Source organism: Monodelphis domestica, chromosome 1 (genome assembly GCF_027887165.1).
Source record: "Monodelphis domestica isolate mMonDom1 chromosome 1, mMonDom1.pri, whole genome shotgun sequence".
NCBI classification, from domain to species: Eukaryota; Metazoa; Chordata; class Mammalia; order Didelphimorphia; family Didelphidae; genus Monodelphis; species Monodelphis domestica.
The window spans coordinates 573,688,181-573,976,538 of NC_077227.1; the positions used below are offsets into that span (position 1 = coordinate 573,688,181).

The 288,358-nt window shown below is 37.3% G+C and overlaps 1 protein-coding gene across 1 annotated transcript; it reads right to left on the reverse strand.

The window, feature by feature from the left end:
* Positions 1–40,653: 40,653 nt before the first annotated feature.
* TACR1 (tachykinin receptor 1) lies at positions 40,654–233,577 on the reverse strand. The gene is made up of 5 exons (XM_001372606.4): positions 232,499–233,577; positions 123,711–123,905; positions 52,461–52,611; positions 51,414–51,610; positions 40,654–47,893 (listed from the first exon to the last, which is right to left on the reverse strand). The coding sequence occupies exons 1-5, from the start codon at positions 232,891–232,893 to the stop codon at positions 47,602–47,604; spliced, it is 1,230 nt and encodes a 409-aa protein (XP_001372643.1). The 5' UTR covers positions 232,894–233,577; the 3' UTR covers positions 40,654–47,601.
* Between the last annotated feature and the right edge of the window lie 54,781 nt (positions 233,578–288,358).

Here is a 288,358-nt window from a genome sequence, read left to right on the forward strand (position 1 = left end):
CAGGGGAGACAATGATCATTTAATAGTAATGCTGCTGCTGCCACCTGATGAATGAATATCCTATATCTTCATTCCCTTGACCAATGCAGAATGCTAGCACTTAAAAACCTAACTGTATTTTTTCAACTTTTAAGGGTTTTTAATAGACCAATGAGATCCACCATGGTGTTGGAACCATTCTGACCCACATAGTGTCTACAGACCCTTTTCTTTAGTCAAGTGTATTGTATATTTGAAGCTACAGGGAAAATAAAATCAATTCCTTTAAAGTCAAGCTCTCACAGAAGTAAAAGAAAAGGTGTAGAGATATTTTTGAATAAACAATCCTGATAAAAGTGGATAGATGCACAGGAGGAGTCCCTAATAAAAGAACATATGGTAGCAAGAAGTGCTAAATCTGTTCCCAAGGACATAATGTTCCCAGAGACACAATGATGAGAAAGGGAAGGATCCGAGTGTCATGGTATTTCATTCCTGTGAGAGGCTGGCAAGGGAAAACAAGAAGGATGTTGCTATGACAACTTATAAACCCATGGATCCAGTAGTGATATGCCATAGACCTGATGAAGTCAGGCTTCCTGAGATGGAGGAAGGAAGAGAGGAAGGGAGGTTTCTGTCCATAAAGAGACTAAAGTATGAATGATCTACCTAAAAAACTATGGCTATTGAGGTATTTCTTTTCTTGACAAATTTAACATGCTTCACTTGAATGTAAAATAAATAAATAATTTCATGAATCCACTAAACAAATCAATAGAATATAAACAAATAAGGATCAGGGATAGCGAGTATTCATTTCTTCTGCTATCTTTCCCACACTCCTCCTCTCTACCATCCCCAATCTGGAATGTTTTGTTTCCTGCTGATCTAAGTCTTTCTTCAAAGTACAACTCAAACCCCACTTTTTCCAGTAAGCTTTCCTGATTGCATTAGTCTGCTTCTTTTTCTATATACCTACAGCATTTATAATCCTCATGTTATAAGTCCATAACCAAGTATACTTTATGGGAATATATAAAGTTAAAGTTAGAAGAGATCTTAGAAATCATTTAGTCCAATTCCCTCATTTTTCAGGTCAAAGGATCATAGATTTAGAGCTGGAAAGGGCCTTAGCAATAATATAGTTCAATCTTCTAATTTATAGATGAAAAAAATTGAGAATCACAGGGTTTAATCAACTTGCCCCAAGTCATACAGATAATAAGTAGTAGAGTCAATATTTGAAACCAAATTCTCTGACTCAAAATCCATTGTCTTTTCCCCCACTATATTACATTGTATTTTTTTTTAGCTTGAACCCCCTCCCAGAATCTTTGGGAGTGGTGGGTAATGCTTGAACCTTACTCTTATTTGAACTAGTTCAAAAAGGGAAGAATATTTATATATACTTAGTTGGATATAGAAATTCAATTTACCTAACTGGGAAATAGGAGCATTAGGAGTTCAGAGAAGGGGAGGGGGCTGATAAAAGAAGGGTAGATTAAGGGAGACAGTGGTCAGAAGCAAAACAGACTTTTGAGAAGGAGACATGGTCAAAAAAAAAGAGTAAGATAAATAGAAGAAAATGGAATGGAAGGAGATAGAAGAGAATGAGATGGAACAGTCATAACTGTGAATGTGAATGAAATGAACTCATCCATAACAGGAAAAAAGGTAACAGAATGAATTTGAAGCTAGAAGCCAATAATCTATTATTTACAAGAAATACATTTGAAACAGAAAGACATACAGAGAGTTAAAATATGAAATAGAAGATAAAAGTAAAGCAAAGATACCCATTTTATCATCATTATTATTTGATATTGTACTAGAAATGTAGCAACAAGACAAGAAAAAGAAATTGAAGAAATATGAACATATTTGTTCATATGAATGAAGAAATATATGAACATAATTATAAAACTTTTTCACACAAATAAAGACATCTAAACAACTGGAGAAATATTAATTGCTCATTGGTAGGCTGAGCCAATATAATAAAAAATATGACCTAAATTAAGTAACCTATTTAGTGTCATACCAATCAAACTGCCAAAGAGTTATTTTTATAGAATTAGAAAAATAATAAAATTAACCTGGAGGAATAAAAAATTTTAAGGGAGCTAATGAAAAAAAAAAGTGAAGTAAGGTGGCCTAGCAGTACCAGATTTTGAACTGTATTCCAAAGCATAATCACCAAAACAATCTGGTTCTACATAAGAAATGGAGTGGTGCATTGGTGGAGTGAATTAGATACACAATATATAGAAGTAAGTGATCACAGTAACCTGGTATTTGATAAATTCAATGGTCTAAATTACTGGGTCAAGAACTATTTGCCAAAAATGCTAGAAAAATTAGAAAGCATTTTGGTGGAAACTAGACATTGACCAACATTATATACCATGTACCAAGATAAACTCAATATGGGTACCTAAAGGGTGATATAAGCAAATAAGGGAATATAGAAAAAAACTATTAGATCTAGGGATAAAGGAAGAATTCATGATCAAATAAGAGATAGAGAGGATCAAGAGAAGTAAATTACCTAAATTTACCTAAAATTAACTAAAATTAAAAAGGTTTTGCACAAACAAACCCAATTCAGCTAAAATTAGGAAGTAGAAAATTGGGTGGGAGGAGAAATTATAGTAAGTTTCCCTGAAATTGATCCATTTTTCAAATATATAGGAAACTGAGCCAAATTTATAAAAAGAAGTCATTCCCCAGTTGATAAATATGAACAAGCAGTTTTCAGAAGAAGACATCAAAGCTATCAATAGATACATGAAAAATTCTCTATGGCACTGATAATTAGGGAAATACAAATCAAAACAAACTGAATTAACATCTTGCATCCATCAGATTGGCTAAGATGACAGAAAAGGAAAATGACAAATGCCTGAGAAGAAATGAAAGAATCGGTGCACTAATGCACTGTTGGTGCAGTTATGAACAGATTCAACCCATTCTGGAGAGCAATTTGGTCAAAGAATTGGAAACTGAGGAGGGTGATCTGACCTCAGACACTTCTTATCTATATTACCCTGGGTAAGTCACCTAATTCCCATTGCTTAGTCCTTACTACTCTTCTGTCTTGGAACCAATACTGACTCTAAGACAAAAGGTAAGGATTTAAAAAAAAAAAGTAGTAGAACCGAATCCTTTCTGGGCTTTGCATATCTTCTCCCTAAAGAGTCATTTAATTTCTTTGGCTACTACCCTCTCCTCTCTGACATCATTCTCTCTGGAAAAGTAATCAGTCACACCCTGTTAAGACACTAAGACACAGCTCTCTTTTAATTTAGGTTGCTATAATGGCCCTCATGTTCATGTAGTCCCTTTCTCTGCTATATTATATAGCTGATATCAAATGAAGAGTTATTAATATAATTGCAATATTTCAGAGCCCTCAGTTAAGAATTAATTCCTGACATTTAGACCAAGGTTTGATTCTCTACTCTAATTTAAAATTTTGTGTTTTTCCAGGTAAGACTGGCTTCCTTCCTTTTCTCAGCCCAGACTAAGTATACAAGTCTTTTGACTGATCCTGGGTTTTTTTAAATAGATAAAGCAAAATCGTGATATAGGAAATGTCTAGATAAGAGAAATGAGAAGAGTATGTATCAGTAGTTTGTTACTGGACAGGAACTGAGAGAGTGAGTTTGGGGAAAAGTAAACCTTTTGAAGTTTCTCTTAGTCTTTGAAGAGGTATACATAATTGGGGACATTAGAGCTTTAGTAAGAGTTCTGTGTTTTAAGTTCCCTTGGAACCCCAGTCAGTAACCCAGCTTGATCTCTCTCTTCTCAGTTAAAGCTCAGCCTTCCCTCTCTCTCTTTCTCTGTCTGCCTTTCTCCCTTCTTTCCCTCTCCAGTCCACTGCAAAATAAACTGGAGCACACTAGTCATCTAGAATCATATACTACATGATAATTAGAATTATCATTAAAATACATCAGCTCTTAATAGAGCAAGGATGATTAAACCAACATCCCAGGGAGTTACTTTAGAGTGCTCTTCACAAACATGCTTCAATGATACATGCAATAGACTCAAGGAAACCTTCAGACTTAAATATCTCCGTAGTCTAAATTGTGCTCAGAGCTGAGAAGGAATGCTTATTCTTCTAAACTACAGATCCCAGAATGCCAATCAGTTTTGAAACTTTTGAAATGGCTTATATCAGAGAAATCATTTAACCTCTGTACAATGGTGGGACTGGCAGAAATGATTATTTAGGACACTTTCATCTTTAAATCTGCATACCTAGAATCTAGACAGTGATCTGTGTTAATCAAATTCAATAAGTAATTATTAGGTACCTACTATGTGGAAGGCAACTGATGGTCCCGAGTTTACAAAGATGAAAACTGACATTATCCTTGATCTTATGAGCTAATAAATGGAGGCAACTCATTTTACCCTTTCCCCTTACTTGTATTATGCAAATTTTAGATCTATTTAAAGGTGTATTATAGTTTCCCTAGTATTGCTCCATTTTTGTCTTTTATTCATAATACTCAGCATGATACCTATATGTATATATATATATGTGTACACACACAATTTTGTTTTTACATGACATCCAATTTTCCCCACATCTCACCACATACTGAAACTTTTTTTTTAAAAAATGAAAACATTTCAAGAAAGCTATTGATGCTGAATTCAAGCTGTCATACTGCAGAAAGAATGCTGCTGGATCTAGATTACATTTCTGTTTCTGTCACTTCCTCTATATGTGACCTTGGGCAGGTCACTCAAACCTCTGGGCCTATTTGCTTTTCTTCATGTAACCTGCTCAGATGTACAAGGAAGGGAGTTAGGCTCAGTGACCTCTAAGATCCCTTCCAAACTTCCATCTGTGAATGCCTTTGATAGTGTACATCTGGAGCTGCTCATTATTCATGTGATGAGAGGAGAATAGTGACAACTCATTTGTGAGAGTCTCCTTTTTTGGAGTGAAGGGCTAAAGTAGCTGATTAGGAATTCCCTCTACTTATGGTTATCCTTTTTACATCTCAGTTGCCTTAGAGTTCCAGAGTCCCAATCAGGAGTGAAACTACTGTGATAATCTCCAGAGTGATGCTTCCTTCTCCCCTAGAGCGTAGATTTTATGCATTGGTCTCTGCAGGAGAGACAGAAGTATTTGCCTTTCTCTTTTCGGGTAGAATGATTTAAAATTGGAAGGCAGCATGGTACAAGGAAAAATCAATAGTTTAGCATTAGAGAACCTGAGTTCCAATCCAATTACCCTGGGAAGTAGGGTATTTTTGGTACCTACTTCCTAGCTTTGTGATCATAGAGAAGTCACCTTATCTGTATCTCTATTTCCCAATATGTACAATAAGTCTGGATGATGGGTCCCTTCTAGTATTGAATTCCAGTCATTTTACCCTTATGGGATTTTGTTGGCTCATCTTCAAAATTATGATCTATTTCAGATATCATAGAATCAGTCTTCCATTTGGAAGGGATCTCAGTGGCTATCTAGATCAACATATCCTTGGACAAAAATCTCTTTTATATCATATCCAATAACTAGTCACTCAGGTTTTTCTCAAAGGAAAGAACCCACTACTCCAGAGGTAGCCCACTCCACTTTTTGATAGGGAGGAGCCAGAAATGATATGGGAAGGTCTAGAATGAGACAGAAGCTGAGGCATGGTTTTAAAGTCCAGAAAGAGCTGGAAGGAGAATGAGTGGAAATAGAAAGGGTGGCCAGGGAGGTTGTACCATTCAGTGGGAGCTTGTATTTTGCCTAGGGTCATGTCATTAGTGTCAGAGGTAAGATTTGAATTCTGTCTTGCTTCTACCTTGTCATTCACTCTGTCTATTTTAGATCATAATGTGGACAGTACCAAGTATTTCTGACCACCCATCCATATTGTATGGCCTGGTTCTCTTCAAGCTTGAACTTTGAACCAAAATTAGGAATGCCACCAGTGTCTATGGAACAGAGCAGAAATATCCCCATAAGAGAAATTGTACCTAGAATATAGCCCAATACTTTACAGAAATGTGATTGGAAAGAAAATGTTTGAAGAGCTTTGTAATGTGTTTCAAAAAGGGCAGCCATTATTAAGCTTATGTATATATAAATACATATACATATACATGTCTATACACTCTCTGTAGAAAACAAGTGCAGTACATATATGATAAACATGTGTATATATGTGTAGTGTGTATATGTGTATCACACACACAGGAGGTATAGTAAAATCGGTTCCCCCAGTGGCTGTTCCTATGCCAATGAAATCACAAATCTCCAGTTCCTCTCAACATGTTATTTATGTAAACTAACTAAATATGTATGTACTGCTCTGATATACACACATAAAATGTAAGTGGATATAGATGTTTCTATATAACATTTAAATTTGAAGAATTGATTGAGGGCACTAAGAGGTGAAGTGACTGACCTAAGGTCACACAGCCAAATTGGGGGAGAGGCCAACCTTGAAAACAGGTTTTCCTAACTCCATGCCTGACTTTCTATTTGTTATAACATATTCCTTCTCTATACAACATTAAGAACTTTAAACAATTTTAGCCAGTGAAGAGTTCATAGTTTTATACACCCTCATAAATCTAAAAATGATTTGCAAATAATGCAAAGAAAACGCCTTCCATTTTTAGAGAGAATGTTTAGTTTGGAGTAAATACAGTTACCAGATGCCTTAGTATGGCTGGTTTTCCATGACCTCTATCAGGTTGACAGGCATGCATAGAAACGGTGGAAGCAAGGCTGATGCTATTGCACAATGACGGCCAGATACTGAAAAGTACAATTCAATGCTTTGTGAATTATATATCTAAACTCAGTTGGGGGATTTCATAAAATCATCTGTGTTATTAAGCACTTTGTCATTAACTTGCAGGCTTCTCTGAAAAACAAATATTGATAGAAAAGAAAGAAATAAGGGAGGGAGGGAGGAAAGAAGGAAGGAAAGAAAGGAGGAAGAAAAGAAGGAAGGAAAGAAAGAAGGAAGTAAGGAAAGAAAGAAGTAAGGAAAGAAAGATGGAAATAAGGGAAGAAAGAAGGAAGGAAAGAAAGAAGGAAGGAAGGAAAGAAGGAAGTAAAGAAAGAAGGAAGGAAGTAAAGGAAGAAGGAAGGAAGGAAGTAAAAGAAGAAGGAAGGAAAGAAAGAAGGAAGAAAGAAGGAAAGAAGGAAGAAAAAAATTTGTAACCCTGTGGTCTCATTCATTTTGCAAAGGAGATTTGGGGCAGAGAAATCTATGGGCTGGGATTTTCCAACCTGTTCAACCCCAATTTTTTCCCTCTCTCTCCACCTTCATCTTTATTTATCCTGGGCTTATGAGATGGCTATCTTTTCATCTCCAGTATAGGTTCTAGACTGGAGCAGAAGAAAAGCAAGGAGGCAGGAGACAAATATATGAACTATAGGAAATTCCATTACAGAAAGTCTCAATAAAGGCTCTTGCCATCTGAGGTTATCTCCCATAAGCCTCTTAGTAACAACAACAAACTTTTTTTTAACACTCATGTGTTCAGACCTATGCTTTGTAATGGGGGCGATAACATGGTTCCTGCTGTCATGCATCTCATAGTTTAGTAAAAGAATGAGGCATAAATTAATGTAGAAAATTCTAATCCATAACATTACAAAATAAGTGTATTATAAAGATACAAAATAAAACCAAGTTCATAGTAATAAAAGAGAAAATTTAAAAAATAAAATGCTATATAGGATGAGAAGGGGAAGGTCATTTTCCTCTGAAAGATCACAGAAAGCCTTATGGAGAAGGTATAGTTTTTGAATTGGGATTTAGAGGACGGGGAAGGAGTTCAAGAGAATTTTTCTTAGCATGAGAAACAGTGTATTAGTGGATACAAAAGAATCCCGTTCAGGCCAAACATGTGGGGCAGGCGATAGCTCAGCAGAAGCACCATGCTTGAAAGATAGAGCAGAGGGGCTTCTATAAATATTGTTCTGCACTGTTGACCTTCTAGAGAAGTGGTATTTTTCTCTTCTCCTTGCATACCACCCTAAACTCTGGCTTTATATTTAGCAATCCATGTCCTGGGCATAACTTATGTGCTCTTTTGAAAAGTCATTTTCTTCTCTGGGCAACATTCCAGCCCAAAGGCTACAAAGTCATATCCAGTGTGGTTAACACCTATCTAGTCTGAGTTCCTGATAGACTAGAGGCTTTCTCCAGTCCCTTCTAGCACTCGGTCTCATCTGATTTCTCAAGGGAATTTCAAAATGGCAGGCAGAGACTTTGAAGCCTCTGCCCTTAACTTAATTCATAAAAGTCTGGCTCACCAAGAATGCCAGATGGAGAGGGAGGAGATCTCTCCAATCAATCAGTGTCTTTAGTGACCATGAGTTTTATGTCTAGCCAGGCACTGCAAGAATACAAAGAATCAGACCCAATCTCTATCTCCATGGGAATTGCTAATGTTCCAGGGAAAATGAGGCAGCATGTGGGCTTTTATTCCAACTCTGACATAGAGTAGTTTGGTGACCTTGGATAAGTCCTTTAATTTATGTTGGCCTTGGTTTCCTCATCTATAATATGAGGATAATAATAAATCTACTATGTACTGCATGTGTTTATTTTCAATTATTACATTTTACTCTCCCCCTAATTATTATTATATGTAAAAATGGCCAGACTAGATAGTCTGATGATGATCTCCTCCCTCCTTTTTCTTTTTTCTCCCCCTTCATAAAGGTATGACATATTAACTTCTCTTCCCTCCCCACACCCCATTAGAGACCTATTTCAATGACTAATTTGTGGCCAGAAGTAGTTTTTATTAAGACTTAAGAAAATTAATAATTCAAAGCAGCATATTCAGGTTGTTAGACATCAACAAAACTTTTTGCTTCTGGTGTCCAGATCTTTTTCTGGACCTCTGTGTCTGCTTATGTAGCTCCTTCTGGAGAGGCACAATGATGTTTTCTGATATGGCAGTTTCCATTGATCCTGGTCTTGGTTTAGTGGCAAGGGAACATTCACTGAGGGAGTAGTGTTGTTGTTGTTGTTGTTGCTTTGCCTATAAATAGGCTGAAGACATGAAGAAGTATTGTTTATGAACATCAACCAGATAAAAAATTCATGGTTTCCCTAATAGAGGAAAAGTAAGAGAGGTAGAAGATGGAAGGAAGGTCTTTCTACTCTCCAATGTATCAGGGAGATACTGTACTATAAAGGAGAGGAGACAGAACGTGGATCCAGAAAAACTCATGTTCAAATGCTACCTCTGACACTTATTATATGTGTGACTTTGGACAAGTCGCTTAACCAATCATAACCTCAATTCTTTAATTTGTGAAATGTGGATAGTAATATCTGTTGCACTTATCTCAGAATTTTTTGAAGATCAAGTGACAATGCACATAAAGTACTTTTATAACTTAAAATGCTTATAAATCAAATATAAATTGCCTAGATGAACAAAGAGGAAATAGAATACTTAAATAATATCATCTCAGAAAAAAGAAATTGAACAAGTCATCAATGACTTAACCGAGAAAAAATCTCCAGGGTCATACAGATTCACAAGTGAATTCTAACAAACATTTAAAGACCAATCAATGTCAATTCTATGTTAACTATTTGGCAAAATAAGCAAAGAAGGAGTTCTATGAAATTCTTTTTATGACAAAAAATATGGGGCTGATACCCAAGCAAAGAAGACCAAAAAAAAAAGAGAAAGAAATTACAGACCAATTTCCTTAATAAATATTGAAGGGAAAATCTCAAATAAAATATAATAAAGAGACTACAGCAATATATTGCAAGGATTATTCACTATGACCAGGTGGGATTTATACCAGGAATGCAGGACTGGTTTAATATTAGGAAAACTATCAGCATAATTAGCCATGTCAGTAAGCAAACTAACAGAAATCACAGGATTATCTCAACAGATGTAGAAAAAGATGTCAAAAAAATTTTTGACAAAATACAAAAATCACCCATAGTTATTAAAAACACTAGAAAACATAGGAATAAATGGGTCTTTCCCTAAAAGAATAACAAGTATCTATCTAAAACCATCAGCAAATATCATCTGCTATAGGGATATTAGGAACCTTCCCAATAAGATCAGGAGTGAAGCAAGGATGCCCATTATCACCATTATTATTTAATATTGTAATGCTAGCTTTTGCAGTAAATAGAAGAAAAATAAATTGAAAAAAAGTAGGCAACGAGGAAACAAAACTATTTCTCTTTTTGCAGATGATATGATGGGATACTTAGAAAATCAACTTAAAAACTAGTTGAAATAATTAATAACTTTAGAAAAATTTCAAGATACAGAATAAACCCACAAAATGCTTATAAATCATTACATATACATCATTTACATATGCATCATTACATATGTATCATCACCAAAAGGATAGAAGAAAAGATTCAGGATGAAAATAAGGATAAAAGTATAATGAAGGGAAGTGGAATTTAAATCATGATCACAAGTATCAAAAGGTTGGAAAGTAAAAAAACGTGATTCAAAGAAGGAAAAGAAGAAACTTCTATATTTTTATATTGGAGCTATTCTATAGTACATTTTCTTCCTTTCCAAAATGGACGGGACCAGACCTTCTGAGCGGAAAGTGACTCTATGGAAAGATGAGGAGATTCTCAAGTGCTACCAAGAGTAAGAACATCTCTTTTTAGTCCCAAGGATGAGAGAAGTGTGGGACTGAATGAATTCACAGAATCATAGTATAATGCATTGTTGCTTTTATGTTTTTTTTTTTTTTGGAGTGGATTTAAGCCTGCTCAGAGTTCAAAAAGAAAATGTTACTCTGAGAGGCCCTTGCTGAGGGTTGATCTGATTCAGTTCTGAGACAAGGAGTCAATAAGTTTTGAATGTGAGAAGTTTGGAACACCAGAATTTTCATATGGTTTTGATTTTTAACAATATGATCTATCTGATTAAAGATAGAAAATGAGAATTTGATTATTAATCACAGGCCAAGGCTGATTTGTTCATAGAGAGGATTCAGAGTTTGAATCCAGAAGAATAAAATATTTCATAACTGTATCTGCTAAATTTGAAGATGGAAGTGATGGGTACTATAGTTACACTTGAAGAGTATGTCTGACTGATCAGAAAAGCAGATGAAGAGCTGCTGTAAGCAGAGCACAGAGAAGTAATTCATCAACTAGTTTAACTGAAACGTCCTTTCCAGTTAGGTGCTATTTAAGCAGTGTGGAGCAACTCAACTTAGCAACGGAAGCATCTATCCAACATAGATGTTGTGTTAATCAAAAAACTTTTATAGACAGTTCTGAGACAGAAACAGGATGCTGATGTTTATCATTTCAGAGTTGTGAATTGCCTTAACAATATGGGCATTTACTCATGTGTCTCCTTGGCAATTTTCTATTAGTCCACTCTCTCCCACTGATATGTTCACTATCAAGAGTATGACCCAGGTTTATGTGTGTAATGTGTATTTGTTATTTATGAAGTTGCTTTAATATAAAAATAGCATGATACATTTAAAATCTAAAAGTGACATTATTGTGAATGGTTGGTTATAAGAATAGAAATGCATTGCTGGGGCTTGAGAGCTAGAGAAGTAAGTAGCAGGAATATATTTCTCCTCTGCCAGGTTATCTCCAGCACCCTGAAAGAATTTGGCTGTAACCATATGGTAGTGGGCTTTCTCTGGGAACCTTGACCTGCTAGTGTGAGGAGAAGTGGCAGTTAGCAAGCGAACTCAAAGAATGAGTAGGTGTCTACATGTCTTGGTGAGAGGTATAACGTATTAATCATTTATTATTATATACAAGGTATTATTATATTATATTACATTTATTATATATAAGGTGTTATTGTTTGGATGGCTACTCACTTCTATTGTAAAACTTCAAAGATAGAAGAGACTTCAGAAGTAACATATCAATTAAGCCACAAGCATCTACTAAGCACTGTGCTAAGCTCTGGTGATACAAAGAAGAAAGACATCCTCTAACACATCCCTGATAGTCAGGGATCTCAGAGGAGAAGGTAAAGAGGGAGAACACTTCTATCATGGGGGATAGGTAACACAAAGGCAAGGGAATAGGAGTTCCAAGACTACTCAAGTAATGAAGCTTTTCTATAATATCCCTTCTCCCAAACCATTCATTTAAACTTCTACTAGAAGACCTTCGATGAGAGAGAATTTGCTAACACTCAAGTCCCCATATTCACTTTTTGAATAGCTCCCATTCTTAGATGAAACACTGTCCTTATTTTGAGCAGAAACTTACTTCCCTAAAATTTATATTCACCTGTATTCATTCTGCTCTCTAGAGGCAAGAAGAAAGTTCACTGCCTTTGGAATCACAAGGCCTAGGTTCAAATCTTGCCTCTGTCTTTTATGACCATGCATAAGTCACTTAACCTTTATGGATCTCAGTTTCATCATCTGTAAAATAAAGTGATCAGATGAGATCACTTACAAGTTCTCATCCAGCCTTAGTGCTATGATAAACTCAAGAATCTGAAGACAACAATTGTAACTTCTCTAGGGCTTCTCCAAGCTAAGCTTCTTCAGTTCCTATTTGTGTATAACATTGTTTCCAGTCCTTACTACCATTTTTGCCCTCCTCTAGACATGTACAGCATTGTTCATGTTCTTTTCTAGAATGTGGCTCCCAGAACTATACATAGTACTCCAGATAGCTCTTTACCAGGAAAGAATGTGACAAAAATTATTCTCTCCCTTTGTTTAGAGGCTATCTTTCTGTTAATGTAGCCTAAGATTGCACTAGATCTTTTGACTGTGGCACCCTACATTCAAGTCTCCCAGACAGCTCTGAAATTCTCCATGAAATCAATGAGGGAAATGGAGAACTGGAAACTCTTGTTCTTTGGGTTTAGATGAGGCAAGGGATACACAAAACAATAGACAGGGGGCAATACTAGTCAGATGAAATACTTTTTCAGACAAAAAAATAATGGAAGGGTAGCTGGGTAGGACCTGCTTAGAAATTGATGTGGCTGGGCTCAGGAAGAGGCCAACAGTGCCTACTGTACTATTATTAACTTATAGATTTTTGAAGCCTTCTAGTAATTGGAGGGGAATTAATCATTAAATAACCTAAGTATTGATTAGAACAATTTTAGTCTCTCAGATATGTCTCTGAGGTGCAGATTAATGGGCATTAAAGAATGGCATTCGATTTAATTGTTGTCCATTTAGGGATTTATCCACTCAGTTGTCAATGAAAAATTGGATGCCATTCAATTGGCCACCGTCTTTATCTTATGCTTAAAAAAAACCAAAACTCTTACCTTCCATCTTGGAATCAATACTGTGTATTGATTCTAAGGCAGAGGAGTGGTAAGGGCTAAGCAATGGAGGTAAATGAATTGCCAAGGGTTAGACAGCTAGGAAGTGTCTGAGGCCAGATTTGAACCCAGGGCCTCCTGTCTCTGGACCTGTCTCTCAATCCCCTGAGCCACCCTACTGCCCCTATTTTATGCTTTTGATGAGCACTTTACCAGATTGATTAATTCTGAACATCATCCTGGTGCAGTATTCTTCCTGGTTATTATGCAACATTTTCTCTTTGCAAAAGTGTAATCTCATAATGTAATCTATGGCTACTTCCAGCAACCTCAAAGCAGTATCTTGTTAAAAGTGCATCTTAGATTGCACATACCTTACACTGGGAAAGAATTAATTAATTTAGTGGTCTGAAATGATAAGCATTAGATATATTATTGTATAGAGTGAATGACATCATTGATGAAGAAACTCAAGGAGCTGACTCTTCTTTCCTTTGCCTTGGATTCATTTATAGGGTTTCCTTCTGTCTCTTAATGAATTCATTCCTGGTTCTACCCATTATTACTGAAATATGGAACCATAGCTAGAATGCTCCATAACCTTTTTGACAATGCTAGGAGCAAGAGAAATCAAAAGGTAAAAGACAGTTAGCTCAGAATGCCCTTCAATGAACACTGGCTATTTGGATATCTGCAACAATATATTTGAAGTGTGGCATAGTGGATAGGAGGTTGGACATGGAGTCAGAACAACCTGGACTCAATCTTACCTTTGATAATTAGCTATGTGATCATGGGGAAGTCATAGTATTTTTTGAGCTTCATATTCCTTATCTTTAAAATTAACATAATGCCTGTAGAAGACTTATTATGAGGCTAAAAATGGGATGTATATGAAGCAATATTTAAAGCACTATATAAATTCGAGTTATTATAATTGATTATCAATTATTTATGAGCTTAGATGAGATCAGATTTTGTATATCACCTTTACTCCTGTCGCTATGAGTTGGCCAAGTAAAGGCAATAGATCTGGTTGCTTCTTTCTTTTTTTTTTTAAACCCTTACCTTCCGTCTTGGAGTCAATACTGTGTATTGGCTCCAAGGCAGAAGAGTGGTAAAGGCTAGGCAATGGGGGTCAAGTGACTTGCCCAGGGTCACACAACTGGGAAGTGTCTGAGGCCAGATTTGAACCTAGGACCTCCCGTCTCTAGGCCTGGCTCTCAATCCACTGAGCCACCCAGCTGCCCCCAATCTGGTTGCTTCTTAAGAATCTTCTTTACCTATATGTGGTTTCCTGGAAGTTTCATCATATCATTAGGTTTTTCTACCAGCACCAGTGATGTAGCCCACACAATGAGTCACACATGTCATGCCAAAACACTTTATTTGATCATATTTACAAACTGTTCAATACTTCACCCTCCTTTTCTCCTCCTTTATTTAGAGCAAAAGAGTCTGCACTAAAGTCCTCTTCTGATGTGTCACTTTAGCATGATAATGACCCCTGGGTTTTCAAAGACTGCCAAAAGTCTTGGCAGGCACTATTAAACTGGAAGGACTTCAAGTATCAACCTATAGATAAGAATTTGGTTGCCATGTGAAGAGCAGTCCAAGTTCAGAGATTTATTAGGGGGTTGGCAATTGAATGATACATGTTTTGGAAGAATGAAGACAATATATGAAGGCATTGAAAGGTGGGGATATGTTGTTAAATGGAGAACCCATACTTGTAAATAAACATCCCTCAAGTGAATTCTTATTTTTAGAAAGATTTGGTGCAATGTTGATTGAAGGGCATTCTGAACTGTTTTTGAATTTCTCTTGCTCCTGGCATTTTAAAGGATGTTGTGTAGCATTCCAGTCATGGTTCCATATTTTTTTTTAACCCTTACCTTCCACTTTAGAATTACTACTTTGTATTGGTTCCAAGGCAGAAGATCAGTAAGGACTGGGCCATGGGGGTTAAGTGACTTGCCCAGGGTCACACAGCTAGGAAGTGTCTGAGGCCAGATTTGAACCTAGGACTTCCCATCTCTAGGGCTGGCTCTCAATTCACTGAGCTATCCAGCTTCCCCCTCCATATTTCAATAATAATGGGTACAAAAAGGAATTCATTCATTGAGAGACATAAGGAAATTCTATATATGGCATTTACAGAAAAGGAAAAAAGAGTCAACTTCTTGAGTTTCTTTATCAGTGATATCATTCATTCTGTCCAATAAACTTTCTGCTATCCAAAAAAAAAAATTGGTGCAGAGATGCAGATAATTCCCCACTTATAAATTCCTACTATCCCAGAAAAGACAAAGGAGTCAGTTGACAATGTAATGAAATTAGGTTGCTATAATGGAATATAATGCAAGGCTTGAGTAGAGATTCCCGGTGATGGTGGAAGATGACTCACCAATTCTTTCCCAAGAAACATTTTCAGCATCCCTATTAGAGAATATCCTCTGTACTTAATACACCCTCAACTCTCAGTCCCACTGGCAGTTTGGGGTGCCCCACCACCACCACCCAAGAGCAGTTGACTATCTTTCTTCTCAGGGAATTAAGGGCAACCCTGAAGCATAATAGCTTATAATATTTTTACTCATGAGTTCTCATCTAGTGTGTTCCTCCCAATATTGAATAACTATGTGACATCGATTAGCTTTTCCAAAAGGATATTTATTGAGGTTTAGCAAAGATAGAAATTATAAAGTATCCCCCCAAAGTAAAACTGCCTCCTCACCAGAGTCAGCTTTTGATGCTACCATCTCTGGAGGGCTCTGATATTGATTCCTGGTTCTAAATAGAACTTTGTGGGTTTTTCAAACCTTTGGAATTTCACAAGGTTGAGACTTGGTACATCCCATTTCTGGATACTCAATTCACCTAAAATTAGGGAAAAATAAACACAATGAACAAAGGCACCATTTGTTTGGGGAAACAGTGATTGGGTAGGGAAATAATATATCTATAGCCTCAATTATGGATGGAATAACTAGGTGGTGCAGTAGAACAAGCACCCTGCCTGGATTCAAGAAACTCTTCCTGAGTCTAAATCTGGCCCCAGATACTTATTAGTTGTGTAACCCTGGGCAAGAGTCTTAACCCTGTTTGCTTGCCTTAGTTTTATCATCTGTAAAATGAGCTAGAAAAGGAAATGGCAAACCACTCTAGTATATTTGTCATGAAAACTCCAGATGGGTTCACAAAAAGTTGGACATGCTATAAAACAACTAAACAACAGTCACTAACTCTCTCCCATTATACCCAACTGTGGGCACAAGGCAGCTTTTCTAGTTTGAGTCCAATGCAAAAAGAAAAGAGTCGAAGGGAAGCAGCTATTGATTCTTTTGCACCAGAACTCATTTCCAGTCTGTCATTAGACCCTTGGGTTATGGATCTCCATGCCTTTACACTGGATGCTGCTACATTTATGCTCTGCCTCTTAGTTTCCCTGGCTTCTTTCCACACATATCAAACCCCACCTTCTAAGGCAGGCAGTTTTCCCAGTGTCTCCTCCCCTGGTTGCTAGTGTCCTTCCCCACTGAAATTACCTTCCATCAAGTATGTGTATATTTTATACATGTCTAGTTATTCCTATTGGTCTCCTCTGTTACATAGTAAGCTCTTTTTTGTATCCCAGCACTTAGCATAGTACCTGACACTAGTAAATTCTCAAATGCTTATTGACTTTTTTTTTTTAAACCCTTACCTTCCATCTTGGGGTCAGTACTGTGTGTTGGCTCCAAGGCAGAAGAGTGGTAAAGGCTAGGCAATGGGGGTCAAGTGATTTGCCCAGGGTCACACAGCTGGGAAGTGTCTGAGGCCAGATTTGAACCTAGGACCTCCTGTCTCTAGGTCTGGCTCTCAATCCACTGAGCTATCCAGCTTCCCCAACTTATTGACTTTTACAAGCTGTCATGGCAGTTTAGCATAAAGAGTGATAAAAGTTAGAGTCCCCCCCCCCCAAAAAAAGGCCCCAGATACTTGAGAAATGATTATAAATACTCATCCTTTAACATGTAAACATTATTATTATTATTATTGTAAACAGGGGTGGGGCAAAACCCCTTTCAGGCTTTGATTGATCACATGTTCTTATGAAAGGGCCACAAATGCAATTAAGCAAGGAGCTGAGAGCGAATGACCTTGTCCCCTTGGCTTGGCCATCATCTCTCTGTCTTTCTGTCTCTGTCCCTTTGTCTCTGTCTCTCATCTATATGGTAGAATGGAAAAGATAAGCAATTAAAAATTTGGTAATCACAAACTCTCAGAGATTTGAAAGGGTAATTTTCAGTAGAAGAACCAATACTTGCTTTTTTAGCCTAGGATTCAGGAATTAAACATGTGAAGTATGTAGAATAATAATTACCTTCCACTCGAATAAGATTTGGCCCAATGTCAGAATTTCTTTCTGAGGAGATGATTGGTCTCATCTCCCACTCTCCCTGACTGACAGAAGACAGGGGAGGCTTTTTGCTGCTTCCAGGGTAGACGGAGGAGGTGGTGGTTTTCTGCCGGTCATAGTCAGTGTTATTTATATTATTTAATTTTTTTCCTTTTTGAACTGAGATAGAAAAAACTTACATATAGGCTTCAAGTGAATAGAGTATAGCAGCCTCCTGGGTCACTGAGGAAGAAATAACTAAGAATTTCAGCTGGCAATTGTGAGGACTACAGTGGAGCACCATCTGGAGGAGACCAGCAGAGTGGTGCCAAGCTAAGCAGCCTCTAGCAGATATGATCAGCAGGTCTGGTGAGACTAGTGCAGTGGCACCATCAGAAGAGATAAGTGGCCTTGGTGCATCTGAGGCTTGAGGTGTCCTTGTATCATGCCTCATCCATATTCCCTGTCTGTGTGCTCCTCTGTGTAGGTACCCTAGCCACATCTGTCCTCTATTTGCCAATCTCTCAGTATGTTTTCCTTTTGTAGATCCTCCTTTGAATTAATACTGTGTATATTTTTTGGAGATTGTTTCAAATTAATAGAGGGAACTGCTTTATTAGTTTTTAAAAGAAAAATCCTAAGTCCATCCATTAAATGCCATTTCTTTGTACTAATTGTATTCTCAGGTTTAAATGTAAACACATTGGTTGGGGTTATGTGAAGTACAGTATTAGAGGATGTATAAGATAGGATCATTGATTGTGAGGTGGTAGATCATCTAGTCCAACCCTCTTCCCCTCATCTCACACTATAGATGAGATTAAATGACTTGCCCAAGGTCATACAGGTAGTAAATAACAGAGCTGGGTTTTGAAATGAGGTTTTATGATTCCAAATCCATTGTACCATACTGCCTCCTCCTCTCTATCAATAGACTTCTTAAAATTAGAGTGGCTGCCTGCTAGGAGTTGGGAGAGGGATGGACTCCCAAGATGTTGCATATACTTGATTACAGTACTCCAGGAATCCCTTTGGATGCTCCTTCCTTCTCTACAGAACTCAACTGATGCATAATCTTAGCATAGTGGTTCACAGGGGATCATAATTTCCTCAGGGAATTCTTACTTTTCCTTTGTTCCTAAGCTAGAAGCCAAAGGGGAGGGCAGCAGAATGCAAGTGGAGAAGAGGGGGAATATAATTTTCTAAAGCATAATTGTTTGTCTTGGCATGTCACCCATGCCTTCAGCTCCACTGGGCTTTAATTAGAAAGCATATAATAAGTTGGGAATGTTGTTTGGAATTAAACTAGAAAATAGCTGGAGGGTGACAGAGAGTCAGCCCAGAGAGTAAGAGGAGGGCCAGGATCAGTGACTTGAATAGAAAATAACAATAAAATTCAATGCCAATCGTAAGACGTTGTTTCTATAGTCTTTTCAGACTTGCATAGTGCTCATATTCCTATAATCCTGTGAGGTGGCAGGATCATCCTTCTTTTGCTGCCATCTAAAATGACTCAGGTGTTTTAGAAAAGGTCACAAAGCCAATAAGAGACAGCGCTAGAATTCTGACTTTGGTGTTTTGGATCTAACATCAAACATTAATTTATTCTGTGTACTTTCTCTCTGTCTTCCAGTCTGTGTCCTTGCCCCTTCTCTTAATCCCTTCTTCCTTTTGGCAGTTATATGGCACAGTGGCTAGAGCACTAGATTTTGAGTTAGTAAGAACTGAGTTTGAAACCTGTCTGAGACACTTACTGTATAACCCTAGATAAGTCATCAAAGGTCTCTCAGTCTCAAGTAGCCATTTATTAAATGGCTACCATGTGCTAGGCATTGTGTTAAGTCCAGGGGATACAAGGAAAGGGAAAAGACAATTCCTGCCCTCAAGAAGCTAATGATCTAATGGGGGAAGACAATATGCAATTATGTACAAGAGAGGGATGTTGTGGAAAGGAAAACTGAATCAAGCTCTGGACTTTCTGCCACTGACGTGGAACAAACAGCAGTTGGAAGGTTAGAGTGAAATTGATGAACAGTGATTGACAGTTGTTGGGTGGAGGGGCAACTTGGAAGGTGACGGTTGCTCTTGAAAGGACTCTCTCTTTTTTCCTGGCCCTTGGACTCTCCCTGTCTCTGGATAGAAGTATCTTTATTCCTGGATTTTCCCAACTGTGTGCTTTATCTGGATTCCTGTGATCATGTCATTGAACAAAAGTATTTAAGGGGAGTGGTTTGAACTGTAAGCAGGTCTTTAGGACTGTCAGCCTGAAGAGACAGGCCCAACCAGCTCTTAAGGTCAGAACCTTTTCTTACTCTTGCTGTCTTCTGCTAAAGACTTTGAACTTAATAAAGCTACCATAGATATAGCATAGACAGGAATAAAAGAAACCCTCCACAAGTCTGTGAGACCTAGCCTCAGCTCAAAAGCTGAGACTGAAACCCAATCTAGGGAAATCTCAGTTCCCTCTTCCCTGATGTCTTCCCAATCCAAACTTGTTATTAAATTCATCTTGAGTTAAATAACCCACCGTCAGATAAGAGGACTATCATTTCAGGGAGACATAGAGAGAGCTGAACCTAAGGACAGCCATAATTCAACCATAAACAGTCCTTATTAGACACCTGCTGGGTGACCTTGGTGGGGGAGGGAGGCTTGTCCCTCGGGGGGGGTCCATGCTTACCTACTATGGGGTATCTTTAACATCAATCAATAGAGAAGATGTCCCCTCAGATTATCATAGGCGACCCATTTCTCTGGAACCCTGTTTTTCAAAAACAGTCTCTCAGCAGGGGGTATCTCTCTCCTTTTACCTCATCAGCATCCATATTCCCTCTATCCCTTCAACTCCTCCATTCTCTGTTACAAAACCTTCCTTATTCCCTGTACTTCTTCACTCCTTACAATCCCTTTAACTATTACAATGTATACAGGATAAATTGGAGATAGTCTCAAAGGGAAGGCACTGAGATGAAAGAGAAATGAGGAGAAATATCTTACCAAAAGTAGGTCTTTAGCTGACACTTGAGGGATGCTGGGGAGCTAGGAGGTAGAGATGGAGAGGCAGTGTATTCTAGGAAGGGGGAATGGTCAATGAAAATGTTTAAAGTCTGGAGATGACATGTCTTATGGGGGGAACAGCAATGAAGACAGTAATGCTGGAATGTGTCAAGTATGTGGAGAAGTATAAATTGTCACACAAAAAAAGAGTCTTCATCCACCAATGAAAGTGGGACATTTGACACTTTGAAAAAGAAAAAAAGAAATGTGAGTTGTCAGATGCCTGGAAAGATAGGAAGGGGTCAGGCTATAAAGAACTTTAAAAGCTAACAGAGGATTTTATATTTGAATTTGGAGGTGATAGGGAGCCTCAGGGGTTTATTGAATGGGAGAGGTATATATGATATGGTCGGACCTGCACTTTAGGAAGATCACTTTGACAGCTGAATGGAAGATAGACTGGAGTGAAGTGGGACTTAGTTCACAGAGACCAACCAGCAAACTATTGAGACCAACCAGCAAACTATTGCAACATATAGACATGAGATGATGAGGGCCAGTACCCATGAGATGACATTGTCAGAGGAGCGGAGGTGTATGCAAGAGTTATTACAAAGGTGGAAATGACAGGTCTTAACTTCTAATTGGATATGCAGGAAGGAGGTTAGAGAGGGTTAGGAGTGGAGAACAGCACCTAGGTTGTGATGATGTGGGAGAACACACCCAAGTTTGTAGTAAGGTCTTGCCCCAAGAATGGGAAACTCAAACTCCATTCAATCCAGAAAAGAATTGTATCTGAAGAAGTAGTTTTTGGTGGCATAATAGCCTAATAGCTGGTGGACTAGTCTGATGGATAAGCCCATGGGCTAGTAGAGTCACCTCTTTGGGGCTGAGAGTATGGAGTGGCAGTTCTGCTGTAGAGTAGCAGCCTCCATTATAAAATGTCAGCTTCCACTGTAGAGTAGCAACTTCTTCTGTGGAGAGGCAGCTTCCACAGAGGAGTTGTAGCTTTCGGCACCCTGTTGATTGAGGTTAGCATATTTATTGGAGTCTGGTAGCTTAGTATCTCCCTTTACAAACTCAGGTGGAGGCATGTTTTGGAGTTTGTTGCTATAGGGAATAAGAAGTATGCGCAAAATTGCGGGATTCTTCTGGAATGCAAGATTCCCCAGTGCTCAGGTTTCATGTTCCTCCATTGTCCACCATGTTGTCATTTGTCAGTGTGGGAGCAGTTTTAATGCCTTTCTAATGTGGGAACCTGGGGTGGGATGCAGAACATTGAAGGACCACTATAGGTAATTATTATTTTTTGAATATTTATTTGTATATTTTTTAAGTACTTTTCCTTGGTTACATGATTCTTGTTGTATTCCTCCCTTCTTCCCTCCCCCCTCCCAGAGTTGACAAGCAATTCCACTGGGTTATACATGTATTATCACTCAATACCTATTTCCATATTATTCATTTTTGTAATAGATTAATCTTTTAAAACCCAGACCCCAAACTATGTAGGTAATTATTTCTAAGAACAATATAAGCAATGAACAAAACAGAGTAGGTACAAAACTGATGCTTAATATAGAATGTTACAGATCTACTACACAGAGTGGATAATTGAACAATCTATAATTCACACTTGACTAATGCTGAACTTACAACTTTCATAGTTTATGTTTAACCAGTTCTAAGGAGTGAGAAATGCAAGATTTCAGAGTATGAGGGTCCTGTTCCTACTACTGCCCCTTAATGTCCACTGTCAGTCCACATCAGTGAGCCTGGGTGATTGGGAAGATGATAATATCTTGGATAGTAAGAGGGAAGGTAGGAAAAGAGGAAGCTTTGGGGACAAAGATAACGAGTTCAGTTTTAGATGAACTATCTAGTTCCAGACATCTAATAGGAAGTTGGAGATTTAAATCTGGAGCAAAGGAGAGAGATCAGGGCTGGACAAGTATATATGAAAGTCCATCTACATAGAGATGATAATTGAATCTGTGGGACCTGATGAGACATCACCTGAAAAAGTGTGGAGGGAGAAGAGAAGTGGCTCCAGGAGAGAACTTTGGGGAATTCCTGGGATTATCAGATATATCATAGATGAAAATCCAGGGAAAGAGACTGAGAAAGAATAATTAGAGAGGCAGGAAGAAAAAGAAAGCAATTTTATAAAAACCTAGAGTAAAAAGAATGTTACAGAGAAGGCAACTGACAGTATAAAAGCTGCAAAGACGTTAAAAAGGATAAGGATTGGGGTCAGGGTGAGCAGTTAGGTGGCTCAGTGGATTAAGAGTCAAGCCTAAGGATAAGAATCCTGGATTCAAATCTGATCTCAGACACTTCCAAGTTATGTGATCCTGGGCAAGTCACTTAACCCCCAATATCTAACTTTCCATTCTTTTTTAAAAGAAGGATGAGGATGAGAAAAGGTCATTAGATTTTATAATTGAGATCATTAGAGACTTTGAAGTCTGTTTCCTTGCTTCTTTGCTTCCTCCGTCTATCCTTCCTTCCTTCGTTCCTTCGTTGCTTCCTTTGTTCCTTCATTGCTTCGTTCGTTCGTTCGTTCGTTCGTTCGTTCGTTCGTTCCTTCCTTCCTTCCTTCCTTCCTTCCTTCCTTCTTTTGTTTCTTTCCTTCCAATGATAAGGACCACAGTTTCCTAAGGTGGACTATTCTACTTTTGGACAGTTCTAATAGTTAGGATGTTTTTCTTTACATCAAATCAATTCCTCTACCCATGTCTGTAACCTTTGAAACCAAGCAGAATAAGTGTAACCCCTCTTTCAGGGGAGACATGACTTCAAGTGCTTTTGCTGCTATTATGTGTCCTCTAAGCCTTCTCTTCTCCAGGCCAATTGTCAGCCGTTCCTTCAACAGATCTTCTTTTGACCTAGTCTGATTGAGTGTTTAATAGCCTCAGGTATTTTTTTCCATACCCTTTTCCTGAATCTCTGAAATCTAGCCAGCTTTCAGCAGTGGGGCCCCAGCAGAACTCACCCAGCTGTCTACAGAACACATGTTGAGTCTTTGGGAAAACTGAAGGAGGAAGGCAGACCCATTCTTTTCCTTCTAGCTGTGATTCCAGAAGTCAAGCAAGTACATAGCTTGTTTTGTGATGCTGTCAAGAATGCATCCTGCCATTGTTCCATCTGTATGGCTGACACATCAGGGAGGTGTAGGGCATAGTATTTACAAGCAAGTATTCCCACCTACTCCCTTCCTGCCAGCATCTCCTAATTCCATGGAAATAAAGATTGTTTTCTCACCAACATGCTTGTTGCCTGGTATATAGGGGCACAACAACCACAACAAAACTAAATCAGATAAGGGGTAATAGGGGTAGGATCTGGGATCTTCACTTGGACCACTGAATATGTAACTATAAAATACTTTAAAACTTTGAGTTTTCCTGTTATATTAAGAATGAATCTTTATATATCCACTTAGAATGGCTTTGAATCCTACTTTTGTCATTAATTAGCCATGCCACCTTAAATAAGTTTCTTAGACCTTCTTGAGTCTGTTTTCTTATTTGTAAAATGAAGTTAATACTATTTCGATGGTTTGAAAAGACTGTTTGGAAGATGAATTAGACTTTTGGGGAACAAAGTTGTCAAGAGTTGTTGTTGTTTAGTCATTTTAGTTGTGCCCAACTCTTTGAGATGTAATTTGTGTGTTTTTTGGGCAAAGACACTGAAGTGGTTTGCCATTTCCTTCTCCAGCTCATTTTACAGTTGAGGAAATTGAGGCAAACAGGATTAAGTGACTTGCCTAGAACTACAAAGAGTACACACACACACACACACACACACACACACACACACACACACACACACACACACACAGGAAAGATGCTGGGACCAGAAAACCAGCTGCTTTTGGGGACTGATTTTTGGGTAGCACCTTCCCTCTTCCTCACTAAGCTGGACAACTTTAATGGAGTCAGTCCTGACCTGACCAGAGGATGAGTCAACCCCTCCCAGCCTTCCTCTCTGATTTGAAAATCCTCCATCCTATTACATAAACTTTGAGATAGTTCTTCTGTAATCCAAATTATCTAATTTATTTCTTAAAAAGAAGGGCGGGAGGGTAGAGGGACACAGGGAGATCCCTGCTAACTATTTCCTATGGTCACTTTTTGATGATGGTATCAAAACTGCCTTTCAAGGAATATAGTTCCCCTAAGGGAAATTGTAATCCAGGGTGATCTTCAATTTAGGGCAAGTCACTTTCATTCAGCTCAGCCAGGCAAAAGGGTATTAGAAAGAAAATTCTCCTAACCAGCTCTTTCCCAGAGTCTTAGATAAGAGATTGAACAGAAACTCCCTCTGGACAACAGTTTCTCCTTTTGAATCTTCAATGGAACTCTCCCTTCCCCTGCTGGTTCCTGAATGTTCCATTGCCCCTCCAGACACATTTTCTTTAACCTTTGCAGGTCTCCCTTGTTCTTGGCAAATTCCTTGTTTATGATACACACACACACACACACACACACACACACATTTACACACACACACATATATTAATGCTTAATATATGTTAATGTTTCATATGATTTTAATAAAATGATGTAAATTACATAGAGTTTAATCTGTAATGGGACTGAGTTTGCCTCTTGAAAGTTAACCCTCTTAAAGAGTGGAATGGACTGTTTCAGGAGATAATGAATATTTGTTATGGAGTGGAATATGTTCTTCTTTGTTCTGTTCTTCACAATCTCTCTTATCTTTGTGACTTCCTTTAGGTAGAATCTCATGCCTGGAATGCACTTCCCAACTCACCTCTGCCTCTTAGAATTCTGACCTTTCTTCAAGAGCATTTTAGGAGGGACTTATACCAGGCTTTTCCTGATTTACCCAACCTATAGTGCCTCTCCTCCCCTTCAATTAGCTTGTTGCTACTATTTTTTTTTTTAAACTTTATCTTCTGTCTTAGAGGCAATACTAAGTACTGTTTTTAAGGCAGAAGAGCAAGGACACAATGAAGGTCAAGTGACTTGCCTAGGGTCATACAGCCAGGAAATGTCTGAGGCTAGATTTGAACCTAGGACTTCAATCTCTAGGCTTGACTCTCTACCCACTGATCCACTAGCCACCCTACTTCAGTTAGCTTGAACCAACTTTGCCTATGTTTTACATATAATTTACTTCTCTCTATACCCTGAATGTAAGTTTCTTTACCTCCAGGATGGTTTCTTTTGTATTCTCAGTGCCTAGCACAGTGTACAGAATAGTTTAAGTTTTTAATTAATGCTTGTGAGTTGAGTTTAGGTGGAAGTTAGACTAATTGTCTCTGAGATGTTTTCTATTTTTGAGATTCTGTAAATCTAAGATGTGAATTACATACAGTGGAAAGAGCATCTTCTCACTCTGAAGTCAGAGGATGTGGCTTCCAATCCTAACTGTGATGTTTGATTATGAACTGTTTGGTCATGGGGAGGTCATGTGACCTTTCTGGGCCTCAGTTTCCTTATATGTAAAATAAAATGAGAGAGTAGGAAGAGATGGGTCCTGAGGTTCCTTCTAGCTGTTATGGGAATTAAAAAAAAATTTTTTTTTATTGTCTGGGACTCAGGACCATTCTTCTTTCATTTTTTTGGTTAAGTAAGAGTCTGCTTCAGTATTAATCTCACTTGAAAAAAGGCTGACACAGAGGCTCAGCAGACTGAGAGACTGGAGGTCTTGGGTTCAAATGTGACCACAGATGCTTCTTAGTTGTGTAACCCTGGGCAAGTACTTTAACCCCAATTGCCTAGTTCTTACCACTTTTCTGCCTTGGAACCAATACACAGTATTGATTTTAAGACAGAAGGTATGGGTTAAAAAAAAAGGCTGTCTCATGGAATATAGAAATTACTTAAGAGTCTTGGATATTCCTTAGATAAGAAGCCAGTAGACTCCTTAGTAACATGAAAACTTGTCTCCTTGGTTAGCCTAATTGTGAATCTTCTAAATATAGTTCCATCTGTAATGGGATTTAGTTTGCCCATTGTTTGATATGTTTCTTTCCTCAGGGGATATAGGAGATTATGACTCTATTTAACAAGTTTGCTTAATTTTATGACATTGAAGGAAGTATGGGATTATGGATCTATCTTCTCTGTAATTTTTATGGCCTAAGAGGAATGTAGAAGATTGTAATACATAATTGAATTATATCTCTTACTGTGAGAATTTTTCCTATAAAAAACTCTGTTAGAATCCTAATGATCAGGTTTTCTGTGAGGCCTGAACCTATGCTTGAGAATAATAATAATACACGTAAATTTTTACTTATATAATTTCTGCATTATAGTATATATTAAACACATCATTATTAAATATATATATAAATTTCATCTAAGTATATATAAATTATACATACACCTACATATGTGGCAGCAATTTCCCACCACATGAACTCAGAGAAGATATATTTCTCTCATAATGCAACTCTAGATCTACAATCTGGGTTCTAATCTGCCTTTGACAATAACTGGCTACAATGACTTGTTAAGTGACTCGATTTCTCTGATTCTTAGTTTCTTCAGCTATAAAATGGAGATAATTCCCAAAGAATTTACCTCACATAGTTCTTGTTAGAATAAATTAGATAATGTATCCATAACCTAAATCCAGAAGGCCACTGGCATGAGACTCTTTCCTTATTAGTGGAGATCAATGCCCTACACCTGTATGAGGGGAGGGCTGGATTTGGAGAGAAGGGGAGAGGAAAACTAGGGTCTCTTTGGATTCTCTTCAAGCGTCTCCAATCTCTTTACTTTCTTTGAACCTCTTTGGACTCTGAAGTTGCTTCTAGTTCCAGTTTCAAGTGAGAAGATAAATGATGTTAACCTTACTTCAAGCTGCTGAAGGGAGTATCAGTCTCTGAGAAAGGAGCTGACATGAGAGGAACTAGCAATCCTCCATTATGTCCTTATGGTCAGTTTGCTCACTTGAGAATATGGGAAATTATTCCTTGAATGAGATCTGTGACTCTCTGATCATTCAGTCTATATTGTCTGGTATATATTTTCCTTTGTGATTTTTCTGATTTCTGTTTTTGCTCGTGATGGATTTCTTTGCTAGTTGCTTTTTTGCATGTCATTGTGTATGAGCAATAATGCAGAAGGAAGAAAACAAAATTGAGTTGAGTTTCATCTTCCTAGCTTAAGGTCCTTTCTCCCACATCTGCAGGACATGGCAAGGAACACATGATAGATTAGCCTCCTTTTAGAGGCTAACTGGTGAAGTTGCTTTACTTGAGTGTGAATGATTGGGGTTGTAAATTGCATTCCAGATCAGCTGGCTCTTGTGACTAGATTATAACTCTTAGGAACCAGCCAATGGTGAATGAAAGGAGGGACTGATTCTCTTTAATAAAAGGGAGCCTGGGTGCTCCCATTCCTTGTACTGTCTTGAACACCTGTAAAACTGGCAAATGAACTGGGAGAGCCTTTGCCACATAAGGCTAAGATCAAGATTATTTTGAGTAGGTGGTGGTTCCTCTCACTGTGGAGCTGGGATTTGGTGGGAAGGGAGCCAAAGCTTGGATATGGAGCTTGGGTTTCTCCTTTCCCCATTAATGAACAGCAATTCAAAGTTTAGCTTGAACCTGATGACTAATAATATTTAAGGGATCAGATAGATGTAATTCTAGTCTGATACCCCCTCTTTGAGGAGAACAGAGTAGCCTCTGTCTTCCACATCCTGCTCACCCTCTTGGGAGGAATGAAAGTCTCCTTTGGAGAAGCATGGGGGGAGAAGAGGCTGGAGATGTCTATTCTGCCTTCCTTCGAGCTACACAATGACACTCCCATGTTACATAAGGCAAACAATCTTGTTGCAAATATAAAATTCTTTTTACGACCATAGGGTTCAATATGGAAGATGTTAATTATAGCAATGGATGCTATTCTTATATGTGAAGTACATAATTTAATTTCTTACACATTGACAAGCCTCATTAGTTTAATTTGTATGAGTCTAAAAAAACCATCTGAAAGCCAGAATGCCTTATTAACCTGGCTCCTACACAAGCCTGAGGCAGTTTTGGGGAGAGACAACCCCCACACTGTTTATTTGCTTGGAGAGAGACTTGACTTCTGATTACTGAGAGAAAGCTGTTTGTGATGTTGCACTTGCTAATGGTTCTTATTTGTGTCAGCTTCCAACATTTTATGGAGAGATATGTGGGCAAAGGCATCTCTAGGAAGGTGGTGGAAAGAGGCTTAAAATGGCCCACTCTACCCTTACTAGTTGTGGACAAGAAGAGGATGCCCCATCCTATGATCAATGTTTCTTGTTTGACATTTCTCTTCAGTTTGAGGTTCTTTGCTTCCTGATTTGTTCTGAGCTCTCTCTAAAGAGTTCATTTACATTAATATCTTCTTAGGGTTATTTAAATCTGTAGCATGGATCTTCTCTAATTTCTCTTTGTTGTTTTGTTTGAATAAATGGGTTTGTTCACTCTTAGTGTGAGCATCTTTTGTGTTATTAGAATTTGATAGAGGAGATGTTAAGCTAATAAGGTAAACTGAGGGTTACTCTAAATCTTTTTTCTTTTCTTTTTACTTTAAAATTCTTACAGTCTATCTTAGAATCAATACTGCACATTGATTCCAAGGCAGAAAAGTGGTAAGTGCTATGCAATGGGGGTTAGGTGACTTGCTCAGGGTCACACAGTTAGGAATTGTCCAAGATCAAATTTGAACTCAAGACCTCCTATGTCTAAGCCTGGCTCTCAATCCACTGAGTCATCTAGCTACCTCCTACTCTCAGTCTAAATGTCAAACAGGGAGTCAGCTTTCTTTATGAACCCCAAGTCAGACTCCTATACTGGAGACATAGGAAGAGTGACAGATATTATTCTAGCCTGATACAGCTCTTGGAGACTGGAGGAGATATTGCTCAGCCTTGGCTGTTCTAACCATACCTGTCCCTCCCCACAGCTTTTTTGTTGGAGATCCAGACCTGGACTTTCTCTTCTGGGAAGAAGGAGGTAAGATGTCAAACCATATGTATTTATGGAACCAAAGAAAAGCATCTATAAATTTAGTCAGCCACCTACACAGATAATCATGTCTTTTAAAATAAGATGTACAAAAACGAAAGAAAAGTTAATCTTAGAGCTAGACCTATGGCTTTATTTTACAAATGGAGAAACTGAACAAGGAGAGTTGATTTACCCAAGATCACACAAGTAGGAAGTGGCATAACCAAAACTAGAATTCAAATATATTGATCTTTGGGCCAGGACTCTTTTCTCAAGATATACACTCTCTAGACATGGATATCTTTTGTTATGTTGTCAGAGATCAAATGGTTGAATGCCTGTCTTTGGCTGTCAGCTTCATAAAGCATCTCCTTTTTTCCTTAAAAATCATCAGCATTCAAAGTAGAAACAACAACAACACAAGAAGTGGTCATTTTAAAAGTCAAATGAAATAGGAAGCATGGCGTAATAGAATGAAATTCTAACATGTCAGAAACTTGCCCCATTATCCTATGGTTCCTCTTCTATCTCACATAAATGGTCACTTAGTGATAATTTAAGGCGAGAAGACCTGAGCTTGAGTCATTTTATTGTGTGTGATATTAGTCAAGTCAGTTAACCTCTTTGAATCTCCTTTTCCTCATTTGTAAAATGGGAATATTATCTATATTACCTACAAGGTTATGAGCTTCAAATAAGACAAGAGATGCGAATGCTCTTGGTAACATGGCAAGTTCTACACAGGGGAAAAGTATTAATGTTAAGATGGGATTCTGTAGTTACCCATATATATACCAGAGCTCATTTCCTTTCAAAAGGAGGGCAGCTCATTTTTAAAATTTGTTTTAATGAAGATATCCTTTAAAAAGTGTAGAGATCAACAAAAGTAAAAATTATTCTGGGTCTGATTCTTGGCAATAAAGAAATGGTTCCTGAGGGCAGACTGGAGAGGAATATGGGGAACAAATTACTGCTTCATGTTAGGATTTGTGTTAGAGACTAGAGGAAAGTCAGGCATAGTCTGGCATGCCTCCTAGATTTTGGGAGACCAGATTTTAAAGGGTTCAGAGGAAGAATATATAATAACCTATGAGCCAAAATTATTTACGTCAGCCCAGGATCCATGGAAAGTATTCAAGAACAGAATTCTCAAGACCCCCCAAAAAATAATTCTGAAAATAAAAAGGGAGGGTAAGTGAGTTGTCCAGGATCACAGAGCTAGGATATGTCTGAGGTCATAGTTGAATCCAAGACTTCTGTCTCTTTGTCTAAGTAAACTAATTCAGCTTTATGGTCCATGTATCAATCATCTTAATATTTTTTAAGACACTTATAGAAATGGAAGGGGGCAGTTAGGTGAATATAGTGTTGGGTCTGAAGGCAGGAAGACTCATCTTCCTGGGTTTCAAATCTGGCCTTAGATACTTACTAGTTGTGTGACCCTGGGCAAGTTACTGAATCTGTTTGTCTCAGTTTCTTTATCTGTAAAATGAGCTGGAGAAGAAAATGGCAAACTGCTCTAGTATCTTTGCCAAGGAAACCCCAAATGAGATCACAAGGAAATAAGGGTAGGTAATGGATGATGAAGATATGAGTATGGCATGGTCCTGTAAGAATGGTGCCAGGGGAAATAGGGCTCAGAATGAAGCTGAAAGGCTCATGGAGAAAGTTAAGGAAAAAAAACCCTTTAAAAAAGCTGTATTGGGGAAAGAGGATGAAAAAGAAAGCATAGACCACCATTCAGGAGAAATGGGATGGTTATAATTTATGATAGAGTTAAGATGCAATTGCTAAATTCTTATTCTATTTAATTTCTGTGAAAGAGAAAGATTTCTTGACTGGAAAGGTCAGAGTCAAAATGACTGAGGGAATTGACACTCCAGATAAGTAAGGAATTGTCTAGAAAAACTCAACTGCCCTTGATGAATTGAAGCAATCTGGCTCAGATGAACTATCACCGTTAGACACTGGCATGAGTGAATGCTGAGTCACTGTGAGCAATCTGTGGAAAAACTGTGGGGAACAGAAGAGCTACTAAAAGATGGGAAAAGGGTCAATGTCGTGGTTTTAAAAAAAAATAAGAGAAGAGAATGGAATTTGTAAACTGATGAATTTGACCTTAATTCCCAGCCCAATTCTAGAATACTCTTCAATAAATGTCTGCTGATTATCTAGAAAAGGAAACAATAATCCCAAAAATTTACAAGGCTTCATCATTAACATGTCATTCTAGACTACATTAATTTCTCCCCTTTCCCAAAGTAATAAAAATGGCAGATCAGGGGACTACCATAGGTATAGTTTACCTACATTTTGACAAATTTCTCATTTTGTTCTTGGGGGGGGAGGGGAAAGATGGAGAGCCATAGACTAGTAGACAATAGTCCAATTAGATGTATTTGGAACAGATTGAACAACCAGATTCAAGCGATAGTTATTGATAGTTTGTTGTCAATTTGGAAAGAGATTAGCAACGAAATGTTTCAAGCAGGGTTCTATACTTGATCCTGTTCTATATGACACTTTTAAACACTTTGACACTTGCAGCCCTTTATACTTGTCTCAGTGAATGTTAAGCTGTTTACTTGCATATCTAAAATCTGGAGACCAACTTGGAAGAGTTTCAAGATGTCCCAAATGCCACTCAGAGTTTTAATGAGAACTTTGTGATATGTTTTTTTTTTTGCCATTTGCTATTCTTGCATTTCCTGATCTGCAATGTCTCACGTTCACTGTTCTTTTGAACTACAGTTCTAGAGATAAAGGTCATCTCTTTGTGAGGGATGAGCTTTAATACTCTTGAACTCAGAAAAAAACTTGCCAATAAGAACATTTCCCAAATGTCAGCAAGGCTCTAAGAGCAGGTCCAAAACAATTTCAAAGTCAGATATAAAGGTAAGCCAGACTCTCTATGTTACCCCCCCCCCCCCTTAGTTTTCTTCCTCTTCCCCCCTCAAATAATGATACTATTCAGAAATACTGAAGCATATATTTAGGAATACAGAGGAAAAAAATGAATGGCTTTCCTCTAATCATGACCCTGAAATCCTGGGGAAATGAGAAAATTAATGGGATATGACTAATTTCTGTCAGAGATGGAACTGCTTTTCATATAACAAATGAAAGCTGAAAGGCCATTTTTGTATTTTTTAATACCAATAAGTAAGTTGAGAACTCAGGTACAATGTAGCACCAAGAAATGAGAACTGATCTATAGACCTGAAATGAGATACAAACTTCTAAGAAGCACCTGGAAGATAGCACCATCATTTCTTGTTCCTGGGGCCTGAGCTGGCTATAAAACTACCCTTCAATAAATCTCAGTAAGATACATAAATATTCAGCTTAGGTGGTCTTTATTTTGACTTCTCGTGTTAGTTATTTTTAGGGGTATATGAGATGTTTAAGGAAGATGTGTCTCATGTGTGAGGTCTTGCTGAACTGTTTTCAGGGCTGCTTTTTTCCTTTGATATCCATCTGCCACCCAGCTTTTGCTTGTGGCTCCAAGAAGCTATAACATGCCCTGTGGCCACACCCTGGTAAACTGTCTTGGCTGGCAGGCTAAACTGGGTTGAGGGTAATCCATATGCCTTGAATCACTTGGTAAGTGACAGTGGGGATCTACATTAGGCATGTGAAAAACCCCCTGAGGAAAGGTTGGATAAAAATATTTTGTTCCAATGGCCATGAAGGCAGTGGAAACAGGTGCTGTGGTGTGCCTAGAGCTTGGTTAGACAGTAAAGAAGTCAAGGCCATCCACTGTATTCTGAACCATCACCAGGCATCTTGACTTGTCTTATCACTGGATTTTGATGTCTCTGGAAGAGAGAGAGAGGCTGATGACTTGGTGTAATTCTGTTTCTCTTCCTCTTCGGGAAGGACAATAACAAAACCAAACAACATAACAACAATTTTAACTTCTTGTTTTCCAAAAAATCATCCATTTAGAGGGCATTTTCTCTTAAATGGTAGGAAAATGAACAAGAAAGTTTGACTACATCCTGGGAATCCCTAAACCTTTGTGAACCCTTAAACTAAATCGAATGACTTGAATAAAGGCAAAGAGAGCAGATGTATAAAATTTTCTGAGGACCCCAAATTGCAGAATAGTTTGATGACTGTAAGTAAGTATTCAGTCTTGATAAGTTAGAATACTGAATCAAATCTAAAAAGGTTTAGTAGAGGTAAATTTGAAGACTTACATTTGATTACCACAAATTAACTTTACAAATACAAGATGACAGAACTTCTTCATCAGTTTGCCTGAAGAAGTAGGCGTTTTAAACAACTGAAAATTTCATGAGCTCAGCAGCATCAACTTTGAGAGGCACGATGACCAGGACGAGGTATAATACTAATGGATCTTGCACTTGTTAGCTTACCTCTGATGTATTAAGTTTTGGGTGCCACATATGCAGAATATGACCATTGAGACAGTGGAAAGCCTTAAATTAATTCCTTATAAAGATCTTGTAATAATAGGATTCATAATAAACTTGTATTTGTGCATTCTTTTAAAATATCCTCCTAATATGGCAGGAATTAAGGTAGCCAATACAGATATTATCTCCATTTTATAACAGAGGAGACTAAGACATAGAGAGTTAAAGTGATTAGTTCAACATCACATTAAGCATCATTACTGATAAGCAAACTCAGGTCTTCTGACTCTAGGCTGGTGCTCTTTCTACAGAACTATTCAGGACAAGATTATGACTTCCCAAAAGTCTGGGCACTCATGATTTAGAGGGAACTATGACACTTCCCAATTAGATAAATTCCTCACCTGCCCAACATTCATTACTTCCAGTATGGAACAATAATTTACTTACCATGGGATCAAACCTGCTCTGAGACTACAGATGCTATATAGATTAGGAGCATCAAGGCAACATTTATGGAATAGAAAGCAATCTGGTGGGTCCCCAAAGGCAGGGCAGAGAGGAGGCTCTGGACTTAATGGCTGGGCACTCAATCTCATTATATCTCACAGAAATTAATATCTTCCTGCCCAATGAAGGCATTGACTGATATCAGGAAGTTCTTTTTTTCTCATATATCCTAGGTTAGGGATGTGGAATTTTGGAGACAGTGGATACCTTAGAAATCTAGTTCAATTGCCTCAGTTTACAGGCCAAAAGAGAGGAAACAACTTGTCCAAGGTCACAACACTACTAAGTGAAAGAACCTGAACTGGAATTCAAGTCTTCTGACTGCAAGTCCAATATCATTTCTACTATACCACCATATTCTCTCTTCCCTAATTTTATGCTAGTCTGAACAATGCTTTCCACTTAGGCTTTGATGCTAAGTTAAATAGTAAGTGGGAAATTCTAGACTGTTGACCAATATGTGAACTTGCACTGACTATTGGGATGGAGCTAAGAGAAATAGCCTAGAAAGGAATGGCCCTGCAAATAGCTACTCAGAAATGTCAGGGGAAAAAACCAAGCATTCTAACCCAGATGGGACAGGGTTCAGTAGGGCTTGACAGCTATGGAATTTGTTTACAAATTTGGTGGGATTCCAGCTTTGACTTCTGACTTTGTAAGTTTATCTTGAAAAAGAGGCAAAAGAGGAAGGAGGAAATTTTAGTGCTCCTAGTTATTAAGGGTGAAAGGAAGGCATTTAATCTGGGCAATGAACAGTTTATTAGTCCCATGAAGTAGCTAAGGGCTACTTTGTCTACCAGTTACCCAAGTTACTTATCTATATCATCATTACCTTTCCCCTCCACCCACCCCCTTTTAGAATATAGCATAATGTAGGGGCTGGAATACTGGATTTAGAATCAGATCTAGATTTGAATCCCAGATTTTACTTTTTTTTTTTACTTTTACTGGATTTTACTTTCCCAATCTGTAAAATGAGGGTTGCTCATTTTATGAGTTGTTAGGCAGCTGGGTGGCCCAGTGGATAGAACACTCCTGGAGTCAGAAAGACTTGATTTCAAATCTGTTCCTAGAACTTTACTAGCTGTGTATCCTTGGGAAAGTCATTTAACCTCTATTTGCCTTAGTTTTGAAAACTATAAAATGGGTTTAATAATGTCACTTATCTCCTGGGGATATTGTGAGGCTAAAATGAAATAAAAATTGTAAAGCATTTAGCTTAGTACTTGGTACTCAGTAGGTACATAATAAATCCATATTCTTCTGTCATTAAGTAAGCATTTAGCTGATGTGCCATTCTACAAGAGACTAGCTTTCAGATATTACTAATTCCTGAAATATGCAATAATATTACCCTAAATTCTCATTCCTTTCAGAGGAATTCAGGTTTTTAGAGGGACTCCTGGAAACTTTTAAGGTCCTCCTCTGATACCTCATCATGGCATGAAAGTGTACTTGAGTTTGGGGAAGTAGACAAGCTTTGGCAGGTCTGACTGAGTTGGAAAGGTTTCACTTTGTCTAGAGACAGACTGGGTTTACTCTCTCTAAGGACTAGCCTACATCAGTGTGGAAAGGCTCGTCTCCAGAATGCTGGTTGCAATGGGATGAATGTTGGTTGGCCACTGGAGTTCAAGAAGACCTCCTGAGGCATGGAAGAATGGTCCACACCTCCTTGATTTTGAAGATCCTGGATCCTTAAATTATTGACATAAATGTGTCTATTGAAGATGAAGAAAACCTTTAAGAGCTAAGGGAATGAATCCTTCATGGTGAAGAGTGTTAGATATGTAGTACAAATGGGAAAAGTAGATTCAGACCAGCATACCTCAGATTCATGCCTGGAATCATGAACTATGCATTGCAAATATTTTTTGGAATGACAAATTAAAAAAACATGGTGCTATTTCCATTGCTTTTGAAAGGTTACCTTGATCTTAGAGAAGACCAGAATAATCTATTTTTAAAAATGCTTTCTTGTAAAGCTGGGGAAATGCTAATTAGGGGCCTGCTTTGTGATTACTATCCCTACCCTGGACATTAAGACTTAAAAGAAAAGATGTGTATGGAAGCATCTAGGTGGATTGAGAGCCAGATCTAGAGATGAAAGATCCTGGATTCAACTCTGGCCTTAGATCTTTCCTAGTTGTGTGACCCTGGGCAAGTCAATTAACCCCAATTGCCTATCCTTTACTATTTTTCTGCCTTAGAACCAATTACACAGTATTGATTCTGAGACAGAAGATGAAGGTTAAAAAAAAAGATATATGTGCATTGGTGTATATATATATATGTATATATATATACATATACATATACATATATATGTATACATATAAACATCTACATATAGAGATGAGAGAGGAAGAGACAAAGAGGAGAGAGAGAGATAGAGATAGAGAGAGAGAGAGAGAGAGAGAGGTAAGAGTCAAAAGTCAGAGCTAGGCTAAGGGCAGTGAGGTCCCCAACCTCAACCTTATTATATCTTAGGGAAGCTAATATCTTTTCTGTTCTTCTCATGGTAGCCTTTTCCCCACTCCCTCAGTTTTGAGGGGGACACAAATTGCTGTTCTTCCCATTCCACTCCTTTCTTTCCCAGTAGATAAGGCAAATCTCACTCTAGACTCGTATAGTGATATTAAAAGAGACATCAAGGGAAACTTCATGGACACTCATTGGATTTAGAACTCTTAGAACTGGAAGAACTCTCAGAGACCATTTAGTCATTTTACAGATGAGGAAACAGGTCCAGAACAGGAACATGGCTTGCCCAGAATCATCCAGGAAGTTGGCCATATAATTCAAACCAAGATTCTCTCCAAATTTAGTAGGATTGAAGGACAGAGAACATGACTGATACTTTCAAAGGAACACTGAAGGTGCTCATGACTAAGCACAGGAACTGCTATAGGTTTATAACCCAACTGAACTTCACAGAAGCTACTCAGAATCCTTTATATTCTACTTCTCTAGGAGCCACAAGGAACCATTTTATCCAAGAATCGAATCCAGATCCTCTGTCTCCAAATTCAGTATTGTCAAGGGGATAGACTAGTAATCAAGGTAGGCCTGGGAAAGAATTCATACAGGCACAAGAGTGTCTTGTCTCATAATGGATCTGGTTGTTTGAAGGCAGCTGTTTAAACTGATTATTTGCTTCCTTCATCACCTTTGTATGGTAGGGACTATAATAACATTCAAAATCCTGATTACTAGTTATTTGGGAACTCAGATGGACTGGAGTAGAGAGGAGAAAATAAGGAGAAAAAGTTGATCAAGAGCAATTATAGTTTTAGCTGATAATAAGCATTTATATAGCATTTTAAGAGAAAAGGGAGGAAATAAAATTAATCTAGGGCTTACTATGTGCTGAGTACTTTATAAATATCTCTTTTGATCCTCAAATCCTTGGAGGTTTTAATACCCTATTTTACAATTGAGGAAACCAAGGCAGACTGAGATGAAGTGATTTGCCTAGTGTCACATTGCCAGGAAATGTCTGAGGCAAAATTTGAACTCAGATCTTTTTGACTCCAGATTCACGGTTCACTGTGCCACCTTGCTGCCTTTAAGTTTTGTAAAGTGTTTTGCATATTTATTTGAACTATACAGTAACCTCATCCTGTGAGGTTAACATCATTATTATCATTTTACAATTGAAGAAAGGAAGATTCAGAGAAGTTAAGGCTCTGGTCCAAGGTCACAAAGACAATAAGCCTCAGGACTTCCTGAATTCAAATCCAACACACTCTATCAAATGCACAATTTTGCTGCCTACAAAGATAAAGGAAAGGAGGGAGGCAGAACTCAAAAAGCACAATGGTAACTTTAAGGTTTATGATATACATATTTTAAAAGAGATGGCAGGTGACATAGTAAGGATTTGGAAGCTAGGTGCTTTGGGGATAAGACTGGGGAGGGGCGTGGTACAGAGAAGACCCCAAACAATTATGCCTTGTAGCTCCTGGAAAGGAGAGGGTAAAGGATCCTGAGTAGCTTCTGAGAAGTTGAGTTGGGTTATAAGCCTACAGCAGAAGTTGTTCTCATGACGAGGTTGAGTTAAGAGTATCTTAAGTGCTCTTTTAGAGGTGTCAGCCTCTGTATTACCCCATGTCCCTGGTCCTCTGGGCTATGACTGAAGGGGGTTGTGGCTTAAATATGGGTTGGAGGGCTAACAGGGTACTCTTTCCTGATAGGACTAATTCCTTGAAGGAGGAAAGAGGCCTGAGAGGTATCTGTGTGAGGGAAAGTGGCAGCATTGCCTTCTTTCCCTTTTCCCATATGATAGTCATATGATTGTGGGCTCATTGGACATGAATGTTCTTCAAGTCTTCATTTTTTAAGTATCATTGGGTGGAACTACAGGCTTCTCTGATTACTCTTCTCTAAGGTCGATTATATACAAAAAAGCAGGAGAGAGCAAGACTTTTTTTTTGTAGAGTATTTTACTTCTTTTTTTTTTTGTATTTAACTTATATACGTGTGATGTAAGTACAAAGGGGCATGGCATCCCCATGATCTGGAAAATCCATGTAAATTTTTTTGGTTCTCCCTTCATATCAGAGGAGAAGTCTTAAATATTTTCTTTTTCTTTTATGGGTGTTCACAGTATTTTATTGTAAAATGTGGGTTAAGTATATGGCCTATATGTTGGTCAATGCTAACATTTCTAGATTTTGTTATCTATAGGCTTTTTCATTCTTTTTGCAAACTTTAGCTTTTTACTTCTTTTAGCTTTAAAAAAATTGTATATGGGGCAGCTTGGGTAGCGCAGTGGATTGAGAGCCAGGCCTAGAGATGGGAGGGCCTAGGTTTAAATCTGGCCGTAGACACTTCCCAGCTGTGTGACCCTGGGCAAGTCATTTGACTCCCATTGACTAGCCCTTACCACTCTTCTGCCTTGGAGCCAATACACAGTATTGATTCCAACACAGAAGGTAAGGGTTTTTTAAAAATTGTATATATTTATGATATAAAAGATAAGCTATATTGATATTATATAATACTAAACATGTATTTTATGCATTTCTGTGTTTCTAAATTTTTCTGTGTTGTCTATTGACCTTCAAATATCACCTGTGACTTTTGCAAAACTCCCCTCGAATTCTCATTTATTTTTTTATGCTATCAAATCTGGCCTCAGACACTCCCTAACTGCGTGACCAAGTCATTTGACCCCCATTGCCTAGCCCTTACCACTAGAACCAATATACAGTGTTGATTCTAAGATGGAAGGTAAGGGTTTAAAAAAAAAGATTTCTTATGATGACTTGCAATATATCAAAACTGAGATGGCCAATCATAATGTGGAAGCGATTATAGGTATTATCATATTGTAGTATAGGTATTGTCATGTTCATTTTACAGAAGGAAACTGAGGCCCAGAGCAGTGAAGGGATTCACCATGAGTAAAACTGTGTGTTTCTGAGCTATGACTCAAACCTAGGTCTTCTAACTCCCAAGATCAGCCCTCTTTTCACTCCTATTTTCTTTTTTTCTTTTTTAAAACCCTTACCTTCCATCTTGGAGTCAATACTGCCCCAAGGCAGAAGAGTGGTAAGGGCTAGGCAATGGGGGTCAAGTGACTTGCCCAGGGTCACACAGCTGGGAAGTGTCTGAGGGCAGGTTTGAACCTACGACCTCCCATTTCTAGGCCTGGCTCTCAATCCACTGAGCTACCCAGCTGCCCCCTTGCACTCCTATTTTCAATGAGAAGTAAAGTAAGGTTTTTTAGTGGAGGGTTAACCAATCCTTCTCCCCCAACCTCCTTAACCAATCTGAATTTCTGAGAGGATTGGGGAGTCTCTTGGCCATGAGTTCAGTCATGGAGATGACAGAGTGGTAACACAGAAGTGAGGACAACCCCTGAAAAATAGAAGATCTCTTTCTAGGTAATATACAATCTTTTTATCAATTCTCAGTGGTTTGGATGATGCTGGGAAAGATTCTTATGATGTGTTTCTTTTTTGCCAACCTTTCCTCTTTGGGTGATGACTTATGGAGTCTGAATTACCTCCAGTGGAAGCTGATCTTAAAAAAAAAAAAAAAAACTTTCATCTACCCAACAGAGACAGAATATTTGTTGTACCTGGCATCTTCTAGCTATCCAGAGCCTACAGAAAGACTGGCTGCTTTGGCTTCTTCAGCAATTGAAACACATTCCATACTCATGAAATATCCATTTATTTATGAAAATATGTTTAGCCTTAAGAGGAAACAGAATCAACACTTCATTTTTTTTTACACATACATTGCTGTTTTGTTGCTGTGGTAAGGAAGTTCTCCTACAATATTTATAGAAACTGACAAGACTAGAAAAAGAGAGAGAGCACACCACAAAATCCATCACACTGGGGGTATATTCAAAAAGATCACATATACTTCAATTTTTTCAGATTTGTGATTTCATCCACATTAAGACCCTCCTCACTGATATATTACAACTCCTCTAAGCTTTAGTGAGTATTCTTTGTAAGATGCTCTAGCTGAAAAAAAAAATTCACCTGGTATCCACCTCATGACAAGTGGCTGTGAGTATGTCAGGTTAATCCTCAAATAACAGAATTAGAATCCATCCTCGGTTCCTTCTTAAAGGCTTTCCCTCTTGGTGGCACCTTTTAGAGCTTGTTTTCCATTGGCAATGCCTTCCAGAACTCAGGATTAGCTCAAAATTGAAATGAGGCATCCAAGGATGACTGAGCAAATTATTTGGCTCAATTTAAATTTTGAATGTTCAGCAGCTGTGGCTGGAAGTGATCCTAATCATTCTTGTTTAGAGCCTCAGACCATGAAATAGGAGACTTCGTTATCTTAAACAACACAATTAAAAGCAAATTTGCTTTTCCAGGCAATTCTTTAATGGGTAAGCACAGGGTCCTTTTCCACTGGGGACTTGGTTTGAGTTGAAAAAAGAAAATTTTGCATATAATACATATTAAGAGACCAGAGACTGCAAAGGTTCTTGCAAAAGTTGCCTCAACTGGAGATTTCAAATCCCAATTATAATAGCTGAAAAGGATCTTAAAGATCATTCAGTCAAACATTCTCATTTTCGTAGGAGGAAGCTGAGTTCTGGAGAGGTGATGAGTTTTACAAGGTTATATGATAGTGCTAAGCATCAAACCCAGATCTCCTAATGACTTGTGGAGGGTTCTTTCAATTATACTTTCTTGCGTTGATTTTTTGTATGACCAAGGCTACATCTCCTATAGATTTTTGCTAGAGCTCAGAAGCTGCTTTGTCAAAGTCCAATACACGAGTTTAATCAAATATATTTGAGTTCCAATGTCAGTACATGGAATTTATATTCAGCATCTTGGATGAAATCAGCTTTACAAGGACCTTTGTCCATTGAGCCTGCTAGATCAAATCACTTTATCAAAGACTGAGGCATGGTATTAAGTTATCTCATGATAGTAAGGAGTCCTGGTACTAGAGATCTCAGGATCAGCAGATATAGTTTTTTGGTGACCTTCAGCTCATTATTAACATTTTAACTAGGAATCATGGAAGCACATTCAGTTCAGGAGTCATTGAAATTTCCAGAGGTCTACACAAATCACCTCAACTCTGGGAATATGCCCAGTACTTGAAACCACAGTGGCAAAAACACTCTGAAGGGTTAACATATTTTGGTGTACGATAAGTTCAAGTGAGGTCCCCTTAGTCAGGGAGTTCTTAAAATATTTTATTTTAACTTTGATAGTCTGATGAAGTACATGGACCTCGTTTCAAAATAATATTTTCAGCTCAAAATATATTGGTTTATAACAAAAACCAAAGTTTAGGGCAACTAAAGATGTAATTCCTCCCCCTCCCCACTTATATCAAGTTCATGAACCCCCTGAACTATAAGATACAAAGGAGTCAACAGAAGTCAGGTTAAGGATCTTATCTTATCACATGATCCTTCACTAAAAAAACAAAACAAAACCTTATTTAGATCTAAAGGACAGGTCCCTTGCTCTAAGAGCAATCCTTATCTATTTAGAACAAATCTCTGAAGTAGATTTATAACTCTGGAATTTGTGATGGTCTTGGGGCTAGAAGGAGCCTTGCAGAGAGGCTACAATTACTTATAGTCATCTAGAAATTGCTAACTTCCTTTTTCTCTCTAGGAATATTTCAATAAAGCCTGTCTTAGCAAATCCAACTACAACTGTACTTCCTTGTGCTAGATAGACTGAAGGAACTCTTTGAATTTAGGACCAAGACATTAGGAGAACCCAGTTAAGCCACAGAAGTGAAAACAGCTAAATTGTATTACAAGTAAATGCTGTACCATACAGATATTTTTACCTGAATAGTAGAGTACTGCCTTCATGATGCATGCATTTAAAGAGAAGGAAAGGCAGTAACTATTGTTTTCTTTTGCTGAGTTATCAGCTGATAACTTAGTAACTAGCTGAAGGGATAAAATACAACCTTTTCTAGAAGTTTTCCTCATTTGGAAACTCTCTGTTCTTTCTTCTTAACATTATTTGTCATGAATAAAGCCCAACCTTAGTGAGCTGGAACAGGTAGGGTTAATTATTAAATTGCTACATGAAATCTATTTGATCCTATCAATAAATGAAAAGTTGCTTTGAATTTCCACAAATACATTTGAATGCATTTTCTTCCTCAAAGTTCTACTTTGATGCCTCATTGTGGTATGTAGGGAATCTTAGATTCTTGAAAGCTGAAAGTGCAATGAGAATTCTGATAGGTTCTGTCAAGCTACTAATGCTTTATGTATTGTTTAAGACACATGTGTTTTAGGTATAATCGAATGTAATGGACTTCTCCATTAGTGGCGGTGTAATGTCCCTGAACAATCTGCAGGGATCTAGGAGAAAAAACACTATCCATAAGCAGAGGACAAATTGTGGGAGTAGAAACACTGAGGAAAAGCAACTGCCTGACTACAGCGGTTGAGGAGAGACTCTAAACGAACACTCGAATGCAAATACTAACAACATGGCAATGGGCTCGAATCAAGAACACATGTGATACCCAGTGGAATCACGCATCAGCTATGGGGGGTGGGGAGGGAGGAAAAGAAAATGATCTTTGTCTTTAATGAATAATGCTTGGAAATGATCAAATAAAATATTATTTTAAAAAAAGACACATGTGTTTTATGTCTGAGGATTGATCAGTCTAAGGCTTCATGTATTGGTTAGAGCATGTGTCTGATGCCAAAGGATTGACTGGTCTGGGTAGGTGTAGAGTTGGATAGCCTCATTACTAGAGGAGTGGTCACATGATGATGATGATGATGATGATGACTATTTTAATACAGCAACTCATAAAGAGGTCTACTAAAGCATGGAGTGGCCAGTGGAGGATATCCACCAACTATCCACAAAACCATAGACCCATTGATATATTTAAGTATGTTTAAATTTTACTCCTCAGACTCCCAGACTAACAGGATGATGGATGATCAAAGTGGTTAAAGGGTTTGCCCAAAATTATGTGAACAAGTGTGAAAGCTGTTATTTGACCCCTGACTTTTACATTCCAATTCAACAGAGCTTTCCATCACACCCCTCCTGGGTTTTCTCATGTATCTCCCTAGCTTTAAACTTTAGGCTAAGTGGGCAGGATTTTTGTTTGTTACTGTTTGTGTGTGATCTGCATTATATAACAATCCAGTATAGAAGACTCTCTCCACTGGAGGGGATGGAGTCCCCAATGATTTGTTTCTAATATATGGTACTTTGGAAAACTGCCCACTCTCTCTGTAGGCAGCCTACAGGGAGCAGCAATGGTTGTAGTCAGTAAGAAGTAAAGAGCAGAAACAAAAATTGAAGAGAACAAGAAAGCAGGTTCATGGTAAGCACATTTGATATCGCTTATAGCCAGATTTTTCTACGCCATATTTTCCAGTAGCAAAACTAGATAAAAATCCTGGTCCTGAATGGTGCCTACTAAGTACCACTTCCTCAAAGCTTCCTGCCTTGGGCTTCAACCTATACAAAGGCTGAGAACTTTTCGTTATTATATGACTAATTTGTTTTATTAAAATGTTTTTGAAATGTTGGAAAAAATTTCTGGAATAATTTCTGTGTTAAAAGGCAGAGGGATAAGATTACATCATACTGAAGGTAACAGAAAAGTAGTAGCAAAATACCACTGGGATGTCTTAAGAATCTTTTACTCCCTGATGCTTCTTCAAGGTGTGTGTATATGTGTGGCAATTTAGATGGGAAAATGGAGGCCTTGAGTGCTTAAGTGACTTGTCCAAGGTAACAGGCAATAATAGTTGTTAGGACTTGAACTCAGGTCTTCTGATTTCTAGTTTCATTTTTTCCCTGCTGTACCATGCTACTATTATGTTAGGGCTATCAAAATCTACTAATGACTCTGAGGGTCCCAGAAGACCCAAGATTAACACATGTGAGTATTTGCCTTCCTATGTCAAACTCTTTACCATTACCAATGTAAACTATTCATCCATGAGATGATTACCTAGAAAGAAATATCACCATGTTGCTTTTCCTGGTCAGAGCTTCTTCTACCCTACCCCAAATATCTTCAGCATGAAATCCTAGGAATTGAATGGAATTTGGGTAGGAATGTTTTAGAGACATCACATTTATAGTTCTCAAAAGCCAAAACAAGAAAGAAAGTTTCATCATGACTCTCTTGGGTCGATTGATTATCTCAAAGGGATAGAACAACATTCATCATGAAAGCCATCACAATTGCCAGGAGATGGCTGGCAGATTGGTTGACCCAAGGAAGCTAATTTCAATAAGTCTCTGAACATAGGGTGATTCATTTGGTACATCTCAGTGGCAAGCAGGAGAATATCACTAGCATAGCCAATTGCTTTATAAATGCTTGGTCTTTCTCAGAAAGTCTTAGTGATTGAGGAAGTTCCACATGGATTCACATGCAAACTGAATTCCCCAGGAAACACATAACCGGTGGGAGCAGGATCCAGATGTCTTTTCTCTCCCTGGCTGCTAGTAGGGAGAGGCCATGGAGCCTTTGGCAGTGTGGGGAAAGCCTGCTGCATGCTAGAGTTAGGAGTAGACCTGGGAGGTCCATGACAAAAGTTTGGCTTCCTAAAAGCAACTAACATTAAGAGATTGAGCTTCATAAATGACAGTTTTCATTGGAGAGATGACCACCAGGTCCCTGGGAGGGGAATGCAGTAAACAGCTTGGAGGATGAATTCAGGAAGCATATCCAATGTGCCTATTTACATATGGCTCCTCGTAAGAGCCACTTTTCCAGAGAAGGAAACCCACGTTGCTTATTAGTTACTGGATTTTCCCATATTTTTCTCTTCTTCTTGAGAACTCCATTTCAAATAAGAATTCTTTTTTTTTTAATGGAATCATCATCATAAAATCATACATGCCAGGGTTAGAAGAGACTGTTGAGCACAGAGTATCCACCAGCCTCACATTTCTTTGTCCTTCATATTGATGAACATAGTCAAGGCATCAGGAGGCATGGACAAATTGGCTTTAATGGGGTTGGAGCCCAGAATGCTAATTCTCATGGACTCTAAGACGCCTGCTTTACTCCAAGACATCTTTGCTCCTAGGTAACTATTTCCATGTTCCCATTTCCCTCAAGTTACTGACCTTTAACTTCACTAAGAGGTCCACACACTGTACTGTACCATATGTACACTGATTTCTAAACTTGTTGTGCTCCTTCCAAAGAGTGTTAAATGAACCTTAAGCTGCCTGACTTTGGTTTCTGGCATCTACTGCTATTTATACTCTGGCTTATTGAGTTATCTCTGGGCATATGTTAAGATTTGTTTGGACCATACCTTTATTAAGTTGGGAATGACCCTCAACTATGGACCCTTAAACATCTCTTCCTAATTATGGAGGAGAAAACTGAGGCCCACAGTGGCATAACAATTTGATCTATGTCACATAATTTATCAAATATTTTTGGTCAGGGAGAACCCCTGAATCATAAAGTCATGGAATGTGAGAACTAGAGGGATGTTGGAAGATAGAATATGGAATATCAGATGTGGAATGTCTCTTAGAATATGGAATATTCTGGAAATGGAATAGAATTTCAGTGCTGGAAAAGATCAGACAAACCAACTAATTCTAACTTCTTTTTGCTTTATAGGAGAGAAAGCTAAAATGTTCAGAGAGATGAAAAGATTTGTCAAAAGCGTCACAGTTTATCAGGTATTTTTGAGCAGGTTTGGTCACTGGGTCACAAAGTCATAGAATGTGAAAATTGGTGATAACTTAGAACACATAAGGTAGGACATGGATTGGATTTTATAGATCTACTAATTCAACTCTCTTTCATTTTACAGAGGAATATATTGAAGTCAAGAGAGAAGTGACCTGCCTGAGATTACTTGGTCAATTTATGGTAGTCTGGTTTTTTGACTCTTGGTTCCTAACAGATAATTGGATTGTGCTCATGGTTAAATCCTGCTGAAACTAATTGAGGGCAGCCACAAAGAAGAGACATCATGGAAGAATCCGATGATGTCACTGCAAAGCTGACTGAATTTGTTGAATGGCTGGGATATTAGGAACTGCTTGTAGACATTCATCTTCTCTAATATTTAAGATCATCTTCTCTGGCATCTCGAATATTCCTTTTCCTGCTCCCCTCTCTGAGTAAAGAGCAGCATGGGAATGGTTGCTATCTGGGAGGACAAGTTCATGTGATAAATGAGACCACACATGGAGTGGTTGATCATTTCTTCCTGCCACCTGTGTTTTCTTCACTTTGTTCATTAGCTCCCTTACAGAATCTTACATCTGCAAAGATGTTACAGAATATTTCATCCAACTTTCTTATTGAATGGTCCAGGGAACTGGGGCTCACAGAGATAACATGAGGTGTCCAAGATCATGTAACACATAAGTGGCAGAAGCTAGACTAGAGCTAAGCTTCCCAGATCCAGTGATCTTTCACCTTTTCACACTATTACTTTCCACAGGCCCTATCCTGGGGAATGTTTGATTGCCTCTAGATCATAAATGTCATGCCCGTCTGAAATGAAATAATAATTAAAAAAAAAAAGACGGTGACATGGATGCACCTTGGTGAATGGCTCATGAAGGCCTGGTGTGAAGGTGGAAGGCAGCACTTCCTGGCTAGCTGCCCCACTGGAACCAGGTTTAGGAGATAGTGTTGGAATAGCAGCTGAAGCTTTCAGACATGGTCTTGGAATCACTTCGTGAGGAACCATTGGAAGTGAGATCAAGGGATAAGCGTTTGGCTTTGGAGCCATCTTCTAACTCATCCTCATTGACCCCAACGACTGAAGAGACAGTGGTCTCAATTCTGTTGACTTTATACATGCTGCCTTGGGTTTGCAGATAGCGGGTAGACTTCATTTCAAGACCCTCATATTCTGTAGCATTTATGAATGGACAACACCGGAAGGCATGCTTAAAGCCAATGCGAAACCTGCCAAGGTAATAAACTCAATTCAATTAAATAAATATTTACAAATCATCCTTTATAACAATGTTATTAGATTAGTCTCCTTACAAAACAAACAAAAAAATTCATTCTAGCCCTCAAAAAATTTACATTCTATTAGGGAGCCACAGCATGGTATACAAAATTATAGGAAGTAATAATGCTAAGTAATTTTAAGAGGTAAAAAATACTAACAATTGGATAGGGAAGAGATCAGGAGAGGCTCATGTAGGAGATACCTCTTAAGGCATTCTTTGGAAGAAGGTAGAGTTCTTCCAGTAGCAGGTGAGGAAGAAATGCATTTGAACTGAAAGGAACCCCTTTGCAAAGACATGGATGTAGAAAGTATAGCATTGTGGATTAATTAGTGGATTAAATAGCTAGTGGATTAATTAGATCAGATAGTAAAAGAAGGGAAGTAATATTAAATAAAAATTTCAAAGGAAGGTAGAAGCCAGATTGTGGACATCTTTGAATGCCTAGCTAAGGAATTTATATTTTATACTGGAGACAAGAAGAATTGATTGAAAAATATTGAGTGGGGTGGGTAACAAGTCAGATAATAAGCAGATAGGGTGGTCACACCAAGACTGTTATTTTGATTCTATGATCTCATGACCTTCTGTTGAGATATCCTCTAAAATCTCTTCCAGACCTAAATTTATTATGTGTGATTCTAAATTTACCTTTCTATGAGCTCAGATGAACAAGTAAGCTATTCAGAATTAGGTAATTTGTTTTATTCTCTCCTACTTCCTTCACAATAGAGTATATTTGAAAAGCAAATTGGTTGGGTCTTTGTGCATATTTAAATTCCAGGTCCCAGAGCAGACCTTCTAAATTAACTTCATAGTCACTCGAATTGTACACCCAGGCATTTCCTCTGGCTACATACCCCAATGTCTGGAATGCTCTCTTTCCTCTGTGCTACCTGCTGACCATCCTGGCCTCTTTAAGTCCCAACTAAAACCTTATCTTTTACTGGAAGCCTTTCCCAATCCCTCTTCATTCCAGTGCCTTTCCTGTTGCATGTATATAGCTTGCTTGATATAGATTTGTTTGCATGGCTCCCCCTCTCCCATTATATGATAAGATCCTTGAGGCCAGGGACTGACTTTTGCCTCTTTTTATATGCCCAGTGCTTAGCACAGTGCCCAGCACATGGTAGGTGCTTAATAAGTATAGATTGATAGATTGATTGATGGACTCACTTGCTTTTCTGGACTCAGAAGAACTGTAGGCTTTTTTTGGAGTTCAGGACAATAGGGGAAGTTGGTGATAGAAAAAAAAACAGTTATGGAGTTAAAGACTGAAGCAGGAATGGGGAGATGGTACATGGGGCCATTTATCCTTCAGGAAGTTCCTTCATCATATCTAAAGGGGAGCATGATGTCATGGCACACAGCTCAAGCAACATTGGAAAATAGTTACTTTGATTTAGATGGAGTAGGGACTTAAGCTTAAATAAGTAGTTACTCCTGAAACAGACAAAAATATATAAGTTGAAAATGTCAAAATAATAATGAGTTGTAGAATGGGATTGTGAATAGAAGGCTGCTAGCTTTGGAGTCAGAAGGACCTGGGCTCAAGTCCTTCCCCTAACACATACTGGCTGTATGATGCTGGGTGTAGTTCAGTGCCCCGGGCAACTGTCTGAAGCAGTCAGTCACAGAAGAGTTTCTGCCCTGCATCCACAGAGGGATTTTCTATTTTAGAAATTGCCTGCTTTGTTAAAATCACGAATCTAGAGCAGGAAAAATTGTTCATATTTTCATTGCATTGCTTTCTTTGTATCCTGTGAGGCAGACAGTACAAGGTAAATTATTATCGTTCTGCTTTTGCACTGCTCCAATACCAGGCAGTTTTTCTTAACATCCGTCTCCAGTCTATCTCCTTGTCATTTCCACTTATTGTTCCTAATTCGGTTGTGTAGGGCCAGGCAGAACAAATCTAATACTTATTTTATAGTATTGTCTTTTCAATAAAAGGCTCATTGCACATATCTAATCATGTTATTCCTCTACTCAAGAGACTTCAGTGGCTCCTGGTTGCCTCAAGGATAAAATATGAACTTTTCTGCTTGGTATTCAAAGTCCTTCACAATCTGGCTTTAATTGATTCTTCCAGGTTGCTCTCATATCACTCCCCTTTATGCAGTAGCAATTTTAGCCAAATAGGCAAACTTTTGGTTTCCTATTATGACATCCCATCTTCTCTCTCTGTCTTTGCATGGGTTGTCCCTTCTTCCTGGATTGATTTCCCTTTTTAACTCCACCTCTTAGAATCTTTGGTTCCCTTAAGGGCTAAGTTTAGTTTTAAAAGAAGCCTTTTATCTTCCTCCCAAGTTTTATTGCTCCCCTCTAGAATTAGCTTGTGTTTATTTTTAACATATTTGCTATTTACTTATCTATGCACATCTTTCTGTTCCTGGTAGACTAAGATCTGGAGGACAGAAACGGTTTTGTTTTTGTTCTTGTACTTAGCAAATTTACCTCAGTTTCTTCATATATAAAGTGAGCTGGAGAAGAAAATGTCATACTTCCCTAGTATCTTTGCCAAGAGAGTCTCAAATGAGGTCTCAGACTCAGATATGACTCATTGACTAAACAATAACAACAAATTTGGAATAAAGTTGACATTTAATAAAAGCTTGCTGAATGGTCAGTGGGGTGATTCAATAGATTGAGAGCCAAGGTCATAGAAGAGAGGTCCTGAGTTCAAATCTAGCCGCAGACACTTCCTAGCTGTGTGATCCTGGTTAAAGCACTTAACCCCCACCACCTAGCCCTTAATATTCTTCTGCCTTGGCACCAATACACAATATTGATTCTAAGAAAGAAGGTAAAGCTTTTTTTTTTTTTAAAAGCTTGCTGAATGGAATTGAAGAATTTTCCTCTAAGCCATCATTTCCCTCTAAACTTTCTCTTCTCTAGGTTAAATAGCCCAGGTCTCTGACTCCCAGTCCAGTGTTTTAGACATTTTTTTAAGCCCTTACCTTCTATCTTGGAATTAATACTGCATATTAGTTCCAAGGGAGAAGAGCAGTAATGACTAGGCAATGGGGGTTAAGTGCCTTGCCCAGGTTCATACAGTTAGGAAGTGACTAAGGCTAGATTTGAACCCCAAATCCCCACCTCTTGACCTGGCTCTCAATCCAACTAGCTGCCCCCCTATTTTAGACATTGAAGATAACTTTTTAAGTCCTTGGTCTCAACAGGGAGGGTAAATCTAGTGGCAAATGGCAAAAGAAGCACCAGTGAAGGCAGAATAGCAGTGAAAAGAAGAGGAAAAAGAAAGGGAATCTAGGCAAAGAGGAGGGAAAGAAGTAAGTGTGGTAAAGATCCACCAATAAATGTCTCTGGGGGCATGGGGATTCCAGAGCACCAAGGGCTGAAGACTCAGCTTTAGAATCAAAGTCTTTCCCCTTCTTTCAGTCCCCTTTACATTGGCCCAATGCAGAGTGGGACAGGGAGGAATAACAGAACAGGGAAATCAGAGTTCCTACCTGTCATTGAGGCAGCAGTAAATGATGGGGTTGTACATTGTGGAACTCATGGCCAACCACATGATGGCCAGGTAGACTTGTTGGATGAACTTCTCCATATAAAGGTCTGGGTTGATGTAGGGCAGCAGAAAGAAGATGTGGAAGGGCAGCCAGCAGATGGCGAATGTGCAGACCACCACAATCATCATCTTGACCACCTACCAAGAAGATGACAATGCATGAAATTATCATGGGAAAATTCCCTTTCCTTACTGCCACTTCCTTTCTTCTTCTGTAGCTTTCCTTCCATTGATCCTGCGAAAACTCCTGCATGGCATAATGATGAACACTGACTTTGTATACATTTGCCTTGTTTCTCACATGGTCATGCTCTTCCCTTAAGCTACTTGTAGCTTCAAGTCTCATCCTTTCTCTCCTCTCCCTTAACTCCACTCCAAACCATTCTTCATGCTGCTGCTTAAGTGACTTTTTGCCCAAAGAATAGTTTTGACCATATTACCCAATAATCTCCATTGGCTCCTTATTATCTCTACAATTAAATAGAAAGATCTTTGCTAGGCACTTGAAGCTCTGTACAGGTAGCAAGGCCTTTTCCTACCTTTCTACATGTTGGATCTCTCCACAAATATAAGAACCAAACAGCATTGGCTGTATTGGTATTCCTTCCATGTGACATGCCACCCACCGCCCATCTTTGTGACTTTGTAAAGGCAGTTCCTTTTCCTGGAATACTTTCCCTCTCAACTTCTGGCCTTTAGAATACGTGGCTTCTTCAAAGACCCAGGCAAATTTCAGCTCCTTCAAGAGACCTTTCCCAGGCCTCCCAGTGACTAAAGTCATCTTCTCTAAATTTACTTTCTAGCTACTCTATTTAATTTGCATATATTGATTTATATGTGTTGTGTTCCCCATTATAATGTAAGCATTTGAAGACAGAGAGCTTGGCAAAATTCCTAGCATGTAGTAAACACCTAATTAATTGGTTGATTGATTTTTAGCTGCCTGGGCTAACCCATATGGACCTTGCTTAGTGTCATAGGAACTTACCTTGCGCTTGGCAGACACTTGCTCATGATAGCGGTCAGAGGAGTCCCCAGGAATCTCACTCGCCCAGAGGGTGATGCCCACCATGGTGTATGCATAACCAATCACCAACAGAGGGAGGAAGTAGATCAATACAGTCACACAGATGTGGTACCTGCAGTGAGGCAGATGGTAATGCGAGTGAAAAGGTGGTTTGGGAAATCTGAGAGGGAAAGTTGAAGTCCAGAGACTGAGAATTAGTGGTTCCTTCCCTGGGAATTTAGTATTTCTTAATAGGCTTGGATTTTCAAGGTATGCTCTACAGAGGTTGATGATGTACTTGGCACAGTATCTGTCATTCAGGCAGGTGACACCAGGTGAGAGGTAGGAGCCTGGGCTTGGCTCACTTTACCTAGCCATTAGTTCTTTTTTTATTTTCCCTACATGTATGGGAAATTGAATACATATTAATTAGCCTATTACTTTTTTGTTGTATGATAACTCTTTTTTAAAGGAAATTCCCAACACAACACTTTGACTACCTCTGAGTAGCCCTTAGTCCTAACCAATAGTAGGACAAAACCTGGGATGCCTCTCCATAGTACAGAGATGATCCTCTTTAAATAAAATTAAAAAGGATACTGAAACAAGTATAAGCTGCTATCTCCACTTTTGTTACTATTATACTTGTATGAACTTGGCCATACCTAACCTGATTTTCCTTTTTTTTTTCCTACAAGAAAAACCTCTGCTTTTTCTCATTTTCAATGCTTTGGAGTTTAATGAAGCCATTAAACTCTTAGGCAATCAACAGCTTCCTGCCAAGATGACCCTACTGCCGGCATCCAAAGCCTTTGCTGGGTTTTCTCTTGGAGTTAAGTTGGATTTGTTTATATTGTGGCTTCTTCACACTGGTGCTCTGGTTTCTTTCCTTAAAGGAAGATGTTTAGCTCATCTTTGAGAAGGTGTTGATTGTATTTTGGATACTTCTGTCCCTACCTCCAACACTGATATTTTAAGAAAATATTTTTCCTCTTCTTTCAAATCATAGAGTAGGGAAATCATGTTATGTATTTGTGCCTCTAATCTAGGTCTAAGACTGTAATACTTTCCTATTTGGGTAAAAAGTTACTTTAGCAATCAAATTCAATCTAAACACACACACACACACACACATTCCTCCCTTAAAAAAGACTCCCTTAAGGGCAGCTGGGTGGCTCAGTGGATTAAGAGCCAGGCATAGAGATAGGAGGTCCTGAGTTCAAATGTGGCTTCAGATACTTCCTAGAGGTGTGACTCTGGGCAAGTCACTTAACCCCCCATTGCCTAGCTCTTACTGCTCTTCTGTCTTAGAATCAATAAATAGTATTGATTCCAAGACAAAGAATAGGGGGTTTTATTTTTTTTTAAAAGATCGATTTATTGAATCTTATAACTGTAAAACATTTTTAGGCTCATGCTGTATATTTAAAAACATGTCTCTTATTATTACCATCATTAATAACATGATTTCTATATATCACTTTGTAAGGTTTATATATCATTTTATATACATTAAAACATTTGATCTGTATAGCAATTCCATGAGGTAAGTGTTGTTATCATCCCCATGTTGCAGATAAGGAAACTGAGGCTCAGACAACCTGAGTGACTTGCCCATAGTCAAATAGCTAGGAAATGCACTATATGAGTTGGAATTTGAACATGCCTTTTTGATTTGAAGTCCAGGACTCTGGCCACCCTGCCAGGATTCTGCAAAGCAGACCATCACAACTAAATCCTAATTTTACCAAAATGCAAATCACATTCTCCAAACCTTTCAAGTCTCATATCATGTCTCACCTCTTCTGCAACTCTAGCCAATACTAACTTCTTCCTTTCCTAATGGTAGAGAACACTTACTAATTATGCTCTATGCATTGTTCCTTGATCATAGTGCATCTAGCACTTTCTTACAGGTTCTCCCATCCTATTTTCTGATCGAAATGTACAACTTCATAGGTCCAGTCCCCGCCCCCTGAAGCCCCCCGAAACCCCCCGACTCCAGGATGTGGAATATAGGTAAGAGTTCATTTGAAGAAGACCTTGGAGTTTTAGTGAACCACAAGTTAAACTTGAATCCACAATATCATATAGAAGCCAAACAAAGGTAATAGGATCTTGCTGGGGGGAAGGAGGGAATAGTATTACGAAAAATGTAGAGTCTTAACAATAGTAGGCACTTCATAAATGTTTGTTACCTTGAATTGGAGAAATGTTTATAATGTACCCAATGACAATCCCTCTGTACTCTGCTTGGATCAGACACAACTGGAGTAGGATGCTCAGCTCTATAAGGCCATGGCTTGGAAGGCCTTTCACAGACTTCAGCACCAGGGTGATGAGGGAATCTAAAGTTATGTGTTAGGAGCATCAGTGTAAGTTATTGGGGTTATTTAACCTGGAGAAGAGAAGGCTTGGAGTGTGTGTGTGTGTGTGTGTGTGTGTGTGTGTGTGTGTGTGTCTAAGTGTGTGTGTATGTGTGTGTCTAAGTGTGTGAGTGTGTATGTGTGTGTGAATGAGTGTGAGTGTGTGTGTGTGTGAAAATGGATATGATAGATTGTGTGTGAGTGAGAGCGTGAATGGGTATGTGGGTATGTGTGTGAGTGTATGTGTGAGTATATGAATGAGTGTGAGTGAGTGTGTGTGAGTGCACATGTGTGTGAGAGAGATGCTGGTGATGGTGGAGGAGTGGGCTATGATAACTTTATTCAAGTATCTGAAGGGAAGTCATGTAGCAAAGAGCTATATGTGATGAATTCTGTTTGACTTCAGAAGGAAGAAGTAGGAGCACTGGGTGCAAATGACATACAGACAGATTTTAATTTAATACAAGGAAAGATGTCCATCCAATTATAGAACTATCCAGAAGTAGAGGAAGGTGCCTCAGGAGGTAGTGAATTTATCAGTGGAGATCTCTAAGCGAAGGATAGATGATTATTGAATACATATCTAAGTCTGTGTATAAAGCATTGTTTTAAAAGCACTAGAGGAGATTCAGACTTTAGCTGCCTGCTGACCTTCTCTATTCTTATCACCATTTTTCTTGCTGGGGTTATTGTCCACAGTCATTCAGGCAGGGTTCAGTTCAGAGGAAACCCTGGGATCTTTAAGGCTGTGCCAAAAATGTCTGAGCTCCATCAGGTTCTACCAAACTAGAAAAGCTTCAAGCCGGGGGATGCTTAGAAATTTTGGAATCTCAGACAAGCAGCACTGCAAGGTCCCAGAAACTGACCTCATAAATCATGATGTGAAAATAATACCAGGAATACCAAAGACAGAGTCAGTTGAGCTAGGGAGGGAATTAGGCTTAATAGTGTCTCACAGATGGGGGCCATTAACAGTAGTGGTCTGGTAGCTTCCTCGTGTGGCATGTTTTTCTTGATAATCAGCTGCAAAGTTCAGTTGTTGCCCTTGACGGTAGTGTGTTTGTTAAATTGCCCCTACCATCTAAACTTATGTCTCCGGCTTTAAACCAGGCCCTTTATGTCTCTTGTGTCCATCCTTGGAGGACCAGTTTGACTATGTATGGAGAAGCACATCATTGGAAGGTTGGCAAAAGATGATTTTTTTTTTACAGCAGGCAGCTAATACAGTTGTCTCAAAAGGTGAGCTAACAAACATTTAGTAAGTACTTATTATGTGCCAAGTACTATGTTAAACACTAAAGATACAAAAAAAAAGAAAGAAAGAAAAGAAAAAATACAGTCTCTGCCCTTCAGAAGCAAGAATTCTACTGGAATCTACAGCCATAGATTTAAAGCTGGAAATGGCCTCAAAAATCTATCTATTACAATCTCCTTATTTTTTAGTTTGGTGGTGAAGTAAATAGAGCATTGGGACCAGAAGTCAGGAAGACCTATGTTGGCATCTTGCCTCAAAAGACCTTAGGCAAGTCACTTAGCCTCTCTGGGCTTTGGTTTCTTCATTTGTAAAATGGGCATAACACCTGCCTCAGAGTTGTAGTAAGAATCAAATGATACAAAATATGTAAAGCACATTGTAAACCTCTAAGTACTATAAAAATGCTCATTTTGGTTATTGATGGGAAAACTGAGACTGGAGGTCACACAAGCAATGTTTCTTTTTCTTTTTTTCCCCTAAACCCATAACATTCTATCTTAGTATCATTTCTAAGACAGAAAAGTAGTAAGGGCTAGGCAACTGGGATTAAGTGACTTGGCAAGGGGCACATAGTTTAGAAAGTGCTGGAGGCTATATTCGAACCCTCATCCTTCTGACTTCAGGTCTGGCACTCTATCCATTGTGCTACCTAATTTCCCTCAGGCAATATTTCAAAGGAAGAATTTGAACCCACCTCTTCGGACCCCAGAGTTTGTGTTTTCCACCCTGTATCAAACCAGCTTAGGTCATAGAAGAGTTGTGAGCCACATTAATGGTGGGGTATGCACACCAAAGAAATCTCAGCTCTTTTTTGGGATGGTATATGCCATAATAATGATGATACTAATAAATAAAATAGTAATAAGTTATATATTGAAATAAGGTCATTTATAGAAACCACAAGTGAATGTGAGATTCTTTTTTGTCCCTCTTCATTCTAAACTTCCAAGGCAGTAGTATATTGTCTTCTTAAGTACAGTAGAAACAATTTTATTGTAGGCAGAGGAATAATATTGATATCAATCAACGAGCATTAGTGTCTGCTCTATATAGGATATTGTGCTAGATTCTGAGCATACAAATACAGTCCAAGTTCCTCCTCTCAAGGAGCTTCGCTTCCAAAAGGAATTTTTACATTCTAACCACATAGTAGGGGCTGTTAAGTGGGACTCCACATAGCAGAGGTTTTCTTATATCATTCTTACCTGCTTATTTAAAGCAGCTCGAAGCCTCTTCTCTTCCCTAATAATTCTCTGTTAGCCTAGTTCAAATACTAATTGGGCTTACTGATTAACAATTAGATGCTAATTGGAAAAAGGGGTCTTCAGTGGATAGTTGCAATGGTCAACTTTGGGTTGTTTAACATCCTTATCAGTGACTTAGATAAAGGCATATATGATGTGATTCTCAAATTTGCAGATGACATGAAGCTGGGAAGGATTGTTAATATACTGAGAGACAGTAGCAGGATTCATAAAGACCTTGACAATCTATATATTTAGATATTCATTTTCTTGATATTCTTTTAGATCTTCTAGTTTTCTAGATATTAAGCTTTTTGGAGGCAGGGTCCCTATTATTTTTCATCTTACATCCCTAAAGCTTAGCTCAGGTCCTTAATAAATGCCTGTTCACAGAATTGTAGAACCTCAGAGGTAGAAGGGACTTTCTACCAGCATTGGTGAATCTTGTAGAGATCAAGTGCCCAAACTATACCTTCAAGCTGCCTGTGAGTCCCTGCATTACCCTGGAGAGTAGAAAGGGAAGTGCTCGAATTGGGCTTGCAAAAATATCCTCAGGCATGGTGGAGAGGGGGAGAACAGAGGAGCCCTCTCCTGCCAATGCAGTGACCTAGGACATTAATCCAACTTGCACTTGAATAAGAATATCCACTATAACATATCCATCATGAGGTCCTCCAGTTTTTGCTTGAAAACCTTCACTACCTCCTAAAGCAGCCCATTTCACTTTTGGATAGAACAGCTGCCTTATGAGGCTGGGACATGAAAATCATTTAACTTGCAAACATTAGGAATGGGAGCCATCATCCCAAAGTTGGCTGATGAGTCAATAAGTAAGGTGACAGAATCAGGATTATCTAATTGTTAGGAAGATTTTTCTTATATGAAACCTAATTTTGCCTCTTTGCCACTTTTATCCATTGATCCTAGCTCTTCTCTTGGGTACCAACTTGAACAAATTTAATACTTTTTCTTAGAGCCAGACTTTGAAATGCTTGAACACAGTTATGTGTCCCCCCTCCCCACTTTCTTATTCAAGAGACATCTTCTTTTCTTTGGACTGAATATCTTCAATTTCTTCAACTAATCCCCTTGTGGCATGAATTCACTGGACTCTACCATTCTAGTTGCCCTTTGAGGGATTTTGTCTGGTTTATTATTATGTTCTTCCTAAAATTCAGCAAAGAGAATTCTCTTGGTGTAGCATGACCAGGGCAGAGAATAGTGAGATTTTCACTTTATTAGTCCCAGACCCCATACTTAATACTATTTAAGATCACCATAGCTGTTTTGGCTGCTGTGTTATGTTATTGACTCACACTGAGATTAAAGTCCCTAAACAAACTGCCATCTAGCCTCTGGTGAAGCTGCTCATTTGAAGCTAGGTTTAAAGAGTTATATTTATTTCTATTAAACTTCATCTTAATTTATGACAAGATCAAGAATTTTTTTGATTCTTGGTTGTCTTCCAGTGTGCCAGCTATCTTCCCATGCTAGTGGCATCTGCAGTCTTATTCTGTTATCTATGTTTTAATCCTTCATAACAATATTAAACAAGAGAAAGACTAAAGTCACTAGAGTATTATAATGGAGAGCTCCTGGTGTGGTAGAGTGGAAGAACCCTGGACTTGGCATCAGAAGACCCTACTTTATTACTATTTACCTATGTGACCTTGAACAACTTCTTGTTGGCCTCTTTAAACCTGAATTTTCTTATCCTCAAAATGAAAAAAAGTTGGACCTAATGGTCTCTTGGGTCCCTTCAAATTTTAAATATATGATCCTATAATTTTAATTTTGGTATTGAAACATTACTGACAAATTGTTGTGTTTAGAAAATAACAAATTCCAGATCGACTTTATTTTTCTATTACATCCCTTACATCCCTCAATATTTTTAGAATATCAGAATATTTTGAAACTTTGCCAAAAAATTGTTAAAATCTAGGTAAACTCTACTATAATGTTCCCCTTACCCACTGAATTGGATTGATCTGAAAACCCGAAGCATGAGCTTACTCTTGTTCTCAGCTTCCTCATGTATAAACTTGAAATATCGTAAACAGTTCTGGTTGCTATCACAAAGACAGAGCAGCCCTGAGAAGGATAACCAAAATGATTAAGGTTTGAAGCAACTGCCTTATGGGGCCAACCTATAAAAATCATTCATTCTAGAAACACGAAGACTGGGAGCCTTTGTCTCAAGGAAGGCTAGAGAACCAATATATTAAATGAAAGTCAGGATTCTGAAGGATCTCAACAACCTGGAATAACTAGTCAAAACCCAGAAAATGGAATGTTACAGGGAGGAAGATAAAATATGACACTTGGACTAAACAAAAATTAACTGCACCAGGACATGGGTGAAGGTTGAGGTGGAGCCTAGGGAGGAGGTATTTTATAAAGCAGACAAGCAAATTTTATATGAAAAAGACCAGGAAATTCCAGAATAGGCTGGACTAGTTCAACAATGAGTTCTTTTCCCACTATAAGATTCTTTGATTTTGTCCTTTGGGAAGATAATTTTAGCAGCTGTTTGAAAGGTAGACTAGAGAGGAAAGAAATTGGAGGCAATAAGGGAGACCAATTAGAACATGAAATAGAAGGATAGAGAGAGAATGAGAGGTAGAACTAGGGCTCAAAAGGAAGGTGAATTTTATGGCTTAATCTCTCCATTCTCTAACACTCCCACACTCCCAGTAAGCAGCTCATATGGTTTGGCACAGGAACAGGATAGGTGTGCTGAATGCTGCAATTGGGGCTCTAAATCCTGTCCTCTCCTGTTCCTTTAATGTCCTAATGCTCACTAATCCAGGGATTTGTTCTTCATTACTTGTCCTACCTTCATTGTTCAAGCATCAGAAATTCTAATTTCTGAAATGCATTTGGCATTAAAGCCAATCTGGGAGGCTTATGAGTAGAGGAACTTTTTGAGAGCTGCTAATGTATAATACAGAATAGGTACCAAAAGCACAGGGACTGGGCTTATCAAACCCTTCCTCATGACCAGAAAAGGCATAGAATGATTGACAGGAAAGTGATGAATTTCCACATTCCCAGTGGGTCATTTTCATCACATTCTCTTACACCTTTCTCTTGACATTTTATAGAACCCTTCTTGAGCTTTTCTGAGTTTGGCCTCTGGTGTTGGTTAATCAATCACTAACCACTTATTAAGCATCATTTGTATGCAATAATCTATAGTGATGCTGAACATAAAAGAACAAAAACAATATATTTTTGCCCTCAAGGAGTTTTCATTCTAAAGAAGGAGATAACATGTACATATATAAGCATGTCCAAAATATGATAAAAACAAATTCAAAAGAATTTTTTGGTGGATTTGGGTGGAGGGGAGGTATCAGAAGAGATCCAGAAATGCCTCTTGCAAAATGTAAGTTTTAAAAAAAACAAGGGATTCTAAGAGTCAGAAGAAAGGAGTGCAATTAAAGAGAACTATTCCTCTTGTTAGTAAAAGCCATATATATATATATATATATATATATATATACATAGATATATATACAATATACTGGTAATTGATTTTAATTCTCAGTATTGTCTGAAAGGATATGTGGGATTTCTATAGGCAGACACGGGGCATTGCATTGGGGTGAGGGCAGCCAGGAAGTAGCAAATGGTTTATAGCCTACTTTTAGAAAGTGCAGAGAAACTCTTGGGTCATGATCCTAAAGATGACAAGAAAGACATTTTCTCCGATCCTCACAACGTCTCAAAACCCTTCAACATAAAAATTGCGTGTAATTCAATGAACAATGAATAGTATAGTGGACTAATTGTTTTTGAGTTTACTCAGAATACCCTTTGTCATCAGTCGCCATTCTCAGCTTCAGAGCTTTACAAGCAGACCCTTGAGCTTGCAACAGGATTCAGCTCTACATTCCCCATTGCCATGAAAAACCAAAAGACAGAGACTCACTTAATCTGGGACAGTAAAACAATAGTATTCTGTGCTAAAATAAAATTCAACCAGATAATTGAGGTACAGAGAGAACTGGGGGCAAGACACAGGATGTATGTGCGGCAGACCACTAGACCTGAGCGAAAGAAATCAGCATTCAAGTGAACCAATTCTGTGTATTTTTCTCTATGAGTCACTTAAGGCAGAGATTGAAGCTAGTAAACTGTGAATTACCCAATATGAGCAGGAGACCGAGATAGCTTTGAGGTTTAACCCCAGAGAAAACTATACTCAAAGGGAAAGGAGTTAGAAAGTGAGCAAGAAGGGCTTATCGAGGAAAAAAAGTCTAAAATGATCAAAGATCTTAGGAAGAAGAAAACTCAGTTAAAGACATTAGCAGGTAATCAAATAAACCAAAAAGAAAAACATTAATAATAAATGAATATGTAATATGTAGATCAGGTAAAAGAATTCAGGCATCTGTGAATAAATTTTGTAAGCAAAGAAAAATGAATCAATACTTGATGAGGCATAAGAACCTGTGGATTCCCAAGAGAACATGAAACCATAGCAGAATGTTTCTAAATATTTAAAAAGAGAAATAAAAATCATCAAAACAGAATTTATGGCCTACTATAGCAGAAATAATTGGCAGAATAGGAAAACTTGAATCCACAGTGACAAATCTCACCAAAGAAGCAAGAAGCTAACTGAGTAGGATTGCAAATGCAGAGAAGTGAAGGACAATCCCAGAGAAGAGAAGCCAAAAGCAATTACATTCAAAGGAAACATGGTCTCTATGAAACAAAACATATTATTATTAAATATGGGCTGCTTAGAGATGACTTAAAGATTATAGGTATAACAGAAAATAGACAGTCAATGAAACCACCCCCCCTGAAAACCATATTGTAAGAAATAATATAAAAAAACTACCAAGAACTTTCAAACACAGAAAACAAAGTATCAATTGAACAAATCTATAAAATACTTCTCTAGAAATAAATCTTATGCTGCAAACTGCAAGACATGGTGATTAAAATGAACAATTCCACTGAAAAACAACAAATTTTAATGATCAGGAAAAACAGATTCAAATATAAAAGAAAGGAAATTTGAATAACATGATAATATTCTGTTTTCGCCCAAGATGGAGGGAATAGCAAAGGAACTCAATATAAAACCTATGGTGTCCTACCCTATTAATCTGAGCCTGACCATTAAATGGGAAAAAAAGAAAGAAAAAAAGGACATTCATTACAAAAGAGGTTTCAAGATATATTCCTAGAAAAAGCAGACCTAGAGAAATTTACTTTCCAATCACCTCAGACCCCAAATATATAAGAAAGACAAGCAAACACAGTGACTAAAAACAATGATAACAATATAACAAAAGAAAGACCATTAAGAAATTACTTTTCAAGAAGACAAGGGTGAAAACAGAAATCAAGTAGAAATGCTGGTGGAAAAAGTTTTGAAACATCATGGACTAAACCTCACTGTGTCTTGCCTAAAGCGAAGCAATGTTTATCATGGCACTAAATTAAAGAATGAGAAGGCACATAAATGGGGGAGAAGAAGAAGAAGATAGAGGGGAATAAGTGATGTGGCCTAATTGAGTCAAAGCCTAACAACAAAGGGAAAGGGAAAATTACAAAATAAGAGAGCCTACAAGAATGGGTAAGGATGCAAAGAGAGATATTGAAAAGGGTGAGATGGAAGGGGGAATCTTGTTCCAAAGGTGGAAAGTGTTGATAAATAATACTGCAGTGGGAGAAAAGAGATATTATATAAAGGCAGATTGAAACTTTTCAATGGTTATAATCTTCAAGGATTTGGCATTTAGAGACAATCTTTTATCTTGCCACAGAAAAAGGGTAATCAGAGTCCTGGGGTGTCAGCTGTCAATCAAGTTATTTGAGGGTAGAGGATGGGATAAGAGAAATGGAGCCCAGATCAGGAGAGTCAAAAGACAGACTTACAGGCAGACCAAAGTCCTTGTGCTGATCAGTGACAAAGTTTAATGATTTAGGGTACACATACTTATAGAGAAAATGATGTAGACTAAGGGGTTAGGTAAACCTTTTGCAGAGACAATGGTTAGTGATGACTTGTAAGATAGAGACAATGGATGTAGGTTCCTTAATGGTTCTAAACAGAGTTTCTCCAAGCCATGTTGCCCATATTCTGGGTTCCTCCTCTTTTCCTTAGCTCTTTACTAATTATCTTCCTCCATCTCTTTCTGTCTCTAGATCCTGTTTTCTTTCCCTATTGAACTATAAGTAAGTTTCTTATGGTCTGGGACTATTCTGCTTACTTATTTATTTTATTTTAGCATCCTCAGCTGATAAACACACTTCCTGGCATACATTCTTGTTGTTTGTCTTTTGTTTTTGAAGAGAACCAATGGCATTTTGGCATGACATCTTTCTTGAATTAGATTTAAGTGAGGCAGAGTTGCACAAAATCATCAGCCTTTCTCTTTTCCAGAGTCATCGAAGTCCAGTGGCAAGACAAAAGTCAGAATGACTGGTGATGGCCTCGGCTTCAGTGGATGATCTTGGAATCTTCAATGTCTGACCAAGCTCTAAGTGCTCTACAATGCTTCAGACTCCTTCATGGCCACTGGAACAAATTACTATGATCTCTTCATTCTTGCTTGGAGTAGACATCCCACCAACTCACTGATGAGTTTGAGGACTGATGGTTACCCTCAACCTAGTCTTTACGCTGTTATAGATTGAAATTTAGCATTTCCAAATTCTGAGCCTATTCTTTTTTTTTAAACCCTTATATTCTGTCTTAGAATCAATACTGTGCATTTGTTCCAAGGCAGAAGACTGGAAAGGGGTAGGCAATGGGGGTCAAGTGACTTGCCCAGGGTCACACAGCTGGGAAGTGTCTGAGGCTAGATTTGAACCTAGACTTCCCATCTCTAGATCTGACTCTCAATCCACTGACCTACCCAGCTACCCCACCTGAGCCTATTCTTGATGTAGCATCCCAAGCATATTCACATCTATGAATCATAAATAACTGTATGGCTACTGTGTCTCCAAGCACAAGGTTTTACCAATAAGGTTTGTGAATGTAACCTTGAAATGGCCATGTGGCCCTTGCCTAGGGCAGACTCATTAACATGATCGGAGCCACAATTGCCTGGGAAAGCGGGAAAGCATGGTTTGTAATCTACACGCCCAAAAAGGTGTTATACTCTTACCTCACCATCCAATCCGCATTGTCCATGCTTTGTTACTGCGTGCCTGAGAATACTTCCCAAAACCGACTAAGGCAATAAATATAGAGGCGGCTACTATGAATATTCCTCTTGGATCTTCAATCATATCTAGCAATCTCTCTGTCTCTCTCCTCTTTAAACTTTCTCCTTCCCCGAGGCTGTAACCCATCTCGGCTTATATTCCTTATCTCAATCTCCTCATCCACCTCTTTATACTCATATTTTCCTACCCAGGGAAATATCATAGGTTTGCCTGCCCTATTCAAACACTGACTTGTCAGTGTCTTTCATTCTCCACCCTGGTTCTCGGTTCCCTATCTCTCCTCGGGTCCCATCACAAAGGTGAGCTCCTTCCCTTGTGGGACCCTGCTGGTCAGGGAAGTCCATTAGGGACACCCCACACTTGATTCAATAGATCATCTAGAAATTCATGCACTAGCCTCTCAGTGCTGCCCTGATGTTGCTATTATTCATTCCTGGTTGACAACCTCATAGTTGGGAGGGATCTCAGAATGGAAGAATTTATTTATTGAACACAAAGGGAAGAAAAGATAAAGTGTGATAATAGAGAATAGTGGATCAAGTTAGTGTTTTTTTCTTTTTTTTTGGAAAGGGGAGACATGGGCATGTTTGTAGGTTATAGCGAAAGAGCCAGTAGATAGAGAAACATTGAAAATAAATGACAGTGGGGAATACAGAGCAAGCAGTTTGTTGGAGGAGATGAGATGGAATGGGATCACTTGTGTAGATTAAGGAATTAAGCCACCTCTTCTTGTGAGACAGGAGTGAACAAGAAAATGGCAGAAGGTATCTGAGTGAGATGAGATGAGGAAAAGGAAAGAAGAGGGACTTCATTGTGAATGAACTCATTTTCCCCCCATGTAAAATGTAAGGCAAAGTGGAAAGACCTCCAGGAATTGATGTAGAACAAAATGAGCAGAACCAGGAGAACATTGTACACAGAGACTGATACTGACTGAATCGAATGTAATGGACTTCTCTACTAGCAGCAATGCAATGATCCAGGACAATCCTGAGGTAATTATGAGAAAGAACACTATCCACATCCAGAGAAAGAACTGTGGGAGTAGATATGCAGAAGAAAAACACAGGATTGATCACGTGGTTCTATGGGGATATGATTAGGGTTTTGGTGTTAAAATTTCAAATATGAATAATATGGAAATAGGCTTAGAACAATGATACATGTATAACCCAGTGGAATTGCTTGACAGCTCTGGAAGGGAGGAGGAAAGAGAGGAGGGAAAGAACATGAATCATGTAACAATGGAAAAATATTTCTAAATGTATAAATAAAATTAAAAATAAAAAAAGAAGAAAACTGAGCAATAGGTAAAAGTTATAAGAAGGCAGATTTCAGTTCAATAAAAGGAATTATTTCCTAAATAATTATTAAAAAATATGAAGCAAAGTTCTTAGTTGAGAGGGTGGGGGGAAGGGAGGCCACAAGGAGTTTGTGGAGGGAAGAAAAGGTTTGGAAGAGCAACTGTATAGTGGATTGATGAGTGAAGCATAGTAGGATTTCCTAGTTGTAGTGAAGGCTCTGTTGAGGTGTGTAACATAAATTTATAAGAGAACCACTCAGAGGCTATTATTAGTGTGGAGCTATCAGAACCAGGCAAGAGGCAAAGGATAAAGGAAAATGTTCTAGGAAATTTAAACCCATGATGATATTGTAACTACATATGCCAAGGTAACTTCTGTTGTCCCATTTCTATTGGTATTGGGGGGAAATTCTTCTTATGATTCTGGGGCAAGAACTTTTCCCATAAGGTTCAGTAGCTAAGGAGAGCAGAGTTCAGCTTTTCTTTATAAAGGTCAACTCAATTAACACTTTAACCTATAAAATTATTTTAAAATGTTAGAGAAAAAGGAAATTGGAAATAATGCACTACAATCAAAGAGAGGGCATAAACTTAATTATATCAGTACCTAGAAATGAAAAGAAGAGACTAAAATAGGATCTGGCAATACATTTGGTAAAATGATACTATAGTTTGATGAGGCAGCAAAAACATTAGATGTGGAATCAGAGGGAGTTATAGAATCTCAAAGTAGGGAAGAATCCACAGATGTTATTTAGTTCAGTATGAATCCCCCTCTATCACATCCTGGACAAATGTTTATACAAATTTTGTCTAAAGATCTCTAGTAGTAGGGAACTCACTACCTGACAGAGCAGTGCTTCCTCCTCCCTTTGAACTTGGGGGGCTGGTCTAGTTAGGAATTTCTTATTTTTATTGAGTCATTGTAATCATAATTTTCACACTGCATCCTAATGGGCTCTTCAACCCATTGTTCTCTAGAGTCTTTTGCACTTTTGTGAAAGAGGTTTCAAATCCTCTCTCTCTTTACCACCAGATTAACCCTCTATTACACTTTGGAACCAAATCCATATCTATAGCTCAAGGGTTCCATTTCATTTTCTCCCTACCCATAGCTGATTTAAGAGAGCAGTATAAAATCATTTTATATTCTCACTTTTTAATGGGAATTCTTAACCTGGGAGTCCATGCATTTGAAAATATTTTGATAACTTTATAATTATTCTATGTATTTTATTTTATACAATTAAAAACAATATTATGAGAAGGGTTCCATAGGTTTCAGCAGCCATTCTCATCTCCCACCAAAAGATTAAGTACCCATACTTTGTAAAATCCTCATAGTCATTCAATCTCTGATTGAAGACTGGAAGAATTCCATTGATTCTAAAAGAATCCATTCTACTTTTGATTGGTTCTAATTAGGAAGATTTTCCTTTTAAAAAAATCTATTACCTTACCACTTCCTCCCATCATTCTAAGTTTTTCCCTCTAAGGTCAAGCAGAAGAATTCAGATTCCAAACTCTTAAAAAAATTTTTTTTATAACCTTTGCCTTCTGCCTTAGAATAAATAAATCCAAGGCAGAAGAGCAGTAAAGGCTGGACAATTGGGGTTAAATGACTTGCCAAGAGTCACAGAAGTAAGAAGTATCTGTGGCCAGATTTGAACCTGGGTGTTTCTGACTTCAGGACAGGCTCTCAATCATATCCCTTCTTTAGGCTGAACATTCCTAGTTTATTCTTCTGATACACAAATTCAAATTTGAGTCTTCTTGCCATCCTAGTCATACTTCTTGAAACATTTTTCATCTTTTCATTTCTCAGTAATTATCATCACTAAGATGTGGCAAAATGCAATAAAAATGTGATGTAAGCCCAGATCTGTTCAGAGTAGAGGTAGACTCTATAGTTTATCAATCCTTACCAATCTTTGTGGACACAATTTTCATGGTCTTCCTGAATTGCTTTTTGGTATGGCTTCTTATTGATTCAATCTCTTCCCCATCCCCCCAACACATACAGGGGTTTCCATTTGCTTTATACAAAGATAGTGTCTTTTCTTTAATCTTTGTCTACTTTATTTCTTTTCAACATTAACCTTTTACAATGCCTCTTAGAGAAATCTTGACTTATTTCCTAAACAGGAAATGGCTCATTTCCTTTTCAAATGGTTCAGAGAATTGCACTCTAAGAGATGGGCCAGGATAAAAATCTGCTATTTCCATCCATACATCCATCTAAGCACATTGGAACAGATATGTCCCTGCCCCACCCCCTGGCCTTGCTGCTCTTAGGCTTCTTCACTTCTGTAGTTCCTGAGGAAGAGAGTTGTTAAAGATGCCCACATAAATATGTCAAAACTAAGGAAGAAATATAGGAAAGGTCTATGAAATCTCAACCCTAAAAATCATTCTAAGAATGCCTAGAAGTATTCTCAGAGGGATGCTTCAGTGTTTTATTTACTTTAAGGAATGGATATATAATAATATTAACACTATTAATATTTGCACTGACATTGCTATTATGTACTTTACATCCATGATATAATCATCACAGTCATTCTAGGAGGTAGGTAGCGTACTTATTAATTTTCCTATTGTACAAATGGATAAACTGAAATGGAGAGATTAAGTGATTTGGCTCAAGACATATAACTTGTAATTGGTATAGCCAGGACTTGAACGCAGGGTTTTCTGATCTTGAGCCTAAATGTGTTTAATTAACCAATTAACCAATAAGCTTTTATTAAGTGCCCTGGCATCTCCCATGTCTGACCAACCCTCTTAAGTGCTCCACAGTGCCTGCTTTAGCCTTCATGGTCATCGGAATGCATTATTCTCATCCTCCCATTCTGCCGGGGGAAGTCTTCACATGCCTGGGATAGACATCCTCCTAACTCACTGATGAGATAGTTTTACTGGGGTGTGACCACTGCACACACTACATCTTCTTGTAACCACAGATGAGAGCTGGATGAAAGGTAGATGAGAAGCCATAAAAAGGGCTTGGCACACTCTCACATTAGAAGTGCCTTGTCCTCCCTGAGTAACCCTAAATCTCTTGTCTATAATACACGAGGGTTGGACAAGATGATCTCTCTGAGCTCTGTTTCTTCTGTGTAGGGACACATTACTAAACTTAGGTAGGTATAAGAATATCTACTCACCAAACTTCTGAGAAAACATCCCATATTTTGACATCACATGACTCCACCCACATCTACTGTTTCTTCTATTCTTCTATTTCTCTTCCTCCTTCTCCTTTTTACCTTCTGTCTTAGAATCAGTAGATTCCAAGGTAGAAGAGTGGTAAGGGGTAGGCAATTGGGATTAGGTGACTTGACTAGAGCCATACAGAAGTATCTGAGGAAAGAGTTGAACTCAGGACCTCCCATCTCCAGATGTATACTCTATTCATTGAGTCACCTACTGTCCCTGTTTACTCTTCTAATGAATGGCAGGACTTGTTCAGGAAATATGAATAGCTTTCAGTAGATTAGAGTGTCAAGTTATAAAAAAGGCCTGAGAGGCTAAATGAGATCATCTAGAAAGAGATTGAAGAGGGAAGAAAAGTGTGCCAAAGACAGATTGTGGATTGTTAAGTAAAGAATTTTTCACTTTCCTAGGTAACTAACAGGAAAGTATTTTAAAAGTCTATAGAGGAGGAATGGTATCACCAAAAGGTTACTTTAGCAGGTGTGAAGTTATAGATTAGAGGAGAGAGAGAATAGATGTAGAAAGACTTGTTAGTAGGTTATTATTATAGTTTAGGTATGATGGGCATTTGAGTGTAGTTTTGATGGGAACAGAGTAGGTTAAATCATAAGAATGTAATCAGTGGTACTTGGTAGAATGCAATAACAGCAGTAATGTACAATGATCAACTGTGAATGAATTAACTGTCATCAGTAATGCAAGGAGCCAGAACAAATCCAAGAGACTCATGATGAAAAAGGCTATCTAATGTCATAAAAGGAAGTGATGGAGTTTAAAGGCAGATTAAAGTATACTATTGTTCACTTTATTTCCTCCATGAATTTTTCTGTAGTGTGATATATCTTCTTTTACAACATGAACACAGAAATATATATTGTATGATAACATATATTCAACCTGTATTTTATTACTTGCTGTCTTGAGGAGAGGCATGGGATAGAAGGAAGAAGGACTGCAAAATGTCAGGAAAAATTATTAACTATTTTTTAACATGTAAAACATTCTTTTAAATAATAAGGAAATGGAAAGAATCAAAGATAATTTCAGGCTTGTAAACATGAGAGACATGGTGAATAGTAAGACCACTGACAGACAGTAAATGAAGACTGAAGGAGAAAGGAAAATGGGCTAATTTGGGGACTCAGTGAGTTTGAGGTGTCAATGGGATAACAAGGTGCAGATGCCCTACATTGTAGAGTTGTTGTTAGAAAAACACTTGATAAACTTTAGAGCCCTTATAGGTAAATGAACTGCTATAGTTGTGTTTTGTACAATTCAAGATGTAGGACTGGCTCAGAAGAGAGATCATAGCTAGAGTTATAAGTTTAGCTATGATCAGCTGCATAGAAGTGATAGTTGTAGCCATGGGAATGAATGAGATCATCTAGAAAGAGTTTGAAGAAGGAAGAAAAGTGTGCCAAAGACAGATTTTTTTTTTTTTGAGCATGATATCCCTCTTAAGAAAGAAGGGAAAGAAGGAAACAAACATTTATTAATGTATAAAAGTCTGTTCCTCCTGCATTTGGGGTCCAGTCATAATCTGAGGAAGTAAGCTGGTCCTGATTTGTTAGGCATTTGGAATACATGATGATATGCTAAGAAAACTGAACTTTCATTTCCTCAGTCATTTCATCTTTTGTTTACTACATCACTAAGTGGCAGGCACTCTGCTAAGCACTTTACAAATATAGTCAGTTCTGCTGTAAAGCTTGTTTTGAAAATGTGAATTTGTCCAATTGATATATTAGGGACCCATCTGAGCATAACTCAAATTTCAGATTTGATTATATGTGATTTTGTCCGCAAGAAAAGAGCTAGCAGGAAGCTGCAACACTTCACCATCACTCACAAGCTGCAACCCTCTAATCCCTATTTCCATGAGCAAATTTCAGGCCTTTTTCAAGGTAAAGTGCCATATTTATTGTGCTCCCCCCCCCCCGCCCCCCCCCCCACGTGTTGTAGGAGCTGTGGGAGGAAGAGGGCTGATCCCACACCTACAACACCTTTCTCTTCTCCTTACTTTCTGCCATCTTACTAAGTTGTGGTCAACTCAACCTGAATTATAACAAAAATAATTATATTGCCTCACTTGAGCTGCAAAAGTTAAAATAGTCTCTTGTAATAAAAGTATTATATTTTATGAGATTTATTAAGATTATTAGAAATCAAGGATACAAAATAATAAACCCACGTGCCTAGGACTGATAAGCCCATTCACATCTTACTCACTACATCTTGCCATCTCTGAGTAGAGAAAGAGAGAGACCAAAGTAGGCGTTATAGCCAGTTTAAATACAAATTGTGATCTCGCCCAGGTGGGAACTCGGTGAGATTATAGGGAATTCTGGAAGTACCAAGGACTTCTGGGGATTGAAGTATGGGATTCAAATCTCCATTTTACAGATCCTCAAAACAGGTAGATGATGTTTTATCTCCTTTTCTAATTAAGAAAATTGAGGCAAAAAAAGGTTAAATGACTTGGCCAGTGTCACATAGTGAATACGTGTGTGGAGCTGGATTTGAACCCATCTTCCTGACTCCAGACCCAGTACTCTATCTACTGTACTATTTAGATACTTTTAAAGGAGTTGAAAAGAAAACCAAGAGTCAGTAGATGCAGAAAAGAGACAGGTAGACACCTGGCTTAATTTCTCCCACTGACTGTCCTGTCCCTCCTTTTCTCATCCATAGCTATCAACTCACTTCAGATAAGTTATTTAATTTTTAACTCTGGGTGATGTTCTGTCCATGCTTGGCTGATGATTCTCCTGTCTATAGAATCTAGACTTATTCATGTGATTAAAAACTCTGGATGCTCTTTTTCAGCCCAGATAGGACATTTTATTTAGTCCCACTCATGATGCTTCTCTTTCCTCATTATACTAAAAAGGATGAAGGAATCTCTGTACCAGGCAGAAAGAATAACTCTAAAGGAAGATAACTACCTGACTTTTGCAACATCTGGATCTCTCCAGCCTCAAGAGCCCAGAGAGAAAGGAGATGCTTTCAAGGAAGACTGTTGAAGCTACAATTTCTTCTTTCATTGACCAAGTCAAAGAATCATTGGGAAGAGTTCCATCTATGAATGCAGAGAAGATGGGTTCAAATTCTTGTTTTTCTACTTACTACCTTTGTGACCTTGGGCAAGAGCTTTCTGCTCTCTGGGTTGTTTTTTTTTTTAACAAAATTTTTTTTTCCAATTTCTGACAATTCTTTTGTCAGAAATTTTTGTCTTTTGTCCCATTCATCATTTCTTACAGAATAATAGTATTCCATCACTATCTTATACGGATAGGATTTTTTAATCATGAGTCCTTTGGGGTTATTGTGGAACTTTGTTTTGCTGATAATAGTTTAGTCCTTTGTAGTTTATCATCATACACTCTCTCAGTCACATTTGTAAAATAAAGGAGTTAGACCAAGTGACTTCCAAATTCCCTTCTATTTCTAAATCCTATGATACTAACAATTTATGGTAGAACACAGTTCCCTAGTGGGAATTACTTTGTGACAGAGTTTCAAGACTTTTGAGGATCTCATTGTAAGCTGGACACAACAAATTGACAAATCCTCTAATGCAGGTAGGCTTGGTGTTGATACAGGTCAGCTTTTGGGGGGGGGGATTATTTAAAAATCTCACTTGTAACAAAGTATCCAGAATGAGCAAGTGTAGAGACAAACTTTTCAAAGTGGCCACATCTCTTGCAGCCCTCATCCAGCCGAGCAATTGTAACCTGTAAGCATTCTGTATTGGAAAGGCTCCTGGATTTGGAATCAGAAGACTTGGGTTTAAATCCTACTTCAGCTATTTGCTAGCTATGTAACGTTGAGAAAGTCAATCCCTCTGTACCTCAGTTTCTTCATCTATGAAATGAATTGAGTGAGTTGTATTAGATCTCTCAGGTCCATCTAATTCTAAAATCCAGATCTGCTTAGTTCCTCACCCAGAGGATCCATATTCAGGTTCTGTATACTTAAGAAGTCTCCTGTAGAAGAGGCAACATAGAATAGCCCAAAGGGCACTGGAGTAGGAGCCAAGAAGACCTAAGTTCAAATTTTGACTCAGACACTTTGCTGTGTGGTCTTGGAGAAATCATTTATCCTCTGTGCTTTAGTTTCCCCATCTATAAAACAAAGGAGTTGGATTTTATGGCCTCCAAGGTCCTTTTTAGCTCTAAATCTATGATTTTATAATCTTAAACAATGCATGTAGATAGATAAGACTAGACCTTGCCTTGTCCTTTGTTGACGTAAACAGAATATGTACAAACAAGCTATACACAGGAAGAATGGGATGCATTCAACAGAGGAAAGGCACTAGATCTGGAAAGGCTTTTTGTAAATGATAGGATTTTATGTGGGCCTTGAAGGAAGTTAAGGAAGCTAGGAGGCAGAGCGGAAGAGACAGAGTTCCAGAGATGGGCAACAGCCAGTGAAAATGCAGAGATGGGAGAGAGATTGTCTCCCAATCTATCAAGGAACAGTTTGGAGGCTGGTGTCATTGGGTTGCAGAATATGTGGGGCTAGGGTATAAGAAGTCTTGGAAAGATAGAAGTGGGCCAGACTAAATATCTCTTGTTCTTCCAACTGATCCAGGTATGACATAGACTATGTGTCCAATAATCTACCAGATTGAGAATGCCTCTGTTCATCTAAACTGCTTGATTTTTAACTCTCAGTTTGAAAGGTTCTGTCAATGGTAGTGTAGAACTCAACCTGCCTACCTCCTCCTGTACTCCCCCCCCCCCCCCAAAAAAAAATAGCACAAAAGAGTTAAGAACTTCAGGCTTGGATGATCTCTAAAGTTCTTCTCAAAGCCAAGTAAGTACATGGAGTTTGTGAGCATGCACAGTACAGGTGCAGGGAACTCTGGCCAACAAGCTCTCAGGCTGAGATTTACCAATGCTTACAGAACCATGCCCAAAGGAACTTGGCCAAATGATTATCAACCCAGTTTTCTCCCCACATGCCCAGAAAGGCACATCGCCAAGCACCCCCAGTTAGAAAGGGGAGTCTAGGTTAGCATCACTTAAACTTTTATAGCTTTGTTTCCCAAAGATGTGAAAACATTTCCCAGCTATGAGTCAAATCCTGTTACAATCTCCAAAGGAGTCTTTCCATTGTTTCCTTTTACTGGAATTCTGTTATGTTGATGGTTGTTCAGAAGGAGTTGGTCCAGTGGCATGGACAACTCTGAAAATCAGAGCAGAGTGTGTCGGGGCTGATGGGAAGAAGTGCTTTGCGAGCCTTTAAGTGGTACAAAGGTGACAGGTATGGATTGTTATTCTTGTTATTTTCCTCCCTCTCTTAAAGGCCCCACAGAAGCATGGAGGGAGAAGACTGTAGGGCAAATATATCATTGGGAATTTATGGAGTCAGAAGGCCTGGGTTTGGCTCCTGATGCCACTTGCCAGCTGTGAGATCTTGGGTAATAAAAGAATATAACAACTATTTGTCAAGTTTCAATTCTTAGATTTTTATGGGTCTCAACTTTCTCATCTATCACATATGAGGTTCTGGCTAGGTTATTTCAAATGTTCCTGCCCACTAAAGAAATCCTATGATTTTTCTAAAAACCAAATATGATCAGGAAATCTTAAATTCTCGGTAAACTGTCAACTTTCTTACCACCACCACCATTAGTTATTATCCTGAAAGACTTAATAAGCTACAACCACTTCAGTATAGGTCCAGTGACCACCTGGTTGTCTATTATCTATGGCCCAACTTGATTATATTCTAAAGGATTGTTATTTTTTTTTCTTGCAAAAAAGTCCCCCAAACCCTTTTCCTGGGTACTAAATATCAATTTTAAGGCAAAAGAGAGGGAAGGAAGGGTTAGGGGAGGAGGGTTAAGTGAGTTGCTCAGGGTCACATAATTAAGAAGTCTCTGAGGATAGATTGGGACCCAGGGCCTCCTATCTCCTGGCTGAAGCACCTAGCTGTCCCTTAAAAGGGCCATTATTTGAACTGGGATAATTCTGAAGGATTTATTATGAATGCCATCCACCTCCAAAGAAAGAACTGTTAGAGTCAGATACAGACCAATACTTTCTTTCATGTTAGTTTATTTACAGTTTTATTTTGGCATTTTGGTTTTATATGAATATTCTCTTATACTAATGAATAGTATGGAAGTATGTGTTCCATGATAATGCATGTATAATCCAGATCAAATTGCTTACCATTTCCAAGCTGGGGGAGGGGAGGGAGGGAAGGAGACAATTTGGAGCTTATAATTTCGCAAAATGTATGTTGAAAGCTGTTATTATATATAATAGGGAAAATAAGATATCTTTGAATTAAATAAATAAACCCCAAAAGGGTCATTATGAGGATACTGGCCCAAAGTGGGTTTGGGGGGAGTTTTTTTGGCTCCTCTGAACTCACAAGGACCTTTTTCTCAGACCTAGAGTTGTGCTTTCTGTCAGGGGAAGGAGAACTTATAGTATTAATATTTAGATTTCCATTATAATTATTTTAGTAGTAATGGAATTTGAGCTCATCGATGTGAATGATTGAATCCCAGTTATTTTTATAGCATCTTGTGGTGAAGAGGATAGGTACTTCCACTGTTCTTTTGTATCTGGAAATGATAAAGCATCTAGAGATCATGTTGATCATGGTCATTTCTGGTTAGACTATGAATAGAGCATTGATTTACTCATTTTTCAACTCTCCTCTTTGGATTATTTTCTCTTCCTTGTTCACTAAGTAAGGAAGAAGGATGGAAAAATACAAGTCAAAGAGCAGGGAAACATGATTTTTTCCAATTAACAAAGGCATCTGGCACCAAAATCAATTCCAGTAGCAGAGGGCAGGTGGTCACTGGAAAGCCACCAGCTTGATCTAGGCTTTTCAGAGCCTCAGTTGGCAGTGACCCTGGCTGGCTCTCCCTCTCTTAAAACAGTGTGAAATGAAGCCCAGCTGTAGAAGCCCATAGTCTGACAAGTGCTACTAAAGCAAGAAAATGGATGTTATAGCTTGTGTCCCTCCCCTGATCATGTTGCAGTATCAGCCTAGTGGAGGGTGAAAAACGCCAGCAGTCACCATACAGAAGCACCATTTTACACAACCTCTTCCTCAGCGCTCTGAACATTTTACCTCGTGATCGATCCAGTATGGACCTCACAGCCCGAATCTCTCCGCTTTGGGCAGAGATTGGTTTTCTTGTCTATCTTAAACGGCTTGCTTTTCAGCTCTTGCTAGACTCCTTGCTCCCTACTCAGCTTGACTTTTTCCTTTTATGTTTGCTCAGCTCCTGATTCAGTTTCTCTTCCTTCACTCTGAGACAGGAACTGGCTTCCTCACCTGGGAGCTTGCTCCTCACTAACGCTGTCTGTCTACTCTACACTCTGTGCGGTGCGACAGAAGCTGTGCTCTCCTTCAAGAGCTCTATCCATTCTTGCCATCTCCTGACTTGAACCTCTAGTACATAATGAATCACAATCGAGAAATACTTTTCAAAAGATAAATTGTACTTTGTGTTCTTTTGTTAAGAGGTTTCTAAGCACCTACGAGACAATTAGGCTGAAAGCAGTGGGGGCCGCCAGCCTATACTTTCCATTAACAAATTGAGTAATGCAATTTATTTGTCTTACAAGTAATTATCACGTGGCCCAAATTAACCAACTTGAACACTTTATAAGTAAGCTAAAGTTAGCTAACAAGCAGAGAGAGATACTGGAATTTGGGGCGTCTTAGCGATGAATTAAGGTAAATAACAGGAAAAAGGCTAGATGACCGCGACTGGGGAACAAAATAGAGGACAAATAATACTGATAAATAAATAACACGGATACTCATTTCTATAGTAATTTCAGATTTTTAAAAGGACTTTCCTTATACTAGTCACAGGAAATAATGAAAAATTAATATTATCGTTATCTAAACTTGAGAAACCGAGTCTCACAGAAGTTTAGGGACCTACCCACAGTAACATAGCAAAGAGATGTGTGATAAGAGTTTGAACCCCAAATCTCCTGAATCCTCAAGTCTAGTGTTCAGTATGTCCTATGCCGCACTGCTTCTGAAAGGAAATGAATGGAAGCGGGAGGAACCAAAGGAGAGAAGAGAGGAGACTGAAGAAAAATGGAAGAGAAGGTGGAGGAGGGCTCTAGAGGGGGCTGCTGTTTGAGTTGTGAATAATTAGTGGTGATGAAGAATCTAGAGAACAAGGGAGAATTCCGGGAGCTGCCCGTCCTCTAGAAGGAAGGAATCATAGAAATGGTAGGGAGGTTGGTCAGGCTGCCTAAGCTATACTGGGACAATATTACCTCAATCTCCTTGATAGATAATTATCTATGTGCTTAGCCCTTCTAGCTCTTCTGCCCTAGAGCAGATACTGAGTGTCAACTGTAAGAAAGAGGTGAGTTTTTGTTGTTGTTTTTAAAGAACTGGTGGCAGCCAGGGGGAAGAATACGCTGTTATTTATTTATTTTTTAATGCTTATCTTCTGATTTAGATCCAAGACAGAACAGCCAGGACTAGACAATTGAGGTTAAGAGACTTGCTCAGTTAGGAAGTGTCTGAGGTGAGATTTTAACCCAGATCCTCCTGACTCCAGGTTTGGTACACATTCCCTTGTAATACCTAATCTCACCTTTCTCCAGCATTCTTGGAAAACGTGACAATCCATAGAAAGCTGAGACAAAGGCTTGGCTGGACTTACCAGAAAGCATCTACCATGAGGGAAATGGTGCACAGTCAAGGTGAAATGTAAGAGGGGGTACTCTGCAGATCCACGAATGATCGTATATTTAGTGACGTTTAAATATAAATCCCCTGAGAATAACAGGAGTTATTCTGCTCCTTGTTTGTCTCTCTATGAATGCACACTTGTGATTCATATTTAGCACAACAAGCATAAAGTAGCTATTATAGGCTGATGGCACAACAGTGCTAGGCACTGTGCTAATTACTAGAGACATAAAGAAAAAAGTTTAAAAATAGGCACTGCCATCAAATGGAGGAAATAATGGATAAACAACTAGTATATACAAGACATAAACAGAGAAGATGGAAGCTAAAATGGGACAGGTAGTGGCCAGGAGGAAAGGAATCTCATAGAATGTGGGATTAATTAATTATAATATAGTATAGTATGTATAATATAGCATAATAATAATATAATAATAAGATTAACTAGTTAACTAATCTTAAAGGCAGCCTGGGAAAGGGAGAGAGCAAAACACTACTAGGAATAGAGAACAGTTATTGCCAGAGATGGGAGCTGGAGTATTTCAAGAACTGTAGGTGGGTCAGTGCATCTGGATCTTAGAGTGCTTGGAGGAGAATAAAATGCAAAAAGACGAAGAAGGTAGGAAGTGGCTAAGTTAAAAAAAAACTAACAACTTCGTATGTTTTTTCTTTTTTTTTTTTTTCAAAGAGAGGTGTTTGGGGGACAGTTCAGCAGATTGAGAGCCAAGTCTGGGTTCAAATCTGGCCTCAGACACTTCCCAGCTGTGTGACCCTGGGCAAGTCACTTGATCCCCATTGCCTAGCCCTTACCACTCTTCTGCCTTGGAGCCAATACACAGGATTGATTCTAAGATGGAAAGTAGGGGTTAAAAAAAAAAGAAGAATTTATATTTGATCCTAATGGTAATAGGGAAGCACCATAAGTGATTTGGGGGAAGAGATGACATAGTCAAATCTATAATAAAAAAAAAATTATCCTGTCAGTTTACTAGAGGATGGATTAGGAGGGAAAGAGAGGAAAGGCTATCAATTAGAAGGCTATTGCAATAGTCAAGAGATGATGAGGTCTTGAATTAGCAGCACAACTATGTGCATAGAGAAGAAGATCTATATCTATACCTATATATAAAAGATATGAAGAGGGAAACAAGATTTATAAGTGGATTGGATATATGGGGTAATTAAGGATGAGAAATCAAGAATGAGATTAAAGTTATGGTCCTGAGTAGGAATTAAATATATCTTCCATACTGATTCATATTGTACACAGGTTTTTACTTCTTTCTTTGTGGATTTCCTAGTCAATTGACCTTATTATCTCTAGATGATGTGTAATTAAAATTTGAACCCTAGAACTACTATTCCCAGCATCCCATGTTTCTTCTTGCCTTCTGTGTTAACATAGAGAGGATATAAATTTTGGGTAGTCCTGCCCCTCACTCTCTCTTCTCGTGATTGCTGGCTGAAGCAGGCTTTTTGGGAGAGGCAAGAAAACTTATTCACATGGTCTTATTTTGTTAGATAATTACCTTTTTATTCCTTTACTTCAAGTGATTAGTAGTAAACTTTATAAAATATAATTATTATAAATCTTTGTAAGGGGTAGAAAATGTGAGAGGTTTTTATAAAAGGTTGGACTGGATTATTTAAGAATAGGGTCAGCAGGAATTTAATTAATTCCAAAGAGATTTATTTTAACAAATTATTTATAAAATTTAGAAAGAGTGAAAGTAAGAAAAATCAGAGAGAGGATAGGGTAAGATATCTAGGCTACACACTAAGTATTTTGCTCCGGCCCTGAATCAACCCAGGCAGGGCTAATTAGCCCTTAGTTGGAGGGACCTCAGCCTTGAGCCAAGGACCTGGGCATGCAGGGAGCCTCTCTCAAGAGGGTAGGTCTGTCCTGAGGCTAATCCCTTCAGAAAATGCAAGGAAAGGGAGTCAGCTTTTCACTCACCATATATCAGTTCAAAGGGAAGCAGTCTGAGATCTCAAGCCTGAGCTCCTCCAAAGTCAAGTTGAAGACTGAGGAGAGCCCTCACAGGAAGTTCTTGGCATTTTTGAAGATCGTTCCTTTTCGTCACTTCCTGTGACTTTCTTCCATTTGATGTGTACCAATTACAGCTAAAACTTTTGCTTAGGACTGCCCAGGGGGCAGTCAGTCGATTCTGATTTGTCACCCACTATCGCACATGTGGGTCACAGACCTCCCCCACTCAATTGTGACTGGGATGTATAGGCTTTTGGTGATTAAATCTAAACATGGGCAGGGAAGCATTAATTTAATCTTCACAATCAGGGAAGAGTTAATTTCATTTTCACCTCATGCTAATTAAGTGGTACAAAGGATAGAGTACTGGGCTGAAAGTCAGGAATACATGAGATCAAATCCATCTACAGATACTTACTAGCAGAGCAAGATAGAGGATTAGATAGTTTCTCTGATCACTATGACCTCTCAAAACTCTCCAAAACACAAATTATGCACCAAAAATAAAAGCAGCCTTTGTGTTCGTCATGGTCTAAGACACCTAGAATCCAAAAGAAAGGGAAAAAACCCCAACAACCCATGAAGAGACTCATCAACTGTGAACTTACTCAGCACCTCTCCTCTACTTCCTACACTACTCACATTGAGGTTGCATTAGCAGACCCAAGAAAACAATATACACTCATAACAAAACTCACCCTGCCCCCCCATAATATGTTCCTCCTCCCTCTTTCTAGAATGGTAGAGACCTCAGCTCTAGGTTGTGGAAGTTTGTCCCTAGCCTAGATAGACAGACAGTTGTAGCCCCTCAAGAGAAAAAGCCTGCTGGGGGCCATAACCCCATAGCACTAATGCTGCAAAGCTCTGAACTATCAGTCCTGGGTCATAAAAATTAAGGAACAGGGCACCAGGACAGGACACTGTGTATGTTGGCATGAGCAGGGGGAGATGTGCAGAGCACAGCATTTAGCTAGACTAGTTCTGGCCACCTAAAAGTCATTCAAGATGAGACCTCAGCTAGTGAACCATGAATTGCCCCACATGGGAAGAAGGTTGTTACCTTCTTTGAGATTTAGTCCCCTGAGGAAGTCAGAATCACAAGGGGAGGAGTCAAAAAGTGAGCAATAAAAAGGAAAAAAAGATTGAAATGACCACATTCTATTAAGCTGTAAGATGGGGATAATACTAGCACCTACCTCACAGGGTTGTTGTGACAATAAAATGATATAATATTCGTAAAGGGCTTAGAATGCTGCTTCATATATAGTAGACACCCTAGAAATGCTACGTCCCTCTTTTCCTTCCTCTATCTCTCTCCTTGTCAGTTTATCCTTCACACAGTTGGCAAAATGATTTCCCTAAAGAAGAGGTTTGATCATTCCCTTCAGTGTTCAAGAACTTTCACTAGTTTACTGTTTGCTCTGGGACAAAATACAAATTACACAATTGACTTAAAAAAGCAATAAGTGAAAAAACCTTCACAGTCTGACTCCATTTGGACTCTTTAGGTTTATTTCACTTTATTCCCTATTCTTGCTCTATGTCATAACAAAACTGGTCCACTAGCTTTCACAAAACTCTTTATTCCATCTTCTTTCTCCAGGATTTCGAACATGTGGCCACTGTATGCCTGGAATGGACACTTCTCTTAGAATTACTTGTTTCCTTCAAGGTTTAATTCATGTACTTACTTCCGTGGGTTTGTTCCTCATCCTATCCAGATTAATTTATGTTTACTTATCTTTGTAAATTTTGTTGTTGTTATTTAGGCCTTTCAGTTGAGTTTGATTCTTTGAGACCCCAATTAGATTTTCATTGGCAAGGATACTGGAATAATTTGCCATTTCCTTCTCCTCTTCATTTTACAGATTAGGAAACTGAGGCAAAGAGTTGAGTGAATTGCAACTATTAAGTTTCTGAACCCTAATTTGAATTCAAGAAGATGAGACTTCCTGAGTTCAGGCTGGCACTCTATTTCTGTATCCTCCTTGAAGGCAGGAAATGTTTTTCATTTTGTATTTTGTATAAGGAGGCAGCATTCTCCTATGGTGGATATAAAGCCTGCTTTGGAGTTAAGAAAGAACTGGGTTCAAATCTTGCTTCTAACACACAGTGATTAAATGAACCTGAGCAATTAGCTTATCCTGCATGTCCTAGGCAAAATAAATGCCAAATATTCATTGGTAAGGGAATCCTCTTCACCAGACATCTCCCTACATAATAATAATAGCTAGTACCTATGTAATACATTGAAGTTTGCAAGATCAAACTTTATTTTATTTTTTATCTCATTTAATTCTCACAACCACCCTATAAGGTAGATGCTGTTATCATCCCTATTTTACAGATAAGGAAATTGAGGCTTAGAGAGGTGATGTGTGTGGGGTCACTAAGACACTAAGTGTCCAAGATTTTATACAAATGCAGAATTTCTCAGTTGTAAGTCTAAGATTCCATCTGCTAAGCCACCTTGCTCTCTCTAACATGAATTAAGTCATAGATTATTCTCCTCTCTGTCTAACATAATAATAACAAAATCAATCCTTAGCATACTTCTTTTGGGGGAAGGTAGAGATAGGACACAGATTTCATTTTTGTGGGGAACTCCTAGTATGGAAAATCTCTTTACCAGGACAGATTGGTAACTCATCTATACTGTATAGTTTTATAGAGTTGCTTGGAGAGTTAGAAAGATAATAGGCTAAACACATCAGAGAGTAGGAATCAGGACAAAATCTTCCTGACTCCAAGGCTAGGTTGGGATTCATTATGCCCTGATGCTTCTCCTATACAGTAGTTACTTAATAAATGCTTGTTCGATTCATCTGAATTTAAAAACTGGTGAGGATTTTGGTGGATTACAAAATTACAATGAATATTCATCATAGGTAATAGCCTAAAAAGGCAACTTGCTCTTGGGCAGTTTTGGCAGCCTGTCCTGAGTGATGAAAATGATTATTTCTCTCTTCTTTGCCCATGTCCAAAGACTTGTGCAATGCTGTGGTCAGATTTAGGAATCAATTTAAAGGAGGATAAGGACCAACTCTGGGTAGTTAGGTGGCCCAATGGATAGAATTCTGGGCCTGGAGTTAGGAGGAGTTGAGTTCAAATCCAGCCTCAGACACTTCCTAGCTACATGACTCTGGGAAAGTCATTTTACTTTGCCTCAGTTTTCTCATCTGTTAAATGAGCTGGAGAAGAAAATGGCAAACCACTCCAGGATCTTTGCAAAGAAAACCCCAAATTTGGTCATAAAGAGTTGTATATAATTAAACAATAATAATCAAGCTCAGAAAACAACTAGAGCCTGGTGACCAGATAGTCAAGGGATTGGAAACAATATTACATGAGAATCATTTGATGGAAATCAGAATGCTTAGTTTGAAGAAGAGAAGATTTTGGTGAAGGTAGCATGATTGCTGTCTTCCAATTTTTGAGGGATTTCACATATAAAAGAGGTCAGATTTCTCCTGGTCTCCAAAGAAAGAATAACTAGCAATGGATGGTAGTTGCAGAGGGTTTTGGTTTCATTCAAGGATAACTATCAGACAGTTAGAGCTGTCCAAATTGGAACTGACTATCTTGAAAGGTAATGAATTCCCAATCCTTGATGGTATTCAGGTAAGGTTGAAAGAGGAGAGATACAAAGTGTATTCCTTTTCTGCTCAAGTAGTAGTTGGTTCAGAGAACCATCCAAACTGAAAGAGCCTATATCGAAAGGTAATGAGTTTCCCATCCCCAAAGGTATTCAGGTGAAGTTGAAGGATGAAAGAAACAAAGTGTATTCCTTTCCTGCTCAGGTAATGATTGGTTCACATAATCTCTGAAGTTATGAATATTAGAGATTCTGACTGCCTCAGGATACCTGGATTCTATTCCCAGCTCTGCCACTAACATGTTATGTGACCTAAGGAAAGCAACTTATGTTTCATTAGTTGTCAAGTATGGGTAAAAATATCCACCCTGCCTACTTCATGGAATGATTCTAAGGACCAGTGTATACTAGTTTTTTTGCCCTTGATAATTCCATGGAAGAAGATAGTTCCTTTAAAGGAGGCAGCACTAGTTTAGCAATTTTGTAGTTTCTATTGCAAACAGGATTGAATTTTTCAATTCAAACCCACCTTATCCCTAAATAAGGAGCAGCACTCCCAGTCACTTCCACATCTTCCATAAAGCTTGATTCTGCCTTCTTTCCTTTGCATTCCTTTGTTTATCTTTCCACCTTTGCCTGAATCCTTCTCTTATGGCACAGTAACGTTTCATTCTCGTCATAGGCTACCATGATTTCCACAGCTGTTTTCTGAATGATAGACATCTACCTTACTTCCAGTTATTTGCTGCTAAAAATATTTTTTTACAGATATATCTGGTATAGAGTTTGGGATGAAGACAATGATTCTTGTCTCCAATCCCCAGGGTATGGTGAGGAATAAAATACAGATAGGCTACCAAGAGAAGAAAATTTAATTATAAGTAGGTCCAGAGGATGGAGGGAAGGCCAATGGGAAGCAATGGGCTCTGACCTTCAGTTTCTTTGCTTTCTCTTCTTACAAATGAAAAAAGCTCACCAGGAGCAGTTTTCTTCCTCTCTTGCCTTTTGCTCTTCTCCCTTATCTTTTCCGACAGCCACATTAGAGACTCAACTGGGCCTCAGTGTGATATTGAATAGCAACCCTCTAATTCTATCTTATTCTTAGAAATGTTGGTGTATCAGTGTCTTTGCAGTGATTGTTAAGAATCATAGTCTCAGTTTGGAGTAGTAGTAGTAGTCTCTTGGTAACCGAGGATGGCGATTGTCTTTGTGCGTTTTCATCTATGATAGATAAGTGTGCACAAAGACACTTGTGCGTGAAGGAGATTTAAGTGGAAGTCGATGCACAGAGACAGTCCCACTCTCTCGGCGTTGGAAGCCTGGGTCCAGTGGCACGAAAAATCGTTATACCTGGAGACTTCCTCAGCTGCATTGGATGGCCGTGTTGTCTTTTGTGCTCCAACTCGCCTTAAGCACTCCACAGTGCCTTGCTGCATCGCCCTCTCAGCCGTTGAACCTTCTTATTGGTTTGGAGTAGTTATTTTTTAATGGATTTGTAAGTTTGTACTGAACTGGAAATTCTCCCAAGTCCATATGTCTATAGATTACCATTAAGTATCTCTATTTCTCTTCTTATCTAATGCAAAATTGTCTTTTCCATGGTGGAGTTTTATGGAACCCAACATCCTCTTCTTGTTCAGTTGTTTGAAAAGATATCAAGATATATTGTCTGAGAAGATGGGGGGGGGTAAGTTATCCCCATTTCCTTCACACATCAGTACTCTTAATAAACTCAGTGGAGAACATGGGCCTAAAATCTTAAAAGAGAACAGTGTTGCTAATTTCCATCTGCTATCAGTTTGCCTGAAGTCTTCTTAGCTGAGTTCTATTAAACTGGAGGTCATACCACAATCCCATTCTTCAAAATTGTTAGAAGATTCACTTGTACTTAGTAGGGGAGCAGAGCCTGGTTGATGGGCTTTATGGTGTGATAATCTGGTTTTGAAATTTGTGCTGGATTCCTCTAGTCAAAGGCTTTGGTCCCTATGAAGAATGTTTTCTAAGTAAAAAGGTAGATTCCTTAGAAGTCACTCCCTTCTATATAGCGTCATTGACCTTCTATGGGGGGAAAACATCAATGAAAGGCTATATCCAACTAAAGAGAAATATAATTTACTTTTTTAAGCATGAAATTAGATGGAATATAATCATATGAGGCCAAGGACTGTTCTATTTCCCCATATATATTTCCAGCACCTAATTTTCAAAATTAAAGATGAGAAAAACAATTACAGATATTTATATAGCATATTGCAGTTTCTAAAGTATTTTATGTATCTTGTTTGATTTCACAATAACCCTGTGAGGTAAATAGTGAAAATATTATTAACCCTTTCTGGCTCTAGATCTATGATCTTAATTGTAACTAAAAATATGGACAATCTACTGGATAGGAAAGAATCAGGCTCTCCAAGCCACAGAGTCCTGAAAAATGGGGCCACCCCTTTTTTCAAAGAGAAATAGATTACTTATATGTGTGTGATTTCAGAGATTGCTCTCTCATTGGTTCAATCCAGCACCTGAAATTCCATTATCAGAGAACAGAGTATTCCTTTGGGCATTGACTTAAGTTAAAATTCAGATATACCTAAGAGGTATTATGCCATTAAAAGTCTTTTACATGTTGGTGTTAATTTGTTAAATCCTTTATTTATTGATAGCTGAGGATAAAAAAAGGTGATTTTTCGATAAGGAGAATTCTCTGGAGAGGGAGGGAAGCTGCATTGGGGTCTGCAAGTCATCAGACAGAATGGGGATCAGGGCCTCCAGAAAAGTGATGAGAGGTAGAGACTCACAATGGCAGGGAATGGATGTATGGAAGAAGAAATGAAGTCAAAATGTAAGATTACATTTTTAAAAACTTTGGAGTGAAAAATAGAATAATGGACAATATTGCTCAGCAACAGTGAGAAAGGAATATTTTTATTTAATTATTTAGGATCATGGAGAATTGAGTATTTAAAGATAAACAAGAACTCTATAGAGAGGGAGACATCAATTGAATCCAGAATTAGTATTTGTAATTGATAGAGCAGGATGTTGTGGGGAATAAAAGATGGAGTCAAAGGCATGAGCAGAGTGTTCTCTTGATTCCACTTTTTTCCCTGTACCCCTCCACATTCATAGAACCACAGATATTGAACTAGAAGAGATCTTAGAAACCCCAGAGTTCTCTCCTTCCCTCCTTTTAAGATTGAGGTGACTTAAGTGTTGTTTATCCTTTGTTTTTGAAGAGGACCAGCGATATCATGGAGTGATGCCTTCGCTTGCATATGAATTGAATATAAGTGAGACAGAGTTCTAGAAAGTCATCAGCCACATTCTCTCTTCTAGAGTTGATGAAGTTCAATGGCAAGATAAAATTCAGGAATGACAATGGCTTGGAGTATAGTGGATGATCTTGTCATCTTCAATGTCTGACTAAATTCTAAGTGCTCCTCAGTGCCTCCTTTAGCTGCTTTCATGGCCATTGGAACAAATTGTTCTCATCCACCAGGGAAGTCTTCACATGCTTGGACTAGACACCCCACTTACTCACTGAAGGGTTCAAGACCTGTTGGTTTAGCTTATCTGCTGAAGTGGTTTTACTGGGATTTGGCCACTGTGCAAGCTACAGCTTCTTGGTATCATAGGTGAGAATTTGATGACAGTTGGACAAAAAGGTGGATGAGCAGCCTGAAAAAGGATTGGCAAGCCCTTATACCAAAGGTGCTAGTCCTCCCTAAATACCCCATATACTTCAAATGACTTGTAGAGGAGTCCCCAAACTAGGAAACATATGAGGCAGTCTCTTGGTCCCAGGTCACCATGCTATTCTGTATTTCCTTTCCTCTATTGCAACCTTCCTCTAATCACCTTTTCCCTCTTCTCTATTTACTCTCACTCTAGATTTAGCTCACCACCCTCTCGTTATTAATGCTGCATAGATTACAGATAGTGAGGAAAAGAAAAAAATAATTGTTATGACAGTGCTAATGACTGAGAAAGCTTAATGCTAGCCCTAGAAAGAATCAGAGACATTCATGTGTTAGAGGGAAGAATAGCCATGGAGAAGGGTGAAGAAAATTATGAAGACGTTTGATATAGAAAGAAGGAAAATTTGAGAGAGTTCCTAATGGTTGGCTTTGAGTTCGGTAAAGCAGGATCATACACTCTGATTTGGAAAAGGGCTTAGAAGGCATCAATTTTATCTGATATGAATGTATATCTAACATATCTCTGACCCATACTAATTCAGCCTTTGCTTGAATTGAATATCTCTAGGGATGAGGAGCTCTTTGCTTCTTGTGGGAGCCTATTCCATTTTACACAGCTACAATTGTTGGGATTTTCCCTCTTGGAATGAGCTCAAATCTGTTTCCCAATTAACTTCCACTTCTTGTTCCTAGTTTTACCCCCTTCAGCCACATAAAACAACTTTCTTTGCTATTTTTTGCACTCATTATCCTATTTCTTAACTCCCTATGTCTGGAATGTATATTCATAACCTCCTCCCCTCCCTCTCTTAGAATCAAAGATCCATTCTAGGAACATGTTCTACATGAGGTCTTTCTTGATATATCCGGCTCCTAGAACATTCACCTCTTCCTCACCCTAATGTGTTGGATTTATTTTGAATATTCTTAAATGCACAATTTTTGGCTCTCTCATAGGAATGGAATGGAATAAGTATTTGTGATTATGTGCAAGGTATTGTGCCAAGTGCTTTATAAACATTTTCTCATTTAATCCTCACAACAACCTTGGAGGTAAGTGCTATTATTATCCCCATTTTCAGCTGAATAGAATATAAGCTCCTTGAAGGCAGAGAGCTCCATTTTTTCCCTTTGTATCCCCAGCACTTCGAATAGTGTCTAACACATAGCATATGTGCCATAAATGCTTACTGATTGAGTCAATCTCATTTCTACACAACAGTCATCTAGTATAATAGATTAGAAATGTAATTTGCACTGCCCCTCAATTTTTCTCAGCCCATTCCACATCCCCAATTCTTTCAAGCAATCTTTTATAAAGTCTCTGGGCTCTGCACCATCCTGATTGTGATCCAGCTTGTTAATGTTCTAGCTAACATATAGCCTCCAGGATTTCACACGATACTCCAGATGGTGTCTGAGTGTAGTAGGACTCTTTATGTCCTTTATTCTAGACACTATGCTTTCATTAAGTGAGTGTCCAGGCCATCTGTTGACAAGGACGGGATTAAAGACGTGGCAGAAGGACTGAACAGAGCAGGAAAGCCTTCAGTTTCATCATCTATAAACTGTGGGAGCTGGACCGCATAGTCTCTGAAGTCCTTCTTTCTCCCTCCTCCATCCTTTTCATCTCCAACATTTCAAGTATTTAGGAAATGTTTCTGCTTCTAGACTAGATAGAGGTGGGGGACAGCCCCAAGGAGGGATTGCAGAAGCTGAGAAATATGACCTTTAGAGCTGTATTAAATTATTAAATTGCTTTCCTTCCCTGCCACATGCAGAAAGAACCCTTTTGAAACTTTCTTTGAACTGCATGTGTCATCTTGTTAGAGTTCTCAGTGCACAACTCTTCAGAACAACTGCTTTCAGTGTTAATTAAGAGGTCACCGTCTAGGGAGGGTAGTGCCAGTGGTCTCTGGTGGTGGGTAGGAGTGAGTCAGAGACCCTGTACTTGTGAAGTAATAAGGTTACCAGTTTTGAAGATTGCAAATAAATCTCCCCAAAGCAGCCTTACTAGGCTTGTTATCACAGAGAACACTGAGTATTGGATGGTAGGATAGCGAGAGGATCATAGAGATACAACAGCAATGTCTATACGGTTGAATTCTGAAGGAGAAGGAAAGTTGTCTAAGGGAAAGGAAGTGGGTTTAGGGCAGGCTTCAAGGAGGAGATGGCATTTAAGTTGGGCTTTAGTAATTTTATAAAGTGAAGAAGATGAAGGAAGGCATTCCAGGGATAGGTAACAGCTTGGACAAAGGCAAGGAGATGTGAAATTTTAGGATGTGTTTTGGAGGTAGGAAGGAGTCTATTTGATTTGAGCATGTTGTGTGTGTTGGGAAATAATGTCCAAGACTTTCTTGACTACCCTTGGTATACTACCCTTGGCTACCCTTCGTAGCCTTGGAGCAGTAGTGGAGAAATCAGTATAGAAGAAGGGGTGCAGCTCCCCAAGGATGATGAAGTCAGGGGTGGTAGATTAGCAGGAAAGGAATTCTAGAGTGGTAGGATCATTGTGAACAGACACAGAAGATATCTTAGAAATCATCTACTCGAAATCCTTTTCTAGAAGAAGAAAAAAAGCCTGGAAACAATAAGTGATTTGTTCCAGTTCACAGTTATTAGAATTTGAACCCAGGTCTGCCTTTTGTGATGACACCTTTGCAATCTCACATAACTTAGCACTATGTCTTACACCGTGTAGGTACTTAATAAATGGCTTTTGAATAAATGGATAGATGGATGGATAGACAATACAAGAAGAAAATAAAGAAGCAATGAGCAAAAAGATTCACTGATAAATGCTCACATTAACAGTACTATCTGCCTCTTTGATAAACACATGAAAACTCCTAGTTCAATGGGAATTACCCAGTAACCAGACTCGTTCCATCACATTTAAGAAATAGCACTTATCCTAAGGCTTTGGGCATAGCGCATTTTGGACGTATGAAATTCACATCAGAAATTCACAAATAAAATGTGGTCCCTCGCTGGAAGAAAACGAATAAACAAAACAAGCTAAGAAAGAACATCTTCTCCGCAGGCTTCTGCTGATGCATGATATTGCATCATTCAAGATTACTTCTTTTGGGTAAACAGACGTATCTTGGACTAAAGTGCCTGGCAAGGCTAAAACCTCAAATTGTTTTGGGGCCCCAACAGCTAAGACAATCATTAGCTTATTAGATTTCTTTGCTTCATGACATACCTAAGAAGCAATTGGTAGAAGATGCCAAGAGACAGATTTTGGCCCAATATAAGGAAACACTTAACAATTAGAACTGTCCAAACTCCCTTGGCATCAAGTTCCCCCTAGCTGGAGGTATCATCTGGATTAGATCTGGAAGGAACACTGGAGGTCATTAATTCCCTTCATTTTATAGATGAGGAAAATGGGTCCCATAGAAATGCAGTGACTTGTCCAAGGTCACAGAGGAAGTGAGCAGAAGGACCAAGATTCAAACCTGGTTTCTCTTACCCTAGAATTCTTTTGCTTGTACAACTGTGCCTTATATCTCTAAGCTGAGGCTGGATAAGTTGGATGACTATTTGTTGGGGACTAAGTTATTTTTTCAGTCTCTTTTAATTCTGAAATTCCATGAGTTGTGAAGGGGAAGAAAGAAAAATGATGAGTTCTTTGAATGGTAGACTATGGTTATAATCACATGAAGTAGGGGCAGCTAGGTAGCACAGCAAATAGAGAGCAAAGCCTGGAGATAGGAGGACTTGGGTTCAAATCCAACCTCAGATACTTTCTAGCTATATAACCCTGGGTAAGTCACTTAACTTCAATGGTCTATTCCTTCCTGCTCATCTGTCTTAGAATTCATACTAAGACAGAAGGTGAGCTTAAAAATAATAGTCACATGGGAGAAAGGAAATTGGGTGCATCTGAGAGGAATGAAAAAATACAGAAAGGCGCCATCTGTGAGGGTGTTACAGTAATATTGTACCTTTAGGAATCTAGTCATAGTGTATTGAAGCACTTTGAGGTCAGGGGCTAGCTTTCTTTTTCCTCACCTTTATATACCGAGTACTTAGCATAGTGCCTGGCACATAGTAAATGTTTCATAAATGCTCATTGACTTGACGAGGACAGCATGCCAATGGTGGTGCCCGAAGTATTAGGATCCTATTTCAGAAGGGGAGTCCAACGGTATCTCCATGGTTCCATAGAGATAACCACAAAATTAGCAGAGTGTACACAGCAAGATGGGGGCCAGCGGTAAAAAAACCAAACTGAGCCACTCTAAGAATCATCAGCAACCAGCAGTTGAAATAAGTATGGAGGTTCTAAGTCAATGAATTGTTTGAGGACTCTTTGAGGACTGTGGTGGGCTTGGGGGTTACCTGCCAGTCAGATTGGGGAAAAGAAAAAAGGGAAGGAGAAACCTGAGGAAGTGGAAACACAAGCCTGGGCACTGTGGAGTCCACAGGACTTGTTTCCTCAACAGGTCCTGCTCTCATTTTGACTTTTCACTCAGCTGTACTTTTGGATGCCAGGACAAGTGCTCCTGAGCCACAGAGCCCCCCCGGGCACTGCAGAGCCGTTCTTTTTGGTTGGTTGGTGCTTGGTACATGGCCTCCTCATTTCATTTCCAGATAGATTGCATGTTGCCTTTTGCTAGAGGACAGGGTGCAGCCAACAAGCTTCATTATATTCATTAGGGTGATCAGTCGAGCTAGTGGTGGCTGGGAGGAAGTCCTCATTCTCCAGGCTGGTGTCAAGTTGTTACATGTCCATTACTTACACGTCAGGATATGAATATTGGGAAGATGCTAATTCTTATTGTAATTAAAAACTGAAGTACAATTAGGACTTTCTAATTAAGTCAGAATAAATATTTATAGGAGCATCACGGCACAGTTCATAAGGCACGAAGAGTATTTGTAATTAGGAAAGGGAAAAAAATGCCATTTTCTCATTTCCTTCTGGGGAGAGATGTTGGATCCCCAAAGATGACGTTATGCTTTTTGCCACTAGAATATTTTGCCACTTTCTATATCAAAGACAAATAGTTGGTGGATAAAATAGAACACGGGAGTCAGTCAGGTGGAACTAAATTCAAATCCTGCTTCATACACTTACTACCTATGCCACTCTGGGCAGGTCATTCATTTAACCTCTGTATGCCTCAGTTACTGCATCTGAAAAATGGGTATAACAAAAGTATCTACTTTACAGGGCTGTTGGTAAGATCAAATGAGATAATACATGTAAAATACTCTTGAAACCCTTAAAGTACTAGATAAATGCTATTTTTATTATTATCCATATTATTAAAATAATGATGAGGATGCAGATGATTTCCTCCTATGTCTTTGGAACTTATTGACAAAGGTAATTTAGCCATGCTTTCTGGCACAGAAGGAATCCTGTGATCGTTTAAATTTTCCAGGTCAACTCAGGGTGGAAAGGATGCAAGGACTCAGTGAAGGCTGAGAAACAGTTTAGCTAATTTGCAGAGTCAGAGCTACAAGATTAATGTGAAGATACCATGTGTGTGTGTGTATGTGTGTGTGTGTGTGAGAGAGAGATAGACAGACAGACAGAGACAGTCAGACAGAGAGAGTTCACTATGGTAATGAATTAAATTGTCTTCTGAGACATAGAAAGGTGGTGATCTTCATTTATTAATTAAATTTTCATCTATTATCACTTTTAATACTGAAGATGTGAACAATGAAGCTGATGGGAGACAACCACAAAAAATATTGCACATATTGGACAGCAGTAGGAGAGGATTAATGAGAAAAAAGCCCAGAAGAGGAGTCTGGGGTCACAGAAGACAATGAACATTATTTATTGCAGTCTTCTGCTCTAGGTTGCCCTGTGACACTTGTGGCCACTTCCTATGGATATGAATTTAGAGATATTAAAACCATTCATCTGAAGGATCCTGGTTCATTACCAGGAAATTGGCCACCAGACAATGACTTTTTTTTCCCTCTAGCACATAAACTTATGGAAACCTTTTCCTAAAGTGAAGAAGGGTTGCAATCTACTTTGGTGGAGGGAGCACCCAAACTAATAAAGTCAAAGATACTTGATGTATCAATAGATGTTAGCGGCTGCTAGATGTGCACTAGATAACATGCTGGATTTGGAGTCAGGAAGACCTGAATTAAATCCTGCCTCATATATGTAGTGGTGTGACTCAGGGCAGGTCATTTAACCTCTCTTAGCTTCAGTTTCCTTATCTGTTAAACAGTGGTAAAAATAATCAACCTCACAAGACTGTGGTGAGGCTCAAATTCTACACACTTTGCAAACCTTAAATACAGCATAAATGTTAACTATAATGAGGTTAGAAAATGACCATTTCTTTTTTTAAGGTCTCACAGAAGCACTTGCTCATTCAGACATTGGCTCCTAAAATTCACTGTCCCAAGTGTCTGGGAATCTGTTGAGTTACTCCAGGACAAATGTAGAACACTGGATGATCTGGGGATTAGAACTGCAGCCTGGTCTAGTGGAAGGAGCACAGGAGACCGGGATCTGATCCAGCAGGGAGCACAGTGCCTAGCACAGGGTAGGCGCTTGATGAATGTTTGTTGATTCATTCATTGAGCCATCATCCCAGCATCTCTGTGACCTGGGGAAATCCTCACCTCCTGGGCGCCCACTAAGAATCAATGAGCTATTTCGTTTGAGGGTAGTTTGGAAAGTTAAACAGCTTCTACAAATATTAGGCATTGTTGTTGCTGTGATGATGATAATGACGATGATGTCCTGAAATAGCTATTAGCAATTAGCATGTTTATTAAATGCTGGGAAATTGCCTTGGTTGGTGAAAGGTAAAAAATCACTGAAAAACTGGCTGATAAAGTTGGAATTCTGTTGGGGTGCTTCTCCCAAATCAACTGGCAAATGCTTATTATTCAAAGTCAATAAGCAAAATTTCCTTAAAAAAAAAAAACCCAAACTGGTAGACCCTGTGAAAATGTCCATAGTATAGATACTCTCAAGGCTATCAGGGAAATTATTTTTAAGCTGTTTCTACCAACACTATAAGCTTTCAGGTTTGTAAGGTGTTTTATATATACAGAGAGTAAGTTGATTCATACAACAACTTTGTGAGAGTACCATGATAATTCCATTTTAGAGAGGAGGAAACTAATGCTCAGATCTGTTAAGTGACTTGCCTAGGGTCATACTTGTACTAAGTGCTGAGGAATGATTTGAATATTATTGTTGTTCAGTCATTCAGCCATATCTGGCTCTGTGACTCTGTGGATCTATTGTCCATGAGGTTTTCTTGGCAAAGATATTGAAGTGGTTTGCCATTTCCTTGTCTAATGAACTAAGGCAAACAGAAGTTGAGTGACTTACCCAGGGTCACACAGCTAGTAAGTATATAAGGTGAGATTTGAATTCAGGTCTTCCTAGTTCCAGGACCAGCATTCTATCTATTGATGCACCTAGCTGCCTTCTGATTTGAATCTAGGTCTTCTTGATTTCTGGACAAAACTATAGCATATGCCATGCTGTTTAAAATCATGGAAGTAGGAATGAATATAGACTATTGATGAGATAGTAAGAAAATTAATCTAAAGCCCAGGGTTTGTATCTTCTCATTACATTCAATCTATTACCCTTCCTTTCTCTAACAGATGCAAAAAAACCCACCTCATTTTATAAGTGAAGAAAATAAAGTTTAGCCTTCAAATGCCACCTTAAGTCCTACCTCTTTTCTGAAGGGCTATCATTCCCAAAATTATCTTGCTTAGGTATGTCTCTCCATTCTTCAAAATATTCTGTGGCTCCCTTTTATTCATAGGAAAAAAACCCTATGATTTCTCACACAAAAAGTTAGCATATATCTAGATTTCAGGCTCAGCTCAGACACTTACTAGTTCTGTGATTCCCCCCCAAAAGTCACTTAACTTCCCTGAGACCCAGTTTCTTTATCAGCAAAATAAAAGGGTTTTTCTAGATTGCCTCTAAGACAGGGGTTCCTCACCTTTTTTGCAAAATAGACCCCTTGAGGAAGTCTGGTGAAGCCTATGGCTCTCTTCTCAGAAAAATATTCTTATAATTCTGAAGGACTTAAGGTGAAAAATTCCATCTACTTCCAGAGAAAGAACCGATGGAATCTGGATAAAGATAAAAATATGCTGTTTTTCCATCTTTTTCTTTTTCTTTTTGGTATGTGTCTTCTCCCATGTGACCAATAAGGAAATACATTTTGCATGATATCACATATTTAACCAATATAAAATTGCTCATCTGGTGGGGGGACAATAGAGAGGACGGAGAAAATTTTGCATTCAAAATTATTGAAAACTCATGTTAAAATTGTTTTTATATGTAATTGGGAAAAATAAAATATGGAAAGATTTTTAAAAGATAGAAAAATGTTCTTAAATGCAGAATATACAGACTTCCAAAGGAACTCAAAGGTAAGTGAAAATAAAGATGCAGTCCCCACCCATCCTTGCCCAGGCCAAGTTCACAGACTTCCTGAAATCTGTCCACAGACCCTAAGTTAGGAACCTCTGCTTAATATTTCATCCAGCTCAAAAGCATAGTATCATTCAGATCTGGAAGGATCCTCAGAGTCCAGTGAGTCTAACCCCTCCATTTTATAGATGAGATGACTGGAAACAAAGGCAAATAAAAACAAATTGCCCAGCTAATAAGTATCCAAGTCCAGAGCTCTGTCCACTTCAGTAGAAATGGAGACAATAAAATTTAGAATTGGGTAAAGATCTAGGAATCGGGATCCTATTAGATCTACCATCCAACCCTCAAAGAGGTACATAACTTGCTTTGCATTTGTACAAAGAATATCTGGAATTTGGAATATTTGGAAGGCATAGTGAATGGAGTTTTGCAAACAACTATTTACTGCATTCACTGTCTATTGCTATCTGGCTGGGTTGGCATCAAAACTGAGGAATTCCAGGTATAAATCAAAATTATAGCTAATTTAAGTCCTTGTGCTAAACTATCATGACCAATTCAACCCAATTGTGAATCCATAAAATGATACTGAATTTCATCTACTTTTGTCCAAAAGTTTTTCTTTTGGACCTTCAAATTGTCAACAACTTCCCAAACGAGTCATTTGTAACTTAATAATACACTAGGAGAATGTTTTTCATCCCCTATTCCCAGTTGAACTCTCATTAATTTCTACTCAATTCCTCATCTGTCCTTTTTTCCCACTGGCCTTTGCATCTTAAAAATGACCAGTTTAAACATCCTGAAGAATGTATGGACTAACAAAAACTGGACACAGGTACAATTGGCTTCATTATTTTAATTGCTTGACTTCTGTCTGCAAAAGTGGCTAAGGAGTCCTAGATAATGCCTTCTATGATGCAGGATGGGGTGAGGGGGAAGAGTTGGCGACACTTGTGGATAAATTCTATTAAAAAGGTTTTGATTTGTGTGTCTCTGTCAATATGTCCATTTTGGAAAACAAGTCCATAAAAACAAAGAAAAAATAATAGTTAAGGAGCCACAAAAAAGTTAGTTTAAATAATTACTATATTTAAGTTTTAAAAATTACTAGGAAATGTTTACAATTGTCTTCTGAAGTGTTTCCAAGTCTCACTAAATAATATTGGACAGTCATCTTCACCTAGCCGTTAAGGTGCCTGTTTTTGTTAGCTGCCACCCTGTACTAGGTGGGCTCTCTTTTTAAGCTCCAGTCTTTAGGGTGTAGTTCCCTACTCTCTTGATTTCCACAAAGTAGGGAGCGATCAAATCATTAATATACCCTCAGGCCCATTTTCTTGCCTACAATAGTAACTACAGTAAAAAAGCTTAAATACTGAGGAGCCCTTGGGAACAAGTTGTTCTCTATAGTCACATTTTTTTTTTTGGTAGCAGAGGTTAATGCAGGGACTTTTAAAATTGTTTTTGATGGACGCTTTCTGAAATGTACTATTTTTGCCTCTCTAAACAGAATATGATGATCATAATTTAATCTCTTCTTGATGACTCAGACTCTTTGCTATAAATAGCAGTCCATGACACATCATAGGAACTTTAAAATATTTTCTGAATTTGTTGATTGTATTAGTAATTGTGATGTGATCATGGAAAAGTCATTTTTTCTCTTTTGAGTCTTAGTTTTTTCATCTGTAAAATTAGGGAGTCTAATTTGATGCTCTTATAAATCTTTTTTTGTGTCCTGGCTCTCTTTGGCAGACTAGTATAACCAGTTCTCTTCTCAGAATCAAGTTTTTAAATTCATAAAATCAAATAAACAGGATTACAAAGAATATTAATTATATTGAAATATAAAAATATTAAAAGTATTAATATTAAATATTAATATTAAAAATATTAAAGTATTAAAAACAGTTCAAAGACTGAAGTTGAAGAAATGCTCTAAAGAATCTTTCTGCTTTAAATCATTGTTCTTTGAACTTACTTCTTCACACAATGATTTATGGAAACTAGAGATGACACCCTTTATGTTGCTATTAAAATAGTGATGATGATGACGATGATGTCCTAGAAAAAATAGCTGCTGCTGTGGATGGAGATTACAAGATAGGTCTGAAGTAATCAATCCAGTATTAGCCAAAGAACTTGATTTTTAGAAGAAGTCCCTAGTGTCAATAAACCGTTTGCTCATTTCCCACTTTTTTCAAAGTTAGAGTGAAGTTTTTGTAGTTAAATGACCTCCTGGACCCTGGGATGTGGCTTATTTTATTCCAAATCATTTAATAACTCACAAGCTGAAACAGCCTATCACTGTCTTTTAATTTTCCAAGTTTACAAAACATTTGTATGGCTTGCGCCTCACTAGAATAATATACCTCAGAGATCAGCTTAACAACTAGCAGCCAGTCTTCTATCTCCCTTGTATTGCTTGTTCCTAAAGGTGTGAAGGAGTATCTTTCAAGGTTTTAAATGTTTGTGCATTTGAGGATTAAATAGGATATTGGGGTTGAAATATCCTTTATTGTTGTTTAGTCATTTCATTTGTGTGTAACTCCTCACTATCCCTTTTTTTGGGGGATTTTCTTGGCAGAGATACTGGAGTGTTTTGTCATTTCCTTCTCTGGTTCATTTGGCAGATGAGAAAATTGAGGCAAAGTTAAGTGACTTACTTAGGGTTACACAGCTAGTAAGTGTCTGAATTCAGTTTTGAACTTAGGAAGATGAGCCTTCATGACTAGAGACTTGGCACACTATCCACTGTGCCACCTAGCTGCTCCTGAGTTACCCTACCAGATTACTGGAGAGGGGTGATTGGAAGAAAAGGTATTTCTTTAAAACTTAAAAAAATTATTCATTAGAAGAATATGATGCCTCCAGAGATATGACACTATTTTCTCCAAGTCCTTATCTATTACATTTTCATTCAATTCAATTCTACTCTATCCAGCTCCACATTTATTAAATGTCTATTCTATTAATCATACTGTACACTTTGAATAGAACATTAGTATGAACAATGTCAAAAATTGAATATTTAACATAGCAGTGGAATTGAAAATTCTTGGTAATGCCTGAGAAATTGATTAACTTTCATGTGAAATCTCTTTTTAAGGAGCATTTCATGTCCTGAATAATGAAACAGCTTATAGTTTAAAGTGAGATAACAGTGGTAGGAAAAGGGGATGCTAAAAACACCCAGTTTACTATTGGAGTGGGGACTGATTTATTCAAAAGTTACTAATTTGGGGACCAGATAAGATTTCAATCCCATCTCTGCTACTTATTGCCTGAAAGATTTTAGACAGCTCCTTGGGCAATTGGTTGTTGGATATCTTCACATGTAGACTAGCTACCATTTAAAACTTGACATGGTCTAAACGGAACTTGTTTTAATTTAGTCATTTCAGTTGTATATAACTTTTTATGACCCCATTTGGGGTTTTCTTGACAAAGATGCTGGAGTGGTTTGCCCTTTCCTTCTCTAGCTCATTTTTACAGAAGAGAAGACTGAGGTAAACAGGGTTAAGTGACTTTCTTTGCCCAGGGTCATGCAGCTATTAAATGTCTGAATCTGAATTTGAACTTGGATCTTTCTGACTCTAGGTCCACTGCTCTATCCACTGAAGCCATCTCCCTTAAAAAAAAAAAATCCCTCATCATAACTTGTTTCTTGCTGCTGATTTTGCTATTAACCTACTAGCCACAAAAGCTTAAAACTCTCCAGTCGTCTTTGGCTCTTTTCTCCCCTTTATCTAGATTGCCCTCCCCCATTCCCTACCTCTTACCCCAACAAGTTCTCTAGATCATACCTCTATAACACTTTTAATTGCCCTCTTTTCTCTTATTCTGTCCAGGCTAACATCACCTCTTGCCTTAACTCTTTTAACAGCATTTTTAACAGTTTCTCTGCCTCCATTCTCTCCCATTTCCAATTCATCTTCCACACAACTTACCAAAATAATCTTCCTAAGGCCATGTCACTCCACTGCACAAAACATTCCAGTGGCCCCCTATTGTCAGTAGTATTAAATAGAATCACTTCAGATGGGCATTTAAGACCATCCACAGTATCATTCAGCCTGCTTTTCTAGCTATTTTTCACATCATTTCCCTTTAAACCCTCTGTTCTGGGCCAACCAGACTACTCCAGACAAACTGGAAACTTGTTCCCTGAACTTGATTTGTGATTTTCTTCCTCTTTGTGTTGGTATAGGTTGTGCTTCCCTGCCTGGAATTCTCTCCCTTTTTATCTCCATTTTCCAGAAACTTAACTTTTCCATCAGAGGCTTTCTCTAGGAAGCCTGCCCTCAGCTGAAAGTATTTGCTCTTTTCTCAAAATTTCTTTCCCTAACTTATCTTATACTTATGCGTGTTCATGATGCTTCCATCCTCCCCTGCACCTGCCACTCCTCTCCTCTTCCTGGTAAGTTACTTGAGGGAAGACACTATGATAGTTTTATGTTTTTATTCTCATCACCCTCTAAGCCCCAGACTCTCATCTTCCAATTACTTCCGATATAACCCAACCTGGGTGTCTCACCGGTTCCCCAAATTCATTGTGCCCCAAACTAAATTTGTTATTTTCCCCAAAAAACGTATTCTCTTCTTTCAACTTTCCTGTTTCTGGCCATGGCACTGCCATTTACCTAATCTCTCATTTTTAAACTTATGTGTGATTTTTGACCCTTTCCTCTTCCTCATCTCTCATGTTCAATCAGTTCCCAAATTCTGTCAATTCTACCTCTGGGAAGTTTCTGAAAACTTTCTCCTCCTCTTTGCCACCACTTTACTATAGTGAAATAATCTCCTAACAAGTCTTCAAGGTTTGATACTATTTCCGTTCTCCACTAATGTCTTTCATGTCACTGTTAGTCTGATCTTATTTATACATAGGTTTGGCTAAATAGCTTCTCTGATTAAAACTCAATAGTGACTCCCTACTATCTATCAAGTAAGTACAAATTTTTTGTGTGACTTTCAAGGACCTCTTTAACCTAATACCCACCTCTTTTCTAATATTATAACTTTCAATGCATCGTTTATTCCGACAAAGCTGAATTTCCCTCGGTCCTCAAAATATCCTTTTTACTTTTATCTTTATGCCTTCATTCAGAACTTTTACCTTTGTGTCTTTATATGTCTAGAACATCACTTCTTTGACTATTGAGTAATCTTATCCATCCTCAAAGTTTAATTAGAATGCCAGCTTCTCTCTGATACTGTCCCCGATCTCCTTGGTTGGAAGGCAATTTCTTCCTTAGACTTTCTTCTTCACCTCTCTAATGCATTCATAATGTATTCAATGTGTATTAGAACTATCTACGTTGGTATAATTTTCTTTAATATAATGGATTGTAAGTTCCTGGAGAATTTTCCTCCAATGCTACATTTTGATTTGCTATTATTATTTCTCAATTAACATGCAATTTGACTTGGTAAAAAAAAAAAACCCAACCCTCTCTATAATGAAAGAGAAATTAGACAAAAATTAGTTTGTTGATTTGTTTATAACAAAAATCAGGTAAGTGGCCCCAGGGTGGAGGGTAAAGATGGGAAAAACAAAGCATCAACCAAAAATGTGGGGTGCTCCAGACTTCAGCCCTGATACTTGCTAAGATTTAATCACTTAATCAGCTTCCTCAATTTTTTTGACAAATTCTTTGCATAAACATAAAAGGAAGGAAGGAATTTATAACAACAAAAGGTTTTTTTCAGACAACATTTCTAGATGAATTATGGCTTACATTGGGAGGGACTGGTAGCTGCTACAAATCTGAGCTGTCATTTTTATATTCCAGAATTGTTTCCGCAGTTATTCAAAAGGAGATCATAATTAATTATCCTGGGCCTTTGATTAATTAAAAGTCACATTTCATGAAAGTTCCTTCTGCTCCCAAAGCCCCTTCCTCTGGTTGCAGAACCTGAATTTTAAAGAAGGATCTAGGCCAGCCAGGTTCACTCTTTCATTCCTCTCCAGGCTTTGCTTCTGACTTTCTATACTTTTTTCCACCATGCCTCTCTCCCTCCCTCCCGCACTTTAGCTTTCTTTTATGCATCATATTATTTAATTTAGCATATAAGTTTCTCAAAGGAAGGAATTGTCTTTATTGTTTATTCTATTCTTATTCTCAGTATTTAGCACAGTTCCTGGCAAATACTAAATCCTTAATAAATGCTTATTGACTTGGACTCAATTTAACACTAGACAGGAGTTCTAGGACCATTAACTCATGGTCTAGTGCTTTCTCTCATGCTATGTTGTAGGGGTTTGACTCTATCCTAATCTGCCCAGGCATTTGCCATTCTCAGTTCTGCTTCAACACCTTTACTCACTGAATTATGGAATTTATAGGAGTCCTCTGAGGTCTCAAATCTGGACAATACTGAAATAGATGAGAAGAGCTTAGAAGTCATTGTGAAGGATGCCATTGTCATTGACCTCATGATATGACATTATTATTCCTCTGTCTCTTGGTATACTATTTACTTTAGACCTCAAGAAGTTTACAGCACAGTCAAATGCATGGTACTTTTTTTTTTAAATCAAGACACATAAAGGAAGATACTCAGGTAGATGATCTCCCTACTGCACCATTTTGTCATAAAGAAGGCTCACCTGATTCTCTTGGTTTCTCTTTCTAAAACACAGAACACCATTATTATGTTATAATGGGCTAGTGTCAATACCAACCTAAATGCCCAATATCTAGTTTCCATTTGTGACTTATTATATAGAGTAACTGCTGCTTTAATTAAGGCTACAACAGTGGCTTTTCCTTTCCTTGTGTACTTATCTGTTATGTCAACTCCCCAGTTTTGAAAACAGAACATTAGAACTGGAAAGGACCATAGAATAGGTATAATGACAGGAGCTACAAGAAGTCTCAGAACAAAGAACATCTACTGTTGGATACAAAGGGATCTTGGAATTTAGAACATAGAATATCTGAGCAGAACAAGATCTGAAAACATGGTCCTTAGTTTATCAGATTTGTAAGGGGCTTTAAAATTCACTCCAATCAAATGTAAGAAACATTTATTTAGTATATAGGAAGTACAAGCACTGAATTAGATGCTAGAATAAAAAAAACAAAATGAGAAATAATCCCTAATTTTAAAGAGCTTGAAGTCTAGATGAAGGATGAGTGATGAGTGATGAAAGTAGGGAGAACATACAACATAAAAATAGCTTAACTTTCTGTGTGATAGGGCATCTAGATGGTTCAGGTATTGGACCTGGAGTCAGGAAGACTCATCTTCATGAGTTCAAATATGGCCTCAGACACTTATTACCTGTGTCACCTGGGGCAGGTTACTTAATCATGTTTGCCTCACTTTCTTCAGCTATAAAATGAGTCAGAAAAGGAAATAGCAAACTACTCCAATATCTTTGCCAACAGAACCTGAAATGGAGTCACAAAGAGTCAGATATGACTAAAAAATGACTGAACAACAATAAAAATGTCTGATGATTTGGGGAGAGAAAACTCAAATAATTAAGATAACCAAGATAAGATTCCTGTAAATGATTAATTTACTATTTTAACAACATTATTAAATGCCTACTGCATTCCAGGCACTGAGGATGCAAAGGAAATAAATTTAAAAAATGCTTGGTCTCAAGAAGTTTACATTCTATTGAGGAGAAAGACTTGAGCTAAATCTTAAAGAAAGCTGGGAATCTAAGAGGCATAAGTAAAGAGGGAGAGCACTCCAGACATGTGGACAAAGTGTACAAAGGAACATAATCAGGATACGAGATGCTAAGTTTATAGAACACTAAGTAGGCAGTTTGTAAGGAACACAGAGTGCATGAAGGTAAGGAATGCACAATAACCTCAGAAAGGTAGTCTAAAGCCAGAATGTAGATGGATTTAAATGCCATTAGAGTAGTTTGTATTTTTTTTGAGACAATCGGGAGTCATTAAATCTTTTTTGAACAGAGGGATGAAATGCTTTTGTGCTTTAAGAATATTATTTGGAGATAATAGATGGAGAGTGGATTGAAGAAGAGGGAGGTAAAAGGTGATGAGGGCCTTGAATTAGAGTAGCCATTTTCTAAGTTGACAGAAAGGGACATATGCCAAAATATTGTGTACATAAAAAGTAATAAGATTTGACACCTGATTGATGAAAGGAATGAGGGAAAGTAAACAATCTAGGAAGACTCCAAAGTTTTAACTTGTTTGCCCTGAAAGGGTAATAGTGATTCCCTCAAGAGAAACAGAGAAATTTAGAGAAAAGACAAATTTAGGATGTAAAATGAGTTCTATTTTGAAGTTGAGTTTTAGTTGTCTATCACATCCAATTGGAGCCACTCAATAAGTGAGGCAAGACTGGCACTCAAGATAGAGACTCTCCTGGATGTATACAATCAATATAGTAATTAAAAGCAGAGAGATGATAATTGGGTTCACTGGAACTAAATAGGAATGGATCTTATCAGTGCTAGAAGAGACTTTAGAATGTGGAAATCTGAGTAAGAAAAGCATACTATTTAAAAATTTGGATTTAAAATGAAATTATGAAGAGTAAAATGAGCAGAACCAAGAGAACATTATATACAACAACAGAAATATTGTTTGAACAATGACTTTGCATGTCCACCTCCAGAAAAAGAACTGATAAATAGAAACAAGCAATACATAGTTTTATATATACATATATATCTTTTTGTCAAATGATCCCTTCTCTAGGCCAGGAAGGAAAGAAAGGAAAGGAGATACCTGGGAATTTTAATTCAACAAACAAACAAATTAATTTTTTTAAAAAGGAAAAGCAAAAAAAAATTATAAGGAAAATCTTCCAAAATTTTATTGCCCCAAGGGCCCAAGACAGCATGACAGTGTTTGGAGTGCTGGACTTGAGAGTTGGTAGAACCTGCTTTAAATCCTACCTTGAAGACTTATTGATTGCATTGATAGGCAAATCACTTAACTTGTTTGTAATTCAGTTTTATCTAGAAAATGATAGACTAGATTCCTTGGCCCCTAAGTTGCCTTCCAGATCTAAATCTATGGCTCTTCCATCTTTCTGTTCCTTTCCTGTCCCCTTTCTCATTCTCTATTGCTGTCCCTAAATGGAAGTAGATTGGGCCAAAATCTGGAGGAGTGGTCAAGTTCTTTCTTTTCCCCACCCAAGCCCTTACTGTTCCTCCAAAAACTGCTTTGTTCATCTCTAAAAATAAAATGTTACTTTATTGGCTCAATGTGGTTGCAGAATTATATCTTTTCACACTTGCTTGGCATTGGTATGACAGGACACCCACTCCAACAGTGTGAAAACAATCAGCCACCTGGAATCTGAGTGTCTCTGATGTTTAAAATTATAAGAGACTGGAAAGGTGGCAAATTGGTTTAAAGAATCAACAATGCAGCTCTGAGCGTGCCTTTCTAATAGGAAGCTGTCTCTCACAATGGAATTTTTCTCACCCAGGGAGTTGGGCTAGGAACAATTCACACTATGGTTTCCCCACCCTCAAACATTTCTGTTGAGGCAAAATCAGATGATAATCAGTCATTAAGCATTCATTAAGCATGCACGATGTTTGGCATCATGGTAAGCACTGGTGATACAAAAAAAGGGCAAAAACACAGTCTCCACCTTCAAGATGTCCACATTCTAGCAGGAGAAATAACAGGTGAAACAACTGTGTACAATGTACATCGAAGGCAGCCTTCAAGAAATGAAGTACAAAACAAGCAAACGTAGGAAAGCAAATAGCCAATGGTATGAGGAGGAACAACCTCAATCTCTTTGTTTCTTTTCATGGTGGCAACTACACTTGAGCAAGGTCATTTAATAGAAACCTAGTGTTCACCCTGCCTCCAAATCCCCACTTAAATGCCTCACTTAAGACAGTGTGGCACAATGGAAAAAGTCCTGGACCTAGAATCAAGAGATCTGGGTTGGAATCCCACCATAGATATTCACTAGCATTTTTCTGACTACGGGCAAGTCACTTTACCATATAGATTCTCCAATTGCTTATCTATAAAATGGCGACATATATTACAGCCTTAGAGGATTGTTGTAAACCTTATAAGGGTTTAATGCCCTGAACACCTTAAAGGACCTTAGAAATCTGAGTTATACTTTCTACGTCATAGAGCTGACCCTGTGTATTCAAAGACTGTGCAGACTTCATGCAAGTTCTTATAGATCCTACTTCTACGCTCATGGAACATAAAAGATAGTAAGAAAATGTCATCATATATCTAGGGATACATTATCTTTTTTTGATAATTTGTATTCATACACTCATTGATCCAGACTCATGGAATATGAATGTTGGAAGGGACCTCACAGCTCTGCTAGTCCAAAGTATATACAAATTTTCCTCTTCATCTCTTGACTAGTTAGCGATCTTCTGCCTGAAAAGGAGATTACTATCTCCCAAGACAATCCATTGCATTTTAGATGATTCTAATTGCCTAGAAGTTTTTCCTCATGTCAATCCTAAATTTATCTTCCAGTAACTTCCATTTATTTCTTTTTCTTTTTTTAAACCATTACTTCTGTCTTAGAATCAATATTGCCTGTTGGTTCCAAGGCAGAAGAGAGGTAAGGGCTAGGCAATGAGGCTTAAGTGACTTGCCCAGAGTCACACAGCTAGGAAATATCTGAGACCACATTTGAACCCAGGACCCCTAGGACTGGCTCTCAATCCACCTAGCTTCCCCCTATTCCCATTTATTTCTACTAGTTCTGCCTTCTAGTAAGGCTTTTGGAGATACGCCTCAACATTTCATGATGTTCTGATAATATCTGTTTCCTTTTCATGGCACTTTGGCTGACTCTTGCCTATTATCTGGGTCAGATTATTGTCATTAGAAACCACAATCTTGAGTTGGTTTTGTAGCTGACAGAATGTAGGGCTTTGTACTAACAAGCCTGTAAGGCCCATGGGTGGTCTTTGATAGGTTTCAGCCAAATCCCTAATGAATCTCAGCTACCACAAGGAAAGGTAGCAATGACACCTTTGGGGAGAGTGGGAGTAATGCTACCCCAGCTCAGGCTAAAGATCAAATTGATAACAAAGTAGAGTCACAGGACTTCTTATCTTATGACATTTTCATGTAGAGAAGCAGCATAAAGTAAGGGATGGAGTATTGGATTCATACTCAGGAAGACTTGGGTTCAAATCTCCCTTCAGACCTTTATTAGCTATCTGACCATGAGCAAGTCTCTTAAGATCCATGAGCCTCACTTTTTTTACCTGCAAAATGGGGATAATGCTACCTATTTTAGAGGGTTGTTCTAAGGATCAAATTAAATAATGCATATAAAGTGTTTTGCTCACAAGTGGTTTAAAAAACAAGTTAAGAATTCTGGTCAATATCCATGGAGAATAAAATGAATTTTTTTTTATTTGACTTGCATTGAGTGTATGAGATTTGCATTTCTGTCACAGCAAAATGACTCCTCTATAGGTTTTAAGTATAAACTATAATTTCTCCTAGATAAGAAGGTGAAGAGATTCAAGAAACACTTTTCCATAGCCCAGGTTATCAGGGACAATGAAATAGTCCTAAAAATAATGGCAGTAGAACTTCAATGGGGAAAGAAAGGATTTGAAGAGGCAAAAGAGAAATTAGACCATTGCTTAGAAGTTTGCAAGTAGAAAAACATTACATAGAGAAAGAAGGTTATAGAAAAAGACAGTCTTATAGTTGGATCTAAAAGCAGGCTGAAAGCTCTTCCTGACAATTAGAGAATTTGAGAGGAAGCAGCTGCCTGTCTTCCAAGAAATGATAACATTAAGCTACAGAAACTCTTAGATTGCATCATAAGAAATGATGAGATTAATTTTTAAAAATTTGGAAAGAACTACATGAGATAATGAAAAGTAAAATAAATAGAATAAAGAGAACATTATATACAGCTTCAGATTTAATATTTGAAGATTAACTTGTGAATGTTCCCCTCCAGAGAATGAACTAAAAAATGGAAACATGAAAATTATTTGCCAGATAATGATGCTGTCTATGGTGTGGGGAGAAGAGAAAGGGACTGATATACCTAGAAATAAATACTATTAATTAAAAAAAAGAAGCTCCCAGATGAGGGATTATCCATTTAGGATCAGAGGAAGAAAAGAAAAGCAGGATAGGGTTACTTTCTGCTCTGGGGTGCTGAGGGGTGCAACTCTTTGTTGATTTGATAATAATAATAATAAATAGATCTTTTGTCTTTGTAGGGGTATGTACCTAAGACATCACAGAGAATTTCCAAAATCTTGTTGAAACAGATGATTATTACTTCTGGTTCAGATAGGGAAAAATGATACTGCCTAAAAGCACCTAGGAAATGTGACTAAAGATTAGAGGGTCTTAGGTGAGAGAGTTAAACCTATGTGAAAGGAGCTTCCAATGCTTTTTTGTATCATAATCCTCTTTGACAGTCTGGTGAAGCCTCTGATCTTCTCAGAATAATATTTGTAAATGCATGAAATAAATATCATAGGAATAAAATCCAATCACATTAAAACATATTTTTTAAGTTTTAAAAATTGTTTAAAAATTCATATATACTAGGGTAGGAACTCCTGCAAAAGGAGCACAGATAAATCATGTTTTTTCTCATGAAATAAAGGCAGATATAAGAGAAAATTCAATTTGAGAAGTGAACATCTGGCCAAGGAGATAGTGTCTGAGAATTAGATTTGGATTTCTGAATCATTTCTTGAAATGCAGGCATGATAAACTCCTAGTAAGGGATGGACTGGAACTAAGAGATGCTGATAAATACATATTTCTCTCATGTCTTGCAAATCTAATCAAAAGGTCTTTAAAAGAAAAAGGATTGGGAAGGAAAAAAAACCTAAAGAAATCCACCAAATTAAATGCCATGGAGAGTGGATACAATGATGGAAGAACAATAGCAATGGAGACGCTCAGAAATACATAGGACACAACATCCAAGGAAGGAGTCAGTTATAAAACTGATGAATTTCAAGGTCTGTATACAAATGTCTAGAGTTCAGGTAAAAAGAACTAAACATCCTAAGGTAAGGATGCAACTTGGACTCAGTGGCCCCCTGGAAAGATTAACTTGCCCCCCTCCCCCAAATTCTTACAGCTCTGACTAGAAGGAACCTCAGTGACTCTCTACAATCTGGACTGACAGTGACTCTTAGTGACATTCGTTACTCTCCATTCCCAGAAATACCTTCATTCAGGTTATCAGTAGGTGTTTCATAGTGACTAATCTCTCTTATCTTCAATTTTTCCCCCTCTTCAGGCTTCTACAAACATGGCACTATTAACCTATCCTTTAAAAAAAATCATCATTTTATCCAATCAACCCTGGTAGTTCTCTTCCTACATCTTTTTACTTATTCTTGGATAACCTCTTTGAAAAATTATCCACAGTAGGTATCTCCACTTCCTCTCCTCTCCATTCACTCTTATCTAAACTCTCTGCAATATAGCTTCTGACCTCAACATTTAATTGATATTTCTCTATTCAACAGTATCAACAAGGTCTTAATTGCCAAAAATCTCAGTCTTCAACCTTCTTGACTTCTCTGACACAACCAATTAATTGCCTTCTCGTCCTAGATCCTCTCTTCTTCCTAGGCTTTTGTGGAACTACCCTTTCTGGGTGCTCCTTCTTTCTGTCTGACCATTCCTTCACAATCCATATCTAGTCCACTATTTGTGGGTATCCTCTCAGGCTTAGCCCTAGTCCTTTTCTCTTTTTGCTATCTCACACACATAGAATCACTTCTGATGGGTTCAATTATGTCTTTCTCTCTTTCCTGAGCTATATTTCTTTATCACTGGTTATGGTTGTTGTCCTTCATACTCAAGATATCACTTGTGATATCTTTTTTGACTTGTGCACAAACTGGACTTAAGACAGGCAGAGTTGCACAAAGTCATCTGCCTTCTTCTCTTTTCCAGAGTTCTCAAAGTCTACTGGCAAAACAAAAGTCAAGACAACTGGTGATGGCTTGGGATGCAGTGGATGATCTTGGCTTTGATTTTAATCAATCTCCATGGTGCTCCATGGTGCCTGATTCTGCCACCTTCATGACTGCTGGGACAAATTATTCTTATCCACTCCTTCTGCTAGAAGTCTTCACATGCCTGGGATAGATACCTCCCTAACTCGCAATGGGCTTGAGACCTGTTGGTTACTCTCAGCCTGGGTTTTTCTGCTTGCAAAGATGGTTTACTGGAGTGTGGCCACTGCATATGTTATATTTTCTTGGAGAAGTAGGTAAGAGTTAGGTGTCAGGTAGACACCAAAGGAGAAAAGCAGCCCTGAAAAAGGTCTCAGTAAGTCCTCACACCAGAGGTGTTAGTCTTCCTTGAACACCCTGTACACCCCTGTATCACTAACTGCCTATTGGATATCTTGAACTGGGTATTCTGGAGGCATCTCAAACTCAATATGTCTAAAGTTTTAGGAAATTATTGTCTTTTGTCCAAACCCTCTACTCTTCCAAACTCCCCTATCACTGTTAAGAGAACTGCCTTCCTTGTGGCAGCTAGGTGGCTCAGTGGATAGAAAGCCAGGCCTGGAGATAAGAGGTCCTGGGTTCAGCTCTGATCTTAGATACATCCTAGCTGTGTAACCTGAGCAAGTCACTTAACCCTTATTGCCTTCTCCTTACTGCTCTTCTGCCTTGGTTCCAGTTATGTAGTATTGATTCTAAGACAGAAAGTCAGGGTTTAAAAAAGAAAAAAAGAGACCTCTTGCCCTTGCAGTCACTCAGGATCTCAACTTCAGTGTCAAAATTAATCTATCCTTCAATCCTCACCTGCATATAGTTTTATATTTTTGACCTTTCCTACCTGCCGTGTATACATCCCTGCTTCTAGCCCTTATCATTTCTCTTCTAGACTATGATAATAAGCTTCTAACTGGTTTTCCTGCCAAAAGTCTTTTCCCACTCCAATCTATCTTCCACTCAGCTGTCAAAGTGATTTCTCTAAAGTAAATGTCTGACCTTGTCACTCTGCCTTTCCCCCAAATCACCTCCAATCATTATCAAATACAGTTTTCTGTTTGGCACTAAAAGCTCAACCTAACATGGTCCTTTCTTTTAGTCTTTTTAGTCTTCTTAGCCTTTATTTCCTTCCATATGTTTATGCTATAACTACCCCAGTCCTTTTGATTTTCTTCCAAAATGGACCTCCATCTTCCATCACCTTGTCTTTGCATTGGCTGTATGTACCCCATGCCTGGAATGCTCTGCTCCATTATCTTTACTACTTAGTTTCCCTTTTTTCCCTCCCATTTCTTAGCTCAGATTTTACTTTCTAGGAGACCTTTTGCAGTCTTCTCAGTTGCTAATGCCTTCTCCTTTGAGATTATCTTCTATTTTATATATATCTTATACATACCTAGTTATATTCATGTTTCCTCCATTAGAATGCACACTCTTTGAGTGTAAGGACTTTCACTTCCTTATTTGTAGAAAACGTACCACTCCATGTAGCCCAGGATCCTGTGGCTGCCATAACACATTATTGTCTCAACTTGATTTCATGGTCCAATAAACTCTCTAGATTGTTTTAAGAAGAACTGCTATCTGGCCACCCTTCTCCATATTTTAAGTGCAAAGCTAACTTTTGGAACCTATGTAGAAGACCTTACATTTTTTTAAATGTTCTAGCGAAAATATTTTGGATCATGACTGTCATCTAATAAGAATGTCTTCTATGGCTGTTTCTAAGTCAAATACAAAATTATTAAATTGTATATGACCAGGCACAGATTTTTGGGGTATGCCATTATATATCTCTTACAATTGACATAACAATGAATGACTATTCTTTAGGTTGGGCCATTTAATAAGTAGATAGTACATAAGAGAATATGTAAGATATATAAAGTGATAGTATATAAGAGATTTAGTATATATCTTTTCATTCTGACCATGAGAATATTATTGTTGATAGTCAAACTACATAGACAGAATTCCCCTGATTTGTCAGTCTAGCTATTAAAAAATTATTAGATTGGTATCTAATTGGATTTGTAGAAACTCTCCTATTTTTGTGGTTATTGTTTTCTTATCCCTTTGTAATATTTTGAAACTGCCCAGAACCCAAATCAAGTTAATTGGTTTATATGTACTCCATTCTCTTCCCTCTTTTGAAAATTAAGACACTCCCTTTTTTGACTTTAGCAACACTTCTCTTGTTCCCCCAAATCTTTAAAAGATTACTGATCACTATCCCTTTTATGATGGGTATCTATTTCATATGTGCCGTATTTTGTTCTGTCTTTTTCATTTCAAAGATTTCTCTTTGGTAGAGAAAATAAGCCAACTAGAAACCAAGCTCTGTCTTTTTTTCAGTCATGTATTATTACTATCTCATTTACACCAGTCAATGAACTCTTCTTCTTTCCTGCCCTCAATATAACTAAAAATGTTTTTTTTTTATATCTTAGCTTTTTTAATGTCAATTTCAGTTTATTCCAAGCTTTATTACCTTTGATATTATTCAAGCAGGATCATATCATGCTTTTTATATTCATCTTGTTATCTGTCTTCTATCTTGGGCCTCTTAAAAACTTTAGATGGTTCATGAATTTCTTATACATCTTCCTTTTGTCTCTTTAGGCATTTCCCCCTTTCCTCTGTATGGGAAGCTTTTTCTTTCTCCCTGTAGAATTTCATTTTTGAGAATTTTTGTTCCATCCCATGGAATTTTAAGCCACAAGATCTTACTAATAGGTTCCAGTTTGATCATTTTCATGAAACTCTAGTCTTTTTTAAACAAAATCTTTACTTTCTGTATTAGTAACTACTTTAAGACAGAAGGTACTAGGCAAATGAGTTGCAATGATTTGCCCAGGTCACACATCTAGGAAGTATCTGAGGGCAGATATGAACCCTTGGCCTTCCTATCTGGTAGATACTCTCCTATATATACTTTCTTTTCATTTTTGTTTTGCTTTCAACTTTACTAAATAGATTTCTTTACTCTTTGCTATGTGTGTTCCTTGTAGAATTGGTATTTGGTGGGCAGGAAGACAAGCCTTGGATATAAGGTTTGAGTCCTCTTTCTCCATTAGTTTCTTCCTTCCTTCCTTCCTTCCTTCCTTCCTTCCTTCCTTCCTTCCTTCCTTCCTTCCTTCCTTCCTTCCTTCCTTCCTTCCTCCCTGCCTCCCTCTCTCCTCCCTCTCTTTCTTTCTTTCTTTCTTTCTTTCTTTCTTTCTTTCTTTCTTTCTTTCTTTCTTTCTTTCTTTCTTTCTTTCTTTCTTTCTTTCTTTCTTTCTTTCTTTCTTTCTTTCTTTCTTTCTTCCTTCCTTCCTTCCTTCCTTCCTTCCTTCCTTCCTTCCTTCCTTCCTTCCTTCCTTCCTTCCTTCCTTCCTTCTTTCTTTCTTTCTTTCTTTCTTTCTTTCTTTCTTTCTTTCTTTCTTTCTTTCTTTCTTTCTTTCTTTCTTTCTTTCTTTCTTTCTTTCTTTCTTTCTTTCTTTCTTTCTTTCTTTCTTTCTTTCTTTCTTTCTTTCTTTCTTTCTTTCTTTCTTTCTTTCTTTCTTTCTCTCTCTCTATAACTTTTTATATCTTAAAACATTATATGAATGTTAGCTATTATTTCATTGAAGCATTTGACAAATTTTCTTAAGATTGTCGGTGGACAATTCCCAGGAAAAGAGTTATCATGAGAAGTAAAAAGGTCATCAGACAATAGCTGGAAGGGTATTTGTCATAAATGCTTTATATAAACTTTATTACTTGAGCTTCCTGAACTCATTTACACTTTTGTAAATAAAAAAATTTAAGATTACTCTTTTCTGGGGGAAAAGCTACATTGGAGAAGTAATTATTGAATGCAGAAAACCAAATGTAAATTGTCCATATGCTAAGATTAAAGGGCCCTTAGCATTTGGGGCCCCATCCTGAGTATCTTCCTGGTAGGGGTTGAAATTCTTCCTTTATGGATAAATTACTTTGGGTTAAGAAATTTCTTCTCCAGGCACGCTATTATAAAATGCAAATCCCTTGAGGATGATAAAGTATTAACTCCTCAGCATTTCTCAGGGGGAATTGATGGAAGGAGTGAAAATGGAAACCTGATCTGAGATTCAGATAGCATAAGAGCTTTGGGTACCTCAGAGTTTGGGGAAAATTGATGAGGAGAAAGGAGAAGGGAAAGACAAAGGGTATGTGGAAGGGTCTTTTCTCATTTTGCCCTTTTGTCCAGGGGGCTGGTTTTGAAAAATAGTCTAGTGCTGGCTTTTCTAACCACCATGTATTCATCTTAAATTTCTTCTCATATATGTGAAATAAAAGAAAAATCCCCTTTCCATTTCCTAATGGCTTCTTTATAATAGTAAATTCTGCAAATACCAGGAATTATAAGGTAGGTTGACTCTAAGGGACCAGGAAGCTTTGTCTGCTGAAAGCTCTAGGCTTAGAGCTCTTAGTCTGATTTTCTCCATTAGTAAAAGTAGGAAGTGACCAGGGTCAAGGCTCCTACTAATCCTGAGCACAGAATTCTATAAAGGATCAAGGTTATCCCAGTTAAAGGAAATGGAGGAGGCAGATGGAGTAGATATGCAAGCATCTGGAGAAGTCACACCCTCAAAGGTTTTACCCATTTTATGCCATTAAAATGTCTTCCTGTGTGAGGAAGTTGTTTGGCCCTCTTGTGCCACTTTCAGTAATATATACCTTTGGCTTTACCATCAGCATCCCTATCACCCTCAGTGTGGAGTGGACTTCTGGAACTGAGTAAACTTAAGCCAGAGATCGGAGAAAGACCTATTATTAGCTTGAAAGGCTATAAAGCTCCAAGTCTCTGAGTTTCAATATCTGTAGTAGTCTGTCATTTGCTTTGTTTCTGACAGAAATATCAACCTTGCTAGAATGCTACAGAGCACACATTCATTTGTAAAATTAAGTATAATTAAAATCAATGTTTTCAGAATAGAGGAATTTTTTTGGTCAGTTTCATGGCATCTCCCTTGCTGAAGAATTTGACACTGCTGACTCCTCTCCTCCTTGAAAACCCTTTTCTCCTTTGCCTGTGCTTTGAGGATGTATGAAGGAGCCTGGGACACAGGACTTCCTCCTTTTTGACCTGGATCCTAGACTCTCTAGGTCATACTTTCTCCTATTCTTGCCTTTTGTAAAGTTGACTTATCAGGAATTCAGAGGATTATATATATATGATTATATATATATATATCTGTATATAAGAAGATGGTGATTGAGGATCAAGCTTGAATAATCTAATCACCTGTCTTCCTTAACACATCTCTTTCCATACCCTGCCATTCTGCTAGGATTAATTCTTCAAGGATTAGCAGGCTTTTAACCCCTTATAGTTTCCCCATCCCAATAACTTGGAACCACTGGTTGCTGAAAAAAAATCTCCAAACTCAGCAGGTTGCTCTTTTATTCCAATGTACCTCAACCCTCCCACTCCACTCAATATCCCATTCTAAGACTGTCTACTCCTTCTATTATGTCCTTTGGGAAGCCTGCTTCACACTTAACAAACTTTCTTTCATTTTGTATTTTTCTCTCTCACACCTTCCATTTTCTGGTTCATTCCTGATGACTCTACTTTCCTGGGTACCCTTCCCAATATTGGATAGATTTTCTCTCATGCCCTGGGCTCACCAGGCATTCTAGACAGTAAGATACTCTCTGCTTCTTTCTCTGAAACCATTGCTAAGCAACCTTTCCTCCTTTGAGGTTTATGCCATCCAAATTTATCACCTAATCCAGATTATCTACTGATATTATCTACTGATATATCTACTGGTCATTATCTACTGATCTCTACTGCTTCTTAATCCCTCTCTCACCAACATTTTATTTTATTCAATGAATTTAGTACCTTGATCTCAGTTCTCTCTTTATCCCAATTCCTTCCCTTATTCTAGGGCACTTTAATATACATTTTGATATTCTCAATACTCTATTTTCCTAGTTCTTCAATCTTCTCAACTTTCTGATTTGATCCTCAGCTCCATGTCAGGTACACACAGAGAGAGTTAGACCCTTGATTTTGATATTACCACAAAGGGTTTCCCTTCTATATCCACGAACTACAAAATCCCCTTATTTTATAAAACTCTTTTATCATTCCATCTTTCTCTATACTTCATGACCTTATAACCTTTAATCCTGTTCTTTGCCTTTACCATGTCCTCTAATACCTCCATCCCTCAGGACTGTTTAGGACAATACTTCTGTACAGGCCACAGTCTCTTCACTTCCCAATTTCAACCCTTTGGTGAATCAGTTCAACTTTAGACTATATTTTGCCCTCAAATCTCCTTGTCCTTTCATTGATTATACCCACTTAAACTGCAATCTTGGATTATTCCCATCTGTTGCTTTTACTTTTATTTATGTGCTGCCAAACCAAGATGGAGAAATCATGAAACCATACTGACTGGGTCCACTATAATTATATTACTTAATCTCAGCTGGGCTTTCATTGAATCAAGCCAAGCCTTCTGTTTCTCCCTATTTTGTTCTCTAGCCCCTTTGCCGCAATAACTGTTTTAAATCTTTTGATCTTTCCTCAAGCCTTCTATAGTGCAACCAAGCCCCCCAACCTCTTAGTTTAGAATATTTTTCATACTTTTCTGAAAAAGCTGAGGTTATTTGCTGAGAATTCCATCTTTTAACCTTCTTATTTCATGTCCTGCTGATACTACCTCCCTTTTCTCCATTTCCTTTAATTCAGTGTTGAAGAGATGCCTTATCCCTATGCCAAGGCCAACCATTTAACTCTTTATGGACCCCTGATCACATCCCCTTCAGTCTTCTCCAGATATTGCCTTTTTGTCTCTAACTTTAAATTTTTCCCATTTCTTAACATCTTTCCTGACGACTAAGAACTTATTCAAATCTCTCTCATCCTTAAAAAAATCTCCTTACTTAAAACTCCTCTGTCCATCCCCATTATCATTTTATTCCTCTACCTTCTCAGAAAAATTGAAAAAGTCACCTATATTCAGTGTTTCCAATTTCCTCTCATTTTCCTCTACATTTTCTGCTATCTGTCTTCTGACATTTTTATGTGAAACTGCTCTTTAACATGATCAATAGTTTTTAAATTGCCAAATTTTATGGTCTTTTCTCCTTCCTCATGCTTTTTGACTTCTCTATAGCATTTGACTCTGATGATAACTTTTTCTTTCAGGTAAACTCTCCTTTTTGGGTTCAAGTGACATTGTACTCTCTTGTTTCTCTCAATCTATCTGACAAGTCTTTTGCTGACCTTCTGCATCATGCACGCTAATTTTGAGTGCTCCTCCTCCAAGGCTTTGTACTCCACTTTTCTGTATATATATTTTCTGTATATAATTGCTCATTTGGTGATAAAATCAGGTCCAAGGGGGTTTAATCATCATCTCTATCTATTCTCTCTCTCTCTCTCTCTCTCTCTCTCTCTCTCTCTCTCTCTCTCTCTCTCTCTCTCTCTCCTCATATAATTCCCAAATCTATATATCCAGTTTCTCTTTAGAGCCTGAATTTCACACCACAAACTGCATATTTGACATTTTGAACTGGATGTTCCATAGGTTGACTTAAAGTCAACATATTCAAAACATTTACTCCCATATCTACTCATCTTCCACATTTTCCTATTACTGTTGAGGGTATATTCCCAGTAACTTGAGTTTAGAACGTCCATATTATTCTCAATTCCTCATTCTTATTTATCCCCTATCTCTAATCAGTCGACTAATTTTGCTATTTCTATCTTCACAATATCTTTCCTGTATGATGCCTTCTCTTTATTTATGTAGCCACATACCATAGCTCAGGACTTCAACTCCCTTTGCCTGGACTGTTGCAGTAGCCTTCTAATTGTCTTAATTGTCTCTGCATTCCAATCCATTCTCCACACAGTTGCCAAAATGATTTTCTTAAACTGACCACATCGCCCTCCATTTCACTTAATAAAGCACAATGAAACTGTTTTCTCCAGGATCAAATACAAAGTCTGTTTTACATTTAGAATTTTCCAGAATCTGGTCCAGTCCATTCTTGTTTTTTCACTCTTTACCCCCTTCCAAACATCTATGATCCACTCTTACTGGCCAACTTCCCATTCTTCACATATGATATTCCATTTCCTATCACCATGCCTTAGATACATGCCTTAGTCAGTTTTCCATGCCTCCTTGCTTCTGTCTGACTTCTAAAGCTTAGATACTATCTTTTTAGGAGGTCTTTACTGCTCCTCCCAGCTCCTGGTGCCTTTACCTCTAAGATAATCTTCCATTGTTTCTGTTTCTAGCTTGTTATTTAGGTTGCTCCTCCATTGGAATGTGAGTTTCTTGGGGGCAAGGACTATTTTTACATTTCTTTGTATTGCCAGTAATAAAGAATAAAAAGAAAGTGAAAAAAGGAGCAATTCAGCAGGACTAAGCATTATATGAATTGGATTTGACAATATATGCAATGTTTCATCACATTTCCCCTCATCTTTGCAAAGAAGAAAGGGAGTTACATTTCTCATCCTTTTTAGGGCCAGATTTGGTCTTTTTAATTGCAAAGAATGAATTTTCTCTTCCTCTCATCCCTTTTCCTACTATTTAGGTGAAATCAGGGGAAGATCCCAGTCTCCTAGACTGGGGCACTGCTCATAAAATTGAATATAAACTCTAGCCTATTCCAGTAAGATACATAATCTAGCAAGTGTTGGCAAACCTATAGCATGCATTCCAGAGGGGGCTGCTCCCCTTCCCATCTCCACACACCCCTGAGGACATTTTTCTCATCTCTATCCCTCTGCCCAGTAGCCCAATGGGAGCACTTCCTCCCTCTGTCTCAGGTAAGGGGGTGGCTTGCATGTGGCCTGTGGGCTGTAATTTGGGCAATCATTCTCTAAGGTCTCTAAAAGGTTCACCATCAATGATATAGACACTTGCTAAAATATATGCGTGATTGAGGGCTCCTCATTGGTCCCTATGTGCACTGATGGTTTAGGCTATGTCAACAAAAATTGGTGTGACCAAGCCAGGAACAGGTAACAGTTGGACTTGGAGTCAAGGAAGACATGGATTCAAATCCAACCGGACACTTACTAGCTGTATGATCTGGAGAAAAACACCTCTCAGCCCAAATGAGGATGAAAATAGTGCCTACCTTACAGGAGTTCTAGGAATATTAAATGAGAGAATTCATGTAGAGTACTTTGCAAACCTTAAAATGCTATATAAATGCTAGTTATCTTAAGGTCCCTTCCAGCACTCTAAGTTTCCTTGATCCTATGCAGGGGATATCTTGATAAATAGTTAACAACTAGCTCTCTGGGGGTTAAAATGCACTCATGATACGTTATGTGCAATATTAATATTTTTTCCATTACTTTCTTAAGTATAACAATAAACAAAACATTAGGCCAAGTTGAGACTTGTAGCATTTGACAAGGTGTAAATAAATACTTACCAGGAAAAGTTAAGTTAGCTCTCTCACAAAGTGGCTTGAACTGACCCTAGCACATACCTGAACCTATGCCGCTACCCCATAAAAATGTATTCATTCCGGGGGAAGCGATGCAGTGCAGTGGATAGAGAGTGAGGCTCGAAGGGAAGAGGACTTGGGTTCAAATTTGACCTCACACACTTCTTACCTGTGTAACATGGAACAAGTCATTTAACTGATTGCCCAGCCCTTGATGCTCTCCTTATCTTACAAGTGATAAGAAGACAAATATGTTTGTTTGTTTTTGCTTTTTAAAGCATCCATTCAATAAGAATTAAGTGCCAGCTAACCACAAGGCTTTGAACATATGCAGCAGGGTACCACACGGTCCTTTGGGAGAGGTTGGTTGGGGGAAGGAATAAAGCGAAGAATTCCCCTGGGTTGCTTTTTCTCTTTCCACCATTCATTGCACTTCATTAATCACATTCCCTGGCTTTTGCCTGCCTCTGGAAGCCACTGCAGGCTGGTAATGAGTTCATTTGTGGGCAGCAGGTTTTGTCATGTTCTGTGTATCCTGCGTGGAAGGATCTGCTCTCTTAGCGGCATGGATAGGTATGCACGTTCACAGTGCCTTTCTTTCCTGCGCAATTGTTTTTAATCAGTCACCGTGATGGCACTGGGGACTCTGGGCAACAGTCATACAGAGAGTGGGTGCTGGAGAGAAATTCAGTTGCCACCATACAAATAAATCATCCATCCTGAAAGTGCAAATGGGCTGCTTTTTGTGGAGGGGCGGTCTAGAGCAGTGTGGAAAGCCAGCTTTTCAATAGTCAGAAAAACAGTAAGAAAGAATCTCCTGGTTTGGATTTAATATATAACAAAAGAAATCAGATTTTTATTCACAGGTTAGGCTTGAAAGACATCCCCTGATGTCTGACTGCTGCTCCTGTCTGAGAACATGAGTCCTAGCTCAGGGGCATTCCTTAGACGGTGCATTTGTTCACCTGATTGATTTATTTATGTACTGGTATAATTTAGCAGGGAAGATTTAGAACTCTGAGTCCAGAACCTTGACTTACGATCTTGCCTTTGGCACTAGTCTTGCGTTCATAGCCAAATCTGCATGGCTCTGAGCTTGCTTTCCTTTATGTGTAATGTGAATAATAAGACCTATACCATTATCTACCTAACACTCTGGTTGTGAGGAAAATGCTTTAGATACATTAAAGAACTATGGAAATGTAATTATTATGAATATAAATATATAAATTTAGATTATAGTAATATTATATTATCTTTATCATGATTTTATATAATCATCCATCTTAATATTAATCATATGTTTTGATATATTAACATAATATATAAATAAATATATGAATACATAATTATAAATATAAATTAAATCATCATTATTGATACTGCCTATTCCCTCTCTTCCCTCTTTCATTTTTTAATTTTACTTGTTAAGGGTAAGACAGGTATAGATATAGTTCAGAATCTTCTTTGCAATTTATATTCTTAAAGATTTACCAGGGGCACTAAGAGGTTAATGATGTGTCCATGTTTACACAGTTAATATGTGTCAAAAACAAGACTTTAACCCAGATATCACTCATTCCAAGGTCAGTCCCAATCCTCTATGTCAGAAGTATCAAATGTTCACAACTGAAACCAGATGAAAATGGAGTTTGGAAATATTTAATAAAATAAACAAAAATATAATAGAACCTAATAATGTTAATATTATATATTAAAAGTCAATGTGTGGCTGTAGGAAGTCTTACATATGGATCAGTGGCCCTATTTTAATTTTAATTTTATACTAATGGTTTATTCCATGTCTATCATCAATTTCTTTCATATTTATACATTTCATCTATTTCTATCTTTATCAATATCATCTGTATCTATGTCTATGTCTACATTTATGTCTATCTATTTATGTATGTATATCTGCTTCTCTTTATCATCTATGTCTACTTATATCCATATCTATGTCTATGCTTTTATATAATGTAGTTTAATAATGAAATATAACTAATAATAATTTTCTCTATCTTCAGGGTATTAAAGTATAACCTATAGAATGAAAGGACAGCTGGTGGTATAGTGATTAGAGCACCAGGCCTGGTTTCAGGAAGATCTGAGTTCAAATCAGGCCTCAGATACTTGCTAGCTATGTGACCTTGGGCAAGTCCCTTTTCTCTTGTTTGTCTCAGTTTCCCCATCTGTAAAATGTATAGGAGAAATAAATGGCAAAATACTCTAATATCTTTGCCAAGAAAACCCAAATAGGGTCATGAAGAGTCAGACAGGACTGAAATGATTGAACAACAAAAAAGGCTAGACCCTATATTTAAGGAGTATGCCCAAGTTGTAAGAGGAAGAAATTAAACTATCTATAGATATAAGAAAAAATTCTCCAAATCACTACTGATTAGAGAAACGAAAATTAAAATAACTCTGCAGCACCATCTCACACTTATCAGATAGACTTATAAGAGTAAAAAAAAAAGGATAAATGCTGGAGGAGATGTGGGAAAATGGGGCATTAATACTTTGTTGGTGGAACTGTAAACTGATACAACCATTCTGGAGAGCAATATGGAACCATATCCAAAGGGCCATAAAACTATGCATACATACCCTTTGGCCCAGCAATATGGCTACTGGATCTGTATTCCAGAGAGATCAGAGATAAGGGAAAAAGACCAACTCTACAAAAATATTTTGTAGCAGCTCTTTTTGTAGGGACAATGAATTGGAAATTGAGGGGGTATCTGTCAATTGAAGAATGGCTGAACAAGTCATAGTACATGGTTGTAATGGAATACTGTTGTGGCACAAGAAATGAGAAACAGGATGAGTTCAGAAAAACTTCTATAAAAGACTTCTATTAACCGATGCAAAGTGAAGTCAGCAGAATCAACAATAGACACAGTAACAGAAACATTGTTCAATGATCAACTGTGAAGACAGCGAATCAAGTTTCTAAGATAACCACAAGACAATCATGATGAAAAATGCTGTCCACAGCCAAAGAAGGAATGTTGGAGTCTGAGAGCAGATCAGTGCAGGCTATCTTTTGTTTTATTTCCTTAATGAGTTTTTCTGTTCTATGTGTGATATGTCTTCTACCATGGTAGGAGCAATATGGAAGTGCTGGTGTAACCTGTGTCAGACAGTTTACTTTCTTTTGTTAAGGGTAAAGGGGGGGACTCTGAATCATAGAATGTCAGAAAACAATTGCTCAAAATTGTTCCAACATGTAATTGAAAAAAAAAAAAAGAAGACTATCCAGGGCAGCCATGTCTTTGTTTCTAAGTATACTGTATTCCAGACTTCTCCATCATATTGCTGGCTGAATACCTTCCTCCTCACCCCTTTACTTTCCTTTTATAAGATTTCTTTTCCATTCGAATTTAAACTTAAGGACAGGACCAGGTTGGATTCTTGCCTCAATATCGGTTCCCATCACTTAGCACATTGCCTGGCACATAACAAACACTTAATAAATGCTTGCTGATGGATTAACTGATTTCAAAGATATGGATGTTCCCCCCCCAATGCATGTTAGCTTTTCTTTGAGTGCCTGTTCTGTGAGAATCTGGTCCATATGCTCTCTTATCTGCCTCATTTCTCTTGACATCACAAAAATATTGGTAGAATACTTAGGTTGTTCATTTGTAATCCTTAACTCTCTCTAAGTAACTAACCCACCTTCCCTTATATAAATTTCTCTGATGATCTTTTACTTCTGTATTTCTTGAAAGTTCTTCATTAGTCATATATTTTTGCTTGCTCATCAACATCATCTACCTCCCGTAGTTGCCCCGAATGTGATATTCATTGACAATTCTTTAGACTATTCTGCTCTAGGAAGGTATCAGAACCATATAACTTGGGTAGAATGCTGGTATTTAAAGCACAGACTTTTGTTTCTGGGAAAAACTTAGGGTCATTAAAGGAGTTTTACAGTATCCTGAAAGAAATTCAGCTTGCTCTACTTCTCGTTAGTTCTGGGGCTAGTTTGGGTAGACTGTGGTAGGCAGTATACATGGATATTGTGTAGGGTCTAGACTCTATCTAAGACATTGAGAATAAAAATAGTTTACATGTGAATTGTTTTGTATATGTCACCTTATTTGACCTTCATGATGAATCTGGAGGTTTTTTTTTCTTTTTTAATCCTTTACTTTCTCTCTTAGTAATGATTCTAAGACAGAAGGGCAAGGGCTAGGAAAATGGGGTTAAGTGATTTTCTCAGGGCCACACAGCAAGGAAGCATCTGAGATCAGATTTGAACTCATATCCTCCCTACTCCAGGTCTTTCATTCTCTCCACTGAACCAGCTAGCTGCCCAGAACCCAACATTTTAAGGGGTTGAAATGACTTGCTTATTATGGTCACAAAGATCACACAGTCACGATTTTTATATAGTCTGGGGAAATCTGAAGTCAGCAACCTCTTTGGTATTCCCTGCAGACATTTTGGACAGAAAAAATAAGAGCACTGAGGGAATGGGAATAATGTTCAATACTATGCCATGCAGATATAATATATAGAATCACAGTGAAACTCACACCAAAGAATGCCAGAACTGGTAGGAACTGATTTGATAAACCAGTTTGACTTTTTCATTTTGCAGATGGAAAAGGTAGAAGTAAATTTAGTTCAGTTTACTTCATTGCTAGAGGACAGGGCTCAAGGATAACCTTAGGGACAGATGGAATAGAGAAATCTATCTCTCTGTGGATCACTGCACCAGGCATTTAATCAATTCTGTTTGATAATTATTATGGAAGAAACGAAGAGCAAAGGAAAAGGAGAAATGAGGAGAACCTAGAAAGAAACACGCTTCACAGCACTTCCCAATGTGGAAGCTGTGCTACTCACACTTTCTCATAAGCCCTGCTGGGATGCTCTGGCCATTCGATCATGCACACCACTCGGTTGGGCATGATTTCTGTGGTGGAGTAGTACCCCTGGGGGAAGGCAAGCAGCAGAGCCAGGGACCAGATGACACAGATGACCACTTTGGTGGCAGTAGCCGACAGCCGAGGCTGGAGGGGGTGGATAATTGCCATGTACCTGCAAATTAGAAGGAAGAAGACAAGGCTTGGTTAACAAAGATAAATTTGCTCATCCCATCTTCTGAAGACATAGGGATACAAAATCCAAATTTTCTTTTTGGGGGGGTTTGTTTTAAAGAATGTCAACTTTCACAGATACCGCCCTCCTCTTCCCCAATCCTAGATCCGGTATTCTTCTGTCAAGAATAGTGACAGGTGTCCCTACTTTATAAAACAAACTGTGAAATAAATTTGCCAGGATTTACAGGTCTAACAGCACATTCTCTGGCCATATTATCATGTCTCTACAGAAGCAGTAAGATGAACAATGGACTTCAAATGAAGATGCTAAAACCTGTGCAGAACCTAAGCTTAAATGGAGAGATATTTTACCCACAGGCCTGATAGTATTCCACATAAAATTTTAAGGGACAGACAATTTTCTGACCAAATTGACTGATGGCAGTGTCTTCAATTGTCACAGCACATTAATTGTCCAAACATAGATACTGTGTTGTGCTTTTTAGAGAGTTTGACATCATTACAAAGGTCTGTAGTTAAATGAGGTATTGTTAAGCTAGAAACCAGGGGGGAAATTACATGTTTTAGAGAGAACAGTGAAAGGTTTCTTCTATTTGCTTGGGTAAATTTTATTAATCTATTTAAAAGTGTTTTCCCTTTCTGTGAATCCATGTAAAGGAACTTAATAAGATTTCTGTTATGCATTTCAAGAACAGTTTGATAGCTACATAAACTTCCCAAACTTCTTGTTCCTTCCTCCCTATCATTTGATTCTTTTTCTCCAAGGTTATATACAAATTTTATTTTGCTCTACCTTTTGAGAGATTCTCACTGTTTAGACTCGACTTGAAATATGCAATAGGTTTTGTTATATGTAATCAACAAAGGAAATGTGTATTGGCCATGCAGTTAGCAAAATATTCTGAATTCTTTTTTCAACAATTGTAATTACTACCTAATGTAAAAAATAGACTCAAATACAGGACTACAATCCCCACAAGCCTTTGCTCCACATCCCCAAAATGCTTTGTAATCTCACGGGAATTCTGAGGTGGGCCAAGATCGAGGAAGGATTTAAGCTGGTGGCAAAGGTTTTTGACTCTCTTTTGGACTTCCATTTTGGAGCAGAGGCGTCTCTTCCATGATGTGAGGTTATTTTGTCTAAGCCTCTGGCCTAGGCACATGTTTCTTACTTGTATATTCTTTAATCCTTAATCCTTAATAAACCTCTAAAAAATATAATACTCCTTGCAGAGAGAAACTAATTTCTACCTGCCTCAGTCTCCCTATATTCCTAAATTTTAATCTTTACACTATAAAACTCTGAGCTTGGCTAAAGATGAAAAAAAAAGGCATCCTCCTTGCCCTCGGGGAGTTTATAGTCTATAAAGTAGGAGTGGCTGCCTATATGGATCAGTACAATAGAAGATAATGTGACGAAGGTGAAAGAGAGATGAAGATAAAGTGCTCTTGGAGAATTCGAGGAGGGAGAAAATAATTTCAGCTGGTTGGAAGTAGTGGTTATGGTTAGAGAAGGTTAGTACACAGTAGGTGCATAATAAATGTACTATCTCTGTTGCACAAGCAATCTTGCACGTTAGGATGAAGATGGTCAAGAACCCTTCCAAACTAGACAAGCAGTAGTCTAGCAGTCAACTATCTAGCCCCACTCCAAAACATTGATATGTACCGCGCTTAGTGAATCCCCTTCGTATAGTTTTCCAACTCTGACAATGCCTCAGGTTGAGCCTCATGAAAATTCTAATTTCATTGATTTATTGTTCAATGGGGGAAATTTAACTAAGTTACTTCTCAGCATAGGAAAAGTGCTAGAACTTGTGAGTAGTACAAAGTTTCTCTTTTCTATTGAGATGGGATGCTAATACTTCCAATGCCTCACGCTTGGGGTTTTATAAGGACCAAATGAGCTAATATTTGTAAAACTCATACAAATATGGGCTATTGTGATTATCTGAAAGGCAGTTCCTGCCTTCTGGGTGCCCACAGCCTAGTGGGGGAGGTAAGATGCAGGCATAAATAATTCTTCGACAAGGTAGTTTATCTTCCCACCAGTGAATGAACAATCCAGACAAGAAATGCTTTAGGGAGTCCCAGGAAGGAGATATCACAGATTACATGTAGATTATAAAAGTGACACCAAGGGAAGATGGAGCGGTCCCAGGGATTTCAATTGTCCCGATGTCTACTGATAATTTTATCCTGCTAAAAGGCAGAAGAGCTGATGAATTCCTGACTTGTCTTTGTGCTTCCTGGAAGGATGAGGAGGCAAAGAGAAGAAGTTGCTTCTCTGGATCTAACGTTGATGGACACGGATTGCTGAATTGGAATCAATTGGAACTTTAAGAGAAAATGCCCATATGATCTTGGAGGGTACCCAGGGCAGTCAGAAATGGGACCTTGATATAAATTGTCAGTCTGCCTTCCTTCCTCTGGATTTCTCCAGCTTTCACCATTGGTGACACTTCTTCCCCACATATTGGTCTCATTCTATCACTTCTCAGCTTCAGACTAATCCTGCCCCCAAGCTGGGGAAATATGAGAAATCCTTAGTCAGGAGCTCCCATCATCCAATTCGTCTCTCTGCTTGCCTCACTAGCATTCTTAGCACAGTCTGTTGTTATTCAATTGTTTCAATCATGTCTGACTTTTTGTGACCCCATTTTGGGGATTTCTTGGTAAAGATACTTGAGTGGTTTGCCATTTCCCTCCCCAGTTCATTTTAAAGATGAGAAACTGAAACAAACAGGGTTAAGTGACTTGTTCTGTCATCCAGCTAGTAATTGTCTGAGGTCAGATTTGAACTGAGGAAGAGGAGGAGTCTTTCTGACCTCAGGTTTGGCACTATATCTGCCATGCCACTTCACTGTCCAAACACAGTATGCTGAAATACTAAACAAACCCCATATTTTTAGCCTGAAAATTCAGACAACAGAGTACCTTGACTGCCAGACTGAGAGATTTAGCATTATTTAATAGGTAACTGGGAGCCAGAAAAACTTTGGGGACAAGAAAGTAAGTTCCATGCCCAAATAGTATTTTAGAAAGATTAACCTGGTGGAACCAAAATATATTAATCTGAAATGTATTGAGGAAATCCCTTCTTCTAATCATCTGCACATGTCCTCTATTGAAACTCACAGATTTCTGAAATTCCAGGATTAGATAGTCATTCCTTTGCAACTTTGAGGGGAAGGTTTTTGTTTTGAAGTTTTTATTAAAATGCAAATATTCAAGAAAAAGTTCATAATTCATAAATTTTATCTCAAATGCTACAGGCTTTCTGCTCCAGCCCCATCGTGTAAATGTAGATATGTAATTATCTTCCAACTTTCCTCACTTTCTACCTGAGAAAGAAGAGCCCTTTGGAAAGAGACACAGGCTAGGTTCCTCAAAAAGAGGCAAGGGCAATGGCTACTGGAACAAACAAGAGAAGGATCACAGGGGAGATGGAAGGGAAGAGAAAATAAAGACAAGCATTTTCTACTTCATTGTTTTGTTGAATGCTATCCAGAACCATCTTTTTTTTTTTATGTATAAATTGAGGGTGATTTTTTTTTCCATGTTAAAATTTATTAGATGTAGTCCAGGACCAGTGAAAGGAAATACTCCCAAGGGTAAAGTTTGAGGTCTGTATAGCTAAAAAACCAGTCATAGAGAGAAGCTATTAGTTATTAGAATGGACTTTAATCTCTTGCAAGAGTGGTGCCGATACATTCTCTGGCTTATTGAGGGTTTTTGGAGAGCACACAGGGGATGATGTGGGAGCTATTTTGCCCCTTAATATTATTTGAAGCATAAGAACCTGATTTGTTTCAAACTTGGAGGCAGCTCCCTTTAAACAAATTCCTCTTTATCAATCTAAGCCTTCTAACCCATCCCTAATCCCCATGCCCAGTTGGACATTATGCCCTGTCTGATTACATGTGGCCAAGAGTTTAAAAATGATTGTAGCCCAAAATGGAGCCAGAATTCTGAGTAGTGATGGAGTAAGTGGGGCAGGGAGCCAGCTTTCATCTTCATGGCAAAAGTATGTAATGTAGGATAGCATTTCACTCTGCTTCCTGCTTTTTCAAATGTAGGAGCCATTTAAGTGACAAATGCCCATTTTAGTTGTATTATCCAAACGTAGGCAGAGAGAATGGCAATGGATATTTTTAAAATATAAGATATTTTATAGATTTTATCGATCTTTCTCCTATCCCATTTCTGCCCCCTTCTCCTGTCTGGCCGCAGTCCTCTTGAAATATTTTGTGGTGGAGAGGTAATTTTTGATTCCCAAGGGTTCTGTCAGAAGAGTTCAAGGTTTGGTAGGTCCTACCTAGTGGGAAAGACTCCCATGTATAGGCACCATAATGACCCATATATCTGTGGTTCCAGAGCCATTTACCTCATTGTACAGTCTCATCACAAAGAAAGAGTAGTCAGGTTATTTTTTCTGTTGTAGGAGCTCAAGAAGACCATCTACAAAGAACTAGAGGGGTTGTAAATAACATTAACAGAGGGATTACAGATACAGAGACAATCAGATATATTGCAATTATTATATTTTTCAGGTATTTAAAAAATGACAATCTTAGATTCAAATCTGGCTTCAGACACTTGCTAGCTGGGTGACCCTGGGCAAGTCACTTAACTCCCATTGCCTTGCTCTTATTGCTCTTTTGCCTTGGAACCAATAAATAGTATTGATTCTAAGATAGAAGGTAGGGGTTTAAAAACAAAACAAAACAACCCTTATGTTTATTTAGATTTGGGCGCATCTTTTTGTAAAAAATTTACTCATACCTTCCATCTCAGAACCAATAGTATATATTGGGTTTAAGGCAAAAAGAGCAGTAAGGGGTAGGTAATGGGGGTTAAGTAACCTACTTAAGGTCACCCAGCTAGGAAGGGTCTGAGATCAGATTTGAACCTGGGACCTCCCATCTCCAGATCTGGCTCGATCTACTAAGCCACCTAGCTGCTGTAACATCTTTTTAAGATATTAAATGGTTGTGCATCCTACTTGTAGGCTGACACAAACAATGCATTTTTCAAGTTTACCCAGTATAGTGATGGCGAACCTTTTAGAGACCAAACTGCCCAAACTGTGACCTTCATGTGAATGTGAGCCACTCCCTTACTCCAGACAAGGGAGGGAAGAAGCTCTCCCATTGGGCTGCTGAGCAGAAGGGTTGGTGATAAGAGAAATGTTCTCAGGCATGGAGGAGAGGGGGAAGAGAGCAGCCCCCTCCAGCACACCATAGGTTTCCATAGGTCTGCCACCTGGACCTAGTACCTTTGTACAATTCTGCTGGTACTTTTGACAAGCAGATGAATATTTTACTTTTTCTTTTTATCCTAAAGTATAAAGCTCATGAAAAATGTATTTATTTAAATAGGAGAAGAGAGTGATATTTTGTTATTATAACCACCCAGAATCCTTCCAGCTGTTTTGGCTGTAAACCACCTGAGGTACTTCGGGCAAACCCCAGGAAAGATAAATCAATGATGTTCTCGATAAATATTCATTAAGCATGCAAGTGCATGGCATTCTGTCTTGGGGCCATTTGCAGTGAAATGACTTACCTTCCCCCCCCCCATCTCCTCAGATTTAAATGTATTCCTTCCCTGGCTGCTAGATATGGGGATTTAGTTAAGTCTTTGACTCTTCCCTTCCAGTACAATATCAGTTGTAAAATTCTCTGTATTCTGCCCTCACAATAGCTCTCTAGTCTGTCTTTGCTTCTCTATTACCATTGTCACCATCTTTTTTTTTAACCCTTACCTTTATCTTGGAATCAATCCTATGTATTGACTCCAAGGGAGAAGAGTGGGAAGGGCTAGGTAATGGGGGTCAAGTGACTTGCCCAGGGTCACAAAGCTGGGAAGTATCTGAGGTCAGATTTGAACCTAGGACCTCCTATCTCTAGGCCTGGCTCTCAATCCACTGAGCTACTCAGCTTCCCCCTCACCCATCTTAATTCAGGGAACTCTATAGTATTATTATCAAGAGCAATAGATTCAGAGCAAGAGGGCTTAGATCCTTGGTTTACCACTGGCTACTAGTATGACTTTGAAGAAATCACTTTATCTCTCTGAGATTCTCTTCCCTCATCTTTAAAAAAAAAGGGTGTGAAATAGATAACTTGGGCCTGGAATCAGGTAATCTTGAGTTCAAATCTTGATTCAGACACTTAATAGCTGTGTGATCCTTGCAAATCACTTAGCTTCTGTTTGCCTCTGTTTCCTCATCTGTAAAATGAGGCTAAATATTAGTACCTATCTCACAGGGTTGTTGTGAGGATCAAATGAGATAACAATTGTAAGTGTTTAGCACATGGTAAGTGCTATATAAATATATATTTATTTATATTATATGTAAATAAATAAATATTATTTATTATTTATTATTATTATCAAATATGTCTTACAGCTCTAGATCTATACTCTTATTATTATTCCTTTCTCTTATCATAAGCCCATTTGGTAGTCTTGGGAAGCAGAGAACTCTTTTCAGAATAATATTCTTAAATACACAAAAAAGATAGCAAAGGAAATCAAAAGTTAGTAGAAACAAAGATGAAATTTCTTCCATTCATGTTCATGGACCCCCTACAGTTGATGAACCCCAGTTTAGAACCCGTGTTGTTCTCTCTCCTTGTCATATCTTTTCAAGGTTTATTTTCTTTATATTGAAATCTGATCATGAGTTCCTCAGCTCAAAAGCCTTTAAATGGATCTCTCTAGCCTAGTGACTAAAGTTCAAGCTCCACAGACCAATATTCAAAGAAGCCCACAATCTGGAATTATATTGCCTTTTAGGCTTTCTCCCATTTTATAGCTCTCTCTACATACTCTTCTCAAGTCAAACAGAACTACTAGCCACCAATCATTGCCCTTCGTACATGCCTTAATATCTCATACCTCCGTTCCATTGTTTGGAATTTATCCTTATTGCCTGGAATCAGTTTCTCCAAAATCACTCCTATAGGTTGAATCGCCATGCCCAGGATTTTGTGACTAGGGTGAGTTGGGGAGGAGAGGGGAGAAGGAAAAGCGTTCTGGTGGCACCTCGCAGTGATCATGAGAGTGAGAGATCCCCCTAAAATGCCTCCATCTTCCTAAGGTTGTCATACAAGCTGAACCAAGTAGAGGCTGATTGTACCGCTCTTCTAACGGGATTGTTTTAGGCATCAGATAATGGGAGTTCTAGCTTGTTTTGAGCCAAAGAACATATGGCAAGAGACTAGAGTAATTGCAAGGGATTGCTTACATCGAGGAAGATCAACCTAGCTGCAATGCTTTCGATATTTGATCTTAAGTCTTTCCTTCTATACATTGTATTGTGAAGTGGGGAAGAGCTTGTTCACGATGTTCATGATGGTTTTTATTAATCCAGGGATCTGGATTTACATTGTTTCAGAACTCACATCTAGGATACACATATCTTGGAGAAAGTAATGATGGAAGATCTGGTCACATCCCCATTTACCATCCTTACAGGCAAGAGGATTTAGAAGTTAGAAGGGACCATGGAGATAATCTGATAGTTTAAATGACTTGCCCAGCATCACGGAGATAATACATACTAGGGCAAGGATTTGAACCCAATTCTTCTGACTCCAAATTCAGTGCCCTTTCCACTAAACAACACTGTCAGTGAATAATTCTCTGTCCCCCTCTCATTCCCTGACATGTATACCTCTTCTCTATTTCTCATAAAATATAGCCATTTTTGTGTACAAGACAGCTAGGTGTCACTGAGGAGAGAACATTAGACTTGGAGCCAGGATGATCTTCAGTTCAAGTCCTACCTCAAATGCTTATGATCTGTGTAACCCTGGACAAGTCATTTAAGCTCTCTCAACATTTATTTCTTCATCTATCAAATGGGGATGATGATAGCACCTACCTCATGGGGTTGCTATGATGGTAAAAAAAAATTAAAAAATTTAAAGCACTTTATAAAATATAAATCAATATAAATATTATTATTGTTATTACTTTTTAAATTTCCTCTATTAAACTTTGAGTTCCATGAGGACTGGGATATATCTTATTTAAATGCTATGGTTCTCTCAGGATTCAGCACAGTGCTCTGAACAGGGTGTTATTGTTTCCTGTTAGGTTGTTTCAGTCCTGAATGACTCTTAATGACCCCAGGGGTTTTCTTCACGAAGATACTGGAGTGATTTGCCATTTACCTGTCCAGCTCATTTTATAGATGAGAAAACTGAGGTCAACAGGGTTAAGTGGTCCAGGGTCACATAGTGAGCCAGTGTCTGAGGCCAGATCTGAACTCAGGTCTTCCTGACTCCAAGCCAGATGCTCCATCAATTGCTCCATCTAGCTGCCTGAATACAGTACACCCTTTACAAACATTTGTTGAATTGAATTGAAGTTATAGAAAATGTTTGGAGTAAACATGACCTGCCCTGTTATTGTCAGGGATAGGTTAGGTGGGAAGATGTTGACATTGCAGTATATAGCATGCACTACATTTTTTCAGAAGAGGGGAATAATTAATTATTAAAAACAACAACACTATTTAGGCTTCCAGAAGTAACCCCAAAGGAATGAGAAGAATTTGTGTAGATACTGTTAAAAATGTGGAATCCAGGAAATATAGAGAAGGTAGTGGCAGCAAAAATGTCAATAGATGATTCATGTGATGCAAAGAGCTTTGGTACCACAGAGCAATGGCAACTAGGTGGCATAGTAAATAGAGTGTTATGCCTAGAGTCAGGAAAACTCATCTTTCGGAGTTCAAATCTGACCTCAGACACTTACTAGCTCTGTGACACTGGGCAAATCTTTTTGACTCACTTTCCTCATCTGAAAAATGAGCCGGAGAAGGAAGTGGCAAACCATTCCAGTGTCTTTGTCAAGAAAACCCTTAATGGGGTCACAAAGGATAAGACATGACTGAAATGACTGAATAACAAAAACAGTAGAGCAGGGTACTAGGGAGGCATGGTGGCTCCCAACTCTCCAGGCTGAAGTCTTTGACACCTAAATGTGTTGGTTATGAGCATGACCCTATTACATTGATTCAACACAGGAAAGCATGGTGTAGGATAAAGAGAACTGGATCTGAAATCTTAAGAACCTGGTTTCAATCTTACATTACCACTTAACACTGGTGGGACTTGGGTAAGTTACTTCTCTGAACCTCTGCTTCCTCCTCTGTAAAACTAAGGCTACCTAAGAATCAATTGGAAAGATTTTTGCATTATAATCATTACTAAACTGATATATTAATGGCAAATTTTAAAAGGGAAGTATATGGAACTATAAGGTTGAGTCACACAAATGGTCAGTTCCATGGAATTCCTACATTTGGCTTCTTCCTCTGATCCTAAAACTTTCCTGCTCTGAACCCTTGTTCTAGAAAGTAGCCTCCCATTCATCTCAGCCCATTGAATGTCATTTCACTGACACCCTGATATAAACCAGCTTTGGTTTGGGGTGTATGCTTGTTTTTTCTATGGATTGTATTTTTTCCCTAACCAGGGTTTCTTCCCAATATCTTGGTCATGTCTCTTGTAGAATGCAACATCACTCATCCCTGAGGGCATGAAAACACTGAAGATAGACAAGGTAGGCAATGGAAGTATAGGAGTCACAATCCATTTGCAATATCCTCTTCTTCCACTCCATTCCAATCCCTGATAATCACAGTAAAGCTTAGAAATTGCAAGGTATATTTTTGATAACTAGTTTAGAGATCTATTGTTTTTTTTTTTACTTTTTAAACATTATTTTATTTGGTTATTTACAAACATTATTCATTGGAAACAATGATCATTATCTTTTCATCCCCCCGCCCCCCTCCCACCACTTCTCCCATAGCCGGCGCACAATTCCACTGGGTTTCACATGTGTTCTTGGTTGGAACCCATTTCCATGTTGTTGGTATTTGCACTAGAGTGTTCATTTAGAGTCTCTCCTCAGTCATATCCCCTCAACCCCTGTAGTCAAGCAGTTGCTTTTTCATCGGTGTTTTTACTCCCACAGTTTATCCTCTGCTTGTGGATAGTGTTTTTTAGATCCCTGCGGATTGTTCAGAGACATTGCATTGTCCCTAGTGGAGTCCATTACCTTCGATTGTACCACAATGTATCAGTCTCTGTGTATAATGTTTTCCTGGTTCTGGTCCTTTCGCTCTGCATCACTTCCTGGAGGTTGTTCCAGTCTCCGTGGAATTCCTCCACTTTATTATTCCTTTTAGCACAATAGTATTCCATCACCAACATATACCACAATTTGTTCAGCCACTCCCCAATTGAAGGGCATCCCCTTATTTTCCAATTTTTGGCCACCACAAAGAGCGCAGCTATGAATAATCTTGTACAAGTCTTTTTCCTTATTATCTCTTTGGGGTACGGACCCAGCAGTGCTATGGCTGGATCAAAGGGCAGACAGTCTTTTAGTGCCCTTTGGGCATAGTTCCAAATTGCCCTCCAGAATGGTTGGATCAGTTCACAACTCCACCAGCAATGAATTAGTGTCCCTACTTTGCCACATCCCCTCCAGCATTCATTACTTTCCATAGGTGTCATGTTAGCCAATCTGCTAGGTGTGAGGTGATACCTCAGAGTTGTTTTGATTTGCATCTCTCTGATTATAAGAGATGTAGAGCACTTTTTCATGTGCTTATTAATAGTTTTGATTTCTTTGGCTGAGAACTGCCTGTTCATGTCCCTTGCCCATTAATCAATTGGAGAATGGCTTGATTTTTTGTACAATTGATTTAGCTCTTTGCAAATTTGAGTAATTAAACCTTTGTCAGAGGTTTTTATGAAGATTGCATCCCAATTTGTTGCTTTCCTTCTGATTTTAGTTATATTGGTTTTGTTTATACAAAAGCTTTTTAATTTGATGTAGTCGAAATTATTTATTTTACATTTTGTGACTCTTTCTATGTCTTGCTTGGTTTTAAAGTCTTTCCCTTCCCAAAGGTCTGATATGCATACTATTCTGTGTTTACCCAATTTACTTATGGTTTCCTTCTTTATGTTCATGTCAGTCACCCATTTTGAATTTATCTTGGTGTAGGGTGTGAGGTGTTGATCTATTCCTAATCTCTCCCACACTGTCTTCCAGTTTTCCCAGCAGTTTTTATCGAATAGTGGATTTTTGACCCAAAAGCTGGGATCTTTGGGTTTATCATATATTGTCTTGCTGAGGTCACTTGCCCCAAGTCTATTTCACTGATCCTCCTTTCTGTCTCTTAGCCAGTACCAAATTGTTTTGATGACTGCTGCTTTGTAATATAGTTTGAGATCTGGGACTTCAAGGCCCCCTTCCTTTGTATTTTTTTTTTCATTATTTCCTTGGATATCCTTGATCTTTTGTTCTTCCAAATGAACTTTGTTATGTTTTTTTTCTAAATCAGTAAAGAAATTTTTTGGAAGTTCTATGGGTATGGACTAAATAGATAAATAAGTTTGGGTAGGATGGTCATTTTTACTATATTGGCTCTTCCTACCCATGAGCAGTTAATGTTTTTCCAATTGCTCAAGTCTAGTTTTAGTTGTGTGGAGAGTGTTTTGTAGTTGTTTTCATATAGTTCCTGTGTTTGTCTTGGGAGATAGATTCCTAGGTATTTTATTTTGTCTAAGGTGATTTTGAATGGGATTTCTCTTTCTAGTTTTTGCTGCTAAACTATGTTGGAGATGTATAGAAATACTGATGATTTATGCGAGTTTATTTTGTATCCTGCAACTTTGCTAAAGTTGTTGATTATTTCAATTAGCTTTTTGGTTGAATCTCTAGGATTCTTTAAGTAGACTATCATGTCATCTGCAAAGAGCAATAGCTTAGTCTCTTCCTTGCCTATTTTGATGCCTTCAATTTCTTTTTCTTCTCTAATTGCTACTGCTAGTGTTTCTAGTACAATGTCAAATAGTAGAGGTGATAATGGGCATCCCTGTTTCACTCCTGATCTTATTGGGAATGCATCTAGTTTATCCCCATTGCAGATGATATTGGCTGATAGTTTTAGATATATACTGTTTATTATTTTTAGGAAAGCCCCTCCTATTCCTATGCTTTCTAGTTTTTTCAATAGGAATGGATGCTGTATTTTATCAAAGGCTTTTTCTGTGTCTATTGAAATAATCATGTGATTTTTGTTGGTTTGCTTGTTGATATGGTCGATTATGTGGATGGTTTTCCTAATATTGAAGCAGCCCTGCATCCCTGGTTTAAATCCTACTTGATCATGGTGGTTGACCCTTCTGATCACTTGCTGGAGTCTTTTTGCTAGTATCCTATTTAAGATTTTTGCATCTATATTCATTAGGGAGATTGGTCTATAGTTTTCTTTCTCTGATTTTGACCTGCCTGGTTTTGGAATCAGTACCATGTTTGTGTCATAAAAGGAGTTTGGTAGAACTCCCTCTTTGCTTATTATGTCAAATAGTTTGTATAGTATTGGCATTAACTGTTCTCTGAATGTTTGATAGAATTCACTTGTGAATCCGTTGGGCCCTGGGGATTTTTCTTTGGGAGTTCTTTGATGGCCTGTTGGATTTCATTTTCTGATACAGGATTATTTAAGAATTCTATTTCTTCTTCTGTTAGTCTAGGCAGTTTGTATTTTTGTATATATTCATCCCTATCACCTAGATTGCTGTATTTATTGCCATATAATTGGGAAAAGTAATTTTTAAGGATTGCCTTGATTTACTCATCATTGGAGGTGATATCCCCTTTTTATCTTTGATGCTGTTAATTTGCTTTTCTTCTTTCCTTTTTTAAATTAGATTGACCAGTACTTTGTCTATTTTGTTTGTTTTTTCAAAGTACCAGCTTCTAGTCTTATTTATTAAATCAATAGTTCTATCACTTTCTATTTCATTAATTTCTCCCTTAATTTTTAGGATTTCTAGTTTGGTTTTCTGCTGGGGTTTTTTAATTTGATCGTTTTCAAGTTTTTTTATTTGCATTTCCAATTGATTGATCTCTGCTCTCCCTAGTTTGTTAATATATGCACTCAGGGATATGAATTTACCTCTGATTACTGCTTTGGCTGCATCCCAAAAGGTTTGAAAGGATGTCTCGCCGTTGTCATTTTCCTTGATGAAATTATTAATTGTTTCTGTGATTTCTTCTCTAAGTAAATGATTTTGGAGTATCATATTGCTTAATTTCCAATTAATTTTTGATTTGGTTTTCCATGTACCGTTACTGATCATTATTTTTATTGCCTTGTGATCTGAAAAGGCTGCATTTATTATTTCTGCTTTTCTGCATTTGTATGCCATGTTTCTGTGACCTAGTGTATGGTCAATCTTTGTGAATGTGCCATGTGGTGCTGAGAAGAAGGGGTATTCCTTTTTATCCCTATTTATTTTTCTCCATATGTCTATTAATTCTAATTTTTCTAAGATTTCATTCACCTCTTTTACCTCTTTCTTATTTATTTTTTTATTTGATTTATCTAAATTTGATAATGGTTGGTTCAAATCTCCCACTAATATTGTTTTACTGTCTATTTCTTCCTTCAGTTCTCCTAGTTTTTCCATTAGAAATTTGGGTGCTATATTATTTGGTGCATACATGTTGATTAGTGATATTTTCTCATTATCTAAAGTCCCTTTTAACAAAATATAATTACCTTCCCTATCTCTTTTAATCAGGTCTATTTTTGCTTTGGCTTTATCAGATATCATGATTGCAACTCCTGCCTTCCTTCTATCAGTTGAGGCCCAGAAGATCTTACTCCATTCTTTAATTCTGACCTTGTGGGTGTCTACGCACCTCATGTGTGTTTCTTGAAGACAACATATGATAGGGTTTTGGATTCTAACCCATTCTGTGATTCATCTACGTTTTATGGGTGAGTTTCTCCCATTCATATTCAAAGTTATGATTGTGACTTGTGAATTCTCTGGCATTTTGATATCCTTCCCTAATTCTAACCTTTCTTCTTTAGCTCTAACCTTTTAATCCAGTGATTTACTTTAAATCAGTCCCCCTTGTCCCCTCCCTTGATAAGTTTCCTTTTTTAGTGCCTCCCTTTTTGTTCCCTCCCCCTATCCCCTCTCTTTTCCTCCCCTTTTGTTTTCCCTCCCCCCCCCTTGGTTTTCCCTTCTCCCTACCCTTGTTGGGTAAGATAGAATTCAAGATCCCAATGGATCTGGATGTTTTTCCCTCTCAGAGTTTATTTCCCTGAGAGTAATGTTTAAGTAAAAACTCTCTTCCTCTCCTTCTTATAGGAGTTTTCTTCCCCTCCCCTTCCCATGTGAATCTTTGTGTGAGAAAGATTATTCTATTTGATTTTTCTTTTCTCCCTATTTACATATTACATTTTCCATATATTACTATATATAGATTGATATAAATGTAGTCCTTATAGAAGAGAGTTTGAATAAATGAAAAGATAACAATTTTCTCCTTTTCCCTTTCCATCATATTTACCTTTTCAGGTATTCCATGCTCTTTGTTTTTCGATATTGGACTTTCCACAGAGCTCTGGTCTTTTCTTTGCAAAAAGTTGGAAATCTTCTATTTTGTTGAATGCCCATACTTTCCCTTGGAAGTATATAGTCAGTTTTGCTGGATAGCTGATTCTTGGTTGAAGACCCGGCTCTCTTGCCTTTCTGAAAATCGTGTTTCATGCCTTACGATCATTCAGAGTGGAACTTGCAAGGTCTTGTGTGACCCTGATTGGCATTCCTTTATATCTAAATTGTCTTTTTCTGGCTTATTATAGGATTTTTTCTTTTGCTTGAAAGCTTTGTAATTTGGCAATTACATTCCTGGGAGTTGTCTTTTGGGGGTTTAGTGTAGAGGGTGTTCTGTGAGCTCTGTCAGTGGCTGTATTGCCCCCTTGTTCTAGAATCTCTGGGCAATTTTCTTTGATTATATCTTGTATTATGATGTCAAGTTTGCTGTTTATTTCTGGCTTTTCTGGAAGTCCAATTATTCTTAAATTATCTCTTCTCCCTTTATTTTCCAAGTCTGTCACCTTGTCAGTGAGATATTTTATGTTCTCTTCTAATTTCTTGATCTTTTGGCTTTGCTTCATTGATTCTTGCTCTTTCACCTGCTTGTTGTCTTCCAGTTGCCTAATTCTGACCTTTAAAGCCTGGTTTTCATTTTCAGTTTGGTCAAACTGGTTTTGTAGTTGCGTGAAATTCTTTTGCATTAATTCCTACTTTTCTTGCCAGGAGGCTTCCATCTTTTTGATCATTTTAGAGTCAAATTCTTCAAAAGTTTGTGGAGAGTTTCCATTTCCTTTGGAAGGTTTCGGCACATTTGCTTGTGTTTCCTCTTCTATCTCCTCTGTATTTTGTATTTTTGCTCCATAAAATGTGTCCAAAATTGCCCCCTTTTTGTTTTTCTTGTTGTTTTGAGGCTTTTTTGCTTCTGTGCTGTTTGCCATCTCTATCTGAGTGAGGGGGGCTGGCTCTTCTGTTATCTGTCTGCTGTTCAGTGGCTTTAGCCCTAGGCACATTGTCTGTCTTCCCTAGGAAGCCCGGAATTGCTGGTGTTTCGGTGTTACTACCCTCCTCAGTTCCCTCCCAATGCTTCTCGGTTGCCTTACTTCTATGCCCTGAGCCTGGCTTGACACTCTCAGATGTATTTCAGTGCCTTTGCTGGCCAGAGGAGCCTACACTCTGAGGGGGAGGGGCCGTGGCTTCCCAGAGCTCCAAGGGCTGGTGATAGGATTAACCTCAGACTGAGTATGCCCTGAGGCAGGGACCTTCGGTGAGACTCAGATGGAAGGATCTGGTCAGGGGGCTACAGGCTCCCCCCCACCCCCATCTCTCTCTGTTTCCCTGCTGTCTGGGTGCCCCTGCGACTGGCCCAGGTTTTTTTCAGGGTGCGGCTTCCGAGGCCCTTTTGCCTGTCCTGAGGTTCCTGCTGCTGCCTCAGATTCAGAGCTCTGAGTTGGGGGGGGATGGGTCCTGGGACCTTCCTTCTGCCTACCCCTTAGATCCAAATGATCTCGGGTTCTGACTTTTGGGGAGCCGTACCTTTTGATTCAGGTCCAGGAGGAGTGTTCCTGGGGTCTATTCTGTTGTTTGTTTTGAATTTCAGTGCCCTAGGAGCATTCAGTTTGAGATTGGAAAGGAAGGGTTTCTGGATCTCTGAACTTTAGCTTTCTCTAAGCTGCCATCTTGACCGGAAGTCGAGATCTATTATTTAAAGACTCGGAGATCCTTGAAGACTCCTTCTAAAGGCAGTAAATATAGAGACATATCTGGAGCCAATAATTTGTAGAACCAATTTCATCCCAATGGAATCCACTGGCCTCATCTATACCTCAGGAATACTGGGCTTTCTCTTCTTAGCTATTGTATGTTTTTGTAGAGAACCTTTCTCTTGAATGAACATGTTGACTCTAATGATTAGTGAAATTTAATGTTTTATTTTATTCCAAAGAGTATTGTTGACTAGGCATGGAAAGAACATATCTAGACATAGTACTGTGCATGGAACTCTGCCATATGCAGCTGAGAGAAAGAAGAAATTATAGCCTAAAAAAGATTGGTGGCAAGATGTGAGTAAAGTCTACTTTCAGGGAAAGGGAAGGAAGTTTGTTAGAATGTAGAAAGATGGCAGAGGAGAAGATAGGTATAACAAAATGGGCAGGCAATAGAGAAGGCAGAGGGTGGGGTAGAAAAGATAAGGCATTATCTAATTTAGATAATCAAGAGGGCTTGATCTATACATCTTTTTAATCAGATGCCAACCAATCAACAAACTGTTCAGCTTTATGCCTTCTATTCTCTTTCCTATTCTCTCTCTTTCCTTCACTTCCTCCTTTCTCTTTTCCTCCCTTTCTCCCTCTCTGTCTCTCTGTCTCTCTCTCTCTCTCTCTCTCTCTCTCTCTCTCTCTCACACACACACACACACACACACACAAACATATCTATACACACCCACCCTTTCCCTAATCCTATAAAAGCAGAACCACCTGACTGTGAAAGCTTATTTTCTGGTTTCATTTTGGGCATTAGTAGTGTAGTAGAAATAGCACTTTATTAGAAGTCAGAAATCCTGATTTCAAATCTGAGTTCTAACACATAATGCTCAGAGATTTTGGACAAACCACATTTGCTTCCTGGGTTCTTTCACCTATAAAATGATGGGCTTGACCTGAAATCTAGGGCTTCTTAACCTTTTTTGTGTTCATGGCCTCCTTTGGAAGCTTATGGACTCCTCAGAACAATGGTTGAGAAGCATAACAAGAAATATATTAGATTACAAAGGAAAATTAAATCTATTGATATATTAATTTTTCATCCTGATATCAATTCTAAATTTGCCTCATAGCAATTTCCATCCATTGCTCCTAATTCAGCTAAGACCAGAAAAAATTTATAAATCCATCCTCTATGTGACATCTTTTCAAATACTTGAAGCTGACTAGCAGACTAGAGACTATATAATCAACTATATGCCAACTATGTACTCAATACTAAGTTGGGCAATCTGGGGGAGGGATGATACAGGGGACTCTACCCTTTTGGAACTGACCATGTAGTTGGAGAAATAAGAACAGACTAGAGACTAGTCTGTTTCTAACCTCCTTCACCCCTCTCCATTTCTAGATTTCTTTTCTACAGACCAAACATGCTCAGTTTGTTCAACTAAAAATCATGTTATGAATCAAGGCCCTTTCCCATCCTGGACATAATCCAACTAATCAATATTTTTTTTCATGAGTCCTGGTACCCAGAAATGAACACACTTTTCCAGTTGAGGTCTGTCAAGGACAAAATAGAGTGAGACTATTACCTCCTATTCTCAGAAGTTCAAGCACCCTAGAGGAGTGAATATCAAGTAATCAACTAATGAGTATTTGTAGAATGGCAATCATAACATCCTCTCATCTGTGGAGTATTTTCCAGCTTCCACAACATTTTCATAGATATTACCTCATTTGGTCTTTATCATGAGGAAGGCAAAGCAGGGTAGGGTAGGGAAGTAGCTCATTTTTGTAAATAAAAAAACAAACAAACAAAACTAAGAGCCTGAGAAAGCCAGTGAGTAATAGAGCCAGAATTTGAACTCATTTCTCTTGGGTCCAACTCTCACCTATTCTGATTTATCTTTCATAATTTTTTTAAAAACTTTATTTGTTTATTACATTAAAATTCCCAGGTATCTTCCTCTCTCACCTCCCCACAATAAAGTATTTTTGACAAAAAACATATATATGGATATATGTATTTATCTTGCTGCTTTTTATTTATCAGTTCTTTCTCTGTATCCCTGCAATAGACAGAGTCAAGGTCCCATAGTGGTATTTTAAGTCATCTGTCTTAATGGCAGCCATGAATCTTAATGGTGGAAATTCATTCATGGAGCTTTACAGCAAGTATGTTGTTGTAGGAGAGCTAGAAAACCAAGATCAGAGAGAGGCTACTGGGCAACCTGGCCTCATGCTGATCCAGCTTCTCAGAGATCTCCTAACTCAGGTTAGGAAATTTCAGTGGTCAGGGCAAGCATTGTTCCTTCACTAGACCAAACTAATTATGAAGAAGCTCTCAGTTCCTCCAGGGCTTCCATTCTGTGTAAGGGGCAAGAGATGATAATAACAAAGGACAAAGCACAGAGTCCTTGGGAATTCAGCCCACAAGACAACACCCCCACCTTCCCCAGGGCAGGACTAAGTGGTCTCCTTGCTTAATATGAGACAATAGCATCACATGGCAATAGGCACAGCCTGGAGTGTGCTAATGAAAAAGGCAGAACAGCTTCAGAGAAGCAGGCTAACAAATTAGATCAAGGAAGGAGGTTTTTCCTAGAGATGGACAGGGACAGAGACAGAGACATCATTGCCCAGAAATAACAGAAACAAAGATCTGTGAACCAAGATCACAAATGGAGGCAGAACAGACACATCATATAGGGAAACTAAGGCAAATAGAGTCAGAATTGCAACTAGAGATGCTCAGCATGTAAGGATGTGGGGAAGTGAAAACTGGCCAGGGCTCTCCTAACAAAACCTGGGGGACTAGCTGAACTTCCCACAGGGGCAGGAAGTAGTGGTGGGGGAAGGTTAAGCAGGTTAACTGCCTGGGTTAGAGGGATACAGCCAGGATGACTAGTAGGTCACAGAATCAAAATTGGAAGGATGCTCCCAAGTCATCTATTCCAAGTTACCTATTATTAGAATCTTCTTCACAGTCTTTCCAATAAGTAGTTTCTGGTTGTTGCTTTACTGAGTTAGATCCCACTATTCCTCAAGGCCATTCCACTTTTGCTTCTAATTGTCTGCATTTAGCCTCCACTTTTGTCTTTACCATTTTTCACTCATTGCTCCCAGTAGCAGCCCCCAGACACCAACAACAAGTCCACTCCCTCTTCCATAGGACAGCCCTTCCAATACTTAAAGACAGTTATTCTAGTTTCTCTTTTCAAGGTCAAATACTTGTCCAACTGAGCTTCATATAGTGTGATTTTAGGACCTTTCACCATCCTGCTTGCCCTCCTTTGGTCAGCTTATCAACGTCCTTTCTAAAATACGGTGCTCAGAACTGAACACGATACCCAGCTATGAGCTGAGAGCAGAGTAAAGGAATACTAGAACCTTCCTAGGACTGGACGCTATTCCTCCCAGGGTAGCCTAAATTTGCATTAACTTTTGATGACACTGTAGTATCCTACTGGACCACTTCCCATTCACTACAATCTTCAGACCTTTTCTTTTTAACTGCCAATCATCACCTCAACTTGAACCTGTGTGGGCTGATTTTCTAAGCGCTTCTATTACATTTTATCTTATTAGGTTTTGCTTTATGTTCAAGAACTTTTTGAATCCTGACTCTTTTATACAGTATGCTACTCATCCCTCAAAATGTGTTAACATGTTATGTTAGCACATTTAACATTTCATTAATTAAAATCAATAAAGTAATTTAATTAATGTTTAATTTTAATATTAAAATCACCAAATATAGATTTCTTGGGCCTATCCCAGGACACCTTCCAGGCTAATATCGGATCAGAAATGAGCACTCTGCCTTTGGCCATTCAACCAATTTTGAATTTACTTAATTGCACAGCTAGGTCCTGATTAGTGTGAATAAGGAATCCTCTGAAATTGTATTATTCAAATTTGCACTGCACATTTCTATTGGGCTGAAAACAATTACCATATTTTCCATGATTAAAACTTTGAATAGTGGGAATTCAAATATTTGCAGTCATATCAGGGGATTTATCATTTGCACCAATCAAGACCTAGCTATATTGACATCTAGCTTACTTAGATAACATCTCTTTTTCTTATCTACTAGAAAAAGTATGAGGGAATGCCAAAGGTTTTGCTAAAGACTGGGAAAACTACATATAACCAAAGCATTCTCTTGAGCTTCCAGTCTTTCCCTTATAGTAATTACCAAGTTGTATGGACACTAAGTACTTACATAAAGGCATAGGTAATAATAGCTCCCATTTCTATAGTGGGAATTTAATATAGTGTAATTTAACAATTACAAATAATTTTCACCACAATAATTCTATAAAGTAAGAAGTGCAAATGCCAGTCATCCTCACTTTGTCCGCCATTGGACTTCAATGACTCTGGGAGAGAAAGTGAGGCTGATGTCTTTGTGCAACTCTGCTTCACCTCAATCCAAATCATGATGGAGTCTCCCAGTGATGTCATTGATCCTCTTTGAAACCATGAACAATAATAAAGAGAAGTCATCTTTGAATATAAACCCCTTGAGGCCAAAGGCTGTTTAAATTATCTTTGTATTCCAAGTACCTAGCTCAGGGACTAGCACATAGTAGGCACTTAATGAATATTTGATTGTTGTTAGTGAATTGATAGATATAACAAAACAGGTTATAAAACATTTTGAGCAAGATGTACAGAGGGTAGAAAGCATAAGACTTATTCAAGTAATGATGAAAGGGTGGTCAGTGTCATTGTGGTGGATTTGTGTGTAATGACAATGGGAGATAAATCCAGAGTGATTTGATTGGAACTAGAATGCAAAAGATCTTTGGAAGCCCAAGCCAAGTGAAGGAGTTTGGAATACATCTTTTAGGTAATGGGAAGACATTGAATGTTTTTAAATTAAAAAAAATATTTTTGAAGAAGAAGAATAAGCAAGAAGAAGAACAAAGATGAGGAAGAGTACAGGAAGGGAAAGGAGGAGGAGAAGAAAAAGAAGATGATGATGATTAACAATAACAATAGTTAGCATCTACATAATGTTTTAAGATTTTCAAAGTGCTTTACAGATATCATCTCATTTGATCCTCACAAGAATCATGGGAAGTAAGAACTATCATAATCTCCATTTTATAAAGAAGAGGAAGAAATTAGAAGATGGGATTAAATGACTTGCCTAGGATTTCACAGTTGGTACATTTATGAGGCTGGATTTTGAGCTTGGGTTTTTCTGACTCATCTAGTGCTCTAACATGGCATCCAGCTTGTTTAATTACTCTAATGACTGTGCAAGGTGGAATGAAGCTGGTGTGGGATACAGTGTAGAAACTGGAGGCAAGTAGACCAGGCAGGAGGCTATTGCAGGAGTTCAAGCAAGAGATGATAAAGCCCTGAAAGGGGAATGAAAAATAAAGTTTAATTATAAGAGACTTTTCAGAGATAGAACTGACAGAACATAAATGGCTAGATTTGTGTATTGGGAGATAAGAGTGGGGAGGAAGTAAAAGTTGACTCCAAGAATTTGAGCCTGAGTGACTGGAAGAATGATGATGGTACCATTGTCAAAAACAGAGTAATCCAGAGAGGGAGCTGGTTTTTGTAAAGGGGGAAAGATAATGAATTCTATTTTAGACATGTTGAATTTGAGGTGACAGTAGAACATATAAAGTAGAAATGTCTACTAGGCAGTTAGAAATTTCAAGGCTTGTGGTTGGGCAATATATGACCTCTCAAGGTCTGTGCTTGTTCCACTAGACTGTCAGATTGACTTAAAGATCAATGAGATCTTTTATTTGAGGTCACATTAACTCTCTTCTGGAGTTTGTATTTTTTCTGTTTCTCTAAGGAAAGAAAAATCTAAAGAACTACATGGAAATAGTGAGAAAAGGTGATTTCTGTGATTTGATGCCAGAAAGGAGGAACCTCTATCTTTTATAAGCCCCCAAAGGAATTTTCTGTTAATATCAGATTGTCGCATGGATGATTGGTCCACACAGGTCAACTGAGGGGAAAGGTTAAGAAGTTTAATACATTTTGATCTTATAGTCCATCCATCCAGATAATCTCAATCTTTTACTACCCTATTTCCCCTTTAGCAACTATGTATTCATGTTTTTGCTGCTTAGATGCTATAGGGGAGGTGCACTTGCTTCAACTCTTTATTGCACCCATGTAGACCATCTACCATGGCCATATAATCATCAAATCCAATTCCTCATCTTCCTGCACTTAGGATCATAAAATCAGACTTAGAACTAGAAGGGTGTCTTAGAGAGGCATCTAATGCAATTCACTCAGTTTTCAGAAGTGTGATCCTGGGCAAGTCATTTAGTATCTCTCCATCTTAATTGCCACATCTGTAAAATAGGGATAATAATGGTGCCTACCTTGCAGGGTTGTTGTGAGGTTCAAATAATACACACACATATACACACAAACATACATATATGTATTGTGAAATTTTATATAAATGTGCTTTATATATATGTAGGGAGGTAAATAGAAAAATAGATAAAGTACTAGAATTGAAGTCAGGGGAGAACTGGGCTTCAATCCTGCTATTCATAATTATTCATTTTATTACTTTGGACTAATCACTAAGGCCATTCAGTCAATAATTATTTATTAAGCACCTACTACATGTTAAGTACTGTGTTAAGTTCTGGTAACACAAAGAAAAACAAAAACGGTTCCTATCTTTAAGGATCTCACAATATAATGGAAGAGACAATAAGCAAACAAATATACAGAGATAATTCATGTACAGGATAAAAAGGAAATAATTATTGGAGGAAAAGCACTGGAACTTAGAGGAATTGGGAACAATCCTAGAGAAGGTGGAAATTTATTTGGAATTTGAGGAAGCCAGTGAATCCAGGAGGAAAAGATGAGAAGGGTGAGTATTCTAGGCATGGGGGACAGTCAGAGTAATTATCCAGAGCTCAGAGATGAAATGCCTTCATCCTGACTCACAGTTTCTCCATCTGTAAAATGGGAATGATAATAACCAAAATACCTATTTCACAGGGTTGTTGTAAGGATCAAATAAAAAAATATGTAAAATGCTATGCCTATCTTAAGATAAATATAAACTATTATCATTTTATTTAGCCTTCTGTCTGAATATTCTTTTTTTGGCTTTCAGGTTTCCATATGCTCCTCCTATACCTTTTCTATACCTGCCTCTTTGGTTATTATTCCATTTTAACTACTCCTAAGGTTTCTCTTTTTTCTTTCACTCCATTAAACACTCCTAAGCCTCAAGTCTGTAGCATTATCTCTTTTTTCTTTATGTTCCATCCTTTAGTTATCAATCCATTACCATGATTTTAATAGCTATTTCTTTGCCAATAACCTCTAAATTTACATCTGGCTCTAACCTTCCTTTGCAGCTACAGAATCACATCATCACTGCATACTGGACAGCTCCACTTGGACACTCAAACTAACCTCGATTATAAGAGTAGGTCCTTCTAGAGGCAGCAGAGGGCAGCATATAGTGCCTTGAGATGAGGGGACGGGAGTGGGGGTGGGTGGGGTGCAAAGTAGGCTGGGAAAAAAAGGACTTGTGGTGACAGAGGTTAGAATTTTCTGAAGATAGATAGTCTAAATTGGAACAGATCCCAGATATCTTGTCTAGGAGCAGGAATTACCTCTACAACATGCCCAATAAGATTTATATAGCTTCTGGAATTCTAATTCCCATGGCAGCTCACACTTTTCTAGTTCTAAGTTATTTAAAAGTTTTTCTTTATTCAGAGCCAAAAATCTATTTTTCTACAATTTCCACCCACTGGTTCTATTTTTACCCACCAGACACAAGCAAAACAAGAGTAATCATTTCCACAGGAGAGCCCTTTAAGTATGAAACTTTTACTTTTTCTGAAGTTTTTTTTTTCTTGCTCAGTTTTGCTGTTTGTTCAGTGAAACGTCACATGGCAAGGTTGTAGGGATACTTTAAAATTTTGCTTACTATCTTCTGACTATGCTCCAGTTTTTTCAATGTTGCCTTAAAGTGACTAGCACTGAATATAATACTTCATAAGTGGTCTGATTGGAGCAAAGTACAGAAAGGCTAATATCTCATTCTGGAAACTATATGGCGATTGCGCAACTCAACCTTGCCATTAAATAGAGGATAAAAAAGAGAATCAGTCTTGAAGTCCAGAAGATTTGGGCTCCAGTACTACTATGTACTGGTTTTGCAACTCTGGGTGAATCATTTAATCGCCCAGTTTTCTACAGTCAAGAATTCACAAATCTAGCCTAGTCCAAAAATAGCCATGATATGTTTTGGAAGTCACATCTCTTAGCTGGGAAATGCAGATCTTTTAATTAACTAATACTTCAAGTCTTTTCATGATAGATAGCATTTATAAGTAGTGATGCTATGAGGCTTAAGTGAGAAAATGAATGTAAAGCACTTTGCAAATTTTAAAGCACCATATAAATGCTATGTGTTGTTGTTATTGTTGTTGTTGTCATTGTCGTTAATATTATTAGCCTGCAATCATGAGGTTTCCAGCTGATGACTCTATTTTCTGAGCCTCGTATATCACTTGTGCTCAGCTCAAGCTCGTGTACAGAGCAATACAAAAGTGTTCTGGTAAATGTTTAACAATCAGGTTTTCAGAATAAAGAATTTCATGAACAGATACTTTTACGTTGTATCAATAACATTTTCTTAAGTTTAGAAAATCAACAAAACAGAGCAAACCCTGATTTGTAAGAATCTAATTTCTAAGGTACAGATACTTACACTGAAAATTTAAGTGAGTTTTGCAAGCTAATTAGAGGTGATGCTAGCACACTCTTGTACTTTATGTTAACTCTGTACATGAATTGCTATCTAGTTATAGTGGTAGTCTCTTGGTGATGGAGAATGACTATTGTCTTTGTACATTATCATCTATTGAATTCATCTATTGGCATACACAAATAGGTTTAGGTTTTTTTTTTTAAATAAGGTAGAACTTTTAATCAAGGAACCAACCAACAAACTCTGATTAAATAATTACTATTTCTAAGAATTATACTAGGCACTAGTGATGAAAACCTAAAGAGGAAATAGCTCTTATCTTCAAGGAGTCTGCATTCTGTCAGGGGCGGCCACATGTGCACATATATTACACATATACATTTTGTAAAAGCTAATCTAATTAAGCAACTTCAGTTTATATTCATTATTTATAATGATAAATACATGTAATTTTATTAGATACCTAGTACTATGATGATAGTTTGATAAACTGTAGCCATAGATTTAGTAATAAGTAAAAAAATACCAATTCTTTTTTTCAACAATACCAATTCTTGATTGAATAATTGTGAATAAGGATCAGTAACCAATAACCATATCATGAGTAAAATAACAAAGAAAATCCCTTGAAGTGACTTGCAAAAATATCCTTGCCAAAGGGAATTTTGTGTATGTCTCCAAATGTCCTGGAACGTGTCCAGACATTACTGATATCTTAGTTGGCTTTGAATCTACAGTGACTTTGGCCACCTTTAGTTTCACCAAATATGGAATGGATGATTACTTTCAAGAATAATGATAAAAAAAGACATGACCTTCTTGAAGAAGGGTACATTCTACATGACAAAAACTCTTGTTGCCTCTTCTGAGAAAAATATTCAGAACCCCCCCCCCCTTTTAAGTGGGGTTTGTGTAATCTGACTATAAATTCCAGTTGACAAATGAGCTTTGGTTTTTAGGCCAAAGCTGGGATGGGCCTGGACTTTGACATTTTGTAATTTACAATTTTCTACAATAAAATGTCAGTATAATTCAAATCATTGCTTCCTAATGTTTACTTTCTCTTTCTTTCTTTCTTTCTTTCTTTCTTTCTTTCTTTCTTTCTTTCTTTCTTTCTTTCTTTCTTTCTTTCTTTCTTTCTTTCTTTCTTTCTTTCTTTCTTTCTTTCTTTCTTTCTTTCTTTCTTTCTTTCTTTCTTTCTTTCTTTCTTTCTTTCTTTCTTTCTTTCTTTCTTTCTTTCTTTCTTTCTTTCTTTCTTTCTTTCCCTCTCTCATCTACCTACTTGCTTACCTATCTTTGTATTTATCTATATCTCATCATAAATACAAGCTAATTTCACCTCTAGTAGCTACAGAACTTCAGGAAAGGAGAAAGGACTCATAGAGAAACTGGGATTTGAAGGAAACTGGGGAATCTAAGAAGTGGGGGGGTAAGGAAGAAGTCCCAGGACTAGTCTATTTAAAGTTACATTCAGTCAAATCAGAAAATAAACATCTGCTAGGTATTTGTGATGTACCAGGCACTGTACTAAGCACTGAGGACACAAAGAAAGTAAAAACATGGCTTCTACATTCTGGAAGATGACATTTTAATGGGGAAGAAAAAATATAAACAAATTGGCATATAGTGAATACTTGAAAAGTAAAGAGATGGTGTTAGTAGCTGGAAGATTGGTAAAGGCCATTGAAATAGATGGAACTTAAATGCATCTTGAAGGAGGTCAGAGAAATGAAGAGGGGAAATCCTAACCTCAGAGAAGGAGGGCATTTTGGGTCTGGGGAGTCACTCACGAAAAGGCTGAAATGGGAGATGCAATGTCATGTTTAAGGAACTAAAGTAGTCTTGTGTTGCTGGTGAATATAAGGGAGTAAAGTATAAGATGATTGGAATGGCAGGAAGGAACTAGGTCACAAAGAACTTTAATTCCAAACAAAATATTTTAAATTTGATACTGGAGGTAATAGGGAGCCATTGGAGCTTACTGAGAAAGAGAACAATGCCCTTAGACCTATGCCTCACCTTGGCAGCTGAATGAGGATAGAGTGGAGGCAGGGAGACCAGTTAGAAGCATATTGAAATATTCCAAGTAAAAAACAATGGAAGCCTGAACTACAATTGGGATTGCATGAGTGGGGAGAAAGAGACATGCATGAGAGATGCTGCAAAAACAGGAAAGAAAAAATGTAGTATCTTGGTTTGGATGGGGAGTGAGTGAAGAGGAGAAGTAGATTATACATAGGATGTAAATTTACGTGACTAGAAGGACTATGGTACTTGACCAGCAACAGAGATGTTCAAGAGAGGTGAAATATAATAAATTTTGTTTGGGGCATGTCAAGCCCCTGCCAGTAGGATGCTCAACTTGAAATATCCAAAAGGTAGTAAGTGAGGCAGGGCTTGAGTTCTAGAGAGAAACACAGCCTAGATAGGTAGATATGGCATTAATTTGTGCAGAAATGATAATTTAATTCATGGGAGTGGATAAGATCACCAAACAAGAAAATAGAGAGGGAGAAGAGGAGGATCTGTTAGAGAAAACTTTTGTGGGTACCCACAGCCAGTGGGGTATGACATAGACAAAGAACCAGAAAAAGAAATTAAGAAGTGGTCAGGCAGATGGAAGCACCAGGAGAAAGTAGTCCCATGAAAACTATGGAGATGAGCGTAGCTAGGAGAAGAGAACCACTCTGTCAAGAGACCATTACAGCAGCTACTAAAGAGAAGTCAACATGAATGAGAACTGAAAAAGGAACATTTGACTTGACAATTTAGAGATCACTGGCAGTTTTGAAGAGAAAACCAGATGGAAGTCAGAAACCAGATGGAAGATGGAATGCTGAGTAAGAGGAACAGCAATAAGGTTAGTTTGACTAGATTACAGAGCATGTGAAAGGGAGCCTGATAATGAAACTTTTCATTCATTTTATAGATGAGAGTACTAACATTAAAAGGAAATGACTGTCTTAGGATCACACTATTAATAAGCATCTCAGGAAGGAACTGAATTCAAGTTTATGTGATTCCATGTTTGGGATGCTAGTCACTATATTATCTAGATGTCTAAAATAAATGCATATTTTTGAGTTTGGCATTTAAAGCCTTTTATAATTTGGTTCTTTTTATCAATTTATTTTTTATAACTCCTATCTTCTTTCTGTCTTATAAGTAGAACCCAAGTAGAGGTTCCAAGGCAGGAGAGCAGTAAGAGCTAGGCAAATAGAGTTAAATAACTTGGCCAGGGTTGCATAGTTAGGAAGTGTCTGAGGCTAAATTTGAACCCAGGACCTCATATGTCTATATCTGGCTCTCTATCTATCTTAGATACTTAGCTCCCCCCCCCCCCATTTGATTTATTTATTTATCTTCATAATTTGGTTCTAATATAACTTTCCAGGCTAATTTTACATTAATTCCCTTCATGTCCTTTACATTACAAACTAGTCTACTAGCTTTAGCTCACATTCAACTTTCAATCTTCTGTTTCTGAAACCCAGAAATCATTTCCCTAATCCTACTCTCCCAGTACTCTCCTATTCTCCATAGATCTCCAAAAATTACCAAAAGTACTTCTAAGATTATAGCCATGAGCTGATGTAGTACCCTGGGATCTCTTTAGTATAAGATAGGAGATTTGAGTGGTATTGTTGCATAATGGGTGGAGAACTGACCTGAGTCAACAAATCTGAATTTAAGTCCCATTCCTAATATATAGTGGCTTTGTGACAGTGCAAATTATATAATCTCTCAGTACTCCAGATAGCTTGCTAAGACCAAGTATGTGTGTGTATATATACACAGCTGTGTGTATGTGTATGTACACATATGTATATGTATATACACACAGATGCATGCATGTATGTAACTACACAGCTACCAAAATAGATCAATACTCCACTGCATTCAAGAGGAGAATCAATCTATTTGGGTAGGTGAAGTGCCTGACAAAACCACAGGAAAGGTTTAAAAAAAGGGAGCCTAGAACTCAGAGTTGTAATGCATTTTCTTACTGTCATATAACCTATCTTTAGCATGATTTCCCACTTAATTATTCTTGTCCCATCTTTTATGGGGCTGAAGGTAATTCTTCTTAATGGGGTAGACATGAGCAAAGTAATAAAAGTTAAGTAGTTCTGTTTTTCTTTCTGCCATTCATGGACATTCCCCATCCATTCCAAATCAAATCCTTCTTTGTTCTGTGTTGTCCTTATCCTCTAAAACACTTTTTTTGGGGCCACCAGATGGACAGGTATTTGCTATTTGTCTTGATCCCAATTTTCCTTACTTGTACTTTGTGCAAGACCTACATAAGCATTTATTAAGCATTTACTCTTTGCCAAGTGCCATGCAAAGTGTTGGAGATACATATAAAATGTTATCTTGAAATAGTGGAAAAGCCCTCAGTGCTTCTTATGATCTGACTTCTATTTCATAGCAAAACTGATTTCCATGAGAAAATAAAGTAAAATAAACAAAGAAAAACCCTGCTCTGTCAGCAATTTTCAACTTGGCTTTGAGGAAAAGGAAAAACTTTGTTCCTGAGATGAGGAGCTCCCAGTTGGGTATCAGTGGAGTCCAACTGATAAATGAATCTGGGGTTTAATGTGACACATTGTTCTGGTTGCCAGTTTATAGTGAATTATATCCACTAGCAAATGAGATGCTAATTTATATGTGTTCCATTGGATCTACAATATTAGCCTTGCTTCTTTATTCTAAAATTGTCAATTCGTGTGTCTCTTAATTCAAGCTGAACATTGATTAGATTGTCTATAAGGCTAACCCATCTCCGAACCATGTACCCTAGAGGAAATTATCTCAGCAATCATAGACTTGTGCTTGTGATGATGTTAATTCAAAGATACTAGACACTAAAAATTCCCCCCATCTTTGGCGCATGAGATTGGCAGAAATAAGGACACTGACAATTATTTGTCTGGAAGATTCCACTAGCCTGAGAGTTGTTGTTTTCCAGTTCTGTTGTGTAATGTTGCCATGGGACTAAGAAGTCCACATAAATCTCATCCACATATCTCTCTCATCAGGATCTCTGGCTACATAAATTTCAAGGAATTGTTTTTTTCAAGTTGCCACTACCAAGCATCTCTTTTAAAGAAAAATTTGGAGTATCTATAAGGCTCTTTTTAGGGTTCAAGTCTATTAAGTATTTTCATATTATTGTATCCCTAAATCCTAGCACAATGCTTGGCAAATAATAGGAGCTTAGTAAATGCTCATTGATTAATTTGTGGGTTGATTAATGGACAGGAATTTTATATGGAATGGAGGACATTGCATGCATGTGGCATATTGTGGGTGGAAAGACAGAGAGGGGAGGCAGAGCATGCTCAGTGAGAAGAGTTTTATGATTTGGGTGGAATATAGAGCACATGGAAGCAAATAGTGAGAAATAAGGTTGGAAAGTTGATAGGGAGTGATTGAGGAATGTTCTTGCAGGCTAAACAAAAGAGTTGGAACTTAAATACTTAGGAGGGAAAGTTTCTGAGCAAGAAGAAGAAGTGCATTGCCAGATCTGTTAACAAGAATTATGATAGTAGCAGTGATATAAATATATAGATGGGATTTGAGAGAGGTTGAAGGAGAGAAGACCTCTTAGGAGACTATGATAAAAGAGAGTTCAAGATTTGGAGATGGAAGGGCACCCAGAAATTGCAGAATCCAACCTTCTTATTTTTCAGAAAAGGAAACTGAGACCTAGAGAAGAAGATGGACTTCTTTAAAGTCAGACATCTAGAAATTAATAAAGCTGAGATGAGAAACCAGGTCCTTTGATCCCAAATCCAGTATGTTCCATTATATAAAGCAGTCTTATGAATCATCTTCTTAATGACATTGTAAGCTCCTCTGGTATAGGGACTTTGTATGTTCACAGCATCTAGCTAGTCACAGGGCTCAAGGTCAGTAAAGACAATGATTGATTGGGAAGAGCTAGCTTTCCTTCCATCTGGTGCATTGCCTGAGCCAGCCTTTTATAGATCATGCTGAGTAAAGAGGCTTTGGTGTAAAGAGGCTTGTCATCTAGAAACTCCCTTAGGAAAGCAGGTAAGATTCCAGAGCTGTAACTAGGAATTCTTGTACCCAGGGCAAACTAAACACCAGCTGGCCCCATCCTTCAGCAGAAGGTGTTCTGAGTTGAACACGAACACCAATGTATTTTAATCTCAGATAAAAAATTGGGGAAAGGACAATAGAGCTAATATGACTACATGTAAAATTTCTATCAAAGGGGAAGTCTATGAACCATATTCTCAAAGAGAAGAGATAAAAATAATTATCAAACTGGATTAGGAAGTGTTTCGAAATGTTCTAACAATCTCCCAAATATCACAACTGAATTTGTATCAAGCATACAAATGTAGACAGGTAGTGGGGGAAGACAGACCCTGGGAGAGTGCCATCATGGCAATTGGACTGTGGAAATGGTGTCAGTGGTGGACTGGACTTGCATAAGGAGGTTGAGCTTTTTGTGCCACATGCCATGGACAGACAAATGACTGCTGTTGGGAGGAAGTTAATCCCTTCATATGTTAGTGTTCTAGAGTAAAGCCCTGGTTTCCCTGTCTTCAGCTCTGTAGGATTTAATGCTAGAAAGGATTTTATAATTTAAAGGAAATACAGAGCCCCAGCTGGGACTTCTGTCCCTGGGTAGCTATCAATTATGAAGTTTCTTGCCTTGCATTTTTGTCTTTCTGGTAAGTTGGTCAGAGAAGAAAACTGTCTTCCAGAAGAACATAGCAGTTATGCCAAGAACATAGGCTGCAAAATATAAAGTCAGTGTGTGGGATGATATACAAGGAGTAGAAAGAAGTATTACTTCTCTTGGAAGTAAACACTGATGAATTTTGTTTACCAAACCCCTTTGATTCATCCTTTGGAAGGACAATTTTATTAATTACTCCATTTCCCTACAGCATGACTTGAATTCTCTTACTTTCATGCTCATGCTGGTTCCTTTGCCTGTAATGGTGGCCTCTTTCTCTTCTTTTTTGGATGAACTTCTGCCTGTCCTTTAAAGCACATTTAGATTCTACCTTCTTTGTGGAGTCAAGGATTGCTCTGTTATACTGATTATGTTGTATATTTCAGTTATCCATATTAGTGTTTTGTCCCAGTATTGTGCAATGGAAAGAAGGTTAATTTTGGAGATAGAGGGACTGAGAACAAATCTCAGCTTTGCTTCTTACTACCTTTGGGTCATGAGACAAATTAATTGTCTTTTCTGAACCTTGTAAGGATGGGCGGATGGGAAGATTTTTGGAATCCTGACATCAGGGAGAGAAAGCACCAGTTGTAGAGCAACCTGTTCCCTCCTCTATAAAGTGGGGGAGTTAAACTGGACCTCTATGCTTCTTCGGCGTCTCTCAACTGAACAACTTAAAACAAATTATTTAGGTTCCTTAAGCCTCAGTTTTCTTGCCTATTTGACTTAGAGAATTTTCAGTAGATTTGTGTGATCCACAACTTGCTAATCCTGTGTTCTACAAAGTAATTTCATTTTACTCGCTTTCCTTTGAGTAGCAAAACCTTTTGAAGAATTCAGCTTCTGTGTTTGAGTGAGATAAGGAAAAAGAAAAGGGAGCTCAAGCTATGTGAAACAAGTACTTGTGAGGTAGAGTGATAGATAGAAGAATTTTCATTCCAGAAGCACTGATGGAGTGGGATGAGCAGCTAGAAGAAGGAAAGGAAGCAGAGAATGGGGAAAAGAGAAAGTAACTCAAACGTGCATTCATTATATTATTATTTGATCTAGAAAACACTGGTTAAATCCCTGCTATAGGATAGAAACTGTGCCTGGCACTGAGCATACAAAACCAAAAACAACAATTTCTCCCCTGAAGAAATTTACACTTTATCATGGGAAACAACACATGCAGAAAAGTAAACAGAAAATGTGGACAAAGTAAATACCAAGTGATTTCAAGGAGGAATTCCTAACAATGGGGATGGAAGGGATATCAGGAAAGGAAAGTCATATTGGCGTTGGCACTATAGATAGCTAAGCTTTGAAAGCTTGAAGGAAAACCAGGGATTCCAAGAGGCTGAAGGGAGGAAAAAGGGCTGTCCAGGCATGGGAGCAGGGTGAGAGAGGGGAGATATCCCTGCAGAGCCATTAGGATAGGGGACAGAATGTCATGTACAAGGAGTGATGAATAGATTAATTAGGCTGGATTGCAGAGTGCATGGATTGAAAGGAAGGCTGTACTAGTGTCAAGGTCAGTGTCTTTCCTTCCCAGGACGCACTTCTTCCCATTCCTTTTATAAGGGTATTTACATTTTAAAAGAACAATGTTATAGAAAAGCTGTCCTTGAGTGATGTATATATTCTGAGGTTGGTTGGCCCTGGGGAGCACGTCTTCATGGTAAGTCAAAAGGCTAATGGTGAGTTCATTTATACCAAAGTGAATCAAACAGCAGCATGTCCCCCCCTTTAAAAAAACAAACAAACAAAAAAATTTGTTTCTTTGTAGTAACTACTCTAAGACAGAAGTATTGAGGTCATACATCTCAGAAGTGTCTGAGGCCAGATTTGAACCAAGTCCTCCCAACTCCAAGCTTGGCATTCTATCCACTGTGCCACCTATCTGCCCCTTGCATGTTCCCTTCTCCTGGGGCATTGTGATATAAGAAGGAAACCATGAACAGAAAGTTTGAAAACAAGGTTTTGTGCTAAATGGATATCCAACTGTGGGAATAGAAACCCAGAAGAAAAACAACTGCTTGATCACATAGGTCAATGGGGATATGATTGGAGATGTAGACTCTAAATGATCACTCCAATGCAAATATCAATAATAGGGAAATAGGTCTTAATCAATGACACCAGTAAAACACAGTGGAATTGCATGTGAGCTCCAGGAATGGGATAGGGAGAAGGGAGGAAAAGAACACGAATCTTGTAACCATGGAAAATATTCTTAATTAATTAATTAAATTAAATTAAAAATAAAAACCAAAACAAAAAAAATTCAAAGAAAATAAAACAAACAAAAAAATGGATATCCAGTGAGAAGTACCTTTCAAGAAAAAACTAACAATATAAAATGTTAGCCATGGTGATGAATAGTTTTATATTATTAGTAATTAATATTAATAGTAGTGAGGCTGGAGTAAAAAGAAGTTGCAATAAAAATTAGAATCAGAGAATCATAGAATCTCAGAAGTGGAGAGGATTTAAAAGTCCAACTCTTCCAACCTGTAGTAGAGCAATGATGTTCTCTAGACCATTCTGGACCCATAGTCATTGAGCCTCTACTGGAAAACCTCCACTGAGAAGAAACCCCTACTTCAGAAGGGAGAGTGTTGATCATCATCACATTTTCACTTAAATGTTTTCATCTCTTCTTTTGATTACTTCTTGCACAGCATTTTTCTTAGCCTCTCCCCATTCTATTTGCTTTTGCATGAACAGCCTCTAGTTTATATGCTTTCTGAAGTGTGGCACCAGAATTGAATGCTATGACCAGGGCATAGTACTATGGGAAATGTTTTGGAGAGAATATTAAGTGCTTGGAAAAATCATGAGCATTACTAACATTTTCCCCCAAAAGTAAGACTATGTTAGACATTATCAATGAGTACATATACTTCCCATTTATAAGTAATAAAAATAATGATAATAATAAGATAGCAATAATAACATCATTTATGGAATGCCTACTTTGTGCCAGGCACTTCATAGATACTTTAGAAACATTCTCTTGTGACTTCCAGTCAAGATGGCAGCTTAGAGAAAGCTAAAGTTAGGAGCTCCAGAAACCCTTCCTTACCGATCTCAAACGGAATGCTCCTAGGGCGTCGAAATTCAAAACAAACAGCAGAATAGACCCCGGAAACACTCCTCCTGGACCTGGATCAAAAGGTACAGCCCCCCAAGAGTCGGAGCCCGAGATCACTCGGATCTAAGGGGAAGGCAAAGGGAAGGTCCCAGGACCCATCCCCCCCCCCCCAACGCAGAGTGCTGAGTCCGAGGCAGCAGTAGGAACCTCAGGGCAGGCAGGGGGGCCTTGGGAGCTGGCTGTTCTGAGGGCCGCCCCCTGAAAACGACCTGAGCCAGTAGAGGGGGCACACAGACAGCAGGGAGGCAGAGAGAGACGGGGGAGAGGGGGAGCCTGTAGCCCCCTGACCAAAACCTTCCATCTGGGTCTCACTGAAGGTCGCTGCCTGAGGGCATACTCAATCTGAGGTTAATCCTATCACCAACCCTCATAGCTCCAGGAAGCCACGGCCCCTCCCCCCTCAGAGTGCTGCTGCCCGCTAAGGCACAGAAACAAGGGCCAAGCCATAGAACGGACAATCTGCCTAGGGCTAAAACCTCTGAACGCCAGACAGAGATAAGAAAAGCTAATCCTCCCCACTCAGATAGAGATGGCAAACTACACTAAAGCACAAAAAACCCAAAATTCCAAAAAAAAAAAAACAAGAAGAAGGGGGCGACTTTGGACACATTTTATGGAGCAAAAATACAAAATGCAGAGGAGATAGAAAAGGAAACATGAGCGAATGCTCCAAAACCTTCCAAAGGAAATGGAAACTCTCCACAAACCCATGAATAATATGAATCAGAAACGATCAAAAAGATGGAAGCCTTCTGGGAGGAAAAATGGGAAATAATGCAAAAAAAATTCATGCATCTACAAAACCAGTTTGACCAAACTGAAAAGGAAAACCAGGCCTTAAAGCAAGAACTAATAAAGCAAAGCCAAAAGACCAAGAAATTAGAAGAGAACATAAAATATCTCACTGACAAAGTGACAGATTTGGAAAATAGAGGGAGAAGAGATAATTTAAGAATAATTGGACTTCCAGAAAAGCCAGAAATAAACAGCAAACTTGACATCGTAATACAAGATATAATCAAAGAAAATTGCCCAGAGATTCTAGAACAAGGGGGCAATACAGCCACTGACAGAGCTCACAGAACACCCTCTACACTAAACCCCCAAAAGACAACTCCCAGGAATGTAATTGCCAAATTCCAAAGCTCTCAAACAAAAGAAAAAATCCTACAAGAAGCCAGAAAAAGACAATTTAGATATAAAGGAATGCCAATCAGGGTCACACAAGACCTTGCAATTTCTACTCTGAATGATCTTAAGGCATGGAACATGATCTTCAGTAAGGCAAGAGAGCTGGGTCTTCAACCAAGAATCAGCTATCCAGCAAAACTGACTATATACTTCCAAGGGAAAGTATGGGCATTCAACAAAATAAAAGATTTCCAAGTTTTGGCAAAGAAAAGACCAGAGCTCTGTGGAAAGTTCAACACCAAAAAACAAAGAGCATGGAATACCTGAAAAGGTAAATATGAAGGAAAGGGAAAAGGAGAAAAATGTTATCTTTTTCTTTTATTCAAACTCTCTTCTAAAAGGACTATATTTATATCAATCTATGAATAGTAATATGTGGGGAAAATGTAATGTGTAAATAGGGGGAAAAGAAAGACCAAATAGAATAATCTTTCTCACACAAAGATCCACATGGGAAGGGGAGGGGAAGGAAACTCCTATAAGAAGGAGAGGAAGAGAATTTTTACTTAAACCTTAATCACAGGGAAATCAACTCTGAGAGGGAAAAACATCCATATCCATTGGGATCTTGAATTCTATCTTACCCAACAAGGGTAGGGAGAAGGGAAAACCAAGGGGGAAGGGGGGAAGGGAAAACAAAAGGGGAGGGAAAGAGAGGGGAAAGGGGGAGGGAAGAAAAAGGGAGGGACTAAAAAAGGAAACATATCAAGGGAGGTGACAAGGGGGACTGATTTAAAGTAAATCACTGGACTAAAAGGTAGAGTTGAAGAAGAAAAGGTTAGAATTAGTGAAGGATATCATAATGCCAGGGAATCCACAAATTACAGTCATAACTTTGAACGTTAATGGGATGAACTCACCCATAAAACATAGACGACTAGCAGAATGGATTAGAATCAAAAACCCTACCATATGTTGTCTTCAAGAAACACACATGAGGCGGGTTGATACCCACAAGGTCAGAATTAAAGGATGGAGTAAGACCTTCTGGGCCTCAACTGACAGAAAGAAGGCAGGAGTGGTAATCATGATATCTGATAAAGCCAAAGCAAAAATAGACCTGATCAAAAGGGATAGGGAAGGTAATTATATTTTGTTAAAAGGGACTTTAGACAATGAGGAAATATCACTAATCAACATGTATGCACCAAATAATATAGCACACAAATTTCTAATGGAGAAACTAGGAGAATTGAAGGAAGAAATAGACAGTAAAACCATATTAGTGGGAGACTTAAACCAACCATTATCAAATTTAGATAAATCAAATCAAAAAATAAATAAGAAAGAGGTAAAAGAAGTGAATGAAATCTTAGAAAAATTAGAATTAATAGACATATGGAGAAAAATAAATAGGGATAAAAAGGAATACACCTTCTTCTCAGCACCACATGGCACATTCACAAAGATTGACCATACACTAGGTCACAGAAATATGGCACACAAATGGAGAAAAGCAGAAATAATAAATGCAGCCTTTTCAGATCACAAGGCAATAAAAATAATGTTCAGTAATGGTACATGGAAAACCAAATCAAAAACTAATTAGAAATTAAACAATATGATGCTCCAAAATCTTTTAGTTAGAGAAGAAATCATAGAAACAATTAACAATTTCATCAAGGAAAATGACAATGGCGAGACATCCTTTCAAACCTTTTGGGATGCAGCCAAAGCAGTAATCAGAGGTAAATTCATATCCCCGAGTGCATATATCAACAAACTAGGGAGAGCAGAGATCAATCAATTGGAAATGCATATAAAAAAACTCGAAAGCGATCAAATTAAAACCCCCCAGCAGAAAACCAAACTAGAAATCCTAAAAATTAAGGGAGAAATTAATAAAATCAAAAGTGATAGAACTATTGATTTAATAAATAAGACAAGAAGCTGGTACTTTGAAAAAAACAAACAAAATAGACAAAGTACTGGTCAATCTAATTTAAAAAAGGAAGGAAGAAAAGCAAATTAACAGCATTAAAGATGAAAAGGGGGACAGCACCTCTGATGAAGAGGAAATTAAGGCAATCATTAAAAATTACTTTGCCCAATTATATGGCAATAAATACACCAATTTAGGTGATATGGATGAATATATACAAAAATACAAACTGCCTAGACTAACAGAAGAGGAAATAGAATTCTTAAATAATCCCATATCAGAAATTGAAATCCATCAAGCCATCAAAGAACTTCCTAAGAAAAAATCCCCAGGGCCTGATGGATTCACCTGTGAATTCTATCAAACATTCAAAGAACAGTTAACCCCAATACTATACAAACTATTTGACATAATAAGCAAAGAGGGAGTTCTACCAAACTCCTTTTACGACACAAACATGGTACTGATTCCAAAACCAGGCAGGTCAAAAACAGAGAAAGAAAACTATAGACCAATCTCCCTAATGAATATAGATGCAAAAATTTTAAATAGGATACTAGCAAAAAGACTCCAGCAAGTGATCAGAAGGATCATTCACCATGATCAAGTAGGATTCATACCAGGGATGCAGGGCTGGTTCAACATTAGGAAAACCATCCACATAATTGACCACATCAACAAGCAAACTAGCAAGAACCACATGATTATCTCAATAGATGCAGAAAAAGCCTTTGATAAAATACAACACCCATTCCTATTAAAAACGCTAGAAAGCATAGGAATAGAAGGGTCATTCCTAAAAATAATAAACAGTATATATCTAAAACCAACAGCTAATATCATCTGCAATGGGGATAAACTAGATGCATTCCCAATAAGATCAGGAGTGAAACAAGGATGCCCATTATCACCTCTACTATTTGACATTGTACTAGAAACACTAGCAGTAGCAATTAGAGAAGATAAAGAAATTGAAGGCATCAGAATAGGCAAGGAGGAGACCAAGTTATCACTCTTTGCGGATGACATGATGGTCTACTTAAAGAATCCTAGAGATTCAACCAAAAAGCTAATTGAAATAATCAAAAACTTTAGCAAAGTTGCAGGATACAAAATAAACCCACATAAATCATCAGCTTTTCTATATATCTCCAACACAGCTCAGCAGCAAGAACTAGAAAGAGAAATCCCATTCAAAATCACCTTAGACAAAATAAAATACCTAGGAATCTATCTCCCAAGACAAACACAGGAACTATATGAACACAACTACAAAACACTCGCCACACAACTAAAACTAGACTTGAACAATTGGAAAAACATTAACTGCTCATGGATAGGACGAGCCAATATAATAAAAATGACCATCCTATCCAAACTTATTTATCTATTTAGTGCCATACCCATTGAACTACCAAAATACTTCTTCACTGATTTAGAAAAAACCATAACAAAGTTCATTTGGTAGAAATCCTAAAAATTAAGGGAGAAATTAATAAAATCAAAAGTGATAGAACTATTGATTTAATAAATAAGACAAGAAGCTGGTACTTTGAAAAAAACAAACAAAATAGACAAAGTACTGGTCAATCTAATTTAAAAAAGGAAGGAAGAAAAGCAAATTAACAGCATTAAAGATGAAAAGGGGGACAGCACCTCTGATGAAGAGGAAATTAAGGCAATCATTAAAAATTACTTTGCCCAATTATATGGCAATAAATACACCAATTTAGGTGATATGGATGAATATATACAAAAATACAAACTGCCTAGACTAACAGAAGAAGAAATGGAATTCTTAAATAATCCCATATCAGAAAATGAAATCCAACAAGCCATTAAAGAACTTCCTAAGAAAAAATCCCCAGGGCCTGATGGATTCACCAGTGAATTCTATCAAACATTCAGAGAACAGTTAATCCCAATACTATACAAACTATTTGACATAATAAGCAAAGAGGGAGTTCCACCAAACTCCTTTTATGACACAAACATGGTACTGATTCCAAAACCAGGCAGGTCAAAAACAGAAAAAGAAAACTATAGACCAATCTCCCTAATGAATATAGATGCAAAAATCTTAAATAGGATACTAGCAAAAAGACTCCAGCAAGTGATCAGAAGGGTCATCCACCATGATCAAGTAGGATTTATACCAGGGATGCAGGACTGGTTCAATATTAGGAAAACCATCCACATAATTGACCACATCAACAAGCAAACCATCAAGAACCACATGATTATCTCAATAGACGCAGAAAAAGCCTTTGATAAAATACAACACCCATTCCTATTAAAAACGCTAGAAAGCATAGGAATAGAAGGGTTGTTCCTAAAAATAATAAACAGTATATATCTAAAACCATCAGCTAATATCATCTGCAATGGGGATAAACTAGATGCATTCCCAATAAGATCAGGAGTGAAACAAGGATGCCCATTATCACCTCTATTATCTGACATTGTACTAGAAACACTAGCAGTAGCAATTAGGAAAGAAAAAAATTGAAGGCATCAAAATAGGCAAGGAGGAGACCAAGTTATCACTCTTTGCAGATGACATGATGGTCTACTTAAAGAATCCTAGCGATTCAACCAAAAAGCTAACTGAAATAATCAACAACTTTAGCAAAGTTGCAGGATACAAAATAAGCCCACATAAATCATCAGCTTTTCTATATATCTCCAACACAGCTCGGCAGCAAAAACTAGAAAGAGAAATCCCATTCAAAGTCACTTTAGACAAAATAAAATACCTAGGAATCTATCTCCCAAGACAAACACAGGAACTATATGAACACAACTACAAAACAGTCGCCACACAACTAAAATTAGACTTGAGCAATTGGAAAAACATTAACTGCTCATGGATAGGACAAGCCAATATAATAAAAATGGCCATCCTACCCAAACTTATTTATCTATTTAGTGCCATACCCATTGAACTACCAAAATATTTCTTTACTGATTTAGAAAAAACCATAACAAAATTCATCTGGAAGAACAAAAGATCAAGGATATCCAGGGAAATAATGAAAAAAAAAAACCACATATGATGGGGGCCTTGCAGTCCCAGACCTCAAACTATATTACAAAGCAGCAGTCATCAAAACAATTTGGTACTGGCTAAGAAACAGAAAGGAAGATCAGTGGAATAGACTGGGGGAAAGCGACCTCAGCAAGACAGTATATGATAAACCCAAAGATCCCAGCTTTTGGGACAAAAATCCACTATTCGATAAAAACTGCTGGGAAAATTGGAAGACAGTAATGGAGAGATTAGGAATAGATCAACACCTCACACCCTACACCAAGATAAATTCAAAATGGGTGAATGACTTAAACATAAAGAAGGAAACCATAAGTAAATTGGGTAAACACAGAATAGTATACATGTCAAACCATTGGGAGGGGAAAGACTTTAAAACCAAGCAAGACATAGAAAGAATCACAAAATGTAAAATAAATAATTTTGACTACATCAAATTAAAAAGCTTTTGTACAAACAAAACCAATGTAACTAAATCAGAAGGGAAACAACAAATTGGGAAAAAATCTTCATGGAAACCTCTGACAAAGGTTTAATTACTCAAATTTATAAAGAGCTAAATCAATTGTACAAAAAATCAAACCATTCTCCAATTGATAAATGGGCAAGGGACATGGATAGGCAGTTTTCAGATAAAGAAATCAAAACTATTAATAAGCACATGAAAAAGTGCTCTAAATCTCTTATAATCAGAGAGATGCAAATCAAAACAACTCTGAGGTATCACCTCACACCAAGCAGATTGGCTAGCATGATAGCAAAGGAAAGTAATGAATGCTGGAGGGGATGTGGCAAAGTGGGGACATTAATTCATTGCTGGTGGAGTTGTGAACTGATCCAACCATTCTGGAGGGCAATTTGGAACTATGCCCAAAGGGCAACAAAAGAATATCTACCCTTTGACCCAGCCATAGCACTGCTGGGTCTGTACCCCAAAGAGATAATGGACAAAAAGACTTGTACAAGAATATTCATAGCTGCGCTCTTTGTAGGGGCCCAAAACTGGAAAGCGAGGGGATGCCCATCAATTGGGGAATGGATGAGCAAATTGTGGTATATGTTGGTGATGGAATACTATTGTGCTCAAAGGAATAATAAACTGGAGGAATTCCATGGAGACTGGAACAACCTCCAGGAAGTGATGCAGAGCGAGAGGAGCAGAACCAGGAGAACATTGTACAGAGAGACTAATACACTGTGGTATAATCGAACGTAATGGACTTCTCCATTAGTGGCGGTGTAATGTCCCTGAACAACTTGCAGGGATCCAGGAGAAAAAACACTATCCATAAGCAGAGGACAAACTGTGGGAGTAGAAACACTGAGGAAAAGCAACTGCCTGAATACAGCAGTTGAGGGGACATGACAGAGGAGAGACTCTAAAGGAAACCCTAATTAATGCAAATATTAACAACATAGTAATGGGTTCGAATCAAGAACACATGTAATACCCAGTGGAATCAGAGGAAAAGAAAATGATCTTTGTCTTTAATGAATAATACTTGGAAATGATCAAATAAAATATAAAAAAAAAGAAACATTCTCTCATTTGATCCTCACAATGACTATGAATGCTGTGTTATTATTAACCCTACTTTACAGATGAGGAGACTGAGGCAAACAGAGATTAAGTGGTTTACCCAATGTCACACAGCTTGTGTGGGCTAGATCTGGATTCCAATCTTCCTGACTCCAGGCCCAGCATACTATCCACTGCACCATAGAATAATTTAATTATCACAAGACTAATTTTAGCATGTATCTAGGGCTTCCTTGATCAAGTGTATAAGAAGGAAGTGGTCAGGCTTTTGCAAACCATATTCAAAGATGCAACAACAAAGGTAACTGTTTAGCAAGCCAGTGATTTTCAAGATTAAAAGAGTTAAAGAATTATTTCCTTGCTTAGTGACTATGCCTGTTAAAGAGGATGCCTTACTTAGAATTCATATGGAAGGGGATGACATCCTTTAGATACTTTTGTATGTGGATGCTTTGTGTGGAGATCTAGAACATGGCAAAGCTTTCTAAATTCCATCTAAAATCTTTAATGAAAATCTAAATAGAGGGGGAAGTTGGGATGACTTAGTAGATTGAGAGCCAGGCCTAGAGATGGGAGGTCCTGGGTTCAAATCTAGCCTCAGATACTTCCTAGCTGTGTGACCCTGGGCAAGTCACCTCACCCCCATTACCTTCCTAACCCTAACTGCTCTCCTGCCTTGGGAACAATGCACAGTATTGATTCTAAGCCAGAGGGTAAAGATTAAAAAAAAAAAAGCTACGGCAAGAAGATGAAGAATCAATCAATAAATAAAAAAAAAAATACCTGCTTCCTAGAGGCAGATGACACAGTGGTTAGAGAGCCTTGCCTAGAGTCAGGAATACCCAAGTTCAAATCCAGAATCAGACATTTACTAGCTACATAACCCTCAGCAAGTCATGTAATTTCCATTTGCCTCAGTTTCCTCATTTATAAAATGGAGACAATAATAGAACCTATCTACTAGGGTTCTTTTGAAGATAGTATAAAGGGATTTGCAAATCTTAAAGTGTTCTATAAATGGTGGTAGCTCATTATTATTATATGGAGATATTATAAACATAGATACAAAGACAAAAAAAAATCCTAAGCAATTCTTGGCCTTCAGGAGTTTCCATTCTACTGAAAGGAGCCTATAAAGGGGGCCGGGTAGAAAGAGGACATTCAGATTCCTTTGCAGCAGTGCTTTACTTCATCTGTGCAAGCACAGGGGTGACAGGCCATAGGTGGGAATGGATTGAAGAAAGAGAAGTTTGGGGCAGGTGGGCCTTCCCAGGAGCCCTTAATCATGCCCCAGAGTTTTCTGTGGAGTAGGTCAGCTCTGAAGTTAGCAATAAACTAGTTGTCTGGACCTCAGCCCTGGGAACCCTCACAGTTTGCAAGGCAGTAAAATCCTTGCATATTCTTTATGACCTACCAAAGCAAACTGCAAGTCCCCCTGAGGCAGGAGTGAGCAGCAACTTGTGAGGATGAGCCAGATTTTCCCTTTCCTCCAGGATTTCATTACTGTTGGCTATTGATGCAGCTATGCTTCCTCCCCAGAGTTCTCCTCAGTCAAACTCTCCCCATTTCTATGCCCCCACTGTAGCAGACAGTTAAAGCTCCAACAAAAAGAGAAAAAAACCCAAAAGACAACAAAAAATGGCTGGGCCAGGCACCCAGGCGGGCCCACAGCCACTCATGAAGAAAGAGGCTCATTAGGCCATGGCATCAACTTAATGACTCTTGTCAGGGCTTGGAGAGCTGGATTTATGACCAGAGGGAAATTTCTGGGGAAACCAAGTAGAATATTATCACTCATCCCCATGTTAGTTCCACTCGGCCAATTTAGACAAGAGGCTTGCTGAAATCCTGTTCATCTCTGCCTTGGTTCAGTGGCCCTAAGCACTGGGCAGTTGCAGGATCTGTCTCTTCCCTCCTGTTTCTTCAGCTCATTCTATAGGATGTGACTAAGGCAATATGGTGCAGTCAAAATAATAATGGGTTGAGTCAGAAAACCTGGAGCCTTGTCTTTGCCACCCAGTAACTGTGGTCCAGTTACTTCATCTCAAGAGCCTCCATCCCTAATCTGTAAAATGGGGGCAGGTGGTTTAGACCAAATGATCTTTATGATTCTATGAGATTCTTGCTGTCCAAACTTAACTTCTCAACCATTACTTTTAGGAGGATTTCAGAGCCAGAAATGTGAAGAAGAGAAAGTCTATTGACTGTCCTATTGTCCCCTTGCTTCTTCTCTCCCTCCCCAACTCCCTTTCACTTCTCCAAACTCCCCAATGTTCCTCCAATTTTACTGTCTTCATTATATATCCTGTTTCTGGTCACTAGTCTTAGGTTGTTTCATGGTCAGTCAGCCAGCCAAGACAGGTTATCTTAGAAGACTTAGGAGACTTTAAGATGATGAACTCTTCTAATTGTGGCCATAATAATGAAATAGTGCCCTGATGGAAAGGACAAGTTGGGCTCTCTAGGATGCCGCCATATTTTTTGGGAGATGCATTAAACAGAAAAGATATGGTAAGGGGCTGGGGTGGTGTCATGGTTGATGGGACACAAACTTTATGAGGAAACAACAGGGTAGAAGCTATTTTTGATGGGACCCTACCTGCACCTCCCTCCCAGACCCAAATAATGCATCTGAAATCTTTATGGCAAAAGGCAGAGGAAAGACATTGAAAACTCTTATCATTCTTGGAGGTTAGAGGTAACCCTGAATTCTCACTAAAATATCAGGAGAGCAACAAAGTGTTGTAGAATGTAGACAGGCCACGGAGAAAGGAGAAGCCTAGATACAAGCTCTAAACTCTAATATTACTATCTCGGCATGATAGGTAACTGAGCCTCAGTTTTCTCATTGTAATATCAGACTTAGTAACGTCTATCATACATACTTCATAGAACCTTTGTGATGATCAAACAAAATGATTTATAAGTATATAATAGACAACTTAAAAATCCTTACCTTTTATCTTTTATCTTAGAATCAGTACTGTGTATTGGTTCCAAGGCAGAAGAGCAGGAAGGGTTAGGCAGCAGGGGTTAAGTGATATGCCCATGCCATTTCTGAGGCCATATTTGAACCCAAGACTTCCCTTCCCTTGGCTTGGCTCTTAATCCACTGAGCCACCCACCTGCCCTAGTAGACAACTTTTAAAGACCCTTCTGACTCTGAAGTCCCAGGATTTTAGGGTCTTTGCATCTTTGCATCATAGTCTGGAGAACCCAATGCTGTAATGTCACCACTTTGGAATTCTTTGGAATAAAGTTGGCTTACTCTAGTTTCCTCCCTGGCTTTTCTTAAGTTATTTCCAGCAATTCTTCTAGGTGGTAATCCATAGTAACAGTCTGAGTCCATTCTTCTGGAATGGTACAGAAACTATTGCATTTTAGAGTCAGAAAAACCTGTTTTAAATACTACTTATGACACATCTTATCTGTATGACTGGATAAATAATTTAATTTCTGAGTCTCAGCTCTTCATCTGTAGAATGAGGATAGTAATAGCAGCCTTGTGAGACTCAAATGACACCAGTTTGGCTTCCTTTAAATATTATATAAGTATGATTAGTAGCATGGCATGCAATATAGATAGAGTCCATGGAGGCCATATTGATAGTAACAATTATTATTATTATTACATATAGCAAAAATAATCCCTTAGCTCTGGACATTTCTGTGCAGCTACCTAAATCCTATATTTTTCTGGCTCAGAACCCTGGATAAGTGCATTTTGTTCTCAGTTGGGCATTGCTTGTACCCTCAGTCCAGGCAGAACTCTGGCACTACCCCTAGTTCAAATCATCCCTCCTGGCTGATCCAGGAAGCAGAAGCACAGAATTATAGCATCTCAGAATTGGAAAGGACCTCAGAGGTCGTTAGATCCATCATGTATCTGAACAGTAATCTCCTCCACAATATGTCCAATAATTTTCTGCTTATAAAACTCTAGATATGGGCAACCCCTTCTTTCCTGATGTAGTCTGTTCTGCTTTAGGATAGCTCTCATGGTTGGAAAGTTTTTCCTTAGTGGAAATCTGCCTCTCTTCATCTTCTAATCATTATTCTTAGTTTTTACCTCTAGGATTAAATAGCACATGGACAACTATTTTTCCATGTGATGGTCCTTTCAGGCATCTGGTATGAGGCAGCCAGACTTAGAGATGAGAGGTCCCAGATTTAAATATGATCTCAGACACTTCCTAGATGTAGGTCCCTGCTCAAATCATTTAACCCCAATTACCTAGCCTTTATGGCTTTTCTGCTTGGAATGAAAGAAGGGTTGCTTTAAAAAAAAGTATATATTACATCAAACCTAAGTCTTCTCTTAGAGATAGTTAGGTGGTACAGTGGATAGAGTGCTGGACCTGGAGACTGGAGGACTTGAATTCAAACCCATCCTCAGATACTTACTAGTTTTATGACCCTGGGCATGTCACTTAAACTTGTTTGCCTCAGATCCTCAACTGTAAAATGAGCTGAAATAGGATAGAACAAACCATTCCAGTATCTTTGCAAAGAAAACCCCAAATGGAGTCGTGAAGAGTCAACACAACTGAATAATGACTGAACAACATCTTCTCTTCTTCAGGCCAAAGACCACGAATTTTTTCAATTGATAATTGCACTCTCTATGTTTTCAAGTCTCTTCACCCTCCGAATTACCCTCTTCTGAACATATTATTTATTGATGCCCTCTCTAAAATGTAATTCCTGGAATTTGACATCCTACCAGCACCTCTCACAGACCCTTGCATATAGTAGATGCATAAAAATTTTTTTGAATGGAAATGAAATAATTACACGTTTTTAAAATGATTTGACAAAGATACACACAGAATGCGACCACTTACTTTATCTGGACATAATGTAGGCTAAGATACATTAGTTTTTTTTTTTTTAAACCCTTAACTTCTGTCTTAGAATTGATACTGTGTGTTGGTTTAAGGACTGGGCAATTGGGGTTTCTAAAATCTTTTCTAGTGATAAGTTTCTGTTTTTTTCTCTCTAAAGTGAAGCAGAGGGATGTTTCTTGTTCTTTTTCAAATAGCAGTGTAAGCAAGGAAGGAAGTTAAAATCTATTAACCATATTAGTATATTAAGCCAGATACTGTGCCGAGTACTTTACAAATATTATCTCATTTGATCCTCCCAAGAACCCTGGAGGTAGATGCTCTCATTACCCCCATTTTACAATTGAAGAAATTGAGCCAGAGGTTAAATAACTTACCCAGAGTCACACAGCTATTAAATGTCTGAGTTTGAATTTGAAATCATGTCAGTGCTCTATCTATTGTGCAACCCATCTGCACCAGCAAGGTTGAATGATGTTGCCAAGTCTGGTTAATTTATCACTATAAACCTTGCATCTAGTCCTCTTCTTTATAATTTATCTTTATCTTTATCTATTTACTTTCTCTTTCTCTCTATAGATACATATATAAATACTTTATATACAATCATGCCACCACCTTAGTCCAGATGTTCATCATCTAGCCCTCTACTGATTATTTCTAATTCATCTTCTACATAACTGTTTTCATAATATCTCTTCCATTAGAGTGTGAACTCCTCAAGAGCAGGAGAATCTTGCCAATTTTTTTTAGCCTTAGCACAGTACCTGATGCATACTAGATGCTTAATAAATGTGGAATGATTGCTTAAACTATTGCAATAGTTTCTTAATTGGCATCTCTGCCTCAAATAACTCTCCTTCCTAATCCATACTAAACCCAGTTGCCAAAGCAGTATTCCTAAAGCATAGATTTGAAAATGTCACTGTTGCACTTGTGATGCTCCCATGTTCCCTTATTACTTTTAAGAACAAGTATATACTCTTCTGTCTTGTAAAAGGTTTTTAAAAATTGGCTCTGATCTATCTTTCAAAACATATATTTCTTCTCCTTTACATAGTCCATGGTCTCAAAGGATTGAAATAGACCCAAAGATCCAATAAAACCAGCCTCCTTCTGTTCTTCACATAGCATTCCATCTTTCATCTCTGCTTTTTATAAACTTTTTCCCATGACTGGAATGCACTGCTTCTTCACTTCCCCATCTTAGAATTCCTGGTTTCCATCCAAGTGCAGCTCAAACATTATCTTTTATATGGGACCTTTCCTAATTCCTTCCTCTGCCATCTCATCCCAGTCCCTTAGATGTAGCACCATAAAATCATAGATTTAGACCGGAAAGGCCATCAAGTCCAATTCCCTCATTTAATAGATTAGGGAATTGAGGTTTGGAGAGATTTGCCTATCAGGGTCACATGTGTGAGAATTTATTTTTCATATACTGTATTAATTCCTCTATATTAGGGAGAATTATTGTGTATTCCTGTGTCTCAGATCTGGGTCAGAGATACTACCCAATCTACTGCTTTTTGCATTTTCTTTGTCCTTAGGAATCTAAAGGAATATTTTCCTTTTTAACAGAATTTGACTGATGAATGAAGGGAAGAGTTCTTTTCCTGAGTATATGACCTGTCCACCTGTGGGAATAGGTTTATGGAACCACCTCTTAATTAGCTATCACCAATTAAGAATGTATTGGGATGTTCAAGGGGTTGTAGGCTAGATAAGGAGCTCATAAAAATCAATTTATTAAGATGCCTGGACCAGCTCAGGTTGTTCCTATTCCCAAGAGAGCCATGGAGACCTATACTACTTTATCAGTTATGATGATGGCCTAACAAATTAACCTGATTTAATTAATAAGCTTATCTTACCCCCAAATCAATCTTTCAAGACAATTTTAATTATAATGTATGGCTAGTAAATGTTTAAGGCAATTTTTAAATCCAAGATTTCCTGACTTCTAAGTATATCACCCTACCTACTATGTCATGTTGCCCTTTAGTGTTTCCCCCCAAAATTACCTTGTATCCATTTTGTATGTATTTTAAATATTAATTACATATATATGATGTATGTATTTTATATAAACCTATATGTAAAAATACTCTCTTCAAGAACTGCTTTATTTTTGCCTTTGCATCACCTAGAGCCTAGAACAGAGACTTATACATAGTAAACACAATAAATGCTGATTGATTGACTAATAGATGCTCTATGTAAAGCAAATGCTCTTTAAGAAGAAGGTGCTAGCACTACTGAATCTGTATCCCAAAGAGATAATAAAGACGGGGAAAGGACTTACTTGTACAAAAATATTTAGAGCAGCTCTTTTTATAGTGGCAAAGAATTAGAAATTGAGGAGATGTCCATCAACTGGGGAATGACTGAACAAATTGTGGTACATGTTAGTGATGGAATACTATTTTGCTGTAAACATTATAAACAAGATGAAAACTTGTCTACTCTCAGCAATGCAATGATCTGGGACAATCCTGAAAAATATATTGAGGAATGCTTTCCACCTTCAGAGAAAGAACTGTTGGAGTTGTCTTTTGCATCAGTGTATTTATGGTTTTATTTGGGGGTTTAGGGTTATGTATGACTTTGCTCTTACAACAAAGACCAATAAGGAAGTGTGTTTTGCATGACAATAAAAAATTGAAAAAAAAAAAAGAAGAGGGTCTGGAACGATGTATTCAGCTCCCTTTGTCTCCTTTGGGGCAGAGTCCTTTAAATCCTGCTCACATCTGGACATCTGGGTCATACCTTAGATTCAGAAAGAAAAGGAGGGAGGTAGTTCAGATATGTCAAAGTTATCTGAAGCCACAGTGCTGGAGGTGCTTGTTCTTGATAAGGAATATTTAAGGTTGGGATCCCTGGCTCTGATACTTAATAGCTGTATGACCATGGCAACTCAATTAACCTTTATGAACCTCATTTTCTTCATCTTTAAAATGGGATAAATAATACCATAGTGAATATATCCTAGGGGTCTTGTGAGGGAAATATTTCATGAATTTATTGATTAAATCAGTTTCAATATCTAACTCCAAGTCAGGCAACATAGGCATTTGGCATGCATGAAACCTTACTAAATTGTGGATGCTTTATATTAACAAGATCATATTGATCTTATTATAACATATTCCTTACATTTGATGCTTTTCTCTGGTCTGTCTTCTAAAGAGCAAAGGATGAGATTAAGGACCACTGTTCTTGTGAGTGTGAGGTAAAGAAAGGAACTGAGTTTATTTGTTAACTCAGTTCTTTCTTCACTATATTTTAGTTCTTCAATTACTGTTTATTTTTTACTCTTGTTATATTACTACATCTTTACTAGAACAAAATAATGAACAAAACTATCAAAAGAAACTAAAAGGAAAAAAAACTAATGGTGGCAGTGGAGGGGTGGAATCATCTTGTCAGATTTTAAAATATATTATAAGTCATTAATGATCAAAACTGCTTATTATTGGATAAAAGCAACATAAAAAGATATTGTTGGGAATAGGATAGAATCTAGAAATAGCAGTTTACAGAAAAATATTCACAAATCTATGTTAAAAACATTGAAAAAAAGAATGATTATTAAATAATGGAGAATTTGGATTCCAGTATGGTGAAAAATGAGTTTAGAATCATACCTAACAACAACTACTATGATAATCTTTAACTGGATAAGTAATCTAAGTGATCATTTTTAAAAATGTAAGAACAAATAATCATATATTTGTCTCAATTGCCAAAACAGCAAACATTTCTATCAATCAAACAAATGGAAGAAATTTTATCTATTATATTAAAATAGCTTTGACTTACAATGTCTTCTGATATGAGCTATTTTGCCTCTCTTTAGGTGACCTTGTGGCTCCACACTACTAGCTACCACCATGTTAGTGTGAAACTTAGAATGGATATCTGATGAGCTTAGCCTACTATAGCTCAGAACTCTTCAATTCAAGAGATCCTTCAGCATTAGCTTCCCAGGTAACAGGGATCATCGAAACATTCCACCACACCAAACAGGATGTGTTTCATGGCTCCTGACTGAAATAGAAAGGGTTGGAAAGAAATTTCTAATGCTAAGAGAGATTGTAGTCTGGAGGTCACTAAAAAGCTGAAGTAACCCCTTGGGGCTATGAACTAAAGGAACTGATAGACTACCCCTTCTCTGGGGATGGAGAGAAGATGCTGAATGATGAAGTCCAGAAGATGGCAGCAGAGAGCAGTAAACACATCGGAAACATAAAACAAGTAGCAATAAAGTCAAGAACAAACATAGGATCAAGGATAACACCCAGGAGAAAGCAAGGTGGCACAGGAAACATTAGCAGAGGACTCCAGCTCAGAAGAGAAAACAGAATGACTGGTGGTATCAACAAGAGGTATTGGCAGCTCTGTGGGTAGCAAGTAATAGTATTTGGAGGTGTGAACTGCCTGGATACACAAGAACCCTGGCTCTACATGTCTTTGCCTTATGCCCCTCTTCTGCTGTTATGGCAGACTGTGGGGTAAAGTACTCTTGTATGGCTGGAAGAAATCTTCTTTATCTTTTTTTTTTTTGTTATGCTGTTTAAGGAAATGTCTTGTGCCTTGAACTAATACTTCCTCTTATTGGATGGTAAAAATATTCATACTGTTAGGAAAGAATTCATAAACTATAGTTTGAATTAATGCTGACTCATAGTATATCTTGTATTGAGAACAGCTTTCAGGAGACTTCAAGTAGTAGGTGACTTAGTAACCACTTGAAAAATTAGTCACACTCTAATAAACATATTAAAATAAACTTGAGGTTATTTCACCCAAATGGCTAAAGAAAAGGAGCTAGAAACAATAAACATCTTAATGTTGAAAGAGCTGTAGCTACTAAATATTGTTGGAATAGTAGAGAAGGAAAGTTTTTGAAGAGTTTTGAAGACAATATACAAGTGTTACAAAGCACATTTTTTGATCCATTGAACATATTCATATTAGTAGGACTATATTCTAAAGATATAAAAGGTTAAAAAACTTATTTCTACAAATATATTCATCAATGCTTAATTTTTTATAAGAAAAACTGGAAATAATGTACATGTCCAAAGATTATAAACTGGCTAAGCCAATAAATCAACAAAACTATTATAGTAAAGCATAACAAGTTTTATAAATATGAAGTGATATGGGAAGACATGCAAAAAAATGAAAACAACATTTGAAAAAAACCCAATTGTAGAAACAAAACTTTGTAAATACAAAGATGAAAAAAAAAGGATTTTCCTGAAGGGAATCCAGAGCCAAAAATATCTACTGTTGTTATTTTCTTAAAGTTTTCTTTCTAGTATTTTACAACATATTAAAAATAATCTAAAATTTTGATTTAATATTCCACAGAGAATATGGCTTTATTCCATTTATTCACTTATATTTGTTTAGTATATTTAATCTAATATCATATCATCTTTTCTTGAAGATTAATCTCAGTTATTACTCCTTACTCTTTTCTCAATTTCAGTCTCTCCCTATTTACTAGTTTCTTCTTTTCTTCTCTGATACCTATAGACATGCCCAGGTCTCCCCCTTTACTTGATTCTGCCATTTCCTCAACCTATAATCTTTTATTTCCCCTCCTTTTCATTATCCATTCAGAAAAGATTCATTTATACTCTCTGCTACCACTTCTTCAACCCCTATTTACCTTTCAAGTCATTGCAATTTGGCTTCTGAACCCACTTCTTGACTGACAGTTCTCTCTCCAAAGTTGTCAGCACTGTCTTAATTTATAAGTCCTTTGATGAGTCTTCATCCTCTTTGACCTTTCTGAATTTTTTAAAACCTTTACCTTCTGTCTTAAGATTAATAATAAGTATTGATTCCCAAGGCTGAAGAGCTATAAGGGCTAGGCAATTGGGGTTAAGTGATTTGCCCAAAGTCATGTAGTTAGGAAGTATCTGAGGCCAGATTTACACCTCACACTTCACATCTCTAGGCCTGGTTCTCTATCCACTGAACCACCTAATTGCCCCAATTTTCTGCAATTTTTGACGATCATCCCCTCCTTTTTTTCTCCCTCAGCTTCTAGGAAACTACTTTCTCCCTCAGTTTTTAGGTAGTTGCTCCTTCTGAATCTCATTTGTGTGTTTATCTTCCATATTTAGCCCCATTAATCATAAATGTATATCAAACACGACTCTGTCCTTGATTCTATGCTCAATACTGGATTCTTTACTCTCTCTTGGTAATTTTATTCCCTCCCAGTTCAAGGATCATCTCAATATTGATGACTTTCCAAACTACCAATTCATTACTAATTTGTCCCAGATCACTAATTGCCCAATAGATATATCTCTGCCTGGATGCTCCACAAAAATTTCATACTTAACTTGTCCAACATGAAACTCATAATATCTCTCCCTTATCTTGTTTCTCTAAATTTTCTTATTTCTGCTCAGGACATTCCCATTCTCCCAGTCACATGCCTACATAACATTGGAGTCATCTTTGGATCTCCCTTGCCCTTGACAAACAATCAATTTCCAAATATTATCATTTCTATTTCTATAACCTTTTTCATTTCTTTACTGCTCTCCATGTAGATGACAAATTACTTAACACAGGTTTCCATCATCTCTTATTTAGACTACTTTAAAGGTCTTTTGTCAACCTGATTCCAGTCTCCCCCAATCCCAATCTATTTCTACACAGTTGAGAAAATAATCTTCCTAAGACACAGAACAGAACATGTAATTATTGTGCTCAAAAGCCTTCAGTGGTATGCTATTGACTCTAGGATAATATAAACTTTAGCCTGGCATTTAGACTCTTTACCATCTGGCTCCAAGCTACCTTTCTCATTTTATTTTATTCTTACTCTTTTCAAGTACTTTATGGCCAGCCAGCCTAGACTACTAGCTTCTCCATGTACTTGATATTTCATCTAAGGTCTCCATATATTTGCCCAAGTCATCTCTGATACCTGAATTGCACTCTTGCCTCTTTGTTGCCTTTTATCATCTTTTGCCTCTCTTCTCAAGCTTAGCTTCCTCCTTCTTCAGGAAGTCTTCTTTGATTTCCCTCTCTAAATTATTAGTGCTTATTTCCTCCTAAAATATATAATAAAATTGTGCTTATTTAAATATGTATATATTCTCTGTATTGCTTTAGTAGAATATAAGTTCCTTGAGCAATGACTTCTTTTGCTTTGATCTTTGTATTTGGAACAGCTACTCTAATATCTTGTCTGTGGTAGTACTTAATACATTTTTTAAAACATTAATTGAACTATTATTTATGAAAATTACTTTAAAATAATTATAATACACAAAAGCAACAGGGACTAAAAGAGGAAAGGGATATATTACAGGAGGGAGGAAAATGTAAATGTAGGTTTAGGAGAGGAACAAGCCCTAACATTACCTTCTTTGCCTTAGCTAATTCAGAATACTTCTTTTTGCCTTTTGCATCACTGTAGAGATGCTAGGTCTCTTTCATCAACCAAAATATTAATTCTAAGTATTTATCCATCATAACCAAATTCAACTATCAGAGAAAACACGTTGGGCAGTCTAAGGTGTGGATCAGAATGAGGTTTTTCTGGTGACAGCAAAGACAAACCTCCTGGTGATATTTAAGGACAGCTTAAAATGATTCCTAACTGAGTCCTTGAAATCCAGCTACAGCTTCTTGAGGGTTCTGACCTTCTCTATCCTTTCCGTACCTTGGTGACAGGTGTCACAAACAGATTAAAGGGCTTGTTTGAACAACTTGTATGACTTTTTGTTTACTTCTTTGACTCCCTTCTTTAGGGTTTTACCCTCTTTCTTTCTTTCCTCTTTCAACTTGGTCTGTTTACCTCGGAGGTTTTCCAAGTTCCCCTGGTGACTGACTACCTTGCACTTAAGGCTAGGTGCAACTTTGGGATCCACTTAGAAGATTCTCAATATTCAGTAGATAATGAGCCATCCAGCAGTTCTGCAATGTTGATAAATATCTTACCTATGTGAACATGAAGACAACAGGGAATTCAAAGTAATCGATTGTTATAGTTAAAAAAGACCTTGGACATTGTCTTGTGCAAACTCATCTTCTTACAAATGAAGAAACTGGCTGAGAGAGGGGAAGGGATTTGGTGGTATAAATTTCCTCCATACACATGCTAAGGCATGTGCTCTTTAAACTTCTCCGTCATATATAGTCATCATGTGTTTCAAAATTGAGCCCTACTTGCGCCTTTTTCCAGATAGTGCTCTCAGATTCCTGAATTCACTCTGAATGTAGTGATAATGAGCAAATATGTTATAATATAGATTTAGAGCTGGAAGACACCTGAGCAATTATCTAAGTAGGAGAGATGATATGGAAGAGGGTGGCAGTGCTGGGAATAGAATCAGGAAAACCTGGTTTTATATCCTTCCTAAGATACTTATTCATTATTTGAACCTGGGTAAGTCACTTAATTTTTCTTAGTCTTCATTGCCTCATCTGTAAAATGGTTGAAATAATACTAATTATTCTGCCACCAGATGTTAGGATGGATCTTAGGAGTCTGAGGCTTTGACCCTTCCCAGTGAAAGTAAGTCTTCAAACACAGAGAAGTACATAAGCCTTTTCAAGGTAAAAGTGAGAAAGATTTATAGAGATAAAACAGGAGTAAGCTCAACAGTGTGGGTAAAGAGGAAAATCTGTCTCTAGTTCTTGAATAAGAAGAGTAAAGACAAAGGGGACTTTCCAGGCTGCAAGCTGTCTCAATTGTTATGAGTTAAAACTATTTTTGCCTTTGTTCAGTTAAGACTGGGATGTTTTTGAAAAGCTATTGATTACTAGAGTCCTACAACCACTCATCATATGAAGAGGAAGTAGATGACCACTTGAATGAGGTTTGATCCATTTTGGAGAGTTGAACCTGGGATCAAATAGAGAATGAACAATCTATTAGATGTTTTAATGCTTTTGATTTTACTAATCTTTTATCTAATACAATTAAACTGCTTCCTAAAACAATCTTTTGGGCTAATATCACTGATTAGGCATATAGAAAGAAGGGAACAGTTAGTGGTTCTGTTCACAAACTCTTTGATTTGATTGGTGGACATTCACCTAATATAAGGAACTGAGCTAGTGGACTAGTAACAACTGACTCTTCTCATGCAGATGGCTTGGTTAATACCTTCAGTATCCTCAGTGGTTACATACTTTATTTGTTTTTTACTCTTATTTACTGTCTTAGAATCAATATTAAGTATTGGTTCCAAGGAAGAAGAAGAATAAATGCTATGTAATTGGGGTTAAGTGACTTGCCCATACAGCTTACATACTTTATTTTTTGCACAACAGGAAACTGAATAACCATGGTTTTAAGCATTATACATTAGGAAAGACATAAAAATGATGGACTGTATTTAGAAGAAACTGACCAGGATTGTGAAAGGAATAGAGAAAATGCCTTATAAAGATTAGTTTAAGAAACAGGAGCTGTTTAGCTAAAAGTAAAAAAAAATTGTGGGGACATGATCATTGTCTTTAAATTTCTGAAGAACCATCATAACTAGAGGTTTCTGCTTAGCAATACAAGGCAGAACTAGGAATAATTGGCCATGAAGGTTACAAAGTGACAAATATAAATTTCCTGACAACTAGAGGTGTACAAATGCAGATTGGTCTACCTTGAGAGGTCATGGGTTCCTCCTTATTAGAGGTCTCCAAGTCCACTAGATCAAGTACAGGTTGTACTGGTTAATCTTTGAGGTTTCTTTCAACTTCTAGATTCAGGGGTTTCTGCAATCTAAACTATAAAGGTCTTTTGAACAGAGGAGTCACTCAATCATATGGTGATCCCAATAATTGACAAAATTCTGAATTTGAATATCTTTGTTTAGAGTTCACTCAGATCTTATTCTCTACTAAAAGTTCCCCATTTCTGTAGTGTTTTAAAACTTACAAAGTATTTTCCCCATAACAACCTTTCAGGTAAGCAATATGAGATTGTGTGTGTGTATGTGTATTATCTTCATTTTATAAGTGAAGTACAAAGAGGTCAATTGATTTCCCCTATACCACACAACAAGTAAGTTAATTCTTAGAACAATAAGCAATTGGTAGTTTTTTGGTCAACTGATTAGAAATTTAGGATTCATTATGTAAATAATTCAGTAGAGCTTTCAAACAACCATAGAAGGAAGACCTAGGTGCAGAGGAGGGATGAAGGAAATGTCATGATTATTTTATTCCTTTGCTTTAGGATATTGGGATCATTCTAGTTCTATTCAAAGTAATGGAACCATTTCTGACATCTGATTCCACGGAAGCTTTCTATTCCATTATTCAGAGAAAGCAAATTCTTTCTAAACTATCTATCCCAGCTGTAATAATGATATACCTCTGGGGAAATAAACTGACTTGGAAATGCCTGGGGTTTCCTTCACTGGCACAAGGTTTTTGGAAAGCATTCAGAAAACTTGTGCTCCAGATCCTGAGATCTCTCTTCTTTCTGTAGCATGAGAGTGAAATTTAGGAGAACTCTGAACCAGAGGACTCATTTCAATTCAATAAAAACAAGATTGCCTATTTGAAAGATATTATAATAGACAACAGAAATACTAAAATCAAAAAATCACGATAGTTCCTGACCACAAGAAACTTACAGTCCAGTTGGACTAACAAAGAGGAAATGAAAGTCTTTGTCCTTAATGAACTCATTTAAGTATATTAGAAGTTAAGAGAGATGAGGGAAAGGAAATATTTTATCCACATAAAAGTGGATATAGGGAAATAGGAGTAGGGAAATATCATTTTCAGCAAGGAGTATTGAAGAAAGCTTTGTGAAATAAGTGGTTATTAACATGGATTTTAAAGACAGATAAAGATTTCAATGGAGAAAAAGATGTTAAGTAATATGTTCCAGGTATGCCAGATGGCCTAGGTTAATACTTTGAGGTAGGATATATAAGCAAGACTAGAGCCTGGTTAATAATCTAATTTGGCTGAAATGTAGAGTGCAGAGGAAATAGTTTGAAACAAGGTTGGCAAGTTGGCTGGTGCCATAATGGAGAGGATGCTTTAAATACCAGGCTAAAGAATGCATATTATTTCCTATAGATAATAGGGAGCCATTGAAAGTCTTTAAGCAAAGAAATGATGCAGTTAAGCATATGCTTCAAAGCATTTATTTTGGCAGCTGTGTGAAGATGTGGTTAGAGATGAGAGAGAATGGAAGCAGTGAAACCAGGAAGAAGACTATTACAGTAGTGAAGGTTAGAGATAACTAGAGGCTGAACCTGGCTTTGTAATTGAAAAAAAGGGGACAAAAGGGACAAGTGTTGTGAAAGCAGAATCATTAGAACACACCAACTTTCTGAATCTGGGGTTTAAGGGAGGTGAAGGAGAAAGGAGTCAAGGATAACTAAGGTCTTGAGTCTGGGCACCATGAACAGAAATAGTGAAGGTGGGTTGAGGGATAGATTGAGGGAAACATTTCTATTGAATGGGTTAAGAGCTGGAAGGGACAGCATCTTCATGTGATAGATGAAAAAGCTCAGTCTCCAGAGGGTTAAATAAGGTTAAACAGCAAGTAAGAGGCACAGTTGGTATATGAACCTTGGTCTTCTAACTCTATATGCTGTGCACTTTCTATCATGGAAGATTTCCCATCATACTTTGGGAAGTATTCTTTCTCACTTGTTTTGGGGCACACTTTAAATGGTCAGAATGAGGAAAGCACATTACCATGATGCTATCTGACAATTTTCTCTTGTCTTCAAGACCCATTGCTCGGCTTGCCACCCATTGAATAGGCTGTGCGCTTAAGATCCTAAGTCTTAGAGCTTCAAGAAATCCTAAGAAATCATCAATTTTAGCTTCCTAATTTTGCAGATGAAGAAGTAGAAGCCCCCAAAATGTAAAATAACTTGTTCATGTTTGCTGAACTAATAAACCATAGATCTAGGAGTCAAATTCAAGCCTTTGACTCTAAAATAGAGTATTTTTTGTACTATAACTTGAATTTCCCTCTTCTTGTCTTTGCTTTTGACATTCTGAGAGTCTGCAAGGGCACCTTCTCTCCAAGCTTCCTAAATGTGGCCATTAATAGCATAGGCTCTAAGGCCATAGAGTTAGGAGGAAATGTAGAAATCAGTTATTTCTTCTCCTCTTGCCTATCTTTGTTTTTCAGATGAGACAGTCCTTTATAGTTAAGCTCATTCAAGAAGCCATCCATGAAAACCCATTTAGAAATGTTATTTAAGTAGCATTGAGTTCCCATACTGTTCACTTGGTAGTTTTCATTTACTGTCTTACATTGTTGTTCTTGGTGTACATATCCTCTCTTGTTACTGTAGTGTTTTATCCTAAAGGTAAGAGACCACTTCTGGATGCAGTTAAATTCTTTTTGAAAATGTTTGTCAATCATTAACTATATCAAATACCTGTGACAAACAATGCTATCCACCTCCACAGAAAGAGCTGCAGGAATTGGAATGTAGATCAAAGCATAAATATTCTTTACTTTAGTTTCTTTGGGTTTTTGGTTTTATATAATTATTTTTTATAAAAATGAATAATATGGAAATCTTTTTTGTATGATAACACATGTCTAACCCAGATCAAATTGCTTACCACCTCTGGGAAGACATAGGGAAGTGGGGGGAGGGAGAGAATTTGATAATATAACATTAGAAAAAGTATGTGGAAAATTGTTATTACATGTAATTGGTGAAATAAGATATCTTTAAAAAATAAATAAAATACCCAGATTTAGGTGCTAAGGATGCAATGACAGGACACAACTCAGATCTCAAGATACTTTACAGTGTAATGGGGGTTAGTACAAATATAAAAATAAATGAGAAAAGGGAAAGTTTGATTAATGCAAAGAAGAGATCTGGAAAATGGACTATCAGCAAGTAATTTTAAAAAATCCTTGGAATAAAGGAAGAGATTTCTTTGACCTGATGGAGGAGAGGCAAAAGATCAGAGAATGAGTCATGAAGTGATAACAAAAGTTGTCCTTTAAGAAAAGGAATTAAACAGAAAGAGAACAGGGTAAGAGAAGGAGGATAGAACAGAGCAGGATAAGAGTCAGAAACAGAACTGTTCAGTATAACATACATATATATATATTATATTATAAACAGTATAGGTAGTATAAGTCAAGACTGGGAAAGCTGTGTGATTCATTTTTGGATCCTTAATCTATAACCAAATACTTTGAAGATAATTACAATACAGACCTCATACGGGTTTAACTGTATTACTTCTCACCTCAAAATCTTTAGTAGTTCCCTGTTGCCTCTAGGATAAAGCATAAATTTTTTATCTTGGCATTTAAGGCCCTTCAAAATATGTCTTGCACCTTCATTTCTGGCCATTTCATTTTATTACCTTTCACATAATCTATATAGGCCATCTGGCCTTTTAGCTTCAATTCAATAAGTCATTTCTGATCTTCATTCCTTGACACACAACTCTTTTCTTCTTCTCTTCCAATCCCTTAGAATCTCTGCTACCTTCAAGGCTTGCTCAGATGGCACCCACAACAAAAATTCTATTTTTGGTTTTGTTCCCTCCCCACAGTTGTTAATGAAGAAATCAGTTAACAAACATTTATTATTTTTATGTTTTTTGAAAAAACCTTTGCCTTCTGTCTTAGGAGCAATACTAAGCATCAGTTCCAAGGCAGAAAAGTGGTAAGAACTAGGCAACTGGGGTCCAGTGATTTGCCCAGGGTCACACAGCTAGGAAGTATCTGAGACCAGATTTGAAAGAAAAACATCACATAACCTGGGCCTCCTCTCATTCATAGAACCTATAATTTCAACTCTAGTACCACCAATGCTGGGATAGCATGATTTTGATAAGGAAGAGAACTTTTGGGGTCAACCTGTTGCATAAGGAAAAAGTTAATCAATTTTTAGTGCCCCCTCTCCTCTTTTAATTCCCTTTCCCACTATAATGATGCCCTGGACACTACTGATCTAATTTTTAGTACTTCTTACCATAGACTGCTCCACCTGTTTCACACATAGTACCTAGAATATAATAGGCACTTGTTAAATGTTTGTTATATTGAATTGGTCATATACTATGCATTGGACCTATCTCTACCTCATCCTCAAATAATCAATGAATCAATGATCATTTATTAAATAATAATAAATAATAAACAATATATTTATAAATAATATATTAACAATAAATAAATAAATTTATTAAAAATACTGGGCAGTCATTGGAGCTGATTGAGTAAAGGCATAACTCAGATCAGTGAGTAAAGGAAATTCCTTTGGTAGAAGAATGTAGGATGAATTGGAGTAGGAAGAGACTTGAGAAATGGAGACCAATTAGCCTTTGCAATAATTTAAGTAAAAAGTGATGAGGAGCTTAAATGCACTGGGTAGTATGCTAGGCATTGCAATTATAAATATAATGAGTAGAACAATCTCTACTCACAAGGAAACTACATTCTAATGAAGAGTCAATAGAAAATACATATACATAATAAAAACAAAACAAATAAATACAAATATATACAATGTAAATAAATTCAAAGCTTAAAAGGAAGGACACACAGCTGGAGATTATCAGGGGAAAGTAATCAGGAAAGATTTCATATAGAACTTGCTGCATCTTGGAATAAGGAAGAATGGAGAGGACGGAAAGCTTTTCAGGCATGGGAGACAGACAAAGAAAAGGCAAGGAGGCAAGAGATGACATGCTTTATATAAAAAACAGAGAAAATGACAGATTATCTGCAATGCATGGGATGGGAGGCAGAGAAATAGTCAATGGGGCTAGAAAGGGAAATTGGGACTAGGTTATAAAAGGCTACCAAAAATAAAAAGAGGACTTGATATCTGATCCCAGAAATTATGGGCAGCCATTGGAGCTGATTGAGTGGAGGGATAATACAGATCATTGACTACAATAAATCACTTTGGTAGAAGAATGTAGAATGAATTGGAGTAGGGAGAGACTTGAGAAATGGAGACCAATTAGCCTTTGCAATAATTTAGGTAAAAAAGTGATGAGGAGCTTAAAATAAAATGATAGCTGTGTGAGTAGAGAGGAGTCAAATATGAGGAATTTTGGAGAGGTAAAAGCAACATTATTCTAGCAAACAATGGGAGTATGTGAAAAATGGGAACACTAATACGCTGTTGGTAGAACCATGAGCTGATCCAGTTATTTCAGAGAGCAATTTGGAATTACACCCAGAGAATTATAAAACTGTGTATACCCTTAGACCCAGAAATAACATTGCTGTATCTATTTCCCAAGGAGATCAGGGTGGGGGGAAAAGAAAAAGAACCTATATGTTCCAAAATATTTATAGCAGCTCTCTTTGTGGTGGCAAAGAACTGGAAGTTGAAGAGATGTCTATCAATTAGGAACAAATTGTGGTATATGATTGTGATGGAATATTACTGTAAGAAACAATGAGCAAGTTAATTAAGAAAAACTTGGAAAGATCTACATGAAATAAGTAAAACCAAGAAAACATCATATATAGCTACAGAATTAATATTTGAAGAATAATGTGTGAATGTCCACCTCCAGAGATTGAACTGATGAATAGAAACATGAAAGACATAATTTCCATATCTCTATATAGATATATATTTTCTTTTGTTGGGTATTATCTTCTATGGGACAGGGAAGGGAGGGAGGGGCTGAAATATATGGGAATAAATTCTATTAAAAATAAATAAACAAACAAATAAATGATGAGGGATATGTGAGGTGAGGAAGAATGAAAAATCCAGAATAATACTGAGGTTACAAAATGACTTTAAAGGGGGCCTTTAAAGAATGTTGGTGCCATGGATGGAAACAAGGATGCTTAGAAGAGGGTTGGCTTTGGAAGAAAACCACTCTCCTGTAGTTATCTCTATTTTGTGGAGAAGAAAAGTACTAGAAGAAAGTGTATTATTGAAAGTTCTTGCAGCTACATTTTGGAAGCCATCCAAAATGCTTATAGTTTCTGACACAGAAGCTCTTCTCTGATCCCCTCAAAGGTTAGTTTAGTATTTTAGCTATGAATTCTCATCCTTTTCCTGTATTTTCCTACATCTGAATGGTCAGAAAAATAACTTCTACTGTCTGATTACTTATATTCAGTTTGTATTGTTTTTGTTTGTAGAAGGGAAAGAATGTCAGCATTTTTCCCAGTCCTTAGCAGACAGAAACACGAGGGATGAATCTATATAGTTATGACCTAGAAACACTCATACTGATGAGAAAAGGACATTAGATGTGGAGTCAGAGAATCTGGTTTTAAATTTTGTTTGACCCTCAACCTCAGTTTTCTTGTCTATAAAATGAAAGAGTTGAAATTAGTATCCTCTAAGATCCTTCCAAGCTCTAAATCTACGATCCGTTCTCACTTTAAATCCTGTGCTGATGCACTTAGATATTTGAAATAGAATTTCATTGACAAAAATTCACTTTAGTCACAACTTCTCATAAATATATATTGGATAAAGTCAGGAATATGAGCACCACATGGCTTCATGAAAGAGTTGGAATCTGAACTAGATCTGGAAGGATGGAATTTGATTTGGACAGAGGAAAGAAAAATGGGAGAGAGCATTCCATGAGAGAGAATCAATCCATCAACAACAACAAGCATCTATTTTGTTACACATGTGCTCACAAACAGCTGTTTATTGACTCCAGAGATTGAATCATCTCTTTGGGGAGCTAGTGTTCCCCAAAGCCCTCAAGTTAAATTCCAATAACAGGAAACTTTCTGAAAGGGAGATGTGATGAGAGGAGAGAAGTAGCTCCTCATACAATTATATGACTTTCTCTCCCTCCATTCCCTATCCCGACCAGAGAAACAGACTAATTTTCTCTCTTTGGAGATGTAGTGTCTGGGATTTGACATCTCTCTCTCTATCTGATGGATAATTTAACAGGAATACATACACATATACACACAAATGTTCAAAGCCCTGTGTCAGAAAGAAAGATTTGTCCACTTGCCAGTGGATTCTCATCTCATAAAAGAATCTTTCTCAAAGATAACTCTAGGGCTTAACTATGTACTCTAGAAATTCTCCAGGCCTCAATTTACAGATATATTAAATGAGAGAGTTGGACAATTCTCCAACTGAAATCCTTCTATTTTCCCCCCATAGGCCACTCACTGCATAGCAGTCCCAGGAATGGTTCATAAATTCCTCCTTGCTTGCTCACGGAGTCTATGTGATAAAGTTTTCCTTTTTGTTCTTAATCTTCTTTATCCCCACCCAGACTGGAAGGTTTGGGTATATATGAAATAGTACTTTTCAGTCTCTGTGTGTATTGTGTTTAGAAAATAAACAACTAAATCACCAATCATCAATATTCCACTAACAAAAGGCTTCCCTTCCTGGTACAATGAAGATAAGGGATTTCAGACATTTTAATCAGTGAAAATAAAGCCCTGAAAGCACATTTATTTATCAATATAGCCAAGGAACTGGCAGCTCCTTCATAGAGTGGGAAAGTTTGTTCATGTGTAGGGGTAAGGGTTGGTAAATGGGGAGAAGAGACACACACTAGAAAGAAGAGACAATCATTGTGATTGTCACCTGACCTAGAAAAACATTGGTAAAATCTGTCTTAAAGCATTCTATCCATTCCAGATGCAAGTCAAAGCTGTTGAGAAAGCTGGAAGAGGGGGATATAATTCAGAAATCAGCTTTTGTTCCTTTTAAATCAACATTTTCCATATTAAAATGGAAATTAGAGACTTCAAATGGAGTAGAGCCATTTATGTACATTATATGGAGATCTGTGCCCTTTCTGGCTAGAATGTAAATGAATTCTTTGTAATTAGAATCAGGAAGGGAATAAAGGCTTTTCCTTCAGGCACCTATTTCAATTGTCTCTGGGCTTGTAGGTTCAGACTGGCATTCATAAAGGTATTTCAGAAAACCAAGAGGGGAAAATAAAGAAACAGAAAAGGATGGGATGTTGAGAATGAGAATAAAGGGGAAGAAGAGATACTGTTTCTCTCAAAGAAAACTTAGCAAGTTCCTTAAAAAAAAAAAAGAAATGCCTTACATTTTTACTAAGTATGCATTAAGTCACATAAAGCAAAGTATCATCTGATTTAGAACTGGAAGCAGTCCTAGAGATCATCTATCATTTATTTTACAGAAAAGGAAATTACAACCTATAGACATAACGTGGTTTACCCAAGGTCACAGGGCAAGGTCTCAAACACATTCAATGCTCTTTTCACTTATGTGTAGAATAGTAACTTGCCTGCTATAGCATTTATTCATGCACATAAAAAATAAGCACCAATAAGATACATAATATGAGCTATGAAGTAATATTCCTTTCTCACTAAATGTTTCTGTTTCAAAAGATTTTAGGATATACTTACTAATGAGCTCTATCTTTATGCTATGGTGGTTTTTTTTTTTTCCTATTCTTCACATAGGACCCTCTATCTCCAATCGCCATATCTTATACTAGATATTCCCCAGGCCTGGAATGATTCCTTCTTCACCTTCACCATTTAGAATCCTTAATTTCCTTCAGAGCTCAGTTCAAATATCACTTCCAGCAAAGATTTTTCTTGATTACACTAACTGCCAGTACCTCCAAAATATTTTATATTTTTTGCATATATTTATATATCCATGTTGTCTTCAGAGTGTGCTATAGAATATAAGTCCCTAGAGAGTAGGTCTTGAGGTCCTGTCCAGCGGCCACTCTGAGGACCAGGGCCTGTCTGCCCAGATATGACGTCATGGTCAGATAAATGAGGTGAGACACACCATGCATTCAGCTCACGTACACAGGCATCACACACAGTGCTCTGCCATGGTATCATGGTATGTTTATCATATAGGTTTTTGGTACACACACATAATCAATTCTCTACATTTGTGACATTCTACAGTTTGATTGGATATTATCAAATCATCTAAACAACACTCTTGTGATGTTACTACAATGAAGAATTTTGTGATCATTTACTAGGTTTCTACAACACTCTTGTGATAGATTTGATTAATGTGAATAAAGCCTTTTATAGGTTAGTACCCCTTGACCTGCTGAGAGGATCATTGTGCTTTTGGTCAGCTTTCACTATCCATCATATTTACTTGGGAGATGAACAGCAAAATATGTTTGTATCTAGGTGTGAGGAATTCAGGCAGGCCACTTTTGGGTTTTTTTCTCAATTTACAAGTTCTGTTTTTCTTGTGTTACTTTGAGATACCTAGCGACACAACTTGGCTTCTGTTCCAACAAATTCATTCAAGTGTGGTAACTGTAGGACAAGATTCATTAAGTTGTAGGGCCTTGGAGCGTATCTTGTGCTTGAGAAAGGAGGGGTCATGGGCAGTAGTCTTTGGGCTTTTATTTTGTAATTGCAATCTTTTTGGGGATAATAACCTAGGGGACTTAAAGTAGGGTATATATTTATTGATCCTATAAGTATTTGCTCTCATGTTATTTCTCCTGTATTGGGGAGAGAATAATAATCATAACAAGTCCATTAGTGGGGAAAATTTGGGGAAAGAAGTCACAAAGGGGGATCAGCAGGGAGCCCTCATTCTGGGGTCTGCTTTGCTGACCTTCCTTCCTTGGACCATGACCATGTCAAATGGTTGGGGTATGATTGCCTCCAGCAGGTAGGAGTAATTTCATTTATGCTTTCATGTCCTCAGGGTGTAGCATAGTGCTTGGTGCATAGTAAACATTTAAATGCTTCTTGGTTGTTCAATTGATTCTCTCTCATGGAATGCTTTCCCCCACTTTCCTTTTCTCTACTCAAATCATACCCATCCTTCAAAATCCAGCTTAAGTTGCCCTCTTATCATATCCTATTACATTTACTGTCTCTATCACACACTGATAGCCATGCTTCATCTTCTTAATGAGAGTGTAAATCTCTGGAAATCAAGGACCATTTTGATTTCATCTTACCTTAGAAGAGTGTAATATACATATTAGGCAGGTAATGAATCTTTACCAAGTGGAATTATACCCCTTTGGTATTCTGTACATAGCCTAGGTAGAATTTTAATTCAATTAGTAAAACAAGCCTTTATTAAGTGCCTATTAAGAACCTATGCAATGCACTCAATTATTACTTCCTGGATTGAATAGAGCATTTTCCGATTTCTTTATTGCACTTATCAGTGATGGCATACACTGTCTTTCCCTTGAAGTACAATTTCTTTCTACTATGCTGAGAAAGGAGAGTTCAAGGGTCAGATGGATAATGCTGAAAAACAAGGAGGAATAGACTGGGGATACTGGAAAGTTATTACGGAAAAGCTACTCAGAGGCCTTAGGAGAGAAAATATAAAAACACCTGAACTGGAACTCTCCAGGAATAAAATAATGCAAACTTTTTGGTTCTCTGCCTGTAGACCAATTAGATAATGAAAGTTTTTTCCATTCCTTCCTTCCTTCCTTCCTTCCTTCCTTCCTTCCTTCCTTCCTTCCTTCCTTCCTTCCTTCCTTCCTTCCTTCCTTTCTTTCTACCTTCCTTCCTTCCTTCCTTCCTTCCTTCCTTCCTTCCTTCCTTCCTTCCTTCCTTCCTTCCTTCCTTCCTTCCTTCCTTCCTCCCTTCCTCCCTTCCTCTCTCTTCTCTCTCTCTCTCTCTCTCTCTCTCTCTCTTTTTCTTTCTTTCTTTCTTTCTTTCTTTCTTTCTTTCTTTCTTTCTTTCTTTCTTTCTTTCTTTCTTTCTTTCTTTCTTTCTTTCTTTCTTTCTTTCTTTCTTTCTTTCTTTCTTTCTTTCTTTCTTTCTTTCTTTCTTTCTTTCTTTCTTTCTTTCTTTCTTTCTTTCTTTCTTTCTTTCTCCTTTTGTCTTAGTATCAATTTTTAGAGAGAAGAACAGCCAGAACTTGGCAATCAGAGTTAAGTGATTTGCCCAGAGTCACACAGCTAAAAAATGTCTGAGGCCAGATTTAAACACAAGTCTTCTCATCTCCAGGCCTGGCACTCTATTCCCTATGCTACCTACCTGCCCTTAAGGGATCTTTTTTCTACCAGGCTATCATATGTCCTCAATATCTTCATCTATCCTTTCCTCTCATTTGTCATTTCTATGGTTTTTAGGGCTAATTAAACCTCCTGAATTAGTCTATGTAAAGATGTAGTGCTGCCAAAATGGGAAGTACATAGAGGAAATGAAAAATAAATCAAAAATGTCCTTTTGAGAGCAGCATATTTGTCTCTCCCATGCCAGTTTCACACCACCCCATGTCTCAATCCAGTTTTATGCAACAAGATTTTATTAACTATTACTACATGAAGGGTTCTATGTTTGGCACTGGTAATACAAAGGCAAAACAAAACAAAACAAAAATCCAGGCCTTGATCTCACCAGCTCCCTTCTATTCGCTGAAAAACTTTAGGTATTAAAAACAAGGATGATGAAGTATATTGCTGTGAAGAAAGCATTTATGACACTTTAAGCACCACCTAAATATGTGAGGATCTAATGAAATGATATATGTAAAGAATTTCATAAACTAACAAGATTAGGAGTAAAAGGGATTAGACCTATGATTTCATTGCTATAGGGAAATTGCAGAGGAGTGCAGGTAGAGAGTGAATTTAGAGCACTGAGATGTCAAATGATTTCATTTTTAGGCCAGTATAAATGAGAAACAAAATGTGAACTTGGGTTTTATAGTGGGCTCCAAGGCCAGCTCTCTATCTACTATCCTGAGCTGCCTTAAAATACTGTCTGAGTGTTTGCTATGATGACAAGGCTATTTTTCTTCTATTCTTGCTTATTGGGGTCCACATAGAAATGGTACCTAAGCAAGTCATAATCTGTAGTGGAGGCAATGACAGTGATGTTATGTACTCTATCCTGCAGCTGTTGGTAAGTATTCTGACATGGCTGTAATGTAAGAAAACTTTGTATCAAGGGCAAATGTGCCTCCTTGTGCAACTCTATAATGTCTAGGTCTTTAGTCTTTGTGTGGGATGGTGAGACTATTTGTTATTTTGACCATCTCTCTAGACCTGTTAACATTATCATGTGAAAATGCAACAGGAGAGTTGGCATTGAATTATTTCCCCTGTTACCTCCACTGCCTGGTTCTTGCATTTCTCTTCCAGGAAGGTGGTAGGATCTGTGAACTGAGGAACACAACCCTTTGTGTTTCTCTGTGATGACGTAAACTAAGCTGCCATTGGTATATCAGCTAATCCTCCCAAAGAGCATTGTTCTGAGCAGGGGAAATCATTCTTCGGATGAGCAATAGGGTCCCAGGGCAGGTCTGGCAAAGTCATGGAGGAATGTTTTCCTGTTTCCCTAAGCAGAAACCAATGCTTAAATAAACACTCTGTTCTTTTCTTATATTGCTCTGAGAAAACAAACACCATTAGCCATAATCCTGAGATATTTGTAAGATTGCCAAATGGGGCCCCACCAGTTCAATTGTCCCCCTTTCCTGTTATCTCTAAGGAGAACTGTTATGGAGATCTAATTCAGCCTCGAAAGGTGTAAAGACCAACTAGACCTAAGAGTAGGTTGATTTATCTTAATTTATTCCCTAGGATCATAGGAATTTAGACTTATAAGGAATCTTGAAGTTTAGCTAGTCTCCTTCATTTTACAGATGAAGAAACGGGCTCAGAAAATAAAGTGATCCCTTTTATTCATGCAACTGAAAATTGGAAGAACTAGCATTTGAAATCAAGTATGCAACACACACACACACACACATATATATGTATGTGTATATTTACACATACCTACCTACCTATATGTCTTCCTGGCCATGTACACGATGCCTGCATTCGGGCTATTTTTCTTAATTCTCCATCGCACCAGAACCTGTACTCTGCCCCTGGGACCCTGGTCTTCAATAGGTGAACTTTTGCCTTCTCTGAATCAGAGTCTCCAAGTCATGCCCAACTATTTCCCTTGATCAATGCTCTCCCCCCCTCCCCACTCTGGCTGCCCTTCTAGCTCTTTCTCTATTAAAATTTAAGTTGTGAACTGATCCAGCCATTCTGGAGGGCAATTTGGAATAATGCCCAAAGGACTACAAAAGAATGCATTCTTTTTGATCCAGTCATACCAATACTAAGTCTGTATCTCAAAGATAAAAAAAGGGGAAAGTACATGAATGTTCAAAAATATTTATAGCTGCTCTTTTTGTGGTGCCAAAAAATTGAAACTAAAGGAATGTCTCTCAATTGGGGAATGGCTGAACAAATTGTGGTATATGATAGTGATGGAATACTATTGTGCTATAAGGAATGATGAACAGGATGATTTCAGAAAGAGCTGGGAAGACCTATGTGAACTGATACAATGTGAAAAGAGTAGAACCAGGAGAACATTATATGCAGTAACAGTAATATTGTGGAACAATCAAATGTGATAGACTCTGTTACTAATAGCAATACAACAATCCAGAACAAGTCTGAGGGACTTCAGACAAAGAATGTTATCCACCTTCGGAGAAAGAACTGTTGGAACAGAAATGCAGATGAAAACATATGTTTTAGCACTTGTTTATTTGGGTATATGTTTTGGGGTTTTGGTTCGATAAGATAATTCACTTACAAAAATGTGTAACATTTGTTTTGCATGATAAAACATGTATAACTCAGATTGAATTACTTGTCAGCTCTGGGAGGGGGAGAGAAGAAGGGAGAGAGATAATATAGATCATATGACTTTGGAAAATTTATGTGGAAATTTATTTAAAATTTTTTAAATCTAAGTTCCTTAAGGACAGGGTATGTGCTAATGGATTGTTCTTGCTTTCCCAGTACATAGCACTGAGCCTGATACATAGTAGGTACCTAATAAATGACATTATTTATTTACTCCAAATTCTGTTCTCTTCCCATTACATCATGAACTAAATTAAAGATGTATGTACTTAATTGGTTTACAAAGTGTTCCCTCACAACAATATCATGAGTTTGTACTTCTGCTGAAGAAGCAAAGCTGAAAACCATCTGTCACAGTTTTTAAAGAGCTTATAAGCTAAATTAACATAAATAAGTATGGTATATGTTAGGGTGTGAGAGTAGCAAAGGAGAGGTCCAGATAAAGGACCTCTAGGTCCTAGGAAAACAAGACCTCTGTTTCTTCTTTAAAATGAGGTGGTTTGGATCAGAAGATCTTTGAGGTGCCCTTCCAATTCTAAATCCTATGATGCTTTTGTTTGGTATGCTCCATTTAAAAACAGTTTTCTTGACCTAAAGCTCTTTTGCTGGCCTTCGAACATACTCTATGCATTCTTGTCCCTATTACTATTCCCACCATTATTATACCTTTTCTCAAGGCATTTGACCATCCCCATTTCTCCAAATCTGCTTTGCTTCTTTGAACAGAATATCACCCATTCTTCATGGCTCAGGTCAAGTTTCATCTTTTCTGTGGAGTTTTCCCTAACCACTCTTTAACCTAAGAGAATCTTCTTGAACTCTGCTTTTCCCATTACAATAAGCCTCTGTAATTATTCATCTGGAATTTGAACTATACTTTATTTTTTTTTCTAGTTAACTTTCTTGTTTTGATGTCTAGACTCTCCTATTTGCTTATAAGATTTTTGAGAACAAACAATGAGTTTTATACTCTTATGGATGCCTAATAATAATAATACCACACTTTTAAGATTTGCAAAGTACTTTCCTGACAACAGTACTGTGATGTTGGTAATGAAAGTATCATTATGCTCATTTTATAGATGAGGAAAATAGATGACAGAAGGTTAAGGCACTTGTCCAGGGTTATATTGCTAGTATGCTATTAGAAGCAAGATTTAAAAGCTAGGTATCTTTTGGCACCTAAATTGTGAAAGTGATATGGTGCTAGGCTTAGGGTTAAGAAGAACTGAGTTCAAAGTCTACCTTATATACTTATTAGTTGTGTGACTTTAGGCAAATCACTTATCCTTTTTAAGCCTTAGTTTCCTCATCTGCAAAATGAGGGTGCTGGACTCATTCTGAGTAGGTCTAAAATTATATCCTGTGAATCTATTACTCTAAGTGGTATTTTAGGAGCAAATGAGATAAGAAATATGTATAAAGGACTTAAAATCAATCAATAATATTTATTATTTATTAAGTGCCTACTATATGCCAGGAACTATATTTAAATAAATATGTACATGCTACTTATTATTATTTTTACTATACCATGATGCATTTCCTTGTGCATAGTATCTGTAAACAATGACCAGTTCATGTTTCCTTGGGTACTAAGGCATGCATCAAGCTCCAGACAACCCTTGGCTTTGACAATAACCTGGAAAGACTAGAAATAAAAAAGACCATAACACTGGTCACTCCCATCTGCCTTTTTCCACCATTTTCTTCCACCCAAAAAGACAACTCACTTAACATCAAAGGCTTCATACTAGTGACAAACTTGTGAATGTGATCAATGTGGGATCTTTAGCCAGAGTAGAAACTTTATTTGACAGAATTCTTTAGAGTGAGTATGTGTTGGAGGGGGATTTATATTGAACTAGAACACATCTGTGGATCCCTTGTTACTCTGAGATTCTATAATTCCCTCTGATTCTCCATTGAATATTTTTCTACATCTTCAAACTATAATATTATTTTTACCAAATGTATTACTATATCCCATTTTTAGTCTGTTCTTGTTCTTTCTAGGTAGAAATATAATTGAGCTTGTGTCCTCACTTAATTTGTTGTACATAATTTCCAGGTTCCTTGAACATTAAAAAAAAAAATTTATAGGTTAAAGTGTTAATTGAACTGACCTTTATAAAGAAGGACTGAGCTCTGCTAATCCTAGGTACTGAAATTTATGGGGAAAGTGTTTGCCCAAAAGTTTTAAGAAGATTCCCCTGTCCCCTTGACCATACTAAAGAAAATGAGAGAAAAAGACATATAAATGCTAGTTATTGTGATTTTGACTATGCATTTGACTATGCACTAACACATTTCCATGTTCTTAGCATAATGCCTGAATACAGAGACCAAGTCATATTTCCTTAGGCATTAAAGCATCAGGGGTCTACTTCAGCCTACCCTTGATCTTGATTTAATGAACTGGAATGACTAGAAAAGAATAAAAATATCTCATGGAAGACCATGACATTCATCACTCTCATTTTCACCAATCTCCTTATAGTAATATAAGGATATCTTCTTTAGGATATCAAAGAGGAACCATAACTACACCCAACTCTTACTCTGATTTGTGGGTCCTGAGGGCTCAGCTATCTTTCTTTGATTTGTGTTTGTGGTAAATGGGTTGAAGCTTTAGAATCTGGGCAGAAAAGGGGATCTGTTATCCACTTCCTGCCCTGGGACCCTAGAGTCATAAAAGAGAAACATCTCCATCTATGAAAGGAGAGACTTCAGTTAACTGATTGCTTCTGCTAATCTTGGAGATAGAGCAGGAACCCATTGGATGCATATAACATATTCTCAATAAGTAACCAAAACTGATAGTGATTTTTATTAGATTACTTAAAGGTCCTTATGAGGACGAGAAAGGGAGGAGTTGAGTGGATATGGTCCATGACCATGCCAGTAAGCAGCTTTTAGAGACTTATTCCTGTAAGGGAATCAATGGCCTTTCCTCTTCCAAAATAAGGAATAGTGTCCAATTCTTGTGGGAGTATGAGAAAATATTCATTTCATTCCATACTTCCTCAGTTAATTTATAAGTGTAGTCAATGAATATTTTGTTAAACTTCATGCTAGATGTTGCTTGTAAGCTCCAGGGGGGGGGGTGGAGGGAGGGAAAGGGGGTGAGAAAAATCATGAATCATGTAACCATGGGAAAATATTCTAAATAAATAAATAAAATTTAAAAAAGAATCATGCTAGATGCTGAGATAAAAATACAATACATAAAATAATCCCTATCCTTAAGGAACTTACATTCTAAGTATTAATCAATTGAGTACAGGTCATCCAATCCTAGGATGTAGACCTGGAAAGGACTTTAGAGGTGATTCAATTCAGGTCCCTCATTTTGAAGATGAGGTAGTTGAGACCTGGACATGTGAGATAAACTGAAAAGCCTTAAATTGTTCCTTCTGATTTCTCCCAGTTATCCCTTTCATTTCTTGTCCATAGGTCCCTCCTTGAGGCCTCAATTCTCAAAAATTCACTGTTTTCTTTTCTCATTTTCCTTATTTGTAGTACCTTGTTCAAGCTGAACTCTCTTTCAACCCCCAAGAGAAGGGGGATGTTTTTTTTTCCTTGTCTGGGCCTCCTGCTCAATCCTTTTGGCAGCAGGTCAAACCTACCATCCTGGAAGCCATTTAACTTGTCTGTTCAGAAAGCTTTTTGTGATCTCTGACTGCAAGAAATCTCTAAGTGGCTTTTCTTCTTGCTACTAGTTATCAGCACCTTACTGAGGCTCCATCTCAAACAGCATCTCTTGACTGCTTTTTCTACTTTGTCCCCCCCTTTATCCTTCTTGTCCTTTTCTATAGTTTTCCCATAATAGATCCTTCCAATTTGACTCAGTTCATTCAGCCCTCCATAAAACCCTATTAAATGGGGCAACTAAAGTGGATTAATGAATTGAGAGGACCAGGCCTAGAAATGGGGGTCCTAGGTTCAAATATGGCCTCAGATACTTCCTATGTGTGTGACCCTGGGCAAATCACTTAAGCCCCATTGCCATTTTTCTGCATTGAAACCAATACTCAATATTGATTCCAAGATGGAAGGTATAAGGGTTTTTTTAAAAGCCCCATTAGGCATTGGCTACTATTCTATAAGTCAGGCTACTGTCCTACAAAGTACATCTGCCTGCCTTTCTCAAATCATATTAAGCAGAATGGCATATTAAAGATAGCACATTGGACAAATGAAATCAGAAACCTGGGTTTATGTTCTAGCTTGATAATTTCATAGCCATGAAATCTGGGATTGGTAACTTAACTTCTCATGGTCTCAGTTTCTCACTATATAAAAAGAGAACAATATTGTTTATAATATTTACCTTGCAGAATTGTTGGGAAGAACATAATTTGGAGACAGCGAGGGCCATAAAGATCCCTGGTTCCATCATCTCATATGTAAATGACAATCTCTACTATGCCATAGAATATAACTCACTGAGTTACTGTGAACAAATCTAATAACTCTTTGGGGATAAAACTCTCTGAATTTGGCTAGGTTGATCCTGGGATAAAAGACATGCAATTCATCTCTTAGTCCATAACAGAAGTCTTTCCAGCTTGGTAGGGGCTCATATTCCTCTGGAATAGGCTTTGAGAACCAGAAGTAACCTCCTTGCCAGGATGAGGCATGAAATGACTTCAGTGGAAGAGCTAAAAAGATATTGAGTTTTTGGTGGGGAAGATCACTGTTTTTTAACCTCCAACTGAGCTCAGAGGTGAGCGCCGGGATTCTGACAAGTAGATGTCCTTAAAGAGCTAAAGTCAGAAAGGTGACTCAGTCTACAGATTTGCAGAATGTTGGGAACAGGAGAGTTCTTAGAGTTCATATGGTATAACCCCTCTTATTCTCTAGATGCAGAAACTGAACAACAGAGGGGTAAAATGATTTGTCCAGGGTCATCTAGCCCAAAATTCAGGACTTCTTTCTCTACTCCTTTCAGACCTCTTTACAGCATATTTCCTCTTAAATTCAAGGCTCTTTTCCACTTTTCATCCTAAGAGAAACAAGGCCCAGGTATCGTGAATAGACCACTATAAACTCCGGGTATGGCAAATTGCCTCATTTTCCATGACCCAAATGAATTCAGACAGCCAGAATATTCCTCTAGCATTCTCTTTGCTCATTTTTGTCATTTCCTTTCTTGAACCCACACACTTGTTCCAATAACCAAGGCTTGGAAACCTTTTCATGAAATTGAAATTTTTGTTGTAAGTCTAAAGTACTTGAGTGAAGATTATAGTGGAGGCTGCTTAATCCAAATTCCCTGAGAATGTATTGTGATCTAGAGAAAAGAATGTAGCATTTAAAGTCATTTTACTTGGGTCTGAATTCTGGTTCTATCTCTTACTAAATGTTAGAGTGAGGCAAGTCACTTTATTTGGGGAGAAATCAATTTCCTTTGCTGTAAAAATGAAGGTGTTTGAAAAGGTGATCTTTAAGGCTCTTTATAGCTCTAAATTTGTGATTTTCATATGATCTTAAAGTAGGAATTCTAGTAAGTCCCTACATATTAATAAATCATTCAAATTACTAGCCTAGTAGAAAGCTAATAGATCGACTGACACAATGCTCAAGTGGCTAAGGGCAGAGAACTGGATCAAATTATTTTTTTCAGACTTTTTCCAACAAAAGAACACAGGATTTAGACTCAAAAGAAGTGACTTTGATTCCTTTTGCCTCTTACCATCTATGCCATTGGACAAGTAACTTCTCTTTTCTGGGACCCCATTTCTTTCTCTTTTTTTAAACCCTTACCTTCAGTTTTGGAATCAATACTAAGTATTGGTTCTAAGGTAGAAGAGTGGTCAGGGCTAGACAATGGGGTTAAGTGACTTGCCCAGATTCCCACAGCTAGGAAGTGTCTGAGGCCAGATTTGAATCTCCCTTCTCTCGGCCTGGCTCTGAAACCACTGAGAAACCCTTCTGCCCCTGGGGCCCCATTTCTTATACATTTTATTCTCAAGTTAGGATTTTAATACAAAATTGTTCACAGTGGCACATATGTAGCAAATAAATGGAAACAAAGTGAGTGTTTATCAGTTAAAGTATGACTGAATAAGTTATACTTTATATTGCTGTCTTATAAGAAATGTTAAATGGGATAGATTCAGTAACACATGAGAAAACCGATACAGGGCAAAGTGAATAAAACCAAAAGAACAAACTATATAACTACAAATACTTAAAAAAAACACCTTTGAAAATCTATGAGCAATGCAATGACCAACCATTATTCTAGAAAACTGATGAGTCACATTTCATACTTTTTAGAGGAAAGGTGGGTTAGAGGTAGAGAATGAGAGGCAAATTGTATATAATGGAGACTCATAGCTTTATATATATTTTTCTTTTTCTTTTTTATATGTTGAAATATTTACATTTATTGATATATACCAAATCTATAATAATTAAAAAGCATTAAAAACACACTTCTTAGCTGTGTGATTCTGGACAAGTCACTAAACCCTACTTGCCACCTCTTACTGCTTTTCTGTCTTTGAATTGATACTAAGACAGAAAGTAAGGGTGTAAAAATATTAAAAATAAAGTAAAAAGATTGGTATAGATAACCTCTAATGTACCTTACAACTACAACATTCTGTGATTCTGTTAGTAATCTGTGATTTTTGTTTTTGTTTTTTTTCCCCACATTTTCTCTCTGATCATCCTTTATCTTCTATTCTCTTTCAAACTACGGGTTTTGACTAAAATATTCTCTATTCTAAAATATCCCTTTTGTTTTCACTCAAAGCTTTACTGTCCCCAACCTCTTTCCTACACTACAGAAAAACTATCAATTTAAAAACATGGTCAGACCTCATCTTTCTTTCATCTCCCAAAGCCAGAGCTTGAGGGTAGTCACTGACCTTTCTGTCAACTACTGATGGGCTATGACAGTTAGGGCCAGAAATGAAGAATGAGGAATCATCTCTAAAAAAGGAATAGGTTAATACTGAAAAAGCTTGGCTTTTTCAGGGAGAGTATAAAGGACTGGAGATAGAGTCTTGGGAGACACTTAAAGTGGAGAGTGAGAAATACTAAGTTTTAAATTGTGTCACAAACCAGTAATCATAAAAATCATCTGGTCCTGGTTAAAAAATAGAGGGGTCAATTTTTGGAACAGATTAGATACTTAACATATAGAAGCAAATGAACCTAGAAGCTTAGTATTTGATTAAATCAGAGACTCCATTTACTTGGAAAAACTCTTGGGAAAACTGGAAAGTACCTTGCCAGAAATTAAGTGTAGACCAACACTTCATACCACTCACCAAGATGAGTTTCAAAAAGATACATGACCTAGAAAAGGAAAGGTCACCTCAAAAACAGATTAAAGAAAAGTGCAATTAAGTGCCCAATCTCAATGGATAAAGAGCCAAGCCTAGAGATGGAACATCCCTGGTTCAAATCTGTCCTCAGACACTTCCTACTTATGTGATCCTGGGCAAGTCACTTAGCCCTCATTACCCAGTCCTTATTGTTCTTCTGCCTTAAAACTAATATAAAATATTGATTATAAGATGGAAGGTAAGGTTTTTAAAAAATGAATCAAAGAACAAAGAGGAAATTACTTTTCAGATCCATAGAAAAAGGAATAATTTTATACCAAACATAGCATGGAGAGTAAAATAAAATGGATAATTTTAGTTAAATAAAATTGAAAATATTTTGCACAAACCAAACTAAATAAAACTAAGATTAGAAGGGAAACACTTAAGTGGGGAAAAAATTGCAGCAAGTTTCTCTGAAGAAGGTCTCATTTTAAGAAACATAAAAAACTGATTCCAATTTGTAAGAGCAAGAGCCATTCCCCAATAAATGTTCAAAAGATATGAACAGGTAGTTTTTCCGAAAGAAAAAATTCCAAACTATTAATAGAAATATGAAAATAAACTCTGTCATTATAAATCAGAGAAATACTGATTAAAGCAACTCTGAGATTTCATCTTACACTAATAAAATTGGTGAAGTTGACCAAAAATTAAGAAACTTGTGGGAAAAAGGGCATGTTAATATACTGTTGATAGAACTATGCATACCTGTTGGCCCAGAGTACTTAGAATATAGTAGGGACTATATAAATGTTATAACAGAAAGACAGACATACAGACACACACACACATGCACCCACACACAATGTGTTCTTCTTGCAGTGGCAAAAAACTGAAAACTAAAGAGGTTCCTATCAATTGGGGAATTGATAAACAAATGTAACATATAAATGGAATGGAATATGATTGTATTGCAGACTCCCATTACTTCAAGACTATACTGTTTCAATATCCTGCTGGGTGGTAACCATACTTTAGTTTCTCCACACTCCAATTCATCCTCTATTCAAATGCCAGTGATCCTCCTAAAGAGAGGGTCTGACTATGTTGCTTCCCCCTCCATTCAAGAAACTCCAATGGCTTCTTATAGCCTTCGGGATCAAATATAAAATCCTCTGGCAGTCAAAACCATCCATATCCTTGACCCTTTTTATCCTTCTTACTCATCGTCACATACTCTTCAATGCAGTGACACTTGGCTGTCTTGCTGTTGTTGGAACACGGCACTCCATTTTCTGGTTTTCCTCTATACCTAGAATTCTCTTCTTCCTCCCCTTTTCCCCCAGCTTCCTTCAAGTCTCAGCTAAAACCCTACTTTACCTCCTTAGTGTTAGCACATCCCCTATGTTCATTATCTCTAGTTTATCCTGCATATATCTTGTTTCTACATAGTTGCTTGCATGTTATCTTTCTCATTAGACTGTGACTTCTCTGAGGGTAGGGGCTCTCTTATCTTTCTTTATATCATAGCACAACACCTATCATATATTAGGGACCTAAATACTTTTTAATTGATTGTATAATCCAAAATATAAAATTGATGAAGAGAGTGGTTTCAGAGAGACCTGGAAGACTTCTATTAACTGATGCTGAGTAAAGTGAGTAGAAGCTGGAGAGCAATTACCACATTATAAAAATGAACAAATTTTGAAAGACTCACAAATTCTAATAATCATAGTGATCAACCATGACTCTAGAAGCCTAAGGAAGAATCCTGCAAACTTCTTAACAAAGAGGAGATGGACACAATATGGAATAGAAGCTCTACTTTTTTTTTTTTTACTATAGCCAATGTGGGAATTTGTTTTGCTTGCCTATGCATATTTGTTAAATTTTTTTTTTGCTATTTCTCAGATGAAATAGAGGTGAAAGGAAGAGAAAGTTAGTGCTTGTCAGTTTAAAAGAAAATATTTTTTTTTGTAAAAAGAATCAGGAGACTGAGAAATAATAGTAGCTTCAGGACAGGTATCCTATCTAATATAACCTAAACTCTTTTCCTAGTGCTTTGTCATAGAACTCTCCACACAGTAGGTAGTTTATTGAATGAAGTTCAATTAATAGAATAAGAACTTGAAACACCAAGGAGTAAGAGATAAGAAGAGAATCCAAGTGTCATAGTACCACTAAAGATGAGAAATGAGTAAGTTTCAAGAAGATGGAAGTCAGTGATAGAATATGCTGTAGTAAAGTCAAGAAAGACAAGGCCTGGGTAGGGGGGGTGGGAGCCACTGGATTTGGCAGTTAAACAGTCAATGGTGACCTCCAGAGAAAACCTAAAGGGAATATGTAAAGTTAGCTACAGTCCATTCTATTATACTGTACTTCCCACTAGAGTTACTACATTTTCTATTCCTACTACATCATTTCCTCAAAGTCTAAAGCTTCTTCCTCCTGGAACATAGCCCAACACCTAGCTGCCATTGTGACCTAGAACAAAAACTTTTCAAGGGTATTTTAAGGATATTGTATTGCTTTGCTTATGCTTTGGTGATGCTGGAAAAAATGAAGGAGGGAAAGATAAATGCTATAATAGTGAATGAAAAGAATATAGAATTAGAAGTCAGAAGTCTTGAATTTGAATCATAGATATGCTACTTACTGCCTATGTGACCATGGCTGTTTCTTTTCTTCTTGGTGACTTATCTTTTCTATAAAAGGATGGACTTGGATCAGATTATATCTAGTTTCTTCCATTTCTAACTCTTTCTATCATAGATTTAAGCCTGGATAGGACCTCAAAGATCATATATTCCAGTGCTGTCAAATTGAAATAGAAATAACCCCATCAGGCTGTATGTTGTTCCTTTACATGAATCATTTTCAAAGAGGACTAATAATGTCTTGACTTGCCTGCGAATTGGATTTAAGCAAGGCAGAGTTGCACAAAGTTGATGGCCTCACTCTCTCTTTCAGAGTCATTGAGGTCCAGTGGTGGAACAGAAGTCAAGATGACTGGCAATGGTCCAGGAAGCAGTGGATGACCCCATTAACATCTTCAATGTCTGACTAAGCTCTAAGAGCTCCACAGAGCCTGCTTCAGCAGCCTTCATGGCTGTTGGAATGAATTATCTTCATCTTCCAGGGAAAGTTTTCAGCTTGGAGAAAATATTCTGTCTAACTCACCAATGGGTTTGACATCTGTCACTTAACTCCAACCTGGTTTAGCCTGTCTGCCTAAATGGTTCACGCTATAGCTTTATGGAGCCCAAAGTGAGAGTTAGGGGAGAAATGGACACCCAACATGGATGAGCATCAATAGATGACTGAATTGACAGCTCTCTTCTTTAGAGGTATTCTGACTCTTGGACCTTTTTCATCATAATTTGGAATCAGAGGAACTTTTTTTTAATCCCATATTTGCTACTTACTATCTGTATGACTCTGGAGTAAGTAATTTAATGTCTCTTGGCCATAGCCTCTGGATTTATAATAGGAGGAGGTTGGTCTAGATGATTGGAAAAGAAAATGGCAAACCACTCCAGTATCTTTGCCAAAAAATGGACAGTAGTGGTATGCTATGGCCCACAGGATCATTAAGAGTCAGATAGGACTGAACAACAACAAAAATAATGGCCTCGATAATCTTTAAGGTCCCTTCTCTAAATGTAGTGATTTTATAAACTATGTCCTTTCCCCCAATCCATTCACTTTATCCATCTTCTTGCCCCCACCCCCTTTTCCTCCCTGAGTCATTGCCTAGTTGCTATTAGGCAGTAGTTATTCTATAATAGACACCCTGCCCCCAATAATACTCCAAATTTCCTGTAAACAGTTCCCTTACAAAGCAAGAAGACTAAATCCAGAGCCAAGAGTTGGGATTATAAATCAACAAAGAGAAACCATTTCATTTAAGTGGAACTCCTACATAGTTCTGATTTCCAATCAATCTATAGATATCCATTGATAGAGGCAGCTTGGTGTAGAGAGAATAAGGCACAGTTCTCAGCATCAGGAAGATCTAATTTCAAATCCTGCTGTAGTTCTCAGTTCTTAGGCAGATCACTTAATCTCTTTGTGCCCCAGTTTACTGATTTGTAAAATAAGAGCCTTGGATTTGTCAACCTCTAAGATACCTTTTAGCTTTAAATCTATGATCCTCTGATTATCCTGAGAGTTGGATTTGGAGTTACAGAACTTGACTTCAAATCCTAGTTCTAAAAAACCCTACCTGGGTGACCTTGGTTGCTTAACCTTCCTAGGCCTCACATTCCTCATCTATTTAAAGAGAGGGTTGACTGCATCCAAAGCTGAAGCTGCTTCCAATTCTAAAATCTATACTCCTATGAAATCCATTCTAAACATTCTGCCTCCCCTTCCCCCATCCAGAAGAGTAAACTTGGCCTCTTTTATTAAAGAAAGAAACTGAATAGAACAGTGATCTAACACAATATCTACAGAATTAGACCTCTAATTTTCTGAGTAAATAACAAAAAAAATCTTGTTAATACCTCCATTTATATGGTACTTTACATCTTAAAATGTCTTTTCTCACAACAGTCTTATGAATGTTAGAATAAAAATCATATCTCTATTTTATTGATGACTAAACTGAAGTTCAAAGAGAGGATAAGTGACATCCAAAGTCATGAAACTTGTCAGCACTAGAGCCAAGAACTAAATTCAAGTTTTCTGACTCTTAAGTCTTTCCCCTACTTGCATTCTCTTTCCTTTCATATTTTTTTCTCATCCCATAATTATTACTGTTATAACAAAAAATCTAATCAGCCCTTATCAGTTCCTGCCTACCATGAGGGAACTTTGGAGTTGGTTTCTGATCATGTATTATTCAAGGCCAAAGGGCTCATGTTCCTATATTTCTGACTGTTCCTACATTCTCTTCTCTCCTGGATCTTCACCCAGGTTCTCACTCTGATTGTCTTTCTCCCTCTGGATGGCTCCTTCTAGAATCTCCATTAAAGGAGGGTTCCCAAACTAGCCATTTCTCTTTCCTCACTTACTATACTCAGGATTTCCTCTATCATGACCCTAGACCCATACCTTTATTTCTGCCCCCAACATATCCAGCTTCCTTTCATGTGTCATCTTCCCTCATTGGAATGTAAGCTCCTTGAGGGAAGGAACTATCTTTCATTCTACTTTTATTTCCAATGCTTAGCAGAGTGCTTGGCACTTACTAATGCTTAATAAATGCTAGTTGACTGACTGAAAGAAAAATTGCTTCAATGTACCATATTCAAGGGATAGCTGGGTGGCACAGTGCTGGGCTTGGAGTCAGAAAACTCAGCTTCCTGAGTTCAAATCTGGTCTCAGACACTTATTAGCTGTATGACCCGAGGAAAGTCACTTAATCCTGTTTACCTTAGTTCTTCATCTGTAAAAATGAGCTGGAGAAGGGAATGACAAACAACTCCAGTATCTTTGCTATGAATATCATATGTGGAGTCACAAAGACTTCGATAGGCCTAAAACAACTAAATAACAACATTTCAGGACTCAAACATACTTCCCAACTATAAACCCAAAGTTCTTTCCATTACAAAATCTTATCTTGTTCTTCCCTGCATATCAAAAATAATTCAGAAGAGGAAAAATTAGAAGAAAAACCCTTGCTGGTTATTGAGAATTCATTAAGATGGCGAAGCCTTATCATTATGCCAATCTTTTGAAATGGGACCAGGATATTCCAAATGTATTAAATGGATCTTGGATCTCCTTAGTATTTCTGCTTTCTTCAAGTATAAGCCATTTCCCACTTGAAGAATATGAGATGTTTTACTTTACAATGGATTTTGGCCTTCATGCATTTGATGATTTAATAACCACTATGTTGTGGAAGTATTGCTTGTCTTATTTTACTGACAAGGAAAATATGAGTGATGCAAAAGATGATGGAAAGACATGGTAGATGGAAGTAGGCTGAAATACTACCAAAATGGATTATACATGAGAAGTGCCAAACAACTCATCACTGATGGCATGAATGGCTGACAGAGGAGACAGGCTGCTCATAAAACAAGAATGGCAGACAGCAAATGGACAGCCTGAGTATTCCACTAGCACTTTTGGGATAGCAACTAGAAGGAGGAAAGGTTCTGGCATACTGAGTAATTTATCTATAGAAGATTTACAGAAAACCCAGGAGAACTACACAGAAAGGTCATCATTTAAACCAATGTAGGAGTACCCTTACTAATAAACAAATAGCTCTCTCTAAGGGGCTATAAATAGAGAAAACAAAGCCCAAAGTGATGAAGTAACTTGGTGACAAAACTTATTATCATATTGAAGGATTTAGTGTTTGAGAGGACATTAGATTTGATCTAGTCCAACCCCCTAATTTTTCAGAAGAAGAAACTGAAAGGTTAAATCATATATCCTAGGCCACACATTAGTAAGTAATATAGGAAATATTTAGATCAAAATCATATTGTCTTAAATCCATTATCCTTGCCATTTATCTTATTAGAAAGGCTGAGATGAGAACCCTAGTTTTCTGACTCATGGAAGAATGTATTTTCATTCTCATATTATTCCTTTTTTCCTTTCTAGCAAAGGACCCTGAATACTTCAAATGAAGATGTGACTACATAAGGCTACATAAAGATAATCTCTATTTTTACTATGAATTCTGGGTTCCATAATAACAGAAAAACCACCTTTATAAGCAGAAGAAAGGTAGCACTTAGTCTGAAAAAGATCAGAACCTCATAATAGGCTATAAGATCATAGGTCAACAAGTGGTACATGGAAGACAAAATAGCTAATATGACCTTAGGTTTTATAAAAGGAGTCATTGGTGAGTGGCTCAGTGAATTGAGAGCCAGACCTAGAGATGGCAGGATCTTGGTGAAAATCTGGCCTCAGATACTTCCTAGCTCTGTGTCACTTAATAACAGTTGCCTAGCCCTTAATGCTTTTCTGTCTTGGTACCAATATACAGTATTGATTCTAAGATGGAAGGTAAGGGTTTAAAAATGCATAAAGAGAGTCATTGTGTCTAGAACAAGGTGGTAATGGTCCTGTTATACTCTGCTTGGGTCAGATCACAATTGGAGTATAGTGTTCCATTCTGGGTGACATATTTTAGGAAAGATAAGAGTGACTTGGAGAGCATCTAGAAGAGGGCAGTTGGTACTATGAAGGGTTTGAGCTCATTTCATGATAAGAGATCATTAGTCTTTGTAAGAGGGGACTTTGGGAAGGACATGATAGTTGTGATCAAGTTGTTGGAAGGCTATCTCATGAAAGGGGATTAAATTTTTTTTGTCTTTCCCCAGAGGCTAGAAGTAAGAACAACTTGTGGTAGTTATAAATAGGACAGCACAGGTTTAACATACTGAAATATTTTTTTAATATTTCAATTATTATTAAGAGAAAATGGCTAACAAAGAAATAATCAAGCAAAGACTATTGAATGAGTAGAGGAAAGTCTTTAATTAGATCAATCAATCAGTGACTATGCATCAAGTACCTTCTATGTTTCAGGCACTATGTAAGGAAGTAGGGATAAAAATACAAAAATGCGAGACATCTCTAACTTCAAAAGTTACATTCCTCAGGGAGGGGAAGCAAATATGAAATGTTCATCAGTGAATTAATATAGGATCTTTACAAAATAGATGTAAAGTAGTTTGAGGGAGGATCCTAGTATTCTGGGACCAGGAAAGGCAGTGACACTTTAACTGAACTTTGAAGGGAGCCAAATGGCATCAGATGTCCCTTTCAACTTTCACATTCTGATGTTCTGTAAAATTGCAATTCCTAAAACTTTATATATAATAGATACTCAATAAGTGTTTATCAAAGAAATGCTACCATTAGTTTACATAGGTTCTATTATATTATGCAGATAATTTCCAGATCTATAAATCTAGTCCCAATATCTCTTCTTAACTCCAGTCCCACATTGCCAACTGCCTTTTGGACATCTTGGTTTGGACATCTGGATGCCTCCTAGGCAATTCAAACTCAACATATAACAAGTATCTTTTCCCCCAAATTCTTTCCTTTTCAACACTTCCTTATTACTATCAATGGCATCACCATTCTTTCAATCACCCAGATTTACAAGCTCTCTGTTATCCTCCCTTCTCATTCCATATATCCAATCTGTTGAAATGACTGGTCTTTTCTTCCTTCACAACACCTCTCCTATATAAGACTTTATCTCCACTAGATTTCTAACTGCCGTCTTTGCCTCAAGTCCCTTCCTTCTAAATTCTAAAGAACTTCATTCTCTACTTAGCTGCCACCCCAACTCAGTAAACTCCAGTGTTTCCTATTACCTCCAGAATCAAATACAAAATCTTTATTTTAGCATTTAAAGTTCTTCAGAACCATACCTCATCCTGTCTTTATAGTCTCCATACACTTTTCACTTTTCAACATATTCTGTGTTCCAGCAATACCATCTTCCTGCTCCTCCTTGCATACTAAATTCTATTTCTCAACCCTGTGCCTTTTCAATAGTTGCCAGCTCCATCCCTGGAATGCTTCTCCTTATTGCATCTGTTTCCTGGCTTCCTTTAAAACTAGGTTCAAATTTCATATTCTACAGGAGTCTTTTCCTATATCCCTTCACTGCAAATGCCCTTCTATTTGCACTGTATATATTTTGTATGTTAAATGTCATCTTTCCAATATCAGAATGCAAACTCCTTGAAAGTAAGGACTCAGTAATTGCTTTTCTTTCTATCATCAGCCCTTAGCACAGATCCTGGAATATAATAATAACAACTTACATTTATTTAATGCCTATTATGCACCAGAGACAATGTTAAAAACACTTTACAATTATTTTATTATTCAATCCTTATATCAATCCTGAGAAGTAGATGCTATCATCATTCCCATTCTATAAATGAGGACATCCAGAGGCAAACAGCTTAACTGACTTGCCCAGGGTCACAGAGATAATAAATATCTAATGGCAGATTTGAACTTAGTGCCTTCCTGACTCCAGACTTTGTGCTGAGTCCACAGAGTCACCTACCAGCCTACAGTAAACACTTGCTTTTATTGTTCAGTGGTTTCATTCAAGTCTTGACTCTTCGTGACATATTTGGGGTTTTATTGGCAGAGATACTGGAATGATTTGCCATTTCCTTTTCCAGCTCATTTTAAAGATTACAAAACTGAGTTCAACTGGGTTAAGCATCTGAGGTAAGATATGAACTCAGATCTTTAAAAAATTTATTTAGTCAATTTAGAACATTTATTTCTTGGTTACAAAAATCATATTTTTCCCTCCCCTTCTATTCCCATAGCTGATGTGCTATTCCATTGGGTTTTACATGTGTCCTTGATCAGAACTTATTTCCATGTTGTTGATGTTTGCATTAGGATGATCATTTAGAGTCTACATCCCCAATTATATCCCCCTCGACCCATGTATTCAAGCAGCTGTTTTCCTTTGGTGTTTCTACTCCCACAGTTTTTCCTCTGACTGTGGATAGTGTTCTTTCTCATAGATCCCTCCAGGTTGTTCAGGATCACTGCATTGCCACTAATGGAGAAGTCTATTACATTCGATTGTACCACAGTGCGTTAGTCTCTGTGTACAATGTTCTCCTGGTTCTGCTCCTTTCACTCTGCATCACTTCCTGGAGGCTGTTCCAGTCTCCATGGAATTCCTCCACTTTATTATTCCTTTGAGCAAAATAGTATTCCATCACCAACATATACCACAGTTTGTTCAGCCATTCCCCAATTAAAGGGCATCCCCTCATTTTCCAATTTTTGGCTACCACAAAGAGTGCAGCTATGAATATTCTTGTACTTTTCCTTATTATCTCTTTGGAGTACAAACCTGGCAGTGCTATGGCTGGATCAAAGGGCAGACAGTCTTTTATCACCCTTTGGGCATAATGAACTCAGATCTTTTTGACACTAGGCCAGGCATTCTACTTACCATGCCACCTAGCTACTCCATACTAAACATTTAATAGCACATAAAGACAAATAGATAACAATAAATGCTTGTTGAATTATTAGCCTGGTCCACTGGAATCTTTGAATTCTAATTTTAACCCCTTATTAATTATCTTATTCTCTTAATTAATCACAACATAATTATTCACATGCAATGGAGAGTAGGAATCTTTGAGCATAAGATCTTCAAAATGTTTTATTTTAAATGAACATTTGCAAAAAAAGCTTATTAAAAAGTATATTCTACCAGTGCCTGCTTGTTCTCCTATAGTTTATCTGTCTGCCTTACACACTCAAAGCCTAGACTCAGGAAAGAACAGTAAAATTTTAGAGTTAGAAGACGCTCTAGTCAAGTTCAATCCTCTCACTTTACATAGGAGAACAGTGATGCCAATGAGAAATTCATTGGCTTTTCAAATATCACACAGCTTGTCAGGGATACAGCTTAGGCTAGAACCCAGGTCTGGTATCATTTCCTTTCCTTATCTCTGCCATCATATATGTTGTATCCTCCCGGTCGAATGCATGCTTCTTGCAGGCATGGACTGTTACATTTTTATTCTTATATCCCCAGCATCTAAATGAGTATCTTTATATAGTAGGTGCTCAATTAATGTTGGTTGATTTGAACTGAGTCACATCTATGTCTTTTTTTAAATCATTACTTTTCCCAAGAGGGGCTATTCCCCAGTGTTCTATTGTATTAAAGGCAATCACTTCAAGGGTCACAATAGGAAAAATATTTCAGATGTTGGATTTTGACTTGATTAACTGACAAAGATGGATATATTCCTGGCAGGGACCTTGTTATTGCCTGCCTCCAAGAGTGGTTACAACCTTGTAAACCATTAGATTTAGAACAAAACAGTTTAAAGGATGGTTCTGCCAGTTTTGGATGATGGCCATATGCTATCTTCAATTAACAGTTGTTAGTGGGCCTGCTGGGGGCATGGCACTGGATGGGATGCCAGTTGAATTTTGGTATGATCTAATTTGGCAGCTGAAATCTGTGTATCCCCAGAGTGAATGAAAACAGAACAGAGAAGACATAGGAGAGAAGAAGCTGAGTTTATTTAGTAAATTGGATGCTCTCTGTTTACTTTGTAATTGAGCACCCATTTTGTGAATTGAGTTGACCCCCAAAATAGGAAATTTCACTTTGTGAACTTATGACTTTCTATTGGTACTGCTTAGACAGTAAGCTAGGCTTCTTTCTAATGGATAAGTTACTGAGGCATGTATTAATTATGTATTTTGGATGTTTCTTTGCAAGAGAAGAAGCTCAGTTAATCAGAGAAAGCCATGAGTGGAAAGAATAGTGTTATTATGAAGTGTGCCCTAGATGAAGTGGCATGTTAAGTGGTGTATTGTAGACTTTAAGGGACTAGGATATTTTAGTTCTAGATCCATCAAACCATTCCTTTGTTTTTCATTATTGTTTTTCTTTACACTATTGTGGTTATTGTACTCTTTGGTAAGACTGATTCTTAGCCCCATTTTCTACTCTTAGTTTTGTCTCAGGAATAATAAGTCCTGAAAGTGTCCAGTCTAGAGAAAAATACTAAGTCTTCTGGTGATTTGAGTTCCACTATCTTCATGACCTTCACTTTGATATAGGAACAAAATACCTAGAACCAGTCCTAACTTTCCCTTAATAATGTAGTAACAATAATCACCACACAACAACAATAATTGTAGTCCAAATTTATGTAACACTAGAAGATTTGCAAAGGACTTTAAATATGATATATATTCTCTCTCTGGCTTTTTCTCATGCCCTAACTTGTTTAATTCTATTGTGAAACCTGGCAGGATTATAGGAGTTATGTCTGGTAGGAGCATTGAAGACCATTTAGACTAAACTTTTTGTTTTCTGGATGAGGAAACTGAGGCACCAGAGAGTTTAGGTGAATTGCCTTTGGTCACACAAATCATAAGAATCAGAGCCAGGACTGAAACCCAAGTCTTTCTATTCCAAATCTAGCACAAAGTAACTGATACATACAAAACTGTTGGTCCCAAAGTAACACGAATTATTGTTATTAGGATACTATACAGCTAGGCAAAAGCTAGGTGGTATAGTGGATAGAGTTCTGGGGTTGGAGTAAAAAAGACTCATCTTCCTAAGTTCAAATTTGGTCTGGTAGCTAGCTAGGCAAGACATTTAACCCTATTTCCTTTAGTTCCTCATCTGTCAAATGAGCTGGAGAAGGAAAAAGCAAACCACTCCAGTATCCTTGTTAAGAAAATCTCAAATGGGGTCACAAAGAAATGGACAAGACTGAAAATATGTCTAGGCTCCTATTGGTACTTAATCCCACTTCAATATAGTCTTAGATTTTAATTTTAGAATTAGTTTTTGCTGCTATATGATACTCTGGACTTGTGTTGAGTTTGCAATCCACTAAAAGATACAGAACCATACCTTCTTCCATCTTATACATGTGAGATTGATTTTTTGAGCCCAAGTATATGACTTTACATTTATCTCCCCCCCCCCCCCCCCCAGATCTAGGAAATGCTTTTAGTGAATGCCAAGGCAAAATGGGAGATCCAATGTAAGATACAGTTATCCAATTTCCAGGAAAGGGAAAACAGCACAAACTCAGGGTAATCTGACTGAGAACAGAAAAGAGAAATTTGTTAAAAAGAGATATTGCCACAGCCACTTGAAAAGATGAGTGCAGGTCTATGAGACTTGAATCTATGACAAAAGGCTGTTAAAGAATATAGACACTTGGGTCTGGAGGCTATACCTTTGTGTTTTAAGCACTTTGAGATGGGACTAAAGGTTCCAGAGCATGCTTTCTAGGTGGTAAACCTGCTAGAGTTTAGGTTCTCTTTGGAAAGTAATGAGATTCATTTTCTAAAGAATGACAGAAATGTGGAAACAAAAGAAAGATAAACAAGATTAGAGATAGGAACATAGTTGCAAAGGCAAAAGTAAGAAGGTAAGGGTATGCTGGTAAATGTTTAACAGTCAACTCTTATAGTGGGAGGGGAAATACAAATGACATTTTCCCATCACGTTCTTATGTCTAGAAAAACAACATAACAATGAAGCAAGCCCTGATTTGTAGAATTTGCCATTTCTGGTGTAAATGCTCATGCCAAAAACTGAACAATCAGGTCTTAAAGCTTCAAGTTTGCTCCAGTGTATCCCTATATAGGCAGAAATAGAAGTAGGGAGGGCAATGAAGCAGATCTTAGAAGAGGAACCACCCCCTAAAAATCTACAGGAGGTAGAGAGCAGGAACAGGAGGTTGGAGAAACATCAAGGAATAAATTCTAGCTTCTCCCTTTGCTGAAAGCCCATCCAGGACAGTACTATAAGTCATGGAAATTATAGGTCTCCAGGGGAAGACAGACCTACTGCCAGGGGTGAGAGATCTCTAGGGATTCAAATGCAAGTCTTATATCCCCAACTAAATAAAATGTTATATTTTGAGTGAGTTCTTGTAAAATGATTCCCCTCCCAGGTGTGCTAGATACTGATCTTTCCAGGTTCTCCTTGGGTGGGAACAGAGAACCAGAGAACTAAAGGTCCCTAAAATATAACCAAGCCATATGTGTCTGAAATAGCTATAAGTGCCACAGTTGGGCCAAGAATCTGTTTTCTCACTCTCCACTGAGGATTCTTATCAATGTTTTTAAGTCTCCTCTCCAAGTCAAATAAAGAAGTCTAAGTTAGCAGGCCTTCTAGACCACAAAGATAGAAACTAGATCCCTTGATTCTTACACAAGTTACTCTGTAATGAGCTGTCTCTCCCCACTCCATTCTCTAGAGTTGTGCACTCATCCAAAGGGACAGAAAGCCTGATATGTTAAATAGTATGCTTGTGTCTAGTTTCCCTGGTGAGGTCTAATTACAACACTGCTGCAGGGGGGTAGAATAGTACTCCCTCTTCCCTTCATTTCTCACTCATTCTTCCAGTGATGCAATCCCAAACTGAAGGGGATTTGGTATGCTTCTTGTTTTAGATTCTGGATCTGCTTGGAAGACTATAATATGTCCTCTCTATGGGCTCAGCAGTCAGTTCCTTTGGTTATACTGTGAAAATCCCATTTGAACAAACCTGGTGGGATATCAAAATGGCTATGTCTTCCATAAAACTGAAGCCTGCTGTTTGTTGGTTTTGAAATTTATCTCCCTAAAGCATATGTTCAGTACACACAGTATTTGCAAACATTGATGAACTGGGAGTGGTTGTAAAATGGATATGGTGCTGATTCCAAAGCAATGAAGGCTGAAAGTCAGGCGTATATTCTTGTCCTTCCAATTGCATTGTAGCAAAAGCAAGAGTTTTTCTCCACTTGTAATTGAGTGGAGATTTAGGATAAAAAGAAATATGTAGATATAACATTTGGGGTGTTTCCCCAGAAAGACGGGAAGCTATTGACTATGTTATACTGTTCTGGTTTCAGTAGAGCAGGGATTCTCTACCTGAGGTCCATAGATTCTTAGGACCACGGACAGATTTCAGGGAGTCCATAAACTTGGTTGGGGCAAAAAAGGACACTTTTAGTTTCACTAATCTCTTAAGTTTTAGCACTTCCTTAAATTATTTACAAACTTGGTTCTGAGAAGGACTTCATGGGCTTCAGCAGATTGCTGAAGGGGTCCATCATACAAAAAATATGAAGTAATCCTCTTCTGGAGTGGCAAGAACATTCAAATTGTGGTTTAAGGATTTTAGTCTGCATTTTATACACACATATGTATATGTAGATACATAACCACATTATATATTTGCATATATATACATATATATATACAGTCTCACATAAAATTAGTTTTTGTTGCCATATGATACTCCTGACCCACATTGAGTTTGCAGTCTACTAAAAGATACAGAACTATCATCTTATCTTCCTCCATCTTTAACCTCTGAAATTGATTTTATATGTGTATATGACCACGATTATATATGATTATATGTTTAATTATTTGTGTTATTTTCTGTATAATAATTGCATGTGATTATGATTTTATACATTTGATTATATATGACGTGTGATTTTCTGTATATGTAATTATGTATGATTACATATATAATTTTATGTATAAAATCATGTGATTTTATCTAAGATTTTAATATGTATGATTGTATAATTGGTTTTAAGGATATGATTATATATAAATATATAATTTATGTGTATAAAGTATATATATGCTTATATATATGTATATATATATATATGATTTTCATTTGTATATATATGAAGCTTTGGATAAGTCACTTTTAGTTTTCTAGATTCTGATTTCCTCATCAGTGAAATGAGAGTGTTGGACTTGGTGGCTTCTAAAGTTTCTTTTCATCCTAAATCTTTTGTTTCAGGATCCTATATATTAGCATAAAAAGCTAGCTTGAAGTCTTTACTTGTCACATCTACTTTGGCATAAGAGAGCTTTACAACTCAGATTTGGTAAGTAGGTGCATCCTGGGAATTAATTACAAAATACCACAGGGTCTAGGGCACAAGTCTAAGCAAGGGAGAGACTACTTTCAGAAGAGCTCAGAACACCATACAGTAGTAGGTATTAGGAGGAAGGACAAAAGAAATAGGAGAGAACCCTTGAGGAACTTGTAGTCCAAAGAATCAAGATGTCATTAGGATACTCCGACGAACTAAAGTTCCCAGAGTAAAGGGGAGGGAGGGCCATGGGCTTTTTGAAGAGCTGCATACTAGAAAGTATATTGACAAACTAAGACATATATGGAGGAGAATAACAAGGGTGATGAAGGAACTCAAAGCTAAGTAATTCAAGGATCAGTTGTAGGAACTGGGGTATTCAGACTCACCCAAGGGGTAGGGTATGGTAGAACAATTCCAATCTAGAAAAGGTTTTCATGTGGTCAAAGAATCCCAAATGTTCTACTTGGTATTGGAGGAGAGCACTAGGATGAGTAGGATAAAGTTCTAGAGGACATTTCAACTGAATGCAAGGAAACTTTTCCTGACCAAGCAGCCCAGAACATAGGATAATTTCCTTAAAATTGTAATGAGTTCCCTGTCACTGGGGGAATAGCAGTAGTGTTTGATTAGATGCTTTTTACCTTATCAGGGAAGTTGGGGCAGGTAGTCAGGATCTGACCTTGGAGATTTTTCACAACTCCAAGATTCTACAATTCTATAACTGAGAATGTCTGACTAGAATTACAGAAAACATGGGAGACATAACAAGAAGAATATAAGAGGTTTGAAAAGACTACTCTCTTCCAGAGTGTTTGGGAGTCTGAGGTAATTACTGCAGCTGAACTTGACACAACAGTGAAAAATAGTGCTAATTAGTAACATCCTTTAGCAAAGGAGGGTTGGGGCAATTGAAGATGGATTTAAAAGAAACTGTTCCTGTTTCTAAGGAATCCTTACTGGCTTCTCTGACACACTCCTCAGAGAGCATGTCTTGCTTCAAAAAGGCAACCAGAGATCAACTAACCTTTTAACCAGACATTGGTTAGCCAATAATTTTCTCAAATTTGACCAAAGAACTTATTAACTCCCCCTAAAAATTTAACAAAGTGTAAACACATCATTTCGCTGTCACCTACTACTCACTTCCATTTCATCAATACATCAGTGTGTCCATTACTTTTTCTTTACATTTTATAATCTTATCAAATGAGCTGGGAGAGATGAATTGATCAGGAGTCTCTTGATACCTGTAATAATAGCAGTTCCTTTGCTAGGAATTTATACTAAAACATCACAAGGAAAATAAAGAACTTATTTGTTAAAAGATATAGCTATCCTATTTATAATGGCACAAAAGAAACAATTTATACATTCAATTATTGGAGAAAGAATGATTAAATTGTAGTATATTAATGTAATAGGATATTATGGAGCTATAAAATATAATAAATATGAAGCATACAAGGAAATATGGAAAGATCTGTATGAAGAAAAATAAATCAAAATTAGGTAAATTTAGGTGGCAGAATGCCAGACTTGGTATCAGGAAGATTCATCTTCCTGAGTTCAAATCTGGCCTCTGACATTTACTAGTTATTTTTCTCGGTATTCTTATCTGTAAAGCAAGCTGGAAAAGGGAATGGCAAACCACTCCAGTATCTTTGCCAAGAAAACCCCCAAATGGGGCCATAAAGAGTAAAATAGAACTGAAAAATAAACAACAGCAAATCAAAGTTAACAGAACCACAATGATGTGCCAATTGACTATGATAATATAGGTGTGTGTGTGTGTGTGTGTGTATGTGTGTATGTGTGTGTATGAGAGAGAGAGAGAGAGAGAGAGAGAGAGAGAGAGGAGAATCTCAAAAGAAGCAGAATTTCAGACATATATGGAAGAGCAGATGTAGGGAACATGTATTTTTTAATTTATTTGTTAATGACTATTACTTCATCTGGCACTGTGTTGTTAAACATCTGTGAAAATTCTAAAGGAGGTATTTAGTTTAATGGAGTTGAACAAATATTTATTCAACATTTTAATTTTACTTCTTTTTGACACAATTATGTGATTATATTTTGTTAATGGTTAAGTTTATAACAAAAGTTTTTAAAGAAGTTTATGATAACGCTGAAAATTTTACACTGTTTTCATCCATATAAACTATTTGCTAGACTAACTTGAATCCTCGTTTGTTGTCTGAACATGAGTGTGATCCTCACCACCAACTTATTTTTCATAATAAACTTTAACTTAATCTTGTCCAAGTGGCCTTATCTCTGATTTTCCTAGTTGATGATAACATTTCCCACATCAAGTAGTCCATAATTAATTGTCAAATGAGTACTATAACTTAGCACAGGCTTTTGACACTCAATAAATGTTTGCCAAATCAGGAGAAAGGGTAATACAGTGGGGGTAAAACAATGAATAGTCAGAGGACTTGGATTCAAATCCTGCCTCTGATATTACAGATGACATTGCCAAGTCATTTTACCTCTGGTTCTTAATTTATTCTTAGTAAAATAGGGAAAATTACTTGAATTCCCTACCTGACTTGGCTATTGAAATAAAGTATTTTATAAATAAGGATTATCATTATATTTATAAGTGATGAATTTATGGCAGAAAACAAGTATTATAAATTTAAAAAGGTGAACTTCAAAGCCTTTATGGTAGAGGAGACAACTTAATTTTTTAAAAATATTTTAAAATTTTTGACTATGATCCCAGCCCAAATGTGGCTGCTTAGATGGATTTGGGTAGAGAGAACAAAGTGATTACAAAATAATTCACTGGAATGTGAATCAGCAGTTCAGTGTGAAAGAAAGACTCTTGGATCTGAAGTCAAAGGGTCTGGGTTCAGATCCCTCACTAGCTATGTGAGTTTTGGTAACACACTTCCCCTCTCTCGTGGCTTGTTTCCTCCTCTATACAATGAATTGGATTAAATGATTTCTAAAGCCCCTTCTACCTTGAAGTCTCATGAATTCCTTAGTCTTCAGATTATCCATCTGATAGCAAAAGTAATAGCCTGAAATAATTCTCCTTTTTCATTGACTAGAAACTAACTCAAACACACATTTTGTCATATGCTGCAATTTAATTTCAGGTTGTTCTCCTAACCTTACTAAAGCAGTTATACTGATCTGTTTGATGGAAACAAAAAAACTGTCACAGCTAGTTGATCACTTTGCCTGGCACTTGAAATTCAGGTTATGTACTCTCAGCTTTATGGTAGGGATTGTGGTTAGCTTCCTTATTAGCAAACTGGACTCTGCCTATCTACCATGCATTGAAGCTACATTCTCAATTTAACTCTCAAAGAAAGACAGGCATATTAAATCTTTAGAGCTCATTCAATTTTCCCAGGAGCTAGGGCTTTGGCTGAATAGCTTGGGGAAATGACAAGATGGTTTATTTGTGAACCATTTCAGTTCATTACCAAATGGGGTCTGAGCCCAAAGCAGGTTCTAAGCTATAGAAATTTTGAGATGTGGAATCCATGGAAAATGAAACAAACCAGAGCCTGAACAGGCACCAGACTTATAAGAAATAGGACCATGGGGAGTGAAGCTTCTCTCTTGCATTAAAAATGCTTTTCTCAGGCTCTGCTTGAATCACAGAACCTCAGCAATGGAAAAGATTTCAGAGAACTCCTAATACCAGCAACACCTGAACAAGAATCTCCTCAGTTATATCAGTTATATCAAAGTGTTCATTGAGACTCTTGTTTAGTGACTTCCAGTGGGAGGGAACTCACTATGCCCCAAGGCAGTTCCTTTCATCTTTTAGACAGCTCTAATTATTAGAAGTTTATACTGCTATATAACGAAAATCTAGTCTCTGTTGCTTCTACACATTGTTTTGCCCTGTGGGGCCAAGCAGAATTAAGGCTAATCCCTCTTCTGTGAGACAGTCTTTTAAATATTTGAAGATAGAAGCTATGTACCCTCCCTGCCCATCTAAACACACCCACAACAAATCCTCCATCATCAGCTGGGAAGTATCTGAGGCCACATTTGAACCTAGGACTTCCTGTCTCTAGGTCTGGCTCTCAATCCACTGAACCACCCAGCTGCCTCCTATTTGGGGTTTTCTTTATAAAGATATCAAAGTGGTTTGCCATTTTCTTTTCTAGATAATTTTACAGGTAAAGAAACTGAGGCAAACAGGGCTAAGTGACTTGCCTTGGATCACACAACTAGTAAGTGTCTGAGGCCAGATTTGAACTCAGGAAGATAAATCTTTCTGACTCCAAGTCCAGCACTCTATCTACTATGTCATATAGCTGTTCTTGGATAAAATTAATAAGATTCAGCAACTGATTGGATGAGAGTGATGCAAAGAAATAGACCAAGGGTGATTCCTGGGGTAAAGACTTAAATGCCTAAAAGGATAGTGATACCTTGAACAAAAACAGCTCGAGGGTGTAGGATCATGTGAAGAGTTGGTTTTTGTTCGTCTGTTTGTTTTTTAAGGGATAGGCAGAACAGAGCATGTTTGAAGGCAGTAGGGAAGCAGTCAGTAGAAACAAAAACATTACAGATAGAACAGATAGAAAAATAGAGATAGGAATAGGAGGTGTTTAATGGTCAAGTCACCAGAGGAGATAAGAAAGGATTAGATCACAGAATATGAGTTGGCAGGCACCTTTGTGACCATCTAGTGGGAAAAAGAGATATGAGAAGGCATCTCTCATTTCTTGGCAGAGGTGAGGTGCCATGGATTTGGAATATTTTAATGTCAGACTCTTCCAATAAATTTTGCTGAATTTTCTCCCTTACTCATTCTTTGTTATAAGGGATGGTTCTCTAGGAAGAGGAAACACATTCATTGGAAATACAGGTAATACATAAACATCAAAAAAATTTATTTTTTACATTAAAGAAGAATAATAGGTTTGTCATGCAGTAGTGAGAGCTCTGTAGAGATTAGATAACATAAACCATAGCATAGCCAATTGGCACAATTATGTGACTTCTTCTAGTGCTATTCAATAGCATGTGATTAGGAGAAGAAAAGGTCTTTTTTCCTTCCTAAAATGTGGTGCACAAAATTAAACACAATGCTCCAAATGTAGTTTTACTAAAGGAAAATATACTGAGACTTATCTTGTTTTAGAATCTCGATTTCTACAATGTAATCACATTAGCTCTTTTGCCTACCACACTGTTGATTCTTATAGAGCTTATTCTTATTGATTTTTACAGATTTCCCCAAGACCTCCAAGGCTTTTTTTTCACAAAATCATGCTTTCAGAAGAGCATTGGCCTCTTCAAAGTAGGCCCCGGAGAGAAAAAGTCATTCAATGCGCTGGACTTGGAGTTAGAAAAATCCAAATTCAAATCCAGCCTCAGATACTGTTGGCACTGGGTAAGTCATCTAACCTCTCTGTCTGATGATATAATATCTATCTCACAGGGTTCTTAGGAGGAACAAATGAGGTAATATTTAGAAAGTACTTTGGAAACCTTAAAGCACTAAATACATATTAGCTATTCTTTTTTCCAATGATGCTGCCATGGCTCAAGAATCTTTCAGAGAATAACTTTTCTTTTGAAATTACCTTAAAATATCTTCAACAGAAGAAAATCATTAACCTTTAAGAGTATATTTTGCAGAAAAGAATTATAAAATGTTAGAACTGGAAATGACCTTAGAAGTCATTTGTCTAGCCTTCTCATTTTACAGATGAGGAAATTGAGTTACTGGGACAGGGCAATGATGGAAGAAGGGTCACTGATTTATTTGCGCAAAATGCCAAAAGCCACTGCATGCATTCGCGCGCGCGCGCGAGCATGTGTGTGTGTGTGTGTGTGTGTGTGTGTGTGTGTGTGTGTGTGTAGGTCCTGTGACAGGTAAAAATTTGAAATGTTTAAATCCTTACTCCCTAATGCTGATGAAACTAAAAGAGTGAATAAGGAAAATCAGCTAGCACTAGAAAAGGACCCTTAGAGAAAAGAGGTTGTGATGTAAGTCAGAAAGAGAGTACTGAAGTCCATCTAGAGTAGAATATGAAATTCAGGGGGCCAGGTCAGGAGGCATGAAAAGAGCTGCAAGTCCAAAGCCAGGGAGTTAACACAGCATCATGAAACAGGGGGAGCAGATACCGATCATTTGTTTTACATGACTTCCCTACCCGACATATTGTTCTTTTATGATAGCTTATTGTTCACGGTGGTACCTCCTTGCTCCACTGTGCAGTTATTGTCGTGCAGTTATTGTCATGCAATATGGAAGATATCATGTACTGTACATCCCAAACACTGAGGGTTGGGGTGGGTTAGTTATTGTTGCTGTGGGGTAGTTTGGTTTTATTTGTTAGGATTCTAAATCTTGAAATTCATGAAACAGCCATCTCAGCACTGTGAGAGAATAGAGGAGGGGTCCTGGGAGGAGAAAGGAAGAATTTTTTGGTCCATCTTGGCCAATGAGAGAAGAATAAGAGATTGACCACCAGAGGGGGTGGTAGTTACAGCAGAACCAGGGTCTGAGTATGATGGAACCAGACTGGCAGGAGACAATCATAGGAATAATCAAGTTATAGATAGATCTCTACAGTTGGAAGGGACCTGAACTCCAACCCACTCCTTTTTGTACTTGGAAACTGAGGTCCAGGGAAGTTAAGTGACTTACCTATGGTCACACATTATTTGAAATGGGACTTGAACTAAGGTCCTCTGATTCTAGAGACAATGTTCTACCAAGCTGACTCTGGGTACTCAGCTTCAAGGTCCTTATGCAAAAGTCTTTTGTGAATATAGATTAAAGAGGGAATTTCAGCCCCAAACAAATAACCATTCATGACAATCTGGGTGGGGGAATTAAAAAATCAATCAGGTATGGGGAAAGTAGATTGAGGGTGAGAAAGAAAGACCTTCTGTCACCATTGTCATAAACATTACATACTATAAGTAGTAGAACTAGGGCTGGATTTGGAGTATGAAAGACCTGGGTTCCAATTCTCCTTTAGACACTTGCTATATATCCAGCAGAAAGTCATCTAAGCTTCATATGCCTCAGTTTCCTTCTTTGAAAAATAGGGGTAATAATAACAACTATCTCATAGGGTTGTGAGGATTAAATGAGGAAATATATGTAAAACACTGCAAACCTCAAAGTCAGTGAAAATACAAACTATTAGTTAATCAAAGTAATATCTAGTTAGTAGGTACAGCCAGAATTAAGTACCCCCAGGAGAACCTTTGCAAATTTGTAATCTTTACTACTACATCCTTCTTCCATGTGTTTCTCCCATAAGTGCCTTTAAAACACTAGAAGAGGGAAACCAAGAGGGTTTGGAAATCCAGAAACATGGGATAGAGAAGAAACCTATATTTTTCTACTGCAAGGGAGTTGATATCTTAAAGCAAAGTCCATTATGTAGAAATTATCAGGGGGTACCAGCAATGCTGAGCTTGGGTGTGTAGAAGAGAAGTTATTCCATATATTCAGGGAAGCAGGGTCATAGGGCTGGAAGGCAACAAGGGACTTTAGAGATCCACAATTCTAGGTGAGGAAACTAGTAGCTCTAGGTTATACAATTCATAAGAGTCAAAGGTAGGGTTTGAACCCAGGTACTATGCCCTGATTCCAAATTCAAGGCTTTCATGGCTCTGAGAAGGTTTTGGTTGGTGGGGTCACAGTGATCAAGTTTAGTATCCATTTTACATCAAGATCAGGGTGAGATTTTCAACCAAGGAGAATGGCTTTTCTTACATGTTTCCTAAGCTAGAAAGCTAGTGTGGGATACTCATTGTTAAGGGGAATCTGACTTGGAGGTGATTCTGAAAGAGGACCTAGTTTCAAAAATGTTAAAAGCACGGATAACATTGTTAACATGTCTACAACATCGTTTTGGATGAAGCTCTTTTGGCGCCATAAATTCTACTCTATTTGTTAAATAAATTGTTAAATTGTTAAAATACACAAGCAAAAAAAATCCCCTATGTCATGACTTCATAGACATCATAGGCATAAAAATCCCTATTTATCATCCATGCATCCATTCATACATGCATGTGTGCATGCATCTTTCATCTTCTCCCTTTAGAACAGAAGTTCTATAACTTTTTTCTTACCTAGCAACTTAAAAAACATTTTTACAAGAATTTCTAATATGTTGTTAGACATACTGCATGTCACAAATGAGAAGAGCAAGTTTAAAGTTTGCTTCAGGTAATTGGTAGCTATTGAATTTCAATTTTGCAGCAGAAAAGAAAAAAAAAAGATGGTCATCGAAATAAACTTATCTGGGAAAGGGACTTAGAAATGAAGTTTGTGCTCCTGCATCCAATGGCTTGTTTAGATCCCATTTCACTTTGTGAACATGCTTGGAAGCAGCCATGTCAAGGCCAGTGCTGCTTCAAATATTTGTCTCAGTAGGTCTTCAAAACAAACAAACAAACAAACAAACAAACAAACAAACCCGAGGTGGCTAGGGAGCAAGTACATTTATTGCCTGGCATTTGAAGCAGCTTATTTATGTGCTAGTGGTTTTTACATGGAAAAAAAAGAGGAAAGCTGCAGTTCAATTCAATTCAATAAGAATTTGTTAAATGTCTAATGTGAACAATGATGGAGATATAATACTAGACCCTGGGGATCAATCAATCAGTGACTCAGTAAACATGTATTAAGCACCTACTACATACCAGGCACTGTGCTAAGCATTGTGATATAAAAACGAAGCAAAAAACCAAGGGACCCTCAAGGGACAGAGAGACCAAAAGTATTCCCTACCTTTAAGAAGTGAAATGTAATATACAATGGAAGGCAAGTGGATTTTCATTCAGGAGATGATGGTTCACACCAAGCTTTGCTATTTACTATGACCTTGAGAAAGCCACTGAGTTTTAGGGTCTTTCACTTAGGGGGTTGGGTTCCATGACCCTTAAGGTCAAAGACAGACAATAACACTCTTCTGTACATGTCAAGAGCAAAGATGCAGGAGTCTCAGCAGAAATGATAGAATCTCAGAGTTGAAGGAGTAAATTCTTAAAGTCATTTAATCCAGCCTCTACCTGAAGTAGACCTCCCTTCTATAACATTTCACAACAAGAGGTCATTTAGCCCCTGCTTAAAGACCTCTAGTGGTGGTGAACTCACTATCTCATTGTCATTGATTACTCTATTCCATTAAAACACATCTCCATCCCTTTGGGGGTACACTTATCTATTTATTAATTTAATGGCTTTGTGGAGCAAATTTGGAAGGTAAAAATATATCCTTAAAAACATTCGGTTTCCTTCATTCTCCTGTTGGATAGAGCTGTGGGCCTGGAATGAGGAAGACCTTAATTTAAAAATGGCCTCAAACATTTACTGGCTGTGTGATTCTGGGCAAATCACTTAACCTTTGCCTCCTTATTCTTCTTAACTGCAAAAGTTGTAAGGATCAAATGACATATGTATAAAGTTCTTAGCATAGTGTCTAGTATAGTGCATTATTACATTAGTTCTCTTCTTCCTTTTTGACAGAATGATAAACTGTGGCACTGAATAGCTAAAAGCAGCATGGCTTTGTATACACCTTAACAATATAGCAGATTAAGATTTAAAAGAGATCTTTTAATTCTGAGCTCATTCCTTTGTTCAGAATATTTAGCTGGATTAACCACTAACATCTTTAAATCCTCTCCATTAACTACTTATCTTGAATATCTTCTAGAAAAAAATCAGCACTGTAACAGGTATTTCCATTGTCCTGCACATAAAGCTTTTACAAAGTTAACACAAGGTCCCTTGGCATATAAACTGTTTTCTCAAATCAACAGAGGAAAAAAAAATACAGTCCTCTAGAGCTAACATTGGTTTCAGGACAGACGTGTGGTGCTTCACCATCACTCTTCTCCTGACATTTTAATCACAGTGTTCTAGGCTAGGAAGATGCCTGCCTCTTAAAGAAGACAGTTTTAGATAACTAGAAAATCTGACCCTCAACAATTCAAAGAGAAGAGGAAATTGAGACTCATAAAGCAGTTTGTACTGACTCAACTTTAACTTAAATTCTACAAGGACCTATGATTTCATCAGTCAGCCTTAAAATGTACCTCCATTGGATTTAGAGCTGAAAGGGACTTTAGAGATTAACTGTTTCATTTTATAGATGAGGAAAAAGAGAAAGTAACTTGTCCAAGATCATAAGGTGAGGAAGTAACAGAGTGAGGATTCACATCCAGATTTTTTGACTCCATGTTCAAAAGTCTTTCATGAATTCCCGAGTTAAAAAAAAAATCACTTGCTTGCTAGCTGAAGTAAACCACTCTGAGCTTATTTGAACTGGTCTTTTATTGACAATTCATCATTCGAATTGTACTCAAGATTAACCAGTGGGTAAAGCCTTTAGTACTTCAGAGTCATCTCCAATTCATGAACAGGAATTAGAGAATAACTTTATTAAAATCCCCTCTAATTTAACATTCTCTCTCTCTCTCTCTCTCTCTCTCTCTCTCTCTCTCTCTCTCTCTCTGTCTGTCTGTCTCTCTGTGTCTCTCTCCCTCCTTCTCCCTTCCTCTCTCCTCCCTTTCTCTGTCTCTCCCTCTCTCGTCCTCTCTCCCCTTCTCTCTCTCTCTGTGTTTCTCTTTCTCTCTCACACACATGTACATGCACTTCCCTCCCACAGATAAATATGCAAAATGTAAAGAAGAAAACAACAGTTCAAATTTCTATAGAGCTTCTAGGTTGACAATATACTTCTTTCAAATAACCTTGAATAATAGGTACTCAAAGTATTCTGTCCCTTATGTCCCCAACATCATTTTATAGGTAAGGAAAAGAGAAGTTAAATGACTTGTCATTGTCATAAAGCAGGTTACTATGAAAGGTAAAACATGCTTTTACTGGAGAGTTTGAAATCACCCTTCATAGATTCCTTTATCCTTAAAAAATCCATTGAGAGTAGTACAGAAAGAAATTGAAATGGGAGTCTAAATGCCTGAGTTCTAGTCATTGTTCTTTTAGCACCTGCATGGCCTTTTCTGGACCTCAACTTCCTTTGCTTTAAAATGAGAGGGGTGAACTAGATGCCTTTTAAAGTTCCTTTTATCTATAATAATCTGTAATTCTATTGCTTGACTGACAAAGAATGGAAAACTCCTCCATTTAAGCAAGTTTTTTAATTACTTAAATATTAAAAATTAAGAGGCAGTCTTAGAGTACCAGGGTTCAAGTCTCTCATGGTCACAGTTCTCTGACCCATCCACCTATACCTTGTCACTTTTTCCCCTCTTCAAAGATAATACATTCAAAGTTGGGGGAAGAAGGGCATTGTGTACATCAAAGAGTCACAGTTTTCTCCCCTGGTGATATCTCCATTCTCAGGAGACAAACTCTCAGTAGAACCTGGATACATCATAAGGAACAGAATGGACAACGAATACAGATTCTTTCTCTAATTTGGTGACAAAATATTGTTAATATGCAAATGTAGAATGCTGAAGTGTATTAGATAACTAAACACATCTAGTGTTTGGAATACAGAAAGTCTTTGCATTCTCTAAAGAAGTCTCTGGATTTAAGTAAAAAAAAGTAAACCCAAGAGGGGAATGTGTTTCACTTAAAGAAATGCAAATATATGGATATAATATGCAATCTATCTTAATATATTAATACATAAAATTCAGATTGACACAAAAGGAAAATTGGGGTGGAGGTGTTCAATTTTTATTTTACAAGAATAAGAAAAAATATTTAAACTTCAGAATGGTATGATGGAAAGAATGCTGCTTTAGTGCAAGTCCCAGCTCTGGCAATGAATAGATGGAAGCCTGCTCAAATCATGTGACTTTTGGGGCCTTGGTTTCTTCGTTCAAAGCATTGAAGATAATAATACTTTTTCTCTATAATTTTTAAAACTGTTATGATGAAAATATTTTATGAACCTTAAGGCAAAAATAGATAGATAGATAGATAGATAGATAGATAGATAGGGAGGTAGATAGATAGATATAGATATCTCCCTCTATGGCAACTAAGTGGTACAGTGTATAGAGTGCTGGGCCTGGAATTATAAATACATGAGTTCAAATCTAACCTATGCAACCCAGGACAAGTCACTTAACACTATTTTTCCTCAGTTTCCTCATTGAAAGAATAAACTGTAGAAAGAAATGACAAATAACTCCATTATCTCTGCCAGGAAAACTCAAGTGGGGTTATAATGAGTCAGATACAACTAGAAAACATATTTGTGTGTGTGTGTATAAAATTTTCTTTTTTTCTTTCTTCCTTTCTTTCTTCCTTTCTTCCTCCCTCCCTCCCTCCCTCCCTCCCCCCCCCCCCCTCTCTCTCTCTCTCTCTCTCTCTCTCTTTCTTTCTTTCTGTTTCTTTCCTCCTTCCTTCCTATCAATTAGTTGTTGTGGAAAGAATACTAGATTTGGAGTCAGAGGACCTGGGTTTAATTCCAGTTGTATACTCATTATCTGTATGACCTTGGGCAAATCATTTCCCTTCTTTAGAACTTGATTTCCTATTCTGTCCAAGGGATCTGGGTTGGTGGTGGAAAGATTCAATCAGATGACATCTAAGCTTCTTTCTAGAGACATTTAGGTGATACAGTGACTAGAGTACTGGTCCTGCAATTAGGGAAGATCTTAGCTCAAATCCAGCCTCAGATATTTACTAGTTATGTGGCACTGGATGAGTCACTGCCTCAATTTCCTTAAATGTAAACTGTGGATCATAAAAGCACCTACCTCTCAGGACTGTTCTGTTATCTCAAATAAGAGAATATTTGTAAAGTACTTAGCACAATGAGTACCTGGCACGTACTATGTGCTTAAAAAATACCTAGTCTCTCCTTTGTTCCCTCCTGCTTTAAATTCTTTGATCACATTCCACCAAATAGTCAATTTCCCTATGATATTTAAAATGAAATTTGCTTGGCAAATATTCATTTTCCATACAACTGCTCAGGAGCACACATAGAGCATAAAGGAAGAGACATAAGCCCCAGATTAAAAAAAAAGCTATATATGGTTCTGGAGTATAAATGCTTCCAGAAAGGCTCAAGTGAATCACAGGAATCCTGGTATTTATAAAGTAGGGTAGTAGAAAGCAAATGAAATAAATTGTTTTGTCCTTCTCCCCTTCCTAGCCCCTTCTTCAATTAATTAACCTTTTTTCCTTTGAGAAAGCTGCCAAAGAACCATCCCCAAAGTCCCCAGTGAAATGTAATTTAATCTTCTGGATGAACAATTTACACAAGTGTTCGAGCACATACATACAGAGGCATTCCTTCAGACAGACACACAGTGAGCATGTAAGCAGACTTGTCTCAGTGTTTCCCTGTCTCTCATATTTTTGTCCAACTCTCTCTCTCTTTCTTTATCTTTGTCCTCTCTCTGTCTCTATGCCTATCTCTTGTCTCCAGCCTCCTTCTCTGTTTATATCTCAATGCTTTTAATCTCTTTCTTTGTCTCTGTCTTTCTCTGTCCCCTCTGTCTCTTTCTATTTGTCCTCTTCATCTATCTCTTTCTCTGTCTCACACTCATACACATACACAGGAATCCCTTCTTCTAAAAGATTTCTGTTTCTCAGAAGTCCTGTCTTCACCATGCTATCCAGAGATATGCTCCATAGGACCTGTCTGGACAGTGTTTGCATACCAGCCATGTTCCTTTCAAACAATTCCTAAAACCATAACCTGTTGAGCCATCTCTGCCTCAGAAATGTATGTAGACACTGCTTTGCTATTAGAAAGTATCTTTTCCCCCACAAAGATGCTGCTAGCTCCACAAAAGCCTAGAAAAAAGGATCAAGAAACTTTAAAGGAAAGAGAAATCTAGCATCTAAATAGTAGAGCTGATCAGATATCCTTTAGTCCAAACCACTCATTTTACAGATATGGAAACTGAGGCCAAGCAAGGTACAGTGATCTGTCAACATCAAACTAATAGTAGTAGACCCAAAATTTGGAGGCAGGTCTCACTCCCTATATAATTGTGTTTTGTTTATAAATACATAAAGGAATTTCAGATTAATTAGTTATTATTTATATTTATAAATTATTTTAACTTATAGAAGTCATATAGGGTTTTATAGATGTATATAAAACATTTTTCAAAATGCTTTACAATATTTTTCTCTTGATTTTCACACCAGCCCTTTGAGATGCTTGTTTTATAAATTAAAAAACTTGTTTTATAAATAAGAAAAGCCTCCAAGAGGCTTCTGAAAGAGTACATTAAATCTCCAACTTCAGGGAGCAGTTATGAATAACAATAGCATTTATTAGCCTTAACTGTTTTAAAGGAAGAATCTTAGATACAAGGGATGGATTACAATGGATAACCTCTCTCCATATCTTCCAGAACTTGGATTCAAATATAAGGTACTCATTTTAAAAATGCTGCTACAGAAGTGAAGGGAAAGCAAAACTTATTCCCTGCCTTTTTCCCCTGTCAGATAGAAAAAGTGAAGAACAGAATGGAAAAATATTTTACTTAAAACAACAGTAGCAGACTTGTTGAACTCCTGTAAACTGAGGTAGCTACACTTGTCAACTTCTGGGGTCACCACTAGGCCTTGAATATAAGCATATGGTTGATCATATGATTTTGAGCTAAAAGGGGCCAGCTTTTTCATTTTACATATGAAGAAGCTAAGTGAGGTAGAGGTGGAGAAGGGGAGTGACTTGATTATTGGCCAATATACAACAGTAAGAAGAAACTAACTCAGGTTATTTTATTTCAAATCCACTGCTTTTGCCCCACTGCTATGTCCCAGAACAGTGAAGCACAAAAGACAAAAATTATTAAAAGGAAAAAGAGAAATTTGAGAGAAGGGAAAGGGATGGACAAAAGAAGGAAAAACAGATGAGCTGGAAAAGGGGAGGACCTGGAGAGAGAGAGAGAGAAGATAAGGGGAGAGAAAGAAGAAAGGAAAAAGAAAGAAGGGAGAAAAAGGAAAAGAGGAAAATAACCAAAATTGAGAGGAATACTATTCATGTGTTGGAATAACAATCTTTCCAACCCTTCCACCAGTTAGTTCACTTTGCCCGTTGTCCATACACACTCACTGCAAATCCTTACCCATAATGGTACAATAGCACTTTCCTTCTCAAACTCTACTTTCAAAGGTTAGGCTCACCTATCGAAGGCAACAGCAGTCATGGAATAGATGCTGGCGAAGACAGCAGCAATCGGGAAGAAGTTGTGAAACTTGCAGTAAAATAGTCCATAATACCACTCATTGTGGATGGCATAGGTGAAGTTCACTACTGTGTTGAAGGCGGCCATAGAAGCTTCTGCGAAGGCCAAGTTCACCAGGAAGTAGTTGGTCACTGTCCTCATCCTCTTGTGGGCTAAGATGATCCACATCACCACCACATTACCCACGACAGAGGTCACCACAATAATAGAGTAGGCAGCTGCCCAAAGAACGATCTGCCAAGCCGGTTGCACGAACTGGTTGGCTTCTGAGTTGTTGGAGGAGACATTTAGGGAGAGGGCAAGGTCTGAGTTACTCTGCAGAATATTATCCATTGTGCTTCTTCTAGAGTTAAACCCTCTAGATCTTGCCTCCGCTGGTTCCTCTAGGGAGCGGAGTGCTATGCAGAATAATGGAAGTGCAAAGCTCTAAGCAACAGGAGGTTCCGTGTCTCCGGTCAGAATCCTTTTTTCTAGAGCAGAGCGGACTTCGGGAAGCAAAGGGATTGCAGAAAGCAAAAACTTGATCAGGCAGCTTCGTTCTACTCTTCTTCAAGCTTCAGCAAGCTCTGGGGAATTTGTCTTTCCTCTCTAGGTTTTAAAAGAAAAAATTGACAAAAGAAATTACTCAATCGAATCACAGATCTTGGAGACACCTCTGAGCTCAGCAATTCCGCAGCAGCTTTCTTTGGAGGGGAAAAGGGATGCTGCGGGACCCCAAGAGGTACCCGGCATGGTGCCACCTCCAAAAGTTCTAAGCCAAGGGCTACGCGATCTGAAGTCGGCTGGGGCAAAAGCAGTGTCCCAGCTGGAAAAAGGCCACTTGATTTTGTCCTGTCGCACAACGACAGCTGTTACCACTGCCGCCTGCAATCCCTCAGGCGACGGCGTGGATGCCCCCTTGTTCCTTCTCAGCTCTGGAGGTGCCAGAGCCTCTGCTGGGCGTCTCAGGGCCTTTTATAAGCACGCTGCAGAGACGTCACTGGGAAAGGGGGAAGTGCCTGGCCTGCGGACCCACTCAGTGGCAACAAGCAGTGCACCAGCTGTTGACAGATGTATGTCCCTCTGCTATTCATTCCTTTCCTTGATGGAGAAAGATGCGTGTATGTGTGTGTGTGTGTGTGTGTGTGTGTGTGTGTGTGTGTGTGTGTGTGTGTGTGTGTGAGAGAGAGAGAGAGAGAGAGAGAGAGAGAGAGAGAGAGAGAGAGAGAGAGAGAGAGAGAGAGATGTGGGGGTGGGGGGTGGGGTGGTTAAGAGGGGCCAGAGTCTTAGGACTTTGGAGCAATTGCGCTGGAGCTGGCAGGTAACTTCAGATGTAGACGCATCAGAGCCTCCAATAGGGTTCGTATATGCGTGTGTGGAGTGGTGGGGGTGGGGTGGGTGTGCATTACATGGGGTTCGTATCTCCCTGCAGGCAGGGGCGGAGTGTATATTGCCAGGAAGATGTTAGAAGGGACTTCCAAGGAGGACCTGGACCTCTTCGAGGCTGAGGGGACTCGCGAACCCGCTGTGTGGAAAGGATGTGGGACAGAGATGTAACAACTCCACCCTCTGATGCTGCTTTTACTGCCCGACTCGCTCCAACCTCTGCAGGGAAGCAGTTATCAAGGAGAGAGCAGTATACTATTTCAATTTGGAACTTCATTGTTTTGTCCAGAGAGTAGGAGGAACAACTTTCTTCTGGGGAATTAGTGGTAGTAAGAGTTAAAACCTTCTTCCCAGCTTGCCTACTTTGCATTTTCTCCCCAAGGACAAAAGCACATAAACACATTATTAGATTTACGAGTCCTTACAGACTTCTATCCCACCCAGCCAAGCTCCTTAATCCTGGTCTCCCGCAGGAATGGTGGTGGATCTGATTCCATTACCTGGTACCTGAGTGACCTGACAGTCGCTTCCTGCCGTGCGCAGAGGGTAAGACGGGCTTGTCCCAGCTGAAAGTCTGAGGACTGAGGCACCGGAGCCCAAGCGGAGAGCGCCGCCTCCCTTTGCAGGGAAAGGTTGAGACTAGAACCATCTATCTAGTCCCCACAGCCCATCCACCACTTCCTCCCCTAGGAGCAATGACCGGTACTCGGCGAGGGGTAGCCAGAGAGGGGTGTAGATAGAAGTAGGGGAGGTTTTTTTTTTTTCCTTCATGTCCCCACCATCTCTGAGTTCTTCCTGGGGCTGTAGGCTAGATTCACTACGCTGGCTTGAAATTCAAAATTTGCTCTTATCTCTACAAATAATCGGCTTCAGATGGAGCCAAGTTCGGGGCTGAGAGTGTTGACTATCGGTTTCGGTTAGCCTTTACCAGAATCCCATCCTAGAAAGTGTCGTCAACCTTACATAGCTGGGAAATAATTGCGCCCGTAGTAGTGAATTCATCTCATTCCCTCCCCATCTGCAACCCCTAGCTGTGCAAAAGCGCATAATACGAAGTTTAGGTAAGGCATAGTAAATCTCAGCTTCTCCATCTCCTCTCCCTCGGGGGAATGTGGTACATACGCAGTTTTATCTGTTTTTGCGTAGATGTCTATGTGAGGAGCACAGAATTCCACAAGGATGGGCAGCCAACCCCACAAATTCATTCCCTGTTCCCCTTCTCTCCCCCCCCCCCCCCTTTCCAGCCCTATGTAGGGCACTCCTTTCCTTTCTGCAGGATGAGTAATAATAATTGGATTTCCGTTGTTTCAAGGTTTACAAAAGTTTCTTCCAAATAACAATGCAAGATAGGTTGTCTGAATAGCATTATTCCTATTTTATAAATGAAGAAACTAAGACAGGTTAAATAATTTGCCCTTAGTCATACAACCAAGTGTTGGAGCCTGGCTGCTGGAGATTGGCTCTTGACTCTACCATCATCTACAACACCATGACTCTTGGTAATAGCAATCGCCACCACCACAATAGCTTATATTTATATAATGTCTTATTGTTTATAAAGTCTTTTCCCACAATAACTCTGAAGTAAACAGCATAAAAATTAATACTCCCTTTTTACAGATAGAGAAACTGAGGCTGCCACATCTCTTCCCTTTCTCTTTTATTGAACTGTAGAGTTGCAAAGTGTACAAGAATCCTCTTCCATCTTCCCTTCTCCCAGTACTATCAAAATACAGAGGAGATAACTTTACTGTCCATCTTCCCCCAGAGTCTATTCATATTGTATTGCCTGTGTTTTCTCTTTTTAAAAATTTAATCCAATAAAAATCATGGACCCACACTAATCATTTCCATACTTCCGACTCTGAAAGTAAAACAAGTTGATAAAGTATCCTGGGGAAAGTGGGGAAGAGTTAGCTCACAAATTAGGATTTGGGCTAGGACAAGTCCTGATTATAACCTTAGCCTCATTCACGCTTGTCTTTAAGCATATATGAGAGACCTACTTTAAGATCATCGTTTTATAGTAAGCACTTCCAAATTTTGTCTTTTCCACATCCATACAGTAGTTATCTCATCTGCTTTCTTGCACATGATATCTCTTCAAGTACTCTATGTTCCAGCTAAACCGAATTACTAGTTGTTCCTCAATTTTATCCATTCTTCTGCTGCTTCCCTTTATCAGAACAGATTGTCCCTCCTTATCTGCACCTGTTGAAATTCTTTTTTTTTCTTCAAGGACAAGCATAGGGTCACTTCCTCTAGGAAGCCTTCTCAGATCAATTCAACTTCATGGTCTTTTCCTTCTCAAAATGTCCTAGAGCTATAGGAGTATTATAGTGTAGGGTATAGTATAGAGAAAAGGTCAAAGAGAATGAATACATAATATGCAGAGAGTAAATAGATAAATGCAAAAATATTAATAATTATAGTAAAAGAATCTCAAGTTGACTAATAACCAGAATAATGCAAATTATGATAACTTAAGATAGTATTTTGTACCCACTAGAATCAAACCATCAAAATTTATTAATTTTTTTTGGTTTCTACTATGTAATAGACACTGTGTTAATTGCTAAAAAATGCGGAGATAAAAATGAAACACTCCCTGACTTCAAGGAGTTCATATTCTAAATCCAAAGTTAATGAAGCTTTGGGAGAGGAGGAACTCTAATACATCGTTAGTGAGATTACAAACTGGTGGAAAGATTTTGGAGAACAATTTGGCAATATGCTACTAGATCCACAGAACTGGTAACATCTTTTGGTCAAGTCTCTCTGTCTGTCTTTCTCTGTCTCTCTCTCTCTCATTCACACACAATTATAAAAATAATTCTTAGAACAAAATAGTCATAGCTGTTCTATCTCTCTCAATCAACATATTCAATGTATTCTTAATCTAAAGAGGAAAAAAAAACTCAATATGTCCAATATTTAAAGACTAAATGATTAAATTATTGAACAATAAGGCAATAGAATATTATGATACTTCTACTACCAAAATAAAAAATACAGAACATACATATGTAGAGAGATCACCTACACATAGGAATAATACTGAGAAAGCCAGAGAGTTTGCTTCTGAGAGACATATACAATAAAGGCAGGAATTTAGAATTGAGGATTCAAAGTCAGCTAGAACAGATCTCCTGGTTTTTCCTCAGTTGTCTTTGCCCCCAGATTTATTTGTTTGGTCACTAAGAGCATTATTAACACTAGAAGAACCAGGCAGACAGTTGATCCAAATTTTATTTTTTTGTTATAATTTACATAATTTCTCCCTTTATTTTTTCCTCTTTTTTGATTTGACATTATTTCTTTTTATTTGGCCAATTTCAAACATTATTCCTTGGTTACAAAAATAATTTTCTATTCCTCCCTCCCTTCCCCCAACCCCTCCCATAGCCGATGCACAATTCCCCTGGGTATTACATGTGTCCTTGGTCAGAACCTATTTCCATGTTGTTGGTATTTGCACTAGGATGTTCATTTAGAGTCTACATCCCCAATCATAACCCCTTTGACCCATGTCATTAAGCAGTTGTTTTTCTTTAGTGTTTTTACTCCCACAGTTTTTCCTCTGGATGTGGATAGTGTTTTTTCTCCTATATCCCTCCAGGTTGTTCAGGATCACTGCATTGCCACTAATGGAGGAGTTCATTACATTCAATTGTACCACAGTGATTCAGTTTCTGTGTACAATGTTCTCCTGGTTCTGCTCCTTTCACTCTGCATCACTTCCTGGAGGTTGTTCAGTCTCCATGGAATTCCTCCAATTTATTATTCCTTTGAGCACAATAGCATTCCATCACCAACATATACCACAATTTGTTCAGCCATTCCCCAATTGAAGGGCATCCCCTCATTTTCTGATTTTTGGCTACCACAAAGAGTGCAGCTATGAATATTCTTTTACAAGTTTTTTTCCTTATTATCTCTCTGGGGTACAAGCCCAGCAGCTATGGCTGGGTCAAAAGGTGAACACTCTTTTGTCCCTCTTTGGGCATAGTTCCAAATTGCCCTCCAGAATGGCTGGATTAATTCACAACTCCACCAGCAATGAATTAATGTCCCCACTTTACTACATCCCCTCCAGCATTCATTACTTTCCATAGTTGTCATGTTAGCCAATCTTTTAGGTGTGAGGTGATACCTCAGAGTTGTTTTGATTTGCATCTCTCTAATTATAAGAGATTTAGAACAATTTTTCATGTGCTTATTGATAGCTTTGATTTCTTTAACTGAAAATTGTCTCTTGCCCATTTATCAATTGGAGAATGGCTTGATTTTTTGTACAATTGACTTAGCTCTTTGTAAATTTGAGTAATTAGATCTTTATCAGAGGTTTTTGTTATGAAGATTGTTTCCCAATTTGTTATTTCCCTTCTGACTTTGGTTGCATTGGTTTTGTTTGTACAAACCCTTTTTAATTTCATGTAGTCAAAATTTTGCATTTTGTGACTCTTTCTAAGTCTTGCTTGGTTTTAAAATCTTTCCTTTCCCAAAGGTCTGACATTATACTATTCTGTGTTCACCTAATTTACTTATAGTTTCCTTCTTTTATTTTGAAGGAGAATTTTTAAAATTATCTTTTTTTGTTACAAAAATAATTTTATTTCCCTCCCTCCCCTCCCCCACCCCTCCCATAGCCGATGCGTAGTTTGACTGCATATCACCTGTATTCTTTATCAGAACCTCTTTCCATGTTGTTGGTATTTGGAGTCTATTTCCCCATTCATATCTCCTTCGACCCATGTCATTAAGCTGTAGTTTCTCTTTAGTGTTTTTACTCCCACAGCTTTTCCTCTGGATGTGGATATTGTTTTTTCTCCTGTACCCCTCTAGGTTGTTCTGGGACATTGCATTGCCACTAATGGAGAAGTCCATTACCTTCGATTGTACCACAGTGTATCAGTCTCGGTGTACAATGTTCTCCTGGTTCTGCTCCTTTGGCTCTGCATCAGTTCCTGGAGGTTGTTCCAGTTCCCATGGAATTCCTCCACTTCATTATTCCTTTGAGCACAATAGTATTTCATCACCAACATATACCATAATTTGTTCAGCCATTCCCCAATTGAAGGGCATCCCCTCATTTTCTGATTTTTTGCCACCACAAAGAGTGCAGCTATGAATATTCTTGTACCTGTATTTTTCCTTATTATCTCATTGGGGTACAAACCTAGCAGTGTTATGGCTGGATCAAAGGGCAGATAGTCTTTTATCACTCTTTGGGCATAGTTCCAGATTGTCCTCCAGAATGGTTGGATCAATTCACAACTCCACCAGCAATGAATTAATGTCCTCACTTTGCAACATCCCCTCCAACATTCATTACTTTCCTTTGCTGTCATTTTAGCCAATCTGCTAGGTGTGAGGTGATACCTCAGAGTTGTTTTGATTTGCATTTCTCTAAATTATAAGAGATTTAGAACAATTTTTCATGTGCTTATTGATAGTTTTGATTTCTTTAACTGAAAATTGCCTATTCATGTCCCTTGCCCATTTATCAATTGGAGAATGGCTTGATTTTTTCTTTACAATTGATTTAGCTCTTTATAAATTTGAGTAATTAGACCTTTGTCAGAGTTTTTTGTTATGAGGATTGTTTCCCAGATTGTTATTTCCTTTCTGATTTTGGTTACATTGATTTTGCTTGTACAGAAACTTTTTAATTTGATGTAGTCAAAGTTATTTATTTTACATTTTGTGACTCTTTCTAAGTCTTGCTTAGTTTTAAAATTATTCCCTTCCCAAAGGTCTGACAAATATACTATTCTGTGTTCACCTGATTTACTTATAGTTGCCTTCTTTATGTTCAAGTCATTTACCCATTCTGAGTTTATCTTGGTGTAGGGTGTGAGGTGTTGGTCCAAGCCTAATCTCTCCCACACTATCTTCCAATTTTCCCAGCAATTTTTATCAAATAGTGGATTTTTGTTCCCAAAGCTGGTGTCTTTAGATTTGTCATAGACTGTTTTACTGAGGTCCCTTACCCCAAGTCTATTCCACTGATCCTCCTTTCTGTCTCTTAGCCAATACCAAATTGTTTTGATGACCACTGCTTTATAATATAGTTTGAGATCTGGGATTGCAAGGCCACCTTCCTTCACTTTTTTTTCATTATTTCCCTACATATCTTTGATCTTTTGTTCTTCCAAATGAATTTTGTTATGGTTTTTTCTAATTCCATAAAGAAGTTTTTTGGAAGTTTGATGGGTTGCCACTAAATAAATAGATAAGGTTGGGTAGGATGGTCATTTTTATTATGTTAGCTCATCCCACCCATGAGCAGTTAATGTTTTTCCAATTCCTCAGATCTAGTTTTAGTTGTGTGGAGAGTGTTTTGTAGTTGTGCTCATATAGTTCCTGTGTTTGTCTCAGCAGATAGATTCCTAAGTGTTTTATATTGTCTGGGGTGATTTTGAATGGAATTTCTCTTTCTAATTCCTGCTGCTGTGATGTGTTGGAGATATATAGAAATGCTGATGACTTATGTGGGTTTATTTTGTATCCTGCTACTTTGCTAAAGTTGTTGATTATTTCTACTAGCTTTTTGGTTGATTCTCTAGGATTCTTTAAGTTGACCATCATATCACCCACAAAGAATGATAGCTTGGTCTCCTCATTGCCAATTTTAATACCTTCAATTTATTTTTCTTCTCTAATTGCTACTGCTAGTGTTTCTAGTACAATGTTAAATAATAGAGGTGATAATGGGCATTGTTGTTTTACTCCTGATCTTAATGGGAATGCATCTAGTTTATCCCATTGCAGATGATATTGTCTGATGATTTTAGATATATACTGTTTATTATTTTTAGGAAAGACCCTTCTATTCCTATACTTTCTAGTGTTTTCAGTAGGAATGTATACTTTCTCCTTTTTGTACAAAATAATTTTACATACAGATAATTATAGACAGTTTTCCTTTCAATTAAAATTTTCATACAACTATATTTATTTTATTTGCCTTATGGGTTAAAAAATGTTATGCTAGTTGATGAAATTTGGTCTTTTGAAGTATTCTTAAATTCTAAGTTTTCTTTAATGAGGCTGAGAGGGAGCCTCTTCATCTGGTTTCATCTCAGGATTCAGTTTTATTTAGTGGAATAAGAGTTTTGATAGGAGGAAAAAGGAATTTCCTAACCCCAAGTCCAGTCCTTGACTGGGTCAGGGACTTCAGCAAAAAATAATAGGGAAGAAGTTGATCCAGGAGTTTCAATCCTTGCCTAAGTGTTTCTGGTGGCTATGACCAAAGGATGCTAGGTAGTGCAGGAGATGGAACTGTGATATGAGGATAATAATAATACTTCACAGGGCTATTGGGAAGATCAAGTGAGATAATATATGAAAATTACTTAGTATAGTGCCAGATACATAATAGGTGCTATATAAATGTTTTTTACATTTCTTCTTTTTTTTTTTGCCATTTCTCTAACTGGCTGTAGCTGTCATGGTCTTACCAATATGTGGAATGAAAGATTTAATTGGCCCTTCCTTATAATGGAGAGGCTTACCAGTCACTGCACTCCAGCAGATGGTAGCAGAGGAGAGCAAAGATGTCCAGCACTAAATCAGAAGAACTAAAATGATATATGCAGCTTATCACCAGTCTTGAGGACCTTAGGTCTACTAGACCTGGGTCTTCCTGACTAAAGGGACAGATTACTACTCACAGTGCCATCTGTCCTTACTTGGAATTTATAATAATTTTAAAAATTCCCTATAGCAATTTGTCTTACTCTATTTATCCTTATCACCTTGGCTTTGTATCATACTTTTATCTAATACCATATTGCCTCATTATGCTGTATGATTTTAGAGAACCAGTACTATGTTGCTTTTTATCTCTCTTTCCCCCGTAAAGAATATAGTGTCTATAATAGACATTTAATAAATATTCTCCTTAAATTCCTTTCTCCTCAGTCTATTTATTGAACCTTAGTTTTTCCAGGACAGTGAGACTATAGGGTCCAACGTTTCAGGCTTAACAATCTAGCAATATTTGTCAGAGTCCCTGGTTCTGATTTCAAATTCTTGCTGAATTTATATATACATATGGATTAACACACAAACACATTTGGACATCTACATATGTAGAACACTTTGATCTCCTAATTCTCATATATATGTACAAATACATATAAACTATGTTGTATGTACATATTCATAATATATTATATACTTTTATTATATTTAGGAATGAGAAGATATATTCTCACTATATATCACATATATGTTTATGTAAAATTTTAGCTGATATAATATATAGATAATATTTATATATAATGTTGATAACATTTAGACAATAGAAATTTAATAAAATATTATCTGTATATTATATATATAGAGAGAGAACACATAAGTCTTCTCATTTCTAAAGGTTGTGAGAAAGAAGAGATAAGATTCAAGATGGTCAAGTCTGGCTTCATTCAGTGATTGATGCAGAATATTTCCCTAGTGAAAAGTAGCCCATTCAAATTCCAAATTCAGGCTTATATTTTTTAGAACTTTTTCTCTTTAGATTAAAGGTACAAAGAAAGAAAAGTTATGAGCCTTAGTATTGAGAAAGAATTTTGAGCTCTAGTGGTCATGGTACTACAAATGCTATGAATGATGCTTCCATGAATTATTAATACTAAGAGCAGGGAAAGTAATATGAAAATATATGTAATTTTTGGTTTATTGGAAAAGAACTGAAACTGGAGGCAGAGAACCTGTATTCAAATCCTTACTAGATTTAAATATTTATTACTCTTTGCTCTTAGTCAAATCACTTCATTTTTTGCCTCAGTTTCCTCATCTGTAAAATGAGACGTCAGACTAAATGAATTCAAAGGTCACTTCTAGCTTTAAATTTATGATCTTATAAAGAGGAGGGAGAATAGTAGAAATGTTACAGTAATGTTGGAGGAGGATGCAAACTGAGAAAAGATAAGATTTCACAATTAAGAAATTTTTAATAATCTTTGAGAGAAAAATTGTTGTTGATCAGAAGCTAGGCAAGAAATGAGGGGAAGGAAAGGTACAGTAGAGAGAAAGTATGCAGATTCTTTTTCCCCCTCCATAAACAGTAGAAATAAGGAAGTTAGGAGTAGGAATGGGTTTCAGGAAGAGGCAGATAAACTTCATCTTGGTCATGTTGAGTTTGAGGTGTCCATAGTACACCTAAATGAAGATGTCTAGATGTCAGTTGTCACCATGGGACAGTTCTATGTGGTGACATTTGGCTTAGATATATAGATGTGGGGATTTTCTGTGTGGCAGTGATAAATTAGTTTAGGGTATGTACCAAATGGGTTTTTGCATTTAATATTTTCTATTTGAATAGGCTTAATTTTTCTCTATTTTGCTCCAAAATGTTTCCAATTCCTCTTTATCCTGTCTGCATTTTTATATCTCCAATGAGACTAAGAAATAATGTTTGGTTGCTTAAAAAGAGCACAGGATATTGAATGAAAGATTTAGATTTGAAAGTCAGTTCTTAATAATTGTATAACTGAAAAATTAGTTATTTTCTCTGCATTTATAGATGTTTGTTGAATGTTGAAAGTTGATTGGAAAGATACCTTAAAAAGGGTTGAGCAACCTGAATCAATTATTATGTAAGACTATTCCCTAGAAACACCTAGATGGCATAATGGAAAGAACCCTGGGCCTAGAGTGAGTTCTGAGTTCAAATCCAGCCTGAAATACTTACTAGCTATGTGCCTTTGGGGGAGTCATTTAATCTCTGTCTGCCTCAGCTTTCTCAATTATAAAATGGGGATAAAAATAGCTCCTATTTCCTAATGTAGGGCAGCTAGTTGGCACAGTGGATAGAACAACAGGCCTGGAGTCAGAAAGACCTTAGTTCAAATCTGGTCTCAGACATTTACTGGCTTTGTGATTCTAGACAAATCACTTAATACTGTTTGTCTCATCTGTAAAGTGAGCTGGAGAAGAAAATGGCAATCCACTGCCATATCTTTTTCCAAAAAACCCCCAAACAAACCACCAAATGGGGTCACAAAGAGTCTGTCATGACCGAAATGATGATGATAATAATGAAAAAATCTCAAAGCTGTTGTGATGATCAAAGAAGATATTTGTAAAGTGCTTGGCAAAGTGCTTAGAACATAGTAGGCACTTTAATACTTGTTCTCATCTCCTTCCCTCCTATACTACTTTGAATTTCAAAACTTCTCCACCCTATTCAGACCATTCTTTAGAAGATGGGACTTAGCTATTTCCTGATCAATAACAATAGAGATACTTGGAATAACCGAATCAGGTCTTGGAAACTACATTCTCCACCCTACTCAGTGTAACAAAATTAGGAAGGGCTGCAGCAAACTCAAGATTTAATTATTTGAGAACATGGCCTTCACCAGACATGTGCAAAAGGGACAGACCTCTGGGCAGTCCTAAGTCAAGCTAGAGCCACCATTGGCACATGTGATACGCAGGAAGTGAAGTAGAGAACAGCCTCTGGAGTCTCTGAACTTCCTGGGAGGAGGGCTAGAGTGCAGTTCGAGGCTGGTGCTTGGAGTTGAAGGAGCCCCGAGGACTGCTTTCCTTCAGATTGGTCACGTGAGTGATAAGGATTGATCCCTTTCTCTGTCTTGGCTATCCAAGGCCTTAAAGCCTGCTTTGGCTCAGCCTGAGCCAGAGTGGGTCTGAGTTAAACCTCTTTCCTTCTCTCCCTTTTCCTTCTCTCTCTCTCTCTCTCCCTCTAATACCTTCTTCCTCCTGTTGTAATTAAAACACCATAAGAAAATTGGCAGCTGACTTGAGTGTTTCATTTAGGAATTACATAAGTGAATTCCTTGGCGACCTTAAATTTTTATATATATATCAGTTTTTTAAAGTGATTTCAATATCACACTACTCAGTCAGGGAGACTGGAAAAATCAGGTGAGAGTCTGTGTGAATATGCTGGTCTTTTGAAAGTATTATTATTCTTTAGACCTTAGCTTCTTCTACCTTCAAATATCAGGAACTTATATGGGATTTGGAGGGCAAAAGAATGATAAGTGCCTTATGAAATGTAAATATGTGATAAATACTTTCTATTGAGAAATATTTTAAGCCATCCAGAAAGTTTCCCTCTCTATGAAAACCAACTCCAGCTGATATAAAAAATATTTCTTGAAAAAAGAAAAAGGGAAAAGTTCATGAATGGCAGGGGGCAAAAGATTATAAATAATAAAATTCTAAATAGACTTGGTTATATTAGTATTTGAAAATTGTGAGGTAGAGAAATTCACTAAAATGGGAAGAGAATATATTTATGTTTAATAAATTTTTTATCTTACCAATTACATGTAACAACAATTTTCCACATAAATTTTCTGAAGTTATATGATCCAAGTTGTCTCCCTCCTACTTTTCTCTCTTCTTTTTCCAGAGATGATAAGCAATTTGATCTGGATTCTTCATATGTTATAGGAGAATATATTTTAGGACAAAAACATTGTAAACCTGATTTTTACTGATTATGTTCTTTTTAACAGATTGCAACAGGTATCTCTGTTGTTTAGATAATAATGTAATTCTGATAAAGAGTGAGAGGCCCCCAAACTCTAAGCTTCATAGGTTAGAGGTCATTTTGTCTAATTTTTGAATCTTTCCTATGGCTTAGATCATTATTATATTCAGTGCCTCTAATTTTTCATCCTGAAGCTATTGTTTGTCAATGAACATTTATTAAGCACCTAATCAGTGCTAGTCACTGTGTTAAACATCAGAAATACAAAAAAAGGCAAAAGATAATCTCTGTTCTCAATAAACTCATAGCCTAATAGGGAATGCAAAATGCAAACTATATACAGGATACCTTGGAGATAATCAACAGAGGGAAGACACTGGAATTAAGAGGGGAGAGCACTAAACCTAGACATTTACTGGCTGTGTGACTTCTGCCTGCCTCCATTTCAACATCTATAAAATGGAGAAAATAATAATTACTTCCCAGAAATTATTATGAGGGGAAAAAAAGAGATGTTTGTGAACTATTTTGCAAACCTTAAAGGACTCTATAAAGGGGTGGGTAGAGCCAAGATGGTAGAGAAGGTACACAGATCCATCTGATCTCTACCAAATTACTTAAAAAAAAACTATTATATAATGCTTTGGAATTAATTCTAGAATGAATTCTACAAAAAAGATAGGATGAGGTAATTTTTAAGCCCAAAACAACTTGGGAGGCTGGCACAAGGGATCTGGTGTACTTCAGTAGAGTTGGAAGGCAAAGAAGTACCAGGGCAGGCATTACACTGCAGCAATGGGCTCTAGGCACAGTTGAAATAGCAGAAAAGACTTCCAGAGCTCTTGATCCCAGTTGATAAGACAGGGGTGGTGGTCAACTGCTCAGATATTATAGCAGTCCTTTGCTATCTCTGGGTATAAGACTTTTGTTGTATTGCCCATACACAGATCCAGATAACAGCTCTAGGGCAAGGCTTGTGGCCACAGGGGAACAGGAGTTTGAGGTCACAGTTCTAAGGAATAAAAGAGTGCTTATGGTTATTCACATACCAGAGCACAGACAAGGAGAATATTAAACACATCTCTCTTTATATTGTACCACTTTGGAAGAACTAAAAGCAGAGAGATCCCCAGAGTCAGATCTGAAAGCAACTGCACAAAGAATTTGAATCTTGGAACAGTGCTCCCTTTACCACAGTTATAGATACCAAATTGAATAGTTTTATTTTTTAAATTAAAAGAAAAGAAAAAGGCTGGAAGATAATAAAACAATGAAAAAAGAAGCTCAACATAAAAAGTTATTTTGGTGACAGGGAAGACCAAAACACAAACTGAAAAGAAGACAACAAAGTCTGTACTGTTGCATCCAAAACCTCCAAGAAAAATATGAATTGTTCTCAACCCCCAAAATAATTAATGGAAAGCCCCCCAAAAAGATTTAAAAAATAAAATGAGAAGCAGAATAAAAAATTGGGAAAGTAAATGAGAGTGATATAAGAAAATTATGAAAAAAATGTCAACAGCTTGGTAAAGGAGGCACAACATACAGTAAGAAATTAATATCTTAAACAACAGAGTAAGTCAATTGGTAAAAAAGGCATAAAATCCAATGAAGAGAGGAACATTTTAAAAATCAGAACTGGACATACAGAAAATGAGGTACAAAAATTTACTGAGGAAAAGAACTTCTTACAAAGTAGAATTGGCTAAATGGAAAAGAAGGTACCAAAGCTTATTCAAGAAAATCATGCCTTAAAAATTAGAATTGGACAAGTGGAAGCTAATGATTCCATGAGACATCAAGAAACAAAGCCAAAAGAATGAAAAAAAATAGAAGAAAATATGAGGTACCTCATTGGAAAAACAATTGATCTGGAAAATAGATTCAGGAAGAGACAATTTAAGAATTATTGGACTACCTGGAAGAAATGATCAATTATCAAAATTATCAAAGAAAATTGTCCTGATATTCTAGAAACAGGAAGCAAAATAAAATGAAAGAATCCACCAATCACCTCCTGAAAGAAATCCTAACAGAACAACTCCTAGGAATATTATAGACAAGATGCTTAACCTCTGGGTCATGGAGAAAATATTGCATATCAGCCAAAAAAAAATTCAAATATCATGGTGCCATAGTCAGGCTGACACAGCTTCTACATTAAAAGATCTGAGGGCCTTGAATATGATATTCCAGAGCAAAGGAGCTAGGATTTCAACCAAGAATCAGAAAAAACTGAGCATAATCCTTTATGGGGAAAATGAGTATTCAAGGAAATAGAGGATTTTCAAACTTTCCTGATGAAAAGACCAGAGTTGAATGGAAAATGTGACTCTCAAATATAAGATTCAAGAGGCATAAAAAGATACACAAGAAAGAGAAATCAATACATAAGAAAAAAGATATCAATAAAGTTAAACTGTGTGCATCCCTACATTGGGAGATGCTTCTTGTAACTCCAAAGCACTTTATTATTAGGACAGTTAGAAAGAGTGTACATAGACAGAAGGCAAGGTTGTGAGTTGAAAATGATGTGATGATATTTTAAAAATAAAATTGACACATGAGATAGAGAAACAAATTGGAAGGAGGAGAAATGAAAAAATAGAATGGGATAAATTATATCACATAAAGAGGCATGAAAGAGCTTTTACAGTGGAGGGGAAGATGGGAGAGGTGAAGAGAGGAATATATGAACCTTACTCTCATCAGAATTGGCTCAATGAGGGAAATACACAGTAATAAATAGGGTATATAATCTATCATATGCTTCAGGAAAGTAGATAAGGGGAAGAGGATAAGAGAAGGGTAGGGCTAAGAGAAAAGAGGGCAATTTGGGGATTGTAGTGTTAAGAAATCAAATAGGAAAAATTGGATGGAGAGTAATAAACAGCAGTTATAATGGTACAAATTATATTTACACTTCTCTACTAAAGACCCAATTTCTTAAGTGCATAGAAAAATGAGTCAAATATATAAGACTACAAATCATTCCCCAATTGATAAATGGTTAAAGGATATGAACAGGCAGTTCTCAGACAAAATAATTAAAACTTTTGTTAGTCATGCAAAAATGTTCTAAATCACTATTAATTAGAGAAATGTGAATTAAAACAACTCTGAGGGGTACCACACCAAACTTATCAGGTTGGCTATTATGACAGAAAAATAAATTACAAAAATTTCACAGTAATGTGGGAAGTGAGACACAAATGCATTGTTGAGGGAGTCGTGAAATGATTCACTCATTCTAGAGAATAATTTGGAGGTATACCCAAGGGCTATAAAATAGGATATATCTTTTGACCCCAAAATACTACTATTTAGTTTGTATCTCAAGGGGAAAAACAAAAAGGGAGAGTACCTCTATGTACAAAAATATTTAATGCTACTCTTTTTGTGGGGACAAAAAATTGGAAAGTGAGGGGATACCTATCAATTGGGGAATGGCTATGTAATATAATTGTAATGGAATAGCAAGAAATGACAAGCAGGAAGAACTGAGAAAAACCTGGAAAGACTTACATAAACTGAACCAGAGTGAAATAAGCAGAACCAGGAAAACACTGTACACAGTGACTGGAATACTGTACAATAAACAACTTAGTTATTCTCAGCAATACAATGATCCAAAACTATACCAAAAGACTCGTAACAAAAATATGCCATCTGCTTGCAGAGAGAGAGAACTGATAAATCTAAACCCAGACCATAGCATTTTTTTTCACTTTCCTAAATTTTTTTTATTTAAACTTTTTTCTTCAAAAGAATTAATATGGAAAAATGTTTTATGTGATTGCACATGGAAAATCTATATGAGATTGCTTACCACCTCAAGGGAGGGATTTGGCAGGCCGGTAAGGGAGAGAGGGAGAGAATTTGAGATTTGATATCCTTTGGAAAATGTTGGAAACTTTTTATGTTTAATTGAGGGAAAATAAGATAACTTAAAAGTGCTATATAGATATTAGCTGCTTTTATGATTACATCATTATCATTTAAATTCTCCTAGTAGATGGACAATTTGTAACTAATTTTTAGTGATAGAATTCTCTCCTTTTATACTTTCCCCAATGCTTTTTCTTGTGCTTTCATTTTAAGATTTGTATATTTCTCTGCATGCATATATTAACTTTTGATAATCTTGCTCACTATGATATAATGTAAGTAATTCTCACATTTTCTCACATTTATACATTTTCAAAGATCCTTTGTTAAAACATCATGAGTGATATAGTACAAATATTATTTTATAAATGGTAAAATTAAAACACAAAGGTACTAGGTGACATAGTCATGGTCAGACAGCTAATAAGTGTCTGAGAAACAATTTAAACTCAGGTCTATTTATTGCAACGATCTTTCTACCTCCTCATGATATCTATCATAAGAGATTTGACCACTTGTTTTGGTTAAATACAGATAAATTACCTATAGTATTTTTCTGTTTTATTAATCTAATAATCCTGTACAAAAAATATTGTTTCATGTGCCTTTTCTCTGATGAAGCTGCCTGAACTATTAGTGGTCACTGTTTCCTTTTCTAAATACTCACTAATCATTCTCTTAAAACTATACCTAATGGTTTTGTTCTTCTCAAAGGAAATACAATTTAAAAATTTAATTTAAAAATTGATTTCCATATTTTTCCTTCCCTCCCCTCTCCACTCCTTGGGAAGGCAAGCAATTTGATATAGATTACATATGTGCAGTCATGTAAAACATTTTCATATTAGCCATGTTGCGAAAGAAAATGCAAACAAACAAAAAGAGAAAATAGAGTTTTTTAAAAATGTGATTCAATCTGCATTCAGACTCCACTAGTTCTTTCTGTGGAGCTGGATAGTGTTTTTCATCATAAGTCCTTAAAAATTATTTTAGGTCATTGTACAGTGGAGGAACAGCAAAGTCACTCCTTGTTGATCATTGTATAATATTGCTATTACTATGTTCAATATTCTCCTTGTTCCTCACCTTTCACCTTGTACCAATTCACATAAGTCTTTCCAGGTTTTTCTGGAAATATCCTGTTCATCATTTCTTATAGTGCAATAGTTTTCCATCAAAATCATATAGCACAACTTGTTCAGCCACTTTCTAATTTATTGGGCATCTTCACAATTTCTAATTCTTTGCTGCCACAAAAACAGCTGCTATAATTATTTTTATACTTATGGGTCCTTTCCCTTTTCTTTTGACCTCTTTATACTACAGACCTAGTAATGTTATTGCTGGGCCAAAAGGTATGCATAGTTTTGATGGGGGCAGACAGCAGGGAGTGAGGGATACCTATAGTCATAGCATTAGTCAAGCATGAATTGCTGATTGATCAGTTACTCATTCTGTGCACTGAATCTGGAATATTCTATACCTGGCATCAGCTTTGTGCCTAATCTGTTTTATTAATTACTCATATTATTCTTTAATTTAGTTCAGACCTGTAAGACAATTAATTACTTATAGTGGCTTTCCAATGTATTGCATCCCTCCCTCATATTCTCATTCCAGAAGGGCAATGAGACAACGGGGAAGAAGACACCATTGCCCCTGGGGACTCTGGCATTCCAGAAGAATCCCCCAAACTTGCACATGCTCTTTATTTCCCATGATGTACATGTTAAACCCCAAAACACATCTCCTCCTGAATTTTGCCAGATCCATTTTCTAGAGTTTTGGGGAGAGGTGAAGATTTCCCTGTAATGGGAAATAACTAGCCTCAGACCCTAAAAAATATGAAAACCCTGATGTATACCTCCAGTTGTTACTCCATACTGACTGAACTTGCTACTCCACATGTGGAGCTGCTACTCCATTATCTATTGAGCTATTTCATCACCCTGATTGCTGCTACTTCCTCAGTTTCAGGGCTATGGAGCTGCTACTACATCAGCTGTAGAGCTGCTACTTCATACTTGGAGTAGCTACTCCACACCTGGAGAGTTGCTATTCTATCAGATCCAGAGAGATTTCTCTACTAGCCTCTGAGCTAATCCATCAGTAGGCTATTATACCACCATAAACCTCTTCAAATAAAATAAACGATTATATGACAAAGATGGGATTTGAACTCAAAACTTTCCTGACCTAAGTCCAGTGCTATTTATACTATACTATTCCAATTAGATTATAAATTTCTTGAGGATAAGATCTAAGTCACTTACTTAATCATATTCTGTCAGTGCCTTAAAATATAGTAAGTATTTAATAGTTGGTCAATTCAACCCAATAAACATTTATTAAGCATCTATTTAGATGTAAGGTACTGTGATGAACAAAGGTAACCATCATAGTTGCTACTCTCTAAGAGTTTATGACCTAGAGGGTGGATAAGAAGAGCATCCTGCAAGGTAGGTAACATTAAGGGGAAAAATTAGAGATTCTGGTAAAATGTTATAGGAAAATATAAGAATTGAGGTATCATTTTGATATCCAGGAAATAGGATAGATTCTACAGAGGAGATAAAGTCTAAACTGAACCTTGAAAGAAGGGATTTCAAAAGCAGTCAGGAAAAAGTATGTTTCAAATTGTTCAGGCAATTTTCAGTTGTGTTCAACTGTTCATGATCCCATTGGTTTTCTTTGAAAGTTGGTGGAATGGTTTCACATTTTCTCCAGCTCACTTTACAGATGAGGAACTTGAGGCAAACAGGGTTAAATGACTTGCCTAGGGACACATAGCTAGTAAATGTCTGAGGCCATTTTTGTACTCAAGTCTTTTGTACTTAGGTCAGCCACTTAATAGAGAAGATGAGGTGATATTTAGGGGAAAAAACCTACTTTGGACATAATGTAGCTTGTATGGAGGGGAAGAATATGATGTCAAGCTAGGCAGGTAAATTGATGCAAGACTGTAAAAGTATTCAAAAATCATCCTGGTGAGTTAGTACCACCTTATCCTGTAGAAAGGAGAGACCAGTGAAAAAGTTTTGAGGGCAAAAATCCTGGCTACTGGGGTAAGGCCTCACTATTTGATGAAAATTGCTGCAAAAACTTGTCAGTAATCTGGCAGAAATTAGGGTTAGACCAACACCGCTCACTTTATACCAAGTTAAATTCCAAATAATACATGACCTAGGTAAAAGGGGTTATATCATCAACAAATTAGAGAAACAAAGAAAAATTGACTTTCAGATTTATGCATAGGGAAAAAGTTCATGACCAAAGAAGGGCCATAGAAAATCACAGAAAGTAAAATGGACAAGTTTGAGAACATAACATTTAAAAGATGTTGCACAAACAAATTCAAATCTGGCTAAGATTAGAAGGAAAATAATTAACTGGGGAAAAATCTTTGCAGCAAATTTTCCTGACAAAGGTCTAATTTCTGAGATAGATAGATAGATGACAGATAGATAGGTAGATAAATAGATGGATATACAGATGGACAGATAAATGGACAGATGGATAGATGGATAGACATATGAATGTATATTTGAATGGATGAAACTGATTTAAATTTATAAGAATAATGACCATCCCCCAATTGATAATTAATCTATTAATATGAATATGAAATTCTCAAGTAAAGAAACCCAGGCTATAGTCATATGAACAAATACTCCACATCATCAATAATTATGGAATGGCAAATTAAAGTCATTTTATGGTTTTTGCCTTACACTTATGAAATTGGCAAAACTGCCAAAATTGAAGAAAATGACAAATGTTAGAAGAGCTATGAGAAAATAGGCATTTTGATGTATTTTTCTTTTTTAATTGAATTTTCTTTTTTTCAATTACTATGTAGAAATAATTTTTGAAAAGTATTTTCTGACACTTTGTGATCCAGATTCTCTCCTTTCCTCATTCTCCCACTTTCCCTAAGGAAGTAAATAGTCTGATATAAGTTCTATCAGTGCTTTCATGTAATATATATTTCCATACTCCTCATGTCAAAACTGAAGATACATATCACATATATAATCAAAAATTCATGAAGGAAATAAAGAGAAGGATGGTGTGTTTTGATCTGTAATCAGTTTTTAACAGTCCCTTTTGACTGTGGAAAGCATTTTTTTTTATCATGAGGTGTTGATGTACTGTTGATGACACTATGAATTGATCTGACTACTATGGAAAGCAATTTGGAATAAGGCAAAAAAGTTACCAACAGCTTATACTCCAAGGAAATAAAAGAAAGATGAAAAGATCTCAAATGCACAAAAATCTTTATAGCACCTCTTTTTGTGGTATCAAGAAATTGGAAATCCTTCAACGAGGAATGTTTGAACAGATTATGTTATATGAATATAATGGGATATGATTGTACTGGAAGAAAGGAGGAAAAAAATTGAAGATAGAAAGATTTTTTGAACTGATGTGAAGTGAGCCAAAACAGAAATACAATTTATGCTATAACATCAACTTTTTTCCCTAAATCCTCACTTTCCATCTTAGAATTAATACTACATATTGGTTCCAAGGCATAAGAGTAGTAAGGGTAGGCAATGGGAGTTAAGTGACTTGCCCAGGGTCACACAACTATGAAATGTATGAGGCCAGATTTGAACATGAGACCTTTCATATCTGGGTTTGACCATCAATCCACTGAACCACCTAACTCTCCCCAAAGGATGTATTTTTTTAAAAAAGTTTTTTTGGCAGGGAAGAAATTTGATCATATTTGAATATTATAAAGGATTTTTTATTTGAAATTTCTCCATATTATAAATATGACAGTAGTAATTTATTTTTCATTTTTTTGTATTTTTTCCAAGTGTAAGTTCCTTTTTTTCAGTAAAAGGTCAAATAATTCTGAAAAATTCCCTTCAACCCCATCTCAAATGTTCTTTCATGCCATTTTCTAAAAGAAAATACACAAAAAGTAATTGGTACTCCTTTAATACTTCAAAACCTCAAAACATGTGATTTCTTGTGGGCATTTTCCCTATCAGTGATGACTATGATACTCAACCTTTAATAAAGGATCTTCATTGATTGAGAAAGAAAGAAAAAAAAGAGAGATGGGGGAGAAAGAGAGAGAGAGGGAGAAAGAGGGAGAGAGAGAGGAGAGAGAGAGAGAGAGAGAGAGAGAGAGAGAGAGAGAGAGAGAGAGAGAGAGAGAGGATGGAAGAAAAATTACCTTATAGGCAAACACTGAAGGCATCTCTGAATTTAAAAAGCAGTTTGAATTTAGGAAAGTCACATTTTTCCCATATGGAAAGGTTACTTTGGCTACCATGTGAAGAATAAATCAGAAAGGAGTGGGCCTTTGTAGGAGTACTTGGCCTTTTTGGGTATTTTGGACTTCTTTGGTAGTCTAATGAACATGGACTCCTTAGAAAAATATTTTTAAATGCTCAAAATAAAATACATAGAATCCCAAAGGAGAACAAAGGTTAGTGAAAATAAAGATCTATTTTTTCCCCTATCCAAGTATATAGATCCCCTGAAATCTGTCATCACTGGTGATCCATGGACCAATGGTTAAAAAACCCTGACCTAGAATCATTGGGATATAAATTATGAAAGTCTAGACAAAAGGCCTGAAACAGGGGTGGATTCATGTGAATGGTGAGGGAACAAAGGATGGGAAAGACATTATTGAAACTGCAAGAACTTATTATAAATATTGATTGAATGATTGATTTATTGTTTTACAAACTTGGGGAAGTTGGCTGATTATACAGCCTTACTACTGGATGACCATGGGATGCAGGCATTTGACTAGGTACTGTACCTATTTCCATAGAAGGATTCAATAAAATATTACTGTCTGTAACAAATATCTGTATTAAAACTAGAGTTACCAGATTTGATTGGTCAATTTTAGACTTAAATTTTCAAATATTCCCAGATCACCAGAATGCTGGAGCATAACAGTGAACTTTGCTTTTGAAATTCAATAAATTCCCTCTCATAGCTTTAACACAATAGTATAGAGAAATTGGACTTACAGTTTTGACTATTAAATGTGATTCAGGCACTGGAAGTTTTTGTCTATATAATATTTAGTTTTCTGGTTATATTCCAGGTGAAGTGAGAAAATGTAGTCATCATTTTCCTCCTAAAGCAAGAAAGAATGGTTGTGACTATCTTGGATACAAAAGGCTATACATAGTGTAAAGAAATTGATGGGGGAATGGGCTATTTAGAGTCTCTGCTCACTCAGGGATACCCAACTGGGAGATAAGGACCAAAAAGCAAATATGGAATATTTACCAGAATGGTATAGGAGAAAGTCTGCTGGATATAACTGGGCAGGCTTTGCTACCTACCACTTGATATATAACCATTGGCAGCCCTCCTTATCTCTCTGATCTTCATTTTTCTCCTCTGTAAAATGGGAATATAATTTTAAAATTAGGAAAGACCTCAGACCTAACACATATCTTTTTTAAAGATTAGGAAATCAAAGCTCAGGAAGATAAAGAGATTTAGCTTGAGTCATATCGGTGCATGAGTATTCAGCTGATGCAAATTCCCCACATTTAAGAGCCTGCTTCTGGAGAGTTGTGATGGTAAAGGAAGCCCCTTGGAGAGATTATGGTGCACATACCGACTTCGCTAATGGTTTCCATACTGCTTGCCATTTGGTTGATCATATCTATTTTACAGAATTTACAGAAACAAAACTAGATAGGTGTTGGTAAAGAGGAATAGGGTAGAAACTCTCACTTAACTTCAGTCATTCTCTTTAGTGTTTCTTTTATTCTTTTCTTTTATTTAACCCTTCCCTTCTGTCTTAGAATCAATACTGCATATTGTTCCAAGACAGAAGAGAGGTAAGAGCTAGACTCTGTTGGTGAAGTGACTTGCCCAGGGTCACACAGCTGGGAAGTGTCTGAGGCCAGATTTGAACCCAACCTGTTGTCTCTGGACTTGGACTTTCCATCCACTGAGCCACCTAGCCACCTCCCTGGTATGTGTTTCTTGGAGAGAGTCCTTTTATGGACAATTCCTGTGGGAAACCTTGGCACTTTCTTCTGAAGCCAACTTGTGGCTTCATGCTATAGGTCTAAGTCCTTTGTGTCTGCATTTGTTTGCTTTAGATAAAGGGGTTGGGTGCTTTGACTCATGAGTTTTGAAAGGTCAGGAAAGTGAGCACCCAGAAGTCCCAGCCCTGAGTCCTGGAGTCAGAGTTTTGAAGTCAGGTCACTGTTGTTTGGATATATAGAAGAGCAAGAAATAAATTTCAGGAGTGGCCTTCAAGACCCACTCCAGGGGAAGTTGGCAAGCGGAGAGAGGGCTTATCTAGTAGTCATGTCGAATATTGTGAATTTGGTGGGAAAAACATTATGTAGGAACTGTTCTCAAACACAGAGGAGATATAGGGGAGATAGTGCCCTCCCCCCCCCCCCCCAGGCATTGGATGAGATATTTGTATCAACAAAATAAATAACCCTTTTAGTGTTAAGTGATTAAATGGAACTGGGACACTAGTCATTATTTTTAAACTCTTACCTCCTATCTTGGAATCAATACTTTGTATTGATTCCAAAGCTGAAGAGTGGTAAGGGCTAGGCAATGGGATTTAGTTATTTGCCCAGGGTCACACAGCTAGGAAGTATCCAAGGCCAAATTTAACACTAGTCATTGTTAATTAACAACAGGAGGAATGCAATCAGTAGGGACTTGAACTGATAATGTTAGAGCAGAAACATCCCCAAAACACTCAGCTTGTCTCTTATACCTCAGAGGGGAGTTAAAGCATGAGCTCTTGGATTATGAACCAGAGCATACTTAGTATTAGATGATTCGTAGCAGTAGTAATTGTTGGTGTTATGGTAGTTGTAGTAAGAATAATGATAACCACTTATTGATGTTGATTATACATCACCATGATTCAAAAGCAAGCTCCCCAAAAGCAATCTCTTCCATGTGGCATATTTGATATATTTGAACATATTTATTCTACACATATGACAGACTGCATTACATTAATAATATTCAACACTGGTGTAGGAGGAATTTTTCATTCCAAATAATTACCTTCTCTACATTTAACCTTCTCTCTAGAATTATAGAATTTAGCATTTTATTTATTTGTTTATTTATTTTTAATTTTATTTAATTGATTAATTAAGAAAAATTTTCCAAGATTACATGATTCGTGTTCTTTTCCTCCCCTCCTCCCACTGCCCTCCCACAGCCAATGTGCAATAGAATTTAGTATTTTAGAGTTGGATCTATTCTTTGAGATTGTCTAGATTTACGGATAATAGTATTGAGACTTAGAGAGGTTGTGTTTACTCAAAGTCTCACAAAGACTTATTAAGAGAACCAAAATTAAAATCAAGGTACCCACATATCCAAGGGGACACATTTCTTGACCTACTATGGATGGTCAAAATCATGAATATAAGTGAACAACATGCTCTCTGTCTCTCTCTCTCTCTCTCTCTCTCTCTCTCTCTCTCTCTCTCTCTCTCTCTCTCTCTCTCTCTCTCTCTCTGTCTCTCTGTCTCTCTCTCCCTTAACCCTCAACTTTGTGTTCCTAGTCCTCTTACTGTCTTACAAAAATACCCTTAAAAAGGCAGATCTCCAGCACTTCAGGTTGACAGAGGATAATTGAAACAGCAGAAAATAAAACCACAGATAAGGGAGTCCTATTGTATTTTCACTTTTGGATTCAGTGTTCTTTCCATTAGATTTTGTAATCCTTATTTCATCAGTTTTGGAAATAAATCAGTGAAATATAGTGCAACCCTTTTATGTTAGCAGATCATCTCTGAGATTAAAAAAAGTCAGTTGGGCAGGGGATAAGTCTCTCTAAACTTATATAGATTGGTCTTCCAATGACCTAGAACCCCTTGTTAGGCCTATACTCAAAGTATTTCCAACCTAGTTGGCCTAATCAGAGCTTTCACTCTACTGTCCGTTTTTATAGGCAGAAGGTAAGTTTCCATGTCAAGATGAAGCATGGGAATAAGATTTCAGAAGTCTTTTACTTATCTATGCAAAATATCATTGGTGATCAGTCACAATTAGGTCACCTCTTCTATGATTTCTTAAATATGATTTTTGCTTCAAAAATTCATCATTTGTAGTCTAACATCAAAGATATCTCATTTTATCCTTTATCTTTTGCCTTACCCATCCATGGTCCTTGTTTCTGGGTAGACAGCTGTTTAGAATCTGTCTTTGAACCAAAATTTGGAGTTGGGAAGTATGATTGTAGAAAGCAGGTTTTGTATAAAACTGCATTTCCATGAAACTGAAGGAAAGATCTTAGTAACAATAGGAAAAACAACAACAACAACATATGCACATATACCTATCCATCACCCATATGGCCACCCTAGGAAATGTGTTGAATCTAGTCCAAGTCATTTGAAATTCTGCCAGCTTGTCTTTGTGGATGGTTTGTAACGAATAATTTAAGAAAAATTACTTCTCAGATCTCAGTTGAAGTTTAAATTTTTTGGACCTTTTCATTATATTAATTTGATGAAAAGGAAGCCTGTTCAAAGGAACCTCTCTGAATTCCAAAAAAATGTTCAAGCTATTGGGTAATCAAATCCTGGAACATTTTTTCTTTCTTTCTTTCTCTTTCTTTCTTTCTTTCTTTCTTTCTTTCTTTCTTTCTTTCTTTCTTTCTTTCTTTCTTTCTTTCTTTCTTTCTTTCTTTCTTTCTTTCTTTCTTTCTTTCTTTCTTTCTTTCTTTCTTTCTTTCTTTCTTTCTTTCTTTCTTTCTTTCTTTCTTTCTTTTTCTTTCTTTCTTTCTTTCTTTCTTTCTTTCTTTCTTCCTTCCTTCCTTTCCTTCCTTCCTTTCCTTCCTTCCTTCCTTCCTTCCTTCCTTCCTTCCTTCCTTTCTTTCTTTCTTTCTTTCTTTCTTTCTTTCTTTCTTTCTTTCTTTCTTTCTTTCTTTCTTTCTTTCTTTCTTTCTTTCTTTCTTTCTTTCTTTCTTTCTTTCTTTCTCTTTCTTTCTTTCTTTCTTTCTTTCTTTCTTTCTTTCTTTCTTTCTTTCATTCTTTCTTTCTTTCTTTCTTTCTTTCTTTCTTTCTTTCTTTCCTTCCTTCCTTCCTTCCTTCCTTCCTTCCTTCCTTCCTTCCTTCCTTCCTTCCTTTCTTCCTTCCTTTCTTCCTTCCTTCCTTCCTTCCTTCCTTCCTTTCTTTCTTTCTTTCTTTCTTTCTTTCTTTCTTTCTTTCTTTCTTTCTTTCTTTCTTTCTTTCTTTCTTTCTTTCTTTCTTTCTTTCTTTCTTTCTTTCTTTCTTTCTTTCTTTCTTTCTTTCTTTCTTTCTTTCTTTCTCTTTCTTTTTTGTTTTTGCTTTTTTAATTTAAATTAAAAAAAATTTAAAAATATTTTCCTATGTTTACATGATGCATTTTCTTTCCCTCCCCTATCCTCTCTCTCCTCCCAGAACTGACAAGCAATTCCACTGGGTTATACAAATGTTATCACTTGATACCTATTTCAATATTATTCATTTTTGCAATAGAGCAATATTTTGAGACCAAACCCCCAAATCATGTACCCATATCAACAAGTGATATCATATGTTTTTCTTCTGCATTTCTACTCCCACAGTTCTTCCTATTGATGTATAGAGCATTCTTTCTCATAACTCCCTTGGAATTGTCCTGGATCATTGCATTGCTATTAGTATCGAAGTCCATTACATTTGATTGTTCCCCAATGTTTTACTTTCTGTGTACAATGTTCTCCTGGTTCTGCTTATTTCACTCTGCAACAATTCATGGAAGTTCTTCCAGTTCTTGAACACTTTTTAATATAAATACTAGGATTATAACCATAGCCTTTACTCTATATTTGTCTCCCAGCTGTGGTATATTTTTTTAATCCAAGGATTTGTCTGTGATCATTTACTTCTATATATTCCCCTATGCTTGGTTAATACTAGTAACACACACATATGTGTGTGTGAAAATGCTCAAAATTCCTACTGATTAGAGAAATGCAAACAACTCTGAGATCTCACTTCACACTCATCAAACTAGCTAAAATGACAGTAGGGCAAAATGCAAATGTTGGAGGGGAAATGGAAAAATGGAGACATTAATACACTTTTGGAGCTGTGTATTGATTCAACCATTTTGAAATTACACCCAGAGAGTTATAAAACTGTTTATATTCTTAGACTCAGCAATACCATTTCCCAACAAGACCAGGGAAAGAGGAAAAGAACCCATATGTTCCAAAATATTTATAACACATCTCTTTGTGGTGGCAAAGAATTAGAAAATGAGAACAGGCCTATCAATTGCTGAATGGCTAAACAAATTTTGATAAATAATTGTGATGGAATACTATTTTGCACCATAAGAAATGATGAGCAGACTGATTTTTTTTTTGTAAAAACTTGGAAATAACTACATGAGATAATAAACAGTGAAATCTGTAGAACCAGGAGAACATTGTACACTGCCATAGAATTCATGCTGGAAGAATAAACTGTGAATGTTACCTTCTAGAAAGCTAACAGAAAAGTGAAACATGAAAATCTCAACTTATACATACATACATGTTGGTCTCCCTGACAATATTCTCTGTGATATGGGGAGGGTGGGAAGGTTTTGGGATACAAGTGGACAGGATTTATTATGTAGAAATGAAAAAAAAAGTAAGCTAAACTTATAGGAAACTGGTTATTCATTTGTGTACTATCTTTTTCTTTGTATATGGAAATGTTTGTTTTGCTTAGTTTTGAAAAATTTGTGAAAATTATTGTGAATTGTGAAAATTGTGAAAAGCAGTGAAAAAGTGACAAAGGAACAAAGTTTTAAACTCTGGTGATTAAAATGGGAGAATTTAATAATATATAGTAATCCCTCACCCATCATGGGAGTTACATTCTAGAGACCCCTGGGATAGGTGAAAATTCATGAAATAGTGGCATTATATTTATTTTGTTACTTATATTTATTTTAAGGATCTATAAACCCTTCCCACACTTATAAACCCTGAGCCAATCAGTGTCCAGGATAGAGGACACAGTGCTGTGGTTGGTCATCTTTCATTCCATCAGCTAATAGTGTGCTGTGTACAATCTCAAATTGGCAAATTTGTGCAAGCTGTAGTGGCATACTGAATTTCCATTGTGTACAGTATGGTATTCATCCTCAAAATCCTGTGGTATAGCAAAAACTGTGATATAGAATTATATATATAAATATATATTTTAAAACCTGTCATATGGTGAAGTCATGATAAGTGAACCACAATATAGCAAGGGACAATGGTAATGGTAATAATTTTTAGGACAGATAAGCAAAGTTGCAAAACTGAAATCAGAGCACATGGAGGAAGAATTATCTTTCTTTGAGTCTTGATAAAACAGGTAAAATTATCCTAAGAAATATGACAATTTCATTAGAAAAGAATTATCACTGATTTCATTCATCTATTCATTTGTCCATTCAACAAATACTGATTGAGTACTTTGTGTTTAGCAGGGTGCTAAGTACTATAGGAATTAAAAAGATTTGTCTATGAAAAAAATAATAGAGGCAAAGTTTGAGCCAAGTCCTTAGACAATCAAGTGTACCTATATCTTACTGATTGAGTCTTTATATCTGTTCTTATATTTTTATACATGTATTAGTTTTACAAAGTATCCATCCCCTCTATCATCCACTTAAGGGAGGTGGGGAGAGAAAAATTCAGAGACCAACGTGGTTGGTGCTAGCCACAATGAAGCATGAATAGGATCAGTGATATTGATGATGTAAGATTTACCAAACAGGATCACTTATGTGGACTTTGACTATTTTATTTTATTTACAAACAAGGGGAATCTTACCATACAAAGAGGCCTGGTCCATAGTCAATTTGTGGAAGATTTGGCCAAAATTGGGGGAAAACCACAGACTCAGAATCAGGGAATTAACAGAAATTATTAGAAATTTTCTAACAAACTTCTTAGACAAAAGATGTAAAAGTAGGATCTCTGTAGATGCTCAGCCATAGAAACACTATATAAGAGGAATTTTTCATTCCAAATGATTGCCTATCTACTGTTAAATCTTCTCTCTAGAATTATAGAATTTTCACATTTTAGAGATGTAGATTTAGGGATGAAGAAACTGAGGTTCAGAGAGTTTGTGATTCACTCGTAATCTCACAAAGACTTATTAAGAGAACCAGAATTAAAACCAAGGTACAGTGGGGTCCATGCATCCACAAGGATACACAGAAGGTAAGTGTCCATATCAAGCATGAATACCTTCTACATATATACACTGATCCCGTCATGCATATTCCTCAGTTGTATCCATACCCTACATGAGGGTCCTCTGTGTATTCCTTGGTCACCTGTATTCTCTGTATCTATAAGCACTGTTCCTCATTGGTGGTCTGTCTGGTAACTAGGAGAAAATCTACCTCATATATGCATGGGAGGATCTTTCATGTCACTTTATTTGCCATTCTCTTTGATCAAATGCCTTTTCTTCTGCATTAATGTTTCTCTGCCTGGAAGGTAAAAATAAATGCATTAATGGGGTACATTAGCTCTGGTTTTGGATCTGGGATAGGTTTTCTAGGAGCTCATAGATAGTGTATGGGGAGCTAGAGGATATCTGGATTACTTTTTAAGTGAACAAGATTCTAACAACTCAATACACAAGGATGGCTTTTCCTTTATCCAAATTATGTAATCTTTCTTGGGCTAACTCAAACACCCTACCTAACAAGACATATAAATTCACTTAAAAGGAAAGAATCCTAGAGCATCTGCAGAGGAGAGAATTTCCTCAGTTCCTGAGTATTCACTTTAGACTAGTAGAAAGAGCCTTAGACTTGGAGTCTAAAGATTTGGGTTCAGATTTAGGCACTATCACTTTCTAATTATAAGACTATGGGTAAGCCACTTGAAAGTTCTAATCCTGACTTTCCTCAACTATAAAATAGGCAGAATAATATTTGTACTATCTACAAGACAGGATTTTTAAGGAAGGTGCTTTTTCAACCTTTAAAGCATTAGAAATATAAAATGTAAGTGTCCATGAGTGTCACTTTTTATTTCTTGCTGTATTTCATCCTCTGAATAGTAATTGTCTTACATACAAGAAAAGAGAAAACTACAACTAACATTTATCAAGTACTTACTCTGTGTAAAGGACAGCAAAGTTAGGAGTGAAATCATAGATGAGCTTGCCCTGGGAGAGAATTTAAAGAAATAGAAGGAAATGGTCAAGGAGAGAACTGGGGAAAACATTTACCTTTAGGAAATGAGGGAAGGAAGGGGTAATAAAAAGGAAACAAAGACAACATGAGAACAAAGATTGTGCTGGTTAATGAAGTTGAGTTAGGAAAGAGAGTATAATACAAACTATAGTCAATAATGTCATATGCTACCAAAAAAATGAAAGAGAATGAAAACAGAGAAAAAATAAATTTTAGTAAATCTATCAATAGTATCATTGGTAAATCTATATTAGTCAGTCTATCAATAACTGTGTGGAGAATGGTCTGGAATAGAAAAAGAAATGAGATAGACACACTGATTAGGAAATTATTTTAATTACCCAGGTGAGGGGTCATAAGGCCCTCAGTTAGGGTTCTATGTAGGTGGAGGTAAGGGAACAGAGGACAGGATTTGGCAACCAATAGGCTATATGAAGGGAATGAGAATTATGAATTGACAATGAAAATGAGGTTATGAATTGGATTACTAAAAGTATGATGGTACCACTTAATTGAAAAAGGAAGTATGGAGGAGTAAAGGTCAGTGTGTTGTTTTTTGAGATGAGTTTGAAAAGACTATAGGACATCCAGTCCAAAATTTCTTGTTGTCATTTAGTGATCAATTAATCAACCAACAAACATTTATTAAATGCTTCCTATGTGCCATGAAGTGCATTGTGCTGATGAGGACCTGGAAATTGGGAGAAAGATAAGGACCGAGTTATCCACCTAGAGAAGATGCTTGTGGCCACCAAGTGAGTCTGTAGAGGAATTTATACAAATCCAAATGTAGACTGGAACATACCATTCTTCATTTTATTTCCTCCATGAATCTTCCTCTACTATAAGCTATGTGTTATGTTTCATGACATGATGAAGAGGGAAATACGCATTATTATGGGACTTCATATATATGTATATACACAATCTATATCATATTACCTTCCTTCTTGGAGAGGGTGGAGGATGGGAGGGAGGGAAAAAAGATGATTGTGGTATACGGAAATGATCATTTCACTTGAAGTCTGTTGTTAGCAATAAAAATATAATAGAAAAAATAAAGAAATGAGAGTTTTATATATACATGTAAAAAAAAGAAAAGGGAGATCAAGAAAGAGACAAGTATGCCTATAATAAAAGAGCATGATTATTATTTAGGAAAGGAAACTGAGAAGGAAAAGTCAAAGAAGTAAAAAGACAGGGGAACAGGGAGAAAGAGACAAAGAGAAGCAGAGACAGAGACACACACACCCAGATAGTATTTATAATCAGGGGTTTCACCAGTTAATAAGAGCTGATTTAAAAAATTTTCAGTGTGAGCATTTGGTACCACAAATCTAATAGTGATTTATTGTTTTGTTGATTGCCTTCTCTTAAGAAAGTATTAATAAAGCAGATGAAGCTAAAAGTGCATTGTGTATGATTTTTTACCAAGAGTTGAATTGTTAAACATTTATCAGCATACCCTCTGTACTGCTCTATAAACATTGCTTGATCTCAGCAGGAGCACAGCAGAAGGCTCAGTGGTAAAGTTATCACCAGACTTTAAGTTAATAATAATAATAATAAAATATATAGGAATAACTGATTTTATATAGTTTCTTTAAGGTTTGCAAATATTCTACATCCATTACCTTCCTGGAGTCTCACAAAACCCCTATATAATATTGTAAGGTTTACAATACATTTTCTTCTTAATGAACTTGAAATAGGTAGTACAAATATTCTTATTCAAACTTTACAGTAAGATGCTATGACTCAGAAAGGTAAAGACATTGTACTGAGTAACACAATAAATAATTTTTGGAGGCAGAACTTCAGTCCTGGTCTTCTGACTCCCAGTGTGGCATTCCTTCCACCATAGCTGTCCTGAATTAACTACTTCTACCAGGACTGGCAGCTCATGTGAAGTTGTTTTTAGTCTACAAGTTCCCTGTGTTCTTCCTCCCTCTTGGGCTCCTGAGCTGTGACTAAAAGGCTCTATTGATGATGACTGAATGGTAGACATAGCAGTAGCTGAGTATATGCAAGGAGGTTTATGCCCTGCCATGCCTGCATTCTTTATCCTTGGTGAACTACTACTCATGTCAGTTACAAAGAATCTTGAGTGATGATACTGGTCCTCTGTGACCACAGGCAAACAAGTTCCCTCCAATGGAAACAGTTGGGCAAGCAGTCTTGTCATCAAAAAGAAAATTAGTTTTCAGGTAAAGTGCAAGATGGCCTTTTGATCCGGGCAAGTCAACAAAAATTTACTAAATGCCTGCTTTGTGCCAGGAGGTCAAAAACTGATGGTCAACGCCTCTCTTTATCTCTGTGTTTCTCTGTCTCTCTCTCTGTGTCTCTATCTCTATCTCTGTCTCTTCCCCTCAACATATATATATATGTATATATACATATGATACATATATATAAATACATCTATCTCAAAATATTAATAAGTACTTTGTGGAGTAGTAAAGAATTATAAACAAAGAATATCAATTGAAGAATGACTGAACAAATTATGATACAAGAATACGATGGAATAAGAAAATAGGGTTATGAAGAATTCAGAGAAGCATATATATATATATATATACTATATATATGTCTGTGAAATGATATGAGATAAAGTTAAGAAAACAATATGGACAATGACTTATAAGGCAAACTGAAAAAAGTCCCAATAGAATGAAATTGAATGATGTATAACTATATTGATCAAGTTTGGCCTCAGAGAAGACTGTAGAAAATATATCCCATTCCCCTACTACAGAGGTGGGAAACTATGGGTGTGGTATATTGCATATTCTATTGTATATGGTCAATGTTTTGACTAGTTTTGACGTACTACTTTTTTCTTTTTCTTTTTAAATCTTTATTAGAAGAGATGTTTTGTGAGAGAGAAAGGATTACTTGATATTCTTTAAAATTTTTAACATTGATTTTTAAATTAGCAGCTCTAATTTCCCTCATTCCTTCTAGATCCTCCTCCACCCATTTTGAAGATGAACAATGATACCTATTATACATGTGAAGTCATGCAAAGCATTTCCATATTAGCCATTTTGCAAAAAGGCAAGAAAAATAAAGAAAATTAAAAAAATATGCTGCAGTCTGCACTGAGTTTATCAGTTCTCTGTTTGGAGGTGGATGGCATTTTTTATCACGAGTCCTATGGATTGTTATGGATCACAATATTGATCAGAATATCTAGGTCTTTCACAGTTGATTATTATTACAACATTGCTGTTATTATGAATAATGGCCTCCTAGTTCTGCTCACTTCACTTTGCATCTATTCACATAAGTCTTCCCAGGTTTTTCTGAAACTATTGAGGAGGGTCATATTCAAAAATTAATGCCCTAAAAATTAATGTCCTGTAATGATAAAAGGCATCAATTAAAAATTTTAAAAATAAATTGAGGGCTAGACTTTGAAATCCAACTACATGAGGAGGATATAGAGAAAAGCTGTAGAATATGGGGAATTTGGCTCACAACTGAATGAGTACAGTATTAAAAAAGATACAGTGGTGGGGGCAGTATGAACAGCTGGCAAAAGTCTGGTTTTCATCTGTTCTTCCAAAAGACAGCTGGGATTTTGGCAGAGAACAGAGAATATTGTAAGTATACAGCTATCTATATAAAAGTTTCTAACAAGATTTTTTTCTCAAGTGTGACATAAGATAAAGAATAATAGAATAAATCCTTTGAGCACACATGAAAATGCATATGCTTGGAGATTTGCTGATTTGATTTTAAGGGTTTTAAATGTAAATGGGGAGAAGAAAAATTCTCAGGTAAAATGATAGTGAAGGTGCTTGGGAATTCAGAATAGGGCAGAATTAAGAACATTTACTTCAAATCTCTATATAATTGTGTCCAGAATATAGATGACAGACAGTATGTGCTTGAAATTTAAGGGGAAAAGAGAGTATATGAATCAGTGAGAATAAGTGAAATGCAGATCTTACTTGGAATATGATAATGGAAAGATGTACTTTTTTTCAAGAGAAAGAAATTTTCTAGAAGGGATGTCAAAACAGAACTTATGGTAAGAATAGTCAGACTTGCCCTATGGGGAAATCCATAAATTCTAGGATGGAAGTACATGTTAGAGAAAGAAAAAGGAGAGGAAAAGCAATTCTATCATTGGAATGAGGTAAACTAAAAATTCTTCAATCAGGTGGAGAATTAGAAAGATGATTTTTTGATACAGATCATGAAGCTGGCATGGGACAAAATATTCATTTCTTTATTCAACAACCAGTTGCTAAGTGCATATTGCCTATATAGACTTTTGGGGAGATAGGGGATTTACAAAAAACATTACCTTCTTTGAACTTATAATCTTGTAAAAACACACAAGAACATATTAGAGAATTACTTTGACAAGTATATTAAAATTGCAAAATAGTGGTATGGAGGGTCTGAAAGAAAAGATCATTGGCGATGATAAAAACATTGTGGAGGTTTCATTAATGGGTAGGAATTCACAGGGGAAAGAAGGGAAAAGATGCAATATATATATAAAAAGAAACCTTGGAGGCATAGAAGTAGGAAAATACAGACCATGCTCAGGAGTCAGAGTAATCCAATTGTTTCAAGTGTAGAATTAAAGGAGAATATTAGGTAATGAAGCTGAAAACGTAAAGTGATGACTGATTGAGAAATATAGATGGCTTTGTATACTAAACAGAGGAATATACATTTTTCTAATTAGTTAATAAAAAACCATTGAAGATTTTTGAACAAAGTGATCAATGTCCCTTACATCTACCACTTAAAATTCCTGTCCACCTTCATGAGTCTGCTCAAATATTGCCTACTGCAGGAATCCTTTCCTGGTCCTTCCAACTGCTAGAGCCTTCTTTTCCAAGGTTGCTTTCATATCTATTTTATATACCTTGTATGTATTTCTTCAGTTAGATGTCATTTCTCACATTCGAATATCAACTCTTTGAGGGATGGGACAGATTTTGCCTTTGTACTCACATTAATTACTACTATTCCTGGCACATATTAAGTGCTTAATAAATGCTTGCTGACTGGTTATTTGATTGATCTATGTATAAGGAAGGTTATTCTGGCCATGGTAATGAAGGATGGATTGGAGGGGGAAGAGAGTAGAGGGGAAAGAAATTTCTTAGTATGCTGTTTATAATCCCAGCTGGTGGCAATGAGAGTTTGGTCTAATATGTGGCTAAAAAACAGAGATGGATAAGAGATATTACATAAGTAAGACCAAAAAGACTTTTTAACTAATTGGATATGAGAGGTGAGGAAGAGAGAGGAGCTAAAGATCAATACAAGGTTATTAAAATCCGAGAAAGCATGAATAATGATGCAACAGAAATAGTGACTCTACAAGGGAGTACATAATTAGGGTATTTTACTTTTATGGTGATATAATTTCATCACAAATATATTCTTGTAGTGGTGAAATATTCAGCTAAACCAACATCAGCTAGAAAACTCATTCCATTAAAGGCAGTGGAGGTGATAAAATCTTGACACATCTCCCTAATGAGTCCATCTCTCAGAAAAAAATCAACATATAAGAACTATCACCCTGAAATACATTCTGAAGATAGGAAGGGAACTGTTCAGTGAAATGGATTTGATGGGAACCTTGGGAAAAAGAGACCTTCTGTCCTAGAGTTCACAATAGGCAAAGAAGGGATTACTAGGTATAATCACACATGAACACTAGACTTTAGGAAAATGGCTTTCAAAATATTCAAAGAAAATATAGGTATTTAAAGAGACTATCTTTCTTCTCCATCTCCAGACTCTGTGGCCTTTTCACTGGATCTCCTCTGTCTCCCACGTTTTTCGTCCTTACCTCCAATTCTTTACCTCCATGACTTCCTTAGAGATTTAGGAACTGGGTAAGAGTTGCTGAAGAAGATAGGAATCTAGATGAATTCTAAAGGAAGCCAGGGAGGCATAGAGTCAGTAGGCAGAATACTGTGTGTGAAGCACAGCAAATAGGCTAATGTAAATGGATTATAGTGTGTGTGATGGAGAGTATCAGAAGATTGGAAAGGTAGAAAGGAAATAGGGTGTGAAGATCATTAATGATAAAGAAAGCATAATTTCTAAGTAGGATTTTAAAGACTTAACAGTTTATATTTTATGCTATAAGTAATAGGAAGCCACTACATTTTATTGAATGCCTGTGTATGGGAGATGGGTGGCATGGCCAGACTTGTGCTTAAGGAAAATGGCTTTTGCAGATGAGTGGAGGATGAATTGAAATGAAAATACTTGAAGCAAGGAGGCTGACTATAATGATATTATAATAAATAATTCAAGTGAGAGGAGCTGTATTAGTGTGTTATCTATGTGAGAAAATAGAAAAAGATCTATATAAGAGATGTTAATGTTAGAAAAGACAAGATTTGACAATAAATTGGATATTTGAATGAATGCAAGCAAAATGATCACCTGATTGATGGGGGGACACAAGTTTCAAATCTGGGTCACTAGCTAGCAAAAGGGAAAGTTAGAAAGAACAAAAGTTTTTAAGGGAAAATAAACTCTATTCGCAGCATTATAAGTATGAGATACATATGGAATATTCACTTTAGGGTCCCAAATTAGTAACATAAGACTAAATATAAGACTTACTTAGTAATGTAAGACTAAAGCTCAGGAGAAAATATAGGACTGTATGTAGATCTGGGAATCATATGCCTAGTGATAATAATTGAACTCAAGGGAACTGATTAGGTCAATGAGTGAAATAGTATAGGGAAAAAATAATAAGAGAGTCCAAAAAAGAGCCTTGAGGAACAGAAACTCATGTTTAGTTGGCATGATATGTATGAAAAATCATCAAATGAGGCTGGGGAGTTGTCAAACAGGTGGGAAGAAAACCCAGGAGACAACTGTATCTCAATAACCTAGAAAATGTCCATCAAGAAATGATGAACAGTACCAAAGCCTATAAATAGATAGGATTGGAAACTGAGAAAAGGCTATTATATCTGTCAATCAAGAGAGCAATGGAAACTTTGTGGAGGTCAGTTTCAGTTGAATTTCTGTAGTCAGGTTGCCAGGATTTTAGAAATCAGTAAGTAAAGAGGAAGTAAAACCATTGTATTTATGACTTTCTCAAGGAATTTAGACAAGAAAGGGAGGATACATATTGAACAACAATTATTCAGAATGATAGAATCAAGTCAATGCTGTTGTTTTTCAAGGATGGGGAAGGCATGAGTATTAGCAGGAAGCAGAAAAATTACCAGTAGATAGGGAGATATTGATGGAGAGAAGTGAAAATTATCAGTGAATGACTGATTTTTTTCAATAATGTATCTGGCAATGTCCTTAGATAAATGGTAGGGGAAAGGTTGCTATGAAAGACTTGAGGAAGGGAACTAAAAGGTTTGGAACAGCTCCTATTCCAAAGTGAAATGGCAAATCAATTACAGAGGAATAGAATGATTGCCTTTTTTTTCAGGGAGGGCTCATTTGAAATAATATACAACATGAAACTGTGGTGTAATCAATCATCTCAATTTCATGATTTTCTCTAGAAACATTCAGTAATATATAAGTTGGAGCAAAGGAAGCAGATGGTTGAGGAAATCCAGAGCTGGGATTTGGCAAGTCATGATTGGTGATTGGGCAAGATGGCAAAAGATTCAAGGGTAGAACATAATGTATAGTTGAACTCATTCTGCATGTTATTCACTGGATTATCCACCTGGAAAGGGTTAGCATCTGGAGCTGGAAAGGACCCTAGAAGCCATTTGGCATTCTATATAGTGCTTCTTTCTTAGAATGTTCAGTTCCATTTCATGTTTTTGAAGCCTTAATGCCTATGATACAGTCCCAGTGAATCAGAACTTTATTTTCTTTGTGTATCATGTTCTTTCACTCTCCTTTATGTTAATATAAATTATTGTGTAGAGGAGATTTGGTGATAGACTTGTAATCAAGAAAACCTGGTCTTGAATCCTTCCAAAGATTCCATTACACTTCCTGACCCTCAGCAAGTTGTTAAGCTTACTAGGCTTCAGTTTCCTCAACTAGGCAATTGAGGATTTTTGGTCTTTTTGTTGTGACTAACCATTTGGTAAATGACATAGAATTTTTAATGTGGCTAAGTTGTTGGATGCAATAAAAGCCTCATCTATTTAATTCAGTATTCCCCCAATGATGCTACATGACTGTCATTCATGGAATAATGTCATCTGGAGCAATAAAAAATTTAAAAGCTCAAAGGGCAGTGAAACGATAGAAGCTTGGAGTCCCATCTACTATTTTTCATGTCCTTCTTGGCAAGAGGGAATCTCTGACATAAGGCTTATACACAAGTTGGCAAAAAGAAAAGAGTCTTCAGTCTAGAATATGACAGGAATAATAACTGACATTTATAAAAATATTATTTATTCATATTTTAATCACATAACAATATCACAAACCCTTCAATATATTACCTCATTTTTATATGTCAGGAAATGTAGCAAACAAATGCCTGAGATGGGAATAGAACCCAGGTCTGCCTTCTTCAAGTCCAAACCTCTTTCCACTGCATCTGCTGCCTCTCCCATCATGACTCATGGTGAACACTCACACGAAAGATTTAGAAATAACAACATAATAGTAATGTAATAATAGCTAACATTTATAAAGCACCTACTATATACTGAGCACTGTGCAAAATGTTTTACAAATATCTGAACATCACCACAACCTTGTGAGATAGATGCTATTATGATCCCCATTTTACAGGTGAAGAAACTAAAGGCAAACAGAGACTAAGTGATTTGCCCAAGGTCACACAGCTATAGAGTATATGAGGTCAGATATGAACTCAACTCTTCCTGACTACAGACCTAGCACACTATCTATCCACTGAGTCATACAGCTGCCCCAAGTACATATTGTTCTGTGATACATAGAAATGTTGTCTATACTCTGTTTATGCTAATATTTAGGAATATTGCCTTTATTTTGTTTAAAATCAATAATGTCACCCCTACAACAGTAGCTTCTTTGGGGAACCCTTTGACCTTGACCGTCTATTTCCACCTGTTGAATGACCAGATAATGAATAATATTTATATTATTTTATATATTTTATATATATTATTAATTAATAATTAATTAGTATATTATATATATATATATAGTTTATATTGGTAATGGATTTTTATCACAAAATTGTAGTTCAGAAACATGTTCTAAGTAATGCAACTGGTACTTGCACCCAGATCTTCTTAATTCCAGACCAGAGCATTAAATACAGAATTACAAAAATAAGAAAGCAAATTCCCCTCCTTGGAGGGAGTTTTCCCACCAATCCTGGCTGATTAAATATCCACCAAAATTCTCTCAATCCCTGTTACTGAGGAGAATTTTAAAAATTCTTGAAGAAACTACAATGAAATCTTTGAGCATATTTCCCCAAACTTTTCTAGGTCGTGCCTCCCAGGAGGAGAAACCATAGTGAGTAAAAAAAAAAGATTTCCCCAAATAGAAGAGAGAGAAAAGATTAGGGGAGTCCTCCTAGGTTGTTTTTTTCTCTTTATATTCTATGTTGCCATCAGAAAACTATTCCCTCTCAAGGACCATTTTCTAAAGAAATAGGCAGTAGCAGAGAGCAGGGGAAGGAGGGCAAGAAATCTAGAGCTCTGAGGTGGCCAGCAATGAGGGTGCTGTGTCAGCCCTGGACAGGCCATTTATTGGCTCCTTGGCTTTGGGGCCAGAGTCAGAATGTTCCCATCACTGGGATGCTTAACAGCAGTAAAATCAAACCCCAAGTACAGCATAACCTCATCTGTCCCAATTGATTGGGACCAGGCATAGCCCTGAAATGCATGCCTACATTTTCTTCTGTTTGTTCTGCATAGCAAGAAGTTTATAAAGGTCCCTCACCGGGAAGAAAGAAACATCCCACTGGGTAACTGGCTCCCTGGGGTCTCTTTATAGAGTTTCAAGGTGGTTGATGTGGCATAGTAGAGCCCGAATCTGTAATCGGGCCACCTGAGGTAGGATCATGATTTGGCTACTAACTATAGCCTTGGGCAGGTCACATTTTCTCTCTCATCCTCAGTTTCCCCTTGGAGTCTAAAATTCTATCTCTGATCTTATAAATCCCTTGTCTTGATGGAGGTGTTGGAGAAGACCAATTGCATAAGTGGGTTTGCACATAGCAAAATGGTTAAGGTGAAGGAGAAATTGATATGACCAAACTATTCTTCCTAATGCATTCACTCTGGTCATATCAATCCTTGCCTCAAAAACCTTGCTTCTTGTGTTCCCCTCCCTCAACTCTGTCAGTTGAACTTGATTAACCTTCCAAGACAAAACTCCAAGGATAGGGGGCAGCTGGGTAGCTCAGTGGATTGAGAGTCAGGCCTAGAGATGCCTAGGTTCAAATCTAGCCTCAGACACTTCCCAGCTGTGTGACCCTGGGCAAGTCACTTGACCCCCATTGTCTAGCCCTTACCACTCTTCTACCTTGGAGCCAATACACAGTATTGACTCCAAGATGGAAGGTAAGGGTTAAAAAAAAAAAAACTCCAAGGATATTACTTCCCCAGTCCCTTATTTATTCCAGTCATCAGCAAAGACCCCATTCTATGGTATCTCCATCATATTTTGTTCCTATTTCTCTTTCAATAGCTAAATTGTGATATAATGGGAAAGAGAACTGGCAGAATCAATACATGTGAGTTTAAATCTCACAAAGACTCCTCATTTTGTCCAGAGAAATTTATGTTAGAATTAATATTATTGTTTCTTCTTATTTATCTCATACCCCTTAATACTGCAGAAGCTACTTGATAAATGGTTGCAGACTAGCTGAACAGTATATATGCCTGTGGGAAATGGGGATCTGTTATTATGAACTCAATTGTCAATGAATGACAACTAATTGGCTTTCAGTTATAATATATGTTATATAACTTGTGTGTGTATGTATATATATAACACATATCTTATATATCATGTATATATAATATATAAAATATAATATATAATATAATCTCATGTCATGTATTATATCCTATATAATAGATGTAATATGTTATACAACTTAGTTGTGTAAGCTCTTAGTTTTTGCTTCTATAAAATAAAGAAAAACGATCTCTAAGCTCCTTCAAGTTTTCAAATTTTTTAATTCTATATTTCTATATCCAATGTTGCTGGTGTCAAGCTGGCCTTCAAAATCCTTAGTGGCCTATGAGTCTGAAATGAGCTCCATAAATACAACATAAAACTTTAATGTACAACCCTAGAACAAAATTGGAAGAAACAATCTTTCTTCCTGGGCATTTGGGTGAGAACTGTCGAGATCTTGGTCCTTCCTAAATATAGTTGCTTTGGGCATTGTTTCCACATGATAAATGATTGAAATCCAAAACCCAAGGAAACCTTCCCCAAAATGTATTTGCTGATCAAAGCCAGTATGGTGCTATAATAATTCACATTTATATAGTGCTTTCAAATTTAGAAAGCACTTTATATACACTATTTCATTTGATTCTCCCCTGTGAAGTAGATGGTTATGAACTGTATAATCTCCAGACTGAGTTTACAGAACAGGAAAATTATCTTGATCATAGCACATATGGGAGAATCCTAAACTTTGTAGGGGAATATTCTAGTGGCAACATTGGTGCCTCCATATTTCCCAATATATTAAAATTTTTGGGGCCTCCCCAAGAAACTATTCTGATCCTTCTCCATCTATCCTTAGCTTCAACCACTTTTCCCCCTCACGTTTTCTTTTAGCACTTCTGGAGCTTTCCTCAATCCCCATCTCATTCCATATTGCATCATATTAATTTGTATGTACATTTTATTATTATTATTAGATTTTAAACACTTTGAAGGTAGAAATTGTGTCTTTTTTTCTATCCTTGAAGATTATCACAAGATGAAAAATGCCTGAAGGGTTAAAATCAATCTTCAACTTTAAGGGCAACTTAAAGAATCAAGTAAAAGGAAGATGGGAAAGTTTATTTAATGCTTCATAGAATGAATCCCCTGGACCTAGAAAGTGAATCAGTATTTTTGTGGGAGAGAATACCAGAAGAGAAAGCTATGCAAATAAGAAGAGGGAAAGAGACAGAGAGGAAGAGAGAGAGAGAGAGAGAGAGAGAGAGAGAGAGAGAGAGAGAGAGAGAGAGAGAGAGAGAGAGAGAGAGGGAGAGAGAGAGTCAGACAGAGAGACAGACAGAGATAGAGGCAGAGTGAGAGAAGGAAGAAGGGAGGGAGGGAAGGGAATATACTCCTACAAAGTCAATTAATCAATCCATAAACATTTATTAAGTACCTGCTATATGCAAAGAGTGGCTTCTAGGTGGCACAATGGATAGAATGCTGGGCCTGAAGTCAGGAAGACTCATCTTTATAAGTTCAAACCTGTTCTTTGACACTTACTAGCTGTGTGATTCTGGGTAAGTCATTTAATCCTGTTTGCCTCCGTTTCCTCACCTATAAAATGAGCAGAAGACAACAATGGCAAACCACTCTAGCATCTTTGCCAAGAAGACTCCAAATGGTGTCACAAAGAGAAACAAATTAAAAATGACCAAACAACAACAAATATGCCAACCACTGTGCTAAGTGCTGGAGATACAGAGGCAAAAGACAGTCCCTGCCCTCAAAGGAATTCATGACCCAATGAGGGAAGCAATATGCAAATATATATAAAAGAAGCTGTATGCAGGACAGAGGAAAGGGACTAGAATTAAGAAGGGTTAGAGAAGATTTCCAGTAAAAGATGGGATTTTTGTCAAAACTTAAAGAAAGTCAGGGAGGTCCATATTTGGAGGGAAAGAGAAACATTCAACATACTCTGGACAGCTAGAGAAAATGCCCAGAACCAAGAGATGAAATATCTTGTTCGTGGAACAGACAATGACAGTCTCACTGGATGGAGGAGTACATAGTAGGGTATAACATTTAAGAAGACTGGAAAGAGGTGGTATCTGGGTGACTCAGTGGATGGAGAGCTAGGCCTAGAGATGGGAGGTCCTGGGTTCAAATTTGACCTCAGACACTTCCTAGCTATGTGACCCTGGGCAAGTCACTTAACCCCCCTTGCCTATCCCTTACTGCTCTTCTGTCTCAGAACCAATCCACAGTATTGATTTTGAAACAGAAGATAAGGGTTTATTTTTTTAAATTAAAATAAAAAGAAGAATACTGCAAAGATAGGAGAGGACTAGGTTATGCAGAGCTTTGAAGCCCAAACAGATCATTTTGAATTTGATCCCAGAGTTTATTGAGTATGGGGCTCATATGACATTCTTAGACATGCCCGTTAGGAAAATCACTTTTTTGGCTGAATAGAAGATTGATTGGAGGGAGAAGAAAATTGAGGCAAATAGATCCACCAGTAGGCTATTGTAGCAATCCAAGTATGAGGTGATGTCTGCCTGCACTAGAAAGGTGGCAGTATTAGAGTCTATAGGACCAGGTTGGCAAAGTTGTGGCACGGGTGCCAGGTCAACATGGGGAGGACTGCTCAGCCCCCCCCACCATGCCGAAGGGCATTTTTGCATGCCCTACCCCTCTGTCTAGTTGCCCTATCTGAGCACTTCCTCCCTCCACTACATGGAGTAATGGGGAGGGGGTCAACAGGAGATGGGGTTGGACTCACAGGCAGCTTTAAGTTGTACTTTGGCCATACACTTTCAAAAATGTTTGCCAGTGCTGCTATAGAAAAGAGGGAAAAATTACTTCTACAGTCACAGGAGTTGGGGTGCTGGTATGTTTCAAAGATATTTCAAAGTACCAAAATTAAAAAGAGGAAGAAGTAAAAGCATAGTCCATGAAAACGAAAATACAATTTAAAAAAAGGAAGAGAAAAAAATAAGGACAAAGGCAGAGAAAACATCTTGGAAAAGATAGCAGTAAAACACTGTTACTTAAGAGTTTTCAGGGGAGAAAAAAAGAAAACCTACAATCTACTGAATACAAAACCAAATAGAAAAATAGAAACATGAAGAATGAAAATGAGAAATGAGAATAAAATTAACTATGCATTAAGTAAATCTGAAAAAAGCAAGAGTTTCAGATGTGCTATAGACAAAGAAAAAAATTTAAAGTTTATAGCATCAATATGAATAAATAAGAAAACTGTATTTTCCTTCAAGGGACAATAGACAAGGAAAAAGGAAAACATCAAACACATACGCAACAAATACCATAACATCTAAATTCAGTAAAGTTAACTTCATTGCAGAATTACATAGATTGTGATATAATAAATGAAGAAAACTTTAATATTCCTCTCTCAGAGTGGGATAGATCTAACAGAATGATAAAGAAAAAAAGAAAATACAAACTTAACAAAATGTTAGAGAACATAAGTCCTCCAAAACTTATGATATTCTGAATATGAACATTAAGCAATATGCATATTTTTCAGAAACATAATATATTTACAAATAGACCATATAATAAGGCACAGAGAAATTTAAAATAAATATAAAAGGCAATAATACTAAACATATCCTTTGCAAATAATAAGGCAATAAAATAATAATTAAAAACATGAATAAAATATAAAGACTTAAAAGAAGAATTAATGATAACATTATAAATACTACATGGTCCAAATGATAAATTAGATAATTAATTGTTATGTGGAAGAGAATAACTATGATGTTATTATAAACCCAAATTTCTGGGATTCATATAGAATTCTTCTGAGCAAAACTTATACTTCTGAAATCATACCTTAATATTTTGAAAAAGAGAGAAATAATAAACTGCAAATACAATTAAAATAGATTAGACAAACCTAAAATAATAAAAAGAGTACATCTTCAAAATTAGATAAAAAGATAAAACTAAAAACAAAGACTATAGAACTGATGCATAAAATTAAAACCTGTTTTAAAGGCCAAGGCAAATGATAAAACTAGCTTAATCAAAAAGAGGGAGGAAAATGAAATGATCAAATTAAAAAATGGACCAGATAAAATCACAATTAAAATATTTATGCCACCATATGCAAGCCAATATGAGAATTGAAGGAAGTTAAATATTATACAAAATATGAAATATCCCCCAAACCAGAAAATTAAATAGATATTAACATAATCTTAAAAAATAAAAGTAGACTAGTTATAGAGGAACTACTAAGGGAACAAAAAAACATCATTGTTTTAGACATAAGTGAATCCTATCAAGTATTTGAAGAGCAATTAATGTTCATGCTAAACAGATTATTCTCTAAAAGTGAATTAAAAATTCTTCCAAATTTGTAATGAGACAAATGCAGACCTAATACATAAACAAGGGAAGAGAAAGCAAAAAAACTGCCAACTGATATCACTAATGCATATTACTATAAAAGCCTTAATAAAATTTTAGCAAAGTATCGCCTCATATAAAAGTATTCATTAAAACCAACTTGGATTTATGAGAAAGCTAGAAGGATGTTTTAACATGAAAAAATCCATAGTTAATTTTTGATTCCCTAATCAAAAATTAATACAATCAGCAATTAAAAAATCAAAATGAATCATATTTTTTAAAAGTACCACAAACTACATGACCATACCAACAGTTACAGAAAATTAACTTTTGATGAAGTACAATACTCATTTTTTTTCCAAAAACCCCATAGTGTATAGTCATAGAGAGGTCATTTTTAATATGATAAAGAACATCTATCTAAAACTAAAATCTGGTATTATCTACAATAGTGAAATATTAGAAGCTATCCCAGTAAATATAGGAGTAGAGCAAGGATGTCCCCTTTCCCTCAAAATTCTTTGATATAATTCTAGAAATGCTAGCAATTGCAATAAGATAATAGAATGAAATTAAAGGCAATATCCACTAAGATAAAGAATTGAGAAAGTTGTGTTCTCAGAGCCTTGAGTTTTGGTTTAGAGATCAAAAAGCTTTATAAAGAATGATTAAAAGAATAAACCCTGAGGCTAAAGTGAAGAATCCCCTGGACTGGTTCCTTAAAGGAGTTGCTGCTCCAGGAAGCTGACATGGTTCAGCAGGACCCACAGACCAGGGTGGATCTTTTAAAAGGACTCAATGTTGTGTTATCCCTCTCTAGGAGATTTTAGACATCTGTGATATTCTAGGACAGTGGGCACCTCCCTACAATGCCTCAAGCCATCCCTGTATGTGACAGTAGATGCTTAGATATAAAGCTACCTCTGATTGTGGGCCATGTTGATTACAATGTGCCCTAGTTTCAGAGCTTAAAAACTCCAATATTCTTATATAATTATATATATATATGCTATATGATAATTATACATGTGGATAATTATTTTTCTATATTTATATTATATATAATATAATTTTACATTAACACAATATTAATATATAGTTATGATTTTATACTGCCTTTTCCCCAAAGTTTAATATTTTGAGAAAGTTGATTGGTGTAAGGAATTTTTGAAATTCAAATAGGCAGATTTTGTTTTTGTCTCAGCTTAAGCATGGGAATCACAGAACATTAGTGGGCTTCCATTGATTGGGTTTCCAATAGCTCTAATTGTTGGGAACTTTTCCTTGCCCTAAGTTAAACTTTTTCCTACTGCTATATTTCAGTGAATGCTACTTGTACATCAAGCAGAACAAATATTATGTCTTCTCCATAAATAATAGCCTTTCAAACACTTGAAGACATCATTTCTATCCTAAATCTTTTTCACTGGACATGTACAAAGATAAGTGTAAAATTTATCTGACCCAGATAAAGTTATATAATATATTTAAAAAGAAAGATCACTTTCAGCAGGGGAAAATTAGAGGATTCTTGAAGAATGTTTTATCTGTTCTGGGTTGGGAAGAATTTTAACATGGGAAGAAAGGTTGAAAGGGTATTTTTTCAGGGTACGAGGAAACTGTCTACTTGTACAAATGGAGCCAGGAGAGATGTAGTTGAAATAAAGAAACAGTTGGTTTGCCTGGAATTCAGAGAGGATATTTAAGATTGATAATATAGATCTGGTTTATCATCTTTAAGGAGATAATAAGTAAAGGCATAAATGATAAAACCTAAAAAAGAAACAGTTGTAGTACCTGAGTGAGAAGGCTTGAGGCTATCCGTAGTTGTTCATTTCCCCCTGGACAATAAAATAACAATCAGAATATTTTCATGAAAATGGTTATTACTGTAAATATGTGAGAATTGGGAAACTGGCCCCCAGATGGTCTTTCATAGAGCATAGATCAAGATTACTGACACCACTGAGTACACCCGGCCCATCCAACATAAGCATCTATGCCCCTAGGTCAACTGAAGGTTTTGGCAGCTTTTCAATGATTGTGAAAAATGGAAGTAGCAAACTACTTGTGAAAAAGTGTGTAAAAATGGAAGTAGCAAAGTGGAGAGTATGAAGAATAGTGCATGTCTTTGTGCCCAGAAAAGAAATGTGATTAGAATGTGATGTCATTCAGGCAACTGAGAGAAGATAAGCCAGGGAGTACCGTTTATAGGTCTAGAACCTAGGTGCCCTGCCCCCACCCCACTCTACATGCATGATCCAAATAGAAAGCTATCCCAGGTTCAAAGTATTTTGAGCATTAACATCATCCACTCAAAGCCATAATTTGCAAATCTCCAGATTTGTGATGACACTAAATCTTTCTGTTTCTTAGCTTCTTCAACTGTAAAGGATGGCAGTGGAATAGACCAATACTAAGATCTCTTCTAGCGTCACCTCTATGATCCTTGGACATTTCATCAACTAGCACAGCAAATTAAATGGCAAGAAAGATTTTTCCAATGTAGCTATGGATTACTCTTGCAGAGGACATGTGTGGCAAAGGAACATATGTGAAGGGACATACATGCTAGAATACCCATGGGATAGGACCAGGACAATTCATATTCTGATGCTGGAGAATGACTAGTGTTCTCTACTGATGTTAGTACTGTACTCTGCTGCCCTCTCATCAGCATCCTATTTCTGCTCTGTGGGATATTTCATCTCCTCTGGGTACCTCATTACCTCTACTGACACCCAACTATAAGATTCATTGAAGTTTTCACTGCTGCCATCTGCTGGACTTCTCAGATTCATCTGTTGCTCTTGGCTACCATCTGCTGGAGTTGACTGTCAAGTAAGCCTTTCCATTGCAAGGGAGGGCTAAAGCTCTTTTGATCCACTTGGCCCAAGTGGACATTTTGGTGGTACTCAGTGAAGTAGTCAGCAAAAGTCAAAAGACACACACAGGCTGAGCTTTAACATTTTTTTTGACTGCTCTCTTGGTGCTAACTCAAAATCTCTTCCCCTTAGCCAACTGACTTGATGGTTAACAAATTCTTTTGAATTTCTGTAAAATTTCTGACCATCAGTCTTTATTCCCCCAAGTTATTCCTAGAATTCTACTTGACAAAACCATGATAGACCTGTGGTGTACTAAAGTGATGAAGACCCCTTCAGCTACATAATTCTTTGCCTTTGGTATGCAAATATACCTGGGAACCAAAATAGCTAGACATAGGTCTCTGGATTTGTTCTGTGTTCTTTAAGTTGCAAACCTTCCAGCGATAAAATCACTGGTTTAGCATTCTGTCTTGCACAGAAGTGTAGGTTTCCATACACAAGTGCCTATATATGGTTTCTCAAAGAGTTCATTCTGCATCTGGTATGGGAAGATGGAAGATGGGCATTCCTTAGTGAAGCCATTCCTCTTGAATTTATTCTGGGTATATATCCTAGTGTGTGAAGTGGAAGTTTAAGAGGACCTTGAAATAACGAGGTATGTTCTCTTTAGCCACTACTCAAAAAGACTGAGTAAAACCATCTTTAAAATGGAATATATTTATTGAGAGAGGATTGTGGAGCAATGTCTCACATAATAGATATAAGACAACGTTCCCCAGATTTTACAGAGATAGAGAGAGAGATGTGTGGCCATGCCTCAAGTCATTGACCAAAGACAGAATGACCCCTGATACAATGTTCCAAGGTTTACAGAGACACTCAATTTATAGGAAAATACAATGGACTCATTTTATACATTCAAGCCTTCCTTCAAATGAACATTTAAAGAAATGGTCGAGTTCAAGACAAAGGTTTTCATCCATAAATAAAGAACAGAATATTATGCAAAGAGGATCATGCCAGCCATTGGGTTTGACCACCTGGGTCAAGTTTCTGATATAATTGGAGAAACTTCTAAGACAAAAGTTACTTAAGATTTGATCATTGGTACTTCAAGATTAAGACAAGATCAGTCTGGGACACCTCCCTAAGTCAGGTTCTCAGACAAACTCCAAGGACCGAACCCCAAACAATGCAGGTTGGAGGGGGAAGGAACCAGCTTTACTAACCTCTTGGAGATATTAATAATTAATAAATTGAGAATAACACACTAATTTCTCACTCTACACCCTAGTATTCTAAGGATAGTGATTATGGAGGGTAGTCAGATATACTATACTGAACCCCTAATAATCTCCATAGTAGAAAGCAAAACCTCTATCCAAGAAAGATAAATGGACCATTGCTTGGAGAGTAGGAAGATTTTGCCTTAAGTTGAATGGATCTATAATTATAGAACCAGATGAGATCAGTGAGAAGGAGCAGTCATAAAAATAGGAGAAGAGGGAGGGGGAACAGTTTGGTTGTTGCAATTATATAGCTTTTGGTTTGGGGTGCTTTTGTTGATGTTGATTGTGGTCATTGTATATATTGTTTCCTGGTTCTACTTACTTATTTTTTTAATGCACATAATTCTGTTTATACATGAAGAAATGAAGGGGTGGACAAATCATTTTTTAAAAGGAAAGTTAAGAGGGAATAAGGTTTAACTGCATGTTAGGATTTCTTAACAGTTTATAAAAATAAGTTGTTCTGTTAGCATAAATTTGCTTGGGTTCTCTTTTCTTATTGGCATTTAATTTTTTCTCATTACATTATTCTTCATATTTATCATTTCTTAAGGTTCAGTAATGTTCTATTAATTTAATATACTATAATTTGTTTCAGCATTCCTCAATAAATGAGGCCCATCTTTTTAACAACATTACTCTTCCCATGACAATATATGACTGTGAGTTATGAAGCAGTAAAGTCTCTAAAAATTAAAAGTAAGGACCATGAGAAGAGAAATGGAAAGACATTTAGTGATGGTAAGCATATTACAAATGAGGAATATCATGGGTGAAGTAGCAAAAAAATCCATCATTGAAGAAATTTATGATAAAAAATTAGGGAGCAGCTAGGTGACACAGTGAGCAGAGTGCTAGGCCCAGAATCAGGAACACCTGGGTTCAAATGTAGCTTCAGATACTAGCTGTGTGTGTGTACAATTCACTTAACTCTGTTTGCCACAGTTCCCTCATCTGTCAAATGAGCTGGAGAAGGAAATGGCAAACCACGTAAGTAACTTTGCCAAGAAAAACCCAAATGGTATTACAGAGAGTCAAATATGAGTGAAACAACTGAAAAACAACAAAAATGACCCCCCAAAAGATGAGTTAGTCTTATAGCCAATGTACTCTCTGACATCCTAACAATGTCAAGAGAACCTGAGGAAAGTTTCCAATATGTTGGGATAAATTCACAGGACAGGAACAGGAATCATATAGGATGAGCAAATATAGCTGGGTTATAACCTCTCCATTAAAGAGGATACTCACATATATGCTATGACAGTTATATTGGAATATTGATGTATGGACATATCCCCATCTTAAGCTTTATTTTAATGATAACTGACTTCTATAGTGTACTTACAGGTTTGCAAAGTTCTTATAAAAACCTCTGACTAGATACTATGGATATTATCATCATTTTATTGATGAGGAAACAGAAACTTAGAAAGGATAAATTAATATAACTATTCTCATATAGCTGGTAACCATCAGAGGCAGGTTTTCTTGACATCAAGTCTTCTCTATACTTCTCTGTCTCATACTGTTTTCACGAAGTCTTATCCAGTTCAGAGAATCCATAATCTGTATTCAAATATCTCTTCCATTTCTAATATGCTACTGGATGCTCTTCTGTGCTAAGATCTCTTCCGAACCTAGCAGTCTCTATATTTTCAAACTATAAAAATAGCAACTTTGATCTGAAGAGAGGCTCTGATTCAGTCTACAGACTGGGTTTGTCCTATTACTTAAGAGATCAGAACCCACTTCAGATTATTTTTATTGTGTCTCTAAACTGTAAGAATTAAAATTAAATGTCAATAATAAAAATATTATATTTTAGGAGATTTATTAATGATTATTAGAAATCAAGGAATAATAAGGATACAAAATAAAGGCCACGTGCCCATGGCTGATCAGTCATTTCAAAATGCCTGCTTTACCACCACCAAGATTGGGACAGGATGTAAAAAAGGATAAAAGTAGGACCACCCACTCAATTTATCCCCTATCTACAGGAAGTATAATGACAGGAAGTCAGTGGACTCCTGGGAAAAGTAGTTCTTTTCTTCCTAGTTGCTCCAATGTTTTTCAAAATCACCCCAGTATTTGCTCATGTCTAATCAAATTTTCTCTCTGAAACACCAGTCATTTTTGTGTACTTCTGAGCCTTTTCTACTTTCTACCTAGGTGATTTTTGAGGTAAAAATAGTTTTCCCCTATAGCTTTATTCTGACTGTAGAGAAATAACTTTCATTTTGCAAAAGTATGAATCCTTGTTCAAAGTATGCTGGCAAACAGCAATCTTCTTTCCTGGATGATTAGAAGGACTCTGTATTCCTAAAGTCAAAACTGAGAGCTTAATTAAGAAAATGGTTTCTAAAAAGGAGGTGAAAAACTGTATACTTCTCACAGTGTTTCTCCCCCCTGACTTCTGCCCCCAGCTTAGAGTCAATTTCCTGAGTAATATTGGTTCATTTCTTAAAGTTTACAGAGCTTAATAATATCTTATATTCTGTAGTGATCAATCATGCCAAAGCTCTGTAGTATTTAAATTATTTTTCTCACAGTAGTCCTGTGAGGTTGTCAGTATATGTGTTATTATCCCCATTTTCCAGATCAGAAAACTAAGGTTCACATTGATCATATAACCAGTTCCAAGTCTCTGTTCATGTTAGGCTGTCTCTCTTTGTTGATATTCTAAGGAATGCTTGGGCCTCTCTCCTCCTCCTCTTCTCTCATTACCCACCCCCCTGCCCAGCAGCCTGGAGGGGGTGAGGGGAGGTTGAAGTGGGCAGGGCACTGGACTCAGTCTCTGTGGGGTCAGGCATAGCACTCAGTCTGGGGGGTGGGGTGGTGGTGAGGCCCAGCAGTCCTCTAAAAGGTTCGCCATCACTGCCTTAGACTACACATGAATGAAAGAACCACAAATTATTAAGTACTGTCTATGTTTCAGATATTGAAATACAAATAAAAAAATAAGAATATCTTTCCCCCCAAGAAGGATATGGATAGAGAATACAGGTGGAGAATGAAACACAAATACAAAAATACAAATAGCTTATGAGACACTAGAGAAGTATAGTTATCTGGGGTACAAGATTCACTCAGAGGACAATCATTCTATTTCCATTTGGGAAAGTTGATAGTACTTTCAATGATTTTTGGTTACTCTTTTCTGAAAAAAAAAAAAAACCAGACAAACCAAAAACCAAAAACCAAAAACCCTTGATTTATAATATTCTAATCTTCCACTGGATCTGAGAGGTATGTGGGCATTCCTTCCAATGATGCCAATGACAATTCATTGAATTTCCAAAGCATGCTAAAGCCAGGATTGAATGCTGGTTTAAAGGGACAAATATAATAGCTAAGGATTAGGAGAAGTGACCAAAAAAGAAAAACCTGATGCTAGGAAAACAAATTGGGATTTCATGAAGTTTGAGTAGGCATGGGAAAATAAGAAAAATTAGTGTTTCTGAGCTACAGCATGTGGTTCTGTGGGTAAGTCTTCCTATTTAATATAACTCCTGTCCATGTCTTCTTATAAATTCACCAGAGAGGGTACACTCAGCTTGCTGTGTAGTCTTCCTGGTAGTCAATTGACATTTCATCTATACCAATAGTGATCCATTAGTTTCCCCTCACATTTCCTGCATAACTAGTTACTCAGCTGACAAATTATATTTAAAGCATTTTAACATTGGTTCTTAACCTTTTTGCACATGTCATAGACACTTGTGGCAGTTTGGTGAAACTAATGAATCCATTTTCAGAAAAATGTTTTCATACACATAAAATAGAGAGGATTGAAAAGGAAGCCAATTGCGTTGAAACATAGTCATTATTTTTAAAAAGTTCATGGACCCCAATTTCAAGATTCCTGCTCTGAAGCAAAAGCAACTTGATTATATATGAAGCTGATGAAATCAACTTAATTTTTTTTTCTATTCTCCAACTCAAATTCTCGTAGCATCTTTCCTTTGTTTTGATCTATAAAATCTAGCAGTTTTCATTTGCCTACATTTTCACCTAATGCCTTCAAAAGGCTTTGACCAAAAGAAGTAAGACTCTGAACCTACCTACTCTTTGCTTTAGACTCTTTCCTACTCTGCTGAGGACAGTATCTGCTTACCAAACTTCAAGAAGTTGGTTCTTTAGAATTGTTAAGGGTTAATTTTGGTAGGAGTTTGACAAAAGTGAGGAGAACAGCTTGATAAAAACACTAAGTTTAATTTAGAAGAAGTTCAGATAGAAAACAGAAAGGAGGTAAGTGAGGTTATTACTCTAATACCTTATGACTATACCTAAAATCCTAATCCTACCTAAAATTTCTAAAAAACCCTATTCTAACTGTCTTCAAGGACAGATTCTTCTGCCTGGGCAATGCCAGGCCTAAATACCTACAGTCTCTACCTAAATTTATTTACTACCTACCTAAATTAATCAATAGACATTAATCACCTATAATCTCCTTAAATCCATTTCTCTATTCCAAATGTCAGTAGTAAAACTGCCTGTCACAGAATAATGGAATCTTCAGCTCTCTCTCAAAGCAGCCTCTCAGTTCTTGGATTTTACTTAGAAATCTTTAGCTCTTAAAGAGACAGAGGGAGATTAAGAAAATTCCTTGGGGTAGCTGGGTAGCTCATAGGATTGAGAGCCAAGTCTAGAGATCTAGGTCCTAGGTTCAAATCTGGCCTCAGATGCTTCCCAGGTGTATGACCCTAGGCAAGACACTTAGCCCCCATTGCCTAGCCCCATTACCACTCTTCTGCCTTGGAACCAATACCCAATATTGATTCCAAGAGGGAAGATAAGGGTTTTAATTTTAAAAAATTCTTTAACAAAGTCAAGAGGGAGAATGAATAGCAGAAGCCAGTTCACCAGTTTACAGTGCATAAGAAGTCCCACAGCACATGCTTTTGCTCAGCAACCCTAATGTTTCTTATTTCCCCATGTCTACTCAAACTTCACGAAATCTTAATGTTTTCCCAGTATCAGATTTTTGTCTTGTCTTTGTCACTTCTTATCTTCATCCCCAGTTATTCTATTTGACCCTTAAAACCAGCATCCAATCCTGACCATCTCTTTAACTTCAGCATTCCTTGAAAATTCATCCTGTCCAATAGTATTACAGTGCTTTGGGAATCAGCTTATGCTCATGACCTCCATCTTTGACATCCAAATCCCTGGTTCCCTCTCTACTTCTTCTCTCCCAGGGCTCTTTCTCTATATCACTGTCAGAACACAGAAAATCATTTGTCCTGTTCCAGGACTCCAACTGAGAATAGTGGCAGGCTATTGACACTTGGCTGCTGGTGTTAGAATATGACAAAAAACAAGCTTCTGTAGGAAATCCTTAATTTCTCAAGACATTCCCTTTAGCAGTTCATGAACAGGTGTGATTTTTCTTTTCATCAGCTATTTGTAAATTGGAGATTCAGAGCACATTTCCTTATAAAAATAATATTTTATATGGTAGAGTTTCCTAAACCAATCAACAAAAACCTTTGTATCCAATGGTGACAATGACAAAGATGTTAATAATTTA

Excerpts from the sequence above, each read along its gene's own strand:
- TACR1 (XM_001372606.4), bottom strand. The coding sequence starts at position 232,893 with ATGGATAATATTCTGCAGAGTAACTCAGACCTTGCCCTCTCCCTAAAT. Across the intron at positions 52,612-123,710 it reads AGCAGGGCTTATGAGAAAGT|GTACCACATCTGTGTGACTG; the intron begins GTGAGTAGCACA and ends GCCTCACTGCAG. Across the intron at positions 51,611-52,460 it reads AAGTGTCTGCCAAGCGCAAG|GTGGTCAAGATGATGATTGT; the intron begins GTAAGTTCCTAT and ends TCTTCTTGGTAG.